This window comes from Biomphalaria glabrata, chromosome 10, assembly GCF_947242115.1.
Source record: "Biomphalaria glabrata chromosome 10, xgBioGlab47.1, whole genome shotgun sequence".
NCBI classification, from domain to species: Eukaryota; Metazoa; Mollusca; class Gastropoda; family Planorbidae; genus Biomphalaria; species Biomphalaria glabrata.
In genome coordinates, this window is record NC_074720.1 from 22,971,137 (window position 1) to 23,216,089 (window position 244,953).

At 37.9% G+C, this 244,953-nt stretch overlaps 6 protein-coding genes and 2 long non-coding RNA genes across 23 annotated transcripts; 4 read left to right on the forward strand and 4 right to left on the reverse strand.

Annotated features, from left to right (window-relative positions):
* Positions 1 to 21,177: 21,177 nt before the first annotated feature.
* Positions 21,178 to 85,407, forward strand: LOC129928603 (uncharacterized). Its single transcript, XR_008780046.1, has 3 exons — positions 21,178 to 21,493; positions 22,774 to 24,034; positions 85,210 to 85,407. It is a non-coding gene; the product is annotated as an uncharacterized LOC129928603 (long non-coding RNA).
* Positions 85,284 to 91,921, reverse strand: LOC129928604 (uncharacterized). 2 transcript variants are annotated; one of them, XR_008780048.1, is made up of 4 exons: positions 91,777 to 91,921; positions 91,323 to 91,440; positions 88,236 to 88,310; positions 85,284 to 85,726 (listed from the first exon to the last, which is right to left on the reverse strand). It is a non-coding gene; the product is annotated as an uncharacterized LOC129928604 (long non-coding RNA). The 2 variants fall into 2 exon arrangements; XR_008780047.1 differs by lacking the exon at positions 88,236 to 88,310.
* Positions 91,922 to 92,463: 542 nt separating this feature from the next.
* Positions 92,464 to 109,826, forward strand: LOC106070001 (small heat shock protein p36-like). 3 transcript variants are annotated; one of them, XM_013229803.2, is made up of 4 exons: positions 92,464 to 92,601; positions 104,511 to 104,666; positions 106,040 to 106,223; positions 107,372 to 109,826. In XM_013229803.2, exons 2-4 carry the CDS (start codon positions 104,566 to 104,568, stop codon positions 108,359 to 108,361), a joined length of 1,275 nt encoding a protein of 424 aa, XP_013085257.1. In that variant the 5' UTR covers positions 92,464 to 92,601; positions 104,511 to 104,565; the 3' UTR covers positions 108,362 to 109,826. The 3 variants fall into 3 exon arrangements, with proteins under 3 accessions (XP_013085257.1, XP_013085256.1, XP_013085258.1); XM_013229802.2 differs by lacking the exon at positions 92,464 to 92,601 and adding an exon at positions 101,157 to 101,398; XM_013229804.2 differs by lacking the exon at positions 92,464 to 92,601 and adding an exon at positions 102,568 to 102,720.
* Positions 103,055 to 104,128, forward strand: LOC129928776 (adhesive plaque matrix protein-like). Its single transcript, XM_056044605.1, has one exon. It carries the CDS (start codon positions 103,055 to 103,057, stop codon positions 104,126 to 104,128), a length of 1,074 nt encoding a protein of 357 aa, XP_055900580.1.
* A 196-nt stretch (positions 109,827 to 110,022) lies between the features above and the next one.
* LOC106069999 (syndetin-like) lies at positions 110,023 to 143,579 on the reverse strand. The gene is made up of 25 exons (XM_013229801.2): positions 142,842 to 143,579; positions 139,257 to 139,331; positions 138,962 to 139,069; positions 138,469 to 138,540; positions 138,123 to 138,247; positions 137,133 to 137,286; positions 136,619 to 136,701; positions 134,777 to 134,918; positions 134,254 to 134,397; positions 130,640 to 130,772; positions 129,784 to 129,940; positions 128,433 to 128,622; positions 128,079 to 128,276; positions 127,526 to 127,626; positions 127,202 to 127,290; positions 126,262 to 126,353; positions 124,412 to 124,438; positions 117,469 to 117,594; positions 117,283 to 117,380; positions 116,929 to 117,025; positions 115,758 to 115,916; positions 113,297 to 113,418; positions 112,676 to 112,774; positions 112,391 to 112,481; positions 110,023 to 111,059 (listed from the first exon to the last, which is right to left on the reverse strand). The coding sequence occupies exons 1-25, from the start codon at positions 142,884 to 142,886 to the stop codon at positions 110,943 to 110,945; spliced, it is 2,844 nt and encodes a 947-aa protein (XP_013085255.2). The 5' UTR covers positions 142,887 to 143,579; the 3' UTR covers positions 110,023 to 110,942.
* Positions 143,580 to 159,531: 15,952 nt separating this feature from the next.
* On the forward strand, positions 159,532 to 178,873 carry LOC106077551 (archaemetzincin-2-like). 6 transcript variants are annotated; one of them, XM_056043777.1, is made up of 5 exons: positions 159,532 to 159,922; positions 162,877 to 163,053; positions 172,916 to 173,038; positions 175,561 to 176,153; positions 178,361 to 178,873. In XM_056043777.1, exons 2-5 carry the CDS (start codon positions 162,918 to 162,920, stop codon positions 178,646 to 178,648), a joined length of 1,140 nt encoding a protein of 379 aa, XP_055899752.1. In that variant the 5' UTR covers positions 159,532 to 159,922; positions 162,877 to 162,917; the 3' UTR covers positions 178,649 to 178,873. The 6 variants fall into 6 exon arrangements, with proteins under 6 accessions (XP_055899752.1, XP_055899754.1, XP_055899756.1 ...); XM_056043779.1 differs by having other exon boundaries at positions 159,532 to 159,869; XM_056043781.1 differs by having other exon boundaries at positions 159,532 to 159,667.
* A 3,173-nt stretch (positions 178,874 to 182,046) lies between these two features.
* LOC106052998 (excitatory amino acid transporter 2-like) lies at positions 182,047 to 207,257 on the reverse strand. 3 transcript variants are annotated; one of them, XM_056043775.1, is made up of 13 exons: positions 207,124 to 207,257; positions 206,201 to 206,371; positions 202,243 to 202,317; positions 194,559 to 194,681; positions 192,558 to 192,645; positions 192,434 to 192,476; positions 191,020 to 191,074; positions 190,603 to 190,695; positions 188,284 to 188,410; positions 187,211 to 187,444; positions 186,106 to 186,300; positions 183,376 to 183,510; positions 182,047 to 182,708 (listed from the first exon to the last, which is right to left on the reverse strand). In XM_056043775.1, the coding sequence occupies exons 2-13, from the start codon at positions 206,358 to 206,360 to the stop codon at positions 182,570 to 182,572; spliced, it is 1,467 nt and encodes a 488-aa protein (XP_055899750.1). In that variant the 5' UTR covers positions 206,361 to 206,371; positions 207,124 to 207,257; the 3' UTR covers positions 182,047 to 182,569. The 3 variants fall into 3 exon arrangements, with proteins under 3 accessions (XP_055899750.1, XP_055899749.1, XP_055899751.1); XM_056043774.1 differs by lacking the exon at positions 207,124 to 207,257 and adding an exon at positions 206,511 to 206,670; XM_056043776.1 differs by lacking the exons at positions 194,559 to 194,681; positions 207,124 to 207,257 and adding an exon at positions 206,511 to 206,670.
* Positions 207,258 to 224,620: 17,363 nt separating this feature from the next.
* On the reverse strand, positions 224,621 to 241,589 carry LOC106075417 (ras-related protein Rap-1-like). Of its 6 annotated transcripts, none has more exons than XM_056044896.1 (6): positions 241,471 to 241,589; positions 236,936 to 237,080; positions 235,004 to 235,081; positions 233,052 to 233,137; positions 229,477 to 229,651; positions 224,621 to 225,259 (listed from the first exon to the last, which is right to left on the reverse strand). In XM_056044896.1, exons 2-6 carry the CDS (start codon positions 237,048 to 237,050, stop codon positions 224,892 to 224,894), a joined length of 822 nt encoding a protein of 273 aa, XP_055900871.1. In that variant the 5' UTR covers positions 237,051 to 237,080; positions 241,471 to 241,589; the 3' UTR covers positions 224,621 to 224,891. The 6 variants fall into 6 exon arrangements, with proteins under 6 accessions (XP_055900871.1, XP_055900874.1, XP_055900869.1 ...); XM_056044899.1 differs by having other exon boundaries at positions 241,491 to 241,578; XM_056044894.1 differs by lacking the exon at positions 241,471 to 241,589 and adding an exon at positions 241,083 to 241,240.
* Positions 241,590 to 244,953: the final 3,364 nt, after the last annotated feature.

Sequence of the window (244,953 nt, forward strand, 5' to 3'; positions counted from 1 at the left end):
GTTTATATTTGGAAATGTTTGGTGGTCTGTTTTTGTATTATTTTATTTGTTTTTATTTTTGTGTCTGGCTAGGTACGAATTAAGGGTCATCGGAATGAGCCATTATGTCATCTTTCCAATATGTTCGTGCTGACCAGTTACAATCAGGTCAGTTACTATATGGGGGCCCTTTTGTCTTTTACCAGTGATTAGTGCTGTGTGGAGTGCCATGGTTTTAGCATTGTTGATAGTGATTTTTTTTTTTTTATAATTCTGTTGGGACTGCCTGTAATTTGGAAAATGATTTATTTTTATTTGATTAGTTTAATTACTTTAGATTGTCTCAATGTTTGTCGATGTTATTTAGATGCAGGCAGATTAGTGCCATCACATCACCAGTTAATTAATTAGCCATTGTTGTGCTTAATGTAATCGAAAGTTCCATCTATCTACAAAACAATCCTAAGACCAGTTTGTAATGTAGGCAAAGGGAAAATGGCTGACACAAAAAACAACAGAAAATCTGCTAAATACTTTGGAAAAAAAAATCCTAAGAAAAATTTATGGTGCCATAAATGAGGAAACTGAATGGAGGACTCGAACCAGCTATTTGAAGACCCTCCATAGTGATAGAAATAAAAAGGGAGCAGCTTAGGTTGGGCAGCTCACTTCAAAAGAATGTCAGAGAACATAGGAGCAAAGATAATTCTTTGGCAAAAAAAAAGGCCTGCACCACATAGGTAGACAATGAGTTTGATGATGTAGAGGTGGATCTACAACAGCTAAGAATGAAGATGTTAAGCACAGGATAGATCAGAAAGGAAAGATGCACTAGAGTAGGTCAGGGCCCTCCATGGGCTGTCGTGCCACTGGGATGGATGGATTAATTTGTTTTATGTTATTGAAATGTGTACATTTTAAAACGGATTTATTTTTATTCTTTTATTGGAATAACTGCTATTATTATTGTTATTTTCTAGATTTTTGATGTTTTTGTGAATAAAGTAAATGTTTTTCATTGTGGTATAAATTAAATTTGTTAGTTTAGATTAGTTAAGTGTAGTCTGGTTGTTTAGGCCTGAGGTTCTCTAACTTTTTTTGACCCGGGGACCCCTTTATATAGTCAAAACTTGCCCACAGATTCCTAAGTGAAAATTATACACAAATTCAAAATGATATATAATTAATGGTTTCTTTTTTTGTGTGATAAGATTCATTACAGCAATGAAGTCAGCAACTTCTTTACAATGAACAAGACTTCTAATAAACAATATTAGCTAATAACTAATTATAGTCAAACCACTAGCAGAACTTTTGGAGTGGGGGGGGCGATTTTTTTCCAAACCCTAACCCTAATGCCCAGTAAACCCTAACCCTATGCATATATATGAGAATAAAAAAAAGCAATGTTTCTCAACCTTTGGCGAAAAAAAACAAACAAACAGGCATAGCTTGGGGATCTGGGGGAGCGCTGTAAGCCTTCCCAGTTTCGCCCCGACGCCAAAATTGTTTTCTTGCATTTTTCACTACAGAAACGCATTCTCCTGACATGTACAGCTCATTATTTATCCTATTAAAAAAGGACCTTTTAAATAATGTTTTACATAGGCCTTTACTACATTGCAAATAAAACGATTTGAAGATACCCCACATATTTAGATTAAGGCTTTAAGGATCGCCGCCGAAAAAAAAATTATTCGAAAGTACATTTTGTTGGATAGGCATGTTTGTAACTTTGTTTTGTTACAGAACTATAATTCAAAGTTCTAAACAAAACATTTCGGAAGTGGGAGGAGAAATTAAGTGTACCAATTAGATTCTACTCTAAATTTTCTTTTTGCATTTTTAGGATTCAAGCATAAATTGTGAGATATTGTCCAAAATTTATAAAAATATCAGATTGAGTAAAGGTTGGAAAAAGGCGACTAGGAAAAAAATATTTGGGCTCAGAACTCATCTCAATCGTTACTCTTGTACTGAAAAATTTCGTATGAATTCTAAATTTTCCAAAGCAAAGTCTTTCTTTAAAAAAAATATGATAATTTCCAGTGAAATTACATAAACTCTGTCACCATATCTGACTATTCTGTTTTAAAACATCATGTTTTTGTCTGGAAAAGGGGAGGGGTGGTAGAGTGAAAACGATTAATCCTCTCTCCTTTTTTATAATTTCTGCTAATGATTGCTTTTGGCATTAAAGAACAGGGGGTGGGTCGACTCGATATAAGAATTTAATTTATAGCATATATAAATTATATTAGTGACAGATTCTTTTTAAAATTTTGTAATTTCTTAACTATAATACAAAAAGAAAAAGTGTTAGTTTGTCCGATGGGAGGAAGGCGATTGCATGTATCGCCCCTCCCACCTGGTACAACCCTTTTTCATTTTATATTTACTAAGGATAAAATTTGAGATTAGAGTGTGGTGTGACATAATATACAAATGGGTTCACATATCAATACGTAGCTTTTATTATATAGATATTCAACTAATTGTGTTCACAAACTATGATTTCTCTATAAAAATAGGACTGCCCCTCCCACTCAGAGGGCTAGGTTCTGTTAACATTTGAGATTGATTCTGTTAGAAAGCTGTGATTTCTATTAATAAATTTGACCCCCCCCCTCACTCTAAAGTTAAGGGGGGGGGGGGACGCGGATTGATGCCATCGCCCCCTCCCGACCCCACCAAATTGGCCAACATACTAGAGGGGGGGTGCGAAATAATCTAAATAGGTTGAAATGTAAATAATTAGTATATATTATTAACATAAGTAATAAATTCGTATACAAATTGTGTGAAATCTATACTAAAATTCGTCCGCCCTAGGATCAGAAAGATAAAAGAATATTTAGTAAAGGTAGAAATTAATGCATAACTCACTTTAATAAACTAGAGACATCTACTTGAGACAGAAAGGGTCATAGGGTGATGGAACAAGCAATGGACAGTTAAGTGTTAGACTAGATGTCCTTTTTCTTGTATTCTTGCTTTCATCTCGGTTTTACTCTCACATTGTATTGTGAATATATTGTGATTGAATCTGTCTGGGTTGGTTGTGGAAACTTGAAGTGGGCTAAAAATAAAAATGTGAACTAAAAAGTGAAATGAAGAAAAAGAAAAATGTCTCACAATTAGTTTTGTCTCTAGTTTTAATTTCAAGTTTCTCTTATTTTATTTTAAGCTATGAAACTTGAAAATGGATTCATTACAATAACAATATAGGCACACAAAATAAGATTATCCTTAGAAAAAAAATCTAGTAAGTAAATTTAATATCTAGTTTTTATTTAATACTAAAAAACAATATTAGCTATTTACTAATTTGAGTAAAAACTAGATTCAATAACCAAGAAAGCACATGACAGATTTGAAATACTACAATGTAGAAGAACTCTAAATGTTATAGATTTTAAATTGAAACTCACCTTCATTACTTATAATGCCTATGTCATCAAAACATCAACTTAATAGTGGCTCTGTATAGATCTTGCTTTCTCTAAGACATGCACACAAAACATGATAGTGTTTGAAATTTAACTATAATAATAGTGCATGTTTTTTTCCCACTTAGTATTAACTATGATTGATCCCCAGCTTACCTTGGAGAAATAATTCAAAAGATCTCTTCACTGTTCATGCTTTATCTTTTAAAGAGAGCTAGAATACAAATTATCATTAGTAAGGTTCTTTAAAGAAGTGTTAAGAACAAAACATCACTCATGCAGTTAGCCAGTTAGCCAAAACTGCCCAGGGTGCAACTAAAGGAAGACATACATGAGTTAGGTAGTTGGAAATTGCAGGTTTTTGACTATTCAAAAGAATATAGCTGTCATTCACCTTTCCCAAATACCACACACCCAGTCAATCTTGCTGCTGTCACTTATGTAGAAATTAGTAAGATCAACAAACAAAAAAGAGAGAGAGACATGCCATTTTTTTGATGGATGAAACTGTAAGTGCTGAAATACAAATTTCATTAATGGAAATAAAAGAAAGTAATGAATGTAATTACACTGAAGTTTTATTATTATAGCTTTTATATAGCGCTACTTTCATGCTTGCTCAGAGCGCTTTTGGTCCAATCTCATTTGTGAACCAGTTGAGGGGGGGTATCTAGGAGTTGGTTTTCTGTGCTGCCTTTAGGCGCTCAGTAAACACAACTCTGCCCGAGTCGGGTGTCGAACCTCGAGCCCTCTTCTAGGTAGCCAAGCCAAGCGTACTTGACCACGCTTCCCACAATGGACAATGTACTGTAACGTAAATTTCTCCTGAATCATGGGAAATATGGTAAAATTAATTAAGCTAGAGATTTGTACTGCAGTTCAGTTTTATATTGTTTTACAGTTTTATACAGCAGAAATGTGTTTCTTCTAATGAAATTTTTAGTCTTAATGTATTAAAACAATACAAATATTGTCTTATGGAATTCTAACAACTTTTATAGTTTTAGCTGGCCAGATTTTATGTCTGAAATGTGTGTAATAACTGCCCATGGTCTGTCTAGAGTTTAAAAAGATTTTGTCTGCTCATTGATATTACAGTACTTTGTCATTTCATTTTGGCTACAAGCTTTACAGTGTTAAGGAGACAAATAATTTTCATGGATTGACATTTTTGATGGTGTACATAACGATCAGGTTATGGGCTGAAGAGTGTTACAGCAATTATAATTGCAATCTTGAGCATTATGGTTTTATAACAAACACTGTCAATGTAGTTTTAATGACATATATTTGGTCGGTTTATAGGCTTTGCATGGCAGAGCTGTATGTGATTTTTTAAAGTTAATAAATTGCCTAGTCAGAATACAGGGATGAAAACAAAAAGGTGAAGAAAGAAAGAGATATCTGTAAATAATGCACAACTAATGTATGGTGCTCATGGTATTGAACAGAAGATCAGTTTACATCAAAATGGAATTAAAGATTACTGTCTGAACTTCATCTTTGTGCTTATTTTGTCTTGTGATTTTTACAATATCTGTGTAAATTTTACCATAATTGCTTTTTAAAAGCATTTATTTTTTAAAAAATGGGGAACTAATTCAGCTTATACCACCACTTCAGTCACGTACAATTTCTTTCCTTTGTTTGAGATACCAAACAAAATAATTAATTACCTATAGTTAATTAACCAATTCTTTTTTTTATTGATTATTGTGTTGTCAGGTAAAAGCAATAATTGAGCCAATTCTCAGCTTGATGGGTGTCGGAGGAATAACATGTACAATGTTTCTTTCAGACAAGCCACAGCAACAGTTACTTTGTTGAATTCTCTATAAATAACATGTACAATGTTTCTTTCAGACAAGCCACAGCAACAGTTACTTTGTTGAATTCTCTATAAATAACATGTACAATGTTTCTTTCAGACAAGCCACAGCAACAGTTACTTTGTTGAATTCTCTATAAATAACATGTACAAACTGCCAATGTTTCTTTCAGACAAGCCACAGCAACAGTTACTTTGTTGAATTCTCTATAAATAACATGTACAAACTGCCAATGTTTCTTTCAGACAAGCCACAGCAACAGTTACTTTGTTGAATTCTCTATAAATAACATGTACAAACTGCCAATGTTTCTTTCAGACAAGCCACAGCAACAGTTACTTTGTTGAATTCTCTATAAATAACATGTACAAACTGCCAATGTTTCTTTCAGACAAGCCACAGCAACAGTTACTTTGTTGAATTCTCTATAAATAACATGTACAATGTTTCTTTCAGACAAGCCACAGCAACAGTTACTTTGTTGAATTCTCTATAAATAACATGTACAAACTGCCAATGTTTCTTTCAGACAAGCCACAGCAACAGTTACTTTGTTGAATTCTCTATAAATAACATGTACAAACTGCCAATGTTTCTTTCAGACAAGCCACAGCAACAGTTACTTTGTTGAATTCTCTATAAATAACATGTACAAACTGCCAATGTTTCTTTCAGACAAGCCACAGCAACAGTTACTTTGTTGAATTCTCTATAAATAACATGTACAAACTGCCAATGTTTCTTTCAGACAAGCCACAGCAACAGTTACTTTGTTGAATTCTCTATAAATAACATGTACAAACTGCCAATGTTTCTTTCAGACAAGCCACAGCAACAGTTACTTTGTTGAATTCTCTATAAATAACATGTACAATGTTTCTTTCAGACAAGCCACAGCAACAGTTACTTTGTTGAATTCTCTATAAATAACATGTACAAACTGCCAATGTTCAGACAAGCCACAGCAACAGTTACTTTGTTGAATTCTCTATAAATAACATGTACAAACTGCCAATGTTTCTTTCAGACAAGCCACAGCAACAGTTACTTTGTTGAATTCTCTATAAATAACATGTACAAACTGCCAATGTTTCTTTCAGACAAGCCACAGCAACAGTTACTTTGTTGAATTCTCTATAAATAACATGTACAAACTGCCAATGTTTCTTTCAGACAAGCCACAGCAACAGTTACTTTGTTGAATTCTCTATAAATAACATGTACAAACTGCCAATGTTTCTTTCAGACAAGCCACAGCAACAGTTACTTTGTTGAATTCTCTATAAATAACATGTACAAACTGCCAATGTTTCTTTCAGACAAGCCACAGCAACAGTTACTTTGTTGAATTCTCTATAAATAACATGTACAAACTGCCAATGTTTCTTTCAGACAAGCCACAGCAACAGTTACTTTGTTGAATTCTCTATAAATAACATGTACAAACTGCCAATGTTTCTTTCAGACAAGCCACAGCAACAGTTACTTTGTTGAATTCTCTATAAATAACATGTACAATGTTTCTTTCAGACAAGCCACAGCAACAGTTACTTTGTTGAATTCTCTATAAATAACATGTACAAACTGCCAATGTTTCTTTCAGACAAGCCACATCAACAGTTACTTTGTTGAATTCTCTATAAATAACATGTACAAACTGCCAATGTTTCTTTCAGACAAGCCACAGCAACAGTTACTTTGTTGAATTCTCTATAAATAACATGTACAAACTGCCAATGTTTCTTTCAGACAAGCCACAGCAACAGTTACTTTGTTGAATTCTCTATAAATAACATGTACAAACTGCCAATGTTTCTTTCAGACAAGCCACAGCAACAGTTACTTTGTTGAATTCTCTATAAATAACATGTACAATGTTTCTTTCAGACAAGCCACAACAACAGTTACTTTGTTGAATTCTCTATAAATAACATGTACAAACTGCCAATGTTTCTTTCAGACAAGCCACAGCAACAGTTACTTTGTTGAATTCTCTATAAATAACATGTACAAACTGCCAATGTTTCTTTCAGACAAGCCACAGCAACAGTTACTTTGTTGAATTCTCTATAAATAACATGTACAAACTGCCAATGTTTCTTTCAGACAAGCCACAGCAACAGTTACTTTGTTGAATTCTCTATAAATAACATGTACAAACTGCCAATGTTTCTTTCAGACAAGCCACAGCAACAGTTACTTTGTTGAATTCTCTATAAATAACATGTACAATGTTTCTTTCAGACAAGCCACAGCAACAGTTACTTTGTTGAATTCTCTATAAATAACATGTACAAACTGCCAATGTTTCTTTCAGACAAGCCACATCAACAGTTACTTTGTTGAATTCTCTATAAATAACATGTACAAACTGCCAATGTTTCTTTCAGACAAGCCACAGCAACAGTTACTTTGTTGAATTCTCTATAAATAACATGTACAAACTGCCAATGTTTCTTTCAGACAAGCCACAGCAACAGTTACTTTGTTGAATTCTCTATAAATAACATGTACAAACTGCCAATGTTTCTTTCAGACAAGCCACAGCAACAGTTACTTTGTTGAATTCTCTATAAATAACATGTACAAACTGCCAATGTTTCTTTCAGACAAGCCACAGCAACAGTTACTTTGTTGAATTCTCTATAAATAACATGTACAAACTGCCAATGTTTCTTTCAGACAAGCCACATCAACAGTTACTTTGTTGAATTCTCTATAAATAACATGTACAATGTTTCTTTCAGACAAGCCACAGCAACAGTTACTTTGTTGAATTCTCTATAAATAACATGTACAAACTGCCAATGTTTCTTTCAGACAAGCCACAGCAACAGTTACTTTGTTGAATTCTCTATAAATAACATGTACAAACTGCCAATGTTTCTTTCAGACAAGCCACAGCAACAGTTACTTTGTTGAATTCTCTATAAATAACATGTACAAACTGCCAATGTTTCTTTCAGACAAGCCACAGCAACAGTTACTTTGTTGAATTCTCTATAAATAACATGTACAAACTGCCAATGTTTCTTTCAGACAAGCCACAGCAACAGTTACTTTGTTGAATTCTCTATAAATAACATGTACAAACTGCCAATGTTTCTTTCAGACAAGCCACAGCAACAGTTACTTTGTTGAATTCTCTATAAATAACATGTACAAACTGCCAATGTTTCTTTCAGACAAGCCACAGCAACAGTTACTTTGTTGAATTCTCTATAAATAACATGTACAAACTGCCAATGTTTCTTTCAGACAAGCCACAGCAACAGTTACTTTGTTGAATTCTCTATAAATAACATGTACAAACTGCCAATGTTTCTTTCAGACAAGCCACAGCAACAGTTACTTTGTTGAATTCTCTATAAATAACATGTACAAACTGCCAATGTTTCTTTCAGACAAGCCACAGCAACAGTTACTTTGTTGAATTCTCTATAAATAACATGTACAAACTGCCAATGTTTCTTTCAGACAAGCCACAGCAACAGTTACTTTGTTGAATTCTCTATAAATAACATGTACAAACTGCCAATGTTTCTTTCAGACAAGCCACAGCAACAGTTACTTTGTTGAATTCTCTATAAATAACATGTACAAACTGCCAATGTTTCTTTCAGACAAGCCACAGCAACAGTTACTTTGTTGAATTCTCTATAAATAACATGTACAAACTGCCAATGTTTCTTTCAGACAAGCCACAGCAACAGTTACTTTGTTGAATTCTCTATAAATAACATGTACAAACTGCCAATGTTTCTTTCAGACAAGCCACATCAACAGTTACTTTGTTGAATTCTCTATAAATAACATGTACAAACTGCCAATGTTTCTTTCAGACAAGCCACAGCAACAGTTACTTTGTTGAATTCTCTATAAATAACATGTACAAACTGCCAATGTTTCTTTCAGACAAGCCACAGCAACAGTTACTTTGTTGAATTCTCTATAAATAACATGTACAAACTGCCAATGTTTCTTTCAGACAAGCCACAGCAACAGTTACTTTGTTGAATTCTCTATAAATAACATGTACAAACTGCCAATGTTTCTTTCAGACAAGCCACAGCAACAGTTACTTTGTTGAATTCTCTATAAATAACATGTACAAACTGCCAATGTTTCTTTCAGACAAGCCACAGCAACAGTTACTTTGTTGAATTCTCTATAAATAACATGTACAAACTGCCAATGTTTCTTTCAGACAAGCCACAGCAACAGTTACTTTGTTGAATTCTCTATAAATAACATGTACAAACTGCCAATGTTTCTTTCAGACAAGCCACAGCAACAGTTACTTTGTTGAATTCTCTATAAATAACATGTACAAACTGCCAATGTTTCTTTCAGACAAGCCACAGCAACAGTTACTTTGTTGAATTCTCTATAAATAACATGTACAAACTGCCAATGTTTCTTTCAGACAAGCCACAGCAACAGTTACTTTGTTGAATTCTCTATAAATAACATGTACAAACTGCCAATGTTTCTTTCAGACAAGCCACAGCAACAGTTACTTTGTTGAATTCTCTATAAATAACATGTACAAACTGCCAATGTTTCTTTCAGACAAGCCACATCAACAGTTACTTTGTTGAATTCTCTATAAATAACATGTACAAACTGCCAATGTTTCTTTCAGACAAGCCACATCAACAGTTACTTTGTTGAATTCTCTATAAATAACATGTACAAACTGCCAATGTTTCTTTCAGACAAGCCACATCAACAGTTACTTTGTTGAATTCTCTATAAATAACATGTACAAACTGCCAATGTTTCTTTCAGACAAGCCACATCAACAGTTACTTTGTTGAATTCTCTATAAATAACATGTACAAACTGCCAATGTTTCTTTCAGACAAGCCACATCAACAGTTACTTTGTTGAATTCTCTATAAATAATGGCAGCTTGGTGCATATTAGTAATGAGGTCTGGATCGGTTCTGAATGTTCTAGCTAGCAAAACGTAATAATGGTAGGGCTTTCTTTTGCTTGTTTTGGCAGTGTGAGCAACTTGCTTGTCGATTTTGTCTTAGCACCAAGTATCCAGTGATGCAACAAGCTGTGGCGGAATAGCAATTTATCCTATGTTCACTCAGGGCTCAAGAAGTCAACGTAGACTTTAGACCCTCACATCTGTCATGTACGATTTCTTCCATTAGACCTTGAATGATAGTTTGGCCGTTAATAAAACAATTAAATCATTCAATAACATCTGTTAGTCCAGGTTCACACTGAGAACTATATCTTTATAAAAATCAGTTCATTGAATACATATAATAACATTAATAAATTTCCATTTCCTGTGATATCATTTCATCAAGTCGAACTAGCAATACAATGTACGCTACACTTCTTTTTGTATTGGCAGAGATAGGGTCATGGTTGTTAATAGTCTCAAGCTCATAACTTCAAGTATTCATGCTGAAAATATTGAAACCTGCTTTTTTACTTGCCTGAGTGGACTAGTTCTGGAGCCCATTATGATTTTGTGTTTCCTCATTAGCTGTCTTTGTAACCTTAACTATTGTTATTTTGGAAACATTAAAACAAAAAAACATTGACACACATGCGAGGATTTCCAATGGGTTCTTTGTACTCACCTAGGGGAAGGTGGGGCTAGTTGTCACAATTTTCAAATTTTGATGCTTTCCACTTATTTAGAATTCATTGATTCTCACCAAACTTAGCATGCTGTAACGTAAACATTCAGACAACAACTAGAGCAAATGAAATTAACTTTATCTCTTTATTTATCAGAGATATACAACAGAAACATGGTTGGGTTGAGGTTGTGACAATTTGCCCCACACCGGGGTAAGTTGACACAGGGCATGGGTTAAAATGTCACACATTAAAAAATCACCATATCTTGCTATGTCTAAAAGAAATATATTTAATCAAAACTTTGTTCTTGTAGAAGTTTCCATGACTGGCCGTCGTAAAAGAATGATATATATGTGGAGGTTCTGAAAAGTTTTGGACCTAACAAGGAAAGCTGTAGGTTTTTCTTCAAAATAATGTTTATTTTTTCTATATAATATTTGTAAACTATCTGTTCACTTCTCTCAGCAATGCATCCTCCTCCAACCTTTCTAAATAGTGGGACTAGAGAACTTCTTTCTTAATCTAAATGTTGCGCTCGGAGGACAGATATTGTCTGTATGTTGATGCTGGAATAAGCTTTATAAACAGCATTACTTAAGGAGAAAGTCGCTTAAAACTTTTTAGGTAGTATCCATAAAAAAGAATCCATGAAACAAATAATTATTAACAAATAAATATTAATATTAAAGTATGTTTCAAAATACTTAATCTTCATTGGGGCAAGTTGTCACAACTGTGACATATTACCCAACCAGTGTGACAACTTGCCCCACAACAATTTTCATTACATTTATTCCAATAACATTTTATTGGGTCGAGCTTTAAGAAAAAAAAACAATTTCAATGTGTAACTAATACATAGAGACATGAAACAGTGGACATGTTGGACACTCTTTCAACAGTGGACATGTTGGACACTCTTTCAACAGTGGACATGTTGGACACTCTTTCAACAGTGGACATGTTGGACACTCTTTCAACAGTGGACATGTTGGACACTCTTTCAACAGTGGACATGTTGGACACTCTTTCAACAGTGGTCATGTTGGACACTCTTTCAACAGTGGTCATGTTGGACACTCTTTCAACAGTGGACATGTTGGACACTCTTTCAACAGTGGTCATGTTGGACACTCTTTCAACAGTGGACATTTTGGACACTCTTTCAACAGTGGACATGTTGGACACTCTTTCAACAGTGGACATGTTGGACACTCTTTCAACAGTGGACATGTTGGACACTCTTTCAACAGTGGACATGTTGGACACTCTTTCAACAGTGGACATGTTGGACACTCTTTCAACAGTGGACATGTTGGACACTCTTTCAACAATGGAAGTGTTTTACAACAAATTGCGCACAAATAAAATTCCACTTTCCTAACAGTGAAAACGAATGAAATCTGATAAGTTTAAAATGCGAAAAGGCATCGACTTTACTTTATATGTTTCCGTAAACATCTCAAATGTAGTTTCGCATTTATGATAGCGCATCAAATTATACCGATATAGTGTTTGTGACAACTTGCCCCTGTGACTTTTCGTCCCACCTTCCCCTACTCACTTCAAGGCTTTTATTTTCACGTGTTGTTTATATAATTAATTTTGTATAACACTTACAGAAACAGATAAGTCTAAAAAAATTTCTGCAAGCACCTAATACACTACATAAAAATAATTTTTGTTTAGTCGAATTGAAAGAAAATCCATTATCTGTAGATATCAATGTTATGAATTGAAAAAAAGAATTTGTAATGAAAGTTGCTATGAAACCCGCTACAGGTTCTAATGTCACAAGGCCAGAGGACCAAATGTGTGTCTCATCGGAACTTGGATTCTTCCTTCTTGTGTAAAGCATGTAGAACTACGTGGACATTAGATTCTTCCTTCTGTTTCTTGTGTAAAGCATGTAGAACTACGTGGACATTAGATTCTTCCTTCTGTTTCTTGTGTAAAGCATGTAGAACTACGTGGACATTTGTTCTCAAGTTTTGACCAATAACTGATACAACTACAGAATAATTAATCACCAAAAATTAATTAACTAATAGTTGATTTTTTTAAATTGATTCATGTCTTGTCAGGTACAATGAATATTTGTGCAAAGTTTCAACTTGATCCGAGAATGGGAAATGGGAGAAAAACATGTTCAAACCTTTTACTAGACAGACAGACAGAGTGAGTTGATAGAACCTTTGTAAGGAATGAATTATGTTGTTCTAAATTTAAGATTATTTTACTAGTAAAAAAAGAGAGGGAGGTTATTTTTACTTCTGCATACTTGTGGCCACAACCCTCGTGATTTCCCGGCCAATAGTCGACTCTTCAGCGGGGTTGTGAACACAGTTTGAGCACTGCTGTTTTAAGGGCTCTTTTAGAGGGGCAGACTGGGTGTCAAAATCGGCCCATTCATTTTTATAAAATTCGGCCCACAAGTTCTCTATCATGTGATGGGCATCCATTTCTAGGTGTATCAGTCCTTAAAAATCATTGTAAAGTTTGATAATGTATCGATATGCGTGCATACATTGAACTGAACTCTATTTCTTAATAAGCAATATAGCGTCTTTTTAAATCAGCAATTATGTAGATGCCAAAAAGATGAAGCCTACTAGTAGCACTGTCTACATTCTACATTTTATTTTCGGAAAATGTGTTCGATTCAAATAGTACTACACTGCAATGTCTGTGAAAGATTTTTTTTTAAACACGACGCTCAGAGGGCCTTTTATAAAAATAATAATAATAATAACATAATAACAATATTATAAAACCTTAACAACTTGATATGTGCCATAGTGACTTCGATCAGGCCATTTCGGTGGCCCTACCGGCCCATTTGGGTACCGGCCCACCGGGCTATAATATAGCCAGTCCGCCCCTGCGGACTTTTATGTAAAAAAAAATTGTCAACTCAAGACGATAGACATAAATATGCTCAAGACATTTCATTTCTTGCAAAATGTAAAACAATTAACACCTCCCGTCAGTTTTTAAATAATGATCGATCCTTAAGGTAACCCAATTCCTATATAGTAGAGAGTCACTTTTGTATAGCTCCAGATATTGATCTTGATACAACAGATTTTTAAAAAGAAGTTTATTTTTAGATAAAGGCATTAATATAATTAGTCCAGATTTAAATGCAATTTTGATTTTTTTTTTAAAGGGCCCTCATTATTGTTATTGATTGACAAATCTATCACTAATTATTCTTCTTGCCGTGGACGAAAAAATAAGAAAATTTATCCTGTTAATATTTTCCGTGTGCCTAGGACAACTAAGCATATTTCATAATCGAAACCGCAGTGAATACATTTATAAAAAAAAAATGCTTCTTTATTCACAATTTTAGCCCAATATATTTTTGAAAGACAACAAATCAAAAAGCAAAATATCATTCAACTCATCGGCACGTACACTAGTAGACATTGCACACAAACAAATCATATTTTTTTAAACAAATATATTTATATAATTTCATGATTTCATTTTTCATGCCAAAAAAAAAAAAGCCATACAATCCAGGTTTTTTAAATTTGTATTTGTCATTAACCGATTTTTCAACTCAATCCAAGCGGTGATAGTAGGAATGTGTTTCATGGACGATTCATGATGACCAGACTAGAACTAACGTTTTCTAATAAATGTAGATCTCAACATTCGTGAATCATCGTAGACGTTTCACGGAAGCAGTGATGGTTTTCTAATAAATGTAGATCTCAACATTCGTGAATCATCGTAGAGACTTAGAGATACGGAGACAGAGAGTTCTACTAGAGATAGGCTAGCAGACAGAGAGTTCTACCAGAGATAGGCAGACAGAGAGTTCTACTAGAGATAGGCAGACAGAGAGTTCTGCTAGAGATAGGCAGACAGAGAGTTCTACTAGAGATAGGCAGAGAGAGAGATTTCTACTAGAGATAGGCTAGCAGACAGAGAGTTCTACTAGAGATAGGCAGACAGAGAGTTCTACTAGAGATAGGCTAGCAGACAGAGAGTGTTCTACCAGAGATAGGCAGACAGAGAGTTCTACTAGAGATAGGCTAGCAGACAGAGAGTTCTACTAGAGATAGGCAGACAGAGAGTTCTACTAGAGATAGGCAGACAGAGAGTTCTACTAGAGATAGGCAGAGAGTTCTACTAGAGATAGGCAGACAGAGAGTTCTACTAGAGATAGGCAGACAGAGAGTTCTACTAGAGATAGGCAGACAGAGAGTTCTACTAGAGATAGGCAGACAGAGAGTTCTACCAGAGATAGGTAGACAGAGAGTTCTACTAGAGATAGGCAGACAGAGAGTTCTACTAGAGATAGGCTAGCAGACAGAGAGTTCTACTAGAGATAGGCAGACAGAGAGTTCTACTAGAGATAGGCAGACAGAGAGTTCTACTAGAGATAGGCTAGCAGACAAAGAGTTCTACTAGAGATAGGCAGACAGAGAGTTCTACTAGAGATAGGCTAGCAGACAGAGAGTTCTACCAGAGATAGGCAGACAGAGAGTTCTACCAGAGATAGGCAGACAGAGAGTTCTACTAGAGATAGGCAGACAGAGAGTTCTACTAGAGATAGGCTAGCAGACAGAGAGTTCTACTAGAGATAGGCAGACAGAGAGTTCTACTAGAGATAGGCAGACAGAGAGTTCTACTAGAGATAGGCTAGCAGACAAAGAGTTCTACTAGAGATAGGCAGACAGAGAGTTCTACTAGAGATAGGCTAGAAAACAGAGAGTTCTACTAGAGATAGGCAGACAGAGAGTTCTACTAGAGATAGGCTAGCAGACAGAGAGTGTTCTACTAGAGATAGGCAGACAGAGAGTTCTACTAGAGATAAGCAGACAGAGAGTTCTACTAGAGATAGGCTAGCAGACAGAGAGTTCTACTAGAGATAGGCAGACAGAGAGTTCTACTAGAGATAAGCAGACAGAGAGTTCTACTAGAGATAGGCTAGCAGACAGAGAGTTCTACTAGAGATAGGCAGACAGAGAGTTCTACTAGAGATAGGCAGACAGAGAGTTCTACTAGAGATAGGCAGAGAGAGATTTCTACTAGAGATAGGCTAGCAGACAGAGAGTTCTACTAGAGATAGGCAGACAGAGAGTTCTACTAGAGATAGGCTAGCAGAAAGAGAGTTCTACTAGAGATAGGCAGACAGAGAGTTCTACTAGAGATAGGCAGACAGAGAGTTCTACCAGAGATAGGCTAGCAGACAGAGAGTTCTACTAGAGATAGGCTAGCAGACAGAGAGTTTTACTAGAGATAGGCTAGCAGACAGAGAGTTCTACTAGAGATAGGCTAGCAGACAGAGAGTTCTACTAGAGATAGGCTAGCAGAACTCTAGTAGAACTCTCTATCTGCTAGCCTGACATTTCGTTCTTGTTTTGAAATTTTTTATCTATACAAAAATTCTTTTGAGTTCCGTGCAAGGCCCCTACCAATCTGTGGCCCTAGGCCTAGTTTACCTATGACCAAGGCCGGCCCTGACTAGACTATTGCATTTTCATTACAGATTCATGTAAGGCAACTTTACTTATATCAACAAGTTGTTTTATTTATCGATACACAGTCTCTTTCAGTTTAAAATACACACAGAATGTAAATCTATATGTTTAGTTCATAGGTTTGATACGTGTGACGTACTGTATGTTTATTTAGAGAAGGCTTACAACATCACTTTGACTGACCTAAGGAAACTGCATATAGTGTGAACTTCTGGCTAGACAAATCGATCCCCCAAATTGTTTTCTATTTACTGCTGCTTCTAATAGCCTTTATGTTTCATTAATGTCTGTATAATAGCTTTGTGTGAAAATGGTGTATATTAGTCAACAATAGATAAGTCTCCTCAATATCTATCTATCTATCTATCTATCTATCTATCTATCTATCTATCTATCTATCTATCTATCTATTTATCTATCTATTTATCTATCTATCTATCTATCTATCTATCTATCTATCTATCTATCTATCTATCTATTTATCTATCTATCTATCTATCTATCTATCTATCTATCTATCTATCTATCTATCTATCTATCTATCTATCTATCTATCTATCTATCTGTCTGTCTATCTATCTATCTATCTATCTATCTATCTATCTATCTATCTATCTATCTATCTATCTATCTCTCTCTCTCTCTCTCTCTCTCTCTCTATATATATATATATATATATATATATATATATATATATATATATATATATATATATATATATATATAGGCTTGTCTTCGAGGCCAAAGATTATGAATAAATCATTAAACATCAAAGGGTGCAAAAGCTAATAATGTAAAACAATTTGTAAGCCGATGCGTCTTTATGTCTGTATTATTGTAAACCTGCTGTGTACCCTTAATAAACATTTTAGAATCATTGAATAACTTCCACTCTTTAAAGATCTCATACAGACTCATCCAAATGATATCAACATTAAAATTTTGAGCATGGTACTACTTTCGTTGCTGCTGAAAATTGACTTAGGAAAAGATAATCCCCCTTTTCTTTAGATGCCGAATTCTCTACAAGCACTGTCATTTTGACGGGCGTATAGAGCATCTCGTCATAGACCAGATGTGGCCGCAAGCCTTATTTTTGGCATCCCCAAAACTGGATGTAGTAGTTAGTATGACAGAACTTACTAATCTTAGCAATACATTTGTAAAAAAAAAAATATGTTTTTTTTTTTACAAAAATTAAAAAACCGTGTTGCATAAATGTGTTAATAGTATGGTTCATAGCTACCCCCCCCCCTTATTAAAGAGCCTCCTGTGTGTGTGTTACTATTAATAGTGAATAGTTGAAAAATGGTGTATTATTTATATGAAAAAAACTTATTTAGAGTTGAAAAGACCTGAAGCTATTTGAGATGGGAGCGCATATAAGTCCAGAGATTGTATGTACCGCAATAACTAAATATTTCTTGGAGGCCCTAAGCTAGAGCTTATGTTGCATAGAGGTAAATCCGCCCCTGGCCCCGGGTGTTGGCCCGGGTTCATTGAACCCCTTCTCGCCATGGATGCTATACCACTGGTGCGCAGCATAGTGTGAATGTGGACTGATGCCAATAGAGAGAAGGATCCAAACATGGAGTTATATCATTGAGACCTAGCAGAGTTATGTCATTGAGACCTAGCAGTTTGTTATTTTGTTGATCAAGTCTTCCTAATCTGCTAGAGGTAAGGGTTAGGGTTGGGGAATCATTAAGAGTCTCATCTGCTCATAACAACATATTGCTGGTATGTTGGGGACAATTTTGAATTAGAATTTGAATATCACGACCAGGCCACTAGGATCATTTGATGTACATTGTCTTGACTGTCAAAGTTTTATTTTCAGATGAACTAGTTTGTGGCGTTATTACAAATCTCTTTTAGAAGTTTAGATCTCTAGCTTTCACTGAATTATTTTTCTCGTGATGTCGCTAAACAAGTCACTGGGTACATTTGCGCCGTCATTGTCATCCGGCTTTTCGCTTTTAGTCATTTTTGAGGCTAAACAAATGTATTTAATTATCCTTTCAATTACCTTTTTTTTTTTTCGATTTTTCGGAGCTTTTGTTGGGGCTCCAGTTAATCGTTTTTTGTTGTTTTCTTTCGTTCTGACATTTTTAAAAAAACTGAGGGCAATTTTTTAACTTCGCCATGTAAAGGTCCCAAGGTAGGATGAGAAAGGAGGAGAGTTTGGCGTGGGGCTAGCGACCGTCTAAAACTGCAAGTGTTACAGAAACGGCAAAGTTTAAACTAAAGATAATTTACATGCTACGAGGGCCCCGATGTTGGACACAAATCAACGGGTCGTCCAAAGCCTACATGGCAAGCCTTTCAATGCAAACATGAAACTTAAGAACCCTGAACTAATGCGGTCAACTGGCCCAACTTTTAAACGAGTTTGACACCTAGTGGCTGGACATCCTTGGAATCTGTGAGATGCGGTGCACATCAGGGGGACAAATAACAAATGATGGCAAGACCACAATATACTCATAACACGATTCGGAACACGTTGGTGGTGTAGGCATCGTCATGTCCAAAAGAGTAGCTTAAGCGCTAACTGCTTGTAAACCAGTCAGCGACAGGATTATTACAGTTCAAATCCAAGCAAACCAAATCAAAATCACTGCCATCCAAGAATATTCCCCTTGAGAAGATACCATCAAGAATCAAGATCAACTTCAAACCACACTTGATGAAACACCCAGCCAAGACCCAATTCTACTGATAGTAAAGAAAGCTCCCCTTTCAGACCTTGTGGCCTATAGGGCGGATGATGTAAAGTCATTTGTTTCTGTGACCTACTATTGGGAGACCTAAACGACAAAATCAATCCCAACCAAACTGGCTTTTAATACGTAATGGGACCATATGGTTCTGAAGAAAACATCCGTGATAATGGTGAGTGCTGGATTTCTTTCTGAGCATCAAACAGACTTTCAATTGGAAGCACAAAATATATAGATCGATGCATGGACGTAGCCGGGGGGGGGGGTGAACCCCCTAAATGAAATCCCTCCCACAAGAGGGGGGGGGGTGGAATTTAGTGACTGGTTATTTGCTTTGATTTTTTTTATTTTAGGTGAGATTTTAATACTAAACCATCACTTGCCCCAGCACAGCCAATGGGATTTTTGAGTTTAACCCCACCAACCTGGGGTTTTCAATTTAACTACCAGGGGGTTTTGAGTTTAAATCCCCCTACCAGTGGTTTTTGCAGTTAAATCCTCCTCTTCTATAAAACAAAACAAAAAAAAATGCAAACGTCAATCCCCAAATTCCAAGAGGTGGCCCAAAATTTACGATAACCCCTCGTCAATATAAAAAAAAGCAAATTACACAATTCTATGAGCGTAGCCAAAAAGGGTTTTGAGTTTAAACCCCCCTTAAGAAGAGTTTGATGCTAAAAAATACCTCTTCAATATAAAAAAGCAAATTACACACTAAACTTATTTGAGCGTAGCCAAGCCAATAGGGTTTTGAGTTTAAACCCCTCTCCTACAGATGGCTTTTTTTTTTAAGTTTAAAACCCCTCCAGATGGTTTTGAGTTTAAAATCCCCCCTACAGAGCGTTTTGAGGTGGAAAACCTCTATCTAAAATATTATTCTAAAGCAAACTACAGTTACCAAATTCTATGACCGTAGCAAATGGGGTTTTGAATTTAAAAAAAACAAAACAACTCCAGAGATTTTTTTAGTTTAAAACCCCCAACAGATGATTTTAACGATAAAATCTAAAGCAAACTACAGTCACCTAATTCCAAGAGCGTATTCAAGAGAGGTTACACATTTGTACTAGTGGCGGAGCTCCATTAATATAGTGCAGTGAAAAGTCATCTGCCGAAATTGAAAAACACAAAATGTGGCTCAACAAAGATGGCTAAGACAAATTTTAGGAGTCAGTTATAGAGATCGGGTCTAAATCAAGAAAATCCTATGCCGAACTGGGAGTTGACCCTTTAGTCAGATTGTGACAGAGCGTCGCATGAGGTTTGCGGGACATGTTCTCCGATGATATCCTAGTACAACTAGGAGCCACACATTCATGTAGGTCCTCAGAGCTGGTGGGAAGAGGCTTCAGACATTACCAGTGACAGATTTTTGTGGAAACAGCTTGACGTCAAATGCGCCGAACGGCACGGGAGGGTCTAAGTCAGTAAGAATAGCACATTAGGTTTTTGAAAGAAAACTTTTTAATACAGGAAAATGCACTGTAGATACCTCAGAATATGCACTTTGTTGGCTTTCAATACCAGAAATAGTGCCCCGCGCTTGGAGAGCTCCTAGCGCTCCCCCAGACCCCCATGCTGGCAATGGCGGGACTCAAGAATTTTACCACTAACTCCAGGCACTAAATGGGGCACAATAAGCGTCTTTCGAAAGCATGAAGGGTCAGAATTTAATAAAGATTATGTACACACACATACATACATTATACATATAAATATATTTTTTTTCACGAGGGAGGGGGCACGAGAGAACCCCCCCCGCCCCGAAAAAAAATCGTGAAATACTGCATTCATCATAAAATCTTCTTATTCGAAGAGAAGCCTTAATTTTTTTTAATATGAAATATTTTTTAAACAGATACCGTTTTAAAATAATTTGAATAATAGTATCGGTATGGGCGGAACATAATACAAAATGTATTATAAACACAAAAGACTGGATCTATATTTCACAATAGGTAGTGGCGGTCCTGAATCATTATTTGTATGGACCTAAAAATAGAGGACTATTTTCGCTTCAGTACAACACACTTCCGGGCCTAATGTTTATGTTTACACTTAACCAACCAATCGTATTGCTTTCGTTTTCTATCAAAAATGTAACTAGAAGTATAGGCCTACTTGTGAACTCAGTTCACAAAGTGCTATCTGTGGTAATCCTTGTGACATCATAATTATGTTGATTGTCTCTGCAACTGGATTACAATTTCGTTTTCTGATATTTTACATGTCTTCAATCCTGTATGTGATAGCCGCACGAAGTTCAACAGGAGCACGGCCATTTCATTGTTACTAGAATCTAGATCTAGATTGTAATTAGTAAATTAGATCTTTTTTCTATCATTCTTATCAATGTATGCATATAGAGTCTAATTGACTCTAATTGAGTGACAAAATATTAGGTAAGTGTTTTCTTCTTCTTGACCATAGGAAACTGACATGGAATAAAGTAAATACTTTGTCACAACATCCAAACGTTGCTTTGCTATTACAAATACATTGGGGGCTTGAAAACTAAAATATAGATTTTATCATTTTGTGTGTGTGTGTGCATGGTTTAAATATAGGAATTAATCATTTTTACAATTCTGTTGAAGTTGTTTTAAAATTGACTTTTCAATTACTAGACTACTTATGGGGCGGTCTATTCGACTAAACAATATTATATTTATATCTGTATTCAATGTTGCATCTTTTAATTAAATGATAAATGTCTTATTTACTATTTACTCATCTAAGTGCTTTAATGTGTTGTAGTTGTTTTCATTTGTTTTTATTTTGCCATTATGAAGCCTATCCATCCATCCTAGTGGCGCTACAGCCCATGGGCATGGAGGGCTCAGGCCTGCTTCAACACATCCTTCCATTCAGATTTTTCCTGGGCCTTTTGTCTCCACGCCCTAATCCCAAGCTGTTGCAGATCTGCTTCTACATCATCAATCCATCGTATTCGGGGTCTGCCTTTGGATCACCTGCCTTTTGGTTTTTGCCTGTATATGATTTTCGCTCCTCTGTTATCTGACATTCTTTCAATGTGACCTGCCCAATGCAGTCTGTTCTTTTTTATTTCGGTCACTATTGGTTGGTCTTCATATAATTGATATATCTCATGGTTAGTGCATGTCCTCCACCCTGTTTCATCCTGTATGGCACCATAGATTTTTTGTTCCCAAGTATTAAGTAAATTTTCTGATGTCTTAGTGTCCAGGTCTCACTTGCATACATTGCTGCAGGTCTTATTATGGTTTTGTATATTATTTTCTTGGTTTTCCTTGAAATTGTTTTGCTCTTTTGTCATTTTTGAAATCAATTGTACTTCCTAGATATTTGAAAGTTTGGACATTTTCAAATACATGGTCTTTGATTTTGATATATTGTCCCTCTGTTTGATTGTCTCTTGTCATTACGATGTACTTGGTTTTAATGTCATTAACCTCAAGTCCTGCTGGTCGAGATGCTTCTTCTAGTTCATTATGAAGCCTGTTATCCATATATTTCTTTTCCTGTGATAAGCTTACATTGCCTTTGTGTATGTTTTGTTGACCAATGAAATTATTTGTTTTGTATATGTTGGACTGTGATGTAATTCACATATTCTTTGGCTGTTATTTTTTTATTCATTTTGTGTGATATAATTGTAATGAATTCATCAATGAAATTAATTTTGCTCTTTTAAATGCAGGACTTCTACTAAAGTGGAAATCATCAAGGCCATCAAAAGTGCAAAAAGTGAAAAGGCAGCAGGCCCAGATGGAATATATTAAAGCAGACCCCAAACATCAGATGAAATGCTACATTTGCTTATGTGCAAGATTTGGGAACAAAAACAGGTTCCTACAATATCTGGAAACTAGATTACCTAATCAATGTACCCAATGAAGGGTAAGAAAAAAGACTAAAACCTGAACAGATATATTTCTGAAGGAAAGATCATGTACTGACCACATTACTAGATTACACATGATCCTAAAACCTTTGTAGATTTTGAGAACTCATTTGACATCATTGACATACACATAATTTGGAAGCTGATGAATCAAAGTTTACCAGCATTACTAAACTGTTTACGATAGCTCATCATGCCAACTACAACTATTAGCCTACCAATCCTTTTCTAGTTAAAACAGCCATAAGACAAGGATGTATGTTTTCATCCTTGATATTTTTATTGCTGATTGATTGGGTCATGAATAAGACAGTCTCTGACAACAAAAATGGCATACCATTAACCCCAACACAACATAAAGTAACATCTGTAATATATAAGATAAGAAGATGTAGAAGACTTGGATGTTGCTGATGACATCTGCCTCTTTTTTCATATGCAACAAAACAACCAAGCCAAACTGACAAGATTTTCTGAATCAATAAAAAGAAAACTGAGGTTATGTGAATCAAGTTAGCTCAATCATACTACTGGGGGATACATCCTCAATACCATTAACTCTGGGAAGTATGATTAGCCAAAACAGTGGAACTGATGATGATATAAGAAATGGCATTACTAAAGCTAGATTTGCCTTTAACACTCTTCAAACTATCTGGCACTCTAAAGTACTGTCTTTACAAATTAAGATCTTGATCATTAACATGAGCGTTAATTCGGTTCTTCTATAAAGTTCCAAGACATGGAGAGTTACAAAAACATATGAAAAAATTCTAGGGCGTCAACTGTTGCCTACTCTGAACATTTGAAAAGATATCTATACTATCAACTACAATGGACAGAATGAAAAAAACAAACATACCCTACTCTCTGGGAAAACCAACTACCAATATTGCAAAGCAGGCACTTGACTTGATATTCGCATGGAATCTGGGCAGGCTTAAACAAACCTGAAAGAATTCAGATCAGCAAAGCTGCAAATACTGGAACTACATATGCCAAGGAAGAAGAATTAGCAGATACCACAAGAGAAGGAAGGCACACAGGAATCAGTCAAGTAAGTCAATACTCTTTGTGTAATTTTCATTATCTAGATCTAGTTTTGTTTCGTTAATTTAATGTCTTCTTTTCTTTTTTGTTTTGTAAGTTTTCTAAATCTGTATCAAAATCACAGACCAATATTTTTACGGCTCCAAAGTGTTAGATCTACATTAAATTATAAATAATTAAATTCAAAATAGAAAAGCAAGATCTATATTCTATAATATACTAGTCTAGATTAGATATATTAAAGATCTACTGATTATCTGATTTACAATCCCATAGATCTAATTAACAGATTTAAATGTTTATATATCTATCTAGATCTAGTCAATGATCAATTTATCAGATAATGATATCACTGTGACAATCATGTTCATCTTCTGAATTCTAGATCTATATTATAGTGTCTATAGTCTATATTCTATATTTGTAGTCTACATTGATATCTCTAACTAACTGTCAGTACTGATCCAAGTATTCTAAGATCTAGAATCTAGATCTAAAAAATCTTAAAGAATGGTGACTATAGTACAATCACTGTCACTGAGTAACAATCTAGTAGTAGAATCTTAATTGGACCTAAAATAATATATCATAATAAATTCGATATTTATAGTATATTATATCATATGTTGTTCTAGTTTATCTAGATGTAAATCTATTATTTAATGAAAGTATGACACCAGAAACAGACTAACTTTAACAATAATTTGGTACCTTTCTGGTTTTAGAATCATCTACTTCTCAAGATCTTTGTAAACTCTAGATCAGTGATTCCCAAAGTACGGCCCGCGGGCCAGAACCGGTCCACGATGTGTTTCCATCCGGCCCGCAGAAACGTCGGCACAAAAAGTAGAAAATCCTCCCCCCTTCAAAAAAAATGAAAATGTATCTTTACCTTCGTTAGGGCTCTCGCATTTTTCTCTGATGGATTGGTACCATGATGTTTAACAAATGTGCATTTATGAGTTTATGAAATGGAACGCTGAAGGTAGAGTCTACCAGAAAAAGTGAATGGATCTTTTTGAGGAACATAAGTCAATATAATTGTTTTGTAAAGAAAGTCTGTTTCAGAAACAACAACATATAGAGCGGCATTATAAAATAAATTGGAAGGCCTTCTTGGTTTGAGCCGCGTATAAAAGATTGTTTAAACTATGTCTAGAGATTGGAGGGTCGATGGGAATATTTACCAAAAAGAGATAAGAAAATAAGTTGGTGATAAAGTTAACTAAAATGTTGTTCACATTTTAAGTAGAGAAATGAAGCCATTTTTAGATGCATAAAAAATGATAAAGTACTAGATCCAATAGTTTTAAATAGTTTCAGGTGAATTTTGATTTCATTTTTTTGTTGTTGTTGATGTGGCCCGTGTCGAAAGTTAAAATGGCCCGCAGGTTCAATTAGGTTGAGCATCACTGCTCTAGATCTATAGCTAGTATGTAGTAGTAGATGTAGTACGTTGTAACTTTTAAGAAAACAATCAGAAAGTCATCAATGGCATCATTAATATCCTGAAATTCAAACCCAAGATCCCTAGTTGTGAGGCCACTCTGCCACCACACACCATAGAAGCTATAGACTTCATTTGTTTAATAATTGAGTACATCTCAACTATAATACATCATCTTTCTTTCTCTTAGTCACACATTCCCCTCCTCGAAATCATGGGCAGTCGTCGGGCTATTGGGCCACACATTTTCCTTCTCTGAAATCATGGGCAGTCAAGACTCCTTCTCGTATTCGTACTGTTTCTGGTGACACAAACTCTTTCAGCGCCATCATGGGCAGTCAATACTCCGTTAATGGGCCGTAATGTTTGTGACCACATATTCTCCTCCCCCGAGATCATGGGCAGTCAAGACTCCGTCACCGGGCCATTGGGCCACACTTTTTCCTTCTCCGAGATCATCGGCAGTCTCTCTGGTCCGTACTGTTTATGGCGACACACACTGGAACACATTGCTTGTGGCCACACATTACTTTAAATCTGAGATTTTGATTATGGTCTTCGTCAGACTTTTTTTGGATAGACATTACTCTGTTTAAGATATTCTAATATGAAACTCCTCTGCTGGCCATACTTGTAAAAGCCAGATAATTCACTGCTTCTGAAATATCGATCATGGGTATGCAAACACTTTGTTTTGAGAAACTTCACTTATCTCTTATTTAGTTAAGACTTTCCTTTGACCATACTTATAAGGGACAGATATCACTCTGTTGCAAGACATTTAATATTGTTTATGGCCATAGAATATACGCTGCTAAGACATTGATCATGGGCATACAGAATTTCATTGCTTATTTTGTTTAGAAACATTACGCAGCTCCTATATCTAATGACATAGTATAGAAATCTTTTGTTTGTTTTCTTTAAGTTTTGTTTATGTAACATTTTATCCTTGTTAATGTGTCTTCAGTTTTATATGTTAGCCCTCCCCCGTGTGGGTTTCGGGGTCCTAGCTAGAGCTAGGTGCTAGAATAGACCCACTGTCTTGACCTAATGGCATGTCGTAAGAGGCGACTAATGGTCATGTCTTGTCTGTGTGTGTCTTTTTTTGTTAGTGACTAAATTAATTTAAAGCACCTTAAAGAGGTTTAGTCACCCTAATGTTTAATTATTAAGTTATAGTTTTTGTTTAAATATAGTTTGCGGTGTCGCTTTAGGTTAAGTAGCCAGAATTGTGTTTTTGTTTTTTTTTAGGAAGAAGGCATTGCAACGTAGAGACTTTTTCTAATACTTATGCCCTCAGATTGTCATACTTATCCATGGGTACACTCCATTCATAGTTCATGCTGTTTATGGCCAGACATTCTTCTCTCTCCGAGATCATGGGTAGTCAAGACTCCGTCACTGGTCCTGACTGTTTATAGAGGTCATGGGCAGTAATTACTCCGTTACCGGGCCAAATGGTCACACATTCTCCTTCCCCGAGATCATGGGCAGTCAAGACTCCGTCACCGGGCCACATGGCCACACATTCTCCTTCCCCGAGATAATGGGCAGTCAAGACTCCGTCACTAGTCGTACTGTTTATGGCGACACAATTTCCTTTTCCGAGATAATGGGTAGTCAATACTCCGTCACCGTGCCATAAGGCCACACAATCTCCTTCCCCGATATCATGGGCAGTCAAGACTCCGTCACTAGTCATACTGTTTATGGCGACACAATCTCCTTTTCGAGATCATGGGTAGTCAATACTCCGTCATCGGGCCATTTGGCCACACATTCACCTTCCTCGATATTATGGGCAGTCAATACTTGGTCACCGGGCCATATGGCCAGACATTCTCCTTCCCCGATATCATAAGCAGTCAAGACTCCGTCACTAGTCGTACTGTTTATGGCGACACAATCTCCTATTCCGAGATCATGGGTAGTCAATACTCCGTCACCGGGTTATTTGGCCACACATTCTTCTTCCTCGATATTATGGGCAGTCAATACTTAGTCACCGGGCCATATGCCCACACATTCTCCTTCCTCGATATCATGAGCAGTCAAGACTCCGTCACAAATCGTACTGTTTATGGCGACACAATCTCCTTTTCCGAGATCATGGGTAGTCAATACTCCGTCATCGGGTTATTTGGCAAAACATTCACCTTCCTCGATATTATGGGCAGTCAATACTTGGTCACCGGGCCATATGGCTACACATTTTCCTTCCTCGATATTATGGGCAGTGAAGACTCCGTCACCGGGCCATATGCCCACACATTCTCCTTCCTCGATATCATGGTCAGTCAAGACTCGTCACTAGTCATACTGTTTATGGCGAAACAATCTCCTTTTCGAGATCATGGGTAGTCAATACTCCGTCATCGGGCCATTTGGCCACACATTCACCTTCCTCGACATTATGGGCAGTCAATACTTGGTCACCGGGCCATATGGCTACACATTCTCCTTCCTCGATATCATGGGCAGTCAAGACTCGTCACTAGTCGTACTGTTTATGGCGACACAATCTCCTTTCCCGATATCATGGGTAGTCAATACTCCGTCACTGGGCCATATGGACACTTATTCTCCTTCCTCGATATCATGGGCAGTCAAGACCCCGTCACTAGTCATACTGTTTATGGCGACACAATCTCCTTTTCCGAGATCATGGGTAGTCAATACTCCGTCATCGGGCCATTTGGCCACACATTCACCTTCCTCGATATTATGGGCAGTCAATACTTGGTCACCGGGCCATATGGCCAGACATTTTCCTTCGTCGATATCATGGGCAGTCAAGACTCCAACACTAGTCGTACTTTTTATATCGACACAATCTCTTTTTCCGAGATCATGGGTAGTCAATACTCCGTTATCGGGCCATTTGGCCACACATTCTCTTTCCTCGATATTATGGGTAGTCAATACTTCGTCACCGGGCCTAAAGGCCACACATTCTTCTTCCTCAATATCATGGGCAGTCAAGACTCAGTCACTAGTCGTACTGTTTATGGCCACACAATCTCCTTCCCCGATATTATGGGTAGTCAATACTCCGTCACCGGGCCATATGGCCACACATTCTCTTTCCCCGATATTATAGGCAGTCAAGACTTCGTCACTAGTCGTACTGTTTATGGCGACACAATCTCCTTATTCGAGATCATGGGTAGTCAATACTCCGTCATCGGGCCATTTAACCACACATTCTCTTTCCTCGATATTATGGGTAGTCAATACTTCGTCACCGGGCCAAATGGCCACACATTCTCCTTTCTCAATATCATGGGCAGTCAAGACTCCGTCACTAGTCGTACTGTTTATGGCGACACAATCTCCTTTTCCGAGGTAATGGGTAGTTAATACTCCGTCACCGGGCCATAAGGCCACACATTCTCCTTCCCCAATATCATGTGCAGTGAAGACTCCGTCACTAGTCGTACTGTTTATGGCGACACAATCTCCTTTTCCGAGATAATGGGTAGTCAATACTCCGTCAACGGGCCATAAGGCCACACAATCTCCTTCCCCGATATCATGGGTAGTCAATACTCCGTCACCGGGCCATATGGCCACACATTCTCTTTCCCCGATATTATAGGCAGTCAAGACTTCGTCACTAGTCGTACTGTTTATGGCCACACTTTATCCATCCTCAATATCATGGGCAGTTAAGACTCCGTCACTAGTCGTTCTGTTTATGGCGACACAATCTCCTTTTTCGAGATCATGGATAGTCAATACTCCGTCATCGGGCCATTTGGCCACACATTCTTCTTCCTCGATATTATGGGCAGTCAATACTTAGTCACCGGGCCATATGCCCACACATTCTCCTTCCTCGATATCATGGGCAGTCAAGACTCGTCACTAGTCATACTGTTTATGGCGACACAATCACCTTTTCGAGATCATGGGTAGTCAATACTCCGTCATCGGGCCATTTGGCCACACATTCACCTTCCTCGATATTATGGGCAGTCAATACTTGGTCACCGGGCCATATGGCCAGACATTTTCCTTCCTCGATATCATGGGCAGTCAAGACTCCAACACTAGTCGTACTGTTTATGGCGACACAATCTCCTTTTCCGATATCATGGGCAGTCAAGACTCCGTCACTAGTCGTACTTTTTATGGCGACACTATCTCCTTTTTCGAGATCATGGGTAGTCAATACTCCGTCACCGGGCCATATGGCCAGACATTCTCCTTCCCCGATATCATAAGCAGTCAAGACTCCGTCACTAGTCGTACTGTTTATGGCGACACAATCTCCTATTCCGAGATAATGTGTAGTCAATACTCCGTCACCGGGCCATAAGGCCACACATTCTCCTTCCCCGATATCATGGGCAGTCAAGATTCCGTCACTAGTCGTACTGTTAATGGCGACACAATCTCCTTTTTCGAGATCATTGGTAGTCAATACTCCGTCATCGGGCCATTTGGCCACACATTCTTCTTCCTCGATATTATGGGCAGTCAATACTTAGTCACCGGGCCATATGCCCACACATTCTCCTTCCTCGATATCATGAGCAGTCAAAACTCCGTCACAAATCGTACTGTTTATGGCGACACAATCTCCTTTTCCGAGATCATGGGTAGTCAATACTCCGTCATCGGGTTATTTGGCCACACATTCACCTTCCTCGATATTATGGGCAGTCAATACTTGATCACCGGGCCATATGGCTACACATTTTCCTTCCTCGATATTATGGGCAGTGAAGACTCCGTCACCGGGCCATATGCCCACACATTCTCCTTCCTCGATATCATGGGCAGTCAAGACTCGTCACTAGTCATACTGTTTATGGCGACACAATCTCCTTTTCGAGATCATGGGTAGTCAATACTCCGTCATCGGGCCATTTGGCCACACATTCACCTTCCTCGATATTATGGGCAGTCAATACTTGGTCACCGGGCCATATGGCCAGACATTTTCCTTCCTCGATATAATGGGCAGTCAAGACTCCAACACTAGTCGTACTGTTTATGGCGACACAATCTCCTTTTCCGATATCATGGGGAGTCAAGACTCCGTCACTAGTCGTACTTTTTATGGCGACACTATCTCCTTTTTCGAGATCATGGGTAGTCAATACTCCGTCATCGGGCCATTTGGCCACACATTCTCCTTCTTCGATATTATGGGCAGTCAATACTTAGTCACCGGGCCATTATGCCCACACATTCTCCTTCCTCGAGATCATGGGCAGTCAAGACTCCGTCACTAGTCGTACTTTTTATGACCACACATTCTCCTTCCTCGATATCATGGGCAGTCAAAACTCCGTCACTAGTCGTACTGTTTATGGCCACACAATCTCCTTCCCCGATATCATGGATAGTCAATACTCCGTCAACGGGCCATAAGGCCACACATTCTCCTTCCCCGATATCATGGGCAGTCAAGACTCCGTCACAAATCGTACTGTTTATGGCGACACAATCTCCTTTTTCGAGATAATGGATAGTCAATACTCCGTCAACGAGCCATAAGGCCACACATTCTCCTTCCCCGAAATCATAAGCAGTCAAGACTCCGTCACCGGGCCATATGGCCAGACATTCTCCTTCCCCGAAATCATAAGCAGTCAAGACTCCGTCACTAGTCGTACTGTTTATGGCGACAAAATCTCCTTTTCCGAGATAATGGGTAGTCAATACTTCGTCATCGGGCCATTTGGCCACACATTCTTCTTCCTCGATATTATGGGCAGTCAATACTTAGTCACCGGGCCATATGCCCACACATTCTCCTTCCTCGATATCATGGGCAGTCAAGACTCGTCACTAGTCATACTGTTTATGGCGACACAATCACCTTTTCGAGATCATGGGTAGTCAATACTCCGTCATCGGGCCATTTGGCCACACATTCACCTTCCTCGATATTATGGGCAGTCAATACTTGGTCACCGGGCCATATGGCTACACATTTTCCTTCCTCGATATTATGGGCAGTGAAGACTCCGTCACCGGGCCATATGCCCACACATTCTCCTTCCTCGATATCATGGGCAGTCAAGACTCGTCACTAGTCATACTGTTTATGGCGACACAATCTCCTTTTCGAGATCATGGGTAGTCAATACTCCGTCATCGGGCCATTTGGCCACACATTCACCTTCCTCGATATTATGGGCAGTCAATACTTGGTCACCGGGCCATATGGCCAGACATTTTCCTTCCTCGATATAATGGGCAGTCAAGACTCCAACACTAGTCGTACTGTTTATGGCGACACAATCTCCTTTTCCGATATCATGGGGAGTCAAGACTCCGTCACTAGTCGTACTTTTTATGGCGACACTATCTCCTTTTTCGAGATCATGGGTAGTCAATACTCCGTCATCGGGCCATTTGGCCACACATTCTCCTTCTTCGATATTATGGGCAGTCAATACTTAGTCACCGGGCCATTATGCCCACACATTCTCCTTCCTCGAGATCATGGGCAGTCAAGACTCCGTCACTAGTCGTACTTTTTATGACCACACATTCTCCTTCCTCGATATCATGGGCAGTCAAAACTCCGTCACTAGTCGTACTGTTTATGGCCACACAATCTCCTTTTCCGAGATAATGGGTAGTCAATACTCCGTCAACGAGCCATAAGGCCACACATTCTCCTTCCCCGAAATCATAAGCAGTCAAGACTCCGTCACCGGGCCATATGGCCAGACATTCTCCTTCCCCGAAATCATAAGCAGTCAAGACTCCGTCACTAGTCGTACTGTTTATGGCGACAAAATCTCCTTTTCCGAGATAATGGGTAGTCAATACTTCGTCATCGGGCCATTTGGCCACACATTCTTCTTCCTCGATATTATGGGCAGTCAATACTTAGTCACCGGGCCATATGCCCACACATTCTCCTTCCTCGATATCATGGGCAGTCAAGACTCGTCACTAGTCATACTGTTTATGGCGACACAATCACCTTTTCGAGATCATGGGTAGTCAATACTCCGTCATCGGGCCATTTGGCCACACATTCACCTTCCTCGATATTATGGGCAGTCAATACTTGGTCACCGGGCCATATGGCCAGACATTTTCCTTCCTCGATATCATGGGCAGTCAAGACTCCAACACTAGTCGTACTGTTTATGGCGACACAATCTCCTTTTCCGATATCATGGGCAGTCAATACTCCGTCACTAGTCGTACTTTTTATGGCGACACTATCTCCTTTTTCGAGATCATGGGTAGTCAATACTCCGTCACCGGGCCATATGGCCAGACATTCTCCTTCCTCGATATCATGGGCAGTCAAGATTCCGTCACTAGTCGTACTGTTTATGGCGACACAATCTCCTTTTCCGAGATCATGGGTAGTCAATACTCCGTCACCGGGTTATTTGGCCACACATTCACCTTCCTCGATATTATGGGTAGTCAATACTTCGTCACCGGGCCAAATGGCCACACATTCTCCTTTCTCAATATCATGGGCAGTCAAGACTCCGTCACTAGTCGTACTGTTTATGGCGACACAATCTCCTTTTCCGAGATAATGGGTAGTTAATACTCCGTCACCGGGCCATAAGGCCACACATTCTCCTTCCCCAATATCATGTGCAGTCAAGACTCCGTCACTAGTCGTACTGTTTATGGCGACACAATCTCCTTTTCCGAGATAATGGGTAGTCAATACTCCGTCAACGAGCCATAAGGCCACACATTCTCCTTCCCCGATATCATGAGCAGTCAAGACTCCGTCACTAGTCGTACTGTTTATGGCGACACAATCTCCTTTCCCGATATTATGGGCAGTCAATACTTGGTCACCGGCTATATGGCTACACATTCTCCTTCCTCGATATCATGGGCAGTCAAGGCTCGTCACTAGTCGTACTGTTTATGGCGACACAATCTCCTTTCCCGATATTATGGGTAGTCAATACTTCGTCACCGGGCCATATGGCCACACATTCTCCTTCCTCGATATCATGGGCAGTCAAGACTCCTTCATTAGTCGTACTGTTTATGGCGACACAATCTCCTTTCCCGATATTATGGGTAGTCAATACTTCGTCACCGGGCCATATGGCCACACATTCTCCTTCCTCGATATCATGGGCAGTCAAGACTCCTTCATTAGTCGTACTGTTTATGGCGACACAATCTCCTTTTCCGAGATAATGGGTAATTAATTCTCCGTCACCGGGTTATAAGGCCACACATTCTCCTTCCCCAATATCATGTGCAGTCAAGACTCCGTCACTAGTCGTACTGTTTATGGCCACACATTCTCCTTCCCCAATATCATGGGCAGTCAAGATTCCGTCACTAGTCGTACTGTTTATGGCCACACAATCTCCTTTTTCGAGATCATGGGTAGTCAATACTCCGTCATCGGGCCATTTGGCCACACATTCTCCTTCCTCGATATTATGGGCAGTCAATACTTAGTCACCGGGCCATATGCCCACACATTCTCCTTCCTCGATATCATGGGCAGTCAAGACTCCGTCACAAATCGTACTGTTTATGGCGACACAATCTCCTTTTCCGAGATCATGGGTAGTCAATACTCCGTCATCGGGTTATTTGGCCACACATTCACCTTCCTCGATATTATGGGCAGTCAATACTTAGTCACCGGGCCATATGGCCACACATTCTCTTTCCACGATATTATATGCAGTCAAGACTCCGTTTATGGCCACACCTTCTCGTTCCTCAATATCATGGGCAGTCAAAACTCCGTCACTAGTCGTACTGTTTATGGCCACACAATCTCCTTACTTGATATCATGGATAGTCAATACTCCGTCAACGGGCCATAAGGCCACACATTCTCCTTAACCGATATCATAAGCAGTCAAGACTCCGTCACTAGTCGTACTGTTTATGGCGACACAATCTCCTTTTTCGAGATAATGGGTAGTCAATACTCCGTCACCGGGCCATATGGCCAGACATTCTCCTTCCCCGATATCATAAGCAGTCAAGACTCCGTCACTAGTCGTACTGTTTATGGCGACACAATCTCCTTTTTCGAGATAATGGGTAGTCAATACTCCGTCACCGGGGCATATGGCCAGACATTTTCCTTCCTCGATATCATGGGCAGTCAAGACTCCAACACTAGTCGTACTGTTTATGGCGACACAATCTCCTTTTTCGAGATCATGGGTAGTCAATACTCTGTCATCTGGCCATTTGGCCACACATTCTTCTTCCTCGATATTATAGGCAGTCAATACTTAGTCACCGGGCCATATGCCCACACATTCTCCTTCCTCGATATCATGGGCAGTCAATACTTGGTCACAGGGCCATATGGCTACACATTCTCCTTCCTCGATATCATGGGCAGTCAAGACTCGTCACTAGTCGTACTGTTTATGGCGACACAATCTCCTTTCCCTTTATCATGGGTAGTCAATACTTCGTCACCGGGCCATATGGCCACACATTCTCCTTCCTCGATATCATGGGCAGTCAAGACTCCTTCATTAGTCGTACTGTTTATGGCGACACAATCTCCTTTTCCGAGATCATAGGTAGTCAATACTCCGTCACTGGGCCATATGGCCAGACATTCTCCTTCCTCGATATCATGGGCAGTCAAGACCCCGTCACTAGTCGTACTGTTTATGGCGACACAATCTCCTTTTTAGAGATCATGGGTACTCAATACTCCGTCATCGGGCCATTGGGCCATACATTCTCCTTCTTCGATATTATGGACAGTCAATACTTAGTCACCGGGCCAATATGCCCACACATTCTCCTTCCTCGATATCATGGGCAGTCAAGACTCCGTCACTAGTCGTACTGTTTATGGCCACACATTATCCATCCTCGATATCATGGGCAGTTAAGACTCCGTCACTAGTCGTACTGTTTATGGCCACACATTCTCCTTCCTCGATATCATGGGCAGTCAAAACTCCGTCACTAGTCGTACTGTTTAAGGCCACACATTCTCCTTCCTCGATATCATGGGCAGTCAAAACTCCGTCACTAGTCGTACTGTTTATGGCCACACAATCTCCTTCCCCGATATCATGGATAGTCAATACTTCGTCAACGGGCCATAAGGCCATACATTTTCCTTCCCCGATATCATGGGCAGTCAAGACTCCGTCACAAATCGTACTGTTTATGGCGACACAATCTCCTTTTCCGAGATAATGGGTAGTCAATACTCCGTCACCGGGCCATATGGCCAGACATTCTCCTTCCCCGATATCATAAGCAGTCAAGACTCGTCACTAGTCGTACTGTTTATGGCGACACAATCTCTTTTTCCGAGATCATGGGTAGTTAATACTCCGTCACCAGGCCATATGGACACTTATTCTCCTTCCTCGATATCATGGGCAGTCAAGACTTCGTCACTAGTCGTACTGTTTATGGCGACACAATTTCCTTTTCCGAGATCATGGGTAGTCAATACTCCGTCATCGGGCCATTTGGCCACACATTCACCTTCCTCGACATTATGGGCAGTCAATACTTGGTCACCGTGCCATATGGCTACACATTCTCCTTCCTCGATATCATGGGCAGTCAAGACTCCTTCATTAGTCGTACTGTTTATGGCGACACAATCTCCTTTTCCGAGATCATGGGTAGTCAATACTCCGTCACTGGGCCATATGGACACTTATTCTCCTTCCTCGATATCATGGGCAGTCAAGACCCCGTCACTAGTCGTACTGTTTATGGCGACACAATCTCCTTTTTAGAGATCATGTATAGTCAATACTCCGTCATCGGGCCATTGGCCACACATTCTCCTTCTTCGATATTATGGACAGTCAATACTTAGTCACTGGGCCAATATGCCCACACATTCTCCTTCCTCGATGTCATGGGCAGTTAAGACTCCGTCACTAGTCGTACTGTTTATGGCCACACAATCTCCTTCCCCGATATCATGGATAGTCAATACTTCGTCAACGGGCCATAAGGCCAGACATTTTCCTTCCTCGATATCATGGGCAGTCAAGACACCAACACTAGTCGTACTGTTTATGGCGACACAATCTCCTTTTTCGAGATCATGGGTAGTCAATACTCTGTCATCTGGCCATTTGGCCACACATTCTCCTTCCTCGATATTATGGGCAGTCAATACTTAGTCACCTTGCCATATGCCCACACATTCTCCTTCCTTGATATCATGGGCAGTCAAGACTCGTCACTAGTCGTACTGTTTATGGCGACACAATCTCCTTTTCCGAGATCATAGGTAGTCAATACTCCGTCACTGGGCCATATGGACACTTATTCTCGTTCCTCGATATCATGGGCAGTCAAGACCCCGTCACTAGTCGTACTGTTTATGGCGACACAATCTCCTTTTTAGAGATCATGGGTAGTCAATACTCCGTCACCGGGCCATATGGCCAACTCGCCTAATATGAGACATCCGTCGATCTGACTGCCCATGTTCTTACTATAGATTTTCGCCAAACCGTCCACTCTTTCATTGCGCCGATCCAACTACCCATGATATTATCTTTCTAATTGGCCATAATTTAACCACTACTTAGCCGTTCATTTTCACTTAATATGAGACATCCGCCGTACTGTTCTTACTTTATATTTCCGCCGAACCGTCCACTCCTTCGTTTCGCAAACGTTTAACAACACTTTCGCTATTAGGACTATCCATAGTTTAATCTTTCTTTTTGGTCATAAGTTGGCCACTACTTTACTGTTCCTGCTCGCCTATTAAGAGATATCCACCGATGTGACTGCTCATGTTCTAACTTTAGTTTTCCGACCCTTCCAAACCTTTGTTGGGCCTACTACCGAATTATAGCATTTAGCTCTTAGGACTGCCCATGAGTAGACATTCTTTCCGCCGATCCAACTACCCATGGTCTTCTCTTTAAATTTGGCCATAAACTAGCCAGTACTTTGCCGCTTCAACTCGCCTAATATAAGATATCCGCCGATGTGACTGCCCATGTTCTAACTTTAGTTTTCCGACTCTACCAAACCTTTGTTGGGCCTACTACCGAATTATAGCATTTAGCTCTTAGGACTGCCCATGAGTAGACATTCTTTCCGCCGATCCAACTACCCATGGTCTTCTCTTTAAATTTGGCCATAAGTTAGCCACTACTTTGCCGCTGGAACTCGCCTAATATGAGATATCCGCCGATGTGACTGCCCTTGTTCTAACTTTAGTTTTCCGACCCTACCAAACCTTTGTTGGGCCTACTACCGAATTATAGCATTTAGCTCTTAGGACTGCCCATGAGTAGACATTCTTTCCGCCGATCCAACTACCCATGGTCTTCTCTTTAAATTTTGCCATAAGTTAGCCACTACTTTGCCGCTCCAACTCGCCTAATCTGAGATATCCGCCGATGTGACTGCCCTTGTTCTAACTTTAGTTTTCCGACCCTACCAAACCTTTGTTGGGCCTACTACCGAATTATAGCATTTAGCTATTAGGACTGCCCATGAGTAGACATTCTTTCCGCCGATCCAACTACCCATGGTCTTCTCTTTAAATTTTGCCATAAGTTAGCCACTACTTGTCCGCTCAGACTCGCCTAATATGAGATATCCGCCGATGTGACTGCCCTTGTTCTAACTTTAGTTTTCCGACCCTACCAAACCTTTGTTGGGCCTACTACCGAATTATAGCATTTAGCTCTTAGGACTGCCCATGAGTAGACATTCTTTCCGCCGATCCAACTACCCATGGTCTTCTCTTTAAATTTGGCCATAAGTTAGCCACTACTTTGCCGCTGGAACTCGCCTAATATGAGATATCCGCCGATGTGACTGCCCTTGTTCTAACTTTAGTTTTCCGACCCTACCAAACCTTTGTTGGGCCTACTACCGAATTATAGCATTTAGCTATTAGGACTGCCCATGAGTAGACATTCTTTCCGCCGATCCAACTACTCATGGTCTTCTCTTTAAATGTGGCCATAAGTTAGCCACTACTTTGCCGCTCCAACTCGCCTAATATAAGATATCCGCCGATGTGACTGCCCATGTTCTAACTTTAGTTTTCCGACCCTACCAAACCTTTGTTGGGCCTACTACCGAATTATAGCATTTAGCTCTTAGGACTGCCCATGAGTAGACATTCTTTCCGCCGATCCATGGTCTTCTCTTTAAATTTAGCCATAAGTTAGCCACTACTTTGCCGCTCCAACTCGCCTAATATAAGATATCCGCCGATGTGACTGCCCATGTTCTAACTTTAGTTTTCCGACCCTACCAAACCTTTGTTGGGCCTACTACCGAATTATAGCATTTAGCTCTTAGGACTGCCCATGAGTAGACATTCTTTCCCCCGATCCAACTACCCATGGTCTTCTCTTTAAATTTTGCCATAAGTTAGCCACTACTTGTCCGCTCAGACTCGCCTAATATGAGATATCCGCCGATGTGACTGCCCTTGTTCTAACTTTAGTTTTCCGACCCTACCAAACCTTTGTTGGGCCTACTACCGAATTATAGCATTTAGCTCTTAGGACTGCCCATGAGTAGACATTCTTTCCGCCGATCCAACTACCCATGGTCTTCTCTTTAAATTTGGCCATAAGTTAGCCACTACTTTGCCGCTGGAACTCGCCTAATATGAGATATCCGCCGATGTGACTGCCCTTGTTCTAACTTTAGTTTTCCGACCCTACCAAACCTTTGTTAGGCCTACTACCGAATTATAGCATTTAGCTATTAGGTCTGCCCATGAGTAGACATTCTTTCCCCCGATCCAACTACCCATGGTCTTCTCTTTAAATTTGGCCATAAGTTAGCCACTACTTTGCCGCTGGAACTCGCCTAATATGAGATATCCGCCGATGTGACTGCCCATGTTCTAACTTTAGTTTTCCGACTCTACCAAACCTTTGTTGGGCCTACTACCGAATTATAGCATTTAGCTATTAGGACTACCCATGAGTAGACATTCTTTCCGCCGATCCATGGTCTTCTCTTTAAATTTAGCCATAAGTTAGCCACTACTTTGCCGCTCCAACTCGCCTAATATAAGATATCCGCCGATGTGACTGCCCATGTTCTAACTTTAGTTTTCCGACCCTACCAAACCTTTGTTGGGCCTACTACCGAATTATAGCATTTAGCTCTTAGGACTGCCCATGAGTAGACATTCTTTCCCCCGATCCAACTACCCATGGTCTTCTCTTTAAATTTGGTCGTCCCGAGACATGACGTTAAACTGCGCTCCTCTTTCCTTAGCACTTTTGGAGCTCAAAAGTGCCCTACTTCTTTTCTATCATTGTGTCTGCCTCCTCTTTTCCTAAGTCTGCCTTCATTGATCATCACACTGTCTCCTTAACTTTAAATTCTCACTACGTCCTAGACCAGTCCGTTTGCCGTGGACTGCGACGGGTAAGGGGGGATAAAGAGATCCTGGTGTTTGAGTGGTGGCTATCTGAGGATAAACCACAACAACACAATACTTTGGCTCCAAGTTCCCCTAGACCTGAGACCCAGATGGCCCGCTCTGGGTCAATCGGCTGGTCATGCCGAGCTACCAGCATAGGTCGTCGACCTATGCTGGAGGGCGGTGGCTGGAGGGTCAATCAGGGAGCTGCTGTATCGGACACATGTCCGATGTAGCAGCTGACTGAGTATAGCACCTGTGTAGCCCTGGCGGGCTCATTCTGGACATCCGAATGGCCCGTCCCCTTGTTGGACTCGATGGCGGGTGGGGAGCACAGGTGCCGAATTAACCAAAATATATATGGACAAAAAAACACACACAAAACTACTTGCCCCAGACCTATGTCTGGGCAAGAAACGACGAATTGACGATAAAAAAGAGGAGGTCCCAAAAAGCTGTGCCACCTGGCCATCATTTCTGGTGGTTAGATGCACAGAGGAGGGAAAAAGCCTGATCAAGTTGAGCCCTTTTATTATCTATAAGGGACTCAAGTCAGTAGTGGGAGAGCCCAAGAGTGTGTCTAAGCTACACAAAACAATGGAACTCCTTGTAGAAGTAGACAGCAAGACACACTCTGATGGGCTTTTAAGATGCAGAAGACTCTGTGAACTCCAAGTGGAAGTCATGCCACACAAGAGTCTGAACACCAGCAGAGGTGTAATCAGCTCTAGGGACCTACTGGAATGTTCCGAAAAGGAAATAGTGGAGGGCATTGAAGGAGTCACCCATGCCCGGCGCATTACCAGGCGCAGGGAGGGTGAGGAGGTCAAAACCGCCACTATTATCCTCACATTCGGAACTAGGACACCGCCAGAGTATGTGAAGGCAGGATACCTACGAGTTCCAGTGAGGCCCTACATACCTAACCCCATGAGGTGCTTTAAGTGCCAGGGTTATGGACACGGCGCGGCAGTCTGTAAGAGGAACACTGTGTGTGCCAGATGTGCTGGAGAGGGTCATGAGGACAAGGGCTGCACAGCCCAGTTCAAATGCCCAAACTGTCAAGCTGGCCACTCAGCCTACTCCAAGGACTGCCCTGTGTGGAAACAGGAGGTTGCCGTGCAGGAGTACAAGGCAAGAAACGGATGTACCTTTAGCCAGGCGAAATCGGCTGTACTGGCCCTACCCAAGGGCCAATTCGGCTTGACAAAGACCTACGCCCAGGCTGTTGCTAAGAAAGGAAGATCCATAGCCACACAGACGGACACATTGACCCCACCACCCCCTCCTCCTCCCCCAACTCAGAAGAAAACACCGCCAAAGAACACACCTCTGAAGAAACAAGAAAGCCCTGTTGTCATGCTAAAGAACAGGTTCTCTGTGCTCGCTGATGAGAGCATGGAGACTGAGCAGCATGTCAAAACCAATACTCCGGGAGAACCCGGAGACATCATGTCTGACACAGGTTCTCCTCAGAGAACCCAGCCAGACACCCCAACCTCTACTGAGTTAGAGGTTGACCAACTCCCTAAAGGGAGAAATCAAAGCGGAGAGGATGCCCGAGGTGAGAGAGGAGGAAATAACCTCCGCTCTAACCAGAGGGATCTCCCCACTCCAGAGAGAAAGACTTCCCCCAAAAGGGGGTTGTCCTCCTCTCCATCCAAACCCAAGAATAAAAATACCAAGGTCACTGGAATAAAGGGAAACCCCTCCGGGGGCCTCCCAAGGCCAAATAGCTCCAAGTAGGTCATCTAGAATAAGCCATGGATTCCAGAATTGTACAGTGGAATTGTAGAGGCCTCAAGGCCAATTACGAGGAAATGCAGCTACTGATGGACTCTGAGACTCCTGTAGCTGTCTGCTTACAGGAAACATTTCTAAAAGATTGCATCAGCTTCCGAAGCTACCGTGCTTACACCAAGAGTGTTGAGGATGCAGAGAGAGCATCAGGTGGAGTCTGTATCCTTGTGAAGGATAGCATCCCCCATGAGAGGGTAGAACTACAGACCACACTACAGGCCGTAGCAGCTAGGATAACCCTTCACAAGGTTATCACTTGCTGCAGCCTGTATCTACCACCAGGCGCTCCATTAAACCGAACAGACATGGAGGACCTATTGAAACAACTCCCCCGGCCTTATTTAATCCTTGGGGATTTCAATGCCCATAACACCATGTGGGGATCCAACAATACCGACACAAGAGGTCGTATGCTGGAGGATATCTTCCTCCAACATGATTTATGCATACTTAATGATGCATCACCGACCTACTTGCACCCAGGAACTGGATCATTCACATGCATTGACCTCACCGTATGCGTCCCCGGACTTCTGGACGATTTTAAATGGTCAGTTAGCAATGATCTACGGGGAAGTGATCACTTCCCAATCATCATTACTAACAATCTCCCTTCATTGGGACGACCTCAGCGGTGGAAACTGAATAAGGCCGATTGGGAACAATTCCAAAAAAGATGCTCTGAGGATATCACAGAAAATATCCTCCATGAACAGAACCCAGCTGATACCTTTGCTAGCAAGCTACTAAGTATAGCCAGGAAAGTTGTACCCCTAACCTCTGCAAATCCAAAACGGCCTAGCAAACCATGGTTTGATACAGCTTGCAAAAGTGCTATTGGTGATAGGAAAAAACGACTGGCTGCATTTATAAAGAATCCTTCCCAGGAAAACCTAAAGCTATTCAGGATAGCTAGAGCAAAGGCTAGACAAACCATACGGTCAGCCAAAAGGAATTCCTGGAGAAGTTTTGTCGGCAGTCTGGATGCCAAAACTTCTGCTAGAGCGGTTTGGAAGGCAGTAAGGCGAATCAAAGGGAAAGAATCAAATGCAATAGGGCATTTGAAAAACCAAGGACGAACTGTCACGTCCCCCAGAGAAATAGCTGACTGCCTTGCATCCTCAATAGCAGAAAAATCATCCACTGCACACTACACGCCAGAGTTCCAAAAAGTCAAAACCAGGGAGGAAAGACACCCCATTGATTTCAGGTCAGAGAACAATGAAGACTACAACAAACCGTTCTCGCTTGAGGAACTGAGGGAATCGCTGGACAAGTCACATGACACAGCGCCTGGAGAAGACGAAATCCATTACCAGTTCCTCAAGCACCTTCCCGAACCCTCATTGGCAGTCCTACTAGGGGTCTATAACTGTGTGTGGCAAACAGGCGCTTTCCCAAACAGCTGGAGGAAAGCCACAGTTATACCGATACCTAAACCGGGAAGAGACGGCTCTGACCCAGCTAACTATCGACCAATAGCACTAACAAGCTGCATCTGCAAAACCATGGAAAGAATGATTAACAGTAGGCTGGTCTGGTACCTGGAAAGGAATAAAGTGATCTCAAACTACCAGTGCGGATTCCGGCAGGGGCGGACAACAACTGACCACCTGGTAAGGCTGGAAGCTTATATTAGAAATGCATTACTCAGAAGAGAACATCTAGTAGCTGTATTCTTCGATATAGAAAAGGCCTATGACACAACCTGGAAACATGGCATTCTACGTGACCTGGCGCTTATGGGGCTTAAGGGACACCTCCCCCGTTTTGTGGAGGAATTCCTGAAAGATCGAAAATTTCAGGTCCGAGTGGGCAACTCCGCTTCTGACACTCATGACCAGGAAATGGGTGTACCCCAGGGCAGCATTCTGTCAGTCACCCTGTTCAACATTAAAATAAATAGCATCATAAATGCGCTGTCCCCTGGCATAGAGTGCTCTTTGTATGTTGATGACTTTGTCATTCTTACTTATGGGAAAAACATGAACACCTTAGAAAGGAAATTACAGTTATGTTTAAACAAAATTCAGGGTTGGGCAAACTATAATGGTTTCAAATTCTCTGACTCCAAAACAGTTAGTATGCATTTTTGTAATCTAAGGGGGCTCCACCCAGACCCTGAACTATTTATACTCAAAAAGAAGATCCCTGTCGTGAAAACTACAAAATTTTTAGGCCTCACCTTAGATTCCAAATTTAATTTTCTCCCCCACATTAAGGAACTTAAGAAGAAATGCCAAAAGTCATTAAACATACTAAGAGTACTCAGCCATACGGACTGGGGAGCTGACAGAGATACCTTGCTGCTGCTCTATCGGAGTCTAATTCGATCCAAGCTAGACTACGGATCCATAATATATGGAGCAGCAAGGAAGTCGTACCTAAAAATACTGGAACCAATACAAAATGCTGCCCTGCGTCTCTGTCTCGGCGCGTTTCGTACATCACCTATCCCAAGTCTCCATGTGGAGGCTGGAGAACTCCCCATGGATATAAGAATGAAAAAGCTTGCAATGCAGTATATAGTCAAGCTAAAATCCAACCCCACAAACCCTGCTTTTGACTCCATATTTAACCCCACAGAGGTAGAATTATACAATCGAAGGCCTAACGTCATACAGCCGTTGGGCCTTCGAATGAGAGAACCCATCCAAAATTTAACCCCACCCATTGACCAAATCTCTAAAATAGAAACCCCTCAGAATCCTCCTTGGCTAATGAATAAACCTAAATTAAATTTATCCCTCCTTAATTTCAAAAAAGAAAATACAGACCCAAGCATACTACAAGTCCACTTTAGGGAACTGCAGGAGAGCTACGGAGATTGTGGCACCATCTACACAGACGGATCCAAAATGGAGGGAAAGGTCGCGTGTGCCTGCTCCTTTCGGAACAAAACAATCTCCCGTAGACTCCCCGATGGCTGCTCCATCTTTACGGCCGAATTGCACGCAATATTGCTTGCACTTATGGCCGTAAAAGCATCAGAAAGGAGTAAATTTATAATCTGCTCCGACTCCAAATCTGCATTGCAAGCTTTGGGGCGGATGAAGACTGACATCCCATTGGTACATAAGAGCCTGAAGCTGTTGGACCTAATAACAGCCGACCGTAGGGATGTCACCTTCATCTGGGTCCCCTCCCATGTTGGCATTGAGGGAAACGAAGCCGCAGACAGAGAAGCAAAGAGAGCCCTAAATCATGCGGTGTCAGGAACCCAAATTCCCTACTCGGACCTGAGACAAAGTATTGCCTCTGCCACCTATCGAGAGTGGCAGAACCGATGGGAGGCTGAGACTCACAGTAAACTCAGGCAGATTGTGGCGGATGTCAGGTGGCGGCCCACATCTAAGGGTCTGACAAGGCGTGGTAGCACAACCATGTCCAGACTTAGGATTGGCCACACCTACATCACGCACTCTTTTGTACTGAAGAGAGAGGAGCCCCCACTTTGCGAGTACTGTGACTCTCGCCTCACCGTGGAACATATCCTCGTTGATTGCCCCAGATACCAGGATGTCAGGGCGAAACATTTTAGAGCCACTAATCTAAAAACACTATTTAATAATGTCGACCCTGGGAAGGTACTGGGCTTTATTCGGGAAGTGGGGCTATCTACGAAGATCTGATTTCTGAATTTGTGAACATGCACTATTTACATTAGATTTTTACCAAATATTTAAATTTTTACTACCTTTACTATTTTAACTGTGAATAGACCTTAATTTTAATTATATGACTGTATAGAATCTGGCCATTGTTGTTTAGAGAGAGAGTAGTCCTTAAGGGACTGCAGGCACGACATGGCCTAAATTGTGCCGATGTGCCTCAAATCAACAAATCAAATCAACTCTTTAAATTTGGCCATAAGTTAGCCACTACTTCGCCGCTGGAACTCGCCTAATATGAGATATCCGCCGATGTGACTGCCCATGTTCTAACTTTAGTTTTCCGACTCTACCAAACCTTTGTTGGGCCTACTACCGAATTATAGCATTTAGCTATTAGGACTGCCCATGAGTAGACATTCTTTCCGCCGATCCATGGTCTTCTCTTTAAATTTAGCCATAAGTTAGCCACTACTTTGCCGCTCCAACTCGCCTAATATAAGATATCCGCCGATGTGACTGCCCATGTTCTAACTTTAGTTTTCCGACCCTACCAAACCTTTGTTGGGCCTACTACCGAATTATAGCATTTAGCTCTTAGGACTGCCCATGAGTAGACATTCTTTCCCCCGATCCAACTACCCATGGTCTTCTCTTAAAATTTTGCCATAAGTTAGCCACTACTTGTCCGCTCAGACTCGCCTAATATGAGATATCCGCCGATGTGACTGCCCTTGTTCTAACTTTAGTTTTCCGACCCTACCAAACCTTTGTTGGGCCTACTACCGAATTATAGCATTTAGCTCTTAGGACTGCCCATGAGTAGACATTCTTTCCGCCGATCCAACTACCCATGGTCTTCTCTTTAAATTTGGCCATAAGTTAGCCACTACTTTGCCGCTGGAACTCGCCTAATATGAGATATCCGCCGATGTGACTGCCCTTGTTCTAACTTTAGTTTTCCGACCCTACCAAACCTTTGTTAGGCCTACTACCGAATTATAGCATTTAGCTATTAGGTCTGCCCATGAGTAGACATTCTTTCCCCCGATCCAACTACCCATGGTCTTCTCTTTAAATTTGGCCATAAGTTAGCCACTACTTTGCCGCTGGAACTCGCCTAATATGAGATATCCGCCGATGTGACTGCCCATGTTCTAACTTTAGTTTTCCGACCCTACCAAACCTTTGTTGGGCCTACTACCGAATTATAGCATTTAGCTATTAGGACTGCCCATGAGTAGACATTCTTTCCCCCGATCCAACTACCCATGGTCTTCTCTTTAAATTTGGCCATAAGTTAGCCACTACTTTGCCGCTGGAACTCGCCTAATATGAGATATCCGCCGATGTGACTGCCCTTGTTCTAACTTTAGTTTTCCGACTCTACCAAACCTTTGTTGGGCCTACTACCGAATTATAGCATTTAGCTATTAGGACTGCCCATGAGTAGACATTCTTTCCGCCGATCCAACTACCCATGGTCTTCTCTTTAAATTTGGCCTGAAATTAGCCACTACTTGTCCGCTCAGACTCGCCTAATATGAGATATCCGCCGATGTGACTGCCCATGTTCTAACTTTAGTTTTCCGACCCTACCAAACCTTTGTTGGGCCTACTACCGAATTATAGCATTTAGCTATTAGGACTGCCCATGAGTAGACATTCTTTCCGCCGATCCAACTACCCATGGTCTTCTCTTTAAATTTGGCCATAAGTTAGCCACTACTTTGCCGCTCCAACTCGCCTAATATGAGATATCTGCCGATGTGACTGCCCATGTTCTAACTTTAGTTTTCCGACCCTACTAAACCTTTGTTGGGCCTACTACCGAATTATAGCATTTAGCTATTAGTACTGCCCATGAGTAGACATTCTTTCCCCCAATCCAACTACCCATGGTCTTCTCTTTAAATTTGGCCATAAGTTAGCCACTATTTTGCCGCTTGATCTCGCCCAATATGAGAAATCTGCCGATGTGACTGCCCATGTTCTAACTTTAGTTTCCTGACCCTTCCAAACCTTTGTTGGGCCTACTACCGAATTATAGCATTTAGCTATTAGGACTGCCCATGAGTAGACATTCTTTCCGCCGATCCAACTACCCATGGTCTTCTCTTTAAATTTGGCCATAAGTTAGCCACTACTTTGCCGCTCCAACTCGCCTAATATGAGATATCCGCCGATGTGACTGCCCATATTGTAACTTTAGTTTTCCGACTCTACCAAACCTTTGTTGGGCCTACTACCGAATTATAGCATTTAGCTATTAGGACTGCCCATGAGTAGACATTCTTTCCGCCGATCCAACTACCCATGGTCTTCTCTTTAAATTTGGCCATAAGTTAGCCACTACTTTGCCGCTCCAACTCGCCTAATATGAGATATCAGCCGATGTGACTGCCCATGTTCTAACTTTAGTATTCCGACCCTACCAAACCTTTGTTGGGCCTACTACCGAATTATAGCATTTAGCTATTAGGACTGCCCATGAGTAGACATTCTTTCCCCCGATCCAACTACCCATGGTCTTCTCTTTAAATTTGGCCTAAAGTTAGCCACTACTTGTCCGCTCAGACTCGCCTAATATGAGATATCCGCCGATGTGACTGCCCATGTTCTAACTTTAGTATTCCGACCCTACCAAACCTTTGTTGGGCCTACTACCGAATTATAGCATTTAGCTATTAGGGCTGCCCATGAGTAGACATTCTTTCCGCCGATCCAACTACCCATGGTCTTCTCTTTAAATTTGGCCATAAACTAGCCAGTACTTTTGCAGCTGCAACTCGCCTAATATGAGATATCCGCCGATGTGACTGCCCATGTTCTAACTTTAGTTTTCCTACCCTACCAAACCTTTGTTAGACCTACTACCGAATTATAGCATTTAGCTATTAGTACTGCCCATGAGTAGACATTCTTTCCCCCAATCCAACTACCCATGGTCTTCTCTTTAAATTTGGCCATAAGTTAGCCACTATTTTGCCGCTTGATCTCGCCCAATATGAGAAATCTGCCGATGTGACTGCCCATGTTCTAACTTTAGTTTCCTGACCCTTCCAAACCTTTGTTGGGCCTACTACCGATTTATAGCATTTAGCTCTTAGGACTGCCCATGAGTAGACATTCTTTCCCCCGATCCAACTACCCATGGTCTTTTCTTTAAATTTGGCCATAAGTTAGCCACTATTTTACCGCTGGAACTCGCATAATATAAGATATCCGCCGATGTGACTGCCCATGTTCTAACTTTAGTTTTCCGACCCTACCAAACCTTTGTTGGGCCTACTACCGAATTATAGCATTTAGCTATTAGGACTGCCCATGAGTAGACATTCTTACCGCCGATCCAACTACCCATGGTCTTCTCTTTAAATTTGACCTAAAGTTAGCCACTACTTTGCCACTTGATCTCGCCCAATATGAGAAATCCGCCGATGTGACTGCCCATGTTCTAACTTTAGTTTTCCGACCCTACCAAACCTTTGTTGGGCCTACTACTGAATTATAGCATTTAGCTGTTAGGACTGCCCATGAGTAGACATTCTTACCGCCGATCCAACTACCCATGGTCTTCTCTTTAAATTTGGCCTAAAGTTAGCCACTACTTTGCCACTTTATATCGTCCAATATGAGAAATCCGCCGATGTGACTGCCCATGTTCTAACTTTAGTTTTCCGACCCTACCAAACCTTTGTTAGGCCTACTACCGAATTATAGCATTTAGCTATTAGGACTGCCCATGAGTAGACATTGTTTCCGCCGATCCAACTACTCATGGTCTTCTCTTTAAATTTGGCCATAAGTTAGCCAATACTTTACCGCTCCAACTCGCCTAATATGAGATATCCGCCGATGTGACTGCCCATGTTCTAACTTTAGTTTTCCGACTCTACCAAACCTCTGTTGGGCCTACTACCGAATTATAGCATTTAGCTATTAGGACTGCCCATGAGAAGACATTCTTTCCGCCGATCCAACTACTCATGGTCTTCTCTTTAAATTTGGCCATAAGTTAGCCAATACTTTACCGCTCCAACTCGCCTAATATGAGATATCCGCCGATGTGACTGCCCATGTTCTAACTTTATTTTTCCGACCCTACCAAACCTTTGTTAGACCTACTACCGAATTATAGCATTTAGCTATTAGGACTGCCCATGAGAAGACATTCTTTCCGCCGATCCAACTACCCATGGTCTTCTCTTTAAATTTGGCCATAAGTTAGCCACTACTTTGCCACTAGAACTCGCCTAATATAAGATATCCGCCGATGTGACTGCCCTTGTTCTAACTTTAGTTTTCCGACCCTACCAAACCTTTGTTAGACCTACTACCGAATTATAGCATTTAGCTATTAGGACTGCCCATGAGTAGACATTCTTTCCGCCGATCCAACTACCCATGGTCTTCTCTTTAAATTTGGCCATAAGTTAGCCACTACTTTGCCGCTCCAACTCGCCTAATATGAGATATCCGCCGATGTGACTGCCCATGTTCTAACTTTAGTTTTCCGACCCTACCAAACCTTTGTTGGGCCTACTACCGAATTATAGCATTTAGCTATTAGGACTGCCCATGAGTAGACATTCTTTCTGCCGATCCAACTACCCATGGTCTTCTCTTTAAATTTGGCCATAAGTTAGTCACTACTTTGCCGCTGGAACTCGCCTAATATGAGATATCCGCCGATGTGACTGCCCATGTTCTAACTTTAGTTTTCCGACTCTACCAAACCTTTGTTGGGCCTACTACCGAATTATAGCATTTAGCTATTAGGTCTGCCCATGAGTAGACATTCTTTCCCCCGATCCAACTACCCATGGTCTTCTCTTTAAATTTGGCCATAAACTAGCCAGTACTTTGCCGCTGCAACTCGCCTAATATGAGATATCCGCCGATGTGACTGCCCATGTTCTAACTTTAGTTTTCCGACCCTACCAAACCTTTGTTGGGCCTACTACCGAATTATAGCATTTAGCTATTAGTACTGCCCATGAGTAGACATTCTTTCTCCCAATCCAACTACCCATGGTCTTCTCTTTAAATTTGGCCATAAGTTAGCCACTATTTTGCCGCTTGATCTCGCCCAATATGAGAAATCTGCCGATGTGACTGCCCATGTTCTAACTTTAGTTTCCTGACCCTTCCAAACCTTTGTTGGGCCTACTACCGAATTATAGCATTTAGCTATTAGGACTGCCCATGAGAAGACATTCTTTCCGCCGATCCATGGTCTTCTCTTTAAATTTGGCCATAAGTTAGCCACTACTTTGCCGCTCCAACTCGCCTAATATGAGATATCAGCCGATGTGACTGCCCTTGTTCTAACTTTAGTTTTCCGACCCTACCAAACCTTTGTTGGGCCTACTACCGAATTATAGCTTTTAGCTATTAGGACTGCCCATGAGAAGACATTCTTTCCGCCGATCCAACTACCCATGGTCTTCTCTTTAAATTTGGCCATAAACTAGCCAGTACTTTGCCGCTGGAACTCGCCTAATATGAGAAATCCGCCGATGTGACTGCCCATGTTCTAACTTTAGTTTTCCGACCCTACCAAACCTTTGTTGGGCCTACTACCGAATTATAGCTTTTAGCTATTAGGACTGCCCATGAGAAGACATTCTTTCCGCCGATCCAACTACCCATGGTCTTCTCTTTAAATTTGGCCTAAAGTTAGCCACTACTTGTCCGCTCAGACTCGCCTAATATGAGATATCCGCCGATGTGACTGCCCATGTTCTAACTTTAGTTTTCCGACCCTTCCAAACCTTTGTTAGGCCTACTACCGAATTATAGCATTTAGCTATTAGGACTGCCCATGAGTAGACATTCTTTCCGCCGATCCAACTACCCATGGTCTTCTCTTTAAATTTGGCCATAAACTAGCCAGTACTTTTGCAGCTGCAACTCGCCTAATATGAGATATCCGCCGATGTGACTGCCCATGTTCTAACTTTAGTTTTCCTACCCTACCAAACCTTTGTTAGACCTACTACCGAATTATAGCATTTAGCTATTAGTACTGCCCATGAGTAGACATTCTTTCCCCCAATCCAACTACCCATGGTCTTCTCTTTAAATTTGGCCATAAGTTAGCCACTATTTTGCCGCTTGATCTCGCCCAATATGAGAAATCTGCCGATGTGACTGCCCATGTTCTAACTTTAGTTTCCTGACCCTTCCAAACCTTTGTTGGGCCTACTACCGAATTATAGCATTTAGCTATTAGGACTGCCCATGAGTAGACATTCTTTCCGCCGATCCAACTACCCATGGTCTTCTCTTTAAATTTGGCCATAAGTTAGCCACTACTTTGCCGCTCCAACTCGCCTAATACGAGATATCCGCCGATGTGACTGCCCATGTTCTAACTTTAGTTTTCCGACTCTACCAAACCTTTGTTGGGCCTACTACCGATTTATAGCATTTAGCTCTTAGGACTGCCCATGAGTAGACATTCTTTCCCCCGATCCAACTACCCATGGTCTTTTCTTTAAATTTGGCCATAAGTTAGCCACTATTTTACCGCTGGAACTCGCATAATATAAGATATCCGCCGATGTGACTGCCCATGTTCTAACTTTAGTTTTCCGACCCTACCAAACCTTTGTTGGGCCTACTACCGAATTATAGCATTTAGCTATTAGGACTGCCCATGAGTAGACATTCTTTCCCCCGATCCAACTACCCATGGTCTTCTCTTTAAATTTGGCCATAAACTAGCCAGTACTTTACCGCTGGAACTCGCCTAATATGAGATATCCGCCGATGTGACTGCCCATGTTCTAACTTTAGTATTCCGACCCTACCAAACCTTTGTTGGTCCTACTACCGAATTATAGCATTTAGCTCTTAGGACTGCCCATGAGTAGACATTCTTTCCCCCGATCCAACTACCCATGGTCTTCTCTTTAAATTTGGCCTGAAATTAGCCACTACTTGTCCGCTCAGACTCGCCTAATATGAGATATCCGCCGATGTGACTGCCCATGTTCTAACTTTAGTTTTCCGACCCTACCAGACCTTTGTTGGGCCTACTACTGAATTATAGCATTTAGCTGTTAGGACTGCCCATGAGTAGACATTCTTACCGCCGATCCAACTACCCATGGTCTTCTCTTTAAATTTGGCCTAAAGTTAGCCACTACTTTGCCACTTGATCTCGCCCAATATGAGAAATCCGCCGATGTGACTGCCCATGTTCTAACTTTAGTTTTCCGACCCTACCAAACCTTTGTTGGGCCTACTACTGAATTATAGCATTTAGCTGTTAGGACTGCCCATGAGTAGACATTCTTACCGCCGATCCAACTACCCATGGTCTTCTCTTTAAATTTGGCCTAAAGTTAGCCACTACTTTGCCACTTGATCTCGCCCAATATGAGAAATCCGCCGATGTGACTGCCCATGTTCTAACTTTATTTTTCCGACCCTACCAAACCTTTGTTAGGCCTACTACCGAATTATAGCATTTAGCTATTAGGACTGCCCATGAGTAGATATTGTTTCCGCCGATCCAACTACTCATGGTCTTCTCTTTAAATTTGGCCATAAATTAGCCACTACTTTGCCGCTCCAACTCGCCTAATATGAGATATCCGCCGATGTGACTGCCCATGTTCTAACTTTAGTATTCCGACCCTACCAAACCTTTGTTGGGCCTACTACCGAATTATAGCATTTAGCTATTAGGACTGCCCATGAGTAGACATTCTTTCCGCCGATCCAACTACCCATGGTCTTCTCTTTAAATTTGGCCATAAGTTAGCCACTACTTTGCCGCTGGAACTCGACTAATATGAGATATCCGCCGATGTGACTGCCCTTGTTCTAACTTTAGTTTTCCGACCCTACCAAACCTTTGTTGGGCCTACTACCGAATTATAGCATTTAGCTATTAGTACTGCCCATGAGTAGACATTCTTTCTCCCAATCCAACTACCCATGGTCTTCTCTTTTAATTTGGCCATAAGTTAGCCACTACTTTGCCGCTGGAACTCGCCTAATATGAGATATCAGCCGATATGACTGCCCTTGTTCTAACTTTAGTTTTCCGACCCTACCAAACCTTTGTTGGGCCTACTACCGAATTATAGCATTTAGCTGTTAGGACTGCCCATGAGTAGACATTCTTACCGCCGAGCCAACTACCCATGGTCTTCTCTTTAAATTTGGCCTAAAGTTAGCCACTACTTTGCCACTTGATCTCGCCCAAATGAGAAATCCGCCGATGTGACTGCCCATTTTCTAACTTTAGTTTTCCGACCCTACCAAACCTTTGTTGGGCCTACTATCGAATTATAGCATTTAGCTATTAGGACTGCCCATGAGTAGACATTCTTTCCGCCGATCCAACTACTCATGGTCTTCTCTTTAAATGTGGCCATAAGTTAGCCACTACTTTGCCGCTCCAACTCGCCTAATTTAAGATATCCGCCGATGTGACTGCCCATGTTCTAACTTTAGTATTCCGACCCTACCAAACCTTTGTTAGGCCTACTACCGAATTATAGCATTTAGCTATTAGGTCTGCCCATGAGTAGACATTCTTTCCCCCGATCCAACTACCCATGGTCTTCTCTTTAAATTTGGCCATAAACTAGCCAGTACTTTGCCGCTGCAACTCGCCTAATATGAGATATCCGCCGATGTGACTGCCCATGTTCTAACTTTAGTTTTCCGACCCTACCAAACCTTTGTTGGGCCTACTACCGAATTATAGCATTTAGCTATTAGTACTGCCCATGAGTAGACATTCTTTCTACCAATCCAACTACCCATGGTCTTCTCTTTAAATTTGGCCATAAGTTAGCCACTATTTTGCCGCTTGATCTCGCCCAATATGAGAAATCTGCCGATGTGACTGCCCATGTTCTAACTTTAGTTTCCTGACCCTTCCAAACCTTTGTTGGGCCTACTACCGAATTATAGCATTTAGCTATTAGGACTGCCCATGAGAAGACATTCTTTCCGCCGATCCATGGTCTTCTCTTTAAATTTGGCCATAAGTTAGCCACTACTTTGCCGCTCCAACTCGCCTAATATGAGATATCAGCCGATGTGACTGCCCTTGTTCTAACTTTAGTTTTCCGACCCTACCAAACCTTTGTTGGGCCTACTACCGAATTATAGCTTTTAGCTATTAGGACTGCCCATGAGAAGACATTCTTTCCGCCGATCCAACTACCCATGGTCTTCTCTTTAAATTTGGCCATAAACTAGCCAGTACTTTGCCGCTGGAACTCGCCTAATATGAGAAATCCGCCGATGTGACTGCCCATGTTCTAACTTTAGTTTTCCGACCCTACCAAACCTTTGTTGGGCCTACTACCGAATTATAGCTTTTAGCTATTAGGACTGCCCATGAGAAGACATTCTTTCCGCCGATCCAACTACCCATGGTCTTCTCTTTAAATTTGGCCTAAAGTTAGCCACTACTTGTCCGCTCAGACTCGCCTAATATGAGATATCCGCCGATGTGACTGCCCATGTTCTAACTTTAGTTTTCCGACCCTTCCAAACCTTTGTTAGGCCTACTACCGAATTATAGCATTTAGCTATTAGGACTGCCCATGAGTAGACATTCTTTCCGCCGATCCAACTACCCATGGTCTTCTCTTTAAATTTGGCCATAAACTAGCCAGTACTTTTGCAGCTGCAACTCGCCTAATATGAGATATCCGCCGATGTGACTGCCCATGTTCTAACTTTAGTTTTCCTACCCTACCAAACCTTTGTTAGACCTACTACCGAATTATAGCATTTAGCTATTAGTACTGCCCATGAGTAGACATTCTTTCCCCCAATCCAACAATCCATGGTCTTCTCTTTAAATTTGGCCATAAGTTAGCCACTATTTTGCCGCTTGATCTCGCCCAATATGAGAAATCTGCCGATGTGACTGCCCATGTTCTAACTTTAGTTTCCTGACCCTTCCAAACCTTTGTTGGGCCTACTACCGAATTATAGCATTTAGCTATTAGGACTGCCCATGAGTAGACATTCTTTCCGCCGATCCAACTACCCATGGTCTTCTCTTTAAATTTGGCCATAAGTTAGCCACTACTTTGCCGCTCCAACTCGCCTAATACGAGATATCCGCCGATATGACTGCCCATGTTCTAACTTTAGTTTTCCGACCCTACCAAACCTTTGTTGGGCCTACTACTGAATTATAGCATTTAGCTGTTAGGACTGCCCATGAGTAGACATTCTTACCGCCGATCCAACTACCCATGGTCTTCTCTTTAAATTTGGCCTAAAGTTAGCCACTACTTTGCCACTTGATCTCGCCCAATATGAGAAATCCGCCGATGTGACTGCCCATGTTCTAACTTTATTTTTCCGACCCTACCAAACCTTTGTTAGGCCTACTACCGAATTATAGCATTTAGCTATTAGGACTGCCCATGAGTAGACATTGTTTCCGCCGATCCAACTACTCATGGTCTTCTCTTTAAATTTGGCCATAAATTAGCCACTACTTTGCCGCTCCAACTCGCCTAATATGAGATATCCGCCGATGTGACTGCCCATGTTCTAACTTTAGTATTCCGACCCTACCAAACCTTTGTTGGGCCTACTACCGAATTATAGCATTTAGCTATTAGGACTGCCCATGAGTAGACATTCTTTCCGCCGATCCAACTACCCATGGTCTTCTCTTTAAATTTGGCCATAAGTTAGCCACTACTTTGCCGCTGGAACTCGCCTAATATGAGATATCCGCCGATGTGACTGCCCTTGTTCTAACTTTAGTTTTCCGACCCTACCAAACCTTTGTTGGGCCTACTACCGAATTATAGCATTTAGCTATTAGGACTGCCCATGAGTAGACATTCTTTCCGCCGATCCAACTACCCATGGTCTTCTCTTTAAATTTGGCCATAAGTTAGCCACTACTTTGCCGCTGGAACTCGCCTAATATGAGATATCCGCCGATATGACTGCCCTTGTTCTAACTTTAGTTTTCCGACCCTACCAAACCTTTGTTGGGCCTACTACCGAATTATAGCATTTAGCTGTTAGGACTGCCCATGAGTAGACATTCTTACCGCCGAGCCAACTACCCATGGTCTTCTCTTTAAATTTGGCCTAAAGTTAGCCACTACTTTGCCACTTGATCTCGCCCAAATGAGAAATCCGCCGATGTGACTGCCCATTTTCTAACTTTAGTTTTCCGACCCTACCAAACCTTTGTTGGGCCTACTATCGAATTATAGCATTTAGCTATTAGGACTGCCCATGAGTAGACATTCTTTCCGCCGATCCAACTACTCATGGTCTTCTCTTTAAATGTGGCCATAAGTTAGCCACTACTTTGCCGCTCCAACTCGCCTAATTTAAGATATCCGCCGATGTGACTGCCCATGTTCTAACTTTAGTATTCCGACCCTACCAAACCTTTGTTAGGCCTACTACCGAATTATAGCATTTAGCTATTAGGTCTGCCCATGAGTAGACATTCTTTCCCCCGATCCAACTACCCATGGTCTTCTCTTTAAATTTGGCCATAAACTAGCCAGTACTTTGCCGCTGCAACTCGCCTAATATGAGATATCCGCCGATGTGACTGCCCATGTTCTAACTTTAGTTTTCCGACCCTACCAAACCTTTGTTGGGCCTACTACCGAATTATAGCATTTAGCTATTAGTACTGCCCATGAGTAGACATTCTTTCTCCCAATCCAACTACCCATGGTCTTCTCTTTAAATTTGGCCATAAGTTAGCCACTATTTTGCCGCTTGATCTCGCCCAATATGAGAAATCTGCCGATGTGACTGCCCATGTTCTAACTTTAGTTTCCTGACCCTTCCAAACCTTTGTTGGGCCTACTACCGAATTATAGCATTTAGCTATTAGGACTGCCCATGAGAAGACATTCTTTCCGCCGATCCATGGTCTTCTCTTTAAATTTGGCCATAAGTTAGCCACTACTTTGCCGCTCCAACTCGCCTAATATGAGATATCAGCCGATGTGACTGCCCTTGTTCTAACTTTAGTTTTCCGACCCTACCAAACCTTTGTTGGGCCTACTACCGAATTATAGCTTTTAGCTATTAGGACTGCCCATGAGAAGACATTCTTTCCGCCGATCCAACTACCCATGGTCTTCTCTTTAAATTTGGCCATAAACTAGCCAGTACTTTGCCGCTGGAACTCGCCTAATATGAGAAATCCGCCGATGTGACTGCCCATGTTCTAACTTTAGTTTTCCGACCCTACCAAACCTTTGTTGGGCCTACTACCGAATTATAGCTTTTAGCTATTAGGACTGCCCATGAGAAGACATTCTTTCCGCCGATCCAACTACCCATGGTCTTCTCTTTAAATTTGGCCTAAAGTTAGCCACTACTTGTCCGCTCAGACTCGCCTAATATGAGATATCTGCCGATGTGACTGCCCATGTTCTAACTTTAGTTTTCCGACCCTTCCAAACCTTTGTTAGGCCTACTACCGAATTATAGCATTTAGCTATTAGGACTGCCCATGAGTAGACATTCTTTCCGCCGATCCAACTACCCATGGTCTTCTCTTTAAATTTGGCCATAAACTAGCCAGTACTTTTGCAGCTGCAACTCGCCTAATATGAGATATCCGCCGATGTGACTGCCCATGTTCTAACTTTAGTTTTCCTACCCTACCAAACCTTTGTTGGGCCTACTACCGAATTATAGCATTTAGCTATTAGTACTGCCCATGAGTAGACATTCTTTCCCCCAATCCAACTACCCATGGTCTTCTCTTTAAATTTGGCCATAAGTTAGCCACTATTTTGCCGCTTGATCTCGCCCAATATGAGAAATCTGCCGATGTGACTGCCCATGTTCTAACTTTAGTTTCCTGACCCTTCCAAACCTTTGTTGGGCCTACTACCGAATTATAGCATTTAGCTATTAGGACTGCCCATGAGTAGACATTCTTTCCGCCGATCCAACTACCCATGGTCTTCTCTTTAAATTTGGCCATAAGTTAGCCACTACTTTGCCGCTCCAACTCGCCTAATACGAGATATCCGCCGATGTGACTGCCCATGTTCTAACTTTAGTTTTCCGACTCTACCAAACCTTTGTTGGGCCTACTACCGATTTATAGCATTTAGCTCTTAGGACTGCCCATGAGTAGACATTCTTTCCCCCGATCCAACTACCCATGGTCTTTTCTTTAAATTTGGCCATAAGTTAGCCACTATTTTACCGCTGGAACTCGCATAATATAAGATATCCGCCGATGTGACTGCCCATGTTCTAACTTTAGTTTTCCGACCCTACCAAACCTTTGTTGGGCCTACTACCGAATTATAGCATTTAGCTATTAGGACTGCCCATGAGTAGACATTCTTTCCCCCGATCCAACTACCCATGGTCTTCTCTTTAAATTTGGCCATAAACTAGCCAGTACTTTACCGCTGGAACTCGCCTAATATGAGATATCCGCCGATGTGACTGCCCATGTTCTAACTTTAGTATTCCGACCCTACCAAACCTTTGTTGGTCCTACTACCGAATTATAGCATTTAGCTCTTAGGACTGCCCATGAGTAGACATTCTTTCCCCCGATCCAACTACCCATGGTCTTCTCTTTAAATTTGGCCTGAAATTAGCCACTACTTGTCCGCTCAGACTCGCCTAATATGAGATATCCGCCGATGTGACTGCCCATGTTCTAACTTTAGTTTTCCGACCCTACCAGACCTTTGTTGGGCCTACTACTGAATTATAGCATTTAGCTGTTAGGACTGCCCATGAGTAGACATTCTTACCGCCGATCCAACTACCCATGGTCTTCTCTTTAAATTTGGCCTAAAGTTAGCCACTACTTTGCCACTTGATCTCGCCCAATATGAGAAATCCGCCGATGTGACTGCCCATGTTCTAACTTTAGTTTTCCGACCCTACCAAACCTTTGTTGGGCCTACTACTGAATTATAGCATTTAGCTGTTAGGACTGCCCATGAGTAGACATTCTTACCGCCGATCCAACTACCCATGGTCTTCTCTTTAAATTTGGCCTAAAGTTAGCCACTACTTTGCCACTTGATCTCGCCCAATATGAGAAATCCGCCGATGTGACTGCCCATGTTCTAACTTTATTTTTCCGACCCTACCAAACCTTTGTTGGGCCTACTACCGAATTATAGCATTTAGCTATTAGGACTGCCCATGAGTAGACATTCTTTCCGCCGATCCAACTACCCATGGTCTTCTCTTTAAATTTGGCCTGAAATTAGCCACTACTTGTCCGCTCAGACTCGCCTAATATGAGATATCCGCCGATGTGACTGCCCATGTTCTAACTTTAGTTTTCCGACCCTACTAAACCTTTGTTGGGCCTACTACCGAATTAGAGCATTTAGCTGTTAGGACTGCCCATGAGTAGACATTCTTTCCGCCGATCCAACTACCCATGGTCTTCTCTTTAAATTTGGCCTAAAGTTAGCGACTACTTGTCCGCTCAGACTCGCCTAATATGAGATATCCGCCGATGTGACTGCCCATGTTCTAACTTTAGTTTTCCGACCCTACTAAACCTTTGTTGGGCCTACTACCGAATTAGAGCATTTAGCTGTTAGGACTGCCCATGAGTAGACATTCTTTCCGCCGATCCAACTACCCATGGTCTTCTCTTTAAATTTGGCCTAAAGTTAGCCACTACTTTGCCGCTTGATCTCGCCCAATATGAGAAATCCGCCGATGTAACTGCCCATTTTCTAACTTTAGTTTTCCGACCCTACCAAACCTTTGTTGGGCCTACTACCGAATTATAGCATTTAGCTATTAGGACTGCCCATGAGTAGACATTCTTTCCGCCGACCCAACTACCCATGGTCTTCTCTTTAAATGTGGCCATAAGTTAGTCACTACTTTGCCGCTCTAACTCGCCCAATATGAGAAATCCGCCGATGTGACTGCCCTTGTTCTAACTTTAGTTTTCTGACCCTTCCAAACCTTTGTTAGGCCTACTTCAGAATTATAGCATTTAGCTATTAGTACTACCCATGAGTAGACATTCTTTCCGCCGATCCAACTACCCATGGTCTTCTCTTTAAATTTGGCCATAAGTTAGCCACTACTTTGCCGCTCCAACTCGCCTAATATGAGATATCCGCCGATGTGACTGCCCATGTTCTAACTTTAGTATTCCGACCCTACCAAACCTTTGTTAGGCCTACTACCGAATTATAGCATTTAGCTATTAGGACTGCCCATGAGAAGACATTCTTTCCGCCGATCCAACTACCCATGGTCTTCTCTTTAAATTTGGCCATAAACTAGCCAGTACTTTTTCATTTGCAACTCGCCCAATATGAGAAATCAGCCGATGTGACTGCCCATGTTCTAACTTTAGTATTCCGACCCTACCAAACCTTTGTTAGGCCTACTACCGAATTATAGCATTTAGCTATTAGGACTGCCCATGAGAAGACATTCTTTCCGCCGATCCAACTACTCATGGTCTTCTCTTTAAATTTGGCCATAAGTTAGCCACTACTTTCCCGCTCCAACTCGCGTAATATGAGATATCCGCCGATGTGACTGCCCATGTTCTAACTTTAGTTTTCCGACTCTACCAAACCTTTGTTAGGCCTACTACCGAATTATAGCATTTAGCTATTAGGACTACCCATGAGTAGACATTCTTTCCGCCGATTCAACTACCCATGGTCTTCTCTTTAAATTTGGCCTAAAGTTAGCCACTACTTGTCCGCTCAGACTCGCCTAATATGAGATATCCGCCGATGTTTTAACTTTAGTTTTCCGACCCTACCAAACCTTTGTTAGGCCTACTACCGAATTATAGCATTTAGCTCTTAGGACTGCCCATGAGTAGACATTCTTTCCGCCGATCCAACTACCCATGGTCTTCTCTTTAAATTTGGCCTAAAGTTAGCCACTACTTTGCCGCTTGATCTCGCCCAATATGAGAAATCCGCCGATGTGACTGCCCATGTTCTAACTTTAGTAGTTTTCCGACCCTACCAAACCTTTGTTGGGCCTACTACCGAATTAGAGCATTTAGCTATTAGGACTGCCCATGAGTAGACATTCTTTCCCCCGATCCAACTACCAATGGTCTTTTCTTTAAATTTGGCCTAAAGTTAGCCACTACTTGTCCGCTCAGACTCGCCTAATATGAGATATCCGCCGATGTGACTGCCCATGTTCTAACTTTAGTTTTCCGACCCTACCAAACCTTTGTTGGGCCTACTACCGAATTAGAGCATTTAGCTGTTAGGACTGCCCATGAGTAGACATTCTTTCCGCCGATCCAACTACTTATAGCATTTAGCTATTAGGACTGCCCATGAGTAGACATTCTTTCCCCCGATCCATGGTCTTCTCTTTAAATGTGGCCATAAGTTAGCCACTACTTTGCCGCTCCAACTCGCCTAATATGAGATATCCGCCGATGTGACTGCCCATGTTCTAACTTTATTTTTTCGACCCTTCCAAACCTTTGTTAGGCCTACTACCGAATTATAGCATTTAGTTATTAGGACTGCCCATGAGTAGACATTCTTTCCGCCGATTCAACTACCCATGGTCTTCTCTTTAAATTTGGCCTAAAGTTAGCCACTACTTTGCCGCTCCAACTCGCCTAATATGAGATATCCGCCGATGTGACTGCCCATGTTCTAACTTTATTTTTTCGACCCTTCCAAACCTTTGTTAGGCCTACTACCGAATTATAGCATTTAGCTATTAAAACTGCCCATGAGTAGACATTCTTTCCGCCGATCCAACTACCCATGGTCTTCTCTTTAAATTTGGCCATAAGTTAGCCACTACTTGTCCGCTCAGACTCGCCTAATATGAGATATCCGCCGATGTGACTGCCCTTGTTCTAACTTTAGTTTTCCAACCCTACCAAACCTTTGTTGGGCCTACTACCGAATTATAGCATTTAGCTATTAGGACTGCCCATGAGCAGACATTCTTTCCCCCGATCCAACTACCCATGGTCTTCTCTTTAAATTTGGCCATAAGTTAGCCACTACTTTGCCGCTCCAACTTGCCTAATATGAGATATCCGCCGATGTGACTGCCCATGTTCTAACTTTAGTATTCCGACCCTACCAAACCTTTGTTGGGCCTACTACCGAATTATAGCATTTAGCTCTTAGGACTGCCCATGAGTAGACATTCCTTCCGCCGATCCATGGTCTTCTCTTTAAATTTTGCCATAAGTTAGCCACTACTTTGCCGCTCCAACTCGCCTAATATGAGAAATCCGCCGATGTGACTGCCCATGTTCTAACTTTAGTTTTCCGACTCTACCAAACCTTTGTTGGGCCTACTACCGAATTATAGCATTTAGCTATTAGGACTGCCCATGAGTAGACATTCTTTCCGCCGATCCAACTACTCATGGTCTTGTCTTTAAATTTGGCCATAAGTTAGCCACTACTTTGCCGCTCCAACTCGCCTAATATAAGATATCCGCCGATGTGACTGCCCTTTGTTAGGCCTACTACCGAATTATAGCATTTAGCTATTAGGACTGCCCATGAGTAGACATTCTTTCCGCCGATCCAACTACTCATGGTCTTGTCTTTAAATTTGGCCATAAGTTAGCCACTACTTTGCCGCTCCAACTCGCCTAATATGAGATATCCGCCGATGTGACTGCCCATGTTCTAACTTTAGTTTTCCGACCCTACCAAACCTTTGTTGGGCCTACTACCGAATTATAGCATTTAGCTATTAGGACTGCCCATGAGTAGACATTCTTTCCGCCGATCCAACTACTCATGGTCTTCTCTTTAAATGTGGCCATAAGTTAGCCACTACTTTGCCGCTCTAACTCGCCTAATATAAGATATCCGCCGTTGTGACTGCCCATGTTCTAACTTTAGTTTTCCAACTCTACCAAACCTTTGTTAGGCCTACTACCGAATTATAGCATTTAGCTATTAGGACTACCCATGAGTAGACATTCTTTCCGCCGATCCAACTACCCATGGTCTTCTCTTTAAATTTGGCCTAAAGTTAGCCACTACTTGTCCGCTCAGACTCGCCTAATATGAGATATCCGCCGATGTGACTGCCCATGTTTTAACTTTAGTTTTCCGACCCTACCAAACCTTTGTTGGGCCTACTACCGAATTATAGCATTTAGCTATTAGGACTATCCATGAGTAGACATTCTTTCCGCCGATCCAACTACCCATGGTCTTCTCTTTAAATTTGGCCTCAAGTTAGCCACTACTTGTCCGCTCAGACTCGCCTAATATTAGATATCCGCCGATGTGACTGCCCATGTTCTAACTTTAGTATTCCGACCCTACCAAACCTTTGTTAGGCCTACTACCGAATTATAGCATTTAGCTCTTAGGACTGCCCATGAGTAGACATTCTTTCTGCCGATCCAACTACCCATGGTCTTCTCTTTAAATTTGGCCTAAAGTTAGCCACTACTTTGCCGCTTGATCTCGCCCAATATGAGAAATCCGCCGATGTGACTGCCCATGTTCTAACTTTAGTAGTTTTCCGACCCTACCAAACCTTTGTTAGGCCTACTACCGAATTATAGCATTTAGCTCTTAGGACTGCCCATGAGTAGACATTCTTTCCCCCGATCCAACTACCCATGGTCTTCTCTTTAAATTTGGCCTAAAGTTAGCCACTACTTGTCCGCTCAGACTCGCCTAATATGAGATATCCGCCGATGTGACTGCCCATGTTCTAACTTTAGTTTTCCGACCCTACCAAACCTTTGTTGGGCCTACTACCGAATTAGAGCATTTAGCTGTTAGGACTGCCCATGAGTAGACATTCTTTCCGCCGATCCAACTACTTATAGCATTTAGCTATTAGGACTGCCCATGAGTAGACATTCTTTCCCCCGATCCATGGTCTTCTCTTTAAATGTGGCCATAAGTTAGCCACTACTTTGCCGCTCCAACTCGCCTAATATGAGATATCCGCCGATGTGACTGCCCATGTTCTAACTTTATTTTTTCGACCCTTCCAAACCTTTGTTAGGCCTACTACCGAATTATAGCATTTAGCTATTAGGACTGCCCATGAGTAGACATTCTTTCCGCCGATTCAACTACCCATGGTCTTCTCTTTAAATTTGGCCTTAAGTTAGCCACTACTTTGCCGCTCCAACTCGCCTAATATGAGATATCCGCCGATGTGACTGCCCATGTTCTAACTTTATTTTTTCGACCCTTCCAAACCTTTGTTAGGCCTACTACCGAATTATAGCATTTAGCTATTAAAACTGCCCATGAGTAGACATTCTTTCCGCCGATCCAACTACCCATGGTCTTCTCTTTAAATTTGGCCTAAAGTTAGCCACTACTTGTCCGCTCAGACTCGCCTAATATGAGATATCCGCCGATGTGACTGCCCTTGTTCTAACTTTAGTTTTCCGACCCTACCAAACCTTTGTTGGGCCTACTACCGAATTATAGCATTTAGCTATTAGGACTGCCCATGAGCAGAAATTCTTTCTGCCGATCCAACTACCCATGGTCTTCTCTTTAAATTTTGCCATAAGTTAGCCACTACTTTGCCGCTCCAACTCGCCTAATATGAGATATCCGCCGATGTGACTGCCCATGTTCTAACTTTAGTATTCCGACCCTACCAAACCTTTGTTGGGCCTACTACCGAATTATAGCATTTAGCTCTTAGGACTGCCTATGAGTAGACATTCTTTCCGCCGATCCATGGTCTTCTCTTTAAATTTTGCCATAAGTTAGCCACTACTTTGCCGCTCCAACTCGCCTAATATGAGAAATCCGCCGATGTGACTGCCCATGTTCTAACTTTAGTTTTCCGACTCTACCAAACCTTTGTTGGGCCTACTACCGAATTATAGCATTTAGCTATTAGGACTGCCAATGAGTAGACATTCTTTCCGCCGATCCAACTACTCATGGTCTTGTCTTTAAATTTGGCCATAAGTTAGCCACTACTTTGCCGCTCCAACTCGCCTAATATAAGATATCCGCCGATGTGACTGCCCTTTGTTAGGCCTACTACCGAATTATAGCATTTAGCTATTAGGACTGCCCATGAGTAGACATTCTTTCCGCCGATCCAACTACTCATGGTCTTGTCTTTAAATTTTGCCATAAGTTAGCCACTACTTGTCCGCTCAGACTCGCCTAATATGAGATATCCGCCGATGTGACTGCCCATGTTCTAACTTTAGTTTTCCGACCCTTCCAAACCTTTGTTGGGCCTACTACCGAATTATAGCATTTAGCTATTAGGACTGCCCATGAGTAGACATTCTTTCCGCCGATCCAACTACTCATGGTCTTCTCTTTAAATGTGGCCATAAGTTAGCCACTACTTTGCCGCTCCAACTCGCCTAATATAAGATATCCGCCGTTGTGACTGCCCATGTTCTAACTTTAGTTTTCCGACCCTACCAAACCTTTGTTAGGCCTACTACCGAATTATAGCATTTAGCTATTAGGACTGCCCATGAGTAGACATTCTTTCCGCCGATCCAACTACCCATGGTCTTCTCTTTAAATTTGGCCTAAAGTTAGCCACTACTTGTCCGCTCAGACTCGCCTAATATGAGATATCCGCCGATGTGACTGCCCATGTTCTAACTTTAGTTTTCGACCCTACCAAAACTTTGTTGGGCCTACTACCGAATTATAGCATTTAGCTCTTAGGACTGCCCATGAGTAGACATTCTTTCCGCCGATCCATGGTCTTCTCTTTAAATTTGGCCATAAGTTAGCCACTACTTTGCCGCTCCAACTCGCCTAATATAAGATATCCGCCGATGTGACTGCCCTTTGTTAGGCCTACTACCGAATTATAGCATTTAGCTATTAGGACTGCCCATGAGTAGACATTCTTTCCGCCGATCCAACTACCCATGGTCTTCTCTTTAAATTTGGCCTAAAGTTAGCCACTACTTGTCCGCTCAGACTCGCCTAATATGAGATATCCGCCGATGTGACTGCCCATGTTCTAACTTTAGTTTTCCGACTCTACCAAACCTTTGTTGGGCCTACTACCGAATTATAGCATTTAGCTATTAGGACTGCCCATGAGTAGACATTCTTTCCGCCGATCCAACTACCCATGGTCTTCTCTTTAAATGTGGCCATAAATTAGCCACTACTTGTCCGCTCAGACTCGCCTAATATGAGATATCCGCCGATGTGACTGCCCATGTTCTAACTTTAGTTTTCCGACCCTACCAAACCTTTGTTGGGCCTACTACCGAATTATAGCATTTAGCTTTTAGTACTACCCATGAGTAGACACTCTTTCCGCCGATCCAATTTCTCATGGTCTTCTCTTTAAATTTTGCCATAAGTTAGCCACGACTTTGCCGCTCCACCTCGCCTAATATGAGATATCCGCCGATGTGACTGCCCATGTTCTAACTTTAGTTTTCCTACCCTACCAAACCTTTGTTGGGCCTACTACCGAATTATAGCATTTAGCTATTAGTACTGCCCATGAGTAGACATTCTTTCTCCCGATCCAACTACCCATGGTCTTCTCTTTAAATTTGGCCATAAACTAGCCAGTACTTTGCCGCTCCAACTCGCCTAATATAAGATATCCGCCGATGTGACTGCCCTTTGTTAGGCCTACTACCGAATTATAGCATTTAGCTATTAGGACTGCTCATGAGTAGACATTCTTTCCGCCGATCCAACTACCCATGGTCTTCTCTTTAAATTTGGCCTAAAGTTAGCCACTACTTGTCCGCTCAGACTCGCCTAATATGAGATATCCGCCGATGTGACTGCCCATGTTCTAACTTTAGTTTTTCGACCCTACCAAACCTTTGTTGGGCCTACTACCGAATTATAGCATTTAGCTATTAGGACTGCCCATGAGTAGACATTCTTTCCGCCGATCCAACTACTCATGTTCTTCTCTTTAAATTTGGCCATAAGTTAGCCACTACTTTGCCGCTTGATCTCGCACAATATGAGATATCCGCCGATGTGACTGCCCATGTTCTAACTTTAGTTTTCCGACTCTACCAAACCTTTGTTAGGCCTACTACCGAATTATAGCATTTAGCTTTTAGTACTGCCCATGAGTAGACATTCTTTCCGCCGATCCAACTACCCATGGTCTTCTCTTTAAATTTGGCCATAAGTTAGCCACTACTTTGCCACTGGAACTCGCCTAATATGAGATATCCGCCGTTGTGACTGCCCATGTTCTAACTTTAGTTTTCCGACTCTACCAAACCTTTGTTATGCCTACTACCGAATTATAGCATTTAGCTATTAGGACTGCCCATGAGTAGACATTCTTTCCGCCGATCCAACTACCCATGGTCTTCTCTTTAAATTTGGCCATAAGTTAGCCACTACTTTGCCGCTCCAACTCGCCTAATATGAGATATCCGCCGATGTGACTGCCCATGTTCTAACTTTAGTTTTCCAACTCTACCAAACCTTTGTTGGGCCTACTACCGAATTATAGCATTTAGCTATTAGGACTGCCCATGAGTAGACATTCTTTCCGCCGATCCAACTACTCATGGTCTTCTCTTTAAATTTGGCCATAAGTTAGCCACTACTTTACCGCTCCAACTCGCCTTATATAAGATATCCGCCGATGTGACTGCCCTTTGTTAGGCCTACTACCGAATTATAGCATTTAGCTATTAGGACTGCCCATGAGTAGACATTGTTTCCGCCGATCCAACTACTCATGGTCTTCTCTTTAAATTTGGCCATAAGTTAGCGACTACTTTGCCGCTCCAACTCGCCTAATATAAGATATCCGCCGATGTGACTGCCCATGTTCTAACTTTAGTTTTCCGACCCTACCAAACCTTTGTTGGGCCTACTACCGAATTATAGCATTTAGCTATTAGGACTGCCCATGAGTAGACATTCTTTCCGCCGATCCAACTACCCATGGGCTTCTCTTTAAATTTGGCCATAAGTTAGCCACTACTTTGCCGCTGGAACTCGCCCAATATGAGATATCCGCCGATGTGACTGCCCATGTTCTAACTTTATTTTTTCGACCCTTCCAAACCTTTGTTAGGCCTACTACCGAATTATAGCATTTAGCTATTAAAACTGCCCATGAGTAGACATTCTTTCCGCCGATCCAACTACCCATGGTCTTCTCTTTAAATTTGGCCTAAAGTTAGCCACTACTTGTCCGCTCAGACTCGCCTAATATGAGATATCCGCCGATGTGACTGCCCTTGTTCTAACTTTAGTTTTCCGACCCTACCAAACCTTTGTTGGGCCTACTACCGAATTATAGCATTTAGCTATTAGGACTGCCCATGAGCAGACATTCTTTCTGCCGATCCAACTACCCATGGTCTTCTCTTTAAATTTTGCCATAAGTTAGCCACTACTTTGCCGCTCCAACTCGCCTAATATGAGATATCCGCCGATGTGACTGCCCATGTTCTAACTTTAGTATTCCGACCCTACCAAACCTTTGTTGGGCCTACTACCGAATTATAGCATTTAGCTCTTAGGACTGCCCATGAGTAGACATTCTTTCCGCCGATCCATGGTCTTCTCTTTAAATTTTGCCATAAGTTAGCCACTACTTTGCCGCTCCAACTCGCCTAATATGAGAAATCCGCCGATGTGACTGCCCATGTTCTAACTTTAGTTTTCCGACTCTACCAAACCTTTGTTGGGCCTACTACCGAATTATAGCATTTAGCTATTAGGACTGCCAATGAGTAGACATTCTTTCCGCCTATCCAACTACTCATGGTCTTGTCTTTAAATTTGGCCATAAGTTAGCCACTACTTTGCCGCTCCAACTCGCCTAATATAAGATATCCGCCGATGTGACTGCCCTTTGTTAGGCCTACTACCGAATTATAGCATTTAGCTATTAGGACTGCCCATGAGTAGACATTCTTTCCGCCGATCCAACTACTCATGGTCTTGTCTTTAAATTTTGCCATAAGTTAGCCACTACTTGTCCGCTCAGACTCGCCTAATATGAGATATCCGCCGATGTGACTGCCCATGTTCTAACTTTAGTTTTCCGACCCTTCCAAACCTTTGTTGGGCCTACTACCGAATTATAGCATTTAGCTATTAGGACTGCCCATGAGTAGACATTCTTTCCGCCTATCCAACTACTCATGGTCTTCTCTTTAAATGTGGCCATAAGTTAGCCACTACTTTGCCGCTCCAACTCGCCTAATATAAGATATCCGCCGTTGTGACTGCCCATGTTCTAACTTTAGTTTTCCGACCCTACCAAACCTTTGTTAGACCTACTACCGAATTATAGCATTTAGCTATTAGGACTGCCCATGAGTAGACATTCTTTCTGCCGATCCAACTACCCATGGTCTTCTCTTTAAATTTGGCCTAAAGTTAGCCACTACTTGTCCGCTCAGACTCGCCTAATATGAGATATCCGCCGATGTGACTGCCCATGTTCTAACTTTAGTTTTCCGACCCTACCAAAACTTTGTTGGGCCTACTACCGAATTATAGCATTTAGCTCTTAGGACTGCCCATGAGTAGACATTCTTTCCGCCGATCCATGGTCTTCTCTTTAAATTTGGCCATAAGTTAGCCACTACTTTGCCGCTCCAACTCGCCTAATATAAGATATCCGCCGATGTGACTGCCCTTTGTTAGGCCTACTACCGAATTATAGCATTTAGCTATTAGGACTGCCCATGAGTAGACATTCTTTCCGCCGATCCAACTACTCATGGTCTTCTCTTTAAATTTGGCCATAAGTTAGCCATTACTTTTCCGCTCCAACTCGCCTAATATAAGATATCCGCCGATGTGACTGCCCTTTGTTAGGCCTACTACCGAATTATAGCATTTAGCTATTAGGACTGCCCATGAGTAGACATTCTTTCCGCCGATCCAACTACCCATGGTCTTCTCTTTAAGTTTTGCCATAAGTTAGCCACTACTTTGCCGCTTGATCTCGCCCAATATGAGATATTCGCCGATGTGACTGCCCATGTTCTAACTTTAGTTTTCCGACCCTACCAAACCTTTGTTAGGCCTACTACCGAATTATAGCATTTAGCTATTAGGACTGCCCATGAGTAGACATTCTTTCCGCCGATCCAACTACCCATGGTCTTCTCTTTAAATTTGGCCTAAAGTTAGCCACTACTTGTCCGCTCAGACTCGCCTAATATGAGATATCCGCCGATGTGACTGCCCATGTTCTAACTTTAGTTTTCCGACCCTACCAAACCTTTGTTGGGCCTACTACCGAATTATAGCATTTAGCTCTTAGGACTGCCCATGAGAAGACATTCTTTCCGCCGATCCATGGTCTTCTCTTTAAATTTTGCCATAAGTTAGCCACTACTTGTCCGCTCAGACTCGCCTAATATAAGATATCCGCCGATGTGACTGCCCATGTTCTAACTTTAGTTTTCCGACCCTACCAAACCTTTGTTGGGCCTACTACCGAATTATAGCATTTAGCTATTAGGACTGCCCATGAGTAGACATTCTTTCCGCCGATCCAACTACTCATGGTCTTCTCTTTAAATGTGGCCATAAGTTAGCCACTACTTTGCCGCTCCAACTCGCCTAATAAAAGATATCCGCCGATGTGACTGCCCATGTTCTAACTTTAGTTTTCCGACCCTACCAAACCTTTGTTGGGCCTACTACCGAATTATAGCATTAAGCTATTAGGACTACCCATGAGTAGACATTCTTTCCGCCGATCCAACTACCCATGGTCTTCTCTTTAAATTTGGCCATAAGTTAGCCACTACTTTGCCTCTCCAACTCGCCCAATATGAGATATCCGCCGATGTGACTGCCCATGTTCTAACTTTAGTTTTCCGACCCTACCAAACCTTTGTTGGGCCTACTACCGAATTATAGCATTTAGCTGTTAGGACTGCCCATGAGTAGACATTCTTTCCGCCGATCCAACTACCCATGGTCTTCTCTTTAAATTTGGCCTAAAGTTAGCCACTACTTTGCCGCTTGATCTCGCCCAATATGAGATATCCGCCGATGTGACTGCCCATGTTCTAACTTTAGTATTCCGACCCTACCAAACCTTTGTTAGGCCTACTACCGAATTATAGCATTTAGCTATTAGGACTGCCCATGAGTAGACATTCTTTCCGCCGATCCAACTACCCATGGTCTTCTCTTTAAATTTGGCCATAAGTTAGCCACTACTTTGCCACTGGAACTCGCCTAATATAAGATATCCGCCGTTGTGACTGCCCATGTTCTAACTTAAGTTTTCCGACCCCACCAAACCTTTCTTAGGCCTACTACCGAATTATAGCATTTAGCTATTAGGACTGCCCATGAGTAGACATTCTTTCCGCCGATCCAACTACCCATGGTCTTCTCTTTAAATTTGGCCATAAGTTAGCCACTACTTTGTCGCTCCAACTCGCCTAATATGAGATATCCGCCGATGTGACTGCCCATGTTCTAACTTTAGTTTTCCAACTCTACCAAACCTTTGTTGGGCCTACTACCGAATTATAGCATTTAGCTATTAGGACTGCCCATGAGTAGACATTCTTTCCGCCGATCCAACTACTCATGGTCTTCTCTTTAAATTTGGCCATAAGTTAGCCACTACTTTACCGCTCAGACTCGCCTAATATGAGATATCCGCCGATGTGACTGCCCATGTTCTAACTTTAGTTTTCCGACCCTACCAAACCTTTGTTGGGCCTACTACCGAATTATAGCATTTAGCTCTTAGGACTGCCCATGAGAAGACATTCTTTCCGCCGATCCATGGTCTTTTCTTTAAATTTTGCCATAAGTTAGCCACTACTTGTCCGCTCAGACTCGCCTAATATGAGATATCCGCCGATGTGACTGCCCATGTTCTAACTTTAGTTTTCCGACCCTACCAAACCTTTGTTGGGCCTACTACCGAATTATAGCATTTAGCTATTAGGACTGCCCATGAGTAGACATTCTTTCCGCCGATCCAACTACTCATGGTCTTCTCTTTAAATGTGGCCATAAGTTAGCCACTACTTTGCCGCTCCAACTCGCCTAATATAAGATATCCGCCGATGTGACTGCCCATGTTCTAACTTTAGTATTCCGACCCTACCAAACCTTTGTTAGGCCTACTACCGAATTATAGCATTAAGCTATTAGGACTACCCATGAGTAGACATTCTTTCCGCCGATCCAACTACCCATGGTCTTCTCTTTAAATTTGGCCATAAGTTAGCCACTACTTTGCCGCTCCAACTCGCCCAATATGAGATATCCGCCGATGTGACTGCCCATGTTCTAACTTTAGTTTTCCGACCCTACCAAACCTTTGTTGGGCCTACTACCGAATTATAGCATTTAGCTGTTAGGACTGCCCATGAGTAGACATTCTTTCCGCCGATCCAACTACCCATGGTCTTCTCTTTAAATTTGGCCATAAGTTAGCCACTACTTTGCCACTGGAACTCGCCTAATATAAGATGTCCGCCGTTGTGACTGCCCATGTTCTAACTTAAGTTTTCCGACCCCACCAAACCTTTGTTATGCCTACTACCGAATTATAGCATTTAGCTATTAGGACTGCCCATGAGTAGACATTCTTTCCGCCGATCCAACTACCCATGGTCTTCTCTTTAAATTTGGCCATAAGTTAGCCACTACTTTGTCGCTCCAACTCGCCTAATATGAGATATCCGCCGATGTGACTGCCCATGTTCTAACTTTAGTTTTCCAACTCTACCAAACCTTTGTTGGGCCTACTACCGAATTATAGCATTTAGCTATTAGGACTGCCCATGAGTAGACATTCTTTCCGCCGATCCAACTACTCATGGTCTTCTCTTTAAATTTGGCCATAAGTTAGCCACTACTTTACCGCTCCAACTCGCCTAATATAAGATATCCGCCGATGTGACTGCCCTTTGTTAGGCCTACTACCGAATTATAGCATTTAGCTATTAGGACTGCTCATGAGTAGACATTCTTTCCGCCGATCCAACTACCCATGGTCTTCTCTTTAAATTTGGCCTAAAGTTAGCCACTACTTGTCCGCTCAGACTCGCCTAATATGAGATATCCGCCGATGTGACTGCCCATGTTCTAACTTTAGTTTTTCGACCCTACCAAACCTTTGTTGGGCCTACTACCGAATTATAGCATTTAGCTATTAGGACTGCCCATGAGTAGACATTCTTTCCGCCGATCCAACTACTCATGTTCTTCTCTTTAAATTTTGCCATAAGTTAGCCACTACTTTGCCGCTTGATCTCGCCCAATATGAGATATCCGCCGATGTGACTGCCCATGTTCTAACTTTAGTTTTCCGACTCTACCAAACCTTTGTTGGGCCTACTACCGAATTATAGCATTTAGCTATTAGGACTGCCCATGAGTAGACATTCTTTCCGCCGATCCAACTACCCATGGTCTTCTCTTTAAATTTGGCCATAAGTTAGCCACTACTTTGCCACTGGAACTCGCCTAATATGAGATATCCGCCGTTGTGACTGCCCATGTTCTAACTTTAGTTTTCCGACTCTACCAAACCTTTGTTATGCCTACTACCGAATTATAGCATTTAGCTATTAGGACTGCCCATGAGTAGACATTCTTTCCGCCGATCCAACTACCCATGGTCTTCTCTTTAAATTTGGCCATAAGTTAGCCACTACTTTGCCTCTCCAACTCGCCTAATATGAGATATCCGCCGATGTGACTGCCCATGTTCTAACTTTAGTTTTCCAACTCTACCAAACCTTTGTTGGGCCTACTACCGAATTATAGCATTTAGCTATTAGGACTGCCCATGAGTAGACATTCTTTCCGCCGATCCAACTACTCATGGTCTTCTCTTTAAATTTGGCCATAAGTTAGCCACTACTTTACCGCTCCAACTCGCCTAATATAAGATATCCGCCGATGTGACTGCCCTTTGTTAGGCCTACTACCGAATTATAGCATTTAGCTATTAGGACTGCTCATGAGTAGACATTCTTTCCGCCGATCCAACTACCCATGGTCTTCTCTTTAAATTTGGCCTAAAGTTAGCCACTACTTGTCCGCTCAGACTCGCCTAATATGAGATATCCGCCGATGTGACTGCCCATGTTCTAACTTTAGTTTTTCGACCCTACCAAACCTTTGTTGGGCCTACTACCGAATTATAGCATTTAGCTATTAGGACTGCCCATGAGTAGACATTCTTTCCGCCGATCCAACTACCCATGGTCTTCTCTTTAAATTTGGCCATAAGTTAGCCACTACTTTGCCACTGGAACTCGCCTAATATGAGATATCCGCCGTTGTGACTGCCCATGTTCTAACTTTAGTTTTCCGACTCTACCAAACCTTTGTTGGGCCTACTACCGAATTATAGCATTTAGCTATTAGGACTGCCCATGAGTAGACATTCTTTCCCCCGATCCAACTACCCATGGTCTTCTCTTTAAATTTGGCCATAAGTTAGCCACTACTTTGCCACTGGAACTCGCCTAATATGAGATATCCGCCGTTGTGACTGCCCATGTTCTAACTTTAGTTTTCCGACTCTACCAAACCTTTGTTATGCCTACTACCGAATTATAGCATTTAGCTATTAGGACTGCCCATGAGTAGACATTCTTTCCGCCGATCCAACTACCCATGGTCTTCTCTTTAAATTTGGCCATAAGTTAGCCACTACTTTGCCGCTCCAACTCGCCTAATATGAGATATCCGCCGATGTGACTGCCCATGTTCTAACTTTAGTTTTCCAACTCTACCAAACCTTTGTTGGGCCTACTACCGAATTATAGCATTTAGCTATTAGGACTGCCCATGAGTAGACATTCTTTCCGCCGATCCAACTACTCATGGTCTTCTCTTTAAATTTGGCCATAAGTTAGCCACTACTTTACCGCTCCAACTCGCCTTATATAAGATATCCGCCGATGTGACTGCCCTTTGTTAGGCCTACTACCGAATTATAGCATTTAGCTATTAGGACTGCCCATGAGTAGACATTGTTTCCGCCGATCCAACTACTCATGGTCTTCTCTTTAAATTTGGCCATAAGTTAGCGACTACTTTGCCGCTCCAACTCGCCTAATATAAGATATCCGCCGATGTGACTGCCCATGTTCTAACTTTAGTTTTCCGACCCTACCAAACCTTTGTTGGGCCTACTACCGAATTATAGCATTTAGCTATTAGGACTGCCCATGAGTAGACATTCTTTCCGCCGATCCAACTACTCATGGTCTTCTCTTTAAATTTGGCCATAAGTTAGCGACTACTTTGCCGCTGGAACTCGCCTAATATGAGATATCCGCCGATGTGACTGCCCTTGTTCTAACTTTAGTTTTCCGACCCTTCCAAACCTTTGTTGGGCCTACTACCGAATTATAGCATTTAGCTCTTAGGACTGCCCATGAGTAGACATTCTTTCCGCCGATCCAACTACCCATGGTCTTCTCTTTAAATGTGGCCATAAATTAGCCACTACTTGTCCGCTCAGACTCGCCTAATATGAGATATCCGCCGATGTGACTGCCCATGTTCTAACTTTAGTTTTCCGACTCTACCAAACCTTTGTTGGGCCTACTACCGAATTATAGCATTTAGCTATTAGGACTGCCCATGAGTAGACATTCTTTCCGCCGATCCAACTACCCATGGTCTTCTCTTTAAATGTGGCCATAAATTAGCCACTACTTGTCCGCTCAGACTCGCCTAATATGAGATATCCGCCGATGTGACTGCCCATGTTCTAACTTTAGTTTTCCGACCCTACCAAACCTTTGTTGGGCCTACTACCGAATTATAGCATTTAGCTTTTAGTACTACCCATGAGTAGACACTCTTTCCGCCGATCCAATTTCTCATGGTCTTCTCTTTAAATTTTGCCATAAGTTAGCCACGACTTTGCCGCTCCACCTCGCCTAATATGAGATATCCGCCGATGTGACTGCCCATGTTCTAACTTTAGTTTTCCTACCCTACCAAACCTTTGTTGGGCCTACTACCGAATTATAGCATTTAGCTATTAGTACTGCCCATGAGTAGACATTCTTTCTCCCGATCCAACTACCCATGGTCTTCTCTTTAAATTTGGCCATAAACTAGCCAGTACTTTGCCGCTCCAACTCGCCTAATATAAGATATCCGCCGATGTGACTGCCCTTTGTTAGGCCTACTACCGAATTATAGCATTTAGCTATTAGGACTGCTCATGAGTAGACATTCTTTCCGCCGATCCAACTACCCATGGTCTTCTCTTTAAATTTGGCCTAAAGTTAGCCACTACTTGTCCGCTCAGACTCGCCTAATATGAGATATCCGCCGATGTGACTGCCCATGTTCTAACTTTAGTTTTTCGACCCTACCAAACCTTTGTTGGGCCTACTACCGAATTATAGCATTTAGCTATTAGGACTGCCCATGAGTAGACATTCTTTCCGCCGATCCAACTACTCATGTTCTTCTCTTTAAATTTTGCCATAAGTTAGCCACTACTTTGCCGCTTGATCTCGCACAATATGAGATATCCGCCGATGTGACTGCCCATGTTCTAACTTTAGTTTTCCGACTCTACCAAACCTTTGTTAGGCCTACTACCGAATTATAGCATTTAGCTATTAGGACTGCCCATGAGTAGACATTCTTTCCGCCGATCCAACTACCCATGGTCTTCTCTTTAAATTTGGCCATAAGTTAGCCACTACTTTGCCACTGGAACTCGCCTAATATGAGATATCCGCCGATGTGACTGCCCATGTTCTAACTTTAGTTTTCCGACTCTACCAAACCTTTGTTAGGCCTACTACCGAATTATAGCATTTAGCTATTAGGACTGCCCATGAGTAGACATTCTTTCCGCCGATCCAACTACCCATGGTCTTCTCTTTAAATTTGGCCATAAGTTAGCCACTACTTTGCCGCTCCAACTCGCCTAATATGAGATATCCGCCGATGTGACTGCCCATGTTCTAACTTTAGTTTTCCAACTCTACCAAACCTTTGTTGGGCCTACTACCGAATTATAGCATTTAGCTATTAGGACTGCCCATGAGTAGACATTCTTTCCGCCGATCCAACTACTCATGGTCTTCTCTTTAAATTTGGCCATAAGTTAGCCACTACTTTACCGCTCCAACTCGCCTTATATAAGATATCCGCCGATGTGACTGCCCTTTGTTAGGCCTACTACCGAATTATAGCATTTAGCTATTAGGACTGCCCATGAGTAGACATTGTTTCCGCCGATCCAACTACTCATGGTCTTCTCTTTAAATTTGGCCATAAGTTAGCGACTACTTTGCCGCTCCAACTCGCCTAATATAAGATATCCGCCGATGTGACTGCCCATGTTCTAACTTTAGTTTTCCGACCCTACCAAACCTTTGTTGGGCCTACTACCGAATTATAGCATTTAGCTATTAGGACTGCCCATGAGTAGACATTCTTTCCGCCGATCCAACTACCCATGGGCTTCTCTTTAAATTTGGCCATAAGTTAGCCACTACTTTGCCGCTGGAACTCGCCCAATATGAGATATCCGCCGATGTGACTGCCCTTTGTTAGGCCTACTACCGAATTATAGCATTTAGCTATTAGGACTGCCCATGAGTAGACATTGTTTCCGCCGATCCAACTACTCATGGTCTTCTCTTTAAATTTGGCCATAAGTTAGCGACTACTTTGCCGCTCCAACTCGCCTAATATAAGATATCCGCCGATGTGACTGCCCATGTTCTAACTTTAGTTTTCCGACCCTTCCAAACCTTTGTTAGGCCTACTACCGAATTATAGCATTTAGCTATTAAAACTGCCCATGAGTAGACATTCTTTCCGCCGATCCAACTACCCATGGTCTTCTCTTTAAATTTGGCCTAAAGTTAGCCACTACTTGTCCGCTCAGACTCGCCTAATATGAGATATCCGCCGATGTGACTGCCCTTGTTCTAACTTTAGTTTTCCGACCCTACCAAACCTTTGTTGGGCCTACTACCGAATTATAGCATTTAGCTATTAGGACTGCCCATGAGCAGACATTCTTTCTGCCGATCCAACTACCCATGGTCTTCTCTTTAAATTTTGCCATAAGTTAGCCACTACTTTGCCGCTCCAACTCGCCTAATATGAGATATCCGCCGATGTGACTGCCCATGTTCTAACTTTAGTATTCCGACCCTACCAAACCTTTGTTGGGCCTACTACCGAATTATAGCATTTAGCTCTTAGGACTGCCCATGAGTAGACATTCTTTCCGCCGATCCATGGTCTTCTCTTTAAATTTTGCCATAAGTTAGCCACTACTTTGCCGCTCCAACTCGCCTAATATGAGAAATCCGCCGATGTGACTGCCCATGTTCTAACTTTAGTTTTCCGACTCTACCAAACCTTTGTTGGGCCTACTACCGAATTATAGCATTTAGCTATTAGGACTGCCGAATTATAGCATTTAGCTATTAGGACTGCCAATGAGTAGACATTCTTTCCGCCGATCCAACTACTCATGGTCTTGTCTTTAAATTTGGCCATAAGTTAGCCACTACTTTGCCGCTCCAACTCGCCTAATATAAGATATCCGCCGATGTGACTGCCCTTTGTTAGGCCTACTACCGAATTATAGCATTTAGCTATTAGGACTGCCCATGAGTAGACATTCTTTCCGCCGATCCAACTACTCATGGTCTTGTCTTTAAATTTTGCCATAAGTTAGCCACTACTTGTCCGCTCAGACTCGCCTAATATGAGATATCCGCCGATGTGACTGCCCATGTTCTAACTTTAGTTTTCCGACCCTTCCAAACCTTTGTTGGGCCTACTACCGAATTATAGCATTTAGCTATTAGGACTGCCCATGAGTAGACATTCTTTCCGCCGATCCAACTACTTATGGTCTTCTCTTTAAATGTGGCCATAAGTTAGCCACTACTTTGCCGCTCCAACTCGCCTAATATAAGATATCCGCCGTTGTGACTGCCCATGTTCTAACTTTAGTTTTCCGACCCTACCAAACCTTTGTTAGGCCTACTACCGAATTATAGCATTTAGCTATTAGGACTGCCCATGAGTAGACATTCTTTCTGCCGATCCAACTACCCATGGTCTTCTCTTTAAATTTGGCCTAAAGTTAGCCACTACTTGTCCGCTCAGACTCGCCTAATATGAGATATCCGCCGATGTGACTGCCCATGTTCTAACTTTAGTTTTCCGACCCTACCAAAACTTTGTTGGGCCTACTACCGAATTATAGCATTTAGCTCTTAGGACTGCCCATGAGTAGACATTCTTTCCGCCGATCCATGGTCTTCTCTTTAAATTTGGCCATAAGTTAGCCATTACTTTTCCGCTCCAACTCGCCTAATATAAGATATCCGCCGATGTGACTGCCCTTTGTTAGGCCTACTACCGAATTATAGCATTTAGCTATTAGGACTGCCCATGAGTAGACATTCTTTCCGCCGATCCAACTACCCATGGTCTTCTCTTTAAGTTTTGCCATAAGTTAGCCACTACTTTGCCGCTTGATCTCGCCCAATATGAGATATTCGCCGATGTGACTGCCCATGTTCTAACTTTAGTTTTCCGACCCTACCAAACCTTTGTTAGGCCTACTACCGAATTATAGCATTTAGCTATTAGGACTGCCCATGAGTAGACATTCTTTCCGCCGATCCAACTACCCATGGTCTTCTCTTTAAATTTGGCCTAAAGTTAGCCACTACTTGTCCGCTCAGACTCGCCTAATATGAGATATCCGCCGATGTGACTGCCCATGTTCTAACTTTAGTTTTCCGACCCTACCAAACCTTTGTTGGGCCTACTACCGAATTATAGCATTTAGCTCTTAGGACTGCCCATGAGAAGACATTCTTTCCGCCGATCCATGGTCTTCTCTTTAAATTTTGCCATAAGTTAGCCACTACTTGTCCGCTCAGACTCGCCTAATATAAGATATCCGCCGATGTGACTGCCCATGTTCTAACTTTAGTTTTCCGACCCTACCAAACCTTTGTTGGGCCTACTACCGAATTATAGCATTTAGCTATTAGGACTGCCCATGAGTAGACATTCTTTCCGCCGATCCAACTACTCATGGTCTTCTCTTTAAATGTGGCCATAAGTTAGCCACTACTTTGCCGCTCCAACTCGCCTAATAAAAGATATCCGCCGATGTGACTGCCCATGTTCTAACTTTAGTTTTCCGACCCTACCAAACCTTTGTTGGGCCTACTACCGAATTATAGCATTAAGCTATTAGGACTACCCATGAGTAGACATTCTTTCCGCCGATCCAACTACCCATGGTCTTCTCTTTAAATTTGGCCATAAACTAGCCAGTACTTTGCCGCTGGAACTCGCCTAATATGAGATATCCGCCGATGTGACTGCCCATGTTCTAACTTTAGTTTTCCGAACCTACCAAACCTCTGTTAGGCCTACTACCGAATTATAGCATTTAGCTATTAGGACTGCCCATGAGTAGACATTCTTTCCGCCGATCCAACTACCCATGGTCTTCTCTTTAAATGTGGCCATAAGTTAGTCACTACTTTGCCGCTCCAACTCGCCTAATATGAGACATCCGCCGATGTGACTGCCCTTTGTTAGGCCTACTACCGAATTATAGCATTTAGCTATTAGGACTGCCCATGAGTAGACATTCTTTCCGCCGATCCAACTACCCTTTGTCTTATCTATCTACTTGGCCTACTTCGCCATTCCCACTCGCCTAATATGAGACATCCGCCTATCTGACTGCCCAGGTTCTTACTATAGATTTCTGCCAAACCGTCCACTCCTTCGTTGCGCCGATCCAACTACCCATGATATTATCTTTCTAATTGGCCATAATTTGGCCACTACTTCGCCGTTCATTTTCACTTAATATGAGACATCCGCCGTACTGACTGCCCATGTTCTTACTTTATATTTCCGCCGAACCGTCCACTCCTTCGTTTTGCCTACTTTTGTTTGAAAACACTTTCGCTATTAGGACTATCCATAGTTTAATCTTTCTATTTGGCCATAAGTTAGCCACTACTTTGCCGCTCCTACTCGCCTATTATGGGATATCAGCCGATGTGACTGCCCATGTTCTAACTTTAGTTTTTCGACTCTACCAAACCTTTGTTGGGCCTACTACCGAATTATAGCATTTAGCTATTAAGACTGCCCATGAATAGACATTCTTTCCCCCGATCCAACTACCCATGTTCTTCTCTTTAAATTTGGCCATAAGTTAGCCACTACTTTGCCACTCCAACTCGGCTTATATGAGATATCCGCCGATGTGACTGCCCATGTTCTAACTTTAGTTTTCCTACCCTTCCAAACCTTTGTTAGGCCTACTACCGAATTATAGCATTTAGCTCTTAGGACTGCCCATGAGTAGACATTCTTTCCGCCGATCCATGGTCTTCTCTTTAAATTTGGCCATAAGTTAGCCACTACTTTGCCGCTCCAACTCGCCTAATATGAGATATCCGCCGATGTGACTGCCCATGTTCTAACTTTAGTTTTCCAACTCTACCAAACCTTTGTTGGGCCTACTACCGAATTATATTATTTAGCTATTAGTACTGCCCATGAGAAGACATTCTTTCCGCCGATCCAACTACCCATGGTCTTATCTATCTACTTGGCCTACTTCGCCATTCCAACTCGCCTAATATGAGACATCCGCCTATCTGACTGCTCATGTTCTTACTATAGATTTCTGCCAAACCGTCCACTCCTTCGTTGCGCTGATCCAACTACCCATGGTCTTCTCTTTAAATTTGGCCATAAGTTAGCCACTACTTTGCCGCCCAAACTCGCCTAATATGAGATGTGACAGACCATGTTCTATCTTTATTTTTTAGACCATACCAAACTATTACCGAAATATAACATTTTAGCTATTAGGACTGCCCATGAGTAGACATTCTTTCCGCCGATCCAACTACCCATGGTCTTATCTATCTACTTGGCCTACTTCGCCATTCCAACTCGCCTAATATGAGACACCGCCTATCTGACTGCCCATGTTCTTACTATAGATTTCTGCCAAACCGTCCACTCCTTCGTTGCGCCGATCCAACTACCCATAATCTTATCTTTCTAATTGGCCATAATTTGGCCACTACTTCGCCGTTCATTTTCACTTAATATGAGACATCCGCCGTACTGACTGCCCATGTTCTTACTTTATATTCCCGCCGAACCGAACAAGTTTTCCGACCCTACCACAACTCTTTTGGGCCTACTACCGATTTATAGCGCTTTTGTTATTAGGCCTGCCCATGAGTAAAATGAGTAAACATTGTTTTTGCAAATCCAACTACCCATTAGCTTATCTTTCTATTTGGTCATAAGTTGGTCACTACTTAGCCGTTCCTCTTCGCCGATCTGACTGCCCATGTTCTAGCTTTAGATTTTTTCCGAACCGATCACTCCTCTTTTTCGCGTACTTTTATTTTATATTACTTTTGCCATTAGAACTGCCCTTTAAGTAGACATATTCTTTCCGCCGATGGTCTTTTTTTTTTTTTTTTGTGGCCATCAGATGGCCAAAACTTCGCCGTTCCTTCCCGCCTAATAAGAGACATCCGCTGATAAGACCGCCCATTATTGGACTTCACCTAACCCATGATCTTTTTGGCCATCAGATTGCCACTACCTCGTCGTTCCTATTCGCCGATCTGACTGCCTATGTTCTAACTTTAGATTTCTGCCGATCTGACTGCCTATGTTCTAACTTTAGATTTCTGCCGATCTGACTGCCTATGCTCTAACTTTAGATTTCTGCCGATCTGACTGCCTATGCTCTAACTTTAGATTTCTGCCGATCTGACTGCCTATGCTCTAACTTTAGATTTCTGCCGATCTGACTGCCTATGCTCTAACTTTAGATTTCTGCCGATCTGACTGCCTATGTTCTAACTTTAGATTTCTGCCGATCTGACTGCCTATGCTCTAACTTTAGATTTCTGCCGATCTGACTGCCTATGTTCTAACTTTAGATTTCTGCCGATCTGACTGCCTATGTTCTAACTTTAGATTTCTGCCGATCTGACTGCCTATGCTCTAACTTTAGATTTCTGCCGATCTGACTGCCTATGCTCTAACTTTAGATTTCTGCCGATCTGACTGCCTATGCTCTAACTTTAGATTTCTGCCGATCTGACTGCCTATGTTCTAACTTTAGATTTCTGCCGATCTGACTGCCTATGCTCTAACTTTAGATTTCTGCCGATCTGACTGCCTATGCTCTAACTTTAGATTTCTGCCGATCTGACTGCCTATGCTCTAACTTTAGATTTCTGCCGATCTGACTGCCTATGCTCTAACTTTAGATTTCTGCCGATCTGACTGCCTATGTTCTAACTTTAGATTTCTGCCGATCTGACTGCCTATGTTCTAACTTTAGATTTCTGCCGATCTGACTGCCTATGTTCTAACTTTAGATTTCTGCCGATCTGACTGCCTATGCTCTAACTTTAGATTTCTGCCGATCTGACTGCCTATGCTCTAACTTTAGATTTCTGCCGATCTGACTGCCTATGTTCTAACTTTAGATTTCTGCCGATCTGACTGCCTATGTTCTAACTTTAGATTTCTGCCGATCTGACTGCCTATGCTCTAACTTTAGATTTCTGCCGATCTGACTGCCTATGTTCTAACTTTAGATTTCTGCCGATCTGACTGCCTATGTTCTAACTTTAGATTTCTGCCGATCTGACTGCCTATGTTCTAACTTTAGATTTCTGCCGATCTGACTGCCTATGTTCTAACTTTAGATTTCTGCCGATCTGACTGCCTATGTTCTAACTTTAGATTTCTGCCGACCACTGCTCCGTTGCGCCTACACCATCCCTTGTTCTACTAGTAGTTCGCCTATTAGTTTTGCCTATTTGTCTAACATAAAACAAACATTTGCTTTAACACTATGCTGTCTATCTTTATTTTTTTTCCTATAAAGCTGGACACCACAGTAATACCATAAACTGCTGACCAAATGAATAAACGATATGGTTAGAGAAAAAAATACCCATAGCAAGTCTAATCTCAAACACAGACCATTGTTAAGAAGTTGAGCAATAATTTCTTTTCTGTGCTTATATTTGTTGATATTTGAAATGCTTTTATTTTCAGTACTTACTATTTGGTCCCTAAGGAAATTATATCATGGTGTATTGTTGCTTTGTCTTCTTGTTGTATTGATTGCAACTAATATAAATTTGTTCATTAATGACATTTTTTTCAGCTATTAGTCCATCAGGTCAATGGCATGTCTTTTTGTTGATTAGTTTCTACTAATTCTACTAACAATCTCAACCAAAGGGACAGCATCAAGATTGGATCAGATCAGACATTAAAGTGCAAGAAAGAATTGGATCAAGTTAATTTGTCACTTCAAGGATCACAGAATCGCATGCGCTAACTACTAACGGGGTGTGTGGTATTTGGGAAAGGTGAATGACAGCCCTATTCCTTGGCCAAGTCAAAAGCCTGAAATTCCCAACTACCTAGCTCATGTATGGCTCCTCGTGCCACACCCCGGGCAACAGTCTTTGAGGACTGGCTGAATACATGAGTGAATTGGTTTTATTAACAGAACATTAACATAACATTTCCAGCTGAAACATACAAAAAAAATTCTTAATGCTGTCTCATTTTAAATCCCTAAAAAAATACACCCTGCCAGAAGAGTTTGGACAATTGATCTTTTCTTTACTTCAAGTCGGACGAAAAAAAAAAAGATTGTGTTGGGGGGGGGGGGGGGGGGTGAGAACAAGTAGTATTCACCTGTCACTAAATAGCAGGGCCAGACTTAACCATTGTGGATTTCGCGGGGCCCAGTTTGGGTAGGGATACGGATAATAAGTAAAATTAAGAGTTTGTAATAGAAAGGCCGGCCCTGCAAAATAGCGGCGTATATTGTCACATTCTTCAAGGCAATAGTTTCTTGTATATTCAAATTTACCATCCCAGTTCTACTTCCTTCTTTTTAAAAAGATCTCCACTGGGATATGAATTTAATTCATAATTATACCTATTCTTCCACAGATTAAGCAAGAACATTAGCTATTCTTATTCAGACAAGGTTGAGAAACTAGAAACCAAATCAAGTCACTAGTCAATATCTGGATTTTTTTAAATTTTAATTTAATTTTTTTTCTTTGCTTTTGTACATTTTCCTATTTTATTTATTATGTTGTTTTCTGTATACATAAGCATTGTTGATTGTATCTAGATCAATAGATCTACATTCACTGAATAGTCATTAAAAGTGAAATAAATAAAAAAAAAAATTTTGTTCTATAAGTTTTATCTGTGGTATGTTGTGTTACGTTACAAATCAAAACATATGAAAATGCAATTATGGTTCACTTCTGATTGGGAATTTAAAAAAAAAAATAAAAAATTATCCATTAAAGTGCATTAACAGTATGGGTAAAACTAATTGTAGAAAACAGTGTGAGACCTTCCAGACGTGTATCGTGTTGACGGCAGCTGAATGTGTCAAAGTGGAACAAAAAACAGTCGCACTTGTTTTCGCACAATTAAGCACACCAAACGCCATCTGTTGAACAGTTGAAATATTAAGAATAAAAGTGATTTTCCAACAAAAACAAATTAAATACAAACAAAGAAAATACCAATTTGAAGAGAAATATGAACAAAATCATCCACGCTCTGTTTTAGGATATGCTTCTCTTCATGGACCTCATTCACCAATCGTAAACAAAGAACATTTAATCGGCCGAATTACATGCAATTTCGCTTGCACTTATGGCCGTCAAAGCATTAGAAATGAGAAATATGTAATCTGCTCTGACTCCAAATCTGCATTGCAACATAAAATTTACTTGTCTTAGGTTAATAGAATATTTTACAAATCTATAGAATAAAACTAAATTGTTTATTGTTAGTGTTAATAGAATATTTCACAAATCTGTAAATACATTGCTAAATAGAACCTCAAAAAATGAATGAAGAAGACAATGAAAGAAGCAGCAAGCAACAAGCAAAGATATTGAACAAAATCACAGTTATCTGGAAGTGTTCAGTGGTGTTTGCCTTTCTCCGTATGTCCTGACTTTGATTATTTATTAATACATACCCCATGATGACCTGCTAACTATCTTTAAAAAAATGCATATCACAATATCTTCGGGGCTCGCTAAGACCTTCCTTCAGGGAACAGTACCAGGAAAAAGAAGGAGGGGAAGACAGAGAAAGCGATGGGAGGACAACATAAAAGAATGGACGGGCATGACACTAAGGACAGAGAGAAATGGAGAAGGATGGTCGACGAATCTTGCGTGGTGCCCCAACGGTCTAAGGGATAGGTAAAGGTAAATAAATTCTCTAGGTAGTAAAGTGTAATTTTAATTGCAATTATGTGCGTGTTTATTTTTTTTTTGCTTGATACATAAGCACGAAGTTCAGCCTAACAGACATACCTTAGAAAACAAATAACAGAAATTCTTCGAAGTTCTAATATAAAACTACAATTACAAATACGAACGAATCCATATAAAATTATCTTCACAATATGAAACAAAACTCACCCTAACCCTAAACATAAAGCAAAGGAAACATTCAGGACCACAAAAAGTACAGCTGGCCTCTAAAGCTACAGCTGGCCTCTAAAGCTACAGCTGGCCTCTAAAGCTACAGCTGGCCTCTAAAGCGCAAATACTAGAAATATATGTACTGTCTCAAGTGACCACTGGCTTCGACTGCCCCAAAAGATACTACTTAACTCAAAGTCACTACTCGACTTTATAGGTCACTACTGTCCAGACCGGACCAAAACATACTACTGACTGCCCTGGACCAATTTAGTTATCCTTACTTCCTGTTTCTATATCAGGAGTTTCACGTGTTTTTTCCCCCTCTTAACCCGAGGTGAACATCTAACAGGCAATGTCAACTGGGTCATAGAAACAGCCTTCACATCATCTGCACATCTGCAAGATTTGAAAGGAGTAATTTACTTCACGCCTTGGCTGCCTGGTCTGCGCGCTGAACTGTTGTTGGTCTCGATGGTCCTGGGTTCATACCTTGCCTGATGTGTGAGGTTTGGACTAGGAAGTAGATTATCTTCAACTTACTTGTAACTTCAAGTTACAAAACTGTCCTTAGATAACAGATTTGCCATTTTGATGAAAGTTTACATAGGCATAAGTATATTGTGACCTTTGTATTATTGTTACTTTACTGAAGTGTCTCTAAATTTAGTGATTTTACTATTGATATTGATAGTTATTAGACTTTCTTACAGCAGTTGACAATGTTCACTAAGTTCTAAACACTATGTTTATCAGTTTTTCGTTTTTCTTTCGCATTTTTTAAATAGGCAAATGACCTTTTCCAGCCCCTCTGTACTTGTAACTTGATTAAGCTTTCCTTTAAAAGAAATTCATGGCAAAGTTTTTATTTGTGCTTCAACATTGTGCTTCTCATCAGCTGATTCATTGTTCTAAAAAGGTTCTTAAAAAGCAGAAACTGTATCCACCTGTCACACCAAACATTGTATCAGACACATTATTAAAGAAAATTACATTCAAAACTTTATACATTTTCCCCATAATATGAGAAACTAAATAACTTTAGAGCTAAATGTTGAAAACGGCTCTAACGATTTTCCTAGAAATTTGAAAGTTGCTGTATATTGCTCACTGGCCACACTGGGAAAACTCTAGTTTGACCATTATAATTTTTTTAAAGTAAAAAAAAAAGAAATTTAAATTTGCATAGAGAGCGAGAAATTATTTATCTTCAACGGACTTCAGGTATGTGACTGCATGTTGTCTAAGGAAAATAACTCCCACTTACAACTATATTCCTTTATAATGAATTAGTTATTTCCCTTTTTGAAGGAACACCCGAAACATGTTGATGATAATCTATTTAATCTACCTAGTCCAAACCTCCTGCAGGACGATGATTTCAGCGGGCATTCGTTTTAGAAAGCCTCAACACTGACCTAAAACAAAAGCCTGTCTATGCAGCCAAGAGGGGTTTTGAAGTTAAAAATCCCCTCTTCTATAAAACAAAACAAAAAATAACGCAAACAAAATCACCGAATTCCATAAGCGTAGCCAACAGGGGTTACAAATTTCTACCAGTCGCTGGGCTCCAATACCAATAGTATAGTGCTGTGAAAAGCAGATTAAATGTTTGAGCTTCAATTTACTAATAACAGGATAGTGCACTGTAGAGATATCAGAATACGCTCACGCACACACAAACATTAGCGGATCCAGAACTTCAAAGGGGGGGGGGGCGATTTTTTTCCAAACTCTAACCCTAACCCTAAGCATAAACGCGCTTACAGTATATATATAACTCTCAAAGTTACTAATATTCTAATATGACGTTATACTTACTTACTACCGAATAGAACCGATTTGTTCCTGGAAAAAATAAGATACCTCACATATTATTTCGATTAAGGCTTTGAGGATCGCAGTCGAAAAAAAAATTTGAAAAAAAAAACCAGCCATGTTGATCCTTTCTCTAGATAGCTAGGGGGTCTGGGGATCTGAGGCCTTACTCTTAACAGCTAGGGGACTGGGGGTCTGAGGCCTTACTCTTAACAGCTAGGGGGTCAGGGGGTCTGAGGCCTTACTCTTAACAGCTAGGGGGTCAGGGGGTCTGAGGCCTTACTCTTAACAGCTAGGGGGTCTGGGGGTCTGAGGCCTAACTCTTAACAGTTAGGGGACTGGGGGTTTGAGGCCTTACTCTTAACAGCTAGGGGGTCTGGGGGTCTGAGGCCTTACTCTTAACAGCTAGGGGGTCAGGGGGTCTGAGGTCTTACTCTTAACAGCTAGGGGGTCTGAGTCCTTACTCTTAACAGCTAGGGGGTCTGGGGGTCTGAGGCCTTACTCCTAACAGCTAGGGGGTCTGGGGGTCTGAGGCCTTACTCTTAACAGCTAGGGGGTCTGGGGGTCTGAGGCCTTACTCTTAACAGCTAGGGGGTCTGAGGTCTTACTCTTAACAGCTAGGGGGTCTGAGTCCTTACTCTTAACAGCTAGGGGGTCTGGGGGTCTGAGGCCTTACTCCTAACAGCTAGGGGGTCTGGGGGTCTGAGGCCTTACTCTTAACAGCTAGGGGGTCTGGGGGTCTGAGGCCTTACTCCTAACAGCTAGGGGGTCTGGGGGTCTGAGGCCTTACTCTTAACAGCTAGGGAGTCTGGGGGTCTGAGGCCTTACTCCTAACAGCTAGGGAGTCTGGGGGTCTGAGGCCTTACTCCTAACAGCTAGGGAGTCTGGGGGTCTGAGGCCTTACTCCTAACAGCTAGGGAGTCTGGGGGTCTGAGGCCTTACTCCTAACAGCTAGGGAGTCTGGAGGTCTGAGGCCTTACTCTTAACAGCTAGGGAGTCTGGGGGTCTGAGGCCTTACTCTTAACAGCTAGGGGGTCTGGGGGTCTGAGGCCTTACTCTTAACAGCTAGGGGGTCTGGGGGTCTGAGGCCTTACTCTTAACAGCTAGGGGGTCTGGGGGTCTGAGGCCTTACTCCTAACAGCTAGGGGGTATGGGGGTCTGAGGCCTTACTCTTAACAGCTAGGGGGTCTGGGGGTCTGAGGCCTTACTCCTAACAGCTAGGGGGTCTGGGGGTCTGAGGCCTTACTCCTAACAGCTAGGGGGTCTGGGGGTCTGAGGCCTTACTCTTAACAGCTAGGGAGTCTGGGGGTCTGAGGCCTTACTCCTAACAGCTAGGGAGTCTGGGGGTCTGAGGCCTTACTCCTAACAGCTAGGGAGTCTGGGGGTCTGAGGCCTTACTCCTAACAGCCAGGGAGTCTGGGGGTCTGAGGCCTTACTCCTAACAGCTAGGGAGTCTGGGGGTCTGAGGCCTTACTCTTAACAGCTAGGGAGTCTGGGGGTCTGAGGCCTTACTCTTAACAGCTAGGGGGTCTGGGGGTCTGAGGCCTTACTCTTAACAGCTAGGGGGTCTGGGGGTCTGAGGCCTTACTCTTAACAGCTAGGGAGTCTGGGGGTCTGAGGCCTTACTCCTAACAGCTAGGGAGTCTGGGGGTCTGAGGCCTTACTCTTAACAGCTAGGGAGTCTGGGGGTCTGAGGCCTTACTCCTAACAGCTAGGGAGTCTGGGGGTCTGAGGCCTTACTGTTAACAGTTAGGGGACTGGGGGTCTGAGGCCTTACTCTTAACAGCTAGGGAGTCTGGGGGTCTGAGGCCTTACTCTTAACAGCTAGGGAGTCTGGGGGTCTGAGGCCTAGTAAGCTGTAAGCTCCCCCATTGCATTCTTCACTACAGAAACGCATTTTCCTGACATCTACAGTTTATTATTAATTCTATTAAGATAGGACCTTTTGAATAATGTTTTACTTGAAAAATATTCTAATATGATTTAACATGCTCTTACTACATCGCAAATACAACCGATTTGGAATAACTTTGAGGAACGCCGCTGAAAAAACATGCTGAAAAAACATGATCGATGCCATCACCCCCTCCCGACCTCACCAAATCGGCCAACATTCCTGAGGGGGGGGGGATCTAAAAATAGGTTGAAATATAAATAAATAGCATATATTATTAACATAAATACAAATTGTGTAACTAAATTTAATTAAATCGATCGCTCCTACCGCCCCCCCCCCTGGATCCGCCAGTGCACACAAACACATACACACCTACCTCCACCCCCCCCCCCAATAAAATCCTGGCTACACATATGTGTATATTTGTAACATTTTAATATAAACATTTTAGATTCAATTATTCCCTTTACTTAAAAGTTGTTATTTTATTTTTAATGCACTAAATTAAGACCCTTGGGCCCCGGTCACTTCATACCCGGTCATTTCATCCCCAATTAAATATTTTTCTATTCCATTGCTGTTAAGGCTTTGACTTTGAAGTCCTCATTTCATCTAATCTATAAATAGGATGATGTCGAATGCTTTTTGACACTTTTTGACGTTTCCTCTTCCACTTGGCATTCTTGATGAGAAATCTTACTTAGGTATTGTACATCTGGATGTGTACTTAAATATAGCGCTTCTATTGGATCTGGCGATATAATATTATAATATTATCCTGTGCATGACGTAATGATCAAAGGCCAAGGTTTGGTGGAAGTAGTGAAAATCATTTGAGAGATAGAAGTGTGATTAGAATACTTATGACCGTGCCGCTGATAACTTACCAAAGACCAAGGTGTGGTGGAAGTACGACCATTTACGACGTAAGGCCTCAGTTTTACAGGCTAGCGCCGGGACGTCCAAGGAAGATATATGCATCACTGGCAAGAAACAAACCTCTTACTGGTGTAGGTGAACACAAAAACATTTTTTTTTGACATGACCAATTTATACATTTTAAATTTTTATAGTTTTAATGGCATTGAATTGTATTCTTATCTAACGTGTTACACTTTTTGTCATTGAAATAAAAAATGAATATATTAAATATTTCTCATTTCATGATTTGTACAATTACTATTTGTTACATACAATGATCAGATGACGAAAATAGCAGGGGATGAAATGGCCGGGAACCATATAAAGGAAAACAAAATAGGTGCCGGTACACAGCCTAACTGTGAACTACTAATAAATTAATAATAAACTTTAAAATACAAGAAAAGTAATAATTTTTACCCCACATTGAAAAAGGCGCCATTACGACGTACCGCTGCGTACCGTCACAAAACAAAACAAAAAAGCACTCATGTAAATAGGCCTATAGAGAATGCTGGGCGTTTTTAGGGAAAGTAACGAACTGATTCTCCATTACATACGTTTGCTAGGCATGATCTGTTTGTGATTCGTGACACACATTATCTTATCTTATAAATTACATTCAAAAAAAAAAAAAAAAGTAAACACTCTACTCATCATTTTACTATAGAAAACTTTTCCGGTAATTATGTACTATGTAGGCCCTATAGGTTATGTGTGTATGTGCGTATGTCTCTCTCTCTCTACTTTTTAAGTATTTATATCATGTCCTTGGTTCAACATTCCACCGGCCTCTCTAAAAGTGACACCTGATCACATATTCACACCCTGTACCTATGCTATTAGATATAGAGTCTTTCAATAAGCCATAAATATTTATATTTCGCTCTAAGTAAACGTGATCCATAGTGTTTATAGTGAGCACATAGCCGCATTGCTTGAGTCATTACAAAATACTTTTTTGTTACCGGTAGCCCACCTAAACTAAATTCCGGGGAGAACTTTAAAAAAAATGTTTATCTATCTTTTTTTTTTCTCCGCCATCGATTATCTCCCGACACCCTGTGTTAAAAATGTAAAAATAGATTTCTCGCTGTGGTGACTGTGAGCCGGCGTGCTGTACATGTGTTGCACGGCAACGTTGCCAAGCTCCACTTCCGGCCTATTTATTTTTTTTCTGATGTAGCTCGCGCTCACTCGAGACTGTGTTCTCTTGAGGGAAATAGATAAATATAACTAAAAATAGTAAGTAGGTTACAGGTTACTAGTAGTTTCTTATCTCTTTTGATGTCGACTTATTCTCGTATTCAGCATGCTGTTAAGATACAAATTTAGTGCAGATCATATAATCCCTTACTTAATCATAATCTCACAAATTTTTTTTTATCTTTATGACTTTATGAGATAATAATAGTCAAGTCAAGATCTGGTCTCAAATCTAGATGTCTAGATCTAGATCTAGATCTATATCTAGAAATTTAAATTCTAAACTCTGTGATAATATAGCTGTATTATATCTCTTGATTGTATTTTTTTTTTATTTGTCTCTCTCACACACACACAATCTAGTATTTGCACAAGTTTTTTTAGCTCAAAAGTAAAAGTAGATGGATATCTATCATCTAGAGTAGATCTAGAATATATAGTTATGTAGTGTCTGGAAATACACTCCCAACTTAACTGTTTAAAGTGCAACAACCTTTTTGATATAATAGATATAATTCATTTGGTCATATTTAAAGGAGATTAAACCCCTCTTCAGTGGGATTTGAAGCTAAAAAATACCTCTTCAATATAAAAAAAAAAAAATTGCACACTAAGAAACTATGAGCGTAGCATAAGGGGTTTTGAGTTTAAACCCCTCTTCACTGGGATTTGAAGCTAAAAAATGCGGGAGGATCTAAGTCAGTAAGAATAGTACATAAGCTTTTTAAAATAAAACTTTTTAATAGCAGGATAATGCACTGTGGATACCTCAGAATATGCATATGCATTTTGTTGGCTTTTAAAACCGGAAATAGTGCTTGGCTTCCCCCCCGCGCTGGGGGAGCTCCACCAGACCCCCTTGCTGGCAATGGCGGGGAGTATACAATTTTTGCACTAACGCCAGGAAGAATTTATTCTAGGGTACAATAAGCGTCTTCCGAAAGAATGTAATAAAGATTAATTATGTACAAACGCACACGCACACACACACAAACACATGAATTTTATTTTGCGGGGGGAGGAGGAGAAAAATCCCCCCCCCCCAAAAAAAAAAATCCCTGGCTACGCACATGTTACACAACACGAATTACTGTCAAAAATCCTCCTTCCAGTGAAAGTGTTGTTTAAAGGAAAACTGGCTGAAAAAAGTGCAAGAATAGACCGGCCTCTCTCAAAGTGCAAGAATAGACCGGCCTCTCTCAAAGTGCAAGAATAGACCGGCCTCTCTCAAAGTGCATTAATGACGGCCTCTCTCAAAGTGCAAGGATAGACCGGCCTCTCTCAAAGTGCATTAATGACGGCCTCTCTCAAAGTGCAAGAATGGACCGGCCTCTCTCAAAGTGCATTAATGACGGCCTCTCTCAAAGTGCAAGAATGGACGGCCTCTCTCAAAGTGCATTAATGACGGCCTCTCTCGAAGTGCAAGAATAGACCGGCCTCTCTCAAAGTGCAAGAATAGACCGGCCTCTCTCAAAGTGCATTAATGACGGCCTCTCTCAAAGTGCAAGAATGGACGGCCTCTCTCAAAGTGCATTAATGACGGCCTCTCTCAAAGTGCAAGAATGGACCGGCCTCTCTCAAAGTGCAAGAATGGACCGGCCTCTCTCAAAGTGCATTAATGACGGCCTCTCTCAAAGTGCAAGAATGGACGGCCTCTCAAAGTGCAAGAATGGACCGGCCTCTCTCAAAGTGCATTAATGACGGCCTCTCTCAAAGTGCAAGAATGGACCGGCCTCTCTCAAAGTGCAAGAATGGACCGGCCTCTCTCAAAGTGCAAGAATGGACCGCCTCTCTCAAAGTGCAAGAATGGACCGCCTCTCTCAAAGTGCAAGAATGGACCGGCCTCTCTCTAAGTGCATTAATGACGGCCTCTCTCAAAGTGCAAGAATGGACCGGCCTCTCTCTAAGTGCATTAATGACGGCCTCTCTCAAAGTGCAAGAATGGACCGGCCTCTCTCTAATTGCAAGAATGGACCGGCCTCTCTCTAATTGCAAGAATGGACCGGCCTCTCTCAAAGTGCAAGAATGGACCGGCCTCTCTCTTGACATTCTTCTAAGGACAGCTGCTGACCAGGAAGAGTGCAGGGATTTGGTTACGCGACCGTTCAACCATCACATAACCTTTTTAGACAAACTTTTTGAAGTGCACAGAAAAACCCAGCACCATTTCCTCTAGTTCACTAGTTTCACACTGTTATCCTTGAACACTTTTAAATCCATCAATAAAACGGCCCACATTTCAACGCTTCCCTACAGCTAACACAATTGTCTACCTCAAGTTCAATAAGTCCCCTTTATTTTTTGTCTCTTTCAGCCTTCCATCACACGCGGCCCTTAAACCTGCATTATGGAGTATCGACCTGCATTATAATGCTTCAATTGCCCCCCCCCCCAAAAAAAAAACAACAACAACACACACACACAAACACTAGCGGATCCAGAACTTTGGAGTGGGGGGGGGGGGGCGATTTTTTTCCAAACCCTAACCCTAACGCCCAGTAAACCCTAACCCTATACATAAACGTGCGTATAGCACACACACACACACATATATATATATATAAGAATAAATAAGCAGTATTTCTCAGTATTTTCATGCATTCTTCACTACAGAAACGCCTGCTCCTGACATCTACAGCTCACTATTCATCAGTGAGTTTCGGGGCGTAGCCCCGACGCATAAAGCGTTTTCATGCATTCTTCACTGAAGAAACGCATTTTCCTGACATCTACAACTCATTATTAATCAATTGAGTTCGGGGCGAAGCCCCGACGCCAAAAAAGCGTTTTCTTGCATTTTTCACTGCAGAAACGCCTGCTCCTGACATCTACAACTCACTATTCATCAGTGAGTTTCGGGGCGAAGCCCCGACGCATAAAGCGTTTTCATGCATTCTTCACTGAAGAAACGCATTCTCCTGACATCTACAGCTCATTATTAATCAGTGGAGGTCGGGACGCCAAAAGCGTTTACTTGCATTCTTCACTGCAGAAACGCCTGCTCCTGACAACTACAGCTCACTATTCATTAGTGATTTTCGGGGCGAAGCCCCGACGCTAAAAGCGTTTTCTTGCATTCTTCGCTGAAGAAACGCATTCTCCTGACCTAAAGCTCATTATCCATCCTATTAAAAAAGGACCTTTTGAATAATATTGTACTTGAAAAAATTCTAATTTGAATGTATACGCCCTTAATACATTGCAAATAAAACCGATTTGTTCCTTGAAAAGATCAGATACCCCACATATTTAGATTAAGGCTTTGAGGATCGCCGCCGAAAAAAAAATTCGATAAATAATATTCAATAATTCAAGCATAAATTGTGAGTTATAGTCCCAAATTTAACTAGAAAAATATTAGATTGAGTAAAGGTTAGAAAAAAGGCTACTCATCTCAATCGTGACTCTTATACTGAAAATTTTTGTTTGAATTCTAACTTTTCCAAAGCAAAGTCTTTCTTAAAATAATTATGATAAATTCATGTGAAATTACATAAACTCTGGAAATGGGAGGGGTGGTAGAATGAAAACGATTTATCCTCGCTCCTTTTTATAATTTCTGCTAATGATTGCATTTGGCATTAAAGAATAAGGGTACGAGAATTTAATTTATAGCATATATAAATTATATTAGTGGCAGATTTTTTTTACATTTTGTAATTTGTTAACTATAATACAAAAAGAAAGAGTATTGCTTTGTCCGATGAGGGAAAGAAGATGGCAAGTATCGCCCCTCCCACCTTTTTCTTTTTATATTTACTAATCATAAAATTTGAGATTAGAGTGTGGTGCGACATAATATACAAATGGTCTCACATATTAATTATATAGAAGTTCAACTATTTTTGTTCACAAACTATGATTCCTCCATAAAAATATGACCGCCAGTACATGCAATCGCCCCCCCCCCCCTTTACCCCACCGAATCGGCCAAGATACCTGAAGGAGAGCGACATAATATCAAATTTATATATCAATGCAACTAATCTTGCTCACAAACTATGATTTCTCCATAAAAGTAGGACCGCCCCCCCCCACTCAAAGGGTTTAGTTGGGAAGGGCAGTAGAGGTTTCGCCCCCCCCCCCCCCACACACCAATCGGACAACAGGGAAACGACATAATATAAAGATCGGTTAAAATATCAATAACAAGTTTTAATCATATAGATATTTAATTGATTCTTTTGGCAAGCTGTGATTTCTACAAATAAATTGGACCGCCCCCCCCCCCACTCAAAAGTTTATGGTTGGGGGGGGGCGGATTGATGCTAATAATCTAAAAATAGTTTGAAATATAAATAATTAGTATATATTATAAACATAAGTAATAAATTCGTATACAAATTGTGTGACTTCTATACTAAAGCTCGTCCGCCCCCCCCCTTTGGGGGGGGGGTCGGCCGAGTGGGGGGGCGATCGCCCCTACCGCCCCCCCCCCCTGGATCCGCCAGTGCACACACACTATTTTTAATGAAACGCCACTCCCCCAACACTACACTTTTTGGCCCTCGTATATTCAGTGGAATAGCCAATAGTACAAAATCTACTCGTTGTAAAACTGTTTTACACACACACACGCTTTCCGACATGTAAAGATAGGCCTATATTTGATAATCTGATAATCACACTGATCTAAGAATAATCCCTCACGATCTCTCTGACAATTATCTTCACCTAGAGGTGAATTCCATTAAACAGATCTGTGAAAAAATTTACATAAATAATCAGTACGCACCGGCTACGCCCGTTGATTTGTTCCCAGGCTTTATATGGTTTATTATGGTCGGAGCATCCCTTTCATTTCATTTCTTTTCTTTTTTTAATTGCCATGAAACGGGCCACATTTTAACATACTTTTTTTAGCCCGAGAATAAGTGTGTCTGTTACAATGAAATTTTATGTCCTGCTCTTTTAATCTGCTGCATCGTAATTTCTCCGAAATAGACTTGTGACTTAATTTGGAAACATTATGCGCCCCCGACACACACATGCACTTAGATGACTTTTCTTCGGCTTCTCAATTCAATCTAATTTCTACCATCAGTTTCTACCATCAGTTTCAGGCCTAGAGAAAACAAAATGCATTCACGTTCCCGTTTCTACATTTAGTTTTTGGTATTTTTGTCTCTAAATAAAAAGAAATATCCATTCGATTTGATTTACTGTAATCGTTGACCTCACCCCTTTGTGAATTGGTGACATAGTTTTGCTTTCTAATGAGACTGCGGCCTTTTCGGCAAATACCGAAATTAAAATTCAAAGGTTTGATAGAAAGCTTGCGGTTTTTTTTTTCGCGAATAGCGATCCTCAGGTTACGATTCCAAAAACCGTTAGTAGTGAGTGTCTAGGAGGTAAAAGGAACCTGTGTACGAAATTTCATGTACGACAATGAATGAATGACAGTTTGTATTTGACCAATCTAGGGGAGATAACAAACTGGAACGAATGTTACGCACCACAAAAAGTGTTCATGTCATAAGTGCTTAAGAGGAAGGAACATGAGCAAACTACACACACACACAAGCTACACACATAAACTACACACACACATACACACACAAACTATACACACATATACACACATAAATTTAGGCCTATATATATATATTGTCGGCAGGGTAGAAAAAATAATTGTTATATAGGCTTCAGTTAAGTTGTATAGGCTTCAGTTAAGTTAAATAGGCTTCAATTAAGTTGTATAGGCTTCAGTTAAGTTGAATAGGCTTCAGTCCACTGCAAATGGGAGTGATTCAAATTTGTAGATTCAACCTGCGACTTTTTTTGTGTTTTTTTTTTTACTAGGAAAATGATTGCGATCTGAGTGCAAGATAACACTTCAATATCTGTCTCATCTCTTTTTGACATGCGCTCGTTTTACTAAGAGGAAAAAAAAGGCCTTTTGACGCCAGGAGAAAGAATTTCTGAAGCTCAGAATGCAGGAAACGTTTGTCTCTACACCGTTGGGGGGAACTTACAGCGCTACCCAGACTCCCTTACAGGAGGGACTTGCTGCATCTCCAAAGCTATCTCCAGAAAATAGTTTTACTAAACATTCATTATGTAAATTTGGATTCTTTTATATAATTTCATGTGTTCTAAATATAGATCTGAACGTTTCCTGTCTTTTCATTCGTTTCTCCTTAGGTCTCCAGCTGGCTAAGGGGAGAGAATACGTGAAGGTTGTTTTTTTTTTCATTTATGGGTGCACCACCGGTAAAAGTTTGAGAAACAATGCTTTAACAAACCACCGTCTTGCAGATATTTGATATTTTGGGTTTTTGGCAAATCGGCACAATTTAGGCCATGTTGTGCTCATAATCCCTCAACGGTTATTCCCCCTTCATATCTCAAGAATTAATTAGTTCATGATAACAATAATACAATTATTATCGCATAGGAGATTTGTTACTACGGTTGATCTTTCAACACATCGACTGGACCACATAAATAGGCTCGAAAGGTTGTGTGCCAGGGTGCAGATAGATGCTTAGATCCAATTGGATTAAGTTCAATGCCAGGGTGCAGCTAGATGCTTAGATCTAATTGGATTAAGTTCAATGTCAGGGTGCAGCTAGATACTTAGATCTAATTGGATTAAGTTCAATGTCAGGGTGCAGCTAGATGCTTAGATCTAATTGGATTAAGTTCAATGCCAGGGTGCAGCTAGATGCTTAGATCTAATTGGATTAAGTTCAATGTCAGGGTGCAGCTAGATGCTTAGATCTAATTGGATTAAGTTCAATGTCAGGGTGCAGATAGATGCTTAGATCCAATTGGATTAAGTTCAATGCCAGGGTGCAGCTAGATGCTTAGATCTAATTGGATTAAGTTCAATGTCAGGGTGCAGCTAGATACTTAGATCTAATTGGATTAAGTTCAATGTCAGGGTGCAGCTAGATGCTTAGATCTAATTGGATTAAGTTCAATGTCAGGGTGCAGCTAGATACTTAGATCTAATTGGATTAAGTTCAATGTCAGGGTGCAGCTAGATACTTAGATCTAATTGGATTAAGTTCAATGTCAGGGTGCAGCTAGATACTTAGATCTAATTGGATTAAGTTCAATGTCAGGGTGCAGCTAGATGCTTAGATCTAATTGGATTAAGTTCAATGCCAGGGTGCAGCTAGATGCTTAGATCTAATTGGATTAAGTTCAATGTCAGGGTGCAGCTAGATGCTTAGATCTAATTGGATTAAGTTCAATGTCAGGGTGCAGCTAGATACTTAGATCTAATTGGATTAAGTTCAATGTCAGGGTGCAGCTAGATACTTAGATCTAATTGGATTAAGTTCAATGTCAGGGTGCAGCTAGATACTTAGATGTAATTGGATTAAGTTCAATGTCAGGGTGCAGCTAGATACTTAGATCTAATTGGATTAAGTTCAATGTCAGGGTGCAGCTAGATACTTAGATCTAATTGGATTAAGTTCAATGTCAGGGTGCAGCTAGATACTTAGATGTAATTGGATTAAGTTCAATGTCAGGGTGCAGCTAGATACTTAGATGTAATTGGATTAAGTTCAATGTCAGGGTGCAGCTAGATACTTAGATCTAATTGGATTAAGTTCAATGTCAGGGTGCAGCTAGATACTTAGATGTAATTGGATTAAGTTCAATGTCAGGGTGCAGCTAGATACTTAGATCTTATTGGATTAAGTTCAATGTCAGGGTGCAGCTAGATACTTAGATCTAATTGGATTAAGTTCAATGTCAGGGTGCAGCTAGATGCTGACATGAATCTTATTTTCCAACTTGAGAACTTTGTTTCATGTTTCTTTCATTCCTAGTGAGTTTTTTCGTTGTCATTACCATTTCTGTGCAAACTAAGGCAGACAGTGCTGAGAAAACACAAGATCTAACGTATAGAACAAACGTATTAAGTTGAACACATAGAATCTAGAATCAATTCAGTGCTTGAACACTTTAGTTTAATATTTCTACTCAGGTAAATTCTAGATTCTGGAATAAACTTTATACAGAGAAACTGAATGAAAAAGGGGATGATTTTGTAACTGGCATTCATTTCCATTTTTCTTTAATGTAATCAATACCGTCTACATTGCTAGACTAGCAGCTATTTGTTTGTTTGCCTGGTCGTGCGGTTTGCACGCTGGACTGTCGTTCAGATTTATCGATGGTCCCGGGTTCAAACCCTGCCCGCTCCCATCCCCCGTCGTCCTGCGGGAGGTTTGGACTAGGAAGTAATTATCTTCAACTCTGAAGGAACATCCGAAACATGTAAAACATTTTACAAACAAACATTTTTAGAACTAGATCTACGTTTTAAAAGTAGAACTAGACTCTACATTGCTAGACTAGCAGCTATTTGTTTGTACAAGAACTAGATCTACGTTTTAAAAGTAGAACTAGACTCTACATTGCTAGACTAGCAGCTATTTGTTTGTAAAAGAACTAGATCTACGTTTTAAAAGTAGAACTAGACTCTACATTGCTAGACTAGCAGCTATTTGTTTGTAAAAGAACTAGATCTACGTTTTAAAAGTAGAACTAGACTCTACATTGCTAGACTAGCAGCTATTTGTTTGAATGCCACGAAGTCATCGTGCATCCAGGAGAAGGTAACTTTGACTCAGTGTGTCGTTCCTACCATCACCTGGCCTGCTCTTCCAAGTCTATAACAAACACATACCAACAGGATAAGTAAGTAGGCCCACGGCTTGAGAGAGAAGAACATTCTGGATCACACTCTTGTTGGAAAGTTTGTTCAACAAGTTTCTCTCAATGCTTTGTACACGTTCATCCACTGGTTCAGCTGGTTCGGCATTTACAAACTCATTGTCCTAAGCTTTAGACGTGTGTGTGTGCATTACTTCTGGTAAGGAATTACATGTTACATGTGATTGTGTAGAATACGTCGAGTACTTTGTTATATTAGACCATGTTATTGAAAGTCGACAATGTCAATACATTTTATATATTCACATATTCTTATGACATGTTCTTTTTGTGATCTGTGTTCTAGAAACTCAATGTGTACTTGTATAATGCTGTACTAAGGATATAGTCACTACATAGTATGGAATGTCCTGGCAGTGAAGTAGCTCGCTACGTTTTGTATAAAATTATAAAAGAAACAAATGCGACTTTTAGGAGGGTGACCTCTGGGTGACCTATTCTCTAAAGGTCTCTGAGTATTTTAACTTTAGTACGAATCCAATGTTTGATTCTACAAAGAATTTTTTTTTCTACTGAGGGCTTTACTAAAACTTGACGGCTAGGAAATTGATTAAATTGTTTTGATTGTTTTTGCGCTATTTTGGTTCGAATGAGACTGTGCCCAGTGAAACATTCTGTTGCTTCACCTTCGCAACACTTAACTGGCTTCATTTACTTCTTGCCACGTTCAAATTAAAGCCAATAGTCCAAATATTTACTTTTTGTTTGTTTGCCGCATCCTCCGAGAATTCAACGTGATTTCATTTCGTGTTCAGGAACAGTTTTACTTTATTCCAAAGAGGATACAAAAATGTCGGCAGGTCAAGTTGGTTCAAATTTTACAAATAGAATTAAACTTTAAAACAGGAATGTCGGCAGGTCAAAAAATGTCCTGAGAATGAGAATCTCAGAGGGCGAGTTCCATCATTGTAAGGAGTCCATTTAAAATATAATAATAATGCGCATTTCTTCAAGTGCGGAGATCAAAGAAGATATAAAAAGAAGAATAGCGACATTTGTTTTCCTCCGAATCGACTTTTTTTCTTCTTATTTTTTGTTGTTGCAAGTTTTAAACAAAGCAGATGAGTTGTATCCCTTACTCTTTGGCACAGACTAGTGCAGTTACTAAGCGAACCACTCCCACACACTCTCGTCATTCCCCCTAGTGACGTCATTTGAGAAATTCTCCACGAAACACACACACAGAAGTATGGCTGGCTGGTTCTCACTAGTTCTAGAACATTTTTTTTAAATTGTTGTTCATGAAAACTTTCAGGGCCGAATTCACGAGAGTGTCTGGAGTAGGCCTACAGCGGCACCCAGCCTCATTACGTATTAAAGAGGGGGGGGGGGGCGTTCCACAAATAAGTAAAAATCTTTAAAATGTGCATTATATTGTAGAAAGTGAGACCTAGACGTCTAGTAGTACAAGGTGGAAAGTGACTACTTAAATATTGTTTTCTAATCAGAATGTTGATAGAAGTAGGCATATTTCTCATTATCACTATTTGAATATTGTTTTTTTTTATTTGCTCAGATACTGACATCTAGTTTCTATACCTTCTAGTCTTTTTTTTTATCTGCAATGCTTTGTGGTGGTTCATTTTTTTTTTTAACTATGAAGATGGGTGGGAGTTGGGTTAGTGAGACTCGTCTAAACCTTAGTTAGTACTTAGTACTCTTACACTCTCTCTCTCTCTCTATATATATATATATATATATATATATAAACTATATATTGGTCAAATACAATTGATTCATTGATCACAAACCATTGTACATGAAATATCTTATACAATTTCCTTTTACCTCCTAGATGCTCGACAGTCCTGTCTTATTCCCTGCCATGCCCTACTCTCAGTCCTGTCTTATTCCCTGCCATGCCCTACTCTCAGTCCTGTCTTATTCCCTGCCATGCCCTACTCTCAGTCCTGTCTTATTCCCTGCCATGCCCTACTCTCAGTCCTGTCTTATTCCCTGCCATGCCCTACTCTCAGTCCTGTCTTATTCCCTGCCATGTCCTACCCTCAGTCCTGTCTTATTCCCATCCATGTCCTACCCTCAGTCCTGTCTTATTCCCATCCATGTCTTACCTTCAGTCCTGTCTTATTCCCTGCCATGTCCTACCCTCAGTCCTATCTTATTCCCAGCCATGTCCTACCCTCAGTATTACCCTCAGTCCTGTCTTATTCCCTGCCATGTCCTACCCTCAGTCCTGTCTTATTCCCAGCCATGTCTTACCTTCAGTCCTGTCTTATTCCCTACCATGTCCTACCCTCAGTCCTGTCTTATTCCCTGCCATGTCCTACCCTCAGTCCTATCTTATTCCCAGCCATGTCCTACCCTCAGTATTACCCTCAGTCCTATCTTATTCCCAGCCATGTCCTACCATCAGTATTACTCTCAGTCCTATCTTATTCCCAGCCATGTCCTACCTTCAGTCCTGTCTTATTCCCTGCCATGTCTTACCTTCAGTCCTGTCTTATTCCCTGCCATGTCCTACCCTCAGTCCTATCTTATTCCCAGCCATGTCCTACCCTTAGTATTACCCTCAGTCCTGTCTTATTCCCAGCCATGTCCTACCCTCAGTATTACCCTCAGTCCTGTCTTATTCCCTGCCATGTCCTACCCTCAGTCCTATCTTATTCCCAGCCATGTCCTACCCTCAGTCCTATCTTATTCCCAGTCATGTCTTACCTTCAGTCCTGTCTTATTCCCTACCATGTCTTGCCTTCAGTCCTGTCTTATTCCCTGCCATGTCCTACCCTCAGTCCTATCTTATTCCCAGCCATGTCCTACCCTCAGTCCTGTCTTATTCCCTGCCATGTCCTACCCTCAGTCCTATCTTGTTCCCAGCCATGTCCTACCCTCAGTCCTGTCTTATTCCTAGCCATGTCCTACCTTCAGTCCTGTCTTATTCCCTGCCATGTTCTACCCTCAGTCCTGTCTTATTCCCAGCCATGTCCTACCCTCAGTATTACCCTCAGTCCTTTCTTATTCCATCCATGTCTTACCTTCATTCCTGTCTTATTACCAGCCATGTCCTACCTTCAACCCTGTCTTATTTCCTGCCATGTCCAGCCATGTACACTGATAATAATATCTCTGTATGATGTTACGGCTCATATAGTTATTGTTTCTTATACAATATATATATGAAGATTTACCAAGCATTCACCCCCCCCCCTTGTACTAAAAAAATAAAATAGCAACCAAAAAAAAAATTTGCAAGAACAGTATCAGTAAAAAGGAGCATTTCTATTTCTCTGTAGATCACAGCATACACCATAACTCAAAGGATCAAGAACTCAAACAAACTAGAACAATATGGCCACAAGAATTCCCATCAACAAAGATTCTTACAATTTTGAAGAGCGTCAAAAGAAAATCTGGGAAGACATGGAAAGAGACATGGAGCGGAGAAGAAGGTAATTTAATTTAGGCTAACAACAAGTGTGCACTTATTAATAAAAGTGCACTGAGAAGTGTGTACTTATTTATAAAAGTGCTCTGAGAAGTGTGTACTTATTAAAGAAAGTTTTCTGAGAACTGTGTACTTATTAAAGAAAGTGTTCTGAGAAGTGTGCACTTATTAAAGAAAGTTTTCTGAGAACTGTGTACTTATTAAAGAAAGTGTTCTGAGAAGTGTGTACTTATTAAAGAAAGTGTTCTGAGAGGTGTGCACTTATTAAAGAAAGTGTTCTGAGAGGTGTGCACTTATTAAAGAAAGTGTTCTGAGAAGTGTGCACTTATTAAAGAAAGTGTTCTGAGAGGTGTGCACTTATTAAAGACAGTGTTCTGAGAACTGTGTACTTATTAAAGAAAGTGTTCTGAGAAGTGTGCACTTATTAAAGAAAGTGTTCTGAGAGGTGTGCACTTATTAAAGAAAGTGTTCTGAGAGGTGTGCACTTATTAAAGAAAGTGTTCTGAGAGGTGTGCACTTATTAAAGAAAGTGTTTTGAGAAGTGTGTACTTATTAAAAAATGGTGTATTATTCAGGCATCATGTTATCTCAAAAGTTCCTAGATACAAAAGTTTCCACTTTTTAAAGGGGCAACCCAGTAAAATGGAAGATTCTCTAATTAGAGACATCCATATATACATAAATATTTTTTTTTCTTGTAAGTGGCTCTCCAAGTGAACATGGTTTGCCAACGTCCTCAAAGTTGCAGGGTGTTGTTATTGACTAAGGCCAGCTGTTGACATAGATACATTGTTGCAGTATCTGTATATATTTGATGAATATATTTATTGATCAGTTGAACAGTGAAAGCTATGAAATAAGTTCCATCTTGTATAAAGACATTTGTAGTCATAAATTGCCTATTGTCATAAAATGAAAATGACTGTAATTGGTAATGCCATAAATTTATTTTTATCTTGCCTTAAAAAGCTAAACATTGTGTTTTACTAAATAAAGTTTGAAAACAACAATTTTATTGCAGACATTGTAATGAATTACCTCCTTTATGTTAATTTAAGAAATTGAAATGGTCCTCTAAACTCTTGAAAACTTGACTTGAGCAACTCAAAGCTCTTAAAAAGTTGACTAGAGCAATCAAAGACTAATGACTGTTAGCTTCAACTCATGTTTATCTTTTGTTTAGTATTAAATAGGCAATGAAAATGAATTGGGCCTAAAGGAGGCTCACTACCTGACCATCATTAATTGAATTAAAGTTCAAAAGAAATGTTTACTTTTGATTGTATTGTGGTGAACCCAAACATTAGTTGAATTAAAGTTCAAAAGAAATGTTTACATTTGATTGTATTGTGGTGAACCCAAACATTATGCTTACAGGGAATGGGAGGAAGAAATAGATAAAATGAGGAAAGAGTTCTTTCATCTTCATCCACAAAATTCTGAATTTGGTTTGGATAGACCTTCATCTAGACTCACAGCTAACAGCACTCCTTACCTGACTGAGAAAGAAGATGGGAAACCTCTCATAGAGAAAGATGACCAAGGAAATCCTGTCTTCAAGGTAGGACCTTGGAAGTATCTAGGAGAGTATTGTATTCCAGAATAACATAATCGTTAATTTTAAACATTCTGTGATATAATATATCAATAATAACATTGTCAAATTTTTACTAACAACAAATTATAATGATATTAATAAAAAAAAATATAAATATAATTTCAATCAAAATGTAAAATTATTGTGAGCTATAAAATAGCATGTAATGTTTTACACTATAGCAATTTTAGATTCAAATTCAAGCAAAGAGTAGGCCTATCCAATGGCACAAACTTGAAACATAGAATAAATAAAATAAGCACAGAATACTTCAAATATGATGACATAATAGAAATTAATTGAAATAATAAATCCACAGTGAAAGTATTGCAATAAAGTGCAATCAAGAAATGGCTGACCTAAACATTCCTTCTTTTATTACATTACCTCAATTCAAATTGCAAATTCCAATGGGGGGTGGGTGGGGGGGGGGGGGGGGGTCAAAACCTAAAACCAGCATTGACATGGTTCTCATAAAATGGCTCTAATGATTTTCCTAGAAAATTGACAGTTGTTGGTGAAAGAATTACTAGCTCGTTGGCCACACTGGGAAAACTCTAGTTTGACCATTATAATTTTTCAAAGTAAAAAAAAAAACTATTTAAATTTAGCTTGAGGACTAGAAAGTATATATCTTGAACAAACTATATATCTTCGGGTATTCCACATGTAGGCCCTATTCATTAAAAAGTCTACATCTAAATCTAAATGTACTATACATTCGCTTAACCAGGTTTTTTTTCTCTGGTGAGGGTGGGAAATTTACAAAATGTTCTTTTTTTTTTTTAAATCTTGTATAAATGAGGTATTAGCTTTGATGTAGAAAATAAATAAACCATCCAAAACAGAAGTCAAATTATTTTTCTTCATCCCCCCTGAGCTACCTGTATCCACATACATCAATTGTTTTCTGGGGTTCTCATGCCACTGAACAACATTTGTTGTTATTAATAATGAGAATATTATGCAGATGGGTGAAGTAAATATATTGTTAGTGATACAATATTATGTTAGTGAAAAATAATGATTGTAGTAATAAAATACAGTGTCAGTAGTTAAATGTTATATCAGCAGATCAGAAATTAAATGATTACAATGTATCTTATTCTCAGGTTCAATTCAACATGAAAGGTTATAAACCAGAGGAGGTAAATGTGAAAATGGACTCCACAAAGATTATGGTCTGTGCCAAGCATGAAGAGAAGGGCAGTGGTTCCACTGTAAGTAGAGAGTATAACAGAGAAGTCAATATTCCCTGTGATGTCAATCCACTTTCTCTGCAGTGTTCCTTGAACCCAGATGGCGCACTTGTAATACATGCTCCAATTCCAGCCCCAACATACAATGCAGTCAAGGATTCATCAGCTTTATCCAGCACTCCTCCAGGAAGATTGTTAGGTCACCAGACATCTTCTAGCACTCCACCAGGAAGGTCCATAAGTCACCAAACATCCTCAAGTTTGCCAGTGTGTGACCCAATAACCTCATTTCAACAGTCTTCTAGCCTGCAACATCAGCAGCACACTGCTCCTATCAGTAAACCATCCTACTCTGCCTCATCCAGCATTAAACCATCTTACACAACATCATCTTCTGTTTTTGAAGAGAACTCAAGCCACCCTGATCACATTGTTCCATCCTTCAAACCTCCTCCAGATTTAAGTCGGCTGGACAAACTTGACAGCCCGCCTCCTCGTATTTCTAGCCATCTCAACACCTTACCATCTTCTAATTTACAGTCATCAATTTTCTCAAGGTCTTCTCCGTTCAGTACAATCAGTTCAAGCTTCCCATCAGGCTCAGTCTTCCCTGAACCAGCCAGTCAGGTCCAGCTGAATACCCCCATTGTCACATCTCACGATGGAAATTTTCAACTCACACTAGCCATCAATGAATTCAAACCAGAAGAGTTGACAGTGAAAACTCAAGATGGAAAAATCCTTATTTGTGCTCGCAGAGAAGTTATGACAGGAAACAGAGCTCAGACCATTGAAATGACACGAGAACACAGCCTGCCAGACAATGTTGACCCTTTAACTGTCAAGGCTTTCTTCACAGAGACCAATAACCTTATTATTGAAGCTCCATTTTTGAAAGGCTAATTGGTTTGCATGTTGACAAAGAATATAAACATTCTTTTGTAGAAAGTGAATTTTAAGCATCAGGTTTACAAACTAAATTATGAAAAGATGAATTCTAGGCTTCGTATGAATAAACAAGAGAATATGGACAAGATTTATTGTCTATGTTTTGTAATCAACTAAATGTTTTCTATTCATTTCAAGTAGAACTGAAAGCTAATGGAATGTGAATCTACAGCTTACATTTACAGATGCAACATTTATGATTATTTTGTATGATTATTTTGTTATGCCTAAATTTTTTCTAATGGGAACCTGACCAGTTCTTTGAGGTTCATGAGAAATAACATGTCAAGTTGATACAAATCATGTAAAATAACATCTGTTTTGCAATCTTTAACTAATATAATTTTCCCCTAAATAACTGATATAAACAATGTGCTATACACACAATATACATCTGGTTGAAAAAAAAATACACAACTAAGTGATGTCATACTTCTGCTGGCCTTCACCTTCAAATGATTATTGCATTTTATCACCGTCCTTTAGATTTTTTTTACTGGAGTTGAACTAGACTTTGCTGTAAATACTTAACATATACACTTCATTTCTTGTTTATTTTCATGTTCCTCTCTATAGCCCTATGTTTATTACCAGCTTATAATGTTTGAAAGTCAATGAATTCTATGCCTCTCTGTAAGTCTTGCTTATTTGAATTGAAAGTAATGTAGAATAATTTTAGAAGGTAACTTTTTTTTTGTTCAAGTTCCTTTAAATTTCCATGAAAACTCAATACATTTTATTATCAATTATTTTATTTTTTTAAAGACTTACATTTAAATAGAATTGCATTAAATTAGTGCTATCAGAATTGTGAATGAACAAACACTTCAGATTCAGATTCTGAAATAGTACACATTGACTTACACAACTGAATGGCTGTATAAAGTATTTATTATTGACATTGCATGCAGAATTACTTTGTATTTCAACATTCGGTGGATCCACTGTTTGCATTATTTATTGTTGTGAATATAAATATTCCTTTGATTAATTTTAGACTTTGATTAGTCTTCATTAAGTCATTTCCTTCATCACTGGTAGTGTTCAATGATACAAGATAAAATTGTAACACAATCAACTATGTAATGAAGCATCAGACACATTGACTTCATAGAGTGTTAGCTGAAAACTTTTTAGAATCTAAAAATGCTGTTCTTGAAGTTATATTATCTGAAAGGTATTCATTTAGTGCATTAACCACTGGCTACTATTTTTAACGCACTATCATTTGGGCTTATATTCTTACCATTTTTCCAAGATGTAGGTAAATCAAAACTAGACTTAATGTAAACAAAAATATTTTCTTGTATAACTGCCATTTTTTTGTATTTATAGACACTGAATTATATCTAGATATTTTAATGCAAAAGTAAATTGATAATTAACGTCTAGTCCAAATAAATATTCATTGTTTAGGTTATTGATTGATTTGTTTTGAACATCTATGTTATGACTGAAACTGATAGAACAGTTTTTGAAGTGATACTCAAAGCAATTGTTCAAGGAAGTGGCTTTTTATTAACTGTTAACTAGTTCTACTGCATACTCTAGAGAAGTCTATCATTAAGTGAGTAGTAATAGCTCATCTAGTCAGTAACATAAGTGAACAAAGAAGATTTGATTAGTTGGTTTTTATTCCCATTTCTATTATTTTGAATTGTCATCAACCATTGTAGTTCTTCTATTTCATAGCTAGTTACAAGACATGGAATGATACTGTAGACACACACACATGTACACCAAGAGACACAAAATAATAAACATGTTTCTTTATACATCTTTATGTCAACTATAAATCACATTATACCCACACAGAGATAGTCTGATAAATATGAAGATAATAGTACAATTCCTACAGAAGAAATATATAGAGACAGATTCGATCTAAAGAAACTTGAATATTAAACTTTGTATCACATATTCAATAAAAAGCTTCATTATAGGTCAGTGACTCCAAAGCCAATGAACTACTTACTTTGTGTAATGGGAAACTGAGTTTCAAAAATGTAGTACAGTGTAATACAGTCACACCTTGCTGTTGAAACTATTCAGAGTAAATAGATTAATGCCTTCTCTGTAAACCAAAAAGAGGGATGTCTAGGGATCTAGGGTCCAATGATGGTGTGCACTACTTTAAAAGTAAATGAAATTGCACAGAGCTTTCAACACAAAGAACCAAAATAAAGGAAGGAAAGAAATGTGTCAACATTCAAAGACTTTCTGTGTTCAACTCATTTGGCCTTATCTTACATTTACTGAAAGGCTGGGATTTGACTTTCAAATCATCAGCTGACAGAACACAAACACACAATCTTACTCAAGTGTTTTGAATACATAATAGAGAGATTGAAATGGAATAAAAATGTTCTTGATCTAATAAAAGAGAAAAATGTAGTAATAATTATAAGCGTACATACTTTACTCATCCTAGAAGGTAAAGATACAGTGCACAAGTCTGAAAACTGAGCTTCATAACGAAGGGAGGTAAGGAGCCATTCAACACATTCATACATTGCACTAGCAGCAATAACAAGTATTACAATCGTCTCCCTTTATCTGTTTCTTCAATAATATTGGTGAGCTTTTGTCTAGACTTTCTACTTAAATGATCCACAGAATTGACCAATGCCAACAACTGTTTGCTGGAGTATTCCTGAAATAAACACAATCAAATGATCAACATAACCAAATATTTCATCACATTACATCCAACACATTACATCAGATATTACATGACATAATATTTCTAGTTGGGTTTTCACCAGAGCTCAGCACTGGCTCCTGGCAGATATCCATTTTTTTTTCTCACTATCTGGCCATATTCAGCTCTGAAGCTTAACAAACAAATTCGTTTTTTCAAGACATCAGTTGATACAGGAAGTTACTGAAACTAGAGTATCTTCATGTTACAGAGACTATTGGAGCACTATCACTGTATTGTGCAGAAAGTAAATCCATAAGCAATTTATCTCCAAGCCAGTGGCCAGGTAATGAGAATTTTGTTTTAGTGCTGCTTCTCTACAGTTTTTGGAGGAAGTCACTGGTGAGTGTAGGCTGCTGTCATAAGACTTGAAACACCAAAATACTGGTACACACACCAGCAGAGCTCTTCACTGAAGTTACCAAACGACTAGCAAACAATGCCAAGTCAGTTGACTCCATTTTATGGGATTGATGAACTGGTGGCACAAGAAGAAACTAGTGCACCATCAGAGCACAAAGCCAGCAAGATATGATACATGAAGAGCAGTCACCAGAGTAAACCCTTGATTCCATCAAAGGTAGAAGGCCAACAGATTCCATAGACAAGGTTTCTCAAATCTACCTACCACCACTTCCAACCAGTGTGCCATCGGAAAGATTACTCAGCATGCAAAACTAATACCTGGACACAATGACAAACTTATTTTACTTAAATATTATTCAACTTTTGATGTAAAAAGTACTGAACAAGTAATAAACTGAAACTGAACCTTACATGTACTCAGAGGCAATTTTCTTATAATACATTCATTGTACATTGCAGCAGCTTTCAGTTTTAAATGACATATTTTGACTTGACAAGCTGTCATTTTCATACAAACTTTTTTACGTTTTTCCATTTTAGGTTTTATACTTTCAGTGTTTAGGTCACTAAAACACTGGATAAAATATATATATAATTATATCAACACAACAATTTCAAAAACTTTCAGATTGTGCTTGTTGTAGGTCTAGCACTTTCAGATTGTGCTATCTGTTTAAAACCATGAATCAACTTGAATTCAACACATCAGTCCAATAAAACTACTATTAACATTGGTCTCTTGGAAAGTTTTGTGCTATGTCTAAACCTACTATTGGCTAGATCTAGACATATCGCTAGGGTATCCAGCTCTGGCAAGATATCTTAATTGGTCTAATATCAAATGTAACTATCCGGTATACCCCTAAATTCTTGAATAAACAATTATTACAAAATAATCTTCAATAGATTCTACTAACCTTGTGATCATTAATCCATGTTTCAAGTTGAGACTCTGGTAAATAGTAAGCTTTGATGTAAGCCTCAACAAACTCTTTGTCTGGAATAGGCCTGTAATAGATAAATTAAATGATCTATGTAAGTTGTTTACTACTAAATTTAAGTACATCTAACAAATTTTATATACAGACATAGTTATAAAAAAAACAAAAACACTAGATAAATTTACTAATTGCATTTACACATAAGAACATTACAAAACAAAAAATAAAATGTACAATAAATAACAATGCTGTGCAACTGACCTTAATTCTATGATTTGATCCAATTTAGTAAGAAACTGTTGGAAGTCTAGCTGCATGAGTGCACGGCCTCCATTACTACATTTCTTGGCATTTGCAAAGCTGAAATGGAAAATAATAAAAGTACTAAAAGCCTACAAGCAACAATGTGCAATGTTAGATAAGCCTACAAGCAACAATGTGCAATGTTAGATAAGCCTACAAGCAACAATGTACAATGTTATATAACATAATAAATAACAAAAAAAAGGTTTCTAATTTGCAAAATGCACTGCATGTTATATATGCACTTCATTAGCATAGAGTAGCAAGAGCCACTTTGAAGAATTTCTCAAGCACTGTCAAGACAAACATGCTGAAATAGCTGGTGAAGAAAAAAAAAAGGTGATTTCCTATAGAGAAAAGAAATGTAATAAGCATTACAGCAGCCCTCTACTAGGGTTCAGAGCTCATAGTGCTCTGGCAAGAAAATGGGCCATCTGGTGTAATGCCTCATATGCTCTTGGACAGTGTTTGTAACAAATTAGTAACACATTAATATAATCACAGTCTATAGGTAGAAATGAGAGGATCAGTATTTAGCTTTGAGAATCTTACTAATAAGAAAATAAACCTTTGACCTACCCTTCAACAAATGTTCTATTAGCATTTTTTACACACTGTTCCCAAAACAAATTTATCACAACTTTAGGGAGTGGAACTCTTTTGTCAACTTCCTCAAGCTTTTTACGAAGGTCACTAAAACACTGGATAAAATATAGATATATATATATATATTAACACAACAATTTCAAAAATAAATAAAAAAAACAGAAGTCAATACATTGAGACAAACATTTGACTTCAAGACAGAGGCCTACATAATGATATTTGATATTTTGGCACATCGGCACAATTTAGGCCAAGTCATGCCCACCTAGATATTGAGACTTGGGGAATAAAGGCCTGTGGTGAAATAGTTACTATTTGTTTATGTTTGTGTAACGTCGTGAGAATGTGTTCACAACATTGATTTAGTGTGCTACTGTCCAAGTCTCTTTCGTCAGTTCATGTGTCGTTCTAGTTTAATAAAGCCTTGTTTTAGGTTACTCTTCAGTGTTCCTTTATTTCTTATTACAATTTATTAAACTAGAAATTTTCAATTCCATGGATCTATGTGCCTCACGTATCTTTTTTGGATTTTCGTTCAACACTATTCTCAGTCTGTAAGTAAAAGTAGTAATACAAATGGAACGTCTATTTAGGCCAAAAGAGCTGGACATAGAGCCTAGCTCGCCATCGGCTGCCGAGAAGTGGCTGCACTGGCTCAGAACATTTGAGAATTTCATCTCCTCAGTCTCTCACTGCGAGATTGACAAAAAGAAATTACTGGAAAACTAGGTTTCTTCGAGCGTATTTCAGTACATAAGTGAGTGTACCACGTTCGATGAATCAATCAAAGTGCTACAAAATGTCTACGTGAAGCCTAAAAGCGAAATTTTTGCACGACAAGATACAAGAAAGGAAAGAACCCCTGGTAGGCCCTGAGGACCTCCGAGCGCTTCCTCTTGAAAATACCCCACTTGACGCTCAGGAACTCACTAGTGACTCCCAAACTGTAGAACAGGATAGTCAACCCCGTTACAACTTAAGAGAGAGAAGAACCAGACCGAACTATAGAGTCTAGAGTTGTTCCTCTATTGCTCTACTTATGTTCTACATAAACTGGCATTGTTTATCTCTTGCTACTGATACTAGAGTTTACTTTTCACTTACTTACGTACATGTCTACTTACTACACTATTTGTTAATACTTAAAACAGAAACTAGTAATTGTTTATAAGTCATACAACAGATACTGGTTTTTAGGTTTCTTTGTATCACCATTTATTAATGTTTACAAGAGAAATTAATATTTCGACACTGTTTATTGATCTATTGTATTACATGCACTGGCATTCTCTTTTTATTTATGCTAATGGCCTACTATATTACTATACTTGCTATTTTAATTCTAGGCGGGGTGAATGTGGTGAAATAGTTACTATTTGTTTATGTTTGTGTAACGTCGTGAGAATGTGTTCACAACATTGATTTAGTGTGCTACTGTCCAAGTCTCTTTCGTCAGTTCATGTGTCGTTCTAGTTTAATAAAGCCTTGTTTTAGGTTACTCTTCAGTGTTCCTTTATTTCTTATTACAAGGCCTATACATTTAAATAAAATGTAAATGTACATAAAAAACATTTTCATACACAAAGTCTAAAGACTTTTTTTTTGACATCTTTGGGATTTTATATTTACTTTTATTACAAAATTTTATCAACTGACTATGTTTGTCAGTTTGGTAAAAATTGTGTACACATTATTTATCCCACATCTAATCTTGGATCATGCTGAAATTTTGCACACTTATTTCTTTTACCTGACAAAACAATAGTCAATTTTAAAAACTAACCAATTAGTTAATTAACTATTGTTATTATTTTGTTTTGTATGGAATAAGGGAAAGAAATTGTACTTGATTGATGTGGTAGTTGAATTAGTCCCCTTTATACTACTTTGCTTTAAAGTTATAAACTATCAATAGGTAACTATAAAACTTTCTGGTTTCATAAGCACTTCTCTGGTACAGAGGTAAGTGTGTTGGCTTGAGGAGTCTAGAGCCCTGAGTTCGAATCTAGGTTGTTCAACTCTTGAATTTTTTTTATAAATGTATTTAAAAACTGAATAAAAAAAACCCTTCTTTCTCCCCCACACTTTACCTACTAGACCAGACAAGTGATAGAATCATAGCTTATTGAGAAAGCTAAAGCATGAAATTGCGTTAAACATGAACAATTGATAAAAATATTAATCGCAGATTTATTATTGTTAGTCTAGATCTATTACAAATTTAATTACATGACTCATCCAAACTAACTGATACAACTATGCTTAAAAAAAGCTCTTTTCTGTTTTTTTTGTAAGCATTTTTTATATTTTCTTGACTTTTTAATAAAATAAATTTGGTATCACAATAGTAACTACAGTTTTCTACATTAGTTTTAACTGTTGGGTAGTTTTAGGAAACACTTTCACCCTAAACACCAGAAATGAAAAAGGTCACCTTGAGCAACTGGTCAATGTAGGTGTTGTGTTGTGACATGATTTCCTTCACATCCCACCGGACAGTGCTCATCTGTTGTAGCACACTCTCATAGCTGACACTGAGTCCAGACACAACACCATAGACTGGAACACGTACCTCCACAGCCATCTTCACTGTCTGAAAGTAGAACAACATTCACTGAATTCTATTTTGAAAGAAATGATAGCTTCTTCAGTGAGGGGAGGTGAAAATTGTGATACTTTCTTGAACAAAGCATGTGGCCAAGACTTTTGTATGGAAGAGAGATGTAGTATTCAAAATATGATTACATTCTTGAAAAATGCATATCTCAAGACAAAATGTCATATACACAGTGAAGACAGGTCTAACTGTAATGTACACAGTGAAGAAAACAGATCTAAATGTAATGTACACAGTGAAGAAAACATCTAAATGTAATGTACACAGTGAAGACAGATCTAAATGCAATGTACACAGTGAAGAAAACAGATCTAATGTAATGTACACAGTGAAGAAAACAGATCTAAATGTAATGTACACAGTGAAGAAAACAGATCTAAATGTAATGTACACAGTGAAGAAAACAAATCTAAATGTAATGTACACAGTGAAGAAAACAGATCTAAATGTAATGTACACAGTGAAGACAGATCTAAATGCAATGTACACAGTGAAGAAAACAGATCTAATGTAATGTACACAGTGAAGAAAACAGATCTAAATGTAATGTACACAGTGAAGAAAACAGATCTAAATGTAATGTACACAGTGAAGAAAACAGATCTAAATGTAATGTACACAGTGAAGAAAACAGATCTAAATGTAATGTACACAGTGAAGAAAACAGATCTAAATGTAATGTACACAGTGAAGACAGATCTAAATGCAATGTACACAGTGAAGAAAACAGATCTAAATGTAATGTACACAGTGAAGACATATACATCTAAATGTAATGTACACAGTGATGAAAGATCTAAATGTAATATATACAGTGATGATAGATCTAAATGTAATGTTCAGTGATGACAGATCTAAATGTAAAGTACCCGGTACATAGTGATGACATAAAAATGTAATGCACACAGTGATGACAGATCTGAATGTCATGTACACATATATAAACACACAAACTGAAATGCTATTGTACAATATACACTTTAATTACCTGTGAATAAAATTGACTCAAGAAAGTTTTCTTAGTGATAGGAATAAGTTCTTCCAAGTAGGGCTGTAGATAATCCAACTGTTTGGCCAAGAACAGCCTAAATAAAACACAAATATTAGTTTGGTCAAAGATTTGGTTAGACCATAACAGTGAACTATATTCTTTTCTCAAAAATGATCCTTCTTTCAGAACTATATTAACTTAATGCATGTTGGAGGGGGCATCAAATTGTTGACTTGAGAATCTCACCGATTTAATAAGATTTACATGCTTAGATTTTGCTTGTAAAGTTGGCTGCATGTTAGTAAAATAAATAATGAGTTACATAATAAGTAATGTAAAGAGTATACTTACAAAGACTCTGTGGCCACCACTCTTTCTGCCAAGCCAAATAGTGATTTTGGATCAGACAACTGGACAACTGAAGACATTTTAGCTGTGGCCACTTTGTCCTGAAAATAATTGAATAACATTAAAACAATTAGAAACAAAGGAAATGTAAACACTTACATGTACACATTCAAAAAACGTAATCCTTACAGTGCTGGCATCTGGGTCTTTCTTATTTGGAACATACATAACTGAGGAGTTGGTCAGCAAATTGTCACGTATTCTTTGTAGAGTGTTCAACAGCCTTGGATTTACAGCTTGTTCATTGTGAGAAGACTAAATAGTACAAAAAACAAATGTGCATGTTTTAGTTGATTTTGTTTTATTAAGATAATTTTTGTAGAAGTAATATTCTATATGGATTTAATCCAATGTAGAACATATAAACACTGTTACAGTTATCAAAGCATGCTATTTTCTTGCTTTCCCCCACACAGAAACTCAGTCTGACAGCAACTAATGGCTAATCAATTTATTAATAAACTACAAACCTTTATTTATAGATTGTAAGTCTACATGTTTCTAACACATTCAAATCTAAACAATCATACACTGTAACAAACTATGTTATCAACAACTCATTATTAGTCTGTCATGAATGGTCCTCCCTATAGGTCACTAAGGTCAGGTCACACACCTGTATGTCTCTGTTAGAAAACACTATTGAAAGGAAATCTTTGAAAAACAAAAAAAGAAATTGTAGTGAATTTTCTACAACAGTATTTAAAAGCCCAGTGGGTAATGGTGGTCCATAGCTGAATATTTTATTGTTCTATATACATACTAGTTCTATTGTGCATTCAAATGTATTTTTTTTTAAATGATATAAATGACATGACTTGTTTTGGAACATTAAAAACTTGTTTGTATAAAACTTAAGACAAACTAAAAAAAAAAAATAATAAAAAAAAAATTCCTAGTCAAATACAAATAAAATATATAGTTGCAGTCTCTGTCAGGTTAGGAGGAGTAAACTTGACTAGCAAGCCAATCTAGCAGTCACATTTATGACAATGAACTAAACAAGCAAGCCAATCTAGCAGTCACATTTATGACAATGAACTAAACAAGCAAGCCAATCTAGCAGTCACATTTATGACAATGAACTAAACAAGCAAGCCAATCTAGCAGTCACATTTATGACAATGAACTAAACAAGCAAGCCAATCTAGCAGTCACATTTATGACAATGAACTAAACAAGCAAGCCAATCTAGCAGTCACATTTATGACAATGAACTAAACAAGCAAGCCAATCTAGCAGTCACATTTATGACAATGAACTAAACAAGCAAGCCAATCTAGCAGTCACATTTATGACAATGAACTAAACAAGCAAGCCAATCTAGCAGTCACATTTATGACAATGAACTAAACAAGCAAGCCAATCTAGCAGTCACATTTATGACAATGAACTAAACAAGCAAGCCAATCTAGCAGTCACATTTATGACAATGAACTAAACAAGCAAGCCAATCTAGCAGTCACATTTATGACAATGAACTAAACAAGCAAGCCAATCTAGCAGTCACATTTATGACAATGAACTAAACAAGCAAGCCAATCTAGCAGTCACATTTATGACAATGAACTAAACAAGCAAGCCAATCTAGCAGTCACATTTATGACAATGAACTAAACAAGCAAGCCAATCTAGCAGTCACATTTATGACAATGAACTAAACAAGCAAGCCAATCTAGCAGTCACATTTATGACAATGAACTAAACAAGCAAGCCAATCTAGCAGTCACATTTATGACAATGAACTAAACAAGCAAGCCAATCTAGCAGTCACATTTATGACAATGAACTAAACAAGCAAGCCAATCTAGCAGTCACATTTATGACAATGAACTAAACAAGCAAGCCAATCTAGCAGTCACATTTATGACAATGAACTAAACAAGCAAGCCAATCTAGCAGTCACATTTATGACAATGAACTAAACAAGCAAGCCAATCTAGCAGTCACATTTATGACAATGAACTAAACAAGCAAGCCAATCTAGCAGTCACATTTATGACAATGAACTAAACAAGCAAGCCAATCTAGCAGTCACATTTATGACAATGAACTAAACAAGCAAGCCAATCTAGCAGTCACATTTATGACAATGAACTAAACAAGCAAGCCAATCTAGCAGTCACATTTATGACAATGAACTAAACAAGCAAGCCAATCTAGCAGTCACATTTATGACAATGAACTAAACAAGCAAGCCAATCTAGCAGTCACATTTATGACAATGAACTAAACAAGCAAGCCAATCTAGCAGTCACATTTATGACAATGAACTAAACAAGCAAGCCAATCTAGCAGTCACATTTATGACAATGAACTAAACAAGCAAGCCAATCTAGCAGTCACATTTATGACAATGAACTAAACAAGCAAGCCAATCTAGCAGTCACATTTATGACAATGAACTAAACAAGCAAGCCAATCTAGCAGTCACATTTATGACAATGAACTAAACAAGCAAGCCAATCTAGCAGTCACATTTATGACAATGAACTAAACAAGCAAGCCAATCTAGCAGTCACATTTATGACAATGAACTAAACAAGCAAGCCAATCTAGCAGTCACATTTATGACAATGAACTAAACAAGCAAGCCAATCTAGCAGTCACATTTATGACAATGAACTAAACAAGCAAGCCAATCTAGCAGTCACATTTATGACAATGAACTAAACAAGCAAGCCAATCTAGCAGTCACATTTATGACAATGAACTAAACAAGCAAGCCAATCTAGCAGTCACATTTATGACAATGAACTAAACAAGCAAGCCAATCTAGCAGTCACATTTATGACAATGAACTAAACAAGCAAGCCAATCTAGCAGTCACATTTATGACAATGAACTAAACAAGCAAGCCAATCTAGCAGTCACATTTATGACAATGAACTAAACAAGCAAGCCAATCTAGCAGTCACATTTATGACAATGAACTAAACAAGCAAGCCAATCTAGCAGTCACATTTATGACAATGAACTAAACAAGCAAGCCAATCTAGCAGTCACATTTATGACAATGAACTAAACAAGCAAGCCAATCTAGCAGTCACATTTATGACAATGAACTAAACAAGCAAGCCAATCTAGCAGTCACATTTATGACAATGAACTAAACAAGCAAGCCAATCTAGCAGTCACATTTATGACAATGAACTAAACAAGCAAGCCAATCTAGCAGTCACATTTATGACAATGAACTAAACAAGCAAGCCAATCTAGCAGTCACATTTATGACAATGAACTAAACAAGCAAGCCAATCTAGCAGTCACATTTATGACAATGAACTAAACAAGCAAGCCAATCTAGCAGTCACATTTATGACAATGAACTAAACAAGCAAGCCAATCTAGCAGTCACATTTATGACAATGAACTAAACAAGCAAGCCAATCTAGCAGTCACATTTATGACAATGAACTAAACAAGCAAGCCAATCTAGCAGTCACATTTATGACAATGAACTAAACAAGCAAGCCAATCTAGCAGTCACATTTATGACAATGAACTAAACAAGCAAGCCAATCTAGCAGTCACATTTATGACAATGAACTAAACAAGCAAGCCAATCTAGCAGTCACATTTATGACAATGAACTAAACAAGCAAGCCAATCTAGCAGTCACATTTATGACAATGAACTAAACAAGCAAGCCAATCTAGCAGTCACATTTATGACAATGAACTAAACAAGCAAGCCAATCTAGCAGTCACATTTATGACAATGAACTAAACAAGCAAGCCAATCTAGCAGTCACATTTATGACAATGAACTAAACAAGCAAGCCAATCTAGCAGTCACATTTATGACAATGAACTAAACAAGCAAGCCAATCTAGCAGTCACATTTATGACAATGAACTAAACAAGCAAGCCAATCTAGCAGTCACATTTATGACAATGAACTAAACAAGCAAGCCAATCTAGCAGTCACATTTATGACAATGAACTAAACAAGCAAGCCAATCTAGCAGTCACATTTATGACAATGAACTAAACAAGCAAGCCAATCTAGCAGTCACATTTATGACAATGAACTAAACAAGCAAGCCAATCTAGCAGTCACATTTATGACAATGAACTAAACAAGCAAGCCAATCTAGCAGTCACATTTATGACAATGAACTAAACAAGCAAGCCAATCTAGCAGTCACATTTATGACAATGAACTAAACAAGCAAGCCAATCTAGCAGTCACATTTATGACAATGAACTAAACAAGCAAGCCAATCTAGCAGTCACATTTATGACAATGAACTAAACAAGCAAGCCAATCTAGCAGTCACATTTATGACAATGAACTAAACAAGCAAGCCAATCTAGCAGTCACATTTATGACAATGAACTAAACAAGCAAGCCAATCTAGCAGTCACATTTATGACAATGAACTAAACAAGCAAGCCAATCTAGCAGTCACATTTATGACAATGAACTAAACAAGCAAGCCAATCTAGCAGTCACATTTATGACAATGAACTAAACAAGCAAGCCAATCTAGCAGTCACATTTATGACAATGAACTAAACAAGCAAGCCAATCTAGCAGTCACATTTATGACAATGAACTAAACAAGCAAGCCAATCTAGCAGTCACATTTATGACAATGAACTAAACAAGCAAGCCAATCTAGCAGTCACATTTATGACAATGAACTAAACAAGCAAGCCAATCTAGCAGTCACATTTATGACAATGAACTAAACAAGCAAGCCAATCTAGCAGTCACATTTATGACAATGAACTAAACAAGCAAGCCAATCTAGCAGTCACATTTATGACAATGAACTAAACAAGCAAGCCAATCTAGCAGTCACATTTATGACAATGAACTAAACAAGCAAGCCAATCTAGCAGTCACATTTATGACAATGAACTAAACAAGCAAGCCAATCTAGCAGTCACATTTATGACAATGAACTAAACAAGCAAGCCAATCTAGCAGTCACATTTATGACAATGAACTAAACAAGCAAGCCAATCTAGCAGTCACATTTATGACAATGAACTAAACAAGCAAGCCAATCTAGCAGTCACATTTATGACAATGAACTAAACAAGCAAGCCAATCTAGCAGTCACATTTATGACAATGAACTAAACAAGCAAGCCAATCTAGCAGTCACATTTATGACAATGAACTAAACAAGCAAGCCAATCTAGCAGTCACATTTATGACAATGAACTAAACAAGCAAGCCAATCTAGCAGTCACATTTATGACAATGAACTAAACAAGCAAGCCAATCTAGCAGTCACATTTATGACAATGAACTAAACAAGCAAGCCAATCTAGCAGTCACATTTATGACAATGAACTAAACAAGCAAGCCAATCTAGCAGTCACATTTATGACAATGAACTAAACAAGCAAGCCAATCTAGCAGTCACATTTATGACAATGAACTAAACAAGCAAGCCAATCTAGCAGTCACATTTATGACAATGAACTAAACAAGCAAGCCAATCTAGCAGTCACATTTATGACAATGAACTAAACAAGCAAGCCAATCTAGCAGTCACATTTATGACAATGAACTAAACAAGCAAGCCAATCTAGCAGTCACATTTATGACAATGAACTAAACAAGCAAGCCAATCTAGCAGTCACATTTATGACAATGAACTAAACAAGCAAGCCAATCTAGCAGTCACATTTATGACAATGAACTAAACAAGCAAGCCAATCTAGCAGTCACATTTATGACAATGAACTAAACAAGCAAGCCAATCTAGCAGTCACATTTATGACAATGAACTAAACAAGCAAGCCAATCTAGCAGTCACATTTATGACAATGAACTAAACAAGCAAGCCAATCTAGCAGTCACATTTATGACAATGAACTAAACAAGCAAGCCAATCTAGCAGTCACATTTATGACAATGAACTAAACAAGCAAGCCAATCTAGCAGTCACATTTATGACAATGAACTAAACAAGCAAGCCAATCTAGCAGTCACATTTATGACAATGAACTAAACAAGCAAGCCAATCTAGCAGTCACATTTATGACAATGAACTAAACAAGCAAGCCAATCTAGCAGTCACATTTATGACAATGAACTAAACAAGCAAGCCAATCTAGCAGTCACATTTATGACAATGAACTAAACAAGCAAGCCAATCTAGCAGTCACATTTATGACAATGAACTAAACAAGCAAGCCAATCTAGCAGTCACATTTATGACAATGAACTAAACAAGCAAGCCAATCTAGCAGTCACATTTATGACAATGAACTAAACAAGCAAGCCAATCTAGCAGTCACATTTATGACAATGAACTAAACAAGCAAGCCAATCTAGCAGTCACATTTATGACAATGAACTAAACAAGCAAGCCAATCTAGCAGTCACATTTATGACAATGAACTAAACAAGCAAGCCAATCTAGCAGTCACATTTATGACAATAAACTAAACAAGCAAGCCAATCTAGCAGTCACATTTATGACAATGAACTAAACAAGCAAGCCAATCTAGCAGTAACATTTATGACAATAAACTAATTAGCGAGCCTACTAGCAGTCAGGCTATATAACAATGGAATTATGAAATTTAAAAAAAAGGAAGATTTTTTTTCAGAAAACATATGCTGAAAAAGTAATTTTTTATAATTGTATGGAAATTCTCACCACTGCTACAAATCAAATAAAGTAAAAAAAAATGTTTGAGACATTTAGAAATCTATTAGCAGATCATTTCTGTGGCTAATGGTTAACAAGGATGTCATGTTTATATGTAACCAATTATTACCTAAGATGTCATGTGTATCTGTGATAAATGGTTAACAAAGATGTCATGTGTATTAGTGGCCAATGGTCAACAAAGATCTAAAAAGATCTAATGTGTATTAGTGGTCAAAGGTATAACTAAGATGTCTTGTTACATATTTGTGGCTTATGGTTAACAAAGACAGAAGTCAAGTGTCTATCACAATAACCAGACAACTAGCTGAGTGGATTTGTTGTACTTGTTCATTTATTAATATTAGAACAAACAAAAAGCTTGCACACTACTGACCTAAAGCTGAGACAGAACTATCTCTTAGAGAATACAAACAAAAAAAAAACTACTCACTGCATCTGGTGCAAAAAAAGAAAATACCTGGAGATAAAATGTTCAAACAATTTTACATCAAATCTAAGACACAGAATATGATAAGTCTGTTATTGAAAGACAAAAAAAATAATATTAAGGAATCAAATAAGAGCTCTTAAAAATGTGTTGCGTTAGCAATTAGACTGCATGGGATGATTCTTTTAATGTCTCCAGTCAGCAGCATCCCTAGCACTGTCAATTATTGACACATACATGCAATCAATTTGATCCTATAGTCTGAGTCAAATACATGCAATCAATTTGGTCCTATAGTCTGAGTCAAATGCATGAACATTTTCTCATTTGATAGATGTTTTCAGTTCTTTAGGTATTAGGGTCAGTTGATGTGGACTGTCATCTGTTTCTATGGCCAATGGTTAACAGGGTTGTCATGTGGCCAGCACAATGACCAACTGCCTTTACTTTTAAGATAAGATAATTTTTATTGATCGAATAAAATGGAAATTCAGTTTGACTTCAATTTACTACCTCCGTGTAACTACTGTACAATAACAATATAGATGAAAAATTCGAACAACATTCACACACGATACACATTCACAATCAGCGCTTTATGAATTTGACTTCTATGTACATCTCAATGATGACAGATGATCTTGTAACACTCTGACCAAAAGTGGGATAAAGAAGTTTTTAAATCTTTCTGTTTTAGTCCTAATGGAAAGGAGACAACCACTTTGTTCAGATCGTATGTAACAGTGGTTTAATGGTTGCAGGTTGTCTTTAAGAATCGTGAGTATTTTGAAAAGGCATCTTTCCTGAAAAAGCTCTTCAAGAGATGGTAGCTGTGTTCGAGTGATATAAGATGCTTTTTTAATTAGTCTACTTAGTCTAAGTCTTTGTGCCAGTGAAGTATTACCATACCAGCAGGTGATGGCAAAGTTAATTAGGCTGCTGGTGGTTGCTGTATAGAAAAGTTTAATTATTGTTTTGTCAATTGCTAAATTTTCTTAGCTTCTGAGATAGAAGAGTCGCTGGTGAATTTTTGTGTAAAGGTTTTGACAGTGTTTACTCCATTTCAGTTTGTTGTTGATGGTTGTACCTAAGTATTTATATTTTTGTACTTGTTCTATGGTTTGATAGTTTATCTGAATTTCTGCAATATGGCCTTTATGTTTCCTAAAATCAATAATCATTTCTTTAGTTTTCTGCACATTTAAAATTTACCATTGGTAAAAGTTGTTAATTGTTGAATGGTACAGATTTTCATCACCTGCAATAAGACCAATGATTGCTTTGTCGTCAGCAAATTTTATGATGGGAGTGTCAGCTGTTAGGCTCTGAATGTCATTTGTGTATATGGTATATAATACTGGTGACAGGATGCACCCCTGCGGCGCTCCAGTGCTAAGCTCTCTCGTGCCTGACACATGGCCGTTCACTTTCACATATTGTGGGCGTTTGATAAGAAAGTTTAGAATCCAAGCTTGTATGTTTTTGCTAACGTTCAATTCAGATAGTTTTTGTATCATGTGATGTGGTTGGATGGTGTTGAATGCGGATGAAAATTCTACGAATAATACCCTAGCCTAGTGTCTCTGATTACCAACAAATGTCAGGTACAATTAGAGTTGGTTAGACTCAGTGATGTCTTAAAAAATCCCAAAATTTAAAACCCGAGACCCATTGGTTTGGTAGTCAAGTGATTTACCACTTGTCCATCATGCCCATTCAAAGACAACATAGCATCACAATAACACTCTAAAATTATATACATAAATGAAAATTTGGTAATTACAATTTTTTCAGAGAAAACTTTTTTTCTTTTTGAAATTTTCGTTTCTTTACTAATAATGTGAAAGACTTACAGTATAAAGATAATAATCAAACAGCTGGGTTAGTGAGCTTAGGACATCAAAAGCTATAGGCTTTAATATAGAAATCATTTGGAGGTATTTGCCTGTTGAATATAAAACATGAGTCAAGTGATATCTCAAACATAAGAGATAAATTCTGTTAATATGCTATATTTATGTAATTTTTTTAAATTTTAAATGTCGCTAATATTAAAAAAAATAGTTTTAAAAAAATTGGGTACATGCTTCAAATATAGTTATGATTTTTTTTTAAATTATGAATAAATGATACTACATTCTTGAGTCTTGGCACTCAGAGGCAATGTCCTAAAACATTTCTTGATTATTACTTAGAACAATATTAGTATGGATTCAACAACTCAGTAGCCACTCACAATTCTCATTTTAACAGATGTACATCAAATAAGTCTCAACATTTGTACAGGTGTACATCAAATAAGTCTCAACATTTGTACAGGTGTACATCAAATAAGTCTCACAACATTTGTACAGGTGTACATCAAATAAGTCTCAACATTTGTACAGGTGTACATCAAATAAGTCTCAACATTTGTACAGGTGTACAACACATAAGTCTCAACATTTGTACAGGTGTACATCAAATAAGTCTCAACATTTGTACAGGTGTACAACACATAAGTCTCAACATTTGTACAGGTGTACATCAAATAAGTCTCAACATTTGTACAGGTGTACAACACATAAGTCTCAACATTTGTACAGGTGTACATCAAATAAGTCTCAACATTTGTACAGGTGTACAACACATAAGTCTCAACATTTGTAAAGGTGTACATCAAATAAGTCTCAACATTTGTACAGGTGTACATCAAATAAGTCTCAATATTTGTACAGGTGTACAACACATAAGTCTCAACATTTGTACAGGTGTACAACACATAAGTCTCAACATTTGTACAGGTGTACATACCCATGACTCTTAAAACATTCAGTGTTGTATTAGTTATTAGAGGAGTTTGTTTATGGAGTATAGTTCTGCTGGATGATCGTCTCTTGTGCCTGATAAATACATTATAAACATCATTAGAGCATGACATGAGAGTAAATTGAATCTTTAGAAGTTTTGATATTGAAGTTTATGTGATGTATTACTTCAAGGTAATTAATAATACTAAGGTCTTCAAAATGATATGATAAACATGGCACAAAACAAGTGGAAGTGAAACAAAGGTACTTGTGCTTCTTTTTGAAAATTTGAATCTCATAAGATTACCATTGTGCAACAACCACTTACTTATATGAATGGGCCTCTCCTGTGATTTCATCTATATAATCTTTCTTTAAGTCTTCTGCCACATCAGAGTCACTGTCTGACAGTAGCTCCCCATCAGTCTCCTGGAATGACAGAGCTCAATGAGTAAATTACAACCATGCCTATCTGAGCTAGACTAGTTACAAATTGTAAATACTGACATTTGTACAGCTTTATACAAAATTAAATTCTGTCATTTAGTTATGATTTCCACCACTTGATATTTACTCCTTAACTGTGGTGATACATCAAACATGACAGTATGATAGGAGTGTTAATATAAAACTATTCTTTTTTTTATTTATACACAAGTAATTGTTAGTTTCATCATTTATGAGCCAAAAAGTTTCTAAACTTGCAATGCATGGAATACTTTGGTCGTGAAAACAAACTAATAATAGCTGCACTTTTAATATAGGTATACAACAGAAACAGCTGTCAAACTAGAATCATTTGTCTGCTCAATGTACTGAGAGCAAGCCTGAACTTTACAAGGGAAAAAAAATCAACCCAGCTGTTTTCAAATGTTACTTACAAGTAGAGCAGAGAAAACATCTTCTTTCTCTTCTTCCTCAAATTGCTTATCAAATGGGTTTCCTTCTTCCAAATAGCAGGAAAAGTAACTTTTACTCTCCTGATCAGTGGTCAGGCTTTCACATTTGTCTTCAGTTGTCAACTCATTTTCTGGTATCATGTGTCTTGAGTTAGCCCATTTTCTCATGAAACGAAATTCCTAAAAACAAAATAGGATACTTTAGAATGTAATAAATGGGTAAAAACACACTTTTATAAGATATTTTACAGAAAATTAATAAGTACTGTATTAGTTGAAACCTAAGCAAAGACAACTCTAGCATATCAATGTAACAAGAAGAAACTGTCCACCTACCACAAGATGTAGGATGTTAAAATTGGATCTGACAGGACACATCTCCCAGGCCTCATTCTCCAGAAACATGCGTAGTTCATCCAGTCGTATTTGGTGGTGAGTCTTGAAGTAGTTCAGACTTTGAAGTTTAAGTGTGTCTTGTAAGCCTTCAGATTTACTGGCACAGAACTCCTCACCTACTTCAATCATTCTGTTGGACATTAAACCAAAACATTAAATTATCATTAAGTTTTCACAAGTCTGCACAGTTCATTCTTATAGCAAAATATTAACATTTAAGTTATTTCATAGTTTTTATTACTGTCAATACTTTATGAATGAAAGAGCTTTTAGCTTAGTTTTGTTAAACTTGGTTCATTGGAATTTCTATTTATTGTTTATGTTTTTACTTTAGATAGCAATAATTTGGCTTATTTTAATGTAGGATGGCTTGAAGATATACTGGACTTCCAATCAAAGGCTGTTAATGAACCTTCCAATGACATTTGTGTATGCAAAGGAATGACTAGATTTATTTATAGGTAATAGATATCTATGATAACTATCATACATGATGCACTATGTGTACTCTACTCATCAATAGATTAATTATTTATACCAACCATTAAGTAAAATATATTTATTGTTTAAACCTAGAAAAAAAATTATTTTCAATTCTATCATGTGGAAGATATGAAGTGAAATAAAATTGCGAAAATAAAGAGGAGAGTTCATGGTCAATAGATCAAACTGAATCTACCCTAGGAGAGTTCATATATTTCAAACTTTCAATAGATCAAACAAACTGAATCTACCCTAGGGGAGTTCATATATTTCAAACTTTCAATAGATCAAACAAACTGAATCTACCCTAGGGGATTTCATATATTTCAAACTGTCAATAGATCAAACTGAATCTACCCTACGAGAGTTCATATATTTCAAACTGTCAATAGATCAAACTGAATCTACCCTAGGGGAGTTCATATATTCCAAACTGTCAATAGATCAAACTGAATGTACCCTAGGGGAGTTCATATATTTCAAACTGTCAATGGATCAAACTGAACCTACCCTAGGGGAGTTCATATATTTCAAACTGTCAATAGATCAAACTGAACCTACCCTAGGGGAGTTCATATATTTCAAACTGTCAATAGATCAAACAAACTGAATCTACCCTAGGGGAGTTCATATATTTCAAACTGTCAATAGATCAAACTGAATCTACGCTAGGAGAGTTCATATATTTCAAACTGTCAATAGATCAAACAACTGAATCTACCCTAGGGGAGTTCATATATTTCAAACTGTCAATAGATCAAACAACTGAATCTACCCTAACAAGTTTATAAAATGAGATTTAATTCACCTGTTAATAATGTCCAGTATATAAATAAACTCATCAAATTTAAATCCACTCAGATCTGTGGCTAATACAAATTTCTTCACTCTCTGTTGAACATCTTCCCAAATACGACTTCGACCATGGTCCAATTTTGTACCCACATACCTCTGGTGAAATATTTCTGGAAAAGTGAACATATTTACAGTTGCTGGGTAGAAAATGTTCATTCAAGCGTATATTTCTAAACTGGTCTGAGAGAACTGCTTGTTTGACATGTACAGCTTACATGCAAAACCCTTAAAGAAATTGGCTCCTTTAGAATACAAGCAAAATACTATTGGATTGCCCTATAACTACTAGTGAAACTCCCCCACCCCCACCCCATAAAAATGAAATTAATTGGAAAATATTTTTCTTTAAATTAAAGTGTTTCTAAGATGTTTGTTCAATTTAATGTATGCCATTTTTTCCTCACTGTGCAAAAATCATTGGATTTTATTGTCACAAAAAAAACAACAACAATAATAATATAATATCCCACAAATAATGTCTAAACATAGAAATACCATAGAAGCTATCCTATAGCAGACTTTCAATAAATTCTCTCAGCTCAAACTAGACAGTTTAAGCTTTTATTTTTCTTGTCAATCAAAGCAATAAAACATTTTAATTATTCACTCAGACGTATACAACTATTTAATTAAAGTAACTTCAACAATGCAATCAATGAATATTTTACAATAAGAAAAAAGTACTGGAACGAGCATTGAAATGATTTATTAACCTATCATCAATTATATGGCATAACCCAAATATAGATTCATAAACCATGGTTTAACATTATCTACCTATATAGTTATAACATGGCTCATCTATTTACCAGAATCCCCATCACAGCTGTCTTGATCATTAAGAGCATGCCAGCTGATGGTCTTAAAATAGCTTTTCATGATTTCCCACATGGCCTTGCACAGATCAACAAGACAAGGTGTAAAGGTTTCAGTAGTTATGTGCTGGCAAAGACAAACCAAACAAAACATTGATAGATTTGGAAGATAAGGCAGTTTTCTGTTGGAAACACTTACTTTAATAAATACTAGAACTAAAAACAATAAGTCGATGATTCCTCCAACATTTTCAGTTCAACTATTGACAGTTAAAGTGTGGTTCTAAAGTTTCAACAAAATCATCATGGCTCAAAAGTGGTGTTACACTAAAGTTGTCCAAACTCTGAGCAGGGACATATTTCAGAAGATTGTCTGTTTCTTATTGAGTGGTTCAAAAGTGAGTAGGACTAGATTGTGCATCCTTGTCATTCTTATCAAAATTCTTAAACAATTCTACTGGCTTTTACTTTTCTTGTGTTGCCTTACACAGAGGTTCTAAAACTATTTGACCCAGGGACTCCATGCCAAGGAACCTTAAGTGAAAAAGCTACATAAATTCACATTATATATGAACAAATATTTAAAAAAAACATAAAAAAACACATTTTGTTGTAGGAGTGTTTATTAAGGTTATAAGTCTTTGTTTGAAAAAAAATAACAAAAATAATGAATGACTTGGATGAAGTTTATGAGTGTATTTTTGCCCGGCTTAACAAGCACAAATTACGAGTCAAGTTTCTTTTATTTGTGATGAGGTTCACTTTGGCAATGAATTGTTATACCAAATCTATAGAGGACAGGAAAGCAGTCAACAACTTCTTGACAATGACCCATACTGCAAGATATAAATTAGGATATATTTTTGCAACCAGAAATTGTAGTATCCTTGTTTACATATTGGTTTAAATTCCTCATTTGTGGATATTTCAATAAGCTGCTTCTGCATTAGTATGGATTCATCTGTGATTGGTCAATTGCAACTGGTGATCTCTTGGACAGCCACAGTGCAGATAGAAGAACTAGCATCTACCAGGTTAATAAACTACCCAAGATCATCAAACAGCCAGAGTGACGCCAGGACAGCTTTTGTAAATCTCAAAGGCAAAAGACAGAGAGGAATGGAGAAAAACAGTCGACAAATATTGCATGGTGCCCCAAGGTTCCAACAGACTAAGGGATAGGTAAAGGTACAATAGACCACCTCAGCGTAACTATTGTAACAATAACAATATAGATACAAATACAAACAACATTCACACACAAAACACATATACATTTACAACCAGCATTTTATAAATTAGACTTCTATGTACTTCTTGATGATGACAGATGACCTTGTAATACTCTGACCGAAAGTAGGATATATGATAAAAGAGAAAGAAACAAAATTTGTGATTGGGCTCTAAGTTTGTTCATGCACAAAAGGATCCAATACCCATTAGGGGGTATCCAAGTGAAGAATGCTTTCAAATCTTTAACTTAGGTCAGGCATGTCAAACACGGCGTTCTGGGGCCGCATGCAGCCCGCGATCACCTTGCATGCGGCCCGCTTGGCCACCTTAAAAATTATCAAAATAGAGTTAAACTATTACACTGGAAAATAAGAGATGACAAGCTACTTCAATTGCAAAATAGTATTTGTTAAACTGAACAACGAGAGTGAGTCTGCAGTGAAAGGAAGCTACATTTTGTTTAACTTAATTGCAAGCCATAGCAAATCATTTAGTGAAGGTGATTTTATGAAGGAGTGTGTCGTTAAAGCCGAAGTAACTTGTCCAGAAAATGAGAACGCATTCAAAGAAATAGCGTTAACTAGGAACACTGTGGCAGATAGAATAAATGACATGTCAGTCAGCTTGCGTGAACAATTAAAGAACTAAATAGTTGATTTTGAATTATTTTCATTGGCGCTCGATGAGTCAACTGATGTAAGGGGTGTAGCACAGTTGGTTATATTCATAAGGGTTTGTGACAGGAATTTTGTGATACATGAGGAACTACTTGAGCTATGTTCTATGCATAACACCACAACAAGCGAGGATGTTTTTTAGATATTACAGGAAGTGATATTGCAGTAAAATTTATCTTTGGTAAAGCTAGCTAGTCTAACAACGGATGGCGCACCAACCATGAAATGAAATGGTTTTGATGCAAAGCTACTTGCAAAAATAAGAGAGACTGATGCTAATTTTAAATTTGCTCATTTTTCAGTGCATCATTCCCCAAGAAACATTTGCGCAAAGCAATTACAGTTTCAACATGTCATAAGACCTGTGTCAGTCACTCCCTTTAAATCATCGCCAATTTTCAATCTTTCTGATAATTAATTATTTTATTTGATTGTGTTCCCTACTACTCAGTAGTCCGCTGGCTCTCCTGTCATAGAGTATTGCACTGCGTGAAGAAATGGAAATGTTTCTTAACATGAAAGGTGAACCTGTTGAACATTTCCAAACTGGCAAATGGGTTCAGAATTTGGCATTTGCAGTTGATCTCACTGGTCACCTGCAAGACTTGAATTTGAAACTTCGAAGTAAAGACAAAATTGTCACAACTGCGTGTGATAATGTGAAGTGCTGTCATGCAAAATTACGACTGTGGATAAACCAAATATGAAGAGAACATCTTGTTCACTTCTCAACGTGTCAGGAACTAAAAAGATTAAATACGGCTACAATATTTGGTATTGATGCTTTCAATGGCTGTTTTCGTGACTTCGTTTCATACGAGCTAGAAGTTTCGTTGTTTGTATCTCCATTTTCATTAGCTTCCGCAAATGCTGCTGGTAATGTGCAACTAGAGTTAGTAAAATAGCAGTCAGATTCTTTGTTGAAAGCGAAGTATATAGAAGTGTCTTTGCAAAAATGTTACAGTTATTGACCTGAACGGTACATTGAATTGCGAAAATTTGCAGCCAGAATTCTAGCTATGATTTTAGCACTGATCTCTGTGAGTAGTTCTTTTCCATAATGAAAGCTACAAAAACATCACACCATTCGAGATTATCTGATCAAAATTTGTCATCAGTGATGAAAGTGTCAGTGACAAACAAACTTCAACCTGACATTAATAAACTTGTATACTTGTATCCCAGAAAAGATGTCAAGCATCAGGACGTATAATCGATCGCTCATAGTAATTTTTAATTACCAAATTATACAACAATTTAGGCAACTAGGGAGAGGTATGCTATTAATTAATGTATTCTACTATATTGTTTCTAATTTACATAAAACTAGTAGGCTGTTTTGCAACTGAATTTTGGCTGCGGCCCCTCAGGTCATAAAAAGTTTTTATGTGGCCCATACACCTTAATGAGTTTGACATGCCTGTCTTAGGTTGTCATAGAATAGTATGTAATAGACATATTAAACATTAATAAACAGTAGTGAGGAGCGAGTTGATTATTGTTCAAATTATCTGATCAGATAAGCTGGCTTTTAGCAAAGAAGTTATTTAACTGTAAACAATTTTCATCTTTCTGCAGACCCCCTTGAGTAGTCTTAGGGTCCGCGGACCCCGTTTGAGAACAACTGGCCTAAAAGTAGATAAGTTGAATGATTCTAACAGGCAAGATAAATAATTCAATAATACTACAACTATTTACCTTGCATAGATCATCATATTGGCGCTTTTGAAAGTTTGCCGCCCCACTAGAAGCAGATGTTAGTTCTACATAGCCAAGGATGATAGTGAAGGCAGTATTGTGGATAGCACTCGTGAAGTGCATAAGTAGCTGGTCAATGGCCATCTGGAGAAAAAAAAAAGTTTTACAAAGCAATAAATCTCCACTCTTGCAGCACTCCACCAGACTCCCCAGCTGTCAAAACGGTGAATTAACTTAATATTTTTTAGGTCAAAAGATGAAAAAAAAGGCTCTAATTCTAGCATAGACTACATTTTGCTCTTTTCTGATATTTATACGTATTTGTGTTGTGTGTGCATTTAGACATAGGATTAGGGTTAGGGAAAATATTGCCCCCACCCCTCAAAAGTTCTGTATCCGCTGATGACTTTAACAACAATAATAATCTAAGGTTTTATTAATTATGTTTGAGATCTGTGTGACCAGTATTTTCTCAGAGCAGGTATTTTAGCTTCGATGCATGTTGAGTATGAAACCTGTGTACCTGTGTTTTACCAAGTTGCCTGTAGGCTTGTTGAACTTTGCTGTAATGTTGATGGTCAAAATGAGAACAAGTCTTAGATAGAGCAACATCCAATTGTTCTTCAATCATTTCTAGCGTGTCTTGAAGTTTGGAACTCAGCTCACTGGAAGAAAACCAAATAATACAATTAAAATAGAGAAACATCAATTTTTCATTCTTCTCTAGTGAATACAAGAGGCGCGGTGACCAAGTGGTAAAGCACTTGGCTTCCGAACAGGAAGGTCCTGGGTTAAAATCCTGGTGAAGACAGGAATTTTTAATTTCGGGATTTTTAAGGGCACCTCTGTAGTACTAAACTACTAACACAGAGAAATAAGAAAAACAAGCAAAAAAAAGCAAAGAACTCTGATCCAACTTACTGACAAACTAGCCCTAAAACACCATCTACCCAATAACAGAGAAAAAATTACCAGATTCTCAAAGATAACTCCTGGACTTAACTACAACCAACCAACCATTAAAACACAATTAATAAATAATACTAAAACAAAAGAATCAAATCCACTGGAGCTCAAAGTAGGCATGCTCGAAACAATTGAAAGCTACCCAAAAACAGACATCCATATATACACAGTTGGATCGGCCTTCAAAGCAACCATCAATGCTGGTCTTGGTGCCTTCCTGGTCTTCCCCAAAAATAAACACTTTGAAATAAGTGCACCCTGTGGCAACTACTGCTCAAAATTCCAAGCCGAAATTGAGGCAATTACCATAGTTTTCCAGACAGTCAAAAACAAATTATATGAAGGGATACAATCACCATCAGATATTGTTGTCCTTACAGATTACCAATCCACTCTTCAAGCACTTAATAGCAGCACCTCAAAAAGCCTAAGAAATTGACAACACTAATAGTGATAATGCATCAGATGATTACAAAATTAAACATCAACAACACATTGCAGTGGATCCCTGGACACATAGGAGTCATAGGAAATGAAAGGGCAGATAAGCTATCAAAGGCAGGATCATCTATGGAACAACCAGATAGACCTGTTAACTACCTCACCCTAAGGTCAATGTTAATCAACAACCAGAAAGAGGAGTGGCTCAACCAATGGGCAACAGGAAACACAGGCAGATCCCTGTACTAAGAAATGAACATGCCTAACAAACTGGACAGTATTAACTTCTTCCCCCACAAAGAGCAATCTACAATCTTCCAACAGGACACACATCTCTGTAAAATTACCATCTCAATAAAATAAATTCCACACAACTCCCCCTTTGTAGACACTGAGCCCACCCTTATGAAACCGTAAACCACATCCTTTTTGAATAAACCATATCCTTTTTGAATGCCCCTTCCTAATCCACCTTAAGCAGATCCTACTACCACTCCAGCCCAACATAACCACACCATGTACAGCAGTGCTGAACAACTGAAGAAAACAGCACACTTTTTTTCCTTGGCACAGTCTGCAAAAGAGCTGACAGCTCAGCAGCAAAAAACTGGCTAGAAGAAGAAGAAGAAGAAGAAGGGCACCTCTGAGTTCACCCAGCTCTAATGGATACCTGACATTAATAGGGAAAAGTAAAGGCGGTTGGTCGTTGTGCTGACCACATGGCAACCTCCTTAACTGTAGGCCACAGAAACAGATAACCTTTATATCATCCGCCCTAGAGACTGGATGGTCTGAAAGGGGGAAACTATTGTATACAGCACTGGAACATTTATTGTGTATACTAACATAGAATAAAATGTATATTAATAATTGAGTTGAAGGAGTAAATGTGAGTTATTTTGTTAACGAAACTGCAATAGGCTAAAATAAGCAGATATATAGATTCAATACTTCATACCTGATACACTTGTAATGTTTAAATGTACTTGCTGCTTTCTGGCATTCTTGACAAAGATGTATGGCACCACAGTAATCTTCTTCCTGTTTGATACAGAAAAAAAAAGACAATATGTTGTGAGGGTTTTTATGAAACAAAAATGTTTTGTTTTGTTAGACATCCACAAAGTATAAGAGAACAAAATTGCAACAAAAAAAAAATTCTACATGTATATGAAGTGTTTGAAACTAGTATGTAGCTGGACAGAATGAAACCAAAAGAATAAATGAGCTCAAGTTTAGATGTAACATTAACAAAGTGAGTTATCTGTGCTCTAACACTATGTACAACAGCAATAGTGAAAGGAAGATATTCATTGAAATGAATGTAAAAATAAACCATTTAGTTACTTAGGAAGAGAGGAGTATTCTCTCATTTTTACCCATTATATCACTAGGGTTCTCTATTATAACTGTAGGTTAAATACTATTTGTCTACTTTAATATTCACACTGACCAAACACTGCTTCCCATACCTCCATCATTTCTCTTAGTCGAAGATCAGTTCTCTGAAGTGTTTTGATTGTACGCAGAGATTTTAGTAAGCCTATTAGCTGTTGTCTTTTACGATAATTAGAAAGTAGTCCCAAACTAGCTACTGTGAAGCTTTTTCTAGCATGACTTAGATGTCTGAGAAGAAAAAAAATATAAGATCTACTACATTGTAAAAGATTAGCTTGTGGACAATCTCAATGAACATCCAATATATTATACTACAATGGATTTTGATGTATTTCATACATTATACTAAACTATTTTCAAACAAGTTGGACTTATTTCATACATTATGATTATACTAAACTACATTTAATTACGTTGGATGTATTTTATACTCGGTCATAAATAAGTCAGTTTTAGTCCAGTGTACATTTTATCCACACCATGGACATAATTTGTTAAAATTCTATCTAAAATATACATCAAAATACATTGTACATTTTATGTCATTATCTGTCAATATCTTGAAATCAATAATAGATTGTCATGTACAGAGTTTTAGAAATTAAAACTAGTGAACATTTGTACACAAGATAACAGAGAGTTATTTGCACTTACTACACACAAGAAATGGTCTTTTAAGAATGTTACACTTAACAAAAGCTTAAAACCTCTAAAGAAGCTAAGTATTAGCAGCACAAGTCAGATAACTAGACAACATACAAAATTAGAAAACTGAAGTAATTATAACTAAATGTGAAGTTTTGCCTTTAAGACCTTAATTTCTATGGAGCAAACAGTCTTGTTTCTATTAACCAGTGATTTAGAACTTAAATAGTGACAAGAATAATGACCAATCATTCTTAACATTTCCTAAAGATCAGTTTAAAAAAAAAAGTAATGTCTGGACTAATCAAAGTAAAAATCCTTATCTCTAATAGGACTTAAATGCAGAATTGTTGGTCATCAGACCTATCAAATGGCTGTGTAATGCCTCAGACCTAGCCACATATCATGCAATGCCTTACTTTCGACCAGTTTGACAAACAAGCCCAGCAGCCTGAAGTGTACGCTGGAGATCCATCACTTGTTGAAGTTCAGTGGCATAAGCTAAATGATTCTGTAAAATTAGCTCTGAAACTCTTTTAGACACCTGTTGAAAGAAATGCCAAATTTATTAGCATAGATTGTTGTTTTATAAGACTTTTCTAGGACACATTAGTCATCTATATTATTAAAGTATAAAACACAAACAATCAGAAATAAAGATATAAAAGCTATGCTAACACTAAATGCTAGTGGAGAGAGAAAAATTGCATTATGATTCCCTATAGTTTGAATGTTTAAAAAAAAATATTTAAACATTTTCCTTACTGCTTGGAGCTGATTCCTCAGTCTTAAACAATCTTCTGTAATCTGATCTGCATCCAACTGTTCTGGAAGTTTCTGGAAGAAAAGGGAAAAAAAAATCATCAACCTAAGTTTTATTTCGACTTCTCAGTTCTCCATTAACTTCATTGTCATTTGAATGTCTGTTTCAATATTGAACTAGTAAATATATCTAATCAGCTGGAGCTTTCTTACAAAGGCTGTGGGATACACATTTGAGACCAAAAAAAGAGAACACAAATCAACCACCGCTGGACAGTAGATGTGGCAAATATGTAGCTGGCAGGATTGTGTAGGCACTTGAAATACTGTACTCCTTATTAATCATGGATGATATTCACTTTCATTAAACATTGTATCTCTGTCCTCTAATCAGAGGATGTAAATCATACAGTTTAGCAAACCTAAGATCACCATCTATGTTCAAGCAAAACATCATGATTACAATGCTTAAATATAGAAATAAAAAATGTCCAACCTGTAATTCGTGTAGACTAGTATCAAACGATTCATTATCATAATAATTCTCCTCAATGCCATCAATTATTTCCTGCTCCTCGTGTGGATTGACTGGTTTTATTTCAACCTAGAGTTGTTTTTTAAAATCATTCAAAATAAATGAAAAATTATTAAGTAAAACATAAATGACAAAGACTTTTGGACATAAATATTATCTAAACAAGATGGTATATAGTTGGGTGAAAAAAATAATTTATAAAACTATAATTCAGTATGATTCCATGTTGCATACAAATGAAAGAAATATGTTATACCTTATTTTTAGTAACCGCTGCCCCTATAGTTAATATATCTGTCACTGTTTCTTCAATGGGTGTTTGTACACTCTCCTGAAAAAAATAAAACATTCCTAAAAGCCATTTTTATCACTAACAAATATCAATAAAAAACAAAAAGTAGTAAGTTTGTATAAGCCACTTAAAACAACAACAGGGCCCAACACTCAATGATGCTTGTATGTATGACATCCTGAATCAGTCAAACTACTTTCTTATCTAAGTTTGTTGAGGTGATTTCTCAATACATTCAACTATTTAGTTCAATCATTTGGCAAGACAAGTGCTCCGCTTATCAGTTGTCACCATTTTCTTACTGAATGGAAAACTGCATTTATTACATTACTTTTTTTTTATTATAAGAAGAAATTAATTGAATACATTTAATGAGGAAAAAAAACAAAGACCATAAACAAAAAATAAAGAAAAAGATTTCAAATAATTTGTTGCCAAAAATCTAGAGCTGTTTGAAAAAATGCTTTTGACAAAAGAAATGCCTGTAGACTGACAAAATCCTCAAATGGAAACAAATTATTAAGTTTCATTGTTCTGGTAAATAGGCATGAAAAGCTTCTCTATAGATTAATCCAACTCTTATTAAGGCCGATAAAAAAAGGGGGAGGTTGAATAATAATGGTCAAAGGGTGAAATTTAATAAAGTGAATTGTATTCTTAGTAAGGGAGATGCAATAATAATAAAACTAAAATCAATCTAACGTAGCTCATGACTAATAAATGGAATAAGCATTTAAAGTAACTTGTGATTATCTTCTTTTTTTCTTATGAAATACAGATGTTACTTCAAAAAAAGAAAATGATTACATCCTACGCACTTTCCTAGGTCAATTTAGTCCTACATCAGACCTGCCTACCAAAAAAAGTCCAAATGCGTAACGCTGATGGTCAAAATGCGTATTTTGGCACCAGAATGCGTAACGCCATCCATTATTTTGTCATATATATATATATATATATTAGATCTAGATGTCATGATTAGATCTACAATCTAAATCTAGATCAATACGACAATAAAGATGATATTTAGACTAGAATGAATGTAATCTACTCTAGATCTGGGCTTAAGAGTGTTACCGATGCCGTGGATCCGCTACAAACGTAGATCTAGTTCTACTCCAAACTTTCGTAGGCCTACCTTCATCCTTGATCTATTCTATACTAAGACTAAGAATCTAGTCTAGATCTAGACTAGATGGTAGTAGATGTTATCGATCTAGATCTAGTCAATCTAAATCATACTACAACTAAATTGGATCAAGATTGTAGAGTAATGTAAGAGAATCATGACATAACGTAATGACTAGCTAGACTCTAGACTCTAGCTAGATAAAATTGCTAGATGTATAACAAGTTATCTAGATTCTAGATCTAGAATCCAGATTTAGATCTAGACTAGATATCTACAATGTCACACAATGTGTTTTGAATCGATAGCACTTCAATATTTATTTCTATACAATGAATACGGGAATCAGGGATTCAACATAATTAATTTCTACTAATGAACTTACAAAAAAAAAGTCACGTTGGTGTATCAGCTAACTGACGGTACCAACCTGGTACCAACCCGCCACTCCCTCACTCTCGCGTTCTTCATTTCTAGACTAAATCTAATTGCTTTTAAGAACCAATCAACCTATAGATCTGGACACAATGTGTTACCCCACCTTTTCTGTCCCCCCCCCCCCCTGCCAACTGGACGGCTTAGCGTGACCTCCGTGACCACTCGTAAGCTAGTCAAGAGGGGAAAAAAAAGAAAACGAAATGCGTAACGTGACGGGTTCAATGCGTATTTGCGTACTGACGGTCATTTTTGGGAGATTTTGCGTAACGAATACGCATTTTGCGTAACGGTAGGCAGGTCTGCTACATGTTAATCAATGACTTAAATTCTGCCAAGTCATTAGTTTTCCTGGCTGACTCAGGCATGCTCTATTAGCACTAGGGAATAAGGAACAAGGAATATGCCTTTAAAATGGGCTGCATTATATAGATCTAATTTTAGTACATCTACTTTGAATAGAAGACTAAGTAGTCTTTTACTTTTTAGCCTTTTATCCAGACTAAATATAGATCTATGAACACTAAATATTAATCACTCTTTCTTTTTGTATATATGAACAATCTGAGAATGTATTTAGGTTACTATTATGTATTTATTTATAGTTGCTTTCTTAGCATTCTCAATTGAAGCAGTAGGTTGTTTTTGGCATGTGACCTTTTTGTTTGTCTTCCATTGTCTGGTAAATTTAGCTATTTATCTTTAATTTTAATTTACTTTTTATTTATTAATTTTATTTTTTTTTGCATTTACTCTAGAATTAAATCTAAACTAATATTTTATTTTAAAAAATAGGTGCCGGTACTCAATGATGGATTGCCTAACTTTTAACTACTAACAAATTAATAATAAATGTTAGAATGCAAGAAAATAAAAAAAATTTTCCCCACATTGAAAAAGGTGCCAGTATGCCGTACTAGTGCGTACTGTCTTAAAAAAAGCACTGGATCTAACTCTATTCTCTTAGGTGTAAGCTAATTCAATCTAAACTAGTAGTACAGTCTAGACTTAATCTAGACTAGAGTCAAGTCTAATTTAGAATCTAGAATTTTATAGTACTTTAAGCTTAATGAAATCATATAGACTAGATCAATGTTTCTCAAACTTTTAGCTGTAACATCTCCCTAAAGGAAAATAAAAATTGGTTGATGCCATCATAAGCTAGCTAGGGGGTCTATGGGAATCATGTAGGCTTCCCCAGTGAGGTCTGGAGGATTTAAAAAATGTAATGAAAAAGATTAAAAACTAAATTATAACACAATTGGGGGGGGGGGGGGGGGAGGGTTGCATAAATATTGACAATAAGTTTGGAATCAGAATTTACATAATGAATGTTCATTAAATGTTATCATTTAGATTTTTCTAGGCAGTATTGGGTTGTAGTTTACAAGGGTTTGGGAAAGTGCTGACCCCATTGTCTATGCATTTTCCTACAGTCAGAGTTTCAGAAATACATTCTCCTGATCTCTACAGCACATTGTTTACAAAGCTTATATCACCTTCCTCTGTCTGTCTGTCTTGACAAAAGTTTGTACACACTTTATTTCTCCAACACCCAATCTCGGATGAAGCTGAAAGTTCGCACAATTATTTCTTTTACCTGACAACACCAAAATCAATAAAAAAAAATGAAACAATTAATTAATTAACTATTGGTAATAAATTACTTTGATTGGTATCTCAGACAAGGGAAAGAAATGGTACTTGACTAAAGTGGAGGTATAAGTTGAATTAGTCCCCTTTATAGATTGTTGTCTGACGTTTATTACAAATTTAATTACATGACTGATCTAAACTAATTGATACACTTAATATAAGCTTTGTTTTTTTTTTTAAGTATTTTTTTTATTTTGCTTTTTATCTTAGTAAGAAGAGCACTGGTCATATAAAGTTGAAGTAAGAAGTGGTTGTATAATCAGATATTGAAATATTTTTCTGTATTCTGAGCTGCAAAAATACATACTACATTATAAAATTTCAAGTACCTGTTTGCTACCAATAAAAGATTTCAACTTAAGCTTGAGGGCCATAGTCCTAGGCTTGTGATAGAAGATCTAGAATGTCTAGATTCTAGATCAGATACATATTACATATGTAGAATTTGGTCATTCCGATCGTCTACCGTCTTCTACTCTAAACTCTAAACTAGTAGTAGTAGATCTGTGAGTATTCCAGGCCCAGTACTCAGGCAGTAGAGGTTAGTCACAGTTAGTGGGACTCAAGTTAGTGATTAGTGAGTAGAGACTATACTGACGAGTTAGACTAGACCTCTGGTACCTCTACTCTACTCTAGTAAGTCACTAGTTAGAGTACTTAGTACGTTGAGTAGTAAGTAATAAGTTAAGTCAATAAGTAAGTTAAGACTTTAAGTCTTAAGTGACTTAAGTCTTAAATTAAGTAACTTTTACTTTTAAGTAAGGCCTAAGACTAAGTAAGACTAAGTCTAAGTAGTAGATCTCATCTAGTAGACTTAATTAAGACTAAGACTTTAGTAGTAGAGGCTAAGCCTAAGAAGGATAAATATCTAATTTCTAGTAGATCATCTTTAGATCTAGATATAGGTTATAGAGTCGTCTCATTCCATTTATTTTATATTATCAGTCTAAATTTAGATCTAGTCTAGAATCTAAATCTAGATGTCTATAGACCGATACGCCTGCTCGCCAAGTGACAAGTTTGAAGACATTTATCTAAATTTTATAAACACAATGTAGGATAGAGTCTAGATTTATATAGGTCTGTGGTGAAAACACTGAAGAGTGGAAAAAAAAAAGTTGCCAACTGCAGTAATAGATTAAATCTAGATCTCAGATTGTCTATGCGCTTTATTAGCAATACTCATAATATATACAAGTAAAATAAAACAAGAAAAACATTAAAAATACTTTTTTTTAAAAAGTCAATAAATTCTAATGTAACTTGTAGAGCGATGTTTTTTCTCTTAAATATTAATGAATGTTATATTAAAAACAATGGAATTTTGTTTTACACCGCGCCCTCTCCCCAGCCTTTAAGAATCCGCCGGTTAAGCGAATGTATAGATCTAATACACTTTATAATATTCCAATGATTTGAATGTAAGCATTTAGATCTAGATTAGAAGACGACGCGTAACATTTTCCCGAACATTACTTTATTAAACTCGTCAATGCCGTACATTCGAAAAATTCTCGAACGCGATAGTTATTTCAAGAACTTGTTGGCTTTCAAAATCGAATCATAAATCTAGATCTTTAGCCAAATTAAGCCAAATTAAAATTTGTTTCGTGTTTTAATTGAAAAAATATAACGGTCAAACTATAGTTTTCCCCATGTGGTTAACGAGCTAGTAATTCTTTTCTCAGCAATAGGCTAATATGTATACATCAACTGATAAATTTCTAGGAAAATCGTCAAAGCGATTTTTTTAGATAGAGGTATTTTAAAATTTAAACTAAATTAAAACATTAAGAAGTAAAAAAAAATTAAATGAGATAACCATACGCGTCCTTACAGGTTCTAGGTTTGTGGTTCCAGGTTCCATGAAGTTCTGACTTGAACAGAGGCCCGGTATTTAAAAAAAAGCGTATCTGCGGAAAAGAACTGCACAATCACTGCAATATATCTGACTAAATCAGAAAAATAATCTAGATTGTAGATTGTAGATGTGATGATAGCTTCAAAAGGAAGGATGTGTTAATATTAGAAGATATTACGTCATTGTTTGTTGTTTATGTTTTATGCGAAAGCAAAAGAATCGGACGGAAATAAAAGTTAGTTATGATATATATGTCTACCTTGATAAAGACAGTCTCGTTATTATCATCATTAATTAATAACGTCTACAGTAATTTATTATTAATCTGTGACTACAGAACATGGTGTCAGATTTGGTTTCAGATCTTGTGTCAGATCCGGTGTTAGATTAGGTGTCAAATCTAGTGTCACATTGCTTTAAAGTGCTGGTAACAGGTACATTTAGATCTAGTGGTTTCTAAATTGCTAAAAGTACATTTTATTTGTGGTGTCGTTAGTTTATGTTGTTAGATCTAGATCTAGACATAGAATCTAGAATCTGTACGAATAATGGAATTATTCGATCCTCCTAAACCGTTGTCACTAGACGGTAATCTATCTGAAAGATGGAAAAAATGGAGACAAAGTTTTGAACTGTTTATGGTTGCCACTGAAAAAAATACGAAGCCCGAGCCAGTGAAGAAAGCTTTATTGTTACACCTGATCGGTGAACCCGCTCGAGACATCTACAATACTTTTCAAGTATGTGAAGATGAGACTGTAGACAAACTCATTGAAAGGTTTCAGAATCATTTTTTGCCTAAGTCCAACACTGTGTATGACAGATTTAAATTCTTTTCAAGAAAGCAGAAAGACGGAGAAACGTTTGAACAGTATTATACAGAGTTAAAGAATTTGGCAAAAGAATGCAAGTTTGACAACCTTCGAGATGAACTCATCAGAGATCGATTGGTATGTGGCATACAGTCGGATCGAGTGAGAGAGAGACTTCTGAGAGATGTAGACATAACTTTAGAGAAAGCAGCAAGCATAATTCGTGCTGACGAGCATACCCAGAACCGAATGATAGATATGAAAGGATTACATGTGGATGCTGCTAATAAATTAAAGAAGACAGAAGATAGAAAGCCAGTCAAAACCTCACAGGGAAAAATGGCAAAGAATCATGTAACAAGTTTCATTAGAGATTGCAGATCTTGTGGTGGATCTCATGGAAAATACAATTGCCCAGCATTCGGACAGACATGCCGAAAATGTAAAAAAAGAAATCATTTCGCTGTAAAATGTCGTTCGAAACACTTCAAAGCTGTTGATTTACTGGAAGATGAAAGTCAGTCAAGCCAAGTAAATGAGTTGTGGTTTGAAGCAATTGGTACTGACAACAATGTCAAAGTTTGGATGGTTGAAGTCAATATTATGGGAAAAATGGTCAAAATGAAGATTGACACAGGAGCACAAGCCAATGTGATATCAGAGTCAACATGGAATACTTTAGAAACTGATACTCAGTTAAAGAATTCAAATACTACCCTACGAGCATTGGGGGATGAAGCATTAGAACTGAAGGGAGTTGCATCGGTCACATTTAAAATCGGCGATGTAGAAGTTAAAGATGATCTATACGTGATCAAGAAAAGTATAAATCCTATACTAGGTCTGAAGACATCTATTGCTTTAAAACTAATTGAGGCAAAGAGAAATGTCGAAGTACACGATGTCAAGCAACAAAATGAAGTTCCACGAGTGTTGATGAAAAAATATACTCAAGTATTCGAAGGACTCGGTACATACAAAATGAAATATCACATTAAACTGACGTCAGATGCAAAACCAGTTATTCAATGTGCGCGCAGAGTTGCACCATCACTCTATGAAGAATTAAAAAGAAAACTCACACAAATGCAACAAGATGGAGTGATCACAGAAGTTGATGAACCAACAGAATGGTTTCATAACTTGGTTATAGCAAAGAAGAAAGATAATTCTTTGAAGTTGTGTTTAGATCCCCGAGAACTGAACAAATATATAATGAGAGAACATTTCACTATATCAACATTTGATCAAATCAATAGTTCACTGGGAGCAGCAAAACTGTTTAGTATACTTGATCAAAAGGATGCATATTGGCAAGTGGAGTTGGATGAACCAAGCTCTTATTTATGTACATTCAATACTCCGTTTGGAAGATACAGATTCTTGAGAATGCCTTTTGGTATATCCTCAGCTAGTGAAGAATTACAGAAACGTGCTTATCAAGTATTCGGAGACATCCCAGGTGTACATATCATGTCAGATGACATGCTAATTGCAGCAAAAGATGAAAAAAAAAACATGATCAAATTTTTGAAAAAGTTCTGGAGAGAGCTAGAAAGAACAATGTAAAGTTCAACAAGAACAAGATACAATATAAACTTTCTGGTGTTAATTATCTCGGAAGACAAATTGGAGCAGATGGTATTCGTCCAGATCCAGCTAAAATCAAAGCAATAATGGAAATGCCAGCACCAACAGATCGAACAGGAATTCAAAGACTGCTAGGGATGTTGAACTTTCTGTCAAGTTTCATTCCAAACATGTCAACAATTACCAGTCCATTGCGTGAATTGCTAAAGAAAGATGTATTGTGGCAGTGGAATGCAGAGCAAGAAAATGCTTTCCAACTAATAAAGAAAACACTTAGTGAAGCTCCAGTTCTGCAATTGTTTAACCCTGAAAAGCCAGTTACTATTCAGTGTGACGCTTCTTCTAAGGGGTTGGGAGCATGTTTAATGCAAGAAGATAAACCAGTTGCGTATACGTCAAGATCATTGACAGAAACAGAGTGTAGATATGCACAAATAGAAAAGGAAATGTTAGCTATAGTGTTTGCAGCTGAACATTTTCACCATTATATTTTTGGAAGAACTGTGACTGTACAATCAGATCACAAACCTTTGCAAACTATTGTGACTAAGCCTTTACATAAGATTTCACCAAGACTTCAGTTGATGATGTTAAGACTGTTGAGATATCAATCAACAGTAACTTACACTCCAGGTTCAAAAATGCAAATAGCTGATACGTTATCGCGTGCGTACATCAATGGTCAAGAACAATCAAATTCAAATGATGACATGGTTATGAGAATTCATAGCGCAACAGCACAGTTTCCGGGAAGTGATCAGAAGATTATTGAAATTAGAAGGAAAACTGAATGTGATGCTAAATTAAAACTTGTAATGAATTATGTCAGAGAAGGTTGGCCAAAGATAAAAACTCAAGTTCATGAAACAGTGAAAGTGTATTGGTTAATTAAAGACAGTATTCATGAAGAGAATGGAATATTGTTTTATGAGAACAGAATTATAATTCCTTCAAGTATGAGAAATGAAATTCTCGACAAGTTGCACATAGGTCATTTTGGTCTTGAGAAAACCAGATCCAAGGCAAAACATAGTGTGTTTTGACCAGGATTGTCTAAAGATATTTTTTCGACAATAATGAAGTGCGCAACATGTGCAACGTTCAAAAGAAATAATGTGAAGGAAAAATTGCTACCTCATGCTGTACCAGACAGACCATGGAAAAAGGTTGCGACAGATTTGTTTGAATGGCGAAACAATGACTATTTGCTAGTTGTGGACTATTTCTCCAAATATCCTGAAATAAAACGACTAGAGAACAAAACAGCAGAATGTGTTATCAGGGCAATGAAAGGTATTTTTGCTAGACATGGCATACCAGAAGAAATAGTGAGCGACAATATGCCATTCAATAGCTATCAATATAGAGAGTTTGCTTCTGAATGGGGTTTCACGATAACATCAAGTCCCAGATACCCTCAATCAAATGGACAAAGTGAGGTGTATGTTGGTATCGTAAAGCAGATATTCAACAAAGCATACAATAGTGGGAAAGATCCATATCTCGCTATGCTCGAGTATAGAAATACTCCGATAAGCGGACTGCTTTATTCGCCATCACAACTGCTGATGAGTAGAAGACTCAGGGACATCATTCCAACTGATCCCAAACTATTGAAACCATCGGTAGCTGAAAATGCAGAGACATTACTCAACGAACGACAGAGGAAAAGCAAAGTGAGGTACGATGCAAAAGCAAGGTTACCTAAAGACTACTCTGTCGGGGAGAAGGTGAGAGTTCATCTAGGACAAACATGGCAGAAAGCAGTCGTCATTAAGAAACATCCATCACCCAGATCTTACATTATAAAGACAAATGATGGGAAAACATACAGACGAAATCAACGGTTTTTAAACAAGAGCTACGAAGAAGACATCTCTGGGTACTATGACACCGACGAAGACAATGAACAGCAAACTGTTAGAACAAAAGAAACAGACAATTATGAACCAACATCTAGAGAACTTGCTGTGCCGGTCAAGACAACCAGAAGTGGTCGAGTTGTCAAAATTCCTTGTAAATATAAGTATTAAGAACTTTAAAAGGAAGGATGTGATGATAGCTTCAAAAGGAAGGATGTGTTAATATTAGAAGATATTACGTCATTGTTTGTTGTTTATGTTTTATGCGAAAGCAAAGAATCGGACGGAAATAAAAGTTAGTTATATATGTCTACTTTGATAAAGACAGTCTCGTTATTATCATTATTAATTAGTAACGTCTACAGTAATTTATTATTAATCTGTGACTACAGAACAGTAGATGTATGGTTATTTCAAAAACGACTCTAAAGACTTTTCTATAATATATATAATTAATTGATCAGTAATCACAAAGCAAAAATCTTAAGAAACAATATTATGACAATAGGAAAGAATTTAAAAATCATAAAATCCACCCCCCCCCTTTCCGCGTATTTCAATGTATCCATTTTTTTTTTACAATGTTATCGAAAAAGGGATGAGAGAAGTTAAGTTAGAAAACATTGCCATAACGTAGTAAAAAAAAAATAGGAGTCATAATTAGCTCTTTGACAATAGTTAATATGAACATGCAAGGAAAATATCACGGATTTTCAGCCTAGTTATCAAAAGAGTCCTCAGCAAATGTATGTGTGGTGCTATGCAAATATCCTGAACCTCGTGGTAACAGAAACATAACGAGCGGTAACAATTTGGTGTGCGTCACTCTTTGGATTGTTGAATGAAATTGTTGTTTTCCAAAGAGATTCGTACACAGGTAAGGCTGTATGGGAAAGTGTGAGGAAAGATCCTTAGCACCGACGCGACTAAATACAATAGGAGAAGCACGATGGTGATCTAAAGTCGCGGCCTTGGAAAAGATCTTCGGGTCACCCTTAAGCAAAGAGCCATCTCTTTGCATTAGTATTCTAGTGCTTGAAAAAAAAAATTGAAAAGAATAGCGTATCCGAAGCAGACACAAGAACAAAGATTTTGGCATTCAAAGATGCTTTTCTGAGCTATGAAACCATCTTTACATCATTTGTTTTCCTTCACGTCTTGGCACTAACCACGCCTTTTTCAAATGACCTTTCAACTGAAACAATTGTAATGGATATTCTGAGAGCATAAACATGAACTTTTTTAATGTCACCATAGAAGGCATAAGGCTAAAAGAACTTAATATTAGCCGCCAGCGTTTGAAGAACTTAGCAAAGTAATTGCTCTTATTTGATTCCACGGCTACGGCAGAAAATTTATGAAGCGAATTGATGAATTTAGCTGAGCCGAGGGACAAGCAGCAAACATCACCCTTGGACAAAGGCGTAGTGAGGGGGCGCGCTACCCTAAGGGGGCGCCACACACAGAGATGCGCTTATAAATGTTCATGGTAAATGGGGGAGGGGGCGCCAATAAAGTACATTCCCCCCCGGGGCGCACGTTTCGCTCACTACGCCTCTGCCCTTGGAGGATTATAAGTGTCAGAAACAACAGGAATAGAACGAATATAAGTGTCAGAAACAACAGGAATAGAACGAATAGAAGTGTCAGAAACAACAGGAATAGAACGAATAGAAGTGTCAGAAACAACAGGAATAGAACGAATAGAAGTGTCAGAAACAACAGGAATAGAACGAATAGAAGTGTCAGAAACAACAGGAATAGAACGAATAGAAGTGTCAGAAACAACAGGAATAGAACGAATAGAAGTGTCAGAAACAACAGGAATAGAACGAATAGAAGTGTCAGAAACAACAGGAATAGAACGAATAGAAGTGTCAGAAACAACAGGAATAGAACGAATAGAAGTGTCAGAAACAACAGGAATAGAACGAATAGAAGTGTCAGAAACAACAGGAATAGAACGAATAGAAGTGTCAGAAACAACAGGAATAGAACGAATAGAAGTGTCAGAAACAACAGGAATAGAACGAATAGAAGTGTCAGAAACAACAGGAATAGAACGAATAGAAGTGTCAGAAACAACAGGAATAGAACGAATAGAAGTGTCAGAAACAACAGGAATAGAACGAATAGAAGTGTCAGAAACAACAGGAATAGAACGAATAGAAGTGTCAGAAACAACAGGAATAGAACGAATAGAAGTGTCAGAAACAACAGGAATAGAACGAATAGAAGTGTCAGAAACAACAGGAATAGAACGAATAGAAGTGTCAGAAACAACAGGAATAGAACGAATAGAAGTGTCAGAAACAACAGGAATAGAACGAATAGAAGTGTCAGAAACAACAGGAATAGAACGAATAGAAGTGTCAGAAACAACAGGAATAGAACGAATAGAAGTGTCAGAAACAACAGGAATAGAACGAATAGAAGTGTCAGAAACAACACGAATAGAACGAATAGAAGTGTCAGAAACAACAGGAATAGAACGAATAGAAGTGTCAGAAACAACAGGAATAGAACGAATAGAAGTGTCAGAAACAACAGGAATAGAACGAATAGAAGTGTCAGAAACAACAGGAATAGAACGAATAGAAGTGTCAGAAACAACAGGAATAGAACGAATAGAAGTGTCAGAAACAACAGGAATAGAACGAATAGAAGTGTCAGAAACAACAGGAATAGAACGAATAGAAGTGTCAGAAACAACAGGAATAGAACGAATAGAAGTGTCAGAAACAACAGGAATAGAACGAATAGAAGTGTCAGAAACAACAGGAATAGAACGAATAGAAGTGTCAGAAACAACAGGAATAGAACGAATAGAAGTGTCAGAAACAACAGGAATAGAACGAATAGAAGTGTCAGAAACAACAGGAATAGAACGAATAGAAGTGTCAGAAACAACAGGAATAGAACGAATAGAAGTGTCAGAAACAACAGGAATAGAACGAATAGAAGTGTCAGAAACAACAGGAATAGAACGAATAGAAGTGTCAGAAACAACAGGAATAGAACGAATAGAAGTGTCAGAAACAACACGAATAGAACGAATAGAAGTGTCAGAAACAACAGGAATAGAACGAATAGAAGTGTCAGAAACAACAGGAATAGAACGAATATAAGTGTCAGAAACAACAGGAATAGAACGAATAGAAGTGTCAGAAACAACAGGAATAGAACGAATAGAAGTGTCAGAAACAACAGGAATAGAACGAATAGAAGTGTCAGAAACAACAGGAATAGAACGAATAGAAGTGTCAGAAACAACAGGAATAGAACGAATAGAAGTGTCAGAAACAACAGGAATAGAACGAATAGAAGTGTCAGAAACAACAGGAATAGAACGAATAGAAGTGTCAGAAACAACAGGAATAGAACGAATAGAAGTGTCAGAAACAACAGGAATAGAACGAATAGAAGTGTCAGAAACGACAGGAATAGAACGAATAGAAGTGTCAGAAACAACAGGAATAGAACGAATAGAAGTGTCAGAAACAACACGAATAGAACGAATAGAAGTGTCAGAAACAACAGGAATAGAACGAATAGAAGTGTCAGAAACAACACGAATAGAACGAATAGAAGTGTCAGAAACAACAGGAATAGAACGAATAGAAGTGTCAGAAACAACAGGAATAGAACGAATAGAAGTGTCAGAAACAACAGGAATAGAACGAATAGAAGTGTCAGAAACAACAGGAATAGAACGAATAGAAGTGTCAGAAACAACACGAATAGAACGAATAGAAGTGTCAGAAACAACAGGAATAGAACGAATAGAAGTGTCAGAAACAACAGGAATAGAACGAATAGAAGTGTCAGAAACAACAGGAATAGAACGAATAGAAGTGTCAGAAACAACAGGAATAGAACGAATAGAAGTGTCAGAAACAACACGAATAGAACGAATAGAAGTGTCAGAAACAACAGGAATAGAACGAATAGAAGTGTCAGAAACAACAGGAATAGAACGAATAGAAGTGTCAGAAACAACAGGAATAGAACGAATAGAAGTGTGTTTGTCTTGTAATAATTGTCCAAATTGCTGTTATCAAATTTTAAAGAGGTACAATTTACTGGCACTGGCATATTTTATTGTGATGGCTTATAAATTTCTGCATGCGCTGTCGTGTAATCAAGTAGCTTATGAAAGAAACTTCTTCACATTGAAATGTTTCAAGAATAGGCTGAGATTGGCTGAGAAGCATCATGACACAAGAACACTTGGAAGATTATATGCTGGTGGCTTTACGAAAAATAAGACATTGATTTGGACACAATTATAAACGACGTAGTAGTGCGCTGATGAAGGAGCTTATTCCAAGGAGCTTATTCCAAGGAGTTTATTCCAAGGAGCTTATTCCAAGGAGCTTATTCCAAGGATCTTTTTCCTTGAATATAGGCCTACATATCACATGTTAATGTTTACAGAGGCAAGAGCTTTTTACAGTAAGTAAGTATCTCATTAAGCGTTATGCTTTTATGCTTTCTCTAGTCTTTTAATAACTAATAGGCCTACCAAAAAGATTCCAAAACAATTCATAATATATTCATTTCAAACTCATTAAGGTTGCTATTGCAATATAAATAATTTTCAGACTACATGCATGTACAAATAAAATACTTAGATTAATCCTACGCAAGCATGCATAAGTTTTCGATGCATTATCAAACTTTATATATTTTGAAGAGAATCAGATCTATAATATAACACACCATTTGTGGGCCGGTAACGATTCTGATGCCCAGTCCGCCCCTGCATTGCGGAGTTCTACCGACGTTCACCAATATCATTAATATAACGAGAGTAACACAGGGATTTTTTTTTTTTTTTGCCCTTTTATAGCATATATTCAATTTAGTTACTTTTACAAGGAGAGTCAACTTTTTTTTTCTCTTATCTGTGAGGCTTTCGGGTTTGACATCTGAAATTTAACTTCTTCTTCTTCTTCCTCTCTCTCATTGTTATTTTGGACCGTTCAGATGACTAGACCAATAATATACGAGATGAACTGCACAGCGGTTTTCAAATCAGGGAGTTCTCCCTATACTTTTCTTTCCTTAAGGCTTGTTCTGGGGCCAGAGTCTAGTTTGGGCCTCACGATAAAGAATGCAGTCTTGAAGGACATGGTTAGCATTCTTTGGTGACATTCCACAAGGTCAGAATTCGCTAGTTCCCATTTTTAGTTTCTGGAACATATGCTGTCTCATTTTCTTGTGTCCGGTTCTGAGGTGAAAAATTAGATCATGTCGTGTGCACTTCTAATAGGCGTTGTCTTTCTTGTGATTCAGATGAAAGCTTGTTCATTTCTCCTTTCTTTTATTCACTAATAGTTTCTTCTTTTCTTCTGGATAGAGTGCAATGCTCAATTGAGTGTTTGTTCTCCCACACTTGGCAAGTGTGTCCGCCTTCTCATTTCTTTCTAGTTCAATATATGTGATGGTATCCATTGAAAACTACCTTTTTCTTCTGTTATTTGTTGAGCTTAATAAGTGCTGTCCTGAGTCGTTTCATATAGGAGGAGTCAGAGTTTTCTAAGCTTTGGATTACTGTTTTTGCATCAGTTAGGAGGACAATCTCTGTGTGTGTGTAGTTCTAGTGCTTCCCTTTCTGCTCTGTGGCTGTCGGAAAACTATTTAATTACAATGGATTTTTCTAGTTTTTCTCCATTGGGCCATTCGATGATTATTCCAGCTGTGGTAACTGGTGGCCATGGGCGCACGCAGGATTTTTTGCAGAGGGGTGCAAGTTGCCACCTATGGCTCAAAGTCGTAACTTCAACTTTTTTATATTACAGAGAATATTAAAGAAAAGAATTGTGCCCCCTTGCTCCCCCCCCCCCTCCTTATGCCTATGTGATATTAAGTTCACTGCAAATACTTGTTTAATGAAATTTAAAAAAAACTAACGTGAAAAAAACAAAACAACTAGGCCTATTGTACACGTTGGTAAGTTGATCCGTGCGGCCCGTGCATCCCAATGGTCGATCAAACAAAAAAATGCAAACGCTGCCAAAACTGTCAATAAATTTACTACTGAATTGCTTCTCGTCGTGATGGACAAGCCGGCGATGAACGCTTATCTGGCAGTTCTGATATTGTTCTGTAAGTTGCAATTCTTGCATCGTTTTGAATGTAGACAAAACAGGTTGGACTGAGCATTAGTATTGCTTGAAAAGCGAGACGTTAATGAAGAAACTAACAAATCAAGATACGGAATGTAAAGTCGAGTTCTGTAATAATCTTAAAATGCAAACATATGGTTTTTGCTCGGTGTATCTGTCGACAGTAATGTCTTGACAGCACCAACTCATTACCAAGTTTGTCTGCCAGCAGTGTCTAGTTTATTACAGTATTAGCTTATCATTATCTATTTATCTATCTATATATATAATTCTCTTCGTGGCTCAAGAGTTTAAACGAGAAGAAGAAGTAAAGGAAAGATCACTCTCTTATTTATTTATAGTCACCCCACGAAAAAACAAGGGGCGGGGGAGAACAAATATTTACCGTCACTACGGATGGCTGCCTGGTCATGCGGTTTGCGCGCTGGACTATCGTTTGGATTTAGCAAACCCTGCCCGCTCCCATCCCCCTTTGTCCTTCAACTCTGAAGGAACATCTGAAACGCAAAACATTTTACAAACAAACATTTTACAAACTCTTAATAGCAGCGCCAGACTTAACCATTGTGACCAAGAAGTCACTAAATAGCAGGGCTGATGTTAACCATTGTGGGGCCCTATGCGAAACGGATTTCGCGTGGCCAAGTTTGGGTAGAGAAGCGGATAATAAGTGAAATTTAAGAGTTTGTATTAGAAAATAAATTCGTCTATGCATTTTATTCATTCTTTACTACGTACATAATTACTTTACGAGTCTTGCGTGTTGCAAAGTCATACAGTATACCATAATAATTCTGTTTCCTACATAGATCACGCTAAATAGCATTAAGAATTACCAAATGTTTCAATCTATCTACGAGAATTGTTGACCTCAAGTAATTCTTCATTAGTTTGAGGCGCGAGAAGCTTCTTTCACCGGATTACACAATTACGGCTAATACATAATGCCGTTTTTATTTATCGCGAGTAGGATTGGCGTTTTCCATATTGAATGACACCCCAAAATGACAATTTTTGTCTATATATTCCGTATATTTTAGGGACTTTTTCGTATCTTTTGCAATTTCGGGAGATTTCCAGGAGCTCCTGGTAAATTGACAGGATGGCGCGGGAAATCTGTTTTAAGTTATAAAATGGTTTAATTTAATAATTTATACACCTTGAATTAGCGCGGGTCCTATGAAAGTGCGGGTCCTATAAAAGTGCGGGGTCCACTGCGGTCGCATAGGTTGCAGTGGCCTAAGGCCGGCCCTGCAAAAAAGCGGCCTATGCTACGCCGCCGGTCGACTAGTTAACTTTATTTCAGTGAAATTACTACATATTAAGTTGCTTCCTAGCAGAAGTTAATTGATTTGAAGGTGTAAAAAACTGGCTAAAAGTTGATTACCCAGAATTCAAAGGGGTGCACGTATATGGCCAGCCATCAATTCCTTGTTGATGTCTAAAGGGCTGAGCCGAAGGCTCTTCGAGCCCTAAGTTTGAAAAAAAACCTGCTTGGACGCCAAACAGTAAAAAAAAAAAAAAACCTGTGTGAACATCAATTCCTAAGCCTAGGCTAGTCTACTACAACTGTAATTCAGTCACCAGTGGAAGCACTACTTGTTCAATTGTTAATTAGATTTTGATTGGTGCAAAAAATGGCTAGAATTTGGCTGCCTAGAATCCAGGTGGTGCAAGTGCACCCCCCCCCCCCCCTGGGGGCTCCCATGCTGGTGGCTAGCTGATCTCTAACTTCTCTAGTACACTATTTCGATATGTTGTTGGTTGCAAAGTTTAGATCTGGAGTGTTATCCCCAACTCTGAGAGGGGCTATTCATATCCCCCTAAAACAAGACATTCTTCTTGGTTAAGAGTTTGTTTGCGGCCATTCTCAAGTTCATTGTCTGGTAGGAAGTAGCAGTTATAGATAATATGATTTCCTTCTGTAAGAATCCCACTAACCCGATTGACACATTTATGTACTAATTTACCGTTAAAACGGGAAAACAGTGAAAACTGTATCGCAGAAAGAATCTACACCCAGAACGTCACCTCCGCTAAAAGAACACTACAGGAAACTGAGCGTGGCGTACAACACACACACTATTTTTGACAACAAATCACGCGCCCTACACTTCATTCCTATTCCTCACAACACAAACTAGTAGACAAGAAAACTTCACGCGCTCTTGACAATGACCAATAGGCTCCTATGCTTAAGGGGGATTCTTAAACAACAAAAAAAAGATGGCAAGATAACATAACCAACAAGGAAGTCCAGCGAATCAAATGCAGGGTGCTATTATCAGCAGCAGACGCCTTAGCTGGCTTGGACATGTTCACAAAATGCCACAAGATCGTCTCCCACAAGATACTTTGCACGGTGATCTAATAGAAGGCAGAAGAGCCGCAGGTCGTTTACTTTTAAGGTATAGGCCTACTGATGTATACACAAGCGACATAAATCGACACCAACATTGGTAGAAAGTAGCATGTAGGCCTACATATGGGGAGCAAGCATATGATAAAGGAAGGATCCTGGATTTTAACAGAAGTAGAAAGAAATGTGCAAATGATGCGGCGTCTGCCAAAAAGGTCATTGCAGGTATTGCACAACCTGTTATCAAAGTTGTGTATTTAGAATAGGTCTCTAGTATTTACTGACATGAGAAATTGCAAGAGGAAAAGACCTTCTCTAGAGACAATTTGCCACAGGTGTGTGTGACTGTGCATGTTTCAAAAGGTTCCGTGACATCTCATCATTGCAACATTTCATCATTGCAACATTTCATCATTGCAACATTTCATCATTGCAACATTTCATCATTATAGCAATTCATTATTGCACATTCATCATTATAGTATTTCATCACCGTAACATTTCATCAATAAGATGCCTGTGATCTTAAGATTACAGAAAAACTGGCCTTGCAAAGAAATTTCTTACAGTGGCGTACGTAGCTAGGGTGGGGGAGGGGGAAATTTTCAAGATCCCCAGTGGAGTGTCTGACATTTGTTTTTAAATCAATGAAATATTACATCACTGTCATGTAATCTGGCTCTTCACGTTGTCATGTAAGTTAGTGGCCCTGTTGTATGTAGTCCACACAGATTATAAACTTTCCGTGCGGTGTTACTCTCAATTTCAAGGAGTAACTTCCATGGCGCTGACTATAGTGCCGTGTTACTCTCAGGAAGTAGCTTGGTATATAGGGTAGTTTATTTCAACATCCATATCATTGTTCAACTTTTTTTTTCTATTTATTTTACTTTTTTTTCTATGTTTTACTACTTTTTATTTGCCATGAAATATCATGGACATATAAAATATCTGACTGAATTTTTTTTTGTTTTGTGTAGATTTTTCTTTTAGTGACAAATTATATCACCGGTCGGCGGTTGTCATTTTGTTACCTTTGCTACTTTGATACTAGATTTAAAAGGCGAGTATTTTAACGATAAAGTGCTTGGCTACCGATCCGGGGTCCGGGGTTCGAATCATGGTGAAGACTGGTATTTTTAATTTCAGGATCTTCGGGCGCCTCTGAGTCCACCCAGCTCTAATGGGTCCTGACGTTAGTTGGGGAAAAGTAAAGGATCTGGAATCACTATGAAGCTGCCAGGACTGGACTTCCAAGAACCACAAACTGTTATGAGGGATTCCACAATGCTCTGATGACTGCAGCCATCCAGGAGTGTGGGATCTCCTTTAGGGATTAAAGAAGGACATTGCCGTCCACTGCAAAACACTGGCATATGCTGAAGATGGTCGCCCAAAAACGAAGTCTAGGGAATTAAATGATAAGGTAATTGCTGCTGTACAGGGGTATTACAATGAAGATGCTAAAATGAAGTACTTTAGACCATGAGCTAATTAGAAGTAGCTCGAATCACCATCAACTCAAAACTTAGTAGACCTAATTATCTAGTTAGATTAGTTTTTCATTAATAACCTTTTTTACAGGAGTCCATGCGCCTGGCGAATCAGAAAGTTGGAAATATTTTGAAGAAGTGATTTGAAACATTTGTGTGTGTTTTGACCTTAAATTTGTTTTTGTATGTAATGTCTTTGTGTTTTACTGTAATGAATTCCATTGTAGGATAATAAATAAATGAAATACTTACTTAGACTTAGGTCCTCCCGCGCCGTTCGGCGCATTGGGCGGCAAGCTGTCTCCATAAAGATCTGTCACTGGCAATGTACATTCCACGTGCCTATAAGAGTCGCTTTCCTTGCGTTGAAAGGCTTGCCATGTATCGGGTATTGGAGCCAGCTAAAAAAAACAAACAAAAAAAAACCTGTTTGTGGCACAAGCCTTTACGTGGCAAACAGGATAAGTAACAAAAATAGGTGAAACCAATATGTCCTCTAATTTAATGACCTGTACACATTTACTTGACATCCCAATCCTCTTTTAAATTTGTGTTCCATTTTGTGCAACAAAACTGCAAACTGCTTCAACATGTTGCCAACATTGCTCAGTACGTTACACCTACATGTAGGCCTACTTGTGTTTGCAAAATGCACTTTATGCAATGTTGAAATGTTATGCTGATGAAATACTATAATGATGAATCGCTATAATGTTGAAATGTGCAATGATGAATCGCTATAATGTTGAAATGTGCAATGATGAATTGCTATAATGATGAAATGTTGCAATGATGAAATGTCTCGTATGATGAGGTGTCTGCGGTCACCGTTTCTTCAAAAGTATGTTTGACATCTAGATCTAGAGACATAAAAGGGAGAGCATTCTTGATTATTCTGTTCTGATTTTCTATTTATTTATACTACTTGAATCTTTAACTCTATGACTATGCTAGAATCTGCTAGATCTAGATCTAAATCATTAGCAAATCTATCTCTAGCTCTAGATTTATATTTCTAAGTCTAATCTAGATCTAGTCACTATAATAGTATTAATAGACCCCTCCCCCTAGTAGAGATGAATGTTCTAGATCTAGATCTAGTCATCATTAATCAAAGAGTGTCTAGACTAGAATACTGAATAGTCAAGATCTAGATTACTTGACTACTTCATACTACTTGTGATCCCTACTGTCTATAGTCCTATAGTATATACTATTGGCATAGGCAGGCTATACTAGATCTATATTAGTAAATATTAGTATACTTATAGCCTTAGAATTAATAGCCAATTGTGAATTGAAGTTAGTACTTCATGACTTGATTTTGATGACTTGATAATTGATTATTATACTTGATCTAGTCTTAGTCCTAGTCTAAGTCTAGAACTAAAGAGTCTAGACTCTAACTCTAAGATCGTAACTAGATCTAGATCTAGAATCTAGATCATATGATCTATTATCTATTTATCTATAATTAGATATATAAATAGAAGTATGGTGTATAGAATCTAGACCTAATCAATCAAAATCAAGGCTAATCATCCAGGCTATATTAATTTACTATATATATACTTAGAATATACTAGACTTTACTAGACTATATAGTATATACTACTATAGATTCTAGATCTATTCTCTGAGTCTGAGAGATCTAGTCTGTCTAGATCTAGAATCTAGAGTAAAGTGCAAAGTTCGATCACATTAAGCCAGCTGGCAGCAATTTTCACGTTTGGATTTTATAGCACCATAGCGTTCTGACCTATGAAAAAACTGATGTTATCTCTGAACTCCTCGTCCTTTTTTCTATAAAAATAGACCAGATTTAATGTATCACAAGGCTTAGTTAAATGGCTGCCTGGTCGTGCGGTTTGCGCGCTGGACTGTCGTTCGGATTTATCACCGGTCGAGGGTTCAAACCCTGCCTGCTCCCATCCCCTGTCATACTGCGGGAGGTTTGGACTAGGATGTAAACTATCTTCAACGCTGAAGGAACATCCGAAACATGTAAAACATTTTACAAACAAATAAAATATGAGGTCAAAGAGGTGTAGGGTGGGTTTCGCCAAGCGTACTTTACCTCGGTCGGATTTTTCCCCAGTTAATAAGCTTGATCGGGTTCATGGAAGGTTCGAGCAGATCAAAGAAAATATATCTAAAAACATGTTTTAATATTTAATTTTCACTATGAAGTCATTTTCTTTTTACTCCAGCGCAAGAACACCATCCATTGCATCATTTCCCACCCTCCACAACTTCAAATTGTCTTTTTAAGCTGATGAGCCATCAGACTTAAAAATAGCATTAAGCCCATGACCCATTTCCTTCACTACCGGGTAGTAAAAAAGAATAATTTCACACCTCTTGAGTTTGACCACACCATAAACTTAGCTTTTACAAGGAAAAGGAAATAGTATGTGTCCGAAGTGAAGAAAAAAGGTACATGCGCAGTAGCAATATATATAGTAGTAATTTGGTAAACATTCAAATAAAAAAGTTTTAGCAATAAAAAGTGAACCGATCAAACCTCTCGACAAATCAGGGCTGATCGAACTTCGCACATACTCTATGTCTTTATGGCTAATATGGATAGCCTATAGATCTACCTATTGCACTATTATAGTCAATAAGTGTCTATAGGCCACTATAGGCTAGTATAGGGTGCCCCAAAAAGATCTCGACTTAAAGATCTAATACACACTTTAAATAATTGAAAGCCAGGTGTTTATCTTTTATTCATTTTTTTTACATGTTAAATAATTTACTGACATAGATCATACTTAACCTTTTAACTTTTAGCAACTAATAACTCAAGTAGCAAATACAAAGAAAATTGTTTCATAATGTGTGCTAGGCATTACCAGTGGTGTCTGGACCTATGATAAACTCCAATAGGGAATTGAAGCCAAAGGTGCCATTATCCTGTTGATCATTGGAAAGGCTTTTATCCAATGAACAGGCTAAGACTGGAGCTCTTCACCCCAAGTCCTGTCTGAGGACCCCTATAGCAGTAATGGTCATGGGCCAAGTAAGGGGACCGTACTGTGTACACACTTGCTATTAAGTGGCAAAGGGCAGTGCTAACCATGGGGAGTTTACCTCATATTCCTATACTGTAACTGCCATGTTCCGTGCAGGGACGCCACTCCAGCTAGTGGGATACAGATATGCTGGCCCCCTTGTGGAAAGGTGTGACGTTTTTTTTTTGGATTGGGTTGCTGGCTATTGTTCCATCCCCACCTGAGTGAGATAAAAAAAAGCTCACTCAGGGTCTCCTGCCGGGGCCTTATTTACTTCCTGTTCCTAGCCTACCTAGTTGCACCACTAGACATTTCCACTGAGGCAACATGGATTGAATATATCGGGACTCTGTACCTTCAATGAAGTCCAGTAGGTCGTTGATGCCGTAGGCGCCATTATCCCGTTGACGGTTAGAAAGGCTTTTATCCAACCACCAGGCCTGGAAGTGGGGCTCTTCACCCCTGTCTTGTCTGAGGGCACCCAATGGTAGGCAGCCATATCGGCTGACTGGGCGAAACCGGGCCGTGCCGTGTACACAGCGCACCGTTCCCGTTCCTGGACCCCACTCGCTATAAGTGGTTGAGAACAGTGCTGACTGCGGGGAGTTTGTCTCATATTCCTATACTGTAACCGCCACTATTCCGTGCAGGGACCGCCACTCCAGCTAACGGGACACTGATGACGGCCCCCATGTGGAACGGCATGGCAGACTTTTTGGACTGGGTTCTGAGCGTTCTTTCCATCCCAACCCCGAGTGAGAGAAAAAAAACAAAAGCTCCCCCAAGGAAGCCCGGCCGGGCCTTGTTCGCTACTCATACTTAGCTTATCTAGTCTCCACCCACTAGACGTTTCCACCGGAGGGCCACGCTGAGGCGACGGGTAGCTGGAATTCCTCCGGGGACTCTGTACCAGAAAAGTCCAGAAAGGACATCAGTTTGAGAACAGACTGTGACAAATGATAGAATAATGTCTGTAAAATATTTTACATATTTATACATTTTAATCAATTAATAAATATTAATAAACACCTGATACCTGATAAACAGCTGATTTTCAATTATTTAATGAAAGTATGTATAGTACGCATACATCTTTTTGGGACACCCTGTATATCTGTCTAGATTCTAAATTAGAATGTAATTATATCTAGATCTACTGCTCTACGACTCTAGTAGATTCTTGACTTATATTTAAATTTTAATCTAATTAGGTTTAATATTTACTTTTATTCACTCTAGCCTTAGCACTAGCATTAAGACTAGCTTTGCTATACAGTACAATGGGTGTAGTTTATAGTTCTGCAAGATGTAGATTTATATCAAGATCATCTAGTATAAATAATATTTTGCAACAAAATGATGAAAGAAACCAGACTGATAAAACAGAATTAGATGTTGATCTAACTTATTTAATTGGTATGCAACATTTTTCATTTCAAACTTAACCTAACTTAACCTAGAGAAAAAGCTGACCCAGGAAATTATGGACAACTATTTTTTAAAACTCATTTACATTAGCAGCTATATATATAGAATCTAAGTCAATATCACAAAAGATAAAAATAATTTTTTAACCTCATACCAAAATGAGCTCTTAGACATTTAAAAGATGACTTTTAGGTTAGGCTAAATAATGAGTACAATTGTTGGCTACCTTCAAATGTAGAACTCTATATCATTCTGTTGTGGCTATGAAACCCCTTTCTAGAGAAGTGTTCTCTCTCAGTGACATATTACAGGTTAAATTAGTCATTTTTGTTCAGTTTAGAATTACACTCTTTCATTTGTGTTGCTCCTGAAAGTCACCTGGCAAGATAATTTTTCACTTCGACTTGTAGATGTTTCTTCAGGAGTGAAGATTGTTACATTCCAGCCTATACCTCTGAAGGCTGGCAAGGTTTGAACACAGAACCATCATAACAACAGTTCAGAGTGCATACTACATGACTCACTGACAGTTAGTGAGCAAAATTAGAATACTGACAAATGTTACCTAGGTTGGCTTGGTTATTTCTACTGACTTGTGGCTGACTTGTGCATGTGGAAAAGCTCTTAACTCTCTTATGCAGATTGAATAAGAGGTGATGTAAAAGTAGAAGTCATAGATGTTCATCCATCCCAGTGGCACTACAGCCCATGGCCTGCTCTACACATCTTTCCATTCTGATCTATCCTGGGCTTTATGTCTCACCTTGCTCATGTTCTGCCTTTGGGACGCCTTCCATTTGATTTTTGCTAGGGAAGAATTTTTACTCCTCAGTTCTCTGACATTCTTTTGAAGTGATCAGCCCATCGTAATCTGTTCCTTTTTATTTCCGTTACTATTGGAGGGGTCTTCATATAGCTGGTAAATTTTTTTTTGATGCGAGTCCAAGTAGTTAGCAGATTTTCTGTTGTTTTTGTCAGCATCCAGGTTTCACTTGCATAAATAACTAATTGTCTTATGATTGTTTTGTAGATAGTTTTCTTATATATATATATATATATTTGCTTTTAAGTTTGTGTTGTGTGTTATAGAAAGTTCTGTTGCCTGCCACGGGTCATTCCTTTACTTCTGACATTAGGTCATTGTTGTAATGTATTTTTAATTAAATTTAAATTAAATTAAATTTTTAAACATTTAAATGTTTCTACATTTTCAAACTTTTGGTTAGTAATTTGAATATATTGTTCTTCTGCCTGATTTTCTCTTGTCATTAGAACATACTAGGTTTTGTTGTCATTTATTTCAAGTCCCACTGGTCGAGATGCTTCTTGCAGTTGTGTGAAAGCTCTAGCAATGTCAGAGGTGTCTTTACCCAATAAGGCAATGTCATCTTCATGTGTGAGATATTGTAGAGGTTGGCTGTATAGTGTTCCTGTTGGTTGGGGACCTTTGTTTTCTCTTCTGAATTAGTTATAGTAATTGTTCCCCTTGTGTTTATTTGTATATTCTTTAGATGTTAACATGGGAAAATATGTTCTAGGCTGCAGCACTATATTTGAAAAAAGTGTTGACAAGGCAAGCTATGCTAAACAAGAGCATTGATGTCAAATGACTAAGTAAAGCATTTCAAATGAGCACATGACTAATTTCATCACTATAGCTTGCTTAATAAAAGTACTTTGGCATTTCTGATCCAATAAGGCTTCAATAATTGTACACATTATTTCTCCTACACCAATTCTCAGATCAAGTTGATCAACTTTAAACAATCATTTATTTCATTAAACAAAATATGAATCAATACAAATAAATTAACAATTAATCATTAATTATTGGTAATGAATTATTTTGTTTGATATTGAAAAAGGGAACTAAATTCTACATTATTGCAATATATAGCTGTAAGTGTGTTCTTCCTCTTAGATAAGCTGTGTTTTTAAAGTATTTTTATATGTTGCATGTTGTAATTCATCTGATTCTTGTTTAGCATTTCATCCTCATAACATCAGGCTGGTTTATAATTTAATTGGTTAGATTTTTCATATTTTTTTTTTTTTTAAAAGAGGTTAGACTAGCTTCTTACTAGTTTTTATATGTGCTTCCTTGATTTAATGAGGCTTTATGATTATTCATTTCTAAATTGCATAATCTAAATCTAGGTAGCAGTTTTTTTTCAGTTTTTGTGAGGAAATTACTCCATGATAATGAAAGTTGTATTTGCTATTTATTGATATGTTTCTCTTATGCTTATGTTGTGTAGGCCTTTTTTCCCAATCTAAAATTTTTATTTGTAAAGGAGCCAGGGGGAATTAAGGGTGCAATAAAGCCTCTTCCAAACCCTCTGCTTTTAAAATTGTATAATAACACAATAAGTTAATTGACATTTTAAAAAATTCACAGTTTATTTGTTTTGTATTTTTATATTTTAGTATAAAGCTCAATGGAAAACATTTTTTTTTCTTTTCATCGTATTCATATTTATTTTTTAACTCAAAAAATTTTTCTTCTAAATATGAGGTCTTTTGAAAACATTCAATTCTTTTGTTACAGTTATTTAAAGGGAAATACAAATGATTTTGACAATTATTATATGTTTTTTTCATTATGAATAAGAATTATACTATTATTTTCATTTTATTATTAATACAATCTAAGTAATTGATGTTTTTCTCACGTAAGTTTTCTGCGCATCCAAAATAATTAAATTGTTACCCGATTCCCATGTGACATCAGAATGTCTTCTTCTTCTTCTTCTAGCCAGCTTTATTGCTGCTGAGCTGTGAGCTCTTTTGCAGACTGTGCCAAGGAAAAAAAGTGTGCTGTTTTCTTCAGTTGTTCAGCACTGCCGTACAGGGTGTTGGTTATGTTGGGCTGTAGTGGAAGTAGGGTCTGCCTAAGGTTTATTAGGGAGGGGCATTCAAAGAGGATATGGTTTACGGTTTCAAAGGGGTGGGCGCAGTGTCTGCAAAGGGGTAGTTGTGTAGAGTTTATTTTGTTCAGATGGTAATTTAATAGTGGTGTGTGTCCTGTTCTTAGTTGGAAGATTGTAGATTGTTCTTTGCGGGGGAGGAAGTTAATACTGTCCAGTTTGTTAGGCGTAGTCATTTCTCTGTACATGGCTCTGCCTGTGTTTCCTGATGCCCATTGGTTGAGCCACTCCTCTTTGTGATTGTTGACTAACATTGACCTTAGGGTGAGGTAGTTAACAGGTCTATCTGGTTGTTCCATAGATGAACCTGCCTTTGATAGCTTATCTGCCTTTTCATTTCCCATGATGCCAATGTGTCCAGGGATCCACTGTAGTGTAATATTGATATTTAATTTTGATATCATTTGGTGGATTATCACAATGAGTGTTGTCAACTCTCTTGGGCTGTTTGAGGTGCTGCTGTTAAGTGCTTGCAGAGTAGATTGGGAATCTGTAAAGACAACAATATCTGATGGTGGTTGCACTCCTTCATATAATTTGTTTTCCACTGTCTAGAGTGCTATGGTAATTGCCTCAATTTCAGCTTGGAAGTTTGAGCAGTAATCACCACAGGGTGCGCTTATCTCAAAGTGTTTATTTTTAGGGAAGACCAGGAAGGCACCAAGACCAGCATTGATGGTAGCTTCGAAAGCTCCAGTGGGTTTGATTCTTTTGTTAAGGTGTTATTTAGTAAACGTGTTTTGATGGTTGGTTGTTTGTAGTTTAGTCCGGGTGCAATGTTTGAAAACCTGGTAATTCTTTCTCTGTTATTGGGTAGGTGGTGTTTTAGGGCTAGTTCGTCAGTAAGTTGGATCAGAGTTCTTTGCTTTTTTTGGTTGTTTTTCCTATTTCTCTGTGTTAGTAATTTATTTGGATGATCATCCTCCAACCTTCTGTATCTCTCAATAGCTTCTAATGCTGCTCTGTTGCGCCTTAACTTAAGAGGTTCAATATTGGAGTCTATTTCACAGGCTGCTGTGGGAGTAGTTCTCATACCTCCACTAATTAGCCGCAAGGCTTGGTTTTGGATTGTATCTAATGATGATTGATAGGTTTTGTTGGCAGCTACTTGTATGGAGAGACCGTTATCCATTACAGATCTGACATATCCAGTGTATAACTGTCTTAAGGTTTTCTTTTCAGCTCCCCAGGATGTTCCTGCTAGGTGTTTTATTATGTTTAATCTTTGTGATGCCTTTTCTTTTAAATCTGCCATAAAGTGTTTTAGAGACAGTCTTTGGTCTAGTTTTACACCAAGATATGTTGGATTTTCTTCTATTTTTAGGATGTGGTTTCTTTTTGCTGTTTTGTTGCTGTGGCTAAAGATTGAATATACTGACTTTTCTTTGTTTATTTCCATTTTCCATAATTTTGAATATGTGGAGATAGTTGTGAGGGCTCTATTTAGTTTGGATCTAGTCAGCACTGGATATTTCTCTGTAGTCCAAATTAAAAGGTCGTCTGCATAAAGTGCCTTATTGACCGAAATGAGGTCCGGGAGGTCATTCATGAAGATTAGAAAGAGAGTGCAGCTAAGGGCTGAACCTTGTGGTAGTCCTTCTTCCAAACTTTTTTTACTAGAGATGGCACCTTCGAATCGGGTTTGGATGGTTCTGTTTTTTAAGAATGCCCTGATCCAGCTGTACATTTTTCCATGGATGCCCATTTTTTTCATCTTCAAAAATAGACCTTTTCTCCACACTCTATCATAGGCTTGCTGCAAATCTATAAATACTGCTGTAGTGTGCTTGTTTTCATGAAACCCTTCTACTGTGTCCTGGATAAAACGAAAGAGGTGGTCTTCTGTTCTACTTGCTTTCCTGAAGCCAGCTTGTGCATTGTGGAGTGAGCAAGTACTTTCTAGCCACCAATAAAGTCGGTTATTGATCATTTTTTCTGCCATTTTGCCAATGTTGGATGTTAGAGATATTGGTCTATAACTTTTTGGGTCCCCAGGTGGTTTATTTTTCTTTAAAATGGGTATTATGTTTGCTGTTCTCCATTCCTGTGGTATGTCTCCAGTTTTCCATGTATGGTTGATTAAGTTAAGTATACAGTTTTGGGCCTGTGGTCCTAGTCCACGAATCATTTCATTTGTTATTTTATCGGGTCCAGGGGATTTTCTTGACTTGAGGCTTTTTATGGCAGTATTGAGCTCATGTAGAGTGAAGGGAGTGTCAAAGATCTGACAGTTGACTGTTGGAGCTTTTTCTTCTTTCTTTAAGATATTACTAAAGGCCTGGTCCAGTTGTTTTCTTGGCTTTGACTTGTTAATGCTGGCAAAATATTTATTGAAGGTTTCAGCCTTTTTAAGGTTTTCTGTTATTATGTCGTCAGTGCCTTTTATAGGTTGGGGGTTTGTTATTTGTTTCTTTCCTGCTAGCCGGTGCAGAAGGGTCCAGGCCTTTCGACCATCCTTGTTTAGATCTAGTTGTTCGCATGTTGTGGTCCACTTTTTCTTTTTTTTCTGTTTTAATTTTGTATCTTATAAGCCCTGTCAATTTGTTGTACGTTGTCTTGTTCTCTCTAGTAGGATTTTTTCTATAGTCTTCCTGGCCATGTTTCTTTCTTTTACTAATTTATCTAATTCAGGTGTCCAAAAAGGTTTGTATTTCTTAACTCGAGGGATGTGTTTTTTTGCTGCTATAGTTGTGTAGGTTGAATTGACGTCTGTCTCAATTATGCTTGATAGTCTTGTGTCTGTTTCTTGTGAAAAAGCTGCCCAGTTAGCTTTTTTATAGTTCCATCTAGTTGTTTTGCTGGATTGGTATCTACCTGGCGTTCCAATATTGAGGAGTATGGTCACTACCTATGTCTTCAAGTACTGTTATTTTAGAAGAGTCGGTAATGTCTGTAGAGATAAAAGTTAGGTCAGGTCTGCTAGTTGTGTTGTGTGCTCTGTGGAGGAAAGTTGGAGGTGAAGTTTTGTTTTGCAGAAGGTGTAGGTTAGAGGCATTTGTTACATCCTCTATTTCTTTGCCACGCTTGTTGTAGTGTGGGTAGCCTAGGGAAGGTGTGTGTGCATTGAAGTCGCCAGCTATTATTGTCCTTGTATAGTGTGGTAGTTGTATGTCTATTTCTGCTGTTGATGATGGTGGGCAATAGTAGTTTTTGATGGTGTACTTTGTTCCTCCTCTCCAAAGAAGTATTTCCTGCGTGTCGATGTCTGTATTGTTCTGTATTTGTTTTACTGTGGCTTGTGTGTCGTTTCTTATGAGGGTCATAATTCCCTGGCATTTGGTGCAAAGGCATCTGTACTGTGTGTAGCCTGTGATGTTTATTTTTTTCTTGGGCAGTAGTGTTTCTTGCAATAGCGCTATGTGTATATCATGCTTCTTGAGTATGTGTTGGAGTTCTGTTGTCTTGTTTTGTAGGCCTAAGATGTTGAGTTGCAAAAGGTTTAGGTGTTCGCTGCTAGTCTGTATTTTATTTCCAGTAGCTGACTTATCACAGGCAGTCCTGGAAGAAACTGCCATGCGCAGACCTTTTGCGAGGCGACGTCTGAGCTCGTATGGATTTTTCGTTAAATTCCTTGGCATTTAGTGTAGGCTGGGTGTTTCCTCAGGCTTTTTAAAAATATATAAATATATAGTCCCCGCATTTTAAGGGAGTTTTCGGTCTTGGCAATTTTCTCCAATACTGACATAGAAGGAAACATCTAGGTCTGAAGACTGTAACCGGAATATCCATGGGACAAGGTGGGGTTGGCCAACGGTCCATTCTCCGCCATCCATAGACCTCTCCAAATGGAACTTTTCTGCAGTAGAAAGCTTAAAGTGGACTGTGCCCTGGGAATGCTCTGTGGAATCGTCACATCCAGGATCCAGGCCCCTTCACGATATCACATTCACCAGATCCAGAAAAAAAAACACTTCATGATGGATTTATGTCTAGTATTAGAATGTAGTGAGACAAGGACCTCCGTCTGGTGTAGTGCAATCCAGACCTCCGTCAAAAAGCACCTAGAGGGGGGGAAGGTCCACTATTATTCACTTAGTGAAATGCGAGTGGAAAGGCAGTGGGGTTATTTATTTCTCTTGGTCATTTCCAAGCCCCGATACCCACACGGGGGAGTATCGCCACAGAGTGGAGGTTTGGAGTCAGAGTTTTCCTTCTCCTAGATGGGTTGCGTTATTTAGGCTGACGTGCCCCATCAACACGAAGCTAAACTGGTTTTGAGGCGCCAGTGTTCCGCCTTTCATCCCTTCTCCTGTCAGTTTGTACGAACAGGTTCCGCCGGATTTTTCAGAAAATCACACGTGAAGGCCAGGAGTTGGATTTGACTGTCAGAGGCATTTAGAGACGCAAGCCATGGGAGCATTTCTTGGAAAGTGGGTGCTTATCCCCACTTTCACCCCCGGCATTGACAGTCCTTTGGAACCCATCAGACTGTCTCAAATGTCTAGCTTACGTCTATCTGACCGGATTGTTAACATCAGCCAGACTCACAGCCTATTTACTTTTTTGGCAGGTACGGGTGTGGATGAAAATGCTTTTTTCTCCTAGAGTTGGCTATGATAATGCTTTGAGTACATCTATATGACTGTAGATGTAGACCTAGATTTCATTAGTACCAACGGGCATGATGGTATCTATTATACGCTTTGGCACTACATATCTATGAAAGATGTGTGTTACTAACATTGTTTCACAATAACAAAGGATGTGTTTATATATGTTTATTTTTGCCCCCTTCGATTCAAATCTTGAGAAACTTGCCTACCTTCATTTAAAAAAATTCTATTGATTTACTGTATAATGGAAAAGCATACAAGTTTACAATCTTGTAAAAGAAATAGATCTAGGTTTATGCAGTTATCACTATATCTTGTAAGCAAAGAAAAAAATACATGTTAATAGTAGATCTTCATGCTTGACTAACCATGTCATTGTGTATTTTCAGGCCTGACCAATCAACATATAACAAATACTATAGACTACATATAGTCTACTAAAGTTCTAGGCTAGGCCGACACTGACCAGTTTTTTAGAATCAGTGGACTCATGGTCTATTTACTGTTTGGGACAGGGATTTGGTTATCCAAATGCTTTTAGACATATATAACTGTACCAATGACTATCATATCTCTGGACTAGGCCGTCACTAAGTCTAACAGCTACTGTAAGAATGAAGCAATACGATTGGTTAGATCTAGATATGCTTCCAGTATTGTTGAGGGAAGTGACGTATATATGCTGAAGCTAAAAACAAAATCTCATAGAATCCCGTTTTTTTTTAATATGACAAAAATTTACTGAATTATTAAATATTAGTCCATGGGCGGTGTAGCATACGCCGCTATTTTGCAGGGCCGGCCTTAGGCCACTGCAGCCTATGTGACCGCAGTGTGCCCGCACTTTCATAGGACCCGCACTAATTCTAAGTAGATAAATTATTAAATTAAACCATTTTATAACTTATAACAGTTTCTGGAAATCTTCTGAAATTGCAAAATATACAAAAAAGTCTTGGAAATCTCCGGAAATTATTACAAAATCTTTTGAAAACTCATACAAATCTCATGAAATATATAGACAAAAATTGTCATTTTGGGGTGTCATTCAATATGGAAAACGCCAATCCTACGCGCGATAAGTAAAAACAGCATTATGCATTACCAATAATTGTGTAATCTGGTGAAAGAAACTTCTTGCGCCTCAAATTAATGAAGAATTACTTGCAGTCAACAATTCTCAAAGATAGATTGAAGATTTTGGTAATTCTTGCTATTGAGCTTGATCTATGTAGGAAATAGAATTTTTATAATATACTGTATGACTTCGCTATATGCAAGGCTCGTAAAGTAATTCTGTACGTAGTAAAGAATGAATAAAATGCAAAGACAAATTTATTTTCTAATACAAATTCTTAATTTTCACTTTTTATCCGTATCCCTACCCAAACTTGGCCCTGCGAAATCGTTTTCACATAGGGCTCCGCAATGGTTAAGTCCTGCCCTGCTATTTAGTGACGGGTGAATACAGAATAGATTACTTGTTCTCTTTCCATGACTTCTTGGTCTCAGTGGTTAAGCCCGGGCCTGCTATTTTGTGACGGGTGAATACTACTATTCCGCCACTCTTTTTTTTCCACCGCTAAAGTTACGTGGGATAACTCTAGTTCAACATGCAGAAATAAAAGAGTGATCTTTCCTTTGCTTCTTTTTGTCCAAACTGTTGAGCCATGAAGAGAATTATATATAGATAGTCAACCTACGGCGCAAGATACACCGCTATTTTGCAGAGCCAGCCATAGGCCACTGCAACCTATGCGACCGCAGTGGGCCCCACTACGGCTAAGTTTGGCCCTGCTATTTAGTGACAGGTGAATACAGATAGATTACTGTTCTCTTTCCATGACTTCTTGGTCACAATGGTTAAGCCCGGACCTGCTATTTTGTGATGGGTGAATACTACGTGTTCTCCTCCCCCTCTTTTTTTTTTCGTAGGGTAACTCTAGTCCGTCCGACTTGCAGAAATAAAAGAGTGATCTTTTCTTTACTTCTTGCATGTCCAAACTCTTGTGCCATATAGAGAATTATATATAGATAAATCTTATTTTAAAAATCTCAAATAGTTTACATGAAACAATATTCTGAAACACTTTTGAACAATTTTAATTACTTTTGTTCAATTATTGAGACATTTTTAAAAATTTCTTCTTATTTTCTAGTCGATGACTTCTTCTCTTCCCTCCCCTTTATTTTATGACCCTTCCAACTAAACTTAGAAGAAAAGACATGGAGAACAGCTTGTTTTTTAGTTTATGTCCACTATGTCTGTCTGTCTATCTACAGACCTATATCACTGTCTGTGTGTTATCAATTTATCTAGTCTATTAATTTCTCTCTCTCTTTTATATGAATATACAATTATTATTGCAGGAAAATTGGAAAGACTACCTGCTTATGCCAAAAAACTGTTTGAGTTAAGTAAACTGTATTTGACTTCAGCTGCGGAAAACAGCAATGATTGTAAATCACAATCTTTTCACATGACAGAATCTGGTAAGGAGTTTTTAGAACTGGTATTTTTTTTTTTTAATGAAAATGATTTTAAATAATATATTGGAAATATTGGTATATATATATTCTAGTTGACCCATACACCATAGCATACACCGTTATTTTGCAGGGCCGGCAAGAGGCCTATGCGACTGCAATGGGCCCGCACTCATGAAATATATAGACAAAAATTGTCATTTTGGGGGTGTCATTCAATATGGAAAAGGCCAATCCTACGCGCGATAAATAAAAACGGCATCATGCATTACCCTTAATTGTGTAATCTGGTGAAAGAAGCTTCTTGGGCCTTAAGTAATGAAGAATTACTTGAGGTCAACAATTCTCGTAGATAGATTGAAACATTTGGTAATTCTTGCTATTGAGCGTGATCTATGTAGGAAATAAAATTTTTATGATCTACTGTATGACTTCGCTACACTCAAGGCTCATAAAGTAGTTCTGTATGTAGTAAAGAAAGAATAAAATGCAAAGACAAATTTATTTTCTAATACAAATTCTTAATTCTATCTTATTATGCTAATCCCTACCCAAACTTGTCCCCGCAAAATCTGTTTCGCATAGGGCCCCACAACGGTTGAGTCTTGCCCTGCTATTTAGTGACGGGTGAATACAGAGTAGATTACTTGTTCTCCTTCCCCCCCCCCCTCTCTCTTTTTTGTCGCTAAAACTACGTGGGGTAGAAATAAAAAAGAGTGATCTTTCCTTGACTTCTTGGTCACAACGGTTCAGTCCGGCCCTGCTATTTAGTGACGAGTGAATACTACTTGTTCTTCCCCCCTCTTTTTTTTTTCATGGGGGTAACTCTACTCCGTCCGACTTGCAGAAATAAAAGAGTGATCTTTCTTTTACTTTTTGTCTAAACTGTTGAGCCATGAAGAGAATTATATATATATATATATATATATATATATATATATATATATATATATATATATATATATATATATATATTGTTATAACTCTGATACATATAACATATACATATAACACAGATAGGGATAATTGTGTGTGTGTAACCAGCTGCCACAAATTGCACAGGCCAGTGCTGGACAAGTGGTCAACCATGAGAAATGGTGAGTTGTAGATCACTTATAAACTTGATGTTCTGTCAGTTTATAGAAGGCCTTCTGAGACCCTATATAAAAAGGAAAGGTGTAAAGTCACTTCACATCGCTTCACAATTATTAGAAGAAGTTACGAGTCAAGACCCAGTCTTGTCCAGTGAATCCAGTGTAATGTTGGTCTTGAACAGAGAATCAAGAACAAGTCCGGGACGAGGCAGTATAGAGTGGATATGGCAGTACTGTTATCTACAGTGAAGCATTTGTACTGTCAGTGTTACGTTGTTGCCAATTGTACAGTATTGGCTATTAGACATTAAAGTGTTATATTATTTTGAAGCCCTTAGTTTTGAAGTTTTTTGAGTTTGTTGTATCGTTCGGTGCAGTTTGCAAAGAGTTGTTCCAATATGTATGAGATGATACAGAAAGATCCTAGATATCACATACAAAGACCAGATTACAAACAAAGAGATTCAAAACATGATTATAACAGCTATTGGGCCCTACAATGACCTGTTTACTACTGTCAAAAAAATGCAAACTAGAACTTAATGACAATATCACAAGGTCCTCAGGGCTTACAAAGATCTTCCTTCAGGGAACAGTACATGGAAAAAGAAGAAGAGGCAGACAGAGCAAGCGATGGGAAGATAACATAGAATAATGAATGGGTCTGTCATTGAAAGAAATTCTATCTAAGTCAAAAAGTCTTGAAAGTGTCCCACCAGATGGAATTTTGAATACTTGACTATTTCATTAATCAAGTGAGGTGCACTTGGGGGGAACACAGATTGTTGTGGTCACTGACTTGAAACTTTTACCATAGGCTTTGCAAAGCCTCTCCCCTCAAAAGGGATGCTGTCATGGTCTCACACAATATAAGCTAACTCTATGGCACCCTGGTAGCAATGTGTGACTGGCAACACTGATGCAGACTCCTTGGCTCATCTGGGATGGCTAACACCACCCTGTGAGTTTCCATCATGCTCTGGCAACAATCTACACTATGGAAATAGAAAGTGTTTCAAAGTCCCCAAAGGCCAGCTAGTCTTGGAGCACAGGAGGCACCTTCACTGGTCTGCCCTGAGGTGGAGGCTGCCTAGGCCTAAACAAGCTATTATAGCACAATGCAGGACATGCCACTTTCCCATTGGTTCTTATTTTGCATGGTGCCTTTGCTGCAGGGAGGACTGTCTGTCATATTCTTTTTGAGTAGCATTAGCTGAATTAACAGGTCTAAGAAGCTCTAGAGTTATTGTCCTGTACAGTGACATATGTGCATTAGGCACAACAGCAGGGCTTTTGCAAGAGAGAATTTGAACCTCTCAGGCCTTCACTTAAAATGGAATTTGATGATGATGATGATTATATCATTTGTCTGAATGCTACTTCCAAATTCTTTATGTTGACCTTCTAATTATCTAATATGTTGTATTCTTGCAGCCATGATTGGAAGAAGTGAACAATGTCAGGCCTCCAATGAGTTGTCATCTCTATATCTGTTTACACCATTGAAACAAAAACACCCATTACACTGTGGACAGACTTTTATACAGTGGAAAGCTACATTTGATGTACAACAGTTAGCCTACATGTGTGCACCCTCACGTAACACCATTTACCTGCAACCTTTGGACAGCTTCCCAGAAGTCATCTCACAGTTTGTATTGCCCATATCTCAACTATATTTATCTTTGTTTCAACTGCTTCAAGGATTTTGTCAGATATTTTTCTTAGGAGTGGAAGTAGTTCTGCTAGCACCTGTATCATCCACCAACTGGACCATAAGGTCAAGGCTAAGCCATGGGCGGCCTCAGTTGTGTGTCAATGATTTCTTTCCTTTGCTTGGATCAAGACTGCCTAATAATGGCATGGGTTTAGTAGGCATCCTATGGACAGATCTTTATCCAGAAGGATTTAACTTTGTTTTGGGAGAAGCTTCAGTTTATCACAAATCTGCTGTTGTTAGCTTTGGTGTAGATACCTCAGAAGATATGACTCAAGTCAGTGGTGTGTTAGTCTGGAGACTTTTTAAGGTCAGTTCATTATTTTATTTATATCATCATTTTTGTACATAAAATTCTATTAGTATTATATTGTAATAACCTTTATGGAAGCAACTCAACGAGCTAAAGGTGTTTATTTACACGAGAACATCACATACATGAAGAACATCTGCCTTGAGCACAGAATCTTCACATCGGTTCTAGACTTGGGCGAAATCGTTCTCTTCTTTCTCTCTAATGTCAACATCCTTCCTAGTCTAGTCACTAGTAGTGTGCACCTTCTGCACTATCTTGGATGGCGGTGTGCATGGGGGGGGGGGGTTTATAACAATATCAGTCACCCAAAATGTTAATGTAAGTGAGAGATTTAGATTGAAGATGAGATGTTGAATATGTTGTTTTTTTCTCCAGTTTTAAAAACAATAGTTCTTTGATTTATTTATGATCTGCAGTATTGGTTAGAAGTGGTGTGTAGATTTTTAGTCATGTTTTATTAGGAGATGTACATATATAGAGTACCAATACATAAACAGATGAAGAAAGTGTTACAGTGAAATGGTAAGGGAAACAGAAACAACTAAAGATTGACATCTTGTATTTGGTAAGGGAAACAGAGACAACTACAGTATAACATCTTGTATTTGGTAAGGGAAACAGAAACAACTAAAGATTGACATCTTGTATTTGGTAAGGGAAACAGAAACAACTAAAGATTGACATCTTGTATTTGGTAAGGGAAACAGAAACAACTAAAGATTGACATCTTGTATTTGGTAAGGGAAACAGAGACAACTACAGTATAACATCTTGTATTTGGTAAGGGAAACAGAAACAACTAAAGATTGACATCTTGTATTTGGTAAGGGAAACAGAAACAACTAAAGATTGACATCTTGTATTTGGTAAGGGAAACAGAGACAACTACAGTATAACATCTTGTATTTGGTAAGGGAAACAGAAACAACTAAAGATTGACATCTTGTATTTGGTAAGGGAAACAGAGACAACTACAGTATAACATCTTGTATTTGGTAAGGGAAACAGAAACAACTAAAGATTGACATCTTGTATTTGGTAAGGGAAACAGAAACAACTAAAGATTGACATCTTGTATTTGGTAAGGGAAACAGAAACAACTAAAGACTGACATCTTGTATTTGGTAAGGGAAACAGAAACAACTAAAGACTGACATCTTGTATTTGGTAAGGGAAACAGAAACAACTAAAGACTGACATCTTGTATTTGGTAAGGGAAACAGAAACAACTAAAGACTGACATCTTGTATTTGGTAAGGGAAACAGAAACAACTAAAGACTGACATCTTGTATTTGGTAAGGGAAACAGAAACAACTAAAGATTGACATCTTGTATTTGGTAAGGGAAACAGAAACAACTAAAGATTGACATCTTGTATTTGGTAAGGGAAACAGAAACAACTAAAGACTGACATCTTGTATTTGGTAAGGGAAACAGAAACAACTAAAGACTGACATCTTGTATTTGGTAAGGGAAACAGAAACAACTAAAGACTGACATCTTGTATTTGGTAAGGGAAACAGAAACAACTAAAGACTGACATCTTGTATTTGGTAAGGGAAACAGAAACAACTAAAGACTGACATCTTGTATTTGGTAAGGGAAACAGAAACAACTAAAGACTGACATCTTGTATTTGGTAAGGGAAACAGAAACAACTAAAGACTGACATCTTGTATTTGGTAAGGGAAACAGAAACAACTAAAGACTGACATCTTGTATTTGGTAAGGGAAACAGAAACAACTAAAGACTGACATCTTGTATTTGGTAAGGGAAACAGAAACAACTAAAGACTGACATCTTGTATTTGGTAAGGGAAACAGAAACAACTAAAGACTGACATCTTGTATTTGGTAAGGGAAACAGAGACAACTAAAGATTGACATCTTGTATTTGGTAAGGGAAACAGAAACAACTAAAGACTGACATCTTGTATTTGGTAAGGGAAACAGAAACAACTAAAGACTGACATCTTGTATTTGGTAAGGGAAACAGAAACAACTAAAGACTGACATCTTATTTGGTAATGGAAACAAAAACAACTAAAGAATCACATTTTGTGTAATATGAAAATTTTTAAAAATAATTTTTAGAGATCATTAAATTTTTTTTTAATTCCTAAAGAAATTCTTGAAAAAAAATATTGTGGCTTAAGTGCATCATTAAGTTGTTATTGTAATGGCTTTGTTTGCATTGCAGACTTTGACTCATGAAATCTGTCATCTCCTTGGATTAACACATTGTGAGTTTTTCTCCTGCGCCATGAATGAGAGTATTTCCATATCCCAAGCTATGTCCCAGCCTTTGGTTCTGTGTCCTGTATGTTTGAGAAAAGTTCAACATGTATGTGGCTTTGATGTCTTGGAGCGCTACACAAAACTTCATCATTTCCTTCTTAATGTTACAAAACAGTTGGATGGAGATTTATCACAATTCAATCAAACTATTCAATGGTTACATAATTGTATTCTTTATGTAACACATTAATAAATAATACTAATCATATGGAAAAGTGATAAAGAATGACATATTTTAATACTATTATCAATGTCATTTACATATATGTCATTTACATATATGTCATTTACATATAGAGTGTATCTTGAAGAATTGTATAGCACCCCCAGTTTGTTTGCAGCTGGACATTTTGTAACCACACTAGCAACTTGGAAATGTCTTGCAACTGTCACAGCCCCTCTGAATGACACAAGATGATAAGTCAACCTCACTGGATTACATAAGTCACAGCTCCTCTGGCTGACATAAGTCAACCACACTTGATGACATAAGTCACAACCCCTCTGGATCACGTAAGTCACAACCCCTCTGTATGACGTAAGTCACAACCCCTCTGGATGACGTAAGTCACAACCCCTCTGGATGATGTAAGTCAGAAACCCCTCTGGATGATGTAAGTCACAACCACACTTGATGACGTAAGTCACAACCCCTCTGGATGACGTAAGTCACAACCCCTCTGGATGACGTAAGTCACAACCCCTCTGGAAGATGTAAGTCACAACCCCTCTGGATGATGTAAGTCACAACCCCTCTGGATATGATGTAAGTCACAACCCCTCTGGATGACGTAAGTCACAACCCCTCTGGATGACGTAAGCAACCCCTATGGATGACGTAAGTCACAACCCCTCTGGATGACGTAAGTCACAACCTCTCTGGATGACGTAAGTCACAACCCCTCTGGATGACGTAAGTCACAACCCCTCTGGATGATGTAAGTCACAACCCCTCTGGATGACGTAAGTCACAACCTCTCTGGATGACATAAGTCACAACCTCATGGAAGACACCTTCATTGGAATTTGCAAACTTTTTATTTCATCATTATCAGTTGCATTTCATTTGTGAAACATTAACAGTGACTTACTCCATGGACAGTTCTAAAAGTACTCAATGAAATCCTCACTTAAACTGATGCAGTGAAACTAAAAGTACTCAATGAAATCCTCACTTAAACTGATGCAGTGAAACTAAAAGTACTCAATGAAATCCTCACTTAAACTGATGCAGTGAAACTAAAAGTACTTACTACTCAGATCTCACATTGATGTATTGAATTGATGAATCAATAGGTTGCTTTTAATTTGCTCAGTTTTTATAATGGGTAATCATTTTGCAAATGCTGTATAATTTTTATATCAAAAGATTTATTGAATTGAATTGTACAGTATTTATCATAAAATAGGGCTGTACTGATGTTTAGATGATATGCTGGCTATCAAATTGAAATACTTTGATCTGTCTTGTACAATCCTATACTCTTAAGCGAGCAATTCTTGTATGTATGTATATATATTTATATATATATAAATTTTATTTCGAAAACGGCTCTAACGATCTTCTTTAAAATTTCAACGTATGTGCATATTAGTGAGAAAAAAAATCTCAACTCATTGGCCACATCGGGAAAACTCGAAGTCGACCGTTATATCGGTTCGAAAATGGCTCATTATCGAAAAATTATATTTGGCTTGAATGTTTTATAAATGAATTTTTCTATATGACGTCAATGGGAAAAAAACTTGACACCGCTTACGTCACTAGGCTCACAGCAGTACACTAAGACATTTCTTCGCCAACAAGAAAAAGTTTTAATGATTCAATTGGCGTAATTAAATATTTGCGCACCATCTTATTGTACATTGATCCATTATGAAACTATGGAAGAAAAATAATGAAATTAAATATCTTTATGTATGATTAGTTATTGTGTTTTAAAGGCTTTATACATTGTTTACACTTGAATTGCGTACACCCGTAGGTAGCTTTTACTTTGTTATTATTTTGCTGGTGAATTCTTGCAATGTGTTTAAGCTTCGAAGTCTACTGTCCCATACCAAAACATAGGAAATGGTCATAACACAGCTTATCTATGCCCTACATGCACAATCAGAGCCGGCCCTAACATTTGCGGGACCCTATGTGAAATGGATTGCGCTCGTATCAGTAAGGGTAGGGATAAGGATAATAAGTGAAAATAAAGATTTTGTATTAGAAAATAAATTCGTATTTGCATTACATTTTTATTAAATGAAAGCTGACGATGCTGTTTTTTTTTTTTATATCACGCGTAGGACTAACGTTTACCATATTGATTGACACCCCAAAGTGACAATTTTGTCTCTTTTAAGGCCATTTTTATGAGTTTCATGAGATTTCCAGGAGCTCCTTGAAAACAAGGAGACCACGGGAACCCTATTATAAATTATAATGGTTTAATTTTATAATTTACACATAGAATTAGCGCGGGGCTTTTGAATCTTAGGGGTCCACTTCGGCTGCATAGGCCTAAGGCTGGCCCTGATGATATCCAGCTCGCGGTCAACAAATTTTCATCACGCTGATGCTTTTTTTGGTTAACCTATAAACCTCGGTAAAACAGAAGTCATGTTCCAGAAGTCACCCAATAAAACCTACTTAGCCCAAAGATCACCGCGCATAGACATCTCTTAAAGTGGTAGATAACTTCACATTATCTGGGAAGCATAGTATCAAAGGACGCATTGCTTTAAAGAGAGGTTGATATGTGAACTGGGATAGTCGTGCTTTTGGACGCCTCCAAGCGAGAGTGTGGCGAAATAAATCGCTCCGCCTGTCTACAAAAATCAGTGTCAACTAGTGATTCTCTCAACCCCTCTATGTGGATCTGAGACATGAGTACTTTATAGAAAGCAAATAAGACTTCTTGAACGACTTCACCAAAGACCGCAATACAAACAGCGACATTCTTGCAAAATGGTATAAACTTCTTATAATCCGACAGTCGCGCTTTGCAGGGCATTTTTTTTCCGTATGGGGGACGAACATATTTTTAGCAATCTTTTTTTTTTTTTTAGTAAACTGAAAGATTTTCGGAGTAACAGAGATGCCTCACAATAACGCTTTCTTTAGAATACTAACGCGATGTTTTTAAGTCTTAGAAAAAAATACGCGATTTTACTTTGTTACTAGGTGCACACTATAACGTAGAGATTTTGTATGACTTGATGATTCTTACTAAAGCCATAATAATAAGGCTTGTCTTCGAGTCATTTTCGTAATTACAACAGTATTCCCAAAATGACTTCGGGTATATATCCTTCCTTAACAAATTATTCTTCCGAGCGAGGCTCGGTCACCCGATATGAACAGTTATGGTACCAAGTTAAATCTTGGCAGCTTTCATGTGTATGCCATATCAGTTATACATCGTAACAGTGATTATTTCTCCATCATGACAGCTATCATAGCTAATAACAAATATCAATAAGACTTTCTTTATCTTGAAATTTCATTTTGTCATTCTTGTGGTTCCTAGAAAGCTCAATGGTACCAATTTTCATAACTTGTTAGTTTGTCCAATTGAGTTCCAAAAAATTATGATGTAATGTAACGTAAGACTCTTTATTATAATCAAATTTATGAGCATTGGGTCTTGGCTCTTAAGTCTTATGCGTGATATTCAAATGGCATGCTTGTCATAGAAAAACTGCTACCGGTACGTTTGTAAGTTAGAATACTAGGATCCATGATTGTGTGATTATAATATTAGAATATCAAGATTGTGTGATAATATTACAATATCATGATTGAGTGATAAAAAAAATATTACAATGTCATGCTTGTGTATAGTAAAAAGTCATGATTGTGTGATTGCTATAATAACATTTTGTTTGATTGTTAAATACCGTACAAATAATTATGTTTAATAGATTCAATAGATTTTATTTAAAAAATGATGCTCTAGACATAAAATATAATGCCTTTAAAAGGTAAACATTATCTGGTCAACATTAAATACATTTGAAATGAAATCTTTGGCATGTTTGTTGTATTTTATGACATTGTTTGAAATAGCACCATTTTCTTCACCAAACTTTTCTCCAGCCCATTTGTTATTGTCCTGTCTTAACTCTTCAACATGGGCTCACTGATTTCTAGCTCTATCCCATTGTCTTGTGCTGGAAGATATTTTTGACAATATCTGTAAGTCACCATGGCACAATGGGCATGACTTATCATGTTTGTTCCAGAACGGAATCTGTCCCTGAGTTTAAAATAACCACAGTAGATTAATGTTACAACAGATACAATCAACACTTTGAACAAAACACTCATAGCTATAATGACTAAATAATCTATAATGACTAAATAATCAACAGCTGGATCCAGAGAACTGTAATTAAAGAGAACAATAATTACAAAACAAAAAAACAACAACAATCAAACAACAGCAACACTGACCTATGTATAAATAATGTCACATGAATTTCAAATGCATGCATTATATATATATATAATGGCAGCACTACGTACCAAAGCACCAATAATGGACAGTCCTGAACAGGGCCTGCACATTTTAAGCTAGTAGAAACACAGATTGGATTGGTACATGAATTATTGATAGTGTACTTTCATTCAGTCAAAGACTTCCAATAAATACACAATGTCACGCACACATGCTACTTACAGACACTGCTAATCATTGTTTTTTTTTATAACTGCACATCTCATCTAATGGAAGCATTCTTACACTTACAGAATAGAAACATTCTTACACTTACAGAATAGAAACATTCATACTCTTACAGAATAGAAACATTCTTACACTTACAGAATAGAAACATTCTTACACTTACAGAATAGAAACATTCATACTCTTACAGAATAGAAACATTCTTACACTTACAGAATAGAAACATTCTTACACTTACAGAATCCACTCTGCGGCAAAAAGTAAACCAACTAGATCAACAGGAATTCCCAATGCCGTCAAATTGATGACCACAGCAACCACTCCAGCACTAGGAACCGAGGGAATAGCCACAGAGATGACTGTAGTTAAAATCCTGAAACAATAAGATATATCCTTGATATTCTGTGGGTGATCTACTATCCTAGCTTAGACTATTGTCTGCTAATTTTCATTTTGTTTAATCTCCACGATACCAATGTTCACTTAATCCTATGTATCGATTTATTTAAAAAATGGAACTGTACACATTTTGTTCACCAACCGGAACATTAGTAGAAATAGGGATATAAATGTATACGCATATAGTATAGCACAATTGACCGATTCAATATCTCAATGGCGTTGAAACAAACCTTCTGCCCGGTATAAGTGATATCATTTAGCTTGTGTGAATAGGTGAAGTAAAAGTTATCTCAAGTGACTCGCTCATATTCAATGGGACCACAGCTCAAGAGTGATGGGGAAAAGAAAGCGATTGGCTAATGAAGATACAATGAAAGATGATCGTCAGTGGATGAATTCAAAGTGTCAAGATCATAATTCTTCAAATTCATCTTATCCATCACTTGGCTTTTGATGATAACATAGGCTACTCCAAAGGATAAATTCAAACCCGTTCGCCTCTCCATTGCGTCACTAGAGGGTGCAGGTAGTACAGAGTGACACCTGCCAAGGGGTGACACCCAAGAGGGAAAAAGCCCTTTGGCAAAAGCAGACAACTTGAAAAAAAGCATGACTCCATCTAGATATCCTAACATGCTGATGTGTAATTATAATATTTTCTATAAATTTTATTTTCTTGTTTTGTTACAAAGTAACGTGCTGGGGAGAACGTGGAGGCAATCTTCCCTTCAAAGACCAAGAATATGTTTTATTTGCATTGAACTTGTTCCATATTTTAGTACTAATTAAATAAAATTAAGAATCTACCAAAGTTGAAGAAATTCAATGATTAAATAAAGTGCTGTTCTTTCAGCTTCTAAGTAGAACCTTTCAACGATAGCAACAACATCGAGGATTCAAAAGTTCTTTGGAACAAGACTTTTCATGGCATCTTCACCAACGCGCTTCTAGAGTCTACTCTCTACTAAGTCAGAACGGAAAACCATTGTTCTCTACACGTCTTCTTCTTCTTGAGCAGACGTGGCCAGCTACAAAACGTCTTGCTAAACTCCTCGATGAACTTAAGACGATCAAGCTTATTACAAACTGACATCCAGCATCTTACTTGCAGCGGTTCTTCACCTCTTGTACTACTGCTGCTAGGATTGGGTGCTTATACTTTCGTCTGAAATGTCTATTTGTTAAAAAAAAGTTTATTGAACTCAATACAGCAAAACTCATTTGTTCTTTAATGTCCATTACAGAATTCTGGAACACGTATTTGCAGTCTTAACACTTTCTTAGATTAGCTGCGCCTCTTCTTCAATTTCAGCATCATATCTTAGCGAAACAAGTTTTTTTTTTTTCAGAAGTAGACTTGATGCAGTAGTAGACTTGAGGCAGAAGTAGACTTGAGGCAGAAGTAGACTTGAGGCAGAAGTAGACTTGATGCAGAAGTAGACTTGAGGCAGAAGTAGACTGGATGCAGAAGTAGACTGGAAGCAGAAGTAGACTTGAGGCAGAAGTAGACTTGAGGCAGAAGTAGACTTGATGCAGAAGTAGACTTGATGCAGAAGTAGACTTAATGTAGAAGTAGACTTGAGGCAGAAGTAGACTTGATGCAGAAGTAGACTTGAGGCAGAAGTAGACTTGATGCAGAATTAGACTTGATGCAGAAGTAGACATGATGCAGAATTAGACTTGATGCAGAAGTAGACTGGAGGCAGAAGTAGACTTGAGGCAGAAGTAGACTTGAGGCAGAAGTAGACTTGATGCAGAAGTAGACTGGAAGCAGAAGTAGACTTGAGGCAGAAGTAGACTTGAGGCAGAAGTAGACTGGATGCAGAAGTAGACTTGATGCAGAAGTAGACTTGAGACAGAAGTAGACTTGATGCAGAAGTAGACTTGATGCAGAAGTAGACTTGAGGCAGAAGTAGACTGGATGCAGAAGTAGACTTGAGGCAGAAGTAGACTTGAGGCAGAAGTAGACTTGATGCAGAAGTAGACTTGAGGAAGAAGTAGACTTGAGGAAGAAGTAGACTTGATGCAGAAGATGACATTTATTGTGCCTTACTTTACAATATGACTGCCCCGAGAAGTCTAGACTCTAGAGAAACTGATACAAGCTTTAGTTTCGTACAGACATTGACTTGTTTGCACATAAGCCTACTGTTGAAACAGTTTTGTAGCTATGTAGTTTACCTTAAAAAGCCCCATTGTCCATGCTTCGAATAGCCATGATATGGCCGTATATAATTCTGCTACGGCGCATTAGAAATGTAAGTAAATATGTCATAAAGATACATTGTCTGATTTCAATCATTTGTAATTTAATTATAAGCAGACACCTAGCCTATATACACTAAATATAATTATATAAAACTTTCGCTACGTTCAGTTTGTAACAATTAGAAAAGGACATTACTGACATTAGAGGAAGGTGGGGTAATGTGAGCTACTTAACTTACAGAGTTATAACACCTATAATCGCTACATTTTTACCAACTGCCAACATATAATGGATTCTATATATATAAATCACAGAATGTCTCTTATATGATCTCAGTATTTATAAGAATTACCTTACCACATTAAAGCAATTCTCCCGGCATGCAGTTCAGCACCAACCAACTGGGCTATAAATATACATGAAGTGGCGATGAAGACACAGCTTCCGTCTCTATTGATAGTAGTTGCGAAAGGAACGACAAATCTGGTAATACGTTTGTCTATTTTGTTTCTCTTTTCTAGAGCCATTAGAGTTTCTGGTATAGCTACAGCCCTAATAGTATAGGCAAAATACAAAAGCAGAAAGATTGATCTCCTCTTTGCGAACACATCATTTAAATAGATATTTCTTTTATAAAATCAAAATGATCTAATCAAACGGTAAAATGTCTTTTTTTTATAAAATCAAAATGATCTAATCAAACGGTAAAATGTCTTTTTTTTATAAAATCAAAATGATTTAATCAAACGGTAAAATGTCTTTTTTTATAAAATCAAAATGATTTAATCAAACGGTAAAATGTCTTTTTTTTTTATAAAATCAAAATGATCTAATCAAACGGTAAAATGTCTTTTTTTTTTATATAAAATCAAAATGATCTAATCAAACGGTAAAATGTCTTTTTTTATGCTGAGACATTTCTTCTAATGATGCTGGAATAAGCTCCACCAATGTGTTATTACTACAGGGAAATAAATTAATGTAGACTAATAGATTCAGTAACACAATGTATCCTATTCTAAACGTAGACATTAAACTATTTCTCAATTTATCATGTCACATCCCTTCAAGTAGTATTCACAATACAACACTGTGAAATAATGACGTCACAGCTAAGGACGGTCCCAATTTAAACCCGGCTGAAAGGAGTTGGGCGTATGGCTACCTACACTACCTGCTAAAAACCAGCAGCTACATAAACATCAAACAGCAATTTGATAGATGTCACGAAGATGGACCTCCAGCTGGAAAGTGTACTTTGGGGACAGTTGGAGAGACTCGCCTAGAACCTAGACGCCTGGAGGAAGCATGATGGTGGCCGAAGCCCCAAACGGGACCATAGGCAGAGAGAGAGAGAGAGAAGGGAATTGTCAAGTTATAAAAATAAGTTGGCAATACTATGTGTCTGTTCTCTACCCACATGACCCATTTGTACGCGAAAACAAATTACAAATGTAGTTACGAGCTGGCTGCGGCAAATGTTACAAGCCAAGGTCCTCCTAGCGTCCACAGAAACTTGTAAGGATTTTCCTTGATCAATACAAGGTAAATAGCAGGCAGCAGAACAAATTGATGTATGGCCAGAGCAGTCAATACACATAATGAAAACATTCCTAAAGATCGAACGGCACTTTCCAGATCTGAGGTTTGAAGAAAAGCCACTGCTATCAATGAGCTAACTCCCAGTGGGGTAGTCCTGAAAGAAATAACAATTCAATATATGACACTATATACTTATAAAAAAAACGGAGCACAATGCTTATCTGATGGGGGAATTAGGCTATACAACTATGTAGGAGAGATGTAAATAGGCTATACAACTATGTAGGAGAGATGTAAATAGGCTATACAAGTATGTAGGAGAGATGTAAATAGGCTATACAACTATGTAGGAGAGATGTAAATAGGCTATACAACTATGTAGGAGAGATGTAAATAGGCTATACAACTATGTAGGAGAGATGTAAATAGGCTATACAACTATGTAGGAGAGATGTAAATAGGCTATACAACTATGTAGGAGAGATGTAAATAGGCTATACAACTATGTAGGAGAGATGTAAATAGGCTATACAACTATGTAGGAGAGATGTAAATAGGCTATACAACTATGTAGGAGAGATGTAAATAGGCTATACAACTATGTAGGAGAGATGTAAATAGGCTATACAACTATGTAGGAGAGATGTAAATAGGCTATACAACTATGTAGGAGAGATGTAAATAGGCTATACAAGTATGTAGGAGAGATGTAAATAGGCTATACAACTATGTAGGAGAGATGTAAATAGGCTATACAACTATGTAGGAGAGATGTAAATAGGCTATACAACTATGTAAGAGAGATGTAAATAGGCTATACAACTATGTAGGAGAGATGTAAATAGGCTATACAACTATGTAGGAGAGATGTAAATAGGCTATACAACTATGTAGGAGAGATGTAAATAGGCTATACAACTATCTAGGAGAGATGTGAGTAATCTATTGTTCAACAAACAGGCAATGTCTAGTTGTCAACTATAAGCTACTAACCAAACAAACCAGCGTAAAATTTTGAGAATAATCTCGTTGGCAGAGTTGAAAAAAACGATAAATGGTTTCCCTATGTTTCCAGTTGAAGACGAAGCCACGCCGAATATCAAACAGCAGATAACTAGACCTGGTCAAAAGAAAAAAAGCTACTGGGTACTTTATGGAAAGTGTGTTGTAATTTGAAACCGGTTCAACTCCCAAGGTCCTTAATATTATCAGTATTTAAAAAAGGTACTGGCATCTTTGGTTTAGTAGTTAATAAGAATTTGAGCTCTATCATTACGACAGTTTGTGGGAAACACTAATCAAAATCGGCCCCCAAAGTGGTCCACCCAGGCAGGTAAAAAGGCAGGTTTCAATATTTTCAGAAAAAACATCCGAATGAAATTCTATCAAAGACAAATGACAGAAAAGAAAGGAGAAAGAAGGTTTACAGATCTTGTGTGGTAGGCTACCCCAGCGGTCCAGCAGACCAAAGGATAGGTGAAAGTGAATGTGAAGTTAGATGTGAACCTGGCCTAACTAATGTCTTATATTAATATCAAATTCATCTAATTGCTTTGTAAAGGGTCAATCTCTTATTCAAATCCTAAAAAAAAAAAAAGTTTCCGTAAAAAAAATAATTTTTCTTTAAATTTAAGTATTTACGGTCATGGTCACAGATTGCAGTTCACGCGATAATATTTAAAAAAAACTAATTATTAATTGTTGTTTTAAATTATGTCCAACTTATATGCATACTAAATAGATTTTTTTCTCTTTAAAAAAAAAGAAAACTTTTTTGTGTAAATGTAGTAGTTAGTACGACAGAACTTACATAACTTAGCAATGCAAATGTAATAAAAAAAATGTTTGACAAAAAATCTAAAACTATTTGCATAAATATGTTAAAAATATGGTATACCTTTAGTACCCCTTCTAAAGAGCCTCCCGTGTTAGTTACTATTAATAGTGAATAGTTGTAAAAGTGGTGTATTTTTATGAAAAAAATGCTTGATTTAAAAAATTAGATTTTTCGCTTTCAGAAAAGAAAAAAGTAGTCGTTGCATCAGAACTTTGAATGGATTAAAATATTACGATGTCAGATTTTCACTATCTTTTTTAGTTTACGAGATCTAAACGGGACGGATAGACAGACACAAAACTAATAGCGTCTTTTCCCATTTCGGGGGCCGCTAAAAATCAGTATATGGAAAATATCTAAAAATTGTTTGTAAATTTAACATCTAGACGGGAATGGGGTGATATCGGCCTTAGTTTTTCCATTAGACCAGCCACCAGTGGTTCCCAAAGTGGTCGGTATAGATTCACAGGGGTCCGCGGTATCATTCAGGGTCCGTGGAGTCGTGGACCACTAAAACTGATTTGGGGGTCCCCAGGTGACGTCATGGGGTCTGCTCAAGATTTGATATAAAATAAAATTTTGATCAGAGATGTTGGTTTACAGTAGTGAATACAATTCCGTTTTTCTAAAGTATATGTTAGTGTTAGAGTTGACGCGTTTTCAAGTAGCTTGTAGCAACTAAAGTTTTCAAGTAATTGGTAGCAACTTTAGTTTTCAAGTAATTGGTAGCAACTAAAGTTTTCAAGTAATTGGTAGCAACTTTAGTTTTCAAGTAATTGGTAGTAACTTTAGTTTTCAAGTAACTGGTAGCAACTTTAGTTTTCAAGTAATTGGTAGCAACTAAAGTTTTCAAGTAATTGGTAGCAACTTTAGTTTTCAAGTAATTGGTAACAACTTTAGTTTTCAAGTAATTGGTAGCAACTTTAGTTTTCAAGTAACTGGTAGCAACTTTAGTTTTCAAGTTATTGGTAGCAACTAAAGTTTTCAAGTAACTGGTAGCAACTTTAGTTTTCAAGTAACTGGTAGCAACTAAAGTTTTCAAGAAACTGGTAGCAACTTTAGTTTTCAAGTTATTGGTAGCAACTTTAGTTTTCAAGTTATTGGTAGCAACTAAAGTTTTCTAGTAACTGGTAGCAACTTTAGTTTTCAAGTTATTGGTAGCAACTTTAGTTTTCAAGTTATTGGTAGCAACTTTAGTTTTCAAGTAACTGGTAGCAACTTTAGTTTTCAAGTAACTGGTAGCAACTAAAGTTTTCAAGAAACTGGTAGCAACTTTAGTTTTCAAGTTATTGGTAGCAACTTTAGTTTTCAAGTTATTGGTAGCAACTTTAGTTTTCTAGTAACTGGTAGCAACTAAAGTTTTCAAGTAACTGGTAGCAAGTAAAGTTTTCTAGTAACTGGTAGCAACTAAAGTTTTCAAGTAACTGGTAGCAAATAAAGCTTTCAATTAACTGGTAGCAACTAGTTTCTGTTACCTAAAACATTGGTAGACGAGACTGTGCCAACACTTTTAGTCCTGACTGTAAAAGTTGAATTGATGGGCTGGAAACTGGTTGTTTTGTTATCATCTGTGGATTAAAAGGAGGTCTATCTATCTATCTATCTATCTATCTATCTATCTATCTATCTATCTATCTATCTATCTATCTATCTATCTATCTATCTATCTATCTATCTATCTATCTATCTACCTATCTATCTATCTATCTATCTATCTATCTATCTATCTATCTATCTATCTATCTATCTATCTATCTATCTTTATCTGTCATCTGTCTGTCTATGTTACTTTATATCCATTTCATTGTTTATCAGTGTTTATTTATTTGTCTGTTCTCATGCATCTGTCGTAATGTCTGTTTTAATAGTATGAATATAAAATATAATATTACCCAATGTTTCGTTGAGCTTTAGTGACAATGTTTTTGTTGTATAAATAGTGTGAACCTGTGATGAAATAACAAGTTGTATAAATAGTGTGAGACTGTGCTGAAAAGTTTTTCTAGGAATATGAATATTTCTTAGTTTCTTTAGTTTAAAAAAATATGTTTGTTTTCCTTTTAAAAATTCTATCTTTTGAAACTTTCTCTCTCTCTCTCTCTCTCTCTTTCACTCTTTTTCCATCTATCAGTCTATGTATATATCTTTCATTTGCAAAGAAGAAAGATCTTTTCATATTTTGTAGCTAATTGTTTTAGCTATTTGAGAATATTTGATCAAAATTACAAATTACAAAAACAACATTAAACAAGGTTACAAAAGACAGTTTGTGTGGAAACACAAACTCAAAATCGGCCCCCGAAGTCGTCCACCCAGGCAGGCTTCAATATTTTCAGAAAGAACATCCGAATGAAATTATATCAAAGACAAATGAGAGATAAGAATAAAGAAAGATGGTTAACAGATCTTGTGTAGTGCCCCAACGGTCCCGCAGATCAAAGGATAGGTGAAAGTGAATGTAAAGTTAGATGTGAACCTGGCCTAACTAGTTCCCCTTTCAGACCTTGTGGTCTATAGGGCAGATGATGTAAAGCTCATCTGTTTTTGTGGCCTACGGTTAACGAGGGTGTCATGTAGCCAGCACAACGACCAACCGCCTTTACTTTTCCCCAACCAATGTCAGGTACCCATTAGAGCTGAGTGGACTCAGAGGCGCCCAAAGTTAAAAATCCCAGTCTTCACCAGGATTCGAACCCGGGACCCCCGGTTCGGAAGCGAAGCGCTTTACCGCCTCCCCTGATCTAACTGATGTCTTATAATTGATCTAATTTTTTGAAAAGGCTCAATTTCTTATTCGAATCCTCTAAAAAAAAAAAAAATTACGCAATAAAGAAAGTGTTTAGGAAAATGAAGCTTATAAGATAACTATTCGTTTTAAATTAGGTTTAACTTATAATGCATACTAATTAGCTTTTTCTCTTTAAAAAATACTTGCATAACTGATTTTAAAAATTAGATTTTTCGCTTTCAGAAAAAAAAAGTAGCCGTTGCATCAGAACTTTGAATGGTCTAAAATATTGTGATGTCCGATTTTAAATATCTTTTCTAGTTTACGAGATCTAAACGGGACGGACGGACAGACGGAGAGACATTTCGCACAAAACTATAAAGTAACTATAAAGTACTTAACATACATTGACTTCTTTGAAAAAATAATTTATCAGCTTAAAAGACCTATATTTCGCTATCATTTAAATTACACTCACGAAATTTTATTAGTCAACAGAACAATTTGATACCTAACACACATTGTGATAACAATTTTAAAACTAAAACAAATGCGTTCAAAACCAATTCTATTCTCACCTGCTGAAAGCATGCAGTAAAAATATTTTCTGGAAACAAATTTCTGTTGAGTAAAAACACCTTATTATAACAACCGAAGTATAAATATATTACTTTAAAAAGACAAATACTAAAACCTACAAACCTGATTAAATCAACAAATATGTCGGACGTTTCAATTTCAGTATTAGCCTTTGAATCAATGACACCAGACTGGAGGTTCATGCCATCACCTGATCATGTATTTAGAATGAAACATTTTTTTTTTAAAATTATCTCTACTTTAAATATTGAACATACGTTTAAAACTTAACTAGCTTAAGGGAGAGAGTTAAGACTATAGATACAACATATTTACCTGGCTTAAGGGAGAGAGTTAAGACTATAGGTACAACACAGCTTTACCTGGATTAAGGGAGAGAGCTACGACTATAGGTAAAACACTGCTTTACCTGGTTTAAGGGAGAGAGCTAAGACTATAGGTACAACACAGCTTTACCTGGTTTAAGGGAGAGAGCTAAGACTATAGGTACAACACAGCTTTACCTGGTTTAAGGGAGAGAGTTAAGACTATAGGTACAACACAGCTTTACCTGGATTAAGGGAGAGAGCTACGACTATAGGTAAAACACTGCTTTACCTGGTTTAAGGGAGAGAGCTACGACTATAGGTAAAACACTGCTTTACCTGGTTTAAGGGAGAGAGCTAAGACTATAGGTACAACACAGCTTTACCTGGTTTAAGGGAGAGAGCTACGACTATAGGTAAAACACTGCTTTACCTGGTTTAAGGGAGAGAGCTACGACTATAGGTAAAACACTGCTTTACCTGGTTTAAGGGAGAGAGTTAAGACTATAGGTACAACACTGCTTTACCTGGTTTAAGGGAGAGAGCTAAGACTATAGGTACAACACAGCTTTACCTGGTTTAAGGGAGAGAGCTAAGACTATAGGTACAACACAGCTTTACCTGGTTTAAGGGAGAAAGCTAAGACTGAAGGTAAAACACAGCTTTATCTGGTTTAAGGGAGAGAGCTAAGACTATAGGTAAAACACTGCTTTACCTGGTTTAAGGGAGCGAGCTAAGACTATAGGTAAAACACTGCTTTACCTGGTTTAAGGGAGAGAGCTAAGACTATAGGTACAACACTGCTTTACCTGGTTTAAGGGAGAGAGTTAAGACTATAGGTACAACACAGCTTTACCTGGTTTAAGGGAGAGAGTTAAGACTATAGGTACAACACAGCTTTACCTGGTTTAAGGGAGAGAGCTAAGACTATAGGTAAAACACAGCTTTACCTGGTTTAAGGGAGAGAGCTAAGACTATAGGTAAAACACTGCTTTACCTGGTTTAAGGGAGAGAGTTAAGACTATAGATACAACACTGCTTTACCTGGTTTAAGGGAGAGAGCTAAGACTATAGGTACAACACTGCTTTACCTGGTTTAAGGGAGAGAGTTAAGACTATAGATACAACATATTTACCTGGTTTAAGGGAGAGAGTTAAGACTATAGGTACAACACAGCTTTACCTGGTTTAAGGGAGAGAGCTAAGACTATAGGTAAAACACAGCTTCACCTGGTTTAAGGGAGAGAGCTAAGACTATAGGTAAAACACTGCTTTACCTGGTTTAAGGGAGAGAGCTAAGACTATAGGTACAACACTGCTTTACCTGGTTTAAGGGAGAGAGTTAAGACTATAGGTACAACACAGCTTTACCTGGTTTAAGGGAGAGAGCTACGACTATAGGTAAAACACTGCTTTACCTGGTTTAAGGGAGAGAGCTAAGACTATAGGTACAACACAGCTTTACCTGGTTTAAGGGAGAGAGCTAAGACTATAGGTAAAACACAGCTTTACCTGGTTTAAGGGAGAGAGCTACGACTATAGGTAAAACACTGCTTTACCTGGTTTAAGGGAGAGAGCTAAGACTATAGGTAAAACACAGCTTTACCTGGTTTAAGGGAGAGAGAGCTAAGACTATAGGTAAAACACAGCTTTACCTGGTTTAAGGGAGAGAGCTAAGACTATAGGTACAACACAGCTTTACCTGGTTTAAGGGAGAGAGCTAAGACTATAGGTAAAACACAGCTTTACCTGGTTTAAGGGAGAGAGAGCTAAGACTATAGGTAAAACACAGCTTTACCTGGTTTAAGGGAGAGAGCTAAGACTATAGGTACAACACAGCTCAGTGAGTTAGAGACGATGATGAAAGTCAGAGAGATTAAACTGACGCGACCATTACATTTAGGATCCAATGAAGCTGTGCCTGGAGAAGTACAACATTAGACAATTAACAAACACTGTAAACAAGTTCTCATTTAGACTGTGATCTCGGTTTGACTACTTTAGATTGTGATCTTGGTTTAGCTGCTTTAGATTGTGATCTTGGTTTAGCTGCTTTAGATTGTGATCTTGGTTTGACTGCTTTAGATTGTGATCTTGGTTTGACTGCTTTAGATTGTGATCTTGGTTTGACTGCTTTAGATTGTGATCTTGGTTTGACTGCTTTAGATTGTGATCTTGGTTTGACTGCTTTAGATTGTGATCTTGGTTTGACTGCTTTAGATTGTGATCTTGGTTTGACTGCTTTAGATTGTGATCTTGGTTTGACTGCTTTAGATTGTGATCTTGGTTTGACTACTTTAGATTGTGATCTTGGTTTGACTACTTTAGATTGTGATCTTGGTTTGACTGCTTTAGATTGTGATCTTGGTTTTAATAATTTAGACTGTGATCTTGGTTTGACTACTTTAGATTGATCTTCAATAAATTTAACAATTGGTGTATATCGCTGAGAAAAGAATTACCAACTAGCTCGTTTGCCACTCTAGTTTGACCGTTAAAATTTTTAGTAACAAAAAATGAGATATATTTCAATTTGGCTAGAGATCTAGATGTAGTTCTAAATCCAACATTTGTTTTGAAAAGACTTTCGTGTTCTTCAAATGACTATTGCTTTCGGGAATTTCAGAATGCTAGTCTTTTTTGACTAAAGAATGTAATAGATAAATGCAAAGTTTTGCGCTTAATCTTCCATGTCTAGATCTGAATGATTATCATTGAAATATTATAAAGTGTACTAGATGATACTAGATCTATACATTCGCTAAACCAGAACTAGCGGGAGGGGGGGGGGAATGTTCCATTGTTGTTAGGGTTAGGTTTAAAGAAAAACAATGACTATTTAAGCTTCATAAAGAAGGTATTGCCTTTTTTTTTATTTATTTTTTTTTTTTGAAATTACGCCACTTTTTTGAAATTTTTTGAAAGCCTAACCTTATTGTTTGGTGAAAGCCTACCTTTTTGTTTGGTGAAAGCCTACCTTACTGTTTGGTGAAAGCCTAACCTTATTGTTTGGTGAAACCCTTACCTTTTTGTTTGGTGAAAACCTAACCTTACTGTTTGGTGAAAACCTAACCTTATTGTTTGGTGAAAACCTAACCTTATTGTTTGGTGAAAACCTAACCTTATTGTTTGGTGAAAGCCTAACCTTACTGTTTGGTGAAAGCCTAATCTTTTTGTTTGGTGAAAACCTAACCTTATTGATTGGTGAAAGCCTACCTTTTTGTTTGGTGAAAGCCTAACCTTACTGTTTGGTAAAAGCCTAACCTTACTGTTTGGTGAAAGCCTAACCTTACTGTTTGGTGAATGCCTAAACTTACTGTTTGGTTAAAGCCTAACCTTACTGTTTGGTGAAAGCCTAACCTTATTGTTTGGTGAATGCCTAAACTTACTGTTTGGTGAATGCCTAACCTTACTGTTTGGTAAAAGCCTAACCTTACTGTTTGGTGAAAGCCTAACCTTACTGTTTGGTGAATGCCTAAACTTACTGTTTGGTGAATGCCTAACCTTACTGTTTGGTAAAAGCCTAACCTTACTGTTTGGTGAAAGCCTAACCTTACTGTTTGGTGAATGCCTAAACTTACTGTTTGGTTAAAGCCTAACCTTATTGTTTGGTGAAAGCCTAACCTTATTGTTTGGTGAAAGCCTAACCTTATTGTTTGGTGAAAGCCTAACCTTACTGTTTGGTGAAAGCCTAACCTTTTTGTTTGGTGAAAGTCTAACCTTACTGTTTGGTGAAAGCCTAACCTTACTGTTTGGTGAAAGCCTAACCTTACTGTTTTGGTGAAAGCCTAACCTTACTGTTTGGTGAAAGCCTAATCTTTTTGTTTGGTGAAAACCTAACCTTATTGATTGGTGAAAGCATACCTTTTTGTTTGGTGAAAGCCTAACCTTACTGTTTGGTGAAAGCCTAACCTTTTTGATTGGTGAAAACCTAACCTTATTGTTTGGTGAAAGCATAACTTTTTGTTTGGTAAAAGCCTAACCTTTTTGTTTGTTGAAAACCTAACCTTATTGTTTGGTGAAAACCTAACCTTATTGTTTGGTGAAAGCCTAACCTTACTGTTTGGTGAAAGCCTAATCTTATTGTTTGGTGAAAGCCTAACCTTACTGTTTGGTGAAAACCTAACCTTACTGTTTGGTGAAAGCCTAACCTTACTGTTTGGTGAAAGCCTAACCTTACTGTTTGGTGAAAGCCTAACCTTACAATTTGGAGAAAACCTAACCTTACTGTTTGGTGAAAGCCTAACCTTATTGTTTGGTGAAAGCCTAACCTTACTGTTTGGTGAAAGCCTAACCTTACTGTTTGGTGAAAGCCTAACCTTACTGTTTGGTGAAAACATAACCTTTTTGTTTGGTGAAAGCCTAACCTTACTGTTTGGTGCAAGCCTAAACTTACTGTTTGGTGAAAACCTAACCTTACTGTTTGGTGAAAGCCTAACCTTACTGTTTGGTGAAAACCTAAACTTTTTGTTTGGTGAAAGCCTAACCTTTTTGTTTGGTGAAAACTTAACCTTATTGTTTGGTGAAAGTCTAACCTTTTTGTTTGGTGAAAACCTAACCTTTTTTTTGGTGAAAGCCTAACCTTACTGTTTGGTGAAAGCCTAACCTTATTGTTTGGTGAAAGCCTAACCTTATTGTTTGGTGAAAGCCTAACCTTATTGTTTGGTGAAAGCCTAACCTTATTGTTTGGTGAAAGCCTAACCTTATTGTTTGGTGAAAGCCTAACCTTACTGTTTGGTGAATGCCTAACCTTACTGTTTGGTGAAAACCTAACCTTACTGTTTGGTGAATGCCTAACCTTACTGTTTGTTGAAAGCCTAACCTTACTGTTTGGTGAAAGCCTAACCTTTATGTTTGGTGAAAGCCTAACCTTACTGTTTGGTGAAAGCCTAACCTTACTGTTTGGTGAAAGCCTAACCTTACTGTTTGGTGAAAGCCTAACCTTTTTGTTTGGTGAAAACCTAACCTTATTGTTTGGTGAAAGCCTACCTTTTTGTTTTGTGAAAGCCTAACCTTTTTGTTTGTTGAAAACCTAACCTTATTGTTTGGTGAAAGCCTAACCTTATTGTTTGGTGAAAGCCTAACCTTATTGTTTGGTGAAAGCCTAACCTTATTGTTTGGTGAAAGCCTAACCTTACTGTTTGGTGAATGCCTAACCTTACTGTTTGGTGAAAACCTAACCTTACTGTTTGGTGAATGCCTAACCTTACTGTTTGTTGAAAGCCTAACCTTACTGTTTGGTGAAAGCCTAACCTTTATGTTTGGTTAAAGCCTAACCTTACTGTTTGGTGAAAGCCTAACCTTACTGTTTGGTGAAAGCCTAACCTTACTGTTTGGTGAAAGCCTAACCTTTTTGTTTGGTGAAAACCTAACCTTATTGTTTGGTGAAAGCCTACCTTTTTGTTTGGTGAAAGCCTAACCTTTTTGTTTGGTGAAAACCTAACCTTATTGTTTGGTGAAAACCTAACCTTATTGTTTGGTGAAAGCCTACCTTTTTGTTTGGTGAAAACCTAACCTTACAGTTTGGTGAAAACCTAACCTTATTGTTTGATGAAAGCCTAACCTTACTGTTTGGTGAAAGCCTAATCTTACTGTTTGGTGAAAGCCTAACCTTACTGTTTGGTGAAAACTTAACCTTACTGTTTGGTGAAAGCCTAACCTTACTGTTTGGTGAAAGCCTAACCTTACTGTTTGGTGAAAGCCTAACCTTACTGTTTGGGGAAAAACCTAACCTTTTTGTTCGGTGAAAGCCTAACCTTACTGTTTGGTGCAAGCCTAAACTTACTGTTTGGTGAAAACCTAACCTTACTGTTTGGTGAAAGCCTAACCTTACTGTTTGGTGAAAACCTAAACTTTTTGTTTGGTGAAAGCCTAACCTTTTGGTTTGGTGAAAGCCTAACCTTTTGGTTTGGTGAAAGCCTAACCTTACTGTTTGGTGAAAGACTAACCTTATTGTTTGGTGAAAGCCTAACCTTATTGTTTGGTGAAAGCCTATCTTACTGTTTGGTGAATGCCTAACCTTACTGTTTGTTGAAAGCCTAACCTTACTGTTTGGTGAAAGCCTAACCTTTATGTTTGGTGAAAGCCTAACCTTACTGTTTGGTGAAAGCCTAACCTTACTGTTTGGTGAAAGCCTAACCTTACTGTTTGGTGAAAGCCTAACGTTTTTTTTGGTGAAAACCTAACCTTATTGTTTGGTGAAAGCCTACCTTTTGTTTGGTGAAAGCCTAACCTTTTTGTTTGTTGAAAACCTAACCTTATTGTTTGGTGAAAACCTAACCTTATTGTTTGGTGAAAGCCTACCTTTTTGTTTGGTGAAAACCTAACCTTACTGTTTGGTGAAAACCTAACCTTATTGTTTGATGAAAGCCTAACCTTACTGTTTGGTAAAAGCCTAATCTTACTGTTTGGTGAAAGCCTAACCTTACTGTTTGGTGAAAACCTAACCTTACTGTTTGGTGAAAGCCTAACCTTACTGTTTGGTGAAAGCCTAACCTTACTGTTTGGTGAAAGCCTAACCTTACAATTTGGAGAAAACCTAACCTTACTGTTTGGTGAAAGCCTAACCTTACTGTTTTGTGAATGCCTAAACTTACTGTTTGGTGAAAGCCTAACCTTACTGTTTGGTGAAAACCTAACCTTTTTGTTTGGTGAAAGCCTAACCTTACTGTTTGGTGCAAGCCTAAACTTACTGTTTGGTGAAAACCTAACCTTACTGTTTGGTGAAAGCCTAACCTTACTGTTTGGTGAAAACCTAAACTTTTTGTTTGGTGAAAGCCTAACCTTTTTGTTTGGTGAAAACTTAACCTTATTGTTTGGTGAAAGCCTAACCTTTTTGTTTGGTGAAAACCTAACCTTTTTGTTTGATGAAAGCCTAACCTTATTGTTTGGCGAAAGCCTAACCTTACTGTTTGGTGAAAATCTAACTTTACTGTTTGGTGAAAACCTAACCTTACTGTTTGGTGAAAACCTAACCTTACTGTTTGGTGAAAACCTAACCTTATTGTTTGGTGAAAGCCTAACCTTCCTGTTTGGTGAAAGCCTAACCTTACTGTTTGGTGAAAGCATAACCTTACTGTTTGGTGAAAGCCTAACCTTACTGTTTGGTGAAAGACTAACCTTACTCTTTGGTGAAAGCCTAAACTTACTGTTTGGTGAAAACCTAACCTTACTGTTTGGTGAAAGCCTAACCTTATTGTTTGGTGAAAGCCTAACCTTATTGTTTGGTGAAAGCCTATCTTACTGTTTGGTGAAATTCTAACCTTACTGTTTGTTGAAAGCCTAACCTTACTGTTTGGTGAAAGCCTAACCTTTATGTTTGGTGAAAGCCTGACCTTACTGTTTGGTGAAAGCCTAACCTTACTGTTTGGTGAAAGCCTAACCTTACTGTTTGGTGAAAGCCTAACCTTTTTGTTTGTTGAAAACCTAACCTTATTGTTTGGTGAAAACCTAACCTTATTGTTTGGTGAAAGCCTACCTTTTTGTTTGGTGAAAACCTAACCTTACTGTTTGGTGAAAACCTAACCTTATTGTTTGATGAAAGCCTAACCTTACTGTTTGGTGAAAGCCTAATCTTACTGTTTGGTGAAAGCCTAACCTTACTGTTTGGTGAAAACCTAACCTTACTGTTTGGTGAAAGTCTAACCTTACTGTTTGGTGAAAGCCTAACCTTACTGTTTGGTGAAAGCCTAACCTTACAATTTGGAGAAAACCTAACCTTACTGTTTGGTGAAAGCCTAACCTTATTGTTTGGTGAAAGCCTAACCTTACTGTTTTGTGAATGCCTAAACTTACTGTTTGGTGAAAGCCTAACCTTTTTGTTTGGTGAAAGCCTAACCTTATTGTTTGGCGAAAGCCTAACCTTACTGTTTGGTGAAAATCTAACCTTTTTGTTTGGTGAAAACCTAACCTTACTGTTTGGTGAAAACCTAACCTTACTGTTTGGTGAAAACCTAACCTTATTGTTTGGTGAAAGCCTAACCTTACTGTTTGGTGAAAGCCTAACCTTACTGTTTGGTGAAAGCCTAACCTTACTGTTTGGTGAAAGCCTAACCTTATTGTTTGGTGAAAGCCTAACCTTATTGTTTCCAATTAATGTGGAGGAGATTTGCAGTCTTTTTATATTAAAGCTTTTGCTCTTCTGGATCGATGTAGCAATAGTGGAGTGTATTAAATAGTAACATTTGGAGTTTATTTATTTAAAGTTGAATCCTAGAGTTTGAAAGTATACCTTGGAGCCAGGTCAAGAACTTGGCAGTATTATTCAAATTATATTAGCATTTTGTTGTGTGTGTGTTTTTAAACTTCATCCCTTGCTACTCTTCAAACTATCGAGTAGTTCTAATGGTGGATTCCTTAAGGAAAAATTGACACTTTTGCATTGAAGAGTTCTAAACAATGAGTTAATACCATAGACATAAATAAATATAGACTGGCCGAAGGAAGTAACTTCCTGTAACTTGAAAACATGTATATCTATTGTATTCGGATTTCCGAATTATGAAAAATTGCATGATCTTCATTCTTAGAGATTAAACAAAACTACACTGCCTCCTTATTTACAATACATATAGGTGTGTGGCTGAAATAGAAATGAATACTTAACTTTTATACTGCTCATAAATGCTGTATAATAAAGTACACAAAATTGCAAGTCACAAATTTTCGTTTCATAAAACTCTTTAATCGGCCAGTCTATATTTATTTATGTCTATGGTTAATACCTAGTCTGTTTTTTTTATTTCTTTTTGGAACAAAGTTTTCAGGCTTTTAATCCTGGAGGAAATGATGTAAATGTTCCCATCATACACATTGCGACTTTTTAGTTTTGCTTTGATTCATTTGACAGCAATTTATCTTTCAGTAACCCAAAACATGTTAAAATCTACTCCTATTCCATGCAGGGACGTATCTAAGGTAGTGCAGGCGGGGCTACTGCTCAGAGGCCTCCACAAGAAAAGGGCCCCCACATTATTGAAAATAAATCCATAATTCAACGGTTGAGCAGTTTTACGTTGTTGTTTTTGTAGATTTTTTTACCGACACTACCTCAAATCTTACAGTTGGCAACACTGTCCTGGGAAGTGTCCCCTGGTTACGTGCTCATACTATAGTAATGCAGCTCTGGATTGACGGCAGTGCGTATACCTCTAAAAATATAATTTTGTTTAGACAAAAATATGCATTGTAAATATTTTAAAAAGAAAGATGTTCAAGTAGTCTATTTCATCCTTCTGAACTTTGCTCTGCTTTTAGATATACGAAGTTCTGTGTGTTTGTGTGTGTGTGTGTATGTGAGAGAGAGAGAGAGAGAGAGAGAGAGAGAGGTTTGAGCTAGGATTTAGTAATCTTCGTTACTGGAAGAATATCCAAATCATATAAAACAAACTTCTAGCAAGTACTTACAAAACAAGTGTATGTTACATAGACTTATTTATTTATTACAATTGTATGTTACATAAGAAAACAGAAATCCAACTGACCGGATATGACACTGCAAATGATCAATGGAAGGATCATCATTTTGAGCATGCGCATGTACACTTCACCTAGAAGACCTGAAAAACAAATAGTTAAAACAAGATGACAAAGAGAGAGAGAGAGAGAGAGAGAGAATACTGAAATGGAAACGTCCAAGGCAACTCTAAGCCTGTCTCAAGTGGCGCACATCCCGCCATACTGTGTCACTGCCAAACAAAAAGATCGTGAAGAAAACGTTGGAGTAGACTTTATTGAAGACCAAATTCAAATATGACTGCATCAGAGATTTCCTAGTCGAAAGGAGGACTGCGCCCTGAATGCCTCAAATGAAACGGATCTTAAAAAGAGCTTGTCCCTTTTCACCAAAGTAGAAATATGGACCTTGTAGTCTCAACACATCAAACAACTGAAGTCCTTACAGGACCTTGTAGTCTCAACACATCAAAAAACTGAAATCCTTCCACCTCACTTACTAAAAAAAAATCATCAGATGATTGATGTGTCATAACAAATAGAGAGATCTTACATCTGTCACAAATGAACAATGCCATGTGTTCCAACGATGATGGGCTGGAATGTCCTGAAGTTCATCTCTCCAAATAACTTTGACGATACTTCAAGCTATGAGGCAAAGAAGTCAGCTATCAAAAACTGAGAAAAAATGGGGCAACCCTGCGACAGATCAAACCAGCTCGTGCTTTGTATGCGGCCTGCTTTTCCTGAAAATCTCCAATAAATAGAATTTTGAAAGCTTGATTTGGAAAAAATAATACATCTGTATAGAAATCAGACTAGGTTTATGATGCTTCAATGACAGAAAAGCATTACCTACGCGAATCTTTTGGAGCGAGTCTTAGTTGTAGACTATGCGTGTACAGATACAAAAATAAATATTCCCACAATCTAAACTTTAGTCTTTTTGGTGAATTTAATAAAAATAAATAGATTTTAGTAGCAAACCAGTGTTCGAATGCATATTTTAAGTGTTTTTTTTTTTAAGATCTTGGATACAATTTTTGTATTTTTATATAAAAATAATTAGCCATAAATGAAAAGAAAGGGAAAAAATCGAATTTTTAATTCTCAAGCGAAAGAGTAGTGCCACTGTTACAGCTCCACTCAAGACTCCAACACATTAATGAGAGAAGACGTCAACGAAGAGTAACCAGAGGGAAGTAAAAGTTCTAACAGAAAGCGGAAATAACACGTCAGCAAACAAGCAAGTGATGAGACGTCCTTAAGTGCACAGCAATATCACCTAGATCTCTCTCACAACAGCATATAACATTTGTATAGCATCCAGTGATGAGACGTCCTTAAGTGCACAGCAATATCACCTAGATCTCTTTCACATCAGCATATAACATTTGTATAGCATCCAGTGATGAGACGTCCTTAAGTGCACAGCAATATCACCTAGATCTTCTCTCTCACATCAGCATATAAAATGTGTATAGCATCCAGTGATGAGACGTCCTTAAGTGCACAGCAATATCACCTAGATCTCTCTCACATCAGCATATAACATTTGTATAGCATCCAGTGATGATACGTCCTTAAGTGCACAGCAATATCACCTAGATCTCTCTCACATCAGCATATAACATTTGTATAGCATCCAGTGATGAGATGTCCTTAAGTGCACAGCAATATCACCTAGATCTCTCTCACATCAGCATATAACATTTGTATAGCATCCAGTGATAAGATGTCCTGAAGTGCACAGCAATATCCCCTAGATCTTCTCTCTCACATCAGCATATAACATTTGTATAGCATCCAGTGATGAGATGTCCTTAAGTGCACAGCAATATCACCTAGATCTCTCTCACATCAGCATATAACATTTGTATAGCATCCAGTGATGATACGTCCTTAAGTGCACAGCAATATCACCTAGATCTCTCTCACATCAGCATATAACATTTGTATAGCATCCAGTGATGAGATGTCCTTAAGTGCACAGCAATATCACCTAGATCTCTCTCACATCAGCATATAACATTTGTATAGCATCCAGTGATAAGATGTCCTGAAGTGCACAGCAATATCCCCTAGATCTTCTCCTTCACATCGGCATATAACATTTGTATAGCATCTATTTTCTCTTCCATTCAGTACTTGTATATGAAAGTGACCAAATCTTGTGCTTGTCTAAGTGCTTATACAATAAATGTTCTAATAGTTGGTCGCGTTCTACTCGTAAGACTTTCCCTATAGATGTCTGGCCTTTCATCCCATTCAAAAAGTGCAAACCAACCGATTGGCGGACATATTTCACCACAAATAAAATTAATAAATGTACGTCCCCTGCATGTGATCAGCCGGGGCCTAACATTACAATAGTACCGGCAACACTTCCGACACACGTCCCCTGCATGTGATCAGCCGGGGCCTAACATTACAATAGTACCGGCAACACTTCCGACACACGTCTCATGCATGTGATCAGCCGGGGCCTAACATTACAATAGTACCGGCAACACTTCCGACACACGTCTCCTGCATGTGATCAGCCGGGGCCTAACATTACAATAGTACCGGCAACACTTCCGACACACGTCTCCTCTTGACGGAGACTTATCCTAAGTAATTCTGATGAGCACCTCTCATAAGTCACTCTGATGTGCACCTCTCATAAGTAACTCTGATGTGCACCTATCCTAAGTCACTCTGATGAGCACCTATCCTAAGTAATTCTTATGAGCACCTATCCTAAGTAATTCTGATGAGCACCTCTCATAAGTCACTCTGATGTGCACCTATCCTAAGTCACTCTGATGAGCACCTATCCTAAGTAATTCTTATGAGCACCTATCCTAAATCACTTTGATGTGCACCTATCATAAGTAATTCTGATGTGCACCTATCATAAGTAACTCTGATGTGCACCTATCTTAAGTCACTCTGATGAGCACCTATTCTAAGTAATTCTGATGAGCACCTATCCTAAGTAATTCTGATGAGCACCTATCCTAAATCACTTTGATGTGCACCTATCCTAAGTCACTCTGATGAGCACCTATCCTAAGTAATTCTAATGTGCACCTATCCTAAGTCACTCTGATGAGCAAATATCCTAAGTCACTCTGATGAGCACCTATCCTAAGTCACTCTGATGAGAACCTATCCTAAGTCACTCTGATGAGCACCTATCCTAAGTAACTCTGATGAGCACCTATCCTAAGTAATTCTGATGAGCACCTATCCTAAGTAATTCTGATGAGCACCTATCCTAAGTAATTCTGATGAGCACCTATCCTAAGTAATTCTGATGAGCACCTATCCTAAGTCACTCTGATGAGCACCTATCCTAAGTCACTCTGATGAGCACCTATCCTAAGTCACTCTGATGAGCACCTATCCTAAGTCACTCTGATGAGCAAATATCCTAAGTCACTCTGATGAGCACCTATCCTAAGTCACTCTGATGAGAACCTATCCTAAGTCACTCTGATGAGCACCTATCCTAAGTAACTCTGATGAGCACCTATCCTAAGTAATTCTGATGAGCACCTATCCTAAGTAATTCTGATGAGCACCTATCCTAAGTAATTCTGATGAGCACCTATCCTAAGTAATTCTGATGAGCACCTATCCTAAGTCACTCTGATGAGCACCTATCCTAAGTCACTCTGATGAGCACCTATCCTAAGTCACTCTGATGAGCACCTATCCTAAGTCACTCTGATGAGCACCTATCCTAAGTAACTCTGATGAGCACCTATCCTAAGTAATTCTGATGAGCACCTATCCTAAGTAATTCTGATGAGCACCTATCCTAAGTAATTCTGATGAGCACCTATCCTAAGTAATTCTGATGAGCACCTATCCTAAGTAATTCTGATGAGCACCTATCCTAAATCACTTTGATGTGCATATCCTACGTCACAATGATGTGATTACTCTGTTAAATCATTCATACATCCAACTAAAAAAATGAGTATAGAATAAACTTACCGATCCATATAATGACATCTTGTGAAGGATTTATTTGTCGAACTGATATGCCAACAATAATACCAACTATCACAGCGAGTAGGGTCAGAATGACCAGCAAGTTCTCGGTGACAAATTGGTAGCAAAACTGTTTGCAGTTCTTGGGTCCACAGTCTGTCATTGTGGTACACTCTTCAAACCAAAGTTTTGTAACAATAACAACAAGTTAACGTCAAAATATCAACATTGTTAAAATCAAATACTCAAGAAATAACAGTTTCAACAATTTACTAGAAAGTTGTTGTTTTTAAACTTCTAACTATATACTCACATGACTAGCAACTATGCACCAAGATGGAGGCGACATCTAAAGTAAATTTATTTCTGTGACAGTTCACTCTCTTGACTACACCTCCCCCCCCCCCCAAACATCTGTTAAGAAAGTGTTTTCAACAGGGTGACATGTCGGTGTCCTCAAATTGTCTGCATCACTTTTGGTCTGCATCACTTTTGGTCTGCATCACTTTTGGTCTGCATCACTTTTGGTCTGCATCACTTTTGGTCTGCATCACTTTTGGTCTGCTTGACTTTTGGTCTGCTTGACTTTTGGTCTGCATCACTTTTGGTCTGCTTGACTTTTGGTCTGCATCACTTTTGGTCTGCATCACTTTTGGTCTGCTTGTTGGCCACACGGGCATTTGTTTTAGTTGTACTGTTTGGAAACCAGTTCGTTTATGTGTATGGTTGGTCCAGGAGTTAGACTATAGTGACTTTCAAAATGTAGAGAACCCTTCCTATATATATTAATTACTGGCATTAGCAACAAATATTTCCTTTGGGATTGATATTGACTAGATCTAAGACATCAATGATCATTAAGTGAAGTGTGATCAATACCATACAATAACACCCACACAAATACTCCACACATGCAAAATACTCACTCTTCCCTAGTACTATAAGTATATGGAATGGGTTGCTTGAATCAGCCTGGAAAACCAGTGACTTAGTAGATTACCCATGGACACACGTAGGACGTAATCATTTGTCCATGGGTTGTAATTTGTATGTCGTCTGCAGATTTATCTCGTATACATAGGCCTATATATACAACGTCGTGCTATGTGTTTAGGCATGACTTGTTAAAAAAAAAAACAGTTTAGACGTTGATAAATTAAGCTATGTTGTCAGTGGACTGTGACATATTAGAACTCTGGGCAGGGCATAACGTTGTGTCTAATGTAAAATTTAAAAAAATGTTTCTAAATGTTTGCCGTGCAGTATAATAAATACAAGTATTGAGACTGGATCTTGGAATCTAGATATTTACTAAATAGCCATTAGCCAACAGGGCTTTAAAAGGAGCATTGGAGGTGAAAAGTGGACAAGTGTCGGTAGTTTTAAATACCTCAGAGCAGTGGCGTCACTAGGGTGGGTATCACCCGGTGCGGTCAACTCAGGGTGTCATTTTAAATACATTTGCTTCTTGTGAAATTGTCGTCTGCTCCTTGGTCGAATGTGCTATGCTTTTGGTAAAGACAAAGTTGAATTAGCCTCCATTATATCAATAGTACACTTTCCCCACAAAATAAAATAAATAAAGCAAAGATAGATAAAATAAAAGACATCTAGCAATAGATCTTTAACCGCGCCTCTAAAGGCTATAAATTTCCAATCCTGATGACTATTCTTCATTCATCTTTTGATATTCCAATTTCGGACTTTATTATCACCACTTATTAAATTAAGTTATTAATTTGTATTTCCATTCAATTAGTTGAAAATAGTTGACAACAAAAAAACATACAATTTCTTGCTATTAAGAGACTAAATCATCACCAAAGCAATGAAGCAATAGAACCATCCTTTTGTTTGGAACAATTTTCTGCGCAATTCATCGGAAATTGTCAGACGACAAAAAGAAAGTAATCCCTAAAATATTGAAGTATTTATCATTCAATTGATTCATTGTAACATTTCATTGGCTAGAGTTTCTTTTACATTCTACTTCTGAAATTACTTCATCATCTTCAGAAATTTCAGTTGTCACTTATTTACTTTCCAATTCTTCAAAATTTACATTAATTACATAAATCAAAGCAGTGTTTATATACATGCAGCTAATACACAGCTGAAAGTAAGGTTTCACATCTGTTTTTGATATAAAGTATGATATAACGTTTTGGACTATTTGTAGAATTTCATTAAAAAAATATGTTTAGCCGAAATATTTTTAGAAATATATATAGATCTATTTATCAGTTGTGAATAACATGTTTCAATATTTAGCCACTGGCACTTACTTTTTTAATTGTCAGTAATTCCAAAAGTGCATTTTTTTCACTTGGGTGTCACCCCACTAACGGGTGTCAACCCCCCGCACCCTCCTAGTGACGCCACTGCCTCAGAGCTATCGTCTCAGATGAGAAAACAAAAGCCTGAACTACTGGCCCGAATTGCACAAGTTCTATCCAAGGCAAAAAACGGAGAGAAATAGAGAATAGAGGTCGAAAAATCTCGTGTGGTGCCCCAACAGACTAAGCGATGGTTGAGGTACAATGGCGTAGCCAGGATTTTTCTTCGGGGGGGGGGGGGTTGGGGGGATGTTTCTCTCTCCCCCCCCCCCAATATATATATATATAAGGGAGGCAACTCAATGAGGCAAGGATGTTTATTAACATGGACATCACAAGCACATTATAACAACATCTGTCTCCAGCACAGTCGATTCACTTCGTCTCTAGACTTGGGCGGAACTCGTTCTTCTCCTTCTAATGTCAACATCCTTTTCAGTCTACTCTATAAAAGTGCGCACCTTCTGCACTAGCCTGGGTGGCGGTGCGCATGGCAGAGTTATAACATTGTCCCCTTCTTAGCGCTTTTCGTCCCGAAAAGAAACAGTGCAGTGGAGGTTAGACAGTTCAGGTGGAGGTCGATCGGTGGGAACCACAGACGTTAGGGTGCCTGTTGCCCACGAAGCCATCTGCACAGTTTTCCGCGGTCGTCGCTTCCTCTTCTTCCAGTTGGCAAGTCTACGCTTGAGGCGATATCGTGGTCGCTGCTTCGACCTCATGATGATAGTCGCTGATGCCAGCCAGCTGACAAGGGGGGAGTAAGTGCAGGTCAGGGTTGGCATCCACTTAACACAAATGGACCTTGTTGCTGGTTGTGGCGATCACTGTAGATTTCAAGGTTGTTGTTCTAAGACGCTGAGTCAGCGGACCTTTTCCATGGACGTCTCGTGACACAGTTGTAGGCCCACAGGTAGCCATGGTTTCAAACACATAGTCTTTCTCAGCTTCATCTGTAAAGTATGTCCATGAAGCACTCTTATAATGTTCCATAAGCAAATGTTCATCCACTACTGCATCAGGTTCCGCTGGAATCGGTTCATCATCGTTAAAGCCGCTCTCACTGATGTAGGCAGAAGTACAAATGTCTGCTAAGTTCAGACCTTGTTGCTGGGATTCTTGACATGGGCACTGTATACACAGGTCGCCGCATGTACAGTTCTTGTCAATCGCCTGGATGCAGTTGTCAAGCATCGAGTTCTCTCTTATGTCGCAGGCAAAGTCAAATTCGTTATTTCTGTTTTGGCCATTGTTGGGGCCCGTATTGACAATCTCACCCGATGACATCCAAGGCAACGAATCAGAAACTGTCTTAAGGCTTTCATGGTTTGAGTTATCGTCCAAGGTACTGTCAGATAAACAGAGGTCTTTAAGGTCCAAAGCAGCAAGCTTGGACCCAGACGTTGTTTTGATCTGTTCGGCTCATTGAGGTACTTGTTGCAGTTACATTAGGAACAAAATCTTCAGGCACATAACAAACTTCCCCAGTTTCTTCATTTGTTTCTTTCGTTTCGATTTGAAACATCCCGTTGAGATCGTCGAAGCAATTGTTGTCACTTTTCTCGTCTTGAAAGTCACACCCACAAGACTTGCCCACAACACAGCCACAGACGGAACTACAATCCCCAGCGTCTCCATCACCACGTTTTTTCCTGACCAGGTAACTGCTTTTTCACTAACGAGTCTATTCCTCCTTTCGCTTGCGTCACCATTTGATCACTTTGGTCTTCCTTTTTCAATACTATCTCATCCACCTTGTTCCAGGTCATTTTTACCATCATTTTCATTTCTTCTCGCTTCGAGTCGTATATGTCTTTTAGCGAGTCTTTCATAGTTTTCAGAAGCTCGCCGATATCTGGATCCACCTCAAACAAATATGTTTCCGGATCCTCCCCTTCATCAGCCAGAGGCTGCTGAGACGTGCTCTAAGAATGTCTTTATTCATTTTAAAGCGTTTCAGACGCCGCCACTCTAGCTCTACTTTCAGTTCATTTAATTCCAGCTCGTCTAGCCTTTCATTGATGTCATTTTAAATAAGCGCCTACCTAAGGCCTCCGTTGAGTCGCCCAATCCCACTTCTGACACCAATGTAAAAACTTAAGGGAGGCAACAGTCGATTCACTTCGTCTCTAGAATTGGGTCGGAAATGGTTCTTCTCCTTCTAATGTCAACATCCTTTTCAGTCTAGTCTATAACAGTGCGCACCTTCTGCACTAGCCTGGATGGCTGTGCGCATGGCAGAGCTATAACAATATATATATATATATATATATATATATATACGGGTATAAATGTTTGTGTGTGTGTGCATGTGACCTAGAAATAGGATAGGTCATAAGACCAGTGACCTGTACTGTACTAGCAAGTTAGTCCAGTGGTACTTTGTGGTCCCAATTATATTATCTAGGCTAATAACTATAGCCTCTAGATGTATAATACTACCGAGACAAACAAATAATAATTCTGAGATTTCAGTTACAACAAAAAAAAGGAGTTTATTTACAAACAAAAGAAAAAGATCATGAAAAATATAAATGGCAATAAAGGCTCACCAAAAGAAAATGACATAATGAAACTAAGCAAAGTAGCAAGACAGTTTCAGGTCAATATAATGAAAGGACCACCATCATAGAGGCACAATAATGTCTTATGCCGAAAAACCAAAAAGATGGTTTACAATAATATCATACATACATTAACTATGAAATGACGTCATTCATGAGACACACTACTGTCTCGTATCTAAACAAAATATGTCTTTCAAAAAAAAACATACAGAAGAGGATAAGAGACTAAGTAGACCTATACCATTTACATAAATCAATTTAGTACTAACAAATTGATAAAATCTACTTAGCTCATTATCGAAATACTCTTCCCACAACAGTGGCACACTCCTCTTGAGTAACACAACAATAGTACAACACAAGGATGAGTTAAACAGTATATAGATTTAATTCAAAATACACTGGTCAGTTGAAAGGCTCAAGAGAGAGTGGCGATCGTAAACAATTGACAGGGACTTAAATCAAGTAATAAAGGGGGCTAACTCTAATAAAAAAAATAAAGGTAGCCACCCTTATTGTCCCTCTTGTCACAGTGCATAATTATCTTTATTTTTTATTCTGACCCTTCATTCTTTTAGAAGACGTTTATTCTACCCTAGAATGCCTAGATAGGTTCTTCCATGCACTATTTCCGGTATTTAAAACACACACAAAAATGCCTTATCTGATGTGACTAGAGTGCATTATCCTATACAAAAATGTGAGTTCAAAAACCTAATCTGCTATTCTTACGTACTTAGGACTTAGATGTGGATTCTACCGTTCGGCGGCAAGCTGCCTCCACAAAGATCTGTCACTGGCAATATATGAAGCTTCTTCCCACCTGGTGTCCATGAAAGTGTGGCGACAAGTTATACTAGGATGTCATTGTTTGCGCTTTCCTGGTAATGGCCCCCATGTCATCGCAACTCTTGGTATGCGTAATTCATTTTGTCGGAGAATATGTCTCGCAACTCGCAAACATCATGCGACGCTCGCTCACAACCTCACTAAGTTGTCGACTCCCAGTTCGGCATAAGATTTCCTTGATTGAGACCCAATCTCTATAATTGACTCCTAAAATCCGTCTTAGCCATCTTTGTTGAGCCACATTTAGTCTTTTTCAATTTCGTCAGATGACTTCCATGCTATTCACTGCACTTTATTAATGGAGCACGTCGACAGGTAGAAATTTGTAAACTCTCTTGACTACGCTCTTGGAATTTGGTGACTGTAGTTTGCTTTAGCTTTTATATCGAAAAGGGAAGTTTTATAGTCAAAACTATGTTATCTTATCTTATATAATATAGACTTTACTGAAGGCTTTCTAAATTTAGGGATTTTACTAAAGGTGTTTCTTATGAATTTCACTGTTCTATTTTGTGTCTGTCCCAGTTTCTTAATGTTTTCTTGAGTTGAGGGGTCCCAAATAGTGGATACATATTCTATTATTAGCCTAACCAAGGTTAAATTACATTTTAGCTTTATGTTCTTATTTGATTTATAGAAATTCCTTTTAATAAACCCTAATGCTTTGTTTGATTTTTTGATGGTTTCATTAATATGGGGGTTCCATGACAATTTTTCATTTATTATAACACCTAAGTATTTTGCGTTTTTAGTCTGTGTAAATGAATTACCATGAATAAGGTATGTGGAATTAATTAATTTTTTTTTTTTTTGGGGGGGGGGGGTAAACTAAAAAATCTCTGGAGCTACGCTCATAGAATTTTGTGACTGTAGTTTGCTTTAGAATAATATTGAAGAGGGGGGGGGGGTTTCAACCTTAAAACTCTCTGTAGGTGCATTTTAAACGCAAAACTATCTTGAGGGGTTTTAAACTGAAATCCCCCTGGCTGAGCGGGGTTTAAGCTCAACCCCCCCTGGCTACGCTCACAGAATTATAAGTGTGTAATTTGCTTTTTTTATATTGAAGATGTGGTTTTCATCTGAAACCCCGTTGAGGGGGGGGGGGTTAAACTGAAAATCCACTTGGCGATGCTCATAGAATGTTGAGTGTGTAATTTGCTTTTTTGTTTATTTTGAAGATGTGGTTTTTAGCTTCGAGCCCCGCTGGGGGGAGGGGGGTAAACACAAAACCCATCTTGGCTACACTCATGGAATCTGGTGACATATGTATGCTTTTGTCTTATATTGAAGATATCTTCTTGGAATTTGGGGATTGTCGTTTGCATTATTTATTGTTTTGTTTTTTAGAAGAGGGGAGTTTAACCGCAAAACCTCCTTTTGCTTCGCTGGGGCAAGTGAAGGTTAAATAATCTCACCTAAAGTAAACCAAATCAAATCAAAAAATCAGTCACAAAATTTCACCCCCCTGCGGGAGGGGATTGAACCCCAAGAACCCCCCTCCCCCGGCTATGCCCATGGTGAGGTATGAGCTCACTTTGTACGTCTGGCGGGAATCTTGCACACGTTATTTCTCACACTTCCCATTTTGGTATGTCCAGCGATGTCCTTGCGAACGTCGGTATGGACTCTTTCAGTAAATCGCTTATTAACTCACATTTAGCGTATACATTGTAAAAAAAACACAACAAAATAAAACTAATGGTCACTATTAAATCATTAGAAAACAATATAGCATTACGCAATAAACATGAATGTCACAAAATAGGTTTATACCGGAAGTACTGCGCCCTTATGTTTTTGATAAACAAAACTTATGCTTAGTTACCTTAGTGTTGGCAGTACATATGGGTGGAACTAATGCTGATTTCAAAGCAAGGGTTGGAAAAGCAAGGGTCGCCTTCATTCAGCTAAAGAAATTCTGAACAGCAAGAGAAATATGCTTGGCAACAAAGATTCGTCTCTTACAATATGGAGAACAAATAAAACTGCCAATAGAAAAGTGCCAACCGTCAGCAGCAGTGACCTCCTGCAAAGAACCAACCAAACTCCTGTAGAGGAAGAAATCAGAAAGAGAAGATGGATCTAGACTGGGCACGTGGATCTAGACTGAGCACACTTTGCGTAAAGCACCAACTTGCATCACTAGGCAGCCAATGAAGTGGAACCCTACACGGCAAGACGTCCTTGGTGACGCGAACTAGAGGCAGACACATACAAGTTTGATTACACCTGGAACTAGACAGGGAACTATGGAGATCTATTGTTGTCGGCCCATACTCCAATAAGTGTAAGTCTTTCTATGGAGATCTATTGTTGTCGGCCCATACTCCAATAAGTGTAGGTCTTTATGTTAGTGTAAAAACAAAAACATGTCCACTAAGTGCCCAGCAAGTATGAAGTATATGTGTACATAAACGAATGTTACATCCTTCACACTTCTATGACATTCTTGTCATGACCAAATCAATAAAATTACATCAAAGCAACAATAAAAGAACAATAAAACCACAACTACAAAAAGTAACAAAAACAACAATAAAAGTATTTAAAAAAAAACACACAAAAAAAAAAACAACAACAAGAAAACAAAAGAAACAAGGTTACAAAAAAACAGTTTGTGTGCAAACACAAACTCAAAATCGGCCCCCGAAGTGGTCCACCCAGGCAGGCTTCAATACTTTCAGAAAGAACACCCTAATGAAATTATATCAAAGACAAATGAGAGATAAGAATGGAGAAAGAAGGTTAACAGATCTTGTGTAGTGCCCCAACGATCCAGCAGATCAAAGGATAGGTGAAAGTGAATGTAAAGTTAGATGTGAATCTGGCCTAACTAGTTCCCCTTTCAGACCTTGTGGTCTATAGGGCAGATGATATAAAGTTTATCTGATTTGTGGCCTACGGTTAACGAGGGTGTCATGTAGCCAGCACAACGACCAACCGCCTTTACTTTTCCCCAACTAATGTCAGGTACCCATTAGAGCTGAAGGGACTCAGGGGCGCCCAAGGATTCCAAAGTTAAAAAATCCCAGTCTTCACCAGGATTCGAGCCCGGTGCCCCGGTTCGGAAGCAAAGCGCTTTACCGCTCAGCCACCGCGCCTAACTGATGTCTTATAATTGATCTAATTTTTTGAAAAGGCTCAATCACCAACTCTGATCTAATTACTGTATAGTCGTTAAAATATTTAGGAAAATGAAGTTTATAAGATTACTATTCGTTTTAAATTAGGTCTAGCTTATAATGCATACTAATTAGCTTTTTCTCTATAAAAAAATACTTGCATAATTGATTTTAAAAATTAGATTTTTTGCTTTCAGAAAAAAAAAAGTAGCCGTTGCATCAGAACTTTGAATGGTCTAAAATATTGTGATGTCCGATTTTCAATATCTTTTCTAGTTTACGAGATCTAAACGGGACGGACGGACTGACATTTCAAACAAAACTAATAGCGTCTTTTCCCCTTTCGGGAGCCGCTAAAAAGTAATAAAACCTCAAAACAACAATACACAATAACAAAACAATAAAAACACAATAACAAAACAAGAAAACAAATCTGCAAAATAAGAAAAACACATTAACAAAACAAGAAAAAACAACACAATAACAAAACAAAACAAAACACAATAACAAAACAAAAAAAACACGATAACAAAACAAGAAAAAACAACACAATAACAAAACAAAACAAAATAACAAAACAAAAAAAAACACAATAACAAAACAAGAAAAAAAAACTAAATAAGAAAAACACAATAACAAAACAAAAAAACACAATAACAAAACAAAAAAAACAATAACAAAACAAAAAAAACACAATAACAAAACAAGAAAAACATAATAACAAAACAAGAAAAACACAATATCAAAACAAAAAAAACACAATATCAAAACAAAAAAAAAACACAAGAAAAACACAATAACAAAACAAAAAAAAACCACAAAAACAAAACATAAAAAAACAATAACAAAACAAAACACAAAACAAAACAAAAAAAAACTAAATAAGAAAAACACAATAACAAACCAAAAAAACACAATAACAAACCAAAAAAAACACAATTACAAAACAAGAAAAACACAATAACAAAACAAGAAAAATACAATAACAAAACAAGAAAAATACAATAACAAAACAAGAAAAACACAATAACAAAACAAGAAAAATACAATAACAAAACAAGAAAAACACAATAACAAAACAAGAAAAATACAATATCAAAACAAATAAAAAAACAATATCAAAACAAAAAAAACACAATAACAAAACAAAAAAAAAACACAATAACAAAACAAGAAAAATACAATAACAAAACAAGAAAAATACAATAACAAAACAAGAAAAATACAATAACAAAACAAGAAAAATACAATAACAAAACAAGAAAAATACAATAACAAAACAAAAAAAAACACGATATCAAAACAAAAAAACAACACAATAACAAAACAAGAAAAATACAATAACAAAATAATAAAAATACAATAACAAAACAAGAAAAATACAATAACAAAACAAGAAAAATACAATAACAAAACAAGAAAAAATACAATAACAAAACAAGAAAAAATACAATAACAAAACAAGAAAAAAAAACTAAATAAGAAAAACACAATAACAAAACAAAAAAACACAATAACAAAACAAAAAAAAACAATAACAAAACAAAAAAAACACAATAACAAAACAAGAAAAACATAATAACAAAACAAGAAAAACATAATAACAAAACAAAAAAAACACAATATCAAAACAAAAAAAACACAAGAAAAACACAATAACAAAACAAAAAAAACACAAAAACAAAACATAAAAAAACAATAACAAAACAAAACACAAAACAAAACAATAAAAAAAAAACTAAATAAGAAAAACACAATAACAAAACAAAAAAACACAGTAACAAAACAAAAAAAACACAATTACAAAACAAGAAAAATACAATAACAAAACAAGAAAAATACAAAAACAAAACAAGAAAAAAGAAAAATACAATAACAAAACAAGAAAAATACAATAACAAAACAAGAAAAATACAATAACAGAACAAGAAAAATACAACAACAAAACAAGAAAAATACAATAACAAAACAAGAAAAACACAATAACAAAACAAGAAAAATACAATAACAAAACAAGAAAAATACAATAACAAAACAAAAAAACACAATATCAAAACAAACAAAAAACACAATATCAAAACAAAAAAAAACACAATAACAAAACAAAAAAAAAACACAATAACAAAACAAGAAAAACACAATAACAAAACAAAAAAAAACACGATATCAAAACAAAAAAACAACACAATAACAAAAAAAAAAAAACAATAACAAAACAAGAAAAACATAATAACAAAACAAGAAAAACATAATAACAAAACAAAAAAAACACAATATCAAAACAAAAAAAAACACAAGAAAAACACAATAACAAAACAAAAAAAACACAAAAACAAAACATAAAAAAACAATAACAAAACAAAACACAAAACAAAACAATAAAAAAAAACTAAATAAGAAAAACACAATAACAAAACAAAAAAACACAGTAACAAAACAAAAAAAACACAATTACAAAACAAGAAAAACACAATAACAAAACAAGAAAAATACAATAACAAAACAAGAAAAATACAAAAACAAAACAAGAAAAATACAATAACAAAACAAGAAAAATACAATAACAAAACAAGAAAAATACAATAACAGAACAAGAAAAATACAATAACAAAACAAGAAAAATACAATAACAAAACAAGAAAAACACAATAACAAAACAAGAAAAATACAATAACAAAACAAGAAAAATACAATAACAAAACAAAAAAACACAATATCAAAACAAACAAAAAACACAATATCAAAACAAAAAAAAACACAATAACAAAACAAGAAAAACACAATAACAAAACAAGAAAAATACAATAACAAAAAAAGAAAAATACAATAACAAAACAAGAAAAATACAATAACAAAATAAGAAAAATACAATAACAAAACAAGAAAAACACAATAACAAAACAAAAAAACACAATAACAAAACAAAACAAAAAACACAATATCAAAACAAAAAAAAACACAATATCAAAACAAAAAAAAAACACAATATCAAAACAAAAAAAAAAACACAATAACAAAACAAGAAAAACACAATAACAAAACAAGAAAAAATACAATAACAAAACAAGAAAAATACTATAACAAAACAAACAAGATTACAAAGAGAGTTTGTGTTACACAAACTCAGAGGCGGCCCCCGTCGAAGTCGGATCCCTGTCGGATCTGCATATTCGCAAATAATATTCAAGAGGTGATTTAATTTTGATGGTCAAAAGTAATAATGTTTCAAAGATTCATTTGCCGTAAATTTAAATTAAATAAAAAATAGTAGATTAGTTTTAGTATATTATAACATTGCAATATTGATCAAAACGTTTGGAAATGAAAATCTACACTTTTTTTTTTTACACTTTAAGTTTAGAAATTGAAATTCTACATCTTAATCTAGTCTATTTTAGTCTAAACTAGATCTAGAAATTCTAGATCTAGACTCTAAAATAATTTTAATTAGAATATAAATCCAGATCTAGATATACTGTAATAAAAATCTAGATCTAGTTTAAAAAATCTAGATTATATCTAAATCAAGATATCATTCCTTTTTTAAACTCGAGTCACATAACGAGGCTTAATAAACATTACTATACCGAGTTCTTTTTTCATTTCATTTGAAGAATTTAATTCCATATAACGTCAGAGGGGAAAAAAAACACTACGTCACACGGCCTAGCTAGACTAAAAATGGTCTTCATCATTACGAGCCATTTATCGAGTGTTCATAGACATTGGTGCACCGAGTGCGTTCTTTTAGCATTTCATTTAAAGAATTCATTCCATATGACGTCAAGGAAAAAAACAACACTACGTCACACGGCTTAGTTAGACTAAAATATGTTTACATTAATCCGAGAAATTTTTCGAGGGTTAATAGACATTGATGCACCGAGTGCGTTCTTTTAACATTACATTTAAAGAGTCCACTCATATGACGTCAAAGAAAAAAAATTCCATTACCTCACAATAGGCTAGTACCGGTACCATAAAAAAATGTCTTTATTTACACGAGATATTTAACGAGGGTTCATTGACATTGGTGCACTGAGTTCTAATAGAATTTATTTAAAGAGGATCAAAGCCGCATTGTTTTTGCGTTTTGTCTGTCAGTCGGTCTGTCCGTCATCTTGATATTAAAAAACAACAACAACTAAAAGTTATTAAAAATTGATTAACCTTTATTTTACGTTTCAAAACATCGCAATAATTTTTAGGTATGAACACAATTGAAAAGTTTATATAATAGATTGTTCCGGATGTTTGTATAAATAGTAAAAGAAAAAGAGAATTTCAGATAAATGTAATACCATTAATTAAATTTTTTGGATGGTCTCGTATAAAAATTAGATGTACTACAGCCATGGGGAGAGATTTTCATACCTTACTTTGGTGTTTGGATTCTGTTTTCCTTAAAAATCGGAACATAATATTAACGATAATTAGATTTTTTAATGTTTTAGGTAGAAAGTTAAATGTACTGTAAGAGAGTAGTGAATTAAAATATTTTTCATAAAAATCCGTAAAAACATTATTTCGTAAATGAGAAGATTATTTGTTTATTAATTAGAAGAGGGAGTTCAAACAATTATTTGGCGTTAGTAGATTTTTAAATAAATTCGGAAATTTCTGGCGACGATTTGTAAGAAACAAAATCCGGAACTTTCTTTATCGATTACAAAACTTCTATGTTATGTTTCAGCAAGAAAATTAAATGTCTAAAAAGTAATTTTCAGTAATCAATCCTAGTAAATTACTTTTTTTTAAGCCCTGAACAACCTATTGTCGATATTTTTAAAATTTGTTTAAAGATGAGAATACAGAACAATTTGATATTGATAACCAAATTATAGTGACGCATTGTCAAATAATATAAGTGTAATATTAGTAAATTATGCGATTTCAAATAATAATTAGGCATAATTCATGTTTTATAAAACAATATCCGGAACATTTTTACACTTAATGAAATATAAGTCAGTATAGAGATTTTGATTTAGCATTAATATGCTATTTACATAAAAAACGGAACAACATATTATTGATAATGTGTTTTTGCAACGTTTATGCATGGAAATGGAATGTAATATAAATTAGAAGAGCAAACAAACATTTGTTTGGGTTGATTAGTTTTGCACAAAAAAATCCGGAACAATCAATTTTTTTAGATACTTAAAACTATTGAGATGTTACGGGAGGAACATTAAAGGGTAAATCAGATTTTCAATAGCTTTTAGAGTTCTAGTTTTTTAATCTAATCGTGACGGACAGACCGACCAACAGACAAAACGCACAAAAATAATCTTCTTTTATTCAGATGGGGGCACTAAGCAAAAAATAAATAAAATCTGATTTTTTTTAAAAGTTTAAGGAATTGGTTTAGCACTTGGTCATATTGCGACGTTACGCTACTGCACGAAAATCGCTGCATAAAAAGTCCATTTAAAAAAATGTGCGTGATATTTACATACAAAGTGCATTATTAGCCTTTATAAACAAATAGAAATGTTTTCTTTTAATTTTAGCAGCTAGTTGACCAGAAAAAAAACATCTTTAACTATTAGTTATATTTGTTGTAAACATTTCCTGTACATTTTAAAAATATATTTGACTTAGTGATACTGAAAATACACGTAACTTTGCCATCTTTGTTAGCATATTGTAACATTGCCTCCCTTACATTTACGTAATTGTTTTAGAATTGGTGTATTTTTATGAAAAAATCTCTTGCATAATTAATTTTATAAATTAAACGGTTTGCTTTTAGAAAACTAAAAGTAGCCGTTGCACCTAAACTTTTCAAGCCGCATTTAATGATGAAATAACATTTTTCATATCTCTTCTAGTTTTCGAGATCTGAGTGTGACAGACGGACATTTTGCACAGACCTAATAGCGGCTTTTTTCCCCTTACGGGGGCCGCTAAAAAAACACAATATCAAAACAAAAAAAAACACAATATCAAAACAAGAAAAACGCAATAACAAAACAAAAAAAAACACAATATCAAAACAAGAAAAACACAATAACAAAATAAGAAAAATAGAATAAACAAGATTACAAAGAGAGTTTGTGTTACACAAACTCAGAGGCGGCCCCCGTCGAAGTCGGATCCCTGTCGGATCTGCATATTCGCAAATAATATTCAAGAGGTGATTTAATTTTGATGTAAAATGTTTTACACGTTTCAGATGTTCCTTCAGAGTTGAAGATAATTACTTCCTAGTCCAAACCCCCCGCAGGACGACGGGGGATGGGAGCGGGCAGGGTTTGAACCCTGGGCCATCCATAAATCTGAACGACAGTCCAGCGCGCAAACCGCACGACCAGGCAGCCATCCGATGGTCAAAAGTAATAATGTTTCAAAGATTCATTTGCCGTAAATTTAAATTTAATAAAAAAATAGTAGATTAGTTTTAGTATATTAAAACATTACAATATTGATCAAAACGTTTGGAAATGAAAATCTACACTTTTTTTTTACACTTTAAGTTTAGAAATTGAAATTCTACATCTTAATCTAGTCTATTTTAGTCTAAACTAGATCTAGAAATTCTAGATCTAGACTCTAAAATAATTTTAATTAGAATATAAATCCAGATCTAGATATACTGTAATAAAAATCTAGATCTAGTTTAAAAAATCTAGATTAGATCTAAATCAAGATATCATTCCTTTTTTAAACGCGAGTCACATAACGAGGCTTAATAAACATTACTATACCGAGTTCTTTTTTCATTTCATTTGAAGAATTAATTCCATATAACGTCAGAGGGAAAAAAAAACACTACGTCACACGGCCTAGCTAGACTAAAAATAGCCTTCATCTATAAGAGCCATTTATCGAGTGTTCATAGACTTTGGTGCACCGAGTGCGTTCTTTAAGCATTTCATTTAAAGAATTCATTCCATATGACGTCAAAGGAAAAAAAAACACTACGTCACACGGCCTAGCTAGAATAAAAATCGCCTTCATCATTACGAGCCTTTTATCGAGTGTTCATAGACATTGGTGCACCGAGTGCGTTCTTTTAGCATTTCATTTAAAGAATTCATTCCATATGACGTCAAAGGAAAAAAAAACACTACGTCACAAGGCCTAGCTAGACTAAAAATCACCTTTATCAACACGAGCCATTTCTCGAGTGTTCATAGACATTGGTGCACCGAGTGCGTTCTTTTAGCATTTCATTTAAAGAATTCATTCCATGTGACGTCAAAGGAAAAAAAAAACACTACGTCACACGGCTTAGTTAGACTAAAATATGTTTTCATTAATACAAGCAATTTTTTCGAGGGTTAATAGACATTGGTGCACCGAGTGCGTTCTTTTAACATTACATTTAAAGAGTCCATTCATATGACGTCAAAGAAAAAAAATTCCATTACCTCACAATAGGCTAGTACCGGTACCATAAAAAAAAATGTCTTTATTTACACGAGATATTTAACGAGGGTTCATAGACATTGGTGCACTGAGTTCTAATAGATATTATTTAAAAAGGATCAAAGCCACATTGTTTTTGCGTTTTGTCTGTCAGTCGGTCTGTCCGTTATCTTTATATAAAAAAAACAACTAAAAGTTATTAAAAATTGATTAACCTTTATTTTACGTTTCAAAACATCGCAATAATTTTTAGGTATGAACACAATTGAAAAGTTTATATAATAGATTGTTCCGGATGTTTGTATAAATAGTAAAAGAAAAAGAGAATTTCAGATAAATGTAATACCGTTAATTAAATTTTTTGGATGGTCTCGTATAAAAATTAGATGTACTACAGCCACGTGGAGAGATTTTCATACCTAACTTTGATGTTTGGATTCTGTTTTCCTTAAAAATCGGAACATAATATTAACGATAATTAGATTTTTTAATGTTTTAGGTAGAAAGTTAAATGTACTGTAAGAGAGTAGTGAGTTAAAATATTTTTCATAAAAATCCGTAAAAACATTATTTCGTAAATGAGAAGATTATTTGTTTATTAATTAGAAGAGGGAGTTCAAACAATTATTTGGCGTTAGTAGATTTTTAAATAAATTCGGAAATTTCTGGCGACGATTTGTAAGAAACAAAATCCGGAACTTTCTTTATCGATTACAAAACTTCTATGTTATGTTTTATAAGAAAATTAAATGTCTAAAAAGTAATTTTCAGTAATCAATTCTAGTAAATTACTTTTTTTAAAAGCCTTATGCGATTTCAAGCAATCATTAGGCATAATTCATGTTTTATAAAACAATATCCGGAACATTTTTACAATTAATAAAATATAAGTCAGTATAGAGATTATGATTTAGCATTAATATGCTATTTACATAAAAAACGGAACAACATATTATTGATAATGTGTTTTTGCAACGTTTAAGCATGGAAATGGAATGTAATATAAGTTAGAAGAGCAAACAAACATTTGTTGGCGTTGATTAGTTTTGCACAAAAAAATCCGGAACAATTAATTTTAGATACTTAAAACTATTGAGATGTTATGGGAGGAACATTAAAGGGTAAATCAGATTTTCAATAGCTTTTAGAGTTCTAGTTTTTTAAATCTAATCGTGACGGACAGACCGACCAACAGACAAAACGCACAAAAATAAGCTTCTTTTATTCGGATGGGGGCACTAAACAAAAAATAAATAAAATCTGATTTTTAAAAAAAGTTTAAGGAATTGGTTAAGCACCTGATTATGTTGCGACGTTACGCTACTGCACGAAAATCGCTGCATAAAAAGTCCATTTAAAAAAATGTGCGTGATATTTACATACAAAGTGCATTATTAGCCTTTATAAACAAACAGAAATGTTTTCTTTTAATTTTAGCAGCTAGTTGACCAGAAAAAACGTCTTTAACTATTATTTATATTTGTTGTAAACATTTCCTGTACATTTTTAAAATATATTTGACTTAGTGATACTAAAAATACACAAAAATTGTCCATCTTTGTTAGCATATTGTAACATTGCCTCCCTTACATTTACGTAATTGTTTTAGAATTGGTGTATTTTTATGAAAAAATCGCTTGCATAATTAATTTTATAAATTAAACGGTTTGCTTTTAGAAAACCAAAAGTAGCCGTTGCACCTAAACTTTTCAAGCCGGATTTAATGATGAAATAATATTTTTCATATCTCTTCTAGTTTTCGAGATCTGAGTGTGACAGACGGACAGACGGACATTTTGCACAAACCTAATAGCGGCTTTTTCCCCTTACGGGGGCCGCTAAAAAACAAAAAAAAAACAAAAAAACAAAACAAGAAAAATACAATAACAAAACAAGAAAAATACAATAACAAAACAAGAAAAATACAATAACAAAACAAGAAAAAATACAATAACAAAACAAGAAAAATACAATAACAAAACAAGAAAAATACAATAACAAAACAAGAAAAAATACAATAACAAAACAAGAAAAATACAATAACAAAACAAGAAAAAATACAATAACAAAACAAGACAAAATACAATAACAAAACAAGAAAAATACAATAACAAAACAAGAAAAATACAATAACAAAACAAGAAAAATACAATAACAAAACAAGTCTTTTGGAAGAAAAGTGTTGAAAGAGTTTTTATTTTATGTTTTAATTCAGTCAAACTTACAGGAAGACTTTCTCCTGGAGTTCAAGGTAATGTCTACTAAATAAAGCAATGACAAAAGTCTAGGCAACTCTTGTTTGAAATCTGTCTTGTTCTTTGTGAAACTCATTCAGCATTCACTTTTGTTTCTATAAGAATAGCTCAAGATGTCCGACAGTTCTCAATGATCAGAAACATGTCATTCCCTTCATCAAGGAATGTTTGGCCCATATTTGCTATAGACATCAACTTTTGAAAACTAGTTGATCTGTTGAAAGCTCAGTTGAATTTTCTGGAGAATGATCTCCTGAAAGCTCTTTCGACTGTTCCGAAGAAGATGACTTCTGTCTTGTTCTTGACTGAGATCTTTTTCTTTTAGACCTAAGACTCAGACGGCAGATCAATCCTCGCATTCGAGTGCACGATTGTTCCTGAAGTTTAGCCTGGTTTCTAACGGACCTCACTTGTCGTATCACGTCATGGAACACGAACTTAATCCTCTCCGGGTCACACTTGACAGACGTTTCGTAAAATGAAGCTCCGAGATCAAAGGCGGCATCTCGACCTTTAGTTGAGGTCACAACCTGTCCTCCGTCATAATCTGTTTTGTTGGCTGAAACATAGTGATAACCTGTTTCTAGTTTGTTTAACATAAATTAAGTTTATTATGATATTGGGGACTTTGGAGTGGATGTGTATAATCCAAATTGAACCTTAATGTTGCCAACTAAATGAAAATAAATTGAGCTAGAATCTGTTCAAGGCACGGTTAGGAACTCATTCTTTGATTCAGAAATAGCGGAAGTTTTGTCTTAGAGACCGTCACGTGACTAGTCAAACAAGACTAGGCTGTAGGCTGAAGGAAATATCAGCCGACGTAAACAGACTACCCCCACGACGCATTAGTGATAAGAATCCCTTTATGACCGTCTAGAGGTAGCTGACATTCGACGGTTCCCTTCATTGTTATTAAACTTCTTGTTCGACATTCAGTATCAGCGTCAACTGACTTATATTGATTGTTCGGCCTTTCGCCGGTGTTATTGGATTTCGTTGAGTGTTACCTCCCGTTTGGTTAGTTGCATTAGACACCGCGGCTAACAAAGTGAAGTATAAGCCTTCAATTCTTAAAGACACAAATATATCAGGTGGTTTTTTTTAATGACACTCTCTTTGAAGTAGACTTGAGTGCTAGCAGACAACAATGTCATAGAGTGAAAGTCGAATGTTTCTTTCCAATTAAAATTATCACTACAAACTGAAGAGCCTGGACACATTGGTTGTGCCGAGACACAGTGGTTGTGCCGAGACACAGTGGTTGTGCCGAGACACAGTGATTGTGCCGAGACACAGTGGTTGTGCCGAGACACAAATGATCACTACAAACTGAAGAGCCTAGACACAGTGGTTGTGCCGAGACACATTGGTTGTGCCGAGACACAGTGGTTGTGCCGAGACACAGTGGTTGTGCCGAGACACAGTGGTTGTGCCGAGACACAAATCTCTTTCAAAACAACCTATTAGCTTATCACCACTTCCTTGAGTGTGTACACCGGATACGCCAAAAAGGCTGAGCTATTTATAGTTATTCAGCCATGTATGAAAATCTCCAAATTAATCAAATTAACACGAATCCAAACAGACATACAGATCAATATGGATAGAAGGCCGCATAACAAAATGTCTTATTTCTCCCAAAGTTCATGCAGTCTCAAAGAATTATTGGACTCGAAACAAAGAAAATCGTAAACAAGAACAACATTACAAAAAATATATTTTTTAAAAAGACCTTCATTGTTAAACATTAAATACAATAAAACTAGTCGACCGACGGCGTAGCATACACCCACTGGCGGATCCAGGGGGGGGGGGGGGTAGGGGCGATCGCCCCCCCCCCCCACTCGGCCGACCCCCCCCTTCGGGGGGGGCGGACGAATTATAGTATTGTAGTATAGAATTCACACAATTTGTATGCGAATTTATTACTTATGTTAATAATATATACTAATTATTTATATTTCAACCTATTTCAACCTTATTTTAGATTATTTCGACCCCCCCCTTCTAGTATTTTGGCCGATTCGGTAGGGTCGGGAGGGGGCGATGTCATCAATCCGCCCCCCCCCCCCCACCATAAACTTTCGAGTGGGGGGGCGGTCCTAATTATTTGTAGAAATCACAGCTTGCTAACAGAATCAATTAAATATCTATATGATTAAAACTTGTCATTGGTATTTTAACCGGTCTTTATATAATTTCGTTCACCTGTTGGCCGATTGGAAGGGGAAGAGCGAATACCTCCAGCGCCCTTCCCATCTAAACCCTTTGAGTGGGGGGGGGCGGTCCTACTTTTATGGAGAAATCATAGTATGTGAACAAAATTAGTCGAATATCTATATAATATAAACAAGTGGAAGTGCGATACATGCAATCCCCTTCCCCCCATCGGACAAATCAATACTTTTTCTTTTTGTATTATAGTAAGAAATTACAAAATAAAAAAAATCTGTCACTAATATAATTTATATATGCTATAAAGTAAATTCTTATATCGAGTCGCCCAACCCCTATTCTTTAATGCAAAATGCAATCAATAACAGAAATTATAAAAAGGAGCGAGAATTAATAGTTTTCATTTTACCGCCCTTGCCCTTTCCAGACAGAGTTTGTGTAATTTGACATGAATTTATCATAACTATTTTAAGAAAGACTTTGCTTTGGAAAAGTTATAATTCAAACGAAATTTTTCAATATAACAGTCACGGTTGAGATTAGTTCAAAAGCCAGATAATCTTTTCCTAGTCGACTTTTTCCAACCTTTACTCTCAAATTTTTCTAGTTAAATAAATTTAGGACTATAACTCACAATGTATGCTAGAATCTTATTGAATATTATTAATCGAATTTTTTTTTTTCGGCGGCGATCCTCAAAACCTTAATCTAAATATGTGGGGTATCTAATCTTTTCAAAGAACAAATCGGTTTTATTTGCAATGTATTAAGGGACTATAAATTCATATTAGAATATTTTTCTTATTATTCAATAGGCACTTTATAATAGAATGAATAATGAGCTGTAGGGCACGAGAATGCGTTACTGCAGTGAAGAATGCCAGAAAACGCTTTTAGCGAGGCTTCGCCCCGAACCTCACTGATGAATAATAAGCTGTAGATGTCAGGAGAATGCGTTTCTGCAGTGAGAAATGCAAGAAAACGTTTTTGGCGTCGGGACTTTGCCCCGAACACCACTAATAAGTAATGAGCTGTAGATGTCAGGAGAAGGCGTTTCAGCCGTGAAAAATGCAAGAAAACGCTTTTGGCGTCGGGGCTTCGCCCCGAACCCCACTGGTAAATAATGAGCTGTAGATGTCAGAAGAATGCGTTTCTGCAGAGAAAAATGCAAGAAAACGCTTTTGGGCGTCTGGGCTTCGCCCCGAACCCCACTGAAGAAGCTTACAGCGCTCTCCCAGACCCCCAATCTTGCAAGAGAAATACTTTTTTTTTCTGTTTTTGAGATTGAGATTGAGAAACAGTCTTATTTTATTCTCAGATATCGAATATATATATATATATATATATATATATATATATATATGCTGTACGCACGTTTATGCATAGGGTTAGGGTTTACTGGGCGTTAGGGTTAGGGTTTGGAAAAAAATCGCCCCCCCCCACTCCAAAGTTCTGGATCCGCCAGTGCTGATACACCGCTATTTTGCAGGGCCGGCCTTAGGCCACTGCAACCTATGCGAGCGCATTGGGCACCGCACTTTCATAGAACCAGTGCTAATTCTATGTGTATAAATTATTAAATTAAACCATTTTATAACTTATAACAGATTTCCCGCGCCCTCTTGAGCTCCTAGAATATTCCTGAAATTGCAAAATATACGAAAAAGTCCTGGAAATATCCGGAAATTATTAAAATCTTTAGAAAACTCATACAAATCTCCTGAAATATAGACAAAAATTGTCATTTTGGGGTGTCACTCAATATGGAAAACGGCAATACTACGCGCGATAAAAAAAAACGGCATTATCCCGTAATTGTCTAATCTGGTGAAAGAAGCTTCTCGCGCCTAAAACTAATGAAGAGTGATCTTTCCCTGACTTCTTGGTCACAACGATTAAGTCCAGCCCTGCTTTTTTGTGACTGGTGAATACTACATGTTCTCCCCCCCCCCCTTTCTTTTTTTTCATAGGGTAATTCTAGTCCGACTTGCAGAACTAAAAGAGTGATTCTTGTCCAAACTCTTGAGCCATGAAGAGAATTCTATATATAGATAGATAATTTTAAAAACTATTTGATTAAAATAAGGTATCAAAGCCGTGACATCACCAGCTGCTTGAAAGTAGGATTTGTCTGATTCGGACAGAGGGCAAGGCATAGTTCTGCCATGATTTATTGGTATGTTCATTCTATGGACATCTCGATCTAACACTAGACCTCAAGTTCTGATTTAGAACTCTTAAGATCTAGACTAGATCTACTTCTATATTAGAACATTTATTACCCCGCCTGGGGGAGGTGTGAATGTATAAATCTACTTGACTTTATACAATTTCAATGATTGGCCTACAGATCTTGACTTAGAAGACGGTGCACAAAATGTTCCTCAACATTAATGCATTAAAATCTTGAAGACTTCGTTTTACCAGTAAGGCCAACAAACTACTCATTCTTTTCCCAACGACATACATTAACTATCACATTTCTAGTCAAATCATAAGAGCTGTTGTCGAGATCCGTGTCCATGAAGGACTGACTAAAATTGAATGATAAAGTGAACACAATTCTAGAGTAAATCTATTTCCTCCAGATCTACAGACCTATATAAACGAGTGGTGTCTCCGCATGACCTCTCAACTCAATGATTAGATCATAGTAGCCAGTGGTAGCCCAGAAACTGTCCATGTCCATCACAGAGTAGATGAGGAGAAAACCATCAGCTCGTTGGGTCAAGGATTTAATGATTGGGTCATCGTGAGCTCTCTGAGGGTTGACCTAGATGGAAACAAAGTCAACCAATCAAACTTTAAATTTAAACAAGATTACAAAGAGAGTTTGTGTTACACAAACTCAGAGGCGGCCCCCGTCGAAGTCGGATCCCTGTCGGATCTGCATATTCGCAAATAATATTCAAGAGGTGATTTAATTTTGATGTTAAATGTTTTACACGTTTCGGATGTTCCTTCAGAGTTGAAGATAATTACTTCCTAGTCCAAACCTCCCGCAGGACGACGGGGGATGGGAGCGGGCAGGGTTTGAACCCTGGGCCATCCATAAATCTGAACGACAGTCCAGCGCGCAAACCGCACGACCAGGCAGCCATCCGATGGTCAAAAGTAATAATGTTTCAAAGATTCATTTGCCGTAAATTTAAATTTAAATTTAATAAAAAAATAGTAGATTAGTTTTAGTATATTAAAACATTACAATATTGATCAAAACGTTTGGAAATGAAAATCTACACTTTTTTTTTACACTTTAAGTTTAGAAATTGAAATTCTACATCTTAATCTAGTCTATTTTAGTCTAAACTAGATCTAGAAATTCTAGATCTAGACTCTAAAATAATTTTAATTAGAATATAAATCCAGATCTAGATATACTGTAATAAAAATCTAGATCTAGTTTAAAAAATCTAGATTAGATCTAAATCAAGATATCATTCCTTTTTTAAACGCGAGTCACATAACGAGGCTTAATAAACATTACTATACCGAGTTCTTTTTTCATTTCATTTGAAGAATTAATTCCATATAACGTCAGAGGGAAAAAAAAACACTACGTCACACGGCCTAGCTAGACTAAAAATCGCCTTCATCTATAAGAGCCATTTATCGAGTGTTCATAGACTTTGGTGCACCGAGTGCGTTCTTTAAGCATTTCATTTAAAGAATTCATTCCATATGACGTCAAAGGAAAAAAAACACTACGTCACACGGCCTAGCTAGAATAAAAATCGCCTTCATCATTACGAGCCTTTTATCGAGTGTTCATAGACATTGGTGCACCGAGTGCGTTCTTTTAGCATTTCATTTAAAGAATTCATTCCATATGACGTCAAAGGAAAAAAAAACACTACGTCACAAGGCCTAGCTAGACTAAAAATCACCTTTATCAACACGAGCCATTTCTCGAGTGTTCATAGACATTGGTGCACCGAGTGCGTTCTTTTAGCATTTCATTTAAAGAATTCATTCCATGTGACGTCAAAGGAAAAAAAAACACTACGTCACACGGCTTAGTTAGACTAAAATATGTTTTCATTAATACAAGCAATTTTTTCGAGGGTTAATAGACATTGGTGCACCGAGTGCGTTCTTTTAACATTACATTTAAAGAGTCCATTCATATGACGTCAAAGAAAAAAAATTCCATTACCTCACAATAGGCTAGTACCAGTACCATAAAAAAAAATGTCTTTATTTACACGAGATATTTAACGAGGGTTCATAGACATTGGTGCACTGAGTTCTAATAGATATTATTTAAAAAGGATCAAAGCCACATTGTTTTTGCGTTTTGTCTGTCAGTCGGTCTGTCCGTTATCTTGATATAAAAAAAACAACTAAAAGTTATTAAAAATTGATTAACCTTTATTTTACGTTTCAAAACATCGCAATAATTTTTAGGTATGAACACAATTGAAAAGTTTATATAATAGATTGTTCCGGATGTTTGTATAAATAGTAAAAGAAAAAGAGAATTTCAGATAAATGAAATACCGTTAATTAAATTTTTTGGATGGTCTCGTATAAAAATTAGATGTACTACAGCCACGTGGAGAGATTTTCATACCTTACTTTGGTGTTTGGATTCTGTTTTCCTTAAAAATCGGAACATAATATTAACGATAATTAGATTTTTTAATGTTTTAGGTAGAAAGTTAAATGTACTGTAAGAGAGTAGTGAGTTAAAATATTTTTCATAAAAATCCGTAAAAACATTATTTCGTAAATGAGAAGATTATTTGTTTATTAATTAGAAGAGGGAGTTCAAACAATTATTTGGCGTTAGTAGATTTTTAAATAAATTCGGAAATTTCTGGCGACGATTTGTAAGAAACAAAATCCGGAACTTTCTTTATCGATTACAAAACTTCTATGTTATGTTTTACAAGAAAATTAAATGTCTAAAAAGTAATTTTCAGTAATCAATTCTAGTAAATTACTTTTTTTAAAAGCCTTATGCGATTTCAAACAATCATTAGGCATAATTCATGTTTTATAAAACAATATCCGGAACATTTTTACACTTAATGAAATATAAGTCAGTATAGAGATTATGATTTAGCATTAATATGCTATTTACATAAAAAACGGAACAACATATTATTGATAATGTGTTTTTGCAACGTTTAAGCATGGAAATTGAATGTAATATAAGTTAGAAGAGCAAACAAACATTTGTTGGCGTTGATTAGTTTTGCACAAAAAAATCCGGAACAATCAATTTTAGATACTTAAAACTATTGAGATGTTATGGGAGGAACATTAAAGGGTAAATCAGATTTTCAATAGCTTTTAGAGTTCTAGTTTTTTAAATCTAATCGTGACGGACAGACCGACCAACAGACAAAACGCACAAAAATAAGCTTCTTTTATTCGGATGGGGGCACTAAACAAAAAATAAATAAAATCTGATTTTTAAAAAAAGTTTAAGGAATTGGTTTAGCACCTGATCATGTTGCGACGTTACGCTACTGCACGAAAATCGCTGCATAAAAAGTCCATTTAAAAAAATGTGCGTGATATTTACATACAAAGTGCATTATTAGCCTTTATAAACAAACAGAAATGTTTTCTTTTAATTTTAGCAGCTAGTTGACCAGAAAAAACGTCTTTAACTATTATTTGTATTTGTTGTAAACATTTCCTGTACATTTTAAAAATATATTTGACTTAGTGATACTGAAAATACGCAAAAATTGTCCATCTTTGTTAGCATATTGTAACATTGCCTCCCTTACATTTACGTAATTGTTTTAGAATTGGTGTATTTATATGAAAAAATCGCTTGCATAATTAATTTTATAAATTAAACGGTTTGCTTTTAGAAAACCAAAAGTAGCCGTTGCACCTAAACTTTTCAAGCCGGATTTAATGATGAAATAATATTTTTCATATCTCTTCTAGTTTTCGAGATCTGAGTGTGACAGACGGACAGACGGACAGACGGACAGACGGACATTTTGCACAAACCTAATAGCGGCTTTTTCCCCTTACGGGGGCCGCTAAAAAAGAGTAAGTTTTTTTTTAAATGCTATCAAATTACAATGATGGGAAAGAGTAGCAACCAGAACCATAAGTTAGTTACAGAAACCTGCGTTCAGTTAAGTGCCATGCCATAAATACATCACGTGAATGCATAAGTAAAATAGGTGTTCAATTAATCTAACCTGCAGAGGTAAATGTAGTTCACTGAGCCTCAAACAACACGAGACTCCATCCACCTGGTCCCAGGTACAAAACTCTGCTTTACGAACTGAGGAGACATTGACACACACATTACTGTCAGGGCCTAATACACTAAGGCTGTCTACGCCATGTTTTGTATGGAATAATTCCATTGATGGGCTTTTTGTTTTTACAACTGGTATACAATGACACTCACTAGAACATGTTTTATACTGCAGCAGTTACATAATGGCACTCATTAGAACCTATTGTATATAGCATGGTAAACAATAATAAACATTAGAGCCTGTTGTATATTGCAGCTGGTACACAATAAGAAACATTAGAGCCTGTTTTATATTGCAGCTGGTACACAATAAGAAACATTAGAGCCTGTTGTATAAAAAATTGCAGCTGGTATACAATAATAAACATTAGAGCCTGTTGTATATTGCAGCTGGTACACAATAAGAAACATTAGAGCCTGTTTTATATTGCAGCTGGTACACAATAAGAAACATTAGAGCCTGTTGTATAAAAAATTGCAGCTGGTATACAATAAGAAACGTTAGAGCCTGTTGTATATTGCAGCTGGTACACAATAAGAAACATTAGAGCCTGTTATATATTGCAGCTGGTACACAATAAGAAACATTAGAGCCTGTTGTATATTGCAGCTGGTACACAATAAGAAACATTAGAACCTGTTATATATATATATATATATATATATATATATAGTTCGTCCATTGTGGTTCGATGATGACCACGTTTCTCATCCAGTGGGCTGACGGCTTTGCACTGGGGTTTTGTGCCTCCTCATGTGGCTGGTGAGACCTATGTGAGCCCGGAATGTTCGGCTGCACACTGGGCAGGCTACTCCAGCTGGAGCTAGTGTCATTGGCCTTGCTTTTTTTTTCTGGCGTTTTTCTTCTGCCAGCGCTGTTCTATTTCCTTAGCAATTTGTGCGCCAGTTTTCACAGCGCGACGCCATGATGCTCTGTCATGTGCTTCTGTCTCCCAGGTGGCTTGGTCAATGCTGAACACTTTCAGAGAAGCTTTGAGGGTGTCCCTAAAGCGTTTTCTTTGACCACCTTGTGAGCGCTTTCCTTCCCTTGATTGGCCATAAACAGGAGTTGTTTAGGGATGCGGCGGTCTACCATTCTGCAGACGTGCCCAGCCCATCGCAGCTAGGACTGCATCAGGATTGTATGGATGCTTTGCAGACCCGCTCTTCGAAGGACTTCAGTATCTGGTATTTTTACTTGACATTTGACATTCAGTATTTTTCTTAGACATGTCATGTGGAAGTGATTCAGTTACTTTGCATGTTTTCTGTACACTGTCCACGTTTCTGAGGCATAGCACAATGTAGGGAGGATGACAGCTCGATAGACAGTCTGCCATAAGATGCACTGGCCTTGGCAATACGCAGGTCGATTTCATTATAGATCTTTCCGTTTCTGGAGAGTGTGCCTCCAAGATATTGTACATTGCAGCTGGTAAACAATAAGAAACATTAGAACTTGTTATATGTTGCAACTGCAACCAAATTAACACAATGACACATATTGTGAATTGCAGCTGGTGCACTATGACACACAATCGAGCGTGTGATATATTGCAAGTGGTACACATTAGTAGATGTGTATGGCGATTGGTGCACAATGAGGCACATTAGAGCTTCCTGTAGCTAACACAAATGACACACATTAGGGCTTGTATATTTCAGCAGGTACACAATGACACATGTTGTATATTGCAGTTGGTAACAATTACACAAATTAGAACATACTAATTGCAAGCTGGGAAAAATGGCACACATAATGACATATCTTAACAAGGTAAGAAAAAACAACAACACATTAATTACAGAAAGTAAAGGGAAGGAGAAATGTCATTGTTACACATTACTCTAACTTGACCCTAAATATAAAGTTCAAAGGTTACTAACATTTGGTATTTTTCTGTACGCCGAGTCTGTCTATGTGCTTGACATCTTCTCGTCCTCCAACATAAACTTGACAAATGGCTGCAAGAAAAACTTTCAGATAGTATTGGAGAGTTTCAGACATGGCGGCAAAAACAAAGAAACAAGAAATAGCTCGATTGTATCCGGTGTAGCAACTCAAAGAAGTGTTGACAAACTAGGTTTTTTTTTAAAGCGGTGAAAATTGGTGTGCACTTTTTAGCTCTGCAATGTTTTAAACTCTTCCGTTTGTAGCATCAACTCATTTCATTATGAAGGAAGCATTCAGAGACCTACAATGTATGGAACATAGACTTCAATAGATTGTATCTACACTGGAAACCGGAAACAAATTCTTATCCGCGATTGATCGATTCACAGACCTATATATATATAGAGAGATTTTTATATACGTAACTCTTTTTCAAGCTCAATGGGAAGTCGCCCCAATCTTTTCTGTCTTGGAAAAGTAATTTCAAAGTTTAGAAATAATGCAAAATCATTTCTCGGATTTTCTTTAGAATAGGCTATTAATCACAGAACTATATATTCTCGCAAATATATGAAATAAAGCCATTTCCTGTTAGTGACCAATGACCATTGAGATAATGTTTCAAAAATCCTAGATCGAAATAATTCATGTCTGTTGATTTTAATCATCTTATGTACATTTAATTAGATGGATTACCTAGATCTTTCTAGATTATGTATCTAAAAATTTCAAAATAATAATTATGAGACGAAAGTATTCTTATTTTTTATGTTTAATTACTAGATAGGTTACATAGGTTAGGGTTGAAAAAACAACAACTTTACTTCTTCTTTACAAAAGAACGTTTTGTTTTAAAAAATTTTTAGACATGTTTTGTAGTGTTACAAGATTTCTATATATATATATAAGTCTATGGTATGGAAGCATACCATGATAGTGAAGCAATTTAAAACCTATTTAAAAGAAAATAACACCCGAGCATAATTCTGCATTTTGAAATTATAGTACCAAAGTGTCCACTGAGATTTCTGCGCACACCACCTGAATCTCATTCCTCAGAATGCGTAGCTCACTACTAGCACTTACATCACTCTCACGTGACGCTTGCCTTGACGATTTTTGAGGTGAACGCTGAAACAGTTCCAAGACCGCAGTTGTGGACTCATCACTTGTAGCTATACGAGGTCGCCCTTATCGACATTTATGCACATCACACACTGTTCCATGAATTTCAAATTTGTCTCGTAGACGTGTAATTGTTAACCTTGAAGGTGGTTCTGTACCATACTCACGTCTCCACTGTCTTCGAACCGCAGCAACATTCTCAAACTTTCAATACCACCATCTGCTTCCGATCTTCAAGACTCAAACGCACATCCGCCATGTTGCAATTACTGATGCTGAAGGCCATCAGTTTGAACATTACTCACATTTATTTTTCTAATTGGACATTAAGCTTAAGCTTTCCATGTCCAGAAATTTAGCATTGTAGAAAGGGAAATAAATAGTCTATGACAGTTCAAAGTGTGTATACATTTTTTGACGCACCCTGTATACCTACCGGCTACTGTCCCCCTGTATCAGTCAGTGCCTTCAGCCTCAGGGGCCGCCTAAGAGTTCGCGTAATTTATTATTACATTATTCCTGTTTCTATTCAATCTTTATACTATAAGAGATCTATGTTTCATTTCGTTTGGGAAATTAGTCTGTTTGTGTACACTTGATTTTTTAAAATGTTTTTGTTGCGCCTTTAAAAAAAAATATTCTTTATTCTTTAAATTTAATGTCTATTAAATAGATTTAAGCTTACTAAAATCAAGAGTGAAAGTAAACTCGTATTTAGTTTTGAAAGTAACTAGCAATACAACTAGCAATACAACTAAAGAAAACGCAAACCACGTAAAGAAGACAATCCAAGCACCTACCAGTTTTTCCTACATCTTTAGACCCGAGAACGACAATCTTATATTCCTCTTCGTAGACTGAGCTATCCCCTTCAGAATGCAGTCTTTCCCTGGCACTGCCGCACCACAGGGTCATTGTATTAGGTCAACATAGTTTGGTGGCTAACTGAAAAGCATTGCAGATCAAGTGAAACATTTGTTTTGTGAGATAAATCTCTATGATATTACACTTCAAAACACGAATGTATTAGGCATGTCAAAAGTCTATTCTTTTGTTAGAAGTGTATAAACTGTCTAGCTACGTATTAAAAGTGTATAAACTGTCTAGCTACGTATTAGAAGTGTATAAACTGTATAGCTACGTATTAGAAGTGTATAAACTGTATAGCTACGTATTAAAAGTGTATAAACTGTATAGCTACATATTAGAAGTGTATAAACTGTATAGCTACGTATTAGAAGTGTATAAACTGTATAGTTACGTATTAGTAGTGTATAAACTGTATAGTTACGTATTAAAAGTGTATAAACTGTATAGTTACGTATTAGAAGTGTATAAACTGTATAGTTACGTATTAGAAGTGTATAAACTGTATAGCTACGTATTAAAAGTGTATAAACTGTATAGCTACGTATTAGAAGTGTATAAACTGTATAGCTACGTATTAAAAGTGTATAAACTGTATAGCTACATATTAGAAGTGTATAAACTGTATAGCTACATATTAGAAGTGTATAAACTGTATAGCTACGTATTAAAAGTGTATAAACTGTATAGCTACATATTAGAAGTGTATAAACTGTATAGCTACATATTAGAAGTGTATAAACTGTATAGCTACGTATTAAAATTGTATAAACTGTATAGTTACGTATTAAAAGTGTATAAACTGTCTAGCTACGTATTAAAAGTGTATAAACTGTATAGTTACGTATTAAAAGTGTATAAACTGTATAGCTACGTATTAGAAGTGTATAAACTGTATAGCTACGTATTAGAAGTGTATAAACTGTATAGCTACGTAAGCCCTTCAGTCCAACGTTTGGATTGAACTCTTAAGACAAAAAAAAAATGTTTTTTTTTTAAGACCATTACGAAATTTAAATAAAAAGTTGCTAGAATTTTATAAAGTTTAGGGTCAGAGTTCAGCTTCCTTTCTCCAAATGCATACTGTAGCACATTGAATGAAACTGGCCGAACTGCGCATTATCTTTACAAATAGGCCTACATGCCTTATGTCATGTGTAGCCTACAATCAAACATTACATACAACAGAACAATCATTCATTAGTACAATCTCATGTCACACCATCGGCACAATCACAAGTCACCTCGTCAGTGAGTTGACTAGAAATTCTTTTAAATACACGTGACATCATCAGTACATTCGAACGTGACATCATCATTAAACCACAATACAATCATTCACACGTCACGTCATCGGTTAATCACGCGTCATGTCATTATCACAATCCAAGCTTAAGTCATCAATACGTCATCAATACAATTACATATCAATACACTAATAAGTAGAATCCTATCTTGTCATTTAATGCGACGTTCTTATCACTATAAATAAACTAAGTTCTCTTTACATTGGAAAGTCGTGTTAACACTAGCGGATCCAAAACTTTGGAGTGGGGGGGGGGGGCGATTATTTTCCCAACCCTAAACCTAACGCTCTTTGAGGGGGGAAAAGGCCATTCTCTTGACAGCTAGGGGGTCTGGGTGAGGGCTGTAAGCTCCCCCAGTGGGGGCGTTCTCCTGACATCTTCATCTCATTATTCATCATATTCAAAAAGGACCTTTTGAAAATGTTTGAATTTACAGGCCCTTACTACATTGCAAATACAACCGATTTGTTCCTTGAAAAGATAAGATACCTCACATATTTAGAACAAGACTTTGAGGATCGCCGCCGAAAAAAATAAATATTTGAAAAATAATATTTTTTAAAACAAGCTAATTTGTAAGTGATACATTTTGTTCAATAGGCATGTTTATAACTTTGTTTTGTTACAAAACTATAATTCAAAGCTCTAAAAAAAATAATTTCGGAAGTGGGAGGAGAAATTAAGTGTGCCAATTAGATTCTTTTTTGTATTTTTAGGATTCAAGCATTTATTGTGAATTATAGTCCCAATTTTGTTATACAATAAAACAATATCAGTATGAGTGAAGATTGGAAAAAGGTGACTAAGAATATAATATTTGGGTTCAGAGCTCATCTCAATTGTTACTCTTATAATGAAAAATTTCGTTTGAATTCTAAATTTTCCAAATCAAAGTCTTTCTTAAAATAACTAAGATAAATTCGTGCGCAACTACATAAATCTGTCGCCATATTTGATTTTTCTGTTTTAAAACGTCATGTTTTCGTTTGGAAAGGGGACAGGGCGGTAGAGCGAAAACTTTAATCCTCACTCCTTTTTATAATTTCTGCTAATGATTGCAATTGGCATTAAAGAATAGCATACATAAATTATATTAGTGTTATTTTTTTTTACTTGTGTAATTTCTTAATTAAAATACAAAAAGAAAAAAGTATTGGTTTGTCCGATGGGCGGAAGGCGATTGCATGTATCGACCCTCACACCTGGTACAACCCTTTTTCATTTTATATTTACTAATGATAAAATTTGACATCAGAGTCTGTGTGCGACATAATATACAAATGGGTTAAAACATCAATATGTACTTATATAAAGATATTCAACTAATTTTGTTCACAAACTATGATTTCTTCATAAAAATAGGACCGCCCCCCTCAGAGGGCTAGAGTGGGGAGGGCAATAGAAGCAATCGCCCCTCCCCCTTCCACCTCACTGGATCGGCTAAGATAGCAGAAGTGTAGAGGTATAATATAAAATTATGTAATTATATAGTAATTCAACTAATTTTTTTCACAAACAATAATTTCTATATAAAAGTAGGACCGCCCCCCCCCCCCACTCAAAGGATTAGTTGGAAAGGGCAGTAGATGTATTCGCCGCCCCCCACACCCAATCGGCTAACAGGGAAACGACACTATATAAAGATCGGTTAAAATATCAATTACAGGTTTTAATTATATATAACTATATATATTATTGATTCTGTTAACAAGCTGTGATTTCTACAAATAAATTGGACCGCCCCCCACTCGAAAGTTTATAGTTGGGGGGGGGGGGGGCAGGATTGATGCCATCGCCACCTCCCATCCCACCAAATCGGTCAACATACTAGAGGGGGGGGGGTAAAATGGCTCCTACCGCCCCCCCCCCCCCCCCCGGATCCGCCAATGCGTGTTACGTTAGCTTTTTCATTTGAACCCGTTCTTCTAAGGTATTAACAGTTTCAGAACATGCATTGCCCACCCGTTCTTCTAAGGTATTAACAGTTTCAGAACATGCATTGCCAACCCGTTCTTTGTCCCTGACCTTTAATCTCAAGACCACGCCCAGTTGTAGTGCTAATGCAAAATGTGCCCTGCATGTAGAAAGTAGGGCGGAAACTGTGGAGTTAGATCTTTGTTTAAAGTATATAGAGGATTCTACACAAGAGAATGTCTGATTTCATGTATCGAATTCCTTTTAATAAAATTAATCTTCATAGTAAAATAACTATCAGTCTAAAGCTTTTTTTTCAGTTAATCTTTCAACTTTAATAACCCACGAGAAATATTGTTAGCAGTTTAATGACTCTACATCAATGAGAACGTCTATATAAATTACATAATGTGTGTGTGTGTGTATGTTTGATAAAATCTTATTTCGTGGAGGGCTAGCCAATAGGTAGACATCTAGAGATCTATGACAATAGGTAGACATCTAGAGATCCATGACAATAGGTAGACATCTAGAGATCTATGACAATAGGTAGACATCTAGAGATCTATGACAATAGGTAGACATCTAGAGATCTATGACAATAGGTAGACATCTAGAGATCTATGACAATAGGTAGACATCTAGAGATCTATGACAATAGGTAGACATCTAGAGATCTATGACAATAGGTAGACATCTAGAGATCTATGACAGCCTCTCTGTCGACAACAGTTACAATGGAAACAAGCATGACAAATTGATGTTTTGTTTGTTTACATTTAAATCTAGATGGAAGTTAATTCACAAATGAAGGTGACTATGACTTACTAGAATGAAAACGTTCAGTCTATAATCTTACCGTGTTATTCACAATTGATACAACACAGATCTAGATTTAGTATATATCTATTTTTGAAATCCTCTAGGAAATGGAATAAAATCTTGGTCTGACTTTTAGCCTGGCACGATGTGCTGCTAGCTGGCCGAATGCCAAGAACTCCATTCTTATCAGCTGCTGAGACACAGACTCTCTAACCCAGAACGATTTATTTTCAGTTCTTTATCTCACTTGTAACAATGTTATATTTCTAAAAATATAACATTTGTAACCATATAACATTTGTATTACACTGTATACATTAAAACACTCTGAATACTATCTATCTATCTAGTATGCATTTTTTTTTACCAAAATAAGCCTTCACAGTACAAGTTTCAGACTCTAGCAAATAAATAACAACCTGTACCTAGTTCAAATTTATTTTACTACAAAATTGTTCTTTATCCCCATTGTGTTGCCATAACTACAAGGTTCTTTAACTGTACTCTACTTCCCTCCACCTCTCTCCCGTTCTGTCTCTTGTTCTCTTTGTTTTCCCCATACGCCGATGACGTCATTTGATATTTTAGTTCCGCTGTTTGTTCCTCGGCTACCTTTGTGTAACATACTCTCCAATAAAATTCTCCCTTGACTGGGGAATATTATCAGAAGAAACAAAACAAAAAGTCAAACAGAGAAACACTACCGAAACAATGAAAGACTTGTTTATTAAACAGTCCAGCGTTACATATCTTTACACAACCCATCATAAACAAAATGGAACCATTAAAAATTATATCACACGCTCCCAATAAAACACACACACATCTATCTATCTACCTATCTATTTATTTATCTCTCTCTCTATTTCTCTATCTCTATCTCTCTCTCTTGATCTATCTATCTATCTATCTATCTATCTATCTATCTATATCCTTTCTCTCTCTCTCTCTCTATCTATCTATCTATCTCTCTCTATCTATCTATTTCTCTCTCGCTATCTATCTATCTCTTTCTCTCTCTATCTATCTATTTCTCTCTATTTCTCTATTGAGGGTAACACAGATTGTTGTGGTCATTGACTCAAAATCTGTACTACAGGCTTTGCAAAGCCCCGGACCATGGCCTCCCAATATCGACACTATCATCATGGCTTCACACAACCTAAAACAACGCTATGGCACCCCTGTAATAATGCAGTGGGTACAGAGTCACATAGGTGTGAATGGCAACACTGATGCAGACTCTTTGGCCCACCAGGGAGGGCAAATTCCACCCACTGAACAGGCTGTAAGTTTTCATCATGAGGCATGAGGCGCCCTGACCGCACTTCCCGTGGTGGAGGCTGTCCAGGCCTGAGCAAGCTATTATAGCACAGTACAGGACAGGCCTTTGCCCTGTTGGCTCATATTTCTCTCGGCTATAGCCAAATTTCGATTCACGGTGCACCCGCTGCGAGGAAGAAGAGGGAACCGTGCCTCATATTCTGTTTGACTGCCCCAGACTTGCTGATCTCCGTCTCGACAGGTCTTGGAAACCAAAAATTCTCGACCTGTATTTATGCACTACGCAAGACAGCAGGGTTTCTGTCCAGGGCTTTTGCAAGAGAGGATTTGAGCCTCTCAAGCCCTCACTCAAATGGAGTTTGATGATGATGATCTATTTCTCTTTATATATATTTCTCTCTATATATCTATTTCTCTCTCTCTTTCTCTCTATCTATTTCTCTCTCTCTCGATCTATCTATCTATCTATTTTTTTCTCTCTCTCTATTTCTCTCTCTATCTATCTGTCTATCTATTTCTCTCTATCTTTCTATTTCTCTCTCTCTACCTATTTCTCTCTCTCTCGCTATCTATTTCTCTCTCTCTATCTATCTATTTCTCTCACTCTCTCTCTCTCTATTTCTCTCTCTCGCTATCTATCTATTTCTCTCTATATATATCTATCTATTTCTCTCTCTCTATCTATTTTTCTATATATATATATATATATTTATATATATATTTCTTTCTCTCGCTATCTCTCTATCTCTCTATCTATTTCTCTCTCTCTCTCTTTCTATTTATCTATCTATTTCTCTCTATATATATTTATTTCTCTCTATCTATCTATCTATTTCTCTATCTATTTCTCTCTCTATCTATCTATTTCTCTTTCTCGCTATCTATTTCTCTCTCTCTCTCTATTTCTCTCTCTCTATATGTATATCTATTTCTCTCACTCTCTCTATCTATTTATCTATCTATTTCTCTCTCTGTATCTATTTATCTAGTCTAGTCAAGTCAGTCAAGTCTAGTCAAGTCAAATTTTCCCCTTGTAGCCAACGAGCTAGTCATTCTTTTCTCAACGATATACATCAACTGTTAAATTTCTAGGAAAATCTTTAGTAGAGCTGTTTTTGAGATGCGCGATACGCGTCCAAATTCTTGAAGGTTCCATGTCCATGAAGTTCTGACTTAAATAGAGGTTTTGTAAAAAAGAAATACCATGGCGTAGTCAGCCGTAGCTCATTGTTTATTACATTGAAAGGTCTACTAGAGATTGCATGTAGATTCTAAACTCAATCCAGGGAACAAATCAATGAGCGTGTTGACTGGTAGTCTTTAATAAATCTAAAAATAAAATTTCGAAAACATTTAAGTAAAAAAAAAATTGCTCTAATAGACTAAGTAAAACATTTTTTTTCCATTTTATTTCTGTGGAGATTGAAATTATATGATTTGTCTTCATTTTTATTTGATATTCTATTTGAATAGTTTGACTACCAGTTGAAGATGATTTGTCTTCATTTGTATTTGATATTCTATTTGAATAGTTTGACTACCAGTTGAAGATGATTTGTCTTCATTTGTATTTGATATTCTATTTGAATAGTTTGACTACCAGTTGAAGATGATTTGTCTTCATTTTTATTTGATATTCTATTTGAATAGTTTGACTACCAGTTGAAGATGATTTGTCTTCATTTGTATTTGATATTCTATTTGAATAGTTTGACTACCAGTTGAAGATGATTTGTCTTCATTTTTATTTGATATTCTATTTGAATAGTTTGACTACCAGTTGAAGATGATTTGTCTTCATTTGTATTTGATATTCTATTTGAATAGTTTGACTACCAGTTGAAGATGATTTGTCTTCATTTTTATTTGATATTCTATTTGAATAGTTTGACTACCAGTTGAAGATGATTTGTCTTCATTTGTATTTGATATTCTATTTGAATAGTTTGACTACCAGTTGAAGATGATTTGTCTTCATTTGTATTTGATATTCTATTTGAATAGTTTGACTACCAGTTGAAGATGATTTGTCTTCATTTGTATTTGATATTCTATTTGAATAGTTTGACTACCAGTTGAAGATGATTTGTCTTCATTTGTATTTGATATTCTATTTGAATAGTTTGACTACCAGTTGAAGATGATTTGTCTTCATTTGTATTTGATATTCTATTTGAATAGTTTGACTACCAGTTGAAGATGATTTGTCTTCATTTGTATTTGATATTCTATTTGAATAGTTTGACTACCAGTTGAAGATGATTTGTCTTCATTTGTATTTGATATTCTATTTGAATAGTTTGACTACCAGTTGAAGATGATTTGTCTTCATTTGTATTTGATATTCTATTTGAATAGTTTGACTACCAGTTGAAGATGATTTGTCTTCATTTGTATTTGATATTCTATTTGAATAGTTTGACTACCAGTTGAAGATGATTTGTCTTCATTTTTATTTGATATTCTATTTGAATAGTTTGACAACCAGTTGAAGATGATTTGTCTTCATTTGTATTTGATATTCTATTTGAATAGTTTGACTACCAGTTGAAGATGATTTGTCTTCATTTGTATTTGATATTCTGTTTGAATAGTTTGACTACCAGTTGAAGATGATTTGTCTT

What these genes read in the sequence shown, in the direction of transcription:
- LOC129928776 (XM_056044605.1), top strand. Translation starts at nt 103,055, where the DNA reads ATGCTCGACAGTCCTGTCTTATTCCCTGCCATGCCCTACTCTCAGTCC.
- LOC106070001 (XM_013229803.2), top strand. Translation starts at nt 104,566, where the DNA reads ATGGCCACAAGAATTCCCATCAACAAAGATTCTTACAATTTTGAAGAG. An exon ending in GACATGGAGCGGAGAAGAAG is followed by an intron (nt 104,667 to 106,039) that starts GTAATTTAATTT and finishes TTATGCTTACAG; the next exon opens with GGAATGGGAGGAAGAAATAG. An exon ending in AAGGAAATCCTGTCTTCAAG is followed by an intron (nt 106,224 to 107,371) that starts GTAGGACCTTGG and finishes TCTTATTCTCAG; the next exon opens with GTTCAATTCAACATGAAAGG.
- LOC106069999 (XM_013229801.2), bottom strand. Translation starts at nt 142,886, where the DNA reads ATGGCCCTCAAGCTTAAGTTGAAATCTTTTATTGGTAGCAAACAG. An exon ending in AATATGATGATCTATGCAAG is followed by an intron (nt 130,773 to 134,253) that starts GTAAATAGTTGT and finishes TGTCTTTGCCAG; the next exon opens with CACATAACTACTGAAACCTT. An exon ending in GATCAAATCATAGAATTAAG is followed by an intron (nt 112,482 to 112,675) that starts GTCAGTTGCACA and finishes TATCTATTACAG; the next exon opens with GCCTATTCCAGACAAAGAGT.
- LOC106077551 (XM_056043777.1), top strand. Translation starts at nt 162,918, where the DNA reads ATGGGTGTAGTTTATAGTTCTGCAAGATGTAGATTTATATCAAGATCA. An exon ending in TGATCTAACTTATTTAATTG is followed by an intron (nt 163,054 to 172,915) that starts GTATGCAACATT and finishes TTATTATTGCAG; the next exon opens with GAAAATTGGAAAGACTACCT. An exon ending in TAGTCTGGAGACTTTTTAAG is followed by an intron (nt 176,154 to 178,360) that starts GTCAGTTCATTA and finishes TTTGCATTGCAG; the next exon opens with ACTTTGACTCATGAAATCTG.
- LOC106052998 (XM_056043775.1), bottom strand. Translation starts at nt 206,360, where the DNA reads ATGACAGACTGTGGACCCAAGAACTGCAAACAGTTTTGCTACCAATTT. An exon ending in CATTTGCAGTGTCATATCCG is followed by an intron (nt 194,682 to 202,242) that starts GTCAGTTGGATT and finishes GTACTTCTCCAG; the next exon opens with GCACAGCTTCATTGGATCCT. An exon ending in AGCTCTCTCCCTTAAACCAG is followed by an intron (nt 192,646 to 194,558) that starts GTAAAGCTGTGT and finishes ATACATGATCAG; the next exon opens with GTGATGGCATGAACCTCCAG.
- LOC106075417 (XM_056044896.1), bottom strand. Translation starts at nt 237,050, where the DNA reads ATGACCCTGTGGTGCGGCAGTGCCAGGGAAAGACTGCATTCTGAAGGG. An exon ending in CGTACAGAAAAATACCAAAT is followed by an intron (nt 233,138 to 235,003) that starts GTTAGTAACCTT and finishes ATGTCTCCTCAG; the next exon opens with TTCGTAAAGCAGAGTTTTGT. An exon ending in GACACCACTCGTTTATATAG is followed by an intron (nt 225,260 to 229,476) that starts GTCTGTAGATCT and finishes ACTATGTTTCAG; the next exon opens with CCAACAAAACAGATTATGAC.